The sequence below is a fragment of the Sinohyriopsis cumingii genome, chromosome 1, assembly GCF_028554795.1.
Source record: "Sinohyriopsis cumingii isolate HCF-2022 chromosome 1, ASM2855479v2, whole genome shotgun sequence".
NCBI lineage: Eukaryota > Metazoa > Mollusca > Bivalvia > Unionida > Unionidae > Sinohyriopsis > Sinohyriopsis cumingii.
In genome coordinates this window covers 110,974,444-111,262,801 of record NC_142961.1, presented here as the reverse complement: position 1 = coordinate 111,262,801, position 288,358 = coordinate 110,974,444, and the positions used below count along the sequence as shown (strand labels likewise).

The window sequence follows — 288,358 nt, the reverse complement described above, 5'->3', positions numbered from 1 at the left end:
AGGCAAATCTAGCGGTCTTTTCAGACACACCATACCTGCGATAGGTTCTGAACGGATCAAAAACAAATATGTGTTACGTATGTCAAATTTCATTCTTTGTTTCTCACAGGATATATTTACAATGGACATAGCCATCTTACCTGGATATATTAGCAATGGCTATAACCCCCTTGCCTTCTAACCTGGAAATAGTTGCAGTGGTCATAGCCATCTTACCTGGAGATATCAGCAATGGTTATAACCCACATGCCTTCTAACCTGGAAACATTTTAATGAAAATTCGTCATCTTAGCAAGTATGTATGACATTCAGCTATATTTCATATTTCAGGAGGCGGAGAGGTTTAACTATCGTCCAGTTATCAAAGTTTTCTTGTTTGTTTGGTTTGTTTGTTGCTTTCTTTTCTCTCTTTTTCTGTAAGTATGAAATTAAACAAAGTAATTACATGTATTTTCCATTTATTTATTTTCTGCTCTTTCGTTCGAACAAAATGATCACGGTATTTTTGTCTGCACTGTTTGTTTTCATTAGCTTTGTAGTTGGAAACAAGCATATTGAGACATTGCATATAAAATGAACTTTGTGCAATAGCAGAGTTTCTTCTCAATTTCTTCAATTAAATCCTTTATGTGCATAAACCATACAAATAAATTATGCCATCGCTTTAAAGCAATTGATGTTATAGCTTATGATGCCAAATAGTAAGGTATCTAAATGGTAAGTATTTCTATCGAGTCCGTCAATTTTTTTATCTGTACCAAACTGCTTGAAATATTATGAATTTTATTGCTTACCTGTAAATATCACCTTTCCAAGCTTCAAAAGTATCAGCAAATATGACAATGTTTCACTGGCAAAACCTAGAATAAACTAGTTTGACACTTTAACCCTGGATAGGCATTGCTGAAACAGATCCAGCTAATTAATCAATTTGCATAATTAATCAATTTACATAATTAATCAATTTACATAATCATTTCCATGAGAATCAGGTCCACAGATGTTACCAATTGAGCACAAGAATTGAATGGAATCTGACCACTAATTCATTTCCCTTAAAACTTTATATTAATATATTAAACATTAATGTAATTTGTGCATTAGATTGGCGTGCAAACTAGGAATGGTTGCATCCATTAGATTGGCATGCAAACTAGGAATGGTTGCATCCATTAGATTGGCATGCAAATCACGCATGGTTGCATCCATTAGATTGGCATGCAAACCACGAATGGTTGCATCCATTAGATTGGCATGCAAACCTGGCATGGTTGCATCCATGAGATTGACATGCAAACCACGAATGGTTGTAAAGCAGGTGTCTTCTTCATTTTGTGAATCTCTTGCTGTTAAACAGGTGAACCTAATGGGTGAACACACAACCTTACTTCATTTTGTCAAAAAGAAATGTAATATAGAATATCTAATTAAAAAGCAAATATCGTGTTATCAACTATAGCACATATATTTGTGACTGAAATTTCTAATGGAAAAAATCCGTTTATTAGCAACGGGTGCATCTCAGAACCTTTAGAAAGATATTATCTATTTACCTACGAGATGACTGCCTTTAAAATAATTATTGGTCCGATACCTAAATGCTAGGCATCACGAGATGCTTCCTAAATATGCTAAACCCTCTCTGCTTTATCTATCTACCTGTCTGTCTATCTATCAATTGTATTCATTTCTATACTTTGCATACTCTTTGGGTAATCTTAAGTTATATTCAATCGTTGCAGCTGGGTTTCGAACCCGAGCACTATGGTACAGAAAAGTCAGTCCTGAGTTTTTTACCTTTAAGGTATGGTACCCTACTATCAAGCAAAAGAGTTGTTACGCAAGTCAGTTTCCACCTTTTATCGCATCCTCTTCATAGTCGCAAACCCACCACAAGCATAGGAAAACATCGTTCATAACGCTTGCTCAGTTTGCCCACTCACATGACGGGTATGGCTGGGTCTGCAAGCACAATGAATACCTGCGACTCAGACGGTCAATATTACCGATATTCATCCTCAATTTTCCCTTTAAAAATGAATTATCTGAGTATAACTTTCCTCTGTCGATAATGGAGCCTGATTAGTTTGGAACATGCACGTAGGCCAGATTTCCAGTATAAAAATACCACCAAAAAGGTATTGTTTATGTCCATAGTTTTTGGAATATGGTATAGTGTGCATTGATAATCCTTGACTTGCTTGTAAAAGGATGTAAACATAGACAAAATAGCGTCACTTTATTACCATTTTGAACGTTAAATTTATGTACAATCTCCAATAAAGAAATTCTCCATGAAAAAACTAGTTCCATAACCTGTAAATGTTGGGGTGTAAAGTTATAATGCCATATCGGAAAGTAAATCTACTCTAATTTGATGCCATGTGGTATTCTTGAGTTAATCAAACGACTCTATAGATTCAGGCAAGGACATGATTTTTACAAAACAGTTACATCACAACCATGGACCTATCATAATGTGATATTGTTGGTATGTTGGCCCAACGTTTTGAAAATTGTCAGCACATAGTGACTAACGTAGGACCAACTATAGTAACTGTCATACAGGTCATGTATGATTTCAACAACGAGTACTGCAGTAATTGGTCCATTTTTTTTAGAATTTGATTATACATAACATTAAATAGCAATTATTAAATTTATTTGGATCTTGATACATCTAAATCGGTTTGAAGGTCATTATTTACCCGACCCGAGAAGTATATACGGAAAAAATCAATGTTGAAGGAGGTTGACATTTTTGGACGACATTAACAGAAATGTGCGATCTAATACAGTCTGGATAGAATATTGCACACTGTGATGTCACAATGAAAGCTATGCATGTTGATAAACAATTTGTACTACCCTATATCTGACGACCTCGAAGGTGCTCTTTTCTTGACCCAGTTTAGTACCTGGCCACAACTGTGAAAGCATAGCGATCAATAATGTTCGTCTTGACGGTGATCCAATAATCAGGATTAAATAGAAATCGCTTAAACAAAATTAGTAATAAATTTTAATATATATATATATATATATATATATATATATATATATATATATATATATATATATATATATATATATATATAAGAGGACTAAATGCGCATACATGACCGGCATGACTTTTATGATAGAAGAGGACATTTTTCTTATGGTGGCCCGAATTCCTGCAGATTGTAAACATGTAGTGGCGCACGTTGGAACACCAAATGACCAGTCATAAGGTGACATCTTTCTTACATTGGCCCAATATCCTAAAGACTATGTGGATTCACTGGTCCGACGTTGGCCCAACTATTGGCAGATCAAATGTTACACTGCTCTTATGTTGGTCCGACATTATAAAGGTCCATGCAGTTGTCCAAAATTGGCCTTCAAGATCAGTGTTTTCATACTAACTCGAAAACTCGTGGAGAGAAAGGCTTATTAAGTCGTACGTTCGCATGGTAAATTGCTTTGATTGTAACTATCTATTGAATAACTGCCTGAAGTACTTTTCAGTAATTTGCGAAATATTTCCAGCTGCTCGTAATATACTGAATTTGCACTGTTGTGATTTACAATTGAATTTCATACTTCACTGTTAATGTCCGCTAATTATTTGTGTATACTACTACTACTGGGCAAATGATTGCAAAGCATTGTCTGGTGTTGGAAAGATTTTGTCCGTACGTGTGCACTCAACTTCGTGCGTGTGCGTAAATATTTATCGTTAACTACAGGTGACAGTTTTGTACCCTCTAATAGAATCAAAACGCTGTAATGCGGGGACACTTGGTGTATAATTATTTTGGAATACAATTCAAGGCTACAAGTATATAATGTCACAGTCCAATCCTCCAAACAATACCAATATTGTACAATCGTGCAAATGGAAAATGTTTGCGAAACTATTAACAGCATGCAGCTATACACATCAGCCGGCTCATGTCATCCATATGCTCTCTCTCTCTCTCTCATTTGTACTTCTCTAAGACAAGATAATACGAACTCCAAAACGTGATGCGACCTATTTATGGGACGAGAAATTAGGTATCTAACGGAGACGAAACTGAAGGCAACGTAAAAGATAATATCTCTGTCGGTGACAAGCTTTGCAGCTAGCAAACAACGCACGACAACAACGAGCAACGTAACAGATACTTTGCAGGTTTGATCGCTGTATAAATCCAACTAATGTGTGTGTGTGTGTGGGTGAGAGAGAGAGAGAGAGATGCTTTAAATATTGATTCAGATTCTGCTGATCAAAATTGCAATACTCCTTGGAAAATACATTACTGTACATCACAACAATTTCATCCCATAGACGACAGCAGTAAATCGTTGTCTATTATCAAAGAAATTAACTTTAGATCATCTACCAAACATTCGCGTCTCAGGCTAGTCTGGTTCCCTGACCTCTCTCCACTCCGTTACTCTTTGCTATGAGGGACCCTCATAACGAAGAGTAACGGAGTGGAGAGATATCAGGGAATCAGACTAGTCCCAGGCTACACATTGAGGTGTCATCTAACTATACGTACTTGTTGGCAGAGTCTATTTTTGGCATGGTCTATTTTTAGCTGGTGATAACCCAACCGTCAACTAAACCTCACCTTTCACCTTCTTTCAACGTAATTTTCGGCACATTAAACAGTCTTAATTTCACGATTTTTCAACATTTTCAATCGGACAGTAAAATAACAAAGGTTACAAAAAGAATGCATACAAATGTATTTTGACAATGGTGCTCCTTGAAGTGCACACCAGATTATAACTGCAAACAATAATGAAAATCTATTTTGAGCCTACCGCATGAAGTGTCAAATGTAATTGCGCAGACACTAGAAAATCCAGGTCTGACCGAAGAAGGATGTCGATGATCAATCCGAGGGACAGAAATAGTCGAAGTGGTCCGAATGCCTACTCCTTATACATGCACAGAAAGCGAAAAAGAGACATGATATCATTAAAATAAATTTGATGCTTATTTACTAAGTAAGGGACCGATAGTCTATCCTGCTATTTCAACTTAGTCAAGCATTAAGGTGCGAAAGAGGGTTCAATATTATCGGGCACACCATACATCGTACGTGCATTGTGCACCATTCTGGTGTTAAAACTTACCTTTCTTTATCAAGGTGTGAAAGAGGGTCCAATAATGAAGTACTCATTTACTTAGAAATAAAAACAGACCCAAAATATCCGTTTGTAAAAAAAAAAAAATTAACAAAAATTAAAAAACCCAGCTACTATAGATAACGCTGTCACGAGTATACAGCAGTGACAAGCTCTAAATTTGGGACACAACGAATGACAAGAGGTCATATGACGGCACGTGCAGTCAAAACAGTCTGACTAAAAGCACTTGATATGTACAACAAACTGTTAAACAAGAGAGAGAGATTTTATTGTCGCCTAACTGAGTGGGAGCATAATCATTGTGGAGACCTTGGCGGGTGAATAACTGAGAGAACTACGTGGAGATTAGTGTCAAAATTGTGATTTTTGTCGTGCATTACACTCGATTCATATTACTGAAAATGACTTCAGTGTCACTAAGAGGACATATTCCGGCGTGGATATTAATGGATGCGAATGAATATTGAATTGCCAAACATTAAAGGAGGGAGGGGCGCATAATATATCTTTACATATGCCCCGTTTTGTCAGGTTAAAAGATTTATCCGTAATAAGGGGGAAAAAGCATATGGTTCCAGCCGTCTTTAATAGAATCATAGCTGGAAATGGATTAAGGTGATATGGAGGATATTTAGGGTAGCTCATCGACATGAATAAACATTACCCACCCCTGCCTCCATCCCCACTCTTCGTAAAATATGCAAGTATTTGGCTCTTTAGATTTCTTGGCCGAAAATTTTATCTGATTTCATCCGAATCAGGATATCCGGACAAATCAATACAGAATTTGAACTGTTTAACCTATTAAGAACTAATGTACGAAATTTCAGGTACCATGTTATTTTATTGTCTCTGTATCATGTTATTTTATTGTCTCTGTACCATGTTATTGTACTGTCCCCGTAAGTAACTTCCTTAATACGAAATAACTAATGTTATCTCAAATCAACAATGGTTATTTTTAGGCCTAGTTGAGAAATCAATCAGTCAGTTAATCTATATGTATTTAATGCAAAGATGATCGCGTATAATTTCTAGGCCAATCTTGGGTTTTCACATTTATTATTATTATTATTTTACAGTTATTCAGTATTTGCGTGGTATATACATTTTCCTGTGCTTGGCACATGTTCTCATTTGTACGATTTAGTTCAATAAATAGTATTGAGTTTTCCACTTGCTAAAGAACTGTGAATAGCGTTCGGCAATAATAATAGCGTGTGTCCAATTCGAGAAATGGAGAATAGCATAAAAGAAAATATTTCATAAAGTTAGTTCCATTTATTTACCAATCTGATTAAAATCAGATCTCTGCTCTTATACATGAAGATCTGACAGCAACCGCTTATGAACCATGTTCTGGTAACCTATGATATTCCTATAATCACTAATTTTATCAACCAGTCAGACTAAGTCTTATATCTACACGTTTGGAGACAGAGCACTATGGATGAAGAGCATGAATGCGTACCGAACGATTTGATTCATTTTCAGATTTTTGAAAGCTGCATTTCCATTTGTCAATTTAAAGGTGACCAGAACATGACCCTTAAGCGGTCGTGATCAGATCTTCATGTAGTAAGGCGGAGAGCTGATAATCCGATTGATTTATTTACTAGGATCGTCATCATGCAACGTGTTAGTATAGCGCTATATGTTGTGTACTTGCAAGCGTTAATTAATGACAAGTATAAATTCAGGTAAAAATAATACCTCTTCAAAAAATGTTCAATTGATAAATTTGTTTATGCATAATTTATCCATAAAACCACAATCATCTGATATCTCAAAGTTAATCGAAGAATTATATTATTCGGCCTTTCGAAATTATTTGAGGAAATGGTGAGGGGAGTTGCGCAAATGCAAATGATAGTTATCACTGATTATAAAACATAAAACAACACATTTCAACAAGTATAAATTAAGCAGGTAGTTGAAAACCAGATCTTCTTATTAGTAATAGTGACAAACAAATATATGAGTCAATCTCATTATAATCTGATGATGTCACTCATCGTGACTTGCTACATATCATGCGATTGGTAAGACCACATTAATTACAACAAGCAGTATTGCCAGTTATTGTGTTATGAAGAAATTGTCGGGGTCGAGTTTAGTTTTGTATCTGACTCGAAGGCCACCAATTTCTTTTCAACACAACCCAGGACAATGCGATAGTAATAAAACAGTGAGTGAGACGATGTCAGGTTATGCAGAAAAAGGATCACAAATGCAAACTGAACAGTGAGTGCTCCAATGAAAACAGGCATCTCTACTTTTGCATATTAAGACGCACAAGTATATCCTATGACTCAGACTGAATATAAAAATGAAGAGACAACAGAAGAAATACTATGAAAAATGATTCCTCCCGATTCGAACATTTCATCACTTTACTTTCGTTTGTTTTTTGTAAGTGTATACCATGGTTCTATAGTATAAGACTGATTGATGGTCTTAAATCGACCATCTAAGTTCAGTGGTTTCCTCAGGTCGGATTCTCCGATTTCCTTAGTCTTCAGCCCACGTCACACAACCATCATTTCGGTGCGAGTACAACGTGTATATTAGTTGGACTTATACAATAGACTTAAAATACGTCATTTTTACAAGTTAGAAATGTCACAAATTGATAGTGTAGTGCAAGTGATTAAAAAAGACATTTATGATTGAATTTGCCATTTTGTCTGATGAGGCACAAGGTGATAATGATCAGAACATTTACTCTGATATGGGTTTACACGTCTGGAGGTCTGTCCAAGATTTGTATCATTCCTCTTACAGTTCCAAAGGTCTTAATGGAGTGAAGGACTAGTCGAACCAGACTAAGGTCTCCACGTTCACGTGACGATTGTCTGTAAAAGAACGCGTCGACATTGCATGCGCAAGAAGGACTAATATCGGCGGGTTTCTTCTATCTATGAAAACTATGATTTCAGTTTTCAATCAAATTGTACAAAACCTTAAGTCTGGGTATTCATCAATAGCATTACCACTGTGATCGTATCTATAACTAGAACAAATCTATACTAAAATAACTTCCATGGATTCCGATTTAAAAATGGCGCCTAGTTAACAGATTCATAGGTTTGTCCAGCAGGTGTCGAGGTGAAAAACACGTGATAACGTATGCCGTGCAATCGGAACACTCATTGCAGTCCAACAGAGATGCGACCTGTCATCATTGTTTTTATCGCACACTAAAACAACGTTGCTAGTCCTTCCAAGCATTAGCTATTCCAAGCCGTTAATTTGCAAATATATTGAACAGATGGTCATTAATGTGTATTACTCTTAAAATAGCTCATGCATAATTATCTTCCGGAAGGAAAGGTGGGTGGGTGTGATTTGGATTTTTAACGTTGTTTGAAGAAAAAAAAAATCAGTCACTTCGCTATGATGTCTGCAGTGTGGCAGTTTATAGTGATGTCTAGCACTGGGGCATCATGCCGCAGACATGTAGCATGATGTCCCACCCAGTCACATTATCCCGTTACCAGGTTTACCAGTCCTTACACTAACCTCTTAATGCTGAGCGCCTAGGAAGGTAGCTGTTAGTACCATTTTTTATGTCTTTTTCATTACTCGGCAGGGGTTCGAACCAGCGACCTTCCGCATCCGATGCGGACACTCTACTCACTTAGGCTATCGGAGAGGTCCACGAGAAAAGGATATATTCGTTTACATTATGGGATATATAAATTCATGCTGCTATTCAGGCACGTGTGTAATTTAACCCTCTGCATAATTAACATTTTCTACGTTAATAAAATATCAATGTATTTGATTTATTCATATCACTTTATTCAAGATATGTTTACAAGCAAGATACAAAAACGGTTCAAGAAAACAACATTACTTCAATTTATGATAAATAAGAAATGCTGCTATCAACATCAAAACACACTCCATATAAACCCGTCTAGGTCACAACCTGTTTCTAAGTACTTCCCCGATTCTCTGACTAAATGATTGCTATACTTGCAAAGTTGTAGTTGTGACCAACTTAGATTTACATGTCATATGCGAAGACCGTCTTTTCTCAGAGTAAATTAACTCGTTACATGTTAACACTGATGTCTGACAACATTTCATCCTCGTTATGGATCAATGCACCGTTTCATATATATATTTGCTACAAAAAGGTGTTGGATATCACCTTGACCTTACATGTCTATCCATATTGAGTGTCTTCTGCACTTCCTTGAATATACCCCTTTAAACACCATACTCGGCCACCAGTAGGCAGAGTCATCTCTCTTCCTTTAGCTACTTGGAAAGAGTCAATGTGATATCAGGAATCCTTGTAGGATTCATGATGAAGCACTTTGTTCACTTAGTCCCATCTCCCTCGTGATGTGTACGATCTGAGTTTTGAGTATCCTTAAGTGCTAAATATAAGGGTAGCGCGGACTTTTGGGGAAAGATACGTATTCTACCTGGATTAACACTCTGGGGTGTAGATGTGCTAGTTCCGTAGGGTGCTAAGTGCACCGGGCACACATACAACGTGGTCTCTCTCGTTTGGCCCAATATTCCTCGCAATTATGGGCATCTCGGCTAACTTTTTAAATCTGTGGTAAGGAATTTGTGGGTTTTGCAACCATAAAAGAGGTAAACAAGCGACACGAATTTATAAATTCAGCCAGTCCAGGGTAAGCATGGGTTAGAAGTTGATGGAAAAACCCTAAGAAACTCGGAATCATAGCACATGGTTCCCAAGTTTTTCTAAATATAAATTTCCAGGTCTTTTCCAAGTTTTTTTTTCCGGGATGAAATTCGTTTTTTCAAGGTTAACATATGACCATTACTGCATGGAATTAAAGAACTCTTTGGATTATAAAACATGCATTTTCCAAATCTGAAGATGTATCTCTTTACGACTCTCCAAACATATGTCAGAAAAGATGATCATGTACAAAACCACAAAATGAGTCACACGAAGCAAATTTGACTATATTCCCATAAAGTGGCATTTAAAGCCATTTCGATGTACAGAATACAAATTCTAACTTTACTTTGCTGACCTGCATTATGTTGCTACATGGAAACAATATAATAAGCATAAATTATTTTGTTTCCTTTCAAACCTTTAATTCCAAAGAATTCTATAGCAATATATGTGCATGTTTTACAAAGTAAACATTTCCTATCGTAGTATGAAAAAACCCAAATAAATGTAAAGTTTTAAATCTTGTTACGAAAAAGGTTGAATCCTGAAATTATGTGTGCCAATAAAATCTCAAACAAGACTTTTCAACCAACCTAAACTCCTTAAGACGATTTGGTTAAAAAAAATTCCATCATTTAAAGACATTTATAAAAGGGCTGATTTAAATTTTGACAAAAGACCTACAAAATTATATATTGTTGTTTAAACATGGACTGAATTTTCTGTAAAACCAACTTGTCTTCTTGTAGTTCAATAAACCAGTCCCAAAACCTGTATTGATATATGGGCTCTTATCGTTTCTTAATATATAATAAAAGGGACGACAATTTCCCATTTCACCTGCGTTCTATTTAAGATCCGAAACCAATGCTTCAAGCTACATGTCACTGTGTAATAGTTTCGCACCAAAGTTCAGCTCAGAGATTCGAACTTTTTCTAATCCGGGTTTCCGCCGAATATTCCAACCCCATTTTTCACCTTTGGACATTTTGGATGGAGTGTGGGTTCAGAGCAATTACATATTAAAAAAAATTGGAATCTGCCGCCACCGTAAGATAGCTTACCAGCGGGCCTAGCAAATTTAAACTAGGTTATATCGACCTACACCTGCATGAAATCGATAGGAACATTATTTATTTTCTCAAAAATGGCAAGTATTATAATCGTTATGTCTTTAATCCGCTGACAGACTAGACGAAACCCAGCATAGATGAAACCTGGCCCGGTACTCGTCATTGGAATCTTCACTACAAATTTAGACAATATAAACACATTTGGATTTCAAAATTTTTTATTTAAAAGACTATTTAATAATTTAAATTTTAATTGTCTTTTTTCTTTTTTCAACAGAATATAGTGGAGATCTCAACCAGAGAGGTCCAATTTTGGAAACTTGGGACGTCCACTATAATTTCAGAACAAACTTAGAAAAAGAACCTGATTTGGAATCATGTGCTATGGCACAATCAGTTAAAACTTAAATTATAAAGATGTTGCCATTACATCCTCATAATAGAAACGTCAACTTTGAACACAACAATTATGTGCTATGGTACATTCAATTTAAACTTAAAATAACAGAAAATTCTCCCAACACACAGTGTATGGAGGAATTCATCTATCTCCAATTGATAATGAAATTTTTGTGCTATGGCACAACCAAATAAAACTTAAACCAAATGAATGACCCCTACCACCATGTGTGGGAAACCCTTGATTTAAATCAAGCAAACAATACCTAAAACCCATACCCCTATATGCTATGGCATATATTCCTATAACAGGCACATTACATGCATACACAAACAATAATACATCTCAGACAGTTATTATTTTTGTGGGTATAGTAGATAGGAAGAAAACTTATAGATTTGGACTAGATAAGCCGTCCGGTCATTTAGCATACAAAACATTATGCATACATACCTACATACAAAAAAAAGAAAGAAAAAAATTATTACAAATAACACAATACGGACAGAAAGACTCTGGCAAAGTCACTTCAAATAATCAAAATAACTTTAAAAGGGGAAGGAAATTAACCCAGGACCGTAACTAGCCTTTGGGTTAATAATACAACCCCAATCCGAAGTATCTGGTGGAAATCAGGCCCACTGTCAGCCCGGACAAAGGGAAGAAAGTACACCTTTTAACTTCATGGGATAATAAAACTCACAGATTTGATGGATAAAAAATAGAAAAACCCTGCAAAAATTTTATAACACATTATTGTTTTCTAACAACTACACTTACAGACCTCAGAGAATGACGGGGGAAACCCACACCATCTACACTTTTAGAAAAACAGGGTGTCATTTCTATACTCTAACCAGCCATACATGCTGGGATGGGGCTAAGGAATGTCAACAAAGCCATTTGCGTTAATAGTAACATTACTTCACAAATCTCAAACAACGACATCGAAAGTCCAACAGTCACGTGATATCGACAACAAATTCCTTTTTTATGTTGCTGTAAAATTTCAATTACATTAAATGAAAGTCTGATACCTTTTGTAAAAACCAGAAAGAACATATAATTCTCAACATATTTATTTCGAGAACTACAAGAAACTTGGCCAGTCTGATTCATCAAGCAGAATAGTCTGGTTCCCTGCTTCGTATGCATCCTACGCGAGAGAGCACATGTCAACGTGGTAGCCACGTGATACAACAAAACTCCGAAGTTGGTCTCGTAATAAATATAGAGAATTTTGTGCTCTTTCATTTTTGTATTTTTATTACAACCAGTATACGAAATGACGGTTGTGAGATTGTGTGTGCTCGTGCGACATGCTATCGAAATCGATAGTATCAGTTCAAATTTCATCAACGCATTAGTTTCATCGTCTTTATAATAATAATAATAATAATAAACTATCTTTAACGAGGATAACACATTTGGTCATGGCTGACCCATCTGTCATGTGGTCCTCAGCTTTTGTAATAAAATAATAAAAATAGAAGTTCATGTACATAACCATGTATCGTCACACACTCATTCGTACATATTTGACATGAATGACTATGTGTGACTATACTGGGAAACATACAAATATATATCAATTATGGATATGATTTTAAAGTTTTCTATTCAGAGCTTTTAATATATCATTCCAGCTGGTCTCGAAAGAATTTCTTTAATGATAATTTAAAAGAAGCAAGGGATGTTGAATTACGTATCCTCATTGGTAAGGAATTCCATACAGTATGTGCTGATACAGACTAAAGACATAATGATTTTAATACTCGCAATGTCTGAGAAAATAAATAATTTTTAAATCGATTTCATGCAGGTATAACTCGATTTAACAACGTTTAAGTTTGCTTGCCAATGTGCTAAGCTGCTATGCTTTAATGCGACCATGTTGGCCTCTTGTGATGCTAGACTGCTTTTCATACCATCCATATAAAAAAGATACGAATATCGAACTGAATGTGAAACAAAAAGTCTACTAGACGAATCTAATCCACCGAGCATTTGGATTGTCTCAACAAATATATTTATGGCAAGCACCCAAATGATCCATACTGCAACATCCTAATATTCTGGTTAGAACTCGATAAATTTAACTCACGATCAGTTCAATTACGACTCAATTACGTAATTGTTTCGGGCGTCATGTTGTGGAGGAAACTTCCCGGCTTTTTCCCGAATTTCGTCAATATTTGCAAAATCGAAGGACTTTTTAAGGTCGGGGAAAAAAAATTCTCCCGACTTTTTTCCGGTAGCGTGGAAACCCTGCATAGCTGAAGAGGACACAATACCCGTAATAACTGTGTTAATGTTTCTTCAGTGAATAATAGGTAATCTGCAATACTGACAGCTTAAAAAAAAAGAATTTGGGTTATTCTATAATGTCGTTCCTTTGTCGATCGATAAAAATAAATCTTCTTAAGTTCGATCACGTGATGAGGCCAAATCTGCTCCATGAATGCGTAGCTCTCCTTGTCTTTATCCCGTTCGTCTTTCGGTGGATATGTGACCAGGACACGGCTGCAATCCACACTGGCTGTTGTCACTGGCAAGACAATTTTGCTTTTCTGATGCATTTCCTTTTCACCAGAATTCAATATAGCTGACAATTTGTCAACGCTGTCCACCTGCATTTGAATGAGAATATTTTGTAATCACGTGTATCTGAAACTTAAGAATTGTTATATATAGTAAATAACATGCTGACTTGGAGAGCACATACAGCTTGGCTTTACATTCTTTTTCAATTGTTGTTCTTGAATGATAAACAAAACAGCAATGCGATGCATAGAATATATTATTTTGTTTTAAAAAAAAAAACATCCTTTACTTCTGGTCGGAGAATAATGATTCTTTATTTTGTTGATTGTATTTGTTTTCTTTACTTCTTTTCTTCTTAACATCTTACATACTAAATTAACTTTTATAACTATATCATCTGGTGGTCCTTTATCATGACAATATCAGAAAACTATTTCCCATCTTTACAACAATAGCGGGTATAAATATAACAAGGTCCTTGCCTTCAGCAGCTGTATCTCGTTTTCCCAGCAGTAGGCTTCAATCAGTTTATATTGAATGTGGATCGCAACGTCCATGGATGATGTAACGGGCAAACTACACAGTCTTACTTTGTCAGAATCCCTGAAAACCGAAGACAATCTCGATCAGTCAATGAGATATTGCTAAGAAGAAAAACTGAACGTGTTATGGATGTACGTTACTAAAGAGAATGCAGAATGAAACTTAATTATGAATTATAAATAATTTGAGACACTGAATACTTGTTGTTTGCGAAGGTCAAACAGGTTATCAAACATGTAGCATCGTGTACTCCCCTCACACCCACACAGGGGCACGTATCGTTGCTTAAAATTGACTATATAATAACTAGTTATTATATAGTACATGTATGGCAGGCCAATTTTAAACAACGATACGAGCCCCTGTTACACCCACTTAATCCCTATACCGCCTCCCCCCCCCCCCAATATATTACTGGATATTCTAGAATCTAAATCTGGCACAGTAATACGGCAATAACTATTTCAAGGTTTTACCCGAGGTTTTTATCACTAAGTTTCGAAAGTGTCAAGTATTTAGTTTAAAAAATAAAATCTCTGCAATACAGAGTAAAATGTTATTTGACGTACTTACATTCGGAAAACATTTGCACATTCAAAAATTCCACTGGTTAGCCTTCCCTCGTACATTGCCTTCAGCAATACCTCCTGCAGAAACTCGGCAGTTCTTACGTTCGTTGTATCTCTGTAATAAAAACCTAGTAGTAAAAAGAATGAATCACGTTGTAAATACATCAAATTAAACACGTGCTCATACTTGCTGAAAGGCATTTCATAGTACACATTTTCTTGCGAACACAAAATATGCCACAGAAAGACTCAGCCACATGGCAATATTTCTCTTATCGGCGCGTTTCACTTCATGTGACCCAGTCGACATTTTCCGAAAACGCACAAGAAGGCAGAGCTAGACTATTTTTTACATGTAGAGTTAGTCCGAGTTTCGTCTGACCCTTGCCACCCCATTTTTGATATTTGGACATTTATGTTGGGGTGTAGGGTCAGTGCGCATTCCCTATCGAAAAGTTGAAATTCGCCGACACCATTTGGTGTCGGCATGGGGTAGCCGCTTTCTAGCCGACCCAGCACACGTGAACGACCTTTCATCGAGATATACCTGCATGAAATCGATAGGAATATGATTTATTTTCTCAAAAATCGTGAGCATAACATTTGTCGTGTCTTTAATCCGCTGACAGACGAGACGAAAGTACGTCGTTGCTGAAATTTGACCTGAATTTGTCCTTTTGCATTCCGAGTCATATGACTATACAAATCTCGGAACCGACATCTCAGTGACATCAGAGGTCATATAGTCACGTGCTATCGACAAGAAACAGATTTACCAAGTTGTTCTACATAGAATTTGGACATATTAAATAGAAGTCACTTAATGTTTGAAAATAAATATAATACACACTTAATTCTCAACATATTTATTCTGAGAACAACGAACAGAAACCTGTGCGTATCGCAGTAGGGTGGAGAAAACCATTTTCAAGAAGTACCGAGCACGTGTCAGCGATGCTTGTTTTTTGGGTTTTTTTTGGTGTCACGTGACTAGCACATTGACACGTGCTCTTCGTAGTGAATCTGGTTTTTCACAATAAATATTTTGAGAAGTTTGTTTTTTCATTTTTCTATAAAAACTACATGACTTTTATTTATATGTTCGATTTGTTTTCCTACAGCAACACTAGAAATGGTCTGTTGTTGATATCACGTGACTGTATGATCTCTGATGTCATTGAGATGTAGGTTGCAAGAGTTGTGTAGTCACGTGACTATGAATACAAATGGCCAGATCCAGGTCAAATTTTAGCAACGATGTACTTTCGTCTCGTGTGTCAGCGGATTAAAGACATAACGAATGCTATGATCGCAATTTCTGAAAAAATAAATCATATTCCTATCGATTTCATGCAAGTATATCTCGATGAAAGGTCGTTCAAATGTGCTGGGTCAGGGAATGCGCTCTGACCCTACACCCCAACATAAATGTCCAAATATAAAAAAAATGGAGTGGTAAGGGTCAGAGGAAACTCGGACTAATCTAGAGTTGACTATATTTTTATGAAAATAATTTACCATATCTAACTGTTATAGCAAAGGTTATATCAGACACTACAGACGAGCTGCATAATATGACGAATATAAAATCGTTATTAGAACAGTAACTCTGCCCAAAGAAACCTAAACTTTAGTGTTAAAACCAAAACTTACATATCGGTTTTCTGCACTGTTTCCTCCACAACGTCTGGGAACGTCATTTTGCTGGTAATAATTCCTTGTGAAAGAGTAATCCGACAGAAGAATAATCAGTACAATAGTTAATCGGCATTTACGTGTTAACTGCTCGCTGTCGAGCAACAGAATGCGAACTATGAAGACCATCGACAAACTTTTTTCTGGTTAAGTGAATCTCCCAGGACACCTCGCCTGATTGGCTATCAGCTGAGGATATGGCTTTTCCTTCCGTAACAAAGAAAAAATATGGAACGTTACGATATTTTGTTAACTTACTTTGTACAAAAGTAGCTAAAATAAACGAAAGTCGATGAGCAGTCAAAATTGTGAAGGTTAGTTTAATGGTATTTGCAAAATTATTTGACCGATGTTTGATGAAAATCTAAATTCTCCTTCTCTCCAGTAGTCACGTGGTATCATGTGATGCCAATGAAATGTCCGTCCAAACTCGTAGCAAACAATTCTTGATAGTGCACAATCATTTTGCTGAGTCAGCCGTTTAAGTTTCTTCCCTGCATAAACCGACACATCAGCCGTGGATTCCATTGTAAAGGAAATTCTGGACACGCTTTAATTAGCTTGGCATTGGCGAAAGCAAGTTCAGTTATTATTTTATCATTTTCGACGCAGTTTTACTGCAGTCTATTCTTGGAAGAACAATCTTTTTAAGACTTGCAAAATCAAAGTATCTGCAGAGTACGCGGAACTGAATAATTGGTCTATTAGTCTGACAATTTGTAGATGTTTTATTTGATTCGGAAATTTTGTTGGGCAGACGTTGAACTGAATAGGCATGTAAGTTTTCACAGTGTATCTATAAATAGCTATGCCCCTATGAATCCTGTATCATGGCCTGTTCAGCGTGTTCCATTTAGCTGTAGTGTTTGTGTGAACTAGATTTTTAACGTAGCTTTACCAATTTTGCAGTCATATCGCTACGATGTCTGCAGTGTGACAGTTTATAGTGACGTCTAGCACTGGGGCATCATGCCGCAGACATGTAGCATGATGTCCCACCCAGTCACATTATCCTGACAACGGGCCGACCAGTCGTAACACTAACTTCTTAATGCTGAGTTCCAAGTAAGGTAGCTGTTAGTACCATTTTTGTAAGTCTTTGGTATGACCCGGCGGGGATCGAACCCACGGCCTACCGTATCCGAGGCGGACGCTCTAACCACTAGATTTACTTAGCTTTAGTGAGATTATGTTATACTGTGAAGGGACGACGAAGAAGAATCGATGGTGGTGGTGTGTCTCAATGAGACAGCTGCAATTTTCAAATGTCTCAAATAATAATAATAATAATAATAATAATAATGACAACATGTGCCTCACGGATATTGCTTATGCTGAAGACGATGATGCTGACGATAATCGTCGTCGTTGTCGTTAAAGTTAGGGTGCATGATATGAGAGGATAATGATGGAGCTGTGGATAAAAAGGACAACGATTAAATAAAGGACCTTTTGAGATGATTTATGTAATTGCCGATCTTTTTGGGGTTGGGGTGAAATCCAAAGAAAGAAAACCAGCATTAGAGTTGAGATGGACGAGAGTGTGCATTGTTTATTCGGCCACTCAACCTACTTTCCTGGACGCAGATAAAATGCCGTCTCCCGGGTTACTTATTCAGACTGAAAGAAATTAAAAAATATTGCGGATATTTAAATAACAGCAATTTTTGACGTTTTGTTTATTTTATATTTTTTATGTTATTTATTTATTTATTTATTTATTTGTTATTTGGGTTTAGGGTGGGATGCTTAAATTAAGTAATTTTAGACACAAGCATAAGTTCATAGTATTATTATGACAGAATTTTTGAGTAAAAGTATTAAGATTGAAATTTTCTCTAAATTGTATTAAAGTAATTTTTCATTAAATTATATTGAAAGTAATTTTCCACTAAAATATATTGAGATTAATTTGATCTATTTGTGTAAGACAACTGTATGCTATTTTATAAAGACCGCGCTTTACGAGCAGGTGCAGAAATCTATGAAACACATATCGCTTGTATTTAAAGGTCAGCAATTTAGATTTGGTGGGAAGCTGCTGAACAGGCAAATTATGAAATTAGTAATGGATGAGTTTTACGCAGATGATTCACTCAATTTCCCTGGGAAAGGTCAAGAGATTTGTTCTGACTGGACTGAGCGAAAGCATCCCCGCGCAGCTGAATTGTTCTCCGTGCGCCAGATCAATATTACCAAATATTCAACCCATCATTATTTTTTGCAATTTGTACGGATGTTTTAAAATGATCTAAAAAAAATCTCAAGTCATCGTAATACTTGCACAATGCACTACCATTCGCTTAGAGGGAACGTTGATTCCTGTGTAAAATTAATTAGTAGTTTCCTAACCTTTTTAGAAGTACGGAGGATAGGAATAATTATCCAAAATAATTCTTGAGGAAAAGACCACTCTGAGCGAGAGACTCGTAAAAAAGGGGAAGAGGAATTGAACTGGAAAAATAGAAAGCTGATCAGGAAGCTCACAGGGTGCACGTAAGAGACGGCACTAAAATCTCAAGAGAGGGAAGGAGGACGTACGAGAATTAGTACAGAAGGGGTGAGGAAAGGAAGAAGTACAATGAGTAGCACAGGAAGAGTGAAGGAGGAAAGAAGAAAAGAGAATAGAGGAGGAAAGAACAAATACAGATGAGTGCAAGGGACTACATTCAGAAAGGAACCTCTATCACATTTGGACGTTAACTCTTTGTCACAACCCATCTTCAATATTAGTACTAGTACTGCAGAATGGTGGATATTTTGAAGGACTCACGAACCTCCAGTCAATAATGCCGACAGCCCAAATACGTGAACAACTCAAGGTAAAATATATAACAATTTGATCAATATTAATAAAATAAATCAAACTATTCAAGCAATTTATGGATACTAATCTTCCAATCACACTCCAATCATAAATTAATACATTAACTGGCCTGTTAACAAATTCCGTTCTTTATTTCATCATATGAGAGTGCGATGAAATAGTCAGAAATTTTCCATCTTCAGGGCTGTGATTTTTAAAATCTTGCTGGCTATGGGTTACGGAAGGAGAACGCAAAATAGAAGAAGAGAGAATGAATTCTGACGAGTACAAGGGAATACTCACTGAAAGGAGACTCTGTTACATTATGACTTTAACATTCATGTGATAGAATAAAGAAAGTCACTTGTTAACATAGGCAAGGAGGAGTTAGTTTACGAGGTAGACCGACTTGCGGAGTTCATTGAAACCAGAATCAAAGACTGGAAAGCCGAGAGAGAAGCGGAACGACGAGTGGTAGAAGATGAAAGGGAAGTGCAAAGGCGAGTTGCTGAAGCAGGGAAAGAAAGACAGGCAAAAGAGAGAGAAGCAGGACAAAAAAGAGAAGCGAAAATGGAGCTGGCCAGGAGAGAGAGAGAGAGAGAGAGAGAGAGAGAGAGAGAGAGAGAGAGAGAGAGAGAGATAACGATCTCAAGATGGAGAGGTTGCGTATGCAAGACAAGTCTGCGGATAGCGAAGACGCACGTTCGAACCTTCACGACGATTTCCTCATTCAGTTTGAGAAACTCTCATACTCAAATAAGATTCCCGAGCATTTCTGCAAGACGCCGCAAGGCAAATTTCCACAACCTAGCAATAGACCAAGAAGATGACTACAACGCGCTGAGTCCATAATCAGTTAAAATGACGATACTAATCTTGAACGAAACGAAGCTATCTAAACACTTTCTTCAATATTAATATATTTTTATTCGTTTCGTTAAAGACAAATAATTCATCTTAACCCGACTTCGGCATTCCCGGCTTCCATCGCATTCCAGCCAACTGAAATGTAGGCCAAAGAAACTCAAAAACGGGTCCATTTCTTTTGTGAGAATTTGAATTTATTAGGGAAAAGACATCAGAGTAAGTTAAGTCTGTAAAAAAACATTATGACTTTACTTTGTAGAAAAGAGTTGTTATCGGCTGCCAGTTGTGTGAGATATTCCTGAAAATCAAAACACGCTACACAGCGCCGTTATTTATGCAGTAAGACCTTGACGCCCAAAACATAAATAACAACGTCGATGTCTTACTTGTAAGACTAATGTTTAGAGGTGAAATGGGGGGGGGGGGGGGCTTGCCTCTATGAGTGGTCGCCTATGAATATGCCCCTTCCAATTTCGATGTACAAACAGTGTATAAAAGTTCAGATATAAAAGTTTAATTACTTGGATGTATTCTTCACCATGTCATTGCTTGTTCCGTTTAGAAGACATACTATAACTCGGGCATACAACGTACTGCATGTACTCGCTTAGAAAACGAGTCAAACTGCAAACAACAAAGATTCTGATCTGCCGTAGCATAATACGAATGCAGATTAGGGTTTATGTTGTTTGTTCTGCTCATCACTCTAACAAACCACACAGTCATAGATCTGACGGCGCCTTATGCGACGGCAGATTTGGGTCTCTGCAGTTTCCAGTTGGACTCGACTATAAACGAATACTGATGGTAGCTACATATAAATAATTATGTCCACGAAGATAATGCACTGTTCTACTGTGATCTTTCTTCATTTGTTTTAATACAGGTCATGACAAATGAATTTAAATAATTACATAAAATAGGGATGACGACATAGACATGGGATAAGGAGCTAATGGTATTGGCACAGTATTGGAAGACAAAAATTGATTCTAGTTCGCAGTAAATACCGGTTTTGTTGCTGTTGTTTGTCTTCTGCGGTAATTATTTATATGAATTTTCTTTGAGTAATAAACACAACATACCTGAATAAGGCCATGTATTCAATCTATTCTCAAATCAATGATTTGGGAAAACTAGACTTGGAGGACTACGCTGTGTTTTTTAGAGTCTACGATGCAAACAATGATATATCTCATCTATGTTTGACTGCAAGTCGCAATTTGGTTGCACCACACGAGAAATGACGTGCTCTTTTCCTCGCCACAACTCTCTGGATTGGCCGCCATTTTTGTCCCGGAACCCATGGAAAATAGTATCACCTGACAATTTCACAGAACAGACTTTTTCATTTTACGGATACTATCTTTCATGGCTGCCATTGCGTTTGAAAAATCTTCAGATTTAAGGTCTGTATAATTTGTTTCCAAACTGGAAGTATGATTATTGTATTTAAACTAAATACCCGAAACACAGTTGTTAGCTCATCTTGCTGGTACTATAATAAAATTTCTTGGGATGGATGTTTTCTCACTGACTATATCGTAGGTTATATGTCATTCATTGCTAGCTACGATGTCATAGCCTCAACTTGATTTGTTGTGGTTGAGGCTACAAACTGATCCCATATCATGTAATGGAGCAAAAATAATCATCACTAAAGTCAGAAAAACAAACAATGTAGAAATCAACTACATAAGTATAATCATGTTGTGAAAGAAGTTTGGCTTATTTTGAATTTACTAAGCCCTTACACGATAAAATAAATTGGCATGGTTACTCTAACCTTATCCTGTCCGCCATGACAGATAACGCGTGACTCTCGCCATGACCCCTTTTCTACGTAAGGCTTGCCAGACCATATTTTGGATATTCTACACTATATTATTATCAATCAATAGTCGCTTCTTGGTGGAATTTCAAAGTTGCCGATAAACCATATTTACTTTTAATGCGCAGAATTTCTGACCCAAACGGCGCCAAATTTTTTTACTACGATTTGTTTACATTTCCAAATAAGGCTCAATGTCCTTATATGGCACACAAACAAACGAGGTTGAGAACGGAAGTAATCATTATTTGAAATAATATGGCGGACGATCTAAACTAAAATATCAGCTAAAAAAGGTAAACGAGATTTTACAACTATTTCTACAATGATTTTCGATACTTCCGGTATTAAATAAGAGGACTACTCAATTTATTGGATTATATGCAAGGAATATGTGTAAAGTGTTATTATTAGGCTAAAAGAGCGCCGGGTGTGAATCACACCCGGCTTGCTCCATTAACACGTATATGCTCATGTTAGTACCCTGTCCACTAGGTACGAGTAAGGGTACTAATATTAGTACTAATTCATTGCGGCTAACTTCTAGTTCGATATGACATCGGTGCTCCTATTTTTGTCAAATCTGAGCTGTCCTATTTGCCTAGATACATGTCTAAGGTCAATCAGTATACCTGCGCTTGGCTTAGCAAGGCATATACAATAGATCATTTTCATAACAGCAGAATAAAAAAGAACTTTATAGATCCTTATCTACTGGCGCATTATACGACGCCAAATCTTGGTCTCTTCTGTTCGCAGTTGGTTGTACGAGCAATTGTAAGCGGGTCACTTTACTTTAATTCGTTAGGAAATAACTGGAATATGTAATTTAAATATTTAAATGGCTGCCCAAAGATATTATTTTGACTGAATGATCTGTTGCACAAATCCTTCGGTTCGGTTCATTTGGTTGCAATTTTGAGTTCTAGTATTAATTGCAAATAATATTCAAATAATTTTCCAAGCGTCTTGTTTTTTATGCATTCGGAATAACTTCCTTCCTGAGTAAGATCCTTGACCTAACTGTGTGGATGACTGATGATAATACAGATATAACAAAATTATGGGGTCTAAAGGCCGGAGGTCATGGTCATGCCGAGTCTTAAAAGAAAATGTTGGTTACTGCACAGTAAGATCAGTTTAAGACCACATACCTTGGCCTATAGTCGATGTCATTGAGAATTGTCGGGAAAGACTCTCCAGAGGCTGCCAAACCTAGATAGGGAACAATTCAACTCTGGACCGAAAACGTCATCAATTTGAGGTGCCGTTCACGGTATTCTTGTTTCTCGTGATGATGCACGTGAAATTTCCAAATATATTTCAGTGCTGAGCTGGGGCCCCGAGTGGCCGAGTGGTCTAAAGCGCTCTCCGTTACGGATCACTGCCATCTCACCTCTGTCTGCGTGGGTTCAAGCCTCGGATTCAGCCAATATGGGTATGTGAGAAAGCTTGCCAGTAGCTTCTCGTGGGTCGTTTGTTCTTTTCGGGGGTTTTCCCAGGTTCTTCCTCCACCATTAATACTGGTCGCCATGTATAGCCTATCGTGTGCTGAAAAATCACCAAGACGACAAGAATTATTCTATCAGTTAACTGTTATATATGCTTTAAAAAAATAACATTCTTTCATTAAAAAGCCTAAAAACTTAAAGGTATGCCAGAATACTGTTCCTGAAGACGATGATTAAAATTACACTTTAATATAATTCACTTGAGGATCGTGTACATTTGTATAATTAGCTTAATGCCACAATACGTCTATATACCATGTTTAATGCCATAATACTTCTTTATCCCATGCTTATTGCTATTATACATGTATATTCCATGCTTAATGCCACAGTACGTGTATATCCCATGTCTAATGTTATATTACTTATGTATCCCATGCATATTGCTATGATACATGTATATCCTATGTTTAATGCCATAATACATCTTTATCCCATGCTTAATGCCATAATACGTATTTATCCTATGCTTAATGCCATAATACGTCTTTATCCCATGCTTAATCCCATAAAACATTTGTATCAAATGCTTAACGCCATAATACGTCTTTATCCTACGCTCAATGCCATGATACATGTATACCCCATTCTTAATCCCATAATACGTCTTTATCCAATGCTTAATTCCATAATACATCTTTATCCCATGCTTAATGTCATAATACGTATGTATCCCATGCTTAATGCTATAGTACGTCTTTATCCCATGATTAATGCCATAATACATCTTTATCCAATGCTCAATGCCATAATAAGTCTGTATCCCATGCTTATTGCCATGATATATGTATATCCCATGTTTAATCCCATAGTACTTCTTTATCTCATGCTTAATGCCACAATACGTCTTTATCCCATTCTTAATGTCATAATAATTCTGTATCCCATGCTTTTTGCCATGATACATGTATATCCCATGCTTAATCCCATAATACGTATGTATCACATTCTTAATGCCATAATACGTCTGTATATCATGTTTAATGCCGTAATACGTCTTTATTCCATGCTTAATGTCATAATACATCTTTACCAAACGCTAATACCACAATACATCTTTGTCCCTCGATTATTGCCACAATTCATCTTTATCCCGCTCCTAATGCCACAATGCTTATTTATCCCACGCTTAATGGCGCAATACATGGTTACTTCTAGTTTAATGCCGCAATACACCTTTATCCCAGCCTAAATGCAACATTACGTCTTCACCACTAGCTTAATGTCATAATAACTATCCCCGTAACTTAGATCCGCAATACATCTTTATGCCACGTTTAATGCCACAATACATCATTACGTCACTACTAATAAATCAATATATCTTTATCCTTCGTTTAATCCCCCAATAGGTATTTATCCCCGTTTAAAGCCACAGTGCATGTCTCCCTCGTTTACTGTTACAATATAGTATTACCCTACGCTAAATGCCACACTGTCTTTATTCCACACGTATTACCACATTACATTTTTATCCTTCGCTTTAAAAAAGGCACCTTTATCCCACACTTAATGCCACAATACATCTTTGTACCCTTTCCTTAATTCTACAGTACGACTTTATATCCCGCACAATGCAGTAATATGCTTGCTATTACCCTACTGTTATTGCCACAGCGCATCATTACCCATGTAATTCCATATGGATCTTTGTCCCACGCTTTATGCCACAATACACTTAATCCCACACTAAATGCCACAATAAGACATTGCCCCACGCTTAATTGCACAAGTAATCTTTACACAGCGCTTAATAAATATTTGTCCCAAGCTTAATGTCACAATGCATATTTATCCCTGGCTTAATAGTACAACATACCTTTATCCCACGCCTAATACCACAATACATCTTTATCCTACGCCATATCATGCTTAATGCCACAATACATCTTAATCCTCCGCCTAATACTACACTACATCTTTATCCCACGCCTAATACCATAATACATCTTTATCCCACGCCTAATACCATAATACATCTTTATCCCACGCCATCTCATGCTTAATGCCACAATACATCTTTATACCTGGGTTAATGCCACCATGTATCTTTGACTTTCGCATAATGCTATAAAAAAAATCTTTATCTCATGCTTAAACCCACAAGACTCCTTGATACCACACTTAATGCAACATACATCTTTATCCCACAGGTATAGTTCAGGAATATTTTAAAAATTTTAAGATTTAGTTTTTTAAAAATTGCGATTTAAAAAAAAATTGTGGAGTGCATTTCTACAGGGTACCAAAACATCATTCTATAAGTATAGGAAAATATTTGGTGGAAGTATTTAAAATTTACATTATGATGACATGTACATTTTGTATTATACACATATCAGTCAGTAGCAGATACAAGGAGTCACTGATAATTGTCAGTAGCAGATATCTCTACAAGGAATCACTGATAATTGTCAGTAGCAGGTATCTCAAGTGCTTTAATGATATGCGAAAAAACAAACATAAGACATAATTATTTGTATATGCATTAATAAACGTGCGATAAAGAGAAATACATTTTCAGAGATCCCAAGTTTCAAAACTTACCATCCAGTGTTTGAATAGTTTTTAATCAGGTTGTAATAGCACAAAAACATTTCTTAACATTGATATCATGCTTATTTTGTAAAGACAAGATAATTGAAAATATCATGTACTGAAAACATTTAACAAATCAGTAATGTAGCAGTTTTGTAGAGAGACCAACAATGACGACGTCGGTGTCAGGTATAATTCTTGTCAAATTGTCTCTCGTAATATAAAAATATTCACTATAAAGAATTACTTGGAACAATCACATATGAAAATAAAACAAATCAACAATGTCAGTGCTCATAATATTTTGTCTCCGCCATATCACAATCGATAGGAGAAGCACTGATATAAGCAGAACCCCTCGACATTTATTGCAGACAAGTGAACATTCAAGACTGTGCTTACGGCATGTGTTTCTTGCAGTACTACAATCAGTCTTAGAGCTTCATCTGATCATCCTAAATTGGCTGCTTGGTGCTGGTTGGGTATCACTGGCCACAGGAAGAAAAGCTACTTGGACTTTTTTTTCATCCCTAGTTAATGGGGTCTAATTTATCATTACCTTGCCAGATATGACCTTGATAGTAGTCACAGAATAAGTGGTACTTGAGTGAAGCGAATTTTGAAGTCAATGACCTCAGTAGACAAATGTTGAGGTCTTCTATACCTTCCCAAAGAAATACTTATAACGAAGCCCGTACAAGGTATCAGTTAATTTACCACTGTAAACAACAACCAAGGTTTTTTCTCGAGCCAAAACCACATCATCGGCAGCAGCGTTGAAGTTGGTGAAGGTTGTCTCGCAAACGCGTAGGACTTGAATGAAGAGAAGATTTTGCAGGTTACCATGCTTAAGGAAGTCTTGGTGCTTTTCAGGTTCCAGTTTCTGACTTTCCTGGAGGTAAGCTTGGGTTACTGAAGAATTTCTCTGTATTCCACGTTGTCAGGATAGCAAAAGAGTAAACATATTTCAGTGTTATCAGCTATAACTATTACATCTCTTTCAGTGGCTATAGAAACTGCAGTCTTCACAACAAGAACATCTGCATCTTCTGCTGCGTGTATGATGTCAGATCCAGCTTTTTCACAACATTCTCCCAGCATGTATGTGAAACGTTGTTTGTTCTGTTTGTTTATCAAAAACACATCTTGTTTAGAGTGAGCTATATTCTTGCGTCACTGTGAATTGATTCAGCTGTGCTTGTTGTTGCTGATCTTCTCATATGTGTGACATCTTTCACGGATGCAACTTCGTTTTGTAACGATCAAAGAACACTGGACATATCCCATACTTTCTTGTCACGTAATGCACATACAAACTCCATATGTCTTAAAATGTCGATCCCTAAGGCAAACGATGCAGTAAAACTCTCCTAAGATATGCAATGGAAGACAAGTGGAAGATATTGTATTTTGACTGTACATCAGCAAGTAGTGCTTTGATATACATGTATCCGGCAATAAGCATGGAATAAAGACATATTATAGCATTAGACATGGGATATAGACATATTATGGGCTTAAGCATGGGCTATACATCCATAATGGCAATAAGCATGGGATAAAGAAGTATTATGGCATTAAGCATGGGATAAAGATGTATTATGGCATTAAACATGGGATATACATGTATCATAGCAACATGCATGGGGTACAGAAGTATTCTGGCATTAAACATTGGATAAAGACGTATTATGGTATTACCCATGGGCTATACACGTATCATGACAATAAGCATGGGATAAAGAAGTATTATAGCATTAGACATGGGATATAGACGTATTGTGGCATTAAGCATGGGATATATATGTATCATGGCAATAAGCATGGGATAAAGAAGTATTATGTCATTAAGCTTGGGATAAAGACGTATTATGTCATTAAACATGGGATATACATGTATCATAGCAATATACATGGGATACAGAAGTATTATTGCATTACGAAAGTACTTAATTAGTACACAATATATAATACACATCATCACATGGGTCTTAATTTAGATGAGTTCAACAAAAATGAACACTAAAACACATAGTCTTAGACTCCAGCACGTGACAATCCATCAGCAGTTGCATTCTTTACTCCCCGACGGTGTTTGATCGTGAACTTGTAAGGTTGCAGACACAGGGACCATCTCATAAGCGTTTGGTTTTTTCCTTTGTTTTGGTTTAGCCAGGTTAGCGGGTTATAGTCAGCTTCGACACTGAATGGAGCACCGCACAAGTAGTAGTGAAGAGATTTTATTGCCCATACTATCGTAAGGCATTCTTTCTCAATTGTAGAATGATTCTGCTCCCTGAGCAATAGTTTGCGGCTAAGATACGCAATAGGATGTTCGTCATTATGGTCATCGTACTGACTCAAAACAGCTCCAATGCTGATGTCAAAAACAGGGTTGATCAAAATAGGTGTCCTTACAAGTGCATTCTTCAAGTCAATGAATGACTTAACAGCTGTTTCATACCATGTAGCACCATTTGGCTGTCCATTCCTTGTCAAAATTGAAAGCGGAGCCGAGAGCTCGGCAAATTCTTAATGTATTTTCTATAATATCACACCATTCCTAGAAAGGATCAAACCTATTTCTTTCTTGTCTGGAGTGGGAAGTCCAATGTCACACTTGGAAGGTTTAACTGTCAGATTGTTTTTTCGGAATCTCTCAAAGACTGCTCATAGATACTGAAAGTGGTCGTCCCAGGTCTCACTATAAACAATGATGTCATCAAAGTAAGATGCAACATCACATAATTTGGACAGCAATAAATCCATCATGTGCGAAAATGTAGCAGGTGAAGTTTTCATCCCGAAAGGCAGAACAGAACATTTATAAAGTCCAAAGGGTGTAACAAAAGCAGATTTTTCCTGCACTTCTTTAGACAGAGGTACCTGCCTGTAACCTTTGGTCATGTCGAGTCTGCAAATATATTTCATTTACAAGCTTCTCAAAAAGTTCGTCTATTCTTGGTATAGTATAGGCATCAAAGAGTGTGATGATCAATATTCTGTAATTAACACAAAGTCGACTTCTATCTTTCTTTTGAACAAGTAGAATAGGTGAACTCCATGGGATTGCAGACGGTCTTATCAATTCTTGCTCTAACATTTCGTCTACTATAGCTCTGACTTCAGCTCTTTTTGCACGGGGAATACGTTAGGGTTTCTGAGTGATCGGAATGTCTGTTGTTGTTCGAATGTTGTTAGTGATCAAGTTGGTTTTGTCTGGTTTTGAAGTTAGCACGTCTTCAAACTCAGAGCATAATTTTCGCACCTGTTCTCGCTGTTCTTTCTTCAGTCTGCCATTCAGACTGATTTTGTGCAAACTATCCATATCGGCCAGTGGGAAGTCAATCCGTCCTCTCCCATCAAAGTCATCACACACAGTTGCTGATAACAGTACAGCTCTCGTGTACTAACGTAATAGGTTACTATGGTTGGTTACTTGTCCTCGCCTACCGCCAATGTTAATCTTGTAATTAACATCATTGACTATACGAATAACACGATAAGATCCATTCCAGTCAGCTTTCATCTTCGATGCATCAGATGGAAGCAAAACCAGAACCTCATCTCCCGGCCTAAATTCCCTTTTGGTAGCATTTTAACGTCGTTCACAGATTCCGAGCTGTCTAAACCTGATAAAAAGAAATTATTTTTTGGGAAAAATTAGGGACCGCTGCCTACGATTGGTCAGAATAAATTAAGGCGTACATTTTAGAAGCAACCAGACTTTCAAGTGACGACCTTAGTCGAAATTCATTAGTATGAAAATGTCCTGGAAGAGCAAAAGTTTTCGACTTCGTGGAAGCGTAAAGAGAATAGTGCTTTCCTCGTTAAACAAAAAAGGGATCAGGGGCCATCTTGCAAAAAGAAAGACAGGTTTTAGTGCTAGGACGAACAAGTTCTGAAAGAGAACAGCAATAAGGTACGCAATTTTAGTTTACGTAATATTCTATTTTTTGATTGTTTGTTTTATGCAAATGTGTTTCCTATGACTAGGTTTCCATATTATGTATCGTTTATTCAATTCCATGGAAATGTGTTGATGCTAGAGTTGTTATGCAATTTGTTTTATTCAATTTCATGAAAAGTCTTGATGCTAGAGTTATTATGCAATTTATTTTATTCAATTTCATGGAAAGTGTTGATGCTAGAATTGTTGTGCAATTTACCTTTTAATTTTTCAGTTATTAGTTCATTGGCAGAATTGATTGCATGCGATCCAAATGTTCATATGTGTAGGATTTCATAGGGTTATGTTGAATATCTTCCTTTGTTTGTTAGGACGATACAGACTATCTTGAGTTAACTATAATTGCCTAATTATATCTGATTTTGTAATGTTTGAATAATCTTGTAGGTTAAGGATTGATGTGAGTTACAATTTGTGGATTTCATGCAACAGTAATCGAACATGTAGTAGCATATGTAAAAGAATACGGTAATATTCGATAGACGCTCACGTGGTAATTTAAGACCTGCCACTCGAAGCGAGGTCAATGTCCTACAGTACTAAGTCAGAATTTACGCAGCATGTGGATAGACAACATGCTGTGAGTAACGTGATGAAATTTTATGTATCTCTAGAGAGTCGGGTATACAAGAAACTATGGAGTAATTTTGTCCTTTAAGGAACAGTTTTCTGGGAGAGAGACGGGACAGTCTGAAGACAGTTGTTGTTGTTGTAGGGTTTAACGCCATTTTTCAGCACACGATAGGCTATACATGGCGGCCAGTATTAATGGTGGAGGAAGAACCCGGGAAAACCCCGGAAAGAACCACCGACCCACGAGAAGCTACTGGCAAGCTTTCTCACATACCCACATTAGCCGAATCCGAGACTCGAACCCACGCAGAGGTGAGATGGCAGTGATCCGTAACGGAGAGCGCTTTAGACCACTCGGCCACTCGGGGCCCCTTTTGGGGTCTGAAGACAGAAGTTCGAGGAAAAGAAGGACGAGGTCAGAATAAAAGGACCAGGAAGTCCATGAAGGGGCAAAGCATAGAGCTTAGGAAGGATGAACTAGGAGGACTTTGATATACGGTCAAGGGCAGAAGGTGATGCAAATTGGTCGTGGACATTGCGCTCTTTCCAGCTCTCGTTATGGTGATGAAATAAATCCAAAGTGGACACTCATGTTAAATTCTGTTGATATAATCTAACTTGAATTGGAATTGTCGTTGTTATTTTTGTTCTGATTAAATTTGTTATTTTCTTGTCAAAGGGGCTCGTATTGCTTTATTTCTTCACAGTACTCTCGCTCAGTTCTCTGTTGAAATTGTATTCTTCTTTCATTCCTGCCGGGCTATAATATCGACGGAGGTCATCCTCTAGATAACGCTAGCCAAATCCAATTAAACACCCCTCTTACTAAGAGGGCAACGTTACACTGGTGAATAAATCCTTAAGAATCTCCATCGGCCCTCTTATAGCCAATCATACAGCAGCTCAAACGGCGAAAACCCACTTTGCTCATGTGGTACCTCCCTATAGCAAAACAGTGCGTAAGGCAGCATCACATCCCACTCTTCACCGTTTTATGAACACAGTTTCTTCCAGACAGCGTTGAGTGTGCCATTAAATCTTTCAACCTTTCCATTGGATTGTGGCCTGTAAGGAGATGTTGTTATTCCCTTGATGTTCAACATGTTTTAAAGTTCTTTTAGAAGAGTACATCTGAAGTTGGTATGGATGTTAATATTATTTCCTTTTCGTTTTTTAAATCACTGTATGTTTGTTTTAATACTTGTTTCAGCGGAAAGACCAATATCAACAGGTTTATTCTGACGAAAGGCTAGGGCATATTGTACAAGCGAATAAATAAGGGAGGTAAATCTAGCAGTCTTTTTAGACACAACACCTGCGATAGGTTCTGCGTAGACCGAAAACAAATAGGTGCTACGTTTGTCACATTTTATTCCTTTTTTCACTGGCGACATTTACAATGGTCATAGCTCTCTTACCGTCTTACCTGGAGATATCAGCAATGGTTATAACCCTCTTACCGTCTTACCTGGAGATATCAGCAATGGTTATAGCCCTCTTACCGTCTTACCTGGAGATATCAGCAATGGTTATAACCCTCTTACCGTTTTACCTGGAGATATCAGCAATGGTTATAACCCTCTTACCGTCTTACCTGGAGATATCAGCAATGGTTATAACCCTCTTGCCTTGTAACCTGGAAATATTTACAATGGTCATAGCCATCTTACCTTCTTACCTGGAGATATTTGCAATGGCTATAACCCTCTTACCTTGTTACCTGAATATATTTGTACTGGCTATAGACCTCTTACCTTCTTATACTCAAATATTTTAATGAAAATTCGTCATCTTATTAAGTATGTATGACATTCAGCTATATTTCATATTTCAGGACGCATAGAGGTTTAAACTATCGCCCAGTTATCAAAGTTTTCTTGTTTGTTTGGTTTATTTGTTGCTTTCTTTTCTCTCTTTTTCTGTAAGTATCAAATTAAATAAAGTAATTACATGTATTTTCCATGTATTTATTTTATGCTTTTTCGTTCAATCAGGGGTATTTTTTGTCTGCACTGTTTGTTTTCATCAGCTCTGAAGTTGGAGAAAAGGATATCGAGACGTTTGTACAATAGCAGAGTTTCTTCTCAATTTCTTCACTTAAATCCTTTATGTGTATAAACCATACAAATAAATTCTGCCATCGCTTTAAAGCAATTGATGTTATAGCTGATGATGCCAAATAGTAAGGTATCTAAATGGTAAGTATTTCTATCGAGTCCGTCAAAACTTTTATCTATACCAAACTGCTTGAAATATTATGATTTTTATCGCTTACCTGTAAATATCACCTTTCCAAGCTTCAAAATTATCAGCAAATATGACAATGTTTCACTGGCAAAAACCAGAATAGACTAGTTTGACTCTTTAACCCTGGATAAGCATTGCTGAAACAGATCCAGCTAATTAATCAATTTGCATAAATAATCAATTTACATAATTAATCACTTTACATAATTAATCACTTTACATAATCATTTTCATGAGAATCAGGTCCACAGATGTTACCAAGTGAGCACAAGAATTGAATGGAATCTGACCACTAATTGGTTTCCTATAGAATTTTATATTAATATATTAAAAATAATGTAATTTGTGCATTAGATTGGCATGCAAATCACGCATGGTTGCATCCATTAGATTGGCATGCAAATCACGCATGGTTGCATCCATTAGATTGCCATGCAAACCTCACATGGTTGCATCCATGAGATTGCCATGCAACCACGCATGGCTGCATCCATTAGATTGGCATGCAAATCACGCATGGTTGCATCCATTAGATTGGGATGCAAACCTCGCATGGTTGCATCCATGAGATTGCCATGCAACCACGCATGGCTGCATCCATTAGATTGGCATGCAAATTACGCATGGTTGCATCCATTAGATTGGCATGCAAACCTCGCATGGTTGCATCCATGAGATTGTCATGCAAACCACGCATGGCTGCATCCTTTAGAGTTTCTTAAATCTTTTAGCCTTATAAAGCAGGAATCTTCTTCATTTTGTGAAACTCTTGCTGTTAAACAGGTGAACAAAATGGTTGAACACACAGCTTTGCTCCACGAGTCATATATTTTGTCAAAAAGAAATTTAATATATGATATCTAGTTAAAAAACAAATATTGTGTTATCTACTATAGTACATATATTTAAGTCTGAAATTTCTGATGCAAAAAATCCGTTTATTAGCAACGGGTGCATCTCAGTACCTTTAGTAAGCTATTTATCTATTCACCCACGAACTGACTACCTGTAAAATAATTATTGGTCCGATACCTGAATGCTAAACCCTCTCTGCTTCAGCTGTATACCTGTTTGTCTGTCTATCAATTGTATTCACTTCTATACTTTGCATACTGTTTAGGTAATCTTAAGTTATATTCAGTCGTTGCAGCTGGGTTTCGATCCCGAGCACTATGGTATAGAAAGGTCAGTCATGGGGTTCATAATGAAAAGCACATTGAATACCTGCGACTCAGACGGTCAATATTACCGATATTCATCCTCAATTTTTCCTTTAAAAATGAATTACTTGAGTGTAACTTTCCTCTGTCGATAATGGAGTCTGATTAGTTTTGAACATGCACGGAGGCCAGATTTCCAGTACAAAAATGCCACCAAAAAGGTATTGTTTATGGCCATAGTTTTTGGAATATGGTATAGTGTGTATTTATAATCCTTGATTTACTTGTAAAAGGATGTAAACATAGACAAAATAATGTCACTTTATTACCATTTTGAACGTTAAATTTATGTACATTCTCCATTAAAGAAATTCTCCATGAAAAAACTAGTTCCATAACCTGTAAATTTTGGGGTGTAAAGTTATAATGCCAGATCGGAAAGTAAATCTACACTAATTTGATGCCATGTGGTATTCTTAAGTCAATCAAACGACTCTATAGATTCAGGCAAGGACATGATTTTTACAAAACAGTTACATCAAAACCATGGACCTATCATAATGTGATATTGTTGGTATGTTGGTCCAACGTTTTGAAGATTGTCAGCACATAGTAACCAACGTAGGACCAACTATAGTAACTGTCATACAGGTCATGTATGATTTCAACAACCAGCATTACCGTAATTGGTCCATATTTTAGAATTTGATTATACATACCATTAAATAGCAATTATTCACTTTATTTGGACCCCGATACATCTATATCCGTTTGAAGGTCAGTATTTACCCGACCCGAGAACTACATACAGCAAAAATGAAAAAAAACTTGCGATTTTCGAGAATTTTTTCTTTTGGGACAAGTGCGTGCACATGTGAAAACCGGTGAAAAGAGCTACATGTACCATATTTGCGACTCTACGATGCATCCCTTCTTGAACTACAGAACAGTGGTTGATGCAAAAGTAATTTTCACTCACCAGTATCTCGATTCAATTTCAGGAATCCTGTTCCATGCAAGAATTAGATAATGTCTTCTTCACTGCACTTACATCGTATACATGCGATTCTATTTTCAAAATAGGTAAACTATGCGACACACCCGTCAATGCCGAAATATGATTGGCTCAAAAGATTATACATATTATCACGCGAGCTCGGACTTGTCTCAGTAGTAAAAATTCTCGAAAATCGCACGTTTCGGAGCCCGTAACTTCAGTTTGATACAAAATAGAAAAGTCAATGATGGTTTGATGAATCGAAAAATATCCCAGGAGTAAAACAAGCCATTTAGCATGGACGTGTGCCTGTAAGGACGGAAATAGCATAATGAGATCGAGGGTCATGGGTGGAACGAAGTATTTGGAAGTTAGTACCTTCTCTCTTATATATTATGATAGAGAGGGTCTTATGTCAAAACGGGTTATGGGGGTAATCTAAGGTGTTTTTGTCACTCTGTATCATTTTTTTCCTTCATATTATTGTTTTTGTTTTTCTCAACATCAAGCTCACGTCGAGCACCTGTGATGTGGATATGTTGGAAAGCCGCCGTTTAATTGAAGGGGAGACATTGAAGGGTGAATAACTGAGAGAAATACGTGGATATTAGCGTCAAGATTGTGATATTTTCTCGTGCGTTACACTAGATTCGTATTATTGAAGCTGGCTTCAGTGTTGCTAAGAGGACATATTCCTTCGTGGATATTACTGGATGCGAATGAATGTTGCAGATGCCAAGCGTTAAACAAGGGGGCGCAAAATATATCTTTACATATGTCCCGTTTTGTCAGGTTAAAAGATTTATCCGTAATAAGGAAAAAGAGCTGATGGTTCCAGCCGTCGGTTTTATAGAATCAGAACTGGAAATGGATTAAGGTGATATTGAGGATATTTAGGGTAGCTCATCGACATGAATAAACATTACCCATCCCTGCCTCCATCCCCACCCTTCGTGAAATATGCAAGTATTTGGCTCCTTTAGATTTCTTGGCCGAAAATTTTATCTGATTTTTCATCCGAATCAGGATATCTGGACAAATCAATACAGAATTTGAAATCTGTAACCTCTTTAGAACTAATGGACAAAATTCCAGGTACCATGTTATTTTATTGTCCCTGTACCATGTCATTTTATTGTCCCCCGTAAATAACTTCCTTAATACGAAAATACTAATGTTATCTCAAATCAACACTGGTCATTATTAGGCCTAGTCGAGAAATAAATAAATCCATTAATCTGTATGTGTTTAATGCTAAGATGATCGCGTATAATTTCTAGGCCAATCTTGGGTTTTTAATTTTATTATTATTATTATTATTATTATTTTGCAGTTATTCAGTATTTGTGTGGTATGTAAATTTTCCCGCGCTTGGCACATGTTCTCAGTTGTACGAATACATTCTATAAATAGTATTGAGTTTTCAACTTGCTAAATAACTGAATAGAGTTCGGCAATATTAATAGCGTCTTTCCATTTCGAAAAATGGAGAAGTAGCATAAAAGAAAATATTTCATAAAGTTTGTCCTATTTATTTACCAATCAGATTAAAATTAGATCTCCGCTGTTATACATGAAGATCTGACAGCAACCGCTTATGAGTCATGTTCTGGTAACCTATGTTACTACCATAATCACTAATTTTATCAACCAGTCAGACTAAGTCTTATATCTTCGCGTTTGGAGACAGATCACTATGGATGAAGAGCATGGATGCGTACCGAATGATATGATTCACTTTTAGATTTTTGAAACCTGCATTTCCACTGGCCAATTCACAGATCACCAGAACATGACCCTTAAGCGGTCGTCATCAGATCTTCACGTATTAAGGAGTACCTCTAGTTCAGTACCCACGAATATTGTTCTAGTTTATTTTTAGAACATTTTTCCTCTCTCATTTTGGTGGTGATAGAAGTTATATTTATGCATATTTGGTAGGGAATGAAAGGTAATTGTTTATTCTTGAGAATATGAGCTCAGGGTGTGGTGTTCCGTGTGTATTTCGGCGACAGTGCACAGTGAGTAATAATGCCTTGGTGGTGATCCGGAAGTGAAATCTGTGTTCTGTTTACATGCTGCTCTGTTGACAATCCAGTCTCTCAAAAAAATGCAGGTCAACCTTCGACAATAACTTCACCGTGAAGTCATCTTTGAAGGTATTTTAGATTAACATATCATTTGTATTGATTGTCACACAGTGGAAAGGTCAGTATTGAGAAACAAATGTAGAGAACATATAGTAAATTTAATTGTGTTCTATGTCCAAAGATACTGTACTTGCAAGCGTTAATAAATGATAAGTATAAATTCAAGTAAAAATACCTGATAAAAAGATTTAATTGATAAATTTGTTATGCATTATTTATTCATAGAATCAAAATCAACTGATATCTCCAGGTTAATCGAAGGATTATATTATTCGACCTTTCCGGCCTTTGTAAATTATTTAGGGAAATGGGGAGGGGAGATGCGCAAATGCAAATGATAGTTAAGTTTTCACTGGCTATCAGACAGAAAAAACAACGCATTTCAACAAGTATAAATTAGGCAGATAGGTGAAATCCAGGTATTCTTATTAGTAATAGTGACAAACAAATCTATGAGTCAATCTGATGATGTCACTCATCGTGACTTGCTGAAGATCATGCGATTAGACAGTCCACACTGCGTACAAGCAGGACCTCCAGTTATTGTGTTATAAAGAAATTGACGGTGTCGAATTTAGTTTTAATTGTCTCGGACTCGAAGGCCACCAATTTCTTTTCAACGCAACGCAGCACAATGCGATATTAATAAAACAGTGAGTGAGACGATGTCAGGTTATATAGAAAAATGATCACAAATGCAAACTGAACAGTGAGTGCTCCAATGAAAACAGGCACCTCCACTTTTGCATATTAAGACCCACAAGTATATCCTATGACTCAGACTGAATATAAAAATGAAGAGATAAAAGAAGAAATACTATGAAATATGATTCCGTCCGATTCGAACGTTTCATCACTTTACTTTCGTTTGTTATTTTTAGGACGTGTATACCATGGTTCTATGGCATAAGACTGGTTGTCTTAAATTCGACCATGTAAGTTGAGTAGTTTCCTCAGGTCGGATTCTTCGATTTCCTTCGTCACAAGCATACATCACACAACCACCATTACAGTGCGAGTACAACGTGTGTATAAGATGAACTTATACAATAGGCGTAAAATACGTAATTTTTACAAGTTAGGAATGTCACAAATTAATAGTGTAGTGCAAGTGATTAAAAAAGACATTTATGATTGAATTTGCCATTTTGTCTGATGAGGCACAAGGTGATAATGATCAGAACATTTACTCTGATATGGGTTTACACGTCTGGAGGTCTGTCCAAGATTTGTATTATTCCTCCTACAGTTCCAAAGGTTGTAATGGAGTGAAGGACTAGTCGAACCAGACTAAGGTCTCCACGTTCACGTGACGATCGTCTGTAACAGAACGCGTATACATAGCATACGCAAGAAGGACTAATATCGGCGGGTTTCTTCTATCTATGAAAACTATGATTTCAGTTTGAAAATCAAATTGTACAAAACCTTAAGTCTGGGTATCCGTCAATAGCATTACCACTATGATCATATCTATAACTAGAACAAATCTATATTAAAATAACTTCCATGGATTCCGGTTTAAAAATGGCGGCTAGTTAACAGTCATAGGTTTGCCCAGCAGGTGTCGAGGTGAAAAACACGTGATAACGTATGCCGTGCAATCGGAACACTCATTGCAGTCCAACAGGGATGCGACCTGTCATCATTGTTTTTATCGCACACTAAAACAACGTTGCTAGTCCTTCCAGGCATTATCTATTCCAAGCCGTTAATTTGCAAATAGATTGAACAGATGGTCATTAATGTGTATTACTCTTAGAAATGCTCATACATAATTATCTTCCGGAAGGAAAGGGGATGTGTGTGATTTGGATTTTTAACGTACCATGAACAATTTTTTCAGTCACTTCGCTATGATGTCTGCAGTGTGGCAGTTTATAGTGATGTCTAGCACTGGGGCATCATGCCGCAGACATGAAGCACGATGTCCCACCCAGTCACATTATTCCGTTACTATGCCGACCAGTCCTAACTCTAACCTCTTAATGCTGAGCGTCTAGTAAGGCAGCTGTTAATACCATTTTATGTCTTTTTTATGACTCGGCCGGGGTTCTAACCCGCATCCGAGGCGGACGCTCTAAGCACTAAGGCCACCGGAGCGGTCCACGAGAAAAGGATATATTCGTGTACATTATGGGATATACAAATTCATGCTGCTATTCAGGCACGTGTGAAATTTAACCCTCTGCATAATTAACATTTTCTACGTTAATAAAATATAAATGTATTTGATTTATCCATATCACTTTATTCAAGATATGCTTACAAGCAAGATACAAAAACGCTCCAAGAAAACAACAATACTTCAATTTATGAGAAATAAGAAATACTGCTATCAATGTCAAAACACACACACAACATATAAACCCATCTAGGTCACAACCTGTTTCTAAGTACTTCCCCGATTCTCTGACTAAATGACTGCTATACTTGCAAAGTTGTAGTTGTGACCAACTTAGATTTACATGTCATATGCGAAGACCGTCTTTTCTCAGAGTAAATTAACTCGTTACATGTTAACACTGATGTCTGACAACATTTCATCTTCGTTATGGATCAATTGACCGTTTCATATATATATATATTTGCTACAAAAAGGTGTTGGATATCACCTTGACCTTACATGTCTATCCATATTGAGTGTCTTCTGCACTTCCTTGAATATACCCCTTTAAACACCATACTCGGCCACCAGTAGGCAGAGTTATCTCTCTTCCTTTAGCTACTTGGAAAGAGTCAATGTGATATTAGGAAACCTTGCATGAATCCCAATGAAGCACGTTGTTCACCTAGTCCCATCTCCCTCGTGATGAGTATGATTTAACCCCAATGTAGAGGTAACAACTGTACAGCAGATAATACTGGTATTTTTTCAACCTGAAAAGATGAGAACAAAATTGTCAAACTAACTGGCACAAGAAGGGACTATTATTATATTTGCACTTTATTTAACGAGGCAGTGCATATGGCAATAGGTCAGTCTTCCCTGTAGGCCTTAATATATTGACATAAAATATCTTCAGAACAGTAAACAAGTGGTATCATAGAAAAGTAAATAAGGCATATGATTTAAGTTATTTCTCTTGCGCATTATTTCGTCACAGTTTCTTGTTTAGGTTTAATTGAAGCCGTCTTCTTTGTTTTGAAATAATAACAACAGCTCTATAAATAATAACTTAAAATGTACCTTTAACGAACCCACTGTTATAACGTATTTTTCAGTCTGGTGGAAGTTCGATCACTTGGTGAGGCAAAATATACTCCATGAATGCGTAGCTTTCCTCGTCTTTATCCCGTTCGTCTTTCGGTGGATATGTCACTAGGACACAGCTGCAGTCCACACTGGCTGTTGTCACTGGCATGGCATTTTTGCTTTTCTGATGCATTTTCTTTTCCCCAGAATTCAATATAGCTGACAATTTTTCAACGCTGTCCACCTGTAATCATGAAATCATTTGAATGAGAATCTTTTGTAATCACGTGTATCTGAAACATAAGAATTGTTATATATAGTAAACAACATGCTGACTTGGAGAGCACAAACAGCTTGGCTTTACACTGTTGTTCAATTGTTGTTATCGCATTATAAACAAAACAGCAATACCATGTATAGAATATATTATTTTGTTAAAAAGAAACATTCTTTACTTCTGGTCGGAGAATAATGATTCTTTATTTTGTTGATTGTATTTGTTTTCTTTACTTCTTTTCTTCTTTTCTTCTTACATACCAAATTAACTTTTATAACTATAGCATCTGGTGGTCCTTTATCATGACAATATCAGAAAACTATTTCCCATCTTTACAACAATAGCGGGTATAAATATAACAAGGTCCTTGCCTTCAGCAGCTGTATCTCGTTTTCCCAGCAGTAGGCTTCAATCAGTTTGTGTTGAATGTGGATCGCAACGTCCATGGATGATGTAACTGGCAAAATACACAGTCTTACTTTGTCAGAATCCCTGAAAACCGAAGACAATCTCGATCAGTCAGTGAGATATTGCTAAGAAGAAAAACTGAATATGTTATGGATGTATGGTACTATAACATTACGTTACTGAAAAGAATGCAGAATAAAACTTAATTGTCTATTTTCATCAGAAATGGTTATACCAACTTAATATCTATACCGCTTCCCCTCCCCCCAATTATTATTGGATATTCTAGAATCAAGAATTTGTCACGGTATCAAGGCAGTAACCATTTCAAGGTTTTACTCGCGGTTTTTACCACTAAGATTCTAAACAGTCAAGTATCTAGTTTTAAAAATAAGACCTATGTAGTGCAGTGTAAAATGTTAGTTGACGTACTTACATTCGGAAAACATTTGCACATTCAAATATTCCACTGGTTAACCTTCCCTCGGACATAGCCTTCAGCAATACCTCCCGCAGAAACTCTGCAGTTTTTACGTTCGTTGTATCTCTGTAATAAAAACCCAGTAGTAGTGATTAAGAACAATGAATCACATTGTAAAAACATCAAATTAAACAGGTGCTCTTACTTGCTGAAAGGTATTTCATAGTACACATTTTCTTGTGAACAGAAAATGTGTCATAGAAAGACGCAGCCACATGGCAATATTTCTTTTATCGGTGCGTGTCACTTCACGTGTCCCAGTCGAAATTCTTCGAAAACGCATAGGATGGCAGATGTACAGAGTTTTTTTACATGAAGATTTGACAAATGTCGATATTTTAAATCATGCATTGTTTTATGAGATATAAGTGTCGTTCACTGCTGGTTCAGTCCTGTTTCACAATGATCATCCTATTGCAGACGCAAGTATTATATTTTCTCAGAGATAGTGTCAAATACAACGTTTGTGTATTTTAAAAATTTTGAGTCATTGTTTATCAGATCACTCAGAAAAAAATCTTCATTACTTTTTTTATGAAAATAATTTTACTTTATCTGTCATAGCACAGGTTATATTAGACACTGCAGACGAGCTGCATAGAAATAAATATGACGAATATAAATCGTTATTAGAACAGTTATCCTGACCTAATACACCTAAACTTTAGTGTTAAAACCAAACTTACATATCGGTTTTCTGCACTGTTTCCTCCACAACATCTTGTAACGTCATTTTGCTGGTAATAATTCCTGTGTGAAAGAGTAATCCGACAGAGGAATAATCAGTACAATAGTTAATCGGCATTTACGTGTTAACTGTTCGCTATCGAGCAACGGAATGCAAACTATGAAGACCATCGAAAACTTGTTTACTGGTCGAGGGCCTTTCCCAGGACACCTCACCTGATTGGCTGTCAGCCGAGGGAATGGATTTTCCTTCTGTAGCAAAGAAAGCATGGAACTTTGCGATATTTTATTAACTCGCTTTGTACAAAAGTAGCTAAAATAAATAAAAGTCGATAAGCATTCAAAACTGTGAAGGTTTGTTTAATGATATATACAAAATTATTTGACCGATTTTTGATGATAATCTAAATTCTCCTTTCCATTCAGTAGTCACGTGGTATCATGTGATACCAAGGGAATCTCCGTCCAAACTTGTAGCAAACAATTCTTGATATTGCATAATCATTTGCTGAGTCAGACGGTGAAGTTTCGTCCCTGTTTGAACCGACACATCAGCCGTGGATTCCATTGTAAATGAAAATCTTGGCATGATTTAATTAGCTTGGCATTGGCGAAAGCAAGTTCAGTTATTATCTTATCATTTTCGACACAGTTTTACTGCAGTCTATTCTTGGAAGAACAATCTTTTTTCGACTTGCAAAATCAAAGTATCTGCAGAGTACGCGAACTTGACAATTTTTAGATGTAGGTTTTCACCGTTTATCTATAAATAGCCATGACATCTCATGTATCGTGGCTTGTCCAGCGTGTTCCATTTAGCTTTAGTGTTGTTATTGTGTTATGATTTGGATATTAAACGAAGCTTTAACAATTTTTAAGTCATATCGCTACGATGTCTACAATGTGGCAGTTTATAGTGATATCTAGCACTGGGGCATCATGCCGCAGACATGTAGCATGATGTCCCACCCAGTCATATTATCCTGACACCAGGCCGACCAGTCCTAACACTAACCTCTTAATGCTGAGCGCCTAGCGAGGCAGCTGTTAGTACCATTTTTATAAGTATTTGGTGTGACTCGGCCGGGGTTCGAACCAAATCCTTTCTTTTGGATGTTAATAAACTGAAACATGTAAGCAAAGTAATACAGTATCCAAGGTCTAGTCTTCTTTGAAAAGTAATACAGTATCCAAGGTCTAGTCTTCTTTGAAAAGTAATATAACATTTTAGATTCCTTTTTTTACCGCCCTGGTCGAAATTCTTAAAGCCAGGAGCAATTTCTAATGTATTATCAACCGTCCAAAGATCACAACAAATATATTTAAAGTATTTTTGATCACAGGAATCACTGATTCCTGTCTACTTAATGGTTTTATTGCATTGCATAATATGGCAAAACGAGAGAGAGAGAGAGAGAGAGAGAGAGAGAGAGAAAGAGAGAGCAGCAACAACAATAACTGCTACTGCACGTACTTCAGTGGCAATTTTTGTTGTTCCTAATAATTTACTACTTTCACTTCAACTGTTCTTGATATTGTCAAAAACGATAGCTACCATAATGTATGTTTCTTATCAACATGAGTATGTCTGCAGGGCCCACAAGAGGGGAGAGTGACCGGGGATAAGCGTAAGAGGACCTCGGGCCGAATAACATATCTAAATATCTAATTTTATAAAAGAAAATTTTTGTTTGAACTAGGAGAGGCCCGGGTGTTTCTTAGCCCAGGGCCCGTGATCGCTCTCTACCGCCCTGTATACATGACAGAGTCGACATAATTGCTTCATTTTATACAAATGGGTTCAAATATATGTCGCAATTAGCTCGTCACCAACAACAATAGTATTCAAAATGTGATGATGCTTACAAAGGTAATTTATTTTGACGACAAATGATGATTATATCGAGTTGTCTCCCTCCTTACAAGCCTAACTTAGACATAACTGAAGATGGAACTTTGTGCGCGAGTGGGAGCACACACACGCACACCTATATTAAGAACCCATCGTTGGGAAGCGAAAATAATTCATTTTAAGACAGCCGGTTACTAAAGGGATGGTAATTGTTTTTATCAATAATCCTGTTAAAGAGTCCTTCAAAAAATAGTTTTATCAAGGGAGACAATTGTGTATAGACTTTAAAAAGCAGGCTTTACTTAATTTCTTGTCACCAAGAAGACAAAAATTTCTATATCAATTAAATGTTATATATGCTATAAAAAAATTAACTTTCTTTCATTAAAAAGCCCCAAAAACTTAAAAGTATGCCAGAATACTGTTCCTGAAGACGATGATTAAAATTACACTTTAATATAATTCACTTGAGAGTCGTATATATCTTTATAATTAGCTTAATGCCACAATACGTCTCTGTCCCATGTCTAATGGGATAATACTTCCTTATCCCATGCTTATTGCCATGATAAATGTATATCCCATGCTTAATGCCATAATACGTCTTTATCCAATGTTTAATGCCATAATACATCTTTATCCCACGCTTAATGTCATAATACGTCTTTATCCCATGCTTAATGCTATACTGCGTATCTATCCCATGCTTATTACCATTATACATGTATATCCCATGTTTAATCCCTTAATACATCTTTATCACATGTTTAATATCATAATAAGTCTGTATTCCATGTATAATGCCGTATTACATCTTTATCCCATGCTTAATGCCATAATATATCTTTACCAAACGCTAATACCACAATACATCTTTGTCCCTCGATTATTGCCACAATTCATCTTTATCCCGCTCCTAATGCCACAATACAGATTTATCCCACGCCTAATGCCACAATGCTTATTTATCCTACGCTTAATGGCACAATACATGGTTACTTCTAGTTTAATGCCGCAATACATCTTTATCCCAGCCTAAATGTAACATTACGTCTTTACCACTAGCTTAATGTCATAATAACTATCCCCGTAACTTAGATCCGCAATACATCTTTATGCCACGTTTAATGCCGCAATACATCTTTATCCCTACCTTAATGTAACATTACGTCTTTACCACTAGCTTAATGTCATAATAACTATCACCTTAACTTAATTCCGCAATACATCTTTATGCCACGTTTAATGCCACAATACATCTGAATGGGTTTCTTGCCATCAAGACCTGCTCCAGTTTTTCCGTGTCGTTACAGTCTCACTCCTTCCTTTCATTAGATGTTTTCTTGTGTTGGTCGCTAGTTTGGAAGATTGATGCTGCAAATGCTTTCAGAGCTTGGTTGATTTCATTGATTTTAATGTTATGCATCAGCCCTTGCTTAATTAACTTTTCATTTGAAATGCCTCTCAAAAATCTCTCACTACGTCATACATCAAGATGTCTTTTCATAAAGGCTTCATAACAATGTGTTTTTTTTTTTTTTTTTGTTTTTTTTTTTGTTTCAAGAGTTTTCATTCCTTAAAGATAGACATGAACTGTCTTTGCATAAAGATTATTCCTTGCTGCATCAAAATAAGAGACCATCTGCCTCATGGAAGAGAGATGGAGATTCAAGTTGGCAGTTCTTCCTACTCTTATTCTACTCTTTAGAATGTCAATCATGTCCATGTACAGCATCCATAACAGGCTTTCTCTGTACTCCAATCATGTCCATGTACAGCATCCATAATAGGCTTTCTTTGTACTCTCCAACTTGCTTGATATAGCTAGGATTGTTTCCACATCTTCTTCACAAATATCAGAGCCTTATATTACACTTGGATATATGTTTGTGGCTTCACAAATCAAAGCGTTGATGTTCTTTTCTTCCGATAAAAACTGAGTGTCATCTGATGTCACTATTCCTCATTAAAGGGATCGCAGTTCTCCCCTTCAGACACTTCTGTAAACTTCCAAGGTGTTAATTTGGAGACGTTACCCAAACACACTGTTCAAAAATCATTTCTTATTGCATTTGTTTTACCCAGAAAGCATATTCCTTGACTAATATTGTAACGATGCATCTTATCCTCTCTTTTGTGCTAACTGGCCCTGGATACTGGTGCACATGGTTGTTTCTATGCTGTGGAATGGTATCCATTATCAATTGTAATAAGCATAATTGAACACAGTAAAGATGTACAATCTGCACTTTCCTCTCTTGTTTCAAACACAGGTACGAGTTATTTTATTTACTATGTATAGGACTTACAAATACTTTTTCAATATGTATTTTGATCAACATTTGCGTTGGTAAATTATGACAGAATATTATTTTACCTCACGTGATATCTTACATCTGCTTAAAAGTGTTTGGACGAGATACATTCGTGCTGGTCAATAGTGCTAGTCATCAAATTTGCAATTTTTTTCCAATATTTTTATACTCAAAATTTTGAAGAAAGGCGGGAGGGGAGGGCGATAACATTTTCCAAACTATTTTGCAGTCTTCCGTCTACTGTTTTATTTTTCCTTAATGCGAGTTGATTTTTATATATCTTCACCAGAAACTATGCAAAACATTGGAATGCTGACATTTCTTTTTACCAATTGTTTAATTTTTGTTTAAAGTCCTTGCTCTAATTTCCAATATCCGAGGCATACATACTATAAAATCAATTGTACATATCGTTTTGCACATATGTCGCAGTCATATTTCCTAATATCATATCTCTACTAATAGTGTTATGTGCTGTAGACGGATACACTGAGGACGGATACATGTACGCAATGAAAAACAAATGCGTGGAGGGGTCATATATCCATTTTTATTTCAAACACATATACTAAGAAACGAATAGACCCTAGCCAGTGCACAGATGAGAATATTTAAGTGCTCTATATGTACATTCTTGCCATGTTCGATACAGGAAGCATGCTCGTTGATGAAATTTTCAAATTTTTCTAATATGCCCCGATTACATATCATACATACAGATACCGTAGCTACACTACTGATAGGGAAGGAAACTGATAGGGAAGGAAATGTTAGTGTCAGATATGAGAGAGAGAGAGAGAGAGAGAGAGATAGAGAAAGAGAGTGTGTGTGTGATGTCAACAGACAATTAACACTGAAGTGTGTAAGTGAAATTCGCTCAGAACTTGGCATCATACACAGATGCCTTAGGTCGATTTAAAAGGTACCAACAATAATTTTCCGAAAATGCACCATAGCCTAAGAAAGAGAAAGTATTATGTGAACCACAGATCTCCTCGGGTTATAGTAAAACTGATTAAGATCATACAGTTTCTGTTTCGTATCTATTATTTCCCTGATTATTTCCGTGACTAGTACGATCTTTCTGGATCCAATGCACACACACACACAGATATATATATATATATATATATATATATATATATATATATATATATATATATATATATATATATATATATATACATATATATATATATATATATATATATATATATATACATATACATATATATATATATATATATATATATATATATATATATATATATATATATATATATATATATATAAAATTCCAACTGATATTAATAGGACTTCCTTTTACTATAAATTAAAATATGTGTTGTGACTCCCATGTCAATAGTTCTGGTGGTTACTCTGTTAACAGACCGAGAAAATTAGCGTGGAAGACACTGCCCCACGTTATTTTGTATTGACATTGTCGGGATGATAGTAATAACTCTGTGTATATCATGGGAATGAGGAGGATATCGAAAATTCATGTTTTTTCCTGCAGCTTGCAGCTAACAATTTATGAAAAATAAATTGATAAAACTGACGAACAAGAGGAAACTACAGGAGAGATATCGAAAACCACGATGATGATGGCAATACCCAGGGCAAGGATAGATTCTGGTGCCCCCACCCCCCCGGCAGGAAAATATCAATTTCAAAATTTATAAACATAATGTACATTTGTCTTTTCATACCCAACAAACATATAAGACTGAATCTACCCGATTATTTGTCCCTGTATGAAATAAACCAGGATAAAAACGACCCTCAATAAAACTGAAATTTATTTATTTATTTTTCAAAACTGTTGTTGATTTAGAGAAATTGGAGAAATGCGCCCCCTGAAATCAACGCCCTAGGCGGCTACCTAGTTTGCCTATATGGTAGCGCCGGCCCTGGCAATACCGATGACAATGACCATGACGACGATGGTTTTCTCAATTCTGAGCTGTGATGATAATACTTAAATTTTGAACTCCCTCGGTCAGTCAGTTTCATTGCATGATGGTATTTGATTTGTCTCAAAATGAGGTAACGGGAGACGTGGGTTTAGTTTAGAGTTTCAGATTGTCTATTGCAATAAGATAAAGTAAATTTGATGTTTTTATAAAACGAATGCGAGTCATAGATACATTGGTTTACTCTTTATTTCATGGCTTGCTTATATATAAATGACTGAATATATGATGTCGTGTTGTTATTACTGCAGTTTTCAAAATAGTAAGCGATTCCTTTTTAGTTGTGACCTGAAATAATAATAATAATAATAATAATAACATATCTAAAAGTTCTTTTCTTTCGAATAGCAATTTCATGGACGGAACAAACATGTTACACAAAAAACCACCACTAGAAATAGGATACATGAGCTTTATGCAGAGTGAATAAACCGAATGAACCTTTTATAAATGATCTAGACCAACCGACTATTCAGAGTGTAAATACTGGAAACTGAATTATTATATGCTAGTTATTTTATGTTATTTGTACATTGTCAGATTCGTGTAGTATTCTTCCATATTGCACGGGTTCACATTGCACGACATGTGTGCCTAAAAATAGTAAAGTGTATTAGCAACTGCTTTGTAAATAAACCATGTACTCTCGTGTCATAGACATTTAGCTTTCGGTTGATTTGTCTGTAAATGAACTAAAACAAGCTGTTTCGACTATTTGATAGTAGAGAGAATGACGTGGACAAGTTCACTGAGTCACAAAAGAAACTTAAAACAAGCAATCGAATGAACGTCAACAACAAACGCGAGAGACGCAGTAATTGAAAATACCATTCTGATCATTTTAACAGTTATTTTGGAGAAATACTTGTCACTTTTCGCAAAAACAATGGTTCAGAAAATGCCCCGTGCTCTCTGGTGTCCAATACAAATAGCATAGAAAAGCATATTGAGACCGGGGCTATTGCATGTATAACAGAGACGTACCAATTTACAATTCAGTAAAAACACTGAATTCAAGAAAAATGCAACTTTAAGTTTTGGAAAGAAACTGAGTGCATCGGAGCCAATAAGCCAGGCCGACGAAAAAGTATTATTTCCACTGGGTAAATGAACCGTCACACAACAGCTGGTTTGTATTTTCCCCGTTGAACTATTTTGATACAATGTTAAGATAGCGATACAAGCCATGTAGGTCACAGCTGGGGTCCCTCCACAAGCAAGCATGCAAGTGACAAGGAATTAGCATGTCGTCTTTAGCTGGTAATAAGAATGGTAATAAATATACTTACAGTAATGCATCTTGAATTTCCTTCAAATGTACTTTCTATGTTAGTTTTGCAAATCCGAATGACATGACTATGTCATGGAAAACCTGATACACACCGAAATATGAATGTAATGTCAACTACATTTCCAACAGAAATCACATTCTTCTTACTGCACTGAACTGACCTCAATAAACCCAGTCATTCATAAGCAGAAAAGCAGAATTAAGTTGGATCAACAGAAAAACAAATTTCACCAATACCAGACCAACTGGAAAAGTTTCTTCAATGCCCATTCATTAAAAATTTAAATTTTAAGTATACCAAAACGATAAAAAAAATTTAACTAATGTTACTTGCGCATTTATATTGTTATTGTGTATTGATGAATCTACGGTTGTGTAGTTCTTTTGAAATACAGCATAAATTCAATTACTACGTTTATGTAGTGTATTTCTTTATTATTAGGTAAGAAAAGGAAATGATCATATAATAAAAAACGGTTACTGCATTTGTATGTGTAAATATGAACTCGTTTGTTTTCTTTTTTTTCTTTTTATTTTCACTAACATTTTATTCCCAAGGTCGTGCCAAGTATTAGTGACGGACTTGGACTTAAAATAAACTGGACAATGTAAGTTGTTGGGCCTCTATTTTCAAAATGATTTTATCAATTTTATTCAAGACTGCCACTTCTAATATGTTTTGTGACATTTAACGATTGGTCATATACACGAAAAAGAGGCGAAATCTATCGTATATTCCGGATTTCTAAGCAATGAGATTTTAAAATGCAATATTGTATTGGAAATTGCTGAATGATTCTGCAAATCTTCAGACATCCAATATTCATATCGCGACATTTGGGAGATACTTTACAACACTGCAAGTAATCCATAAGACCAATGGCTTATGCCATGCACACGTCTATCCGCTTTTTGGAAATCCTCGACCATTAACCATCCGATACATGAATTCGTTATTAAATTGTAGGCCACCATCCAGCTACTCTCTTTCAAAATATTTATTTTTTCAGAATCAATACTATACCCACCACACTATAAAAAGAAATTTATAAAAGAACCTAGACCAACTATCTCCTATTCTTACATTTTCTCGAAGAAAATCCCTTTGCAACCAACCCTCCAAATTGAAGAAAAATAAATCCGGGTCGCCAACCCTAAACGAAAACAGAGAGAGAGAGAGAGAGGGCTACCATCTGGTACGTTTTCCATGGTAACTTCATACAAGACCACAGATTCAGGCACATACCATTGCAAAGACAAGCTTTACCTAATTTGCAGACCTATGCCCGAGTCCAAATTTTTCAGCAGTTCGACACCAGGAGTTAGCTACTACACCTGTGCTGTCCAACCCGCGGCCCGCGAGCTGATTTTAAATGGCCCGCCAGAGCTCAAGCAGCTATATAGTCGCTGCTTTTCCATTTTCTGCTGCGGCCCTCAAGAAATAGATTTTTCAGTGGCCCATGGTGTCAGAAAGGTTGGACAGCACTGCACTACACGATCAGTCGGAAGTTGGAATGTCCATCCAATAATACAGTCTATCCTTGTGACATTCAGTATGTTGGCGAAATCAATGATATTAGAAAGCGAATGAATAGTCACAAAACCGCTAGTTGAATTACAGCCAGTCACCAGTGTTACATCTACCCGAGTAACTACATGTTTATGATTTTATTATTAGTAGTAGTAGTATAATTCTTGTCCAGTATTCCGACACACATTTATCTTAACATCTTTCCTTCTGAACCTCCTTGAAATAACTCTACCAGGATATACTTTCTTTACCAAATCCTGTAGATGGCGTTGATCTCTCGCCAAGCTGTTTCCATCTCTCGTTCACATATTTGAATCAGGCCAAAACATACTGGTTCGCTATGCGAGAGGTATAAGAACCCTATTTTTGCACAACTTTGTATTGTTATATCTCTTGTTGTAAACTGCCCTTGTGGTTTTAAGATGTAGGAGTCGATAATCTTTCGTAGATTTTGATTGTTTGTATGTTTTGTAAGTGTAATATGTTTGGGTTTTTGTTCCCTTGACGAATGAACTAACTGAACTAATTTATGATTATATTGTCAATGATAACTGTATAATCGGGTTGGTATCACGAGTATGGATTGAAATGGCTTCAAATTATAGAAAGTGATGCAAACATCTGGTCTACCATGATTCCTTAGGATGCATCGCAATCACTATAACTTGACTAATATAAAAGATTATATTAATCTTTTGTTTCCTCTATGATCACCATTCGGGGTTATGGTCGACGGTGTAAATTAATCACTTGAAGCGACATATGAGACAATTTTGACGTAGAGAAGTAAAACGGATTATATACCTTTGGAAGGTAAGGTGCACTGCAATCATCAGAGTATGTCGTCATCGGGGATGAAAAACAAGAGTAAGCAGATGGACTTCTGCAAAAGTTTAGACAAAGAAAAAGAGCTAAAGTTCATAAAGTACAATTAGGCAGATAGGATAAATGACAATAAGTTGTACTTTTGGGCATCTACAAGAAATATTTGGTTATCGACCATAATTTTCTTTTTCTTTTTTGTTTGAGAAGCTATAATAAATATTAATGTATCTATTTTAAACCTTTTGACAGAGTATATCTAGTTCCATTCAGTATGTAATTTTTCACACACTTTGAAATGATGTTAGCTGTATCAGCACAAGATTCTGTTGCTCTGATGCACTAATAAATATGAAATTGAACAGCTGATATTAATGCAATGTCCTACGCAATCAAACCGTAAATAGAACTGAATTAGTTCGTGGGTAAATTACAGCGTTAATTATAGCACATTACGAACTTTTCTGCAGGACGTTCAAAGATGTCCTGCAAGAAAGGGCTCAGAAACAAAAATGTGTTGAAAAGATATTAAACACTTTGCTTAAAGCATTTCAGGAAAAAGACAAAACATTTGCATGTATTTCTTTTGATTTGCCATTCTTGTAGTCACAATTCTTGTACTCTGGATTCGTAGTCAATTCGAGTTTTGTCTTTGTGTTTGATTTCAATCTGAAAAAGATGTAACCCAAAGTTCTTGATTAGAGATTATTTACCCAAAAAGTGAATCGATGAACACCTCTGGTTTTGCTATAAAAATAATCTTCTAATCGTTTTGTTTTTCAAAGTAAGAATAACTTTGTTCTGGCAAATTATTTTCAATTCGTTGCAATATGAAAACTCTGTTTAAGCTTGACTCTTTGTCACAAAGTTTGGTCAATAAAATGTCTATAAAAAATTATTTTAATTTTCAGTTCTTTCGAAAGCGAAACGAATGCTTTCTCGTTCGTTATTAAACAATGCTTTCTTCTACAATACTTTTATTCTAGCTAATTGTTTGTGTTTGTATTGTTGCCTTCCATCTGTTGATGTCAATGCATGCAAAGATTTTCGCAATAACTTGAATTCATTTATACTATTTTTGATGTTTTTTTTAAATATTTTTTTATGTGATCAATCTAACTCCACATACCTACTGTTGAATTAGGGCAGTAAAGGTCGTGTGTCCAAGTAGTCTAAAGCGCTCGTCTTTGCAAATCACCGATCAACCGCTCTGGTGGCCTAGTGGTTAGAGCCTCCGCTTCGGATGCGGGAAGTCGTGAGTTCGATCCCCGGCCAAGTCATACCAAATACTTACAAAAATGTTACTTTTACATTTTGCAAACAATTGTCTGATTATTGGCAGACAGTAGTGCAGAACTGCCAATTAATTTGCGTTATTTCCCCTAATTCAGAATACCAGAAAACAACCTTGCTCACGTGTGCTACTAAAGAGCTAGATATACTTAAAGTTTAAGAAAGATACGTACACGACTGAGAAAGACACCTATAAGACACGTACACAACTGAGAAAGACCGTACACGATTGACAAAGACACGTACACGACTTAGATCGTTCAGAGCTTCCTTTCCGTGCGATCATTGGATTAGGTAGTTATAAACCTAAATGTAACAATTAGAAACAAATGCACTACAATTAGAAACAAAATGAAGTGCATCTAAGCTGTAACATTTAATGATCAAAGTATCACTAAGTAAGAGGTAGATTGTATTATTGAGTGATAAAATTAATATTAAGTAAGAGGTAGATTGTATTATTGAGTGATAAAATTAACACTAAGTAAGAGGTAGATTGTATTATTGAGTGATCAAAGTAACACTAAGTAAGAGGTAGATTGTATTATTGAATGATCAAAGTAACACTAAGTAAGAGGTAGATTGTATTATCGAATGATCAAAGTAACACTAAGTAAGAGGTAGATTGTATTATTGAATGATCAAAGTAACACTAAGTAAGAGGTAGATTGTATTATTGAATGATCAAAGTAACACTAAGTAAGAGGTAGATTGTATTATTGAGTGATAAAATTAATATTAAGTAAGAGGTAGACTGTAATACTGAGTGATAAAATTAATATTAAGTAAGAGGTAGATTGTATTATTGAATGATCAAAGTAACACTAAGTAAGAGGTAGATTGTATTATTGAGTGATAAAATTAATATTAAGTAAGAGGTAGACTGTAATACTGAGTGATAAAAGTAACATTAAGTAAGAGGACTGTAATATTGAGTGTATTTTACTTACTCACTTTTTCACTAGGTAACCAAACATGCCTAAGCTGTGTCCTTACTGCTGATGTTGTTACTGTTGCTATGAGTTCAACGCCATTTCCAGCACATGATATTACGTGACGTACAGTTTATTTGGTGGCGGAAGAACCTGCAAGAACACCCAAAAAAACCAACGACCCACGGAAAGTTACTCTTTCTCACATACCCACATTGGCCGAGCCCAAGACTCGAACCTACACAGACAGAGATGAAATGTCGGTGATCTGTGTGTGTGTGTGTGTGTGTGTGTGGATTTGGATTTTTAACGTAGCTTTACAAAATTTTCAGGCATATCGCTACGATATCTGCAGTGTGGCAGTTTATAGTGATATTTAGCACTGAGAATGCTGAGCGCCAAGTGAGACAGCTGTTAGTAGCATTTTTGTAAGTCTTTGGCATAACTCGGCCGAGGTTCGAACCCGCGACCTCCAGCATCCGAGGCTGACACTCTAACCACAAGGCCACCTGAGCTTGATCGTTGTTGGAAAGAGTCTGTACGCATGTGTGCGGGTGTACTTAAAACATTATTCAGAGGTGGGGTTTGGTACCCATCAATCAATTATTTAAGCATGCAATTAAAGGCTAAAAATATATAATTCCCAGTCTCATCTTTCAAACAAATCCGGGGCCCCGAGCGGCCGAGTGGTCTAAAGCGCTCACCGTTACGGATCACTGCCATTTCACCTCTGTCTGCGGGAGTTCGAGTCTCAGGCTCGGCTAACGTTGGTACGTGAGAAAGCCTGCCAGTAGCTTCTCGTGGGTCGGTGGTTCTTCCCGGGGTTTTCCAGGGTTCTTCACCCACCAATTATACTGGCCGCCATGTAGAGCCTATCTTGTGCTGAAAAATGGCGTCAAACCCTACAACAACAACAAACAAATCCATAATATCATTCAATCTTGTAGATGGATAATTGATGAAAACGTTGATAATTGTGTGCTACATAGTATCACATAGACATATATACTTCTCTCTCTCTCAACTGCTGTTCTGGTTTTTGCACTAGGTTTCCGTGTGCCTGTTACTAGGTCCCGTGTATGCATTACTTGTTTGTACTTATCTAAGTCAAGATATTATGAACTCCTAGGCGTGATGTGACATGTTTATGGGACGAGAAGAGCTATAAGTACCTATCAACCCGACGAAACTAAAGGTAACGTAATAGATAATAACAATATCGGTGACAGGCACTAAAGCAAGCAAACAACGCATGACGACTACTTACGACGTAATAGATAATAACTCTGTCGGCAACAGGCTTTACAGCTACCAAACAACGCATGACAAAACGTAAGGCAACGTAATAGAGTGCAAGAATAGAACTTGTACTTCAGAAAAGTACCGAAGAGGACACGAGTGAAATATTGCAAGAAATATGAATTTGAACCCAAAGAAACACACGTCTGAGTCTTTCCACGCTTATAATTGGATAAAAATGTCAAGATCTGTGCTAAGAATGAACCAATCAGGAAATCCTATTGAATAAGGTCTTGCGCGTGTCGCCTGTATATATAGTACATAATCCAACTACTGGACATGGACAATTTCAAATAGCAGGAATAGGCTATTACAACCACAATTTACTTTTATACGGAAGTAAACACGAGTGATAAATCTGAATGGAGACATGAAATTACATAACTGTACATGCAACAGTGTCTATAAAAATGAGGTGCATGCGATAGTGCCTGGCATACTTCGCCAAAGCAATTATAATCGCTTTATATATTTAACCACGAGAGAGAGAGAGGGGTGGGTGGGTGGGGTAATGTGAGCATATTTAGTCATGGTCTATTTTTAGACGGGGAAAACCTTTGTACAGCTAAACTACCATTTTGGGCCTTTACACATTAAATGCAGTCTTCATTTCACTAATTTGTGTACATTATTAATCGGACAAAAAGAAAAGAAACATTTTCAAAGAAAAATATTTGACAATTTATAAAGAAAAAAGGTGTCCCATGAAGTGTCGAGGGCGTGGCGAATAGGAGGGGTTGAGTACCTGCGAGAAGATGTATGTTATTAGTGAAACGATTGTATTATTTGTCTTGCATTACACAGGATCCCATATTTATTGAAGATGACTTCCAAATCACGAAACGAACACATCTCTTCAGGAATACGAGTAAATGCTAGACGCCAAGCATTTAAAGAAAGGTGGGAACATAATATATGTATTTCCATTTGTCCCGTGTAATCAGGTTAAAGATATGTCAATAATAAGAAGACACTATATGATCCCAGTCTTCCGCCTTATGGCATCATTGTAGGGGTTGGTTTAATGTGATATTGAGGACACTTAAGGTAGCTCATCTACTTAATAATTATAAACATTGCCCTCTCTCTCTCTCTCTATGTCTCTCTCAACTAAGCAAGTATTGGCTCTGTTAGTTTTGCTAACCGGTGGTAAAATGTTATCGAAGAGGTTTTCTTATTTAACAGGAAGCAGGATATCCGAACAAATCATTTCAGAAACGTTTAACGTATCTGCAGCTATTGGACCAAATTCCGGGGACCATGTTATTTGGATGTCCTTATAAGGAACTTCCTTAATACGAAATTACTATTATTATCTCAAATAAAAATTAATTTATTTTAGGTCTAACCTAGAAATCCAATCGGTCCATTAATCTGTAGTTATTTAATGCTATACGATGATGGTGTAAGCATTTTACGCCAAACTTGTTTTGTGTTTTTATAGTTGTTCCGTATCTGTGCGTCAAGGACATTTTCCCGTGTTTGTCAAATGTACTCAGTTGTACGAATCAATTCTATAAATAGTTCCGTTAGTTTTCCCGGTTTTACAGAACTGTAAACAAACTATACTTTCGGAAATGTTAATAGCGTCTTTCCATTGCGCAAATGGAAAATAACGTAAACAGAAAATATTTCATACAATTAGTCATATTAATTTAACGTCATCACGCGTTAGTAAAGCAGTCATATGTGTTGTGTACTTACAAACTACAGTAATTCCACGTATACACTTAAGTAAGAATACTTGTTGACAAAATACTCGCTTAAAAAAAGACATTAAAAGCTTAATTACGCCTGAAGTCATTCGTATAATAAAAATCAACTGAAATTGTAAAGTTGAATCAATAATTATATTGTTCGACCTCATCAGCATTTGGGATTTCATCGGGGATGTAGAGGCGCAAAAGCGAATGGTAGTTATCCGTGTTTAAAATAAAAGTGTATTTAAACGAGATCAAATTAGGTAACAGACGAAAAACACTTTTCTCCAATTAGTAATATTGACAACGTATCACACGAGTCAAGCACCTGATCTTAATCATCATAACTTGATGACATCATGGGAGTGATCAGTTCAGCTGTTTACAGCAAACAGGATGTCCAGTTATTTTCTTATATAAAATTGACGGTGTCATATTTATTTTTAAATGTGTTTGACTCAGTTGCCACCAGTCTCTCGACACATTAGAATGCATTGTAAATAACACTGTCAGTGTGACCCTGTTCTTATGTGCAGAACAAATGTAGACAAAACAATGCATTCTCCAATCACAGACATATCGTTTTCACGTATTAAGAACTGACAAATATGTCAAAATATCCTACAACTCATACTGAATAAAAGATGATAAAGAAGAAAGAAAAAAAGTGAAAAAGTGACCGGATGCAATTGGAAGACATCGTCACTTTCCTATTCCTGGCGGCTTCTTTTAAGATATATATCCCTCTGCACTATGCATAAGAGGGATTGGTTATCTTAAATTTGACTACTTAATTTTGAGTGGTGTTCTCAGGTCGGATTTTGCTATTCCCTTCGCCTCCAGGACCACATAACACCACCACTATTTTGGTGCGAGTACTACATGTACATTTGACAATTTGTACAGGAATTCAAAGACGTTTCCATAATCCACCTGTATAAGCGCAAAGGGAACCGCCAGGCCTGCAACAACCACAGGGGTATATCCTTGCTCTCAATCGCAGTAAGGAAACTCGACAGCATCCTACTGAACTGCCTCACTACGCACCTTGACCAGGGACTCCTGCCAGAAAGCCAGTGTGGATTCCGAAAAGAACGTGGGACCATCGACATGGTGTTTTCTGCGAGGCAGTTACAAGAGAAATGTCAATAGCAAAAAGCCGACCTTTTCACCAACTACGTCGACTTGACAAATGCCTTTGATACTGTCAGCAGAGAAGGCTTGAGGAAGGTAATGGCCAAGTAAGGATGCCCGAGAAAATTTATATCCATGGTGCAGTATTTCCACAAAGGCATACAGGCACGAGTCCATGACAACGGAGAGACATCTGAGCCATTCCCAGTAACCAATGGTGTCAAGCAGTGTTGTGTTCTGTCACCGAGAGTCTATTGTTCTCCTCCACGCTGACTACTGTATTCAGAGCCGGAGATGTTGGAGTCGGAATCAGGTACCGTACATATGGAAAACTATTCAATCCAAGGAGACTTCAAGCGAAAACCAAGTTTATGACAGACACCATCAGGGTATACTTATTTGCTGATGACTACGTCCTCATCGCTGGCTCAGAAGCCGAATTGCAACGCAGCGTTGACAAGTTCCCCAGCTCCTGCACAAGTTTTGGTCCCATCATCAGTACCAGTACTGCATCAGCCGGCCCCTGGAAAGCCCTATGTTAAGCCCAACATCACCGTCAATGGCCAAAAACTCGACGTAGTCGTAGTGAACCATTTCACCTACCTTGGCAACACACTGTCACAGAGGGTCACTATTTACTAGGTCAACATCCGCATTGCCAGAGTCAGCGCAACTTTCGACAGACTGTATGCCAACGTCTGGAATAGAAAAGGCATCAGCATCCAGACCAAACTAAAGGTCTACAGTGCAGTTGTGCTCCCCACACTACTCTACTGGACGGTGTACCAACGTCACGCCAGGAAGCTGAACCACGTTCACACCAGAAATCTCAGAGAAATCCTCAACATCAAGTGGCAAGACAAGGTTCCAGACACTGAAGTACTCACCCAAGCAGGTCTCCCCACCATCTTGATGCAGTCCCAGCTATGCTGGGCGGGACATGTACGCATGCCAGACTACCGGCTGCCTAAGAGACTCTTCTATGGCGAGCAACAGCAAGGACAGCGATCGCACGGAGGTCAGATGAAACGCGTCAAAGTCAATCTGAAAGTGCACTGAAAGCGTTCGACATAAACCCTGATTCCTGGGAGCAAACAGCAAGCGATCGAGTCACTTGGCGTTCCTCCGTGCACAAAGGCTCCAAGTTGTGCGAATCTAGCAGGACAGCAGCTACAGAGCTGAAGAAGCAAGCCAGAAAAGCGCGTGCCATCAACCCTCCTGGAGATGTTCCACTAATCCCTTGTCCCTAATGCAAACGAGCATTCAGTGTAAGGATTGGCCTCATCACCCACCTGCGCACTCACAAAACAGAACCAGCCCTTCCAACCCTTGGATGTGAGAGTGGTCCTCGTCGACTCAACGGACGAACAACACAACACATCAGACTTATAACTGGTCAATTTGAAAAGTTCAACGTCACAAAGTTATCGTGGTGTGCAAGTTATTGACAAATAGTGTAATTTTTTAAGATGAGGCCAAAGGTGATATCGATCGGAACCCATACTCTGATTTGGATGCACAAGTCGGAACCTGTCCTAAATTGGCATCATTCCTCTCACAGTTCCAGGCACGTTTACCTGACAATTGTCTTAAATGCACGTGTCGACGTTGTATGCGGAAGAAAAGCAATATTGACGTTTACCTACTTTGAACGAAAATCACGATTTCAAATGCGTCTCAAAATGTAAAAATCTTAAATTTGAGTTTTAAATAATTAAATACTATCATTAATGCTACGAGAGATCATATCTATAATCAGAACAAGCCCATTCTGCAAAATTTCCATAGATTCTGGTTTAACATCTCTGCAAGCTGAGATGATTACAGGGGTTGTCACAGCAGAGAATGTTACCACGTATACTGTGCAACCTGGACACCCTTGTAATCCAACATGGATGATACGTCATCATCGTTTATATCATAGGCTTACAGAAATTTTAAAAAGTGGTGTAGTTCTACCAAGCATAGGTTTCCATGTCACTAATTTGGGAAAAGATTGAATAACAGGTGTTATTCAGGTATGTTGTGTTTATTTCTCTTAAAATAGTCCATGTGACAAATTATTCCAGACTAATGGCACATTCAGATTAATTACAATTATATGACATGTTGTATGCAGCCTTTACAATAGATTGCAAAATCTGTATTTGCCTATTAAGTTTATGCTTTACATTAGAACCAATCATTTTATTTCAGCCAATAATGACGTAACTTTTAGTGAGTAATGCAGAGGAAATAATATAAGGTACAGCATAAAGAAAATAACAGCAGCATTAACATTTGAACAGTCAATCCTAGGTAGAGAAAACAAAAAATCATTATTAGCTGAAACTGTTCAATACTGAGCTAAATGAAATAAGTCTGTATTTTGTATGCATGTAAGTGCACAAACACATGTATATATATATATATATAGAGAGAGGGAGAGAGAGAGAGAGAGAGAGAGATGCTTCTTGTATTGATTGATTACAAATGAGTAATATACATGTATGTGTGTATATGTGTATAGAAAGCATATTACTAAACAGTTAAAGTAAAGATCAAAGATGTGCTTGAAAAACACATATCTGCTTCTTGTGTGTGTAATATTTTGGATAAATGCACTAATAAATGATATATTTGTCTTCATTAAGGGATACATAAGTTAGTTTCAGCTAATCATGCACATGTGTAAATTAATCCTTTGCCTAAGTGGCGTTTTGCACAATCACAACATAAGAACATAATTTATGTATCCATATCAATTTATTCAAGATGTCTCACAAGCAAGACAAAAATGACCCAATAAAACAATGATACATAGATATATAAACATTCAGAGATTTATACATACAGCTGATAAGTGACTTTAATACAAGGGAACATATCAACCCATTAAGGTCACAACCTGTAGCTAAATAATTGCATATGTGACCCTCTGACAAAATGGCTGGTATAGTTGCAAGATGTAACCAACTCTGAATTACATATCATACATGAAGACCATCTTGTCTCAGAATATGTTAACTCATCACATGTCAAAACTGACAGGTCTTTGCAAATTTCACCCTCACTATGGATCCTACAATGGTTTCATATATATTGGCTACAAGAAGACGGTGTATACCACCTTGCCTTTACATATATATCCCTATCGATAGTATTGTGCACTTCCTTGAATATGCCCCTTCAAGCATGAAACTCTGCCCCAGTAGACAGAGTTATCTCCCTTTTGATACTTGGAAACAGTCAATGTGATATCAGGAATCTTTGCATGATGCCCAATGAAGCACTACGTTGACTCAGTCCAATCTCCTTCATGATTAGCCATCTCCCTTGTGATGAGGATCATTTAACCTCACTGCAGAGGTAAGAACGGCACAGCAAATATTTTTGGTATTTATTCAACCTGCAAAGATGGAACGAGATAGTCAGAAAAATTGACACAAATAAAAGGTCAAACTTTTATTTTGTTTATGTATACTTTATTTAATGAGGCGATGTACTTGGCAATAGGCCAGACTTCCCTGAAAGACTCGTCATATTTACATAAATCCATCTTGAGAATAGTAAAAGAAAGTGGTACCAGACAGAGCGGAAAATACATCAATATGTTAGCTCTTTTTCTTGTGCACATGCATCATTTCTTCAGTTTTGGATTTCTGTTTAGCTGAACCCCTTCTCCTTTGTTTTGAAAACAATTAACACCAGCCATGTCAATAATAATTTGCTGGAAACAACAGATTTAAAAGTTACCTTTAATGAATCCATCGAAATAATGTAGCTATCAGTCTGGTGGCAGTTCGATCACTTGATGAGGCCAAATCTGCTCCATGAATGCAAAGCTCTCATCATCTTCGTCCCTTTTGTTTTTTGGCGGATATGTCACTAGGACACAGCTACAGTCCACACTGGCTGTTGTCACTGGCATGGCGTTTTTGCTTTTCTGGTGCTTTTTCTTGTCTCCAAAATTCAATACGACAGACAATTTTTCAGCACTGTCCACCTGCAAGCATAAACACATTTTGATGAGATTTTATCTGCAATTACGTTTTATTCTGAAACATAATATTATAAATGATAAACTGTGTCATTACACACATTTAAGTACGTACATCTTGGCTTTACAAATGGTATTCATCTTTTTGCTACCATAACATAATATATGAAAGGGCAATTTGATTTATGGAAAATAAGTTTTTAATGTAATTTGTCTAGTCATGACAGGAGCCAAATGATGCTTTGTTTTGTCTTTAAATGATTATAAAATAGAAGAATGTCCATGGTGTATGTTTATATATTTTCCTAAACTCCTTAATAACTAACGTTAACATACATCGCTTATATCATCTAGTGGTCCCTTTTCATGACAATATTAGAAAACTATTTTCCCATCTTTACAACAATAGTGGGTGTAAATATAACAAAGTCCGTACCTTCAACAGCTGTATCTCGTTTTCCCAGCAGTAGGCTTCAATCAGCTTATGTTGAATGTGGATTGCAACGTCAGTGGATGATGTAACTGGCAAAATACACAGTCTTACTTTGTCAGGGTCCCTGAAAACCGCACACAATCACGATGAGTCAATGAAAAATTGCTAAGAAGAAAAACTGAATATGGATGTAATGTACTTAAACATTAATTACATTACTGAGGAGGATGCAGAATTAAACTTTTATTATTACTTATAAATAATTTACTCTCTCTCTCCATCTCAGGCGAACATCTAGAATCTTTTTTACAAAGTCATGGCATTAGCTTTTTGAAATCACGTTATCCCCGAGGCTATTATCGGTATGTTACCAAAGAATCAAGTATTTTAGCTTAAATTATTAAATACAGTGTAAAATGTTACTGTCATACTTACATTCGGAAGACCTTTGCACATTCAAACACTCCACTAGTTAGCCTTCCCTCAGACATTGCCTTCAGCAATGCTTCCTTCAGAAATTCGGCAGTTTTCAAGCTCATTGTATCTCTGCAATAGAAAAGACTTCGATTAAGAACAACCAATCACATTCAAAATAAAACAGTGCTGAAAAACTTCAAAGTACTGATTTCTGATGAACAAAAAGGCGCCAACAAAACTAATTGAGCAACCACGATGTATCATTTTGTCACGTGCGGGGTTTTACATCACTTTACCTTGTCGAACGTTTTGGAAAAACGTTATGGTTTGGTTTGTGGGTTTCACGCCAATTTTCTGCTCATGACAGGCGCCTATACTTGAAGACAAGTATATTTGGTGGAGGAAGGATGCGGGAAGACTCACCCACCCACCGATCCAGGATGGCCAAGCCGAAACTCGAACCGATGGAGGTGCGATGCGAGTGATATGTGAAGGCGAGCGCCTATGACCACTTGGACAGTCGGAAAAACACAGAAAGGCAAATGTTAGGAGTTACATGTAGTTTTCACAAATGCTTTTATCTTAAGTCACATATATTACATTTTCTCATTGCAATCGTTTCACGTTAGGATCAAGATATATCTTGCGCAGGGGGAGTACTGGTTTTTTAATAAAAAATAAAAAAAACTGTGCTTGTAGGCAGAATTTAACAACATTACAGAAATGGATTTGTGTATCTCACTGAGCTGGTCTAACCCAGTGCTTGAAGATATAAAGTAAAAAAAGTTAAAATATACCTTACTACCATAATTTTAAAACCAGTGCAATAGAAAACAAATGTTTTTTTTTTAGCCTTAATCTTTTTTCATCACATAGTGTATAAACCAACGCGAATCTGCTAGCATGTTTTATCACATAACCACACTGGCCAAGTCATGACTAGAATCCACGTGAACAGATGTGAAATGTGAGTGATATGTAAAGGCGAGACAACTCTGTCACCCGGGGTCCCGGCCCGGGGTGGATCTAGCAGTCCATTCCACTTCTAAAACAGTAGCGGGGAAGAATAAAAAAACGAAATCCCCGAATAAAGTTTTTTTTCTTCAGTTACATGGGTAAAGCTATGCCCTAGAAACGCGTAAAATGTAGGAGCTTATGGGGGTTTCGTCCCCTGGACCACAACCAGGGGTTCCTCACAGACCCCGACTTCTTAACCCCTCCCTGTGATATTCCTGATCCGCCCATGCACCGTTTATTAAATCACTCATGAGGCATAAAAAGATTTTACTTTATCTAGTGGTTACAGTATAGAGTATACTGGTCGTAGTCGGATTAAACACTGTTTAGTGTAGAATAGTATCGATCCTTTGTGACCAGTAATGGCCGAATCATGGGGGGGGGGGGGGGCAAACAAGTAGTGGTGAGCTATTAAGTTTTACGGATGTAAGCCCATGAATGCATGTCATATAATAAGCTAATATTTAGAGCTAAAACCACACTTACATATCTGTTTTCTGCACAGTTTCCTCCACAACATCTGGGAACGTCATTTTGCTGGTAAAAATTCCTGTGTGAAAGAATAATCCGACAAAGGAATAATCAGTAAAACTGTTAAGCGGTATCTACGTCTTATCTGTTTGCTCTCAAGCAACGGAATGCCAACTAGGAAGACGATACACAAACTTGTTTACCGGTCGAAGGCTTTTCCCAGAAGAACACCTCAACTGATTGGTCTTCAGCCGATGGTACGGCTGTTCCTTAACAACGCATAGTAACAAATAAAATATGCAACGTTTCTGTATTTTCTTACCTTGCTTTGTACAAAAGCAGCTAAACTAAACTACAAAAGACGATGAGCATGAACAATTGTGAAGGTAAGTTGGATGATATTTGCAAAATTATGTGACCGATTTTTGATGACATTCACAATTCTCCTTTCTCCAGTTAGTCACGTGGTATCATGTGACACTATGGGATTCCCCGTCCAAACGTGTGGCAATCGATTCTTGGTATTGCACAATCCTTGCTGAATCAGCCGGTGTAGTTTCGTCCACGTTAAAACTAACACATCAGTCCTGGATTCCGTAGGGAAGGAAATTCTCAAAACGACTTATTTAGCTCGGGATTACCGAAAGCTATTTCAAATATACTTGTATCATGTTCGCCAACAATTTTGATTGTAGTCATTCTATGCAGTGCAGTGACATAGATGACCTTGTACATATACCCATTGTAAATAGTATGCCTTTTTGGATTCCTGACTGTCTTTCTCATCAGTAAAGAATCATTTTTAAATACCGATATAAAATCATTAATTAGTATGGAAAACTAATGGTCTGCGAGTTTACAAGTTTCAGACATGGTATTTAACTCATTGAGCAGAAGTGTAGGTTTTTACCTTACTTCTATAAATAGCTATGACCACCGGCTTCCTCTCGTCGTGGCAAATAGGACGTTTTCCCTTCGGTTTTGCTAAAGTTATATTATGCTACGAAGGCTCGACCAAGAAGTAAAGAAGAGGTGTGAGACGTTCGGAATGTTAAATTTTCTTATCTAATTAAACTTGAACAAGAACAACAACAATGCTAGTAATAGCAACAACAACAACAACAACAACGGGGGCTGCTACACCAGCAAAGCAATGCTGGCAGACATACCGGATAATAATAACGACGATGATTGTCGTCGTGACAGTTTAATGACTGAAAAAGGAAAACGCCTCTTGAGATGATTGATACATATGAAAATATTACTTTTGGGGGATTTATAAGAATGAAAATCATCATTAGATGAAAGCACAGGTGCTCGACGCGAGCTTGATGTTGAGGAAAAAAAAACAAATAATTTGAAGGAAAAAAACATACAGAGTGACAAAAATACCTTGGATCCCCCCCCCCCCCGACCCTCTCCGGGTCGTCATTTCAACTTTTTTTCGGGGGGGGGAGGGGGGCAAAACTTGACGGGCTTGTTAATTTTCGAATATAGGCAACAGCAATTTTACAGCACATGCAAATTGGGGAGAGGGCAATGTCCCCAGCCCCCCCCCCCCCATGACGTCCCTGGACCCTCTCAATCATGCTATATAAAAGAGAAGATACGTAACTTCCAAATACTTGGTTCCACCCAAGACCCTCGATTTCCTTCTGCTATTTCCCTCAGAACGGGTTATAGGGGTATCTAAAGGTATTATTGTCACTCTGTATGGTTTTTTTCCTTCAGGTTATTATTATTTTTTTTTATCTGAACATTAAGCTCGCGTGGAGCACATCTGGATGAAAGGTGGATTTTTCTACGGCCTCTGTGTCTTCGTTTTGAGCCTAAAAATAAATTGTTTACATACTCTACCTTGAGCAATTAAAACATTTATTACAGATATGCGCATAACTTCAATCGGTTAATTAGTCACTGGAATTCAGATGGACTGGAAATGCTTACCGTCGGGATTTACCGTTGGGGGGTAGGTGGGGCTTGCTAGATTTAAGTAAATGAAGGCCGGACAGTATATACAACTGTAATGATTTCATTTTACAAGTAGATCAGCCAGGGACATCTGTGTATTCCCTACCGCAATGTCATCATCTTCATTAGCCAAGAGTTGTCGATCCACTTCGACCCTGGGCTTGAAAAGACGCAACATTATCGGCAGAAACGTCATCTTCGCTGACGAGTTGTAAAGAAACACTACACAAATTAAAACGTCGACGATGATGTGGCATCATGAATTATAAAATGTGATGACAGCGCTAAAATGACAGGAACGTAAAAACTGTTGATAAATGGAAAAATTGCATCAGTATTTTTAAAATATTTTTATGCCACGTCAGTAGTAAGGTGGGGCACTAGAGCCTCAATGGGAATTAGCATTACAGAGACCCCTGGGCAAATATAGCCTCAATGGAAATTTAACATGGAGAAAAATCGTGGGCAAATATAGCCTCAAGGGGAATTTAACATGGGAAGTAGTCTTGGGCCACTATAGCCTCAAGGGGAATTGAATATGGGAAAAAAGTCTTGGGCCACTATAGCCTCAAGGGAATTGAACATGGGATTTTTTTTTTTTAATTTTTTTTAAATTTACATTTAAATTTAAAAAAAGGGGTAGGCAATTGAAAGGCTATCTCTTTTCGAGAAATATGGCTGGCCCTGAAAAGGGCCTTTGGGTTTTCTTCTTCTTCTTCTGCTTCTAATTTCTTCTTTTTCTCCACCAAGTTCTTATTTTATCTCCTACACTCTTTCTCTTCTTCTCTTTCTTTTTTCTCCAGCTCTTCTTTCTTCTTCTCTTCCTCCTCTTCTTTCTTCCTCTTCTCATTTTCTTCTTCTTTTTCAATTTTTTCGTTCCATTTGCTTATTCTTATTATTTCTTCGTCATCCTCCTTCTCCTCCTTTATCTCTTTCATGACACCACTAATCTTGTCCTTTACCTTTTTTAAGTTATTAATTTCCATCTTTACACGATGGGGACTATAGGAATAATGGTCTTCAACGAGTCTTATTAACATCTGTTCCATCATTCCTAAGTTGTCTAAAACGTCTTGCAATGTTTGTATTTTGTCCATTTGGTTAGAAGCCATCTTCTTTGTAGAATGGTTTGAACGACGAATACTGTGGGTTCTTATAGTGAAAGCGCGGACGTGAAGGAAAACATCCCCCTAAAACATAAAATTGATCTTACCTAGATCATGACCAAAGAAACAGCAACGCGCGGACGTGAAGGAAAACATCCCCCTACTTTTCTCATTTCATATAATAAAACCCAAACTATACTCTCCACCTACTCTAAGAAACCCATAATCTACTATTCACACAAACTTACGTGAACAGTTACTAACACAAACACACAAACACATACACTCCCACTATTAATAAAGAGTTAGTGTTTATATTCACACTACTCTACCTACACACATTGGCAAATCGATCGTTATTTCTTTTCTACAGTATTGGGTAGCCCTGAAAAGGGCTGTTTTTTTTTGGAACTTCATGGACACCTGGTTAATGGTGACACCTTCCAGGCCTGGCGCCACATACACATCTTGTCCCCCAGTTACTTTTTACCTTTTTGGGGGAGAGAGCAGAGGCAGGATATGTGGCTTCAGAATCCCAATTTTCGGTTTCTGGGATTCTGAAATTTTTTCTTCTACTCTCCTTTTCCTCCTCCTCTTCTTTGTATCTTCTCTCCTCCTCTTTGTATCTTCTTTCCTCTTCTTCTTTATATCTTCTCTCCTCTTCTTTATTTCTTCTTTCCTCCTCCTCTCTCATCCTTCCGTCTTCCACAATGGCTTCCGCGGCCAGTTCATTCAACAGGCGCCTGGCATATTCCAGATGCACATGAAGTTCCAACAGTTTAGACAGTCTCGTGTTCATTTTTGGTGTTGATCAATCAACAAGGGTAGCGAGTTTCAATTTATAGTGAAAGCGCGGACGTGAAGGAAAACATCCCCCTAAGAAACATAAAATTGATCTTACCTAGATCATGACCAAAAGAAACAACGCGCGGACCTAAAAGAAACACTCACTCACTTTTATATGCTACCCATCACTATTTTAAATTTTTTTTATAAATCACTTCAATAGACTATTTACATACGCAAAGCAATCCAATCTAACCCCAAATCTACACCTCAAACACAAAAAAAAGACATCATTTTAATCTACTATCCATACCAACTTACTTAAGCACTTACAAACACAAACACACAAACACATACCCTCACATTTTTAAAAAAAAGAGTTAGTGTTTATTTTCACACTACTCTACCTACACACATTGGCAAATCGATCGTTATTTCTTTTCTAGAGTATTGGGGTAGCCCTGAAAAGGGCTGTTTTTTTGTTTGCTATGGCATTCTTTTTTTAGTTTCTAAGAATGCGATGTCCTCTGAGGATAGACTTTCTGGCGATAGGTATGCTTCTTCGGAAAGAGAAGAAGAACTCTTTGGTGTCGATACGACAATCGACAAAGCCTCTGTCAGCTTCAGGTTGCTGCTGCTGTTGTTGTTGTTGTTGTTGCTGCTGTTGCTGCTGTCTCTGAAGTCTGTACTTCTCTGTCCATTCTTCTTTTTCCCTGTTCATTTCTTCTCTGAAGAGCTCTTCTATCAGGTCTTCAGTGATTTTTAACATTCTCACATTCTCTATTTCTTCTGGCTTCGGTATCAGACTGTGTCTGACCCTATGCAAATTCACGTAGGCTTCGTTGAGCTTAGCTAGTTTGGAGCACATCTTCGTAGGAGGATGAGTCGACAATGGATGGTTACACTGGAAACAACCCCGGTTCTTAAAGTCAAAGCGCGGACGTGAAGGAAAACATCCCCCACACGGTTTTCGAGCCGCAACGTTCAGCGAGTGTCATGCGAGGGATAGTAAGAAATGAAAGAGCATCAATCTAACATTCTTATAGCTAAACAAACCACAAAGGCATTTTTTTTCAAAACACAACATTTTTATTCAAAAACCACTTAACACTAAACAACAACTCTAACATTTTTAACAATAATCCAACATGATAACATCAAACAATTTTTTTCAAAACACAACATTTTTTCCACAGTCTCCTCACATTCCATCTTTAAAGTTTCTCCACTAAGTAAAGAGGGATAACAGTCTTCCATGGTTTCTAGTAATCTAGGATGACTTCTCTCAAACTGTTGATTTCTATGATATTATCGAATTCTGCATACAGGATGGCGTTCACCGTTTCATCAGGGTCTCGGTCTTTAAACTGAATTTCCACACGAATCTGGCTGGATTTTATAGGGTGGAAATGTCCCTCGTCGCTGCCTTGGTCTGGAGTGAAATCAAAAGCCCACAAAGCGTAGCCTCCTGCATAATCCTCGTACGTAATACCGTGACTGGTATTGGTTCCTAACTGTCCGGTGGCTTCGTACAGGGACAAGTACGATCTCAAGTAATTCTTCTTGGTAAAGTCAGGTTCGAAAGGTCGGGTACACAAGGTCTTGCCATCGCGACTGACTTCGATTTTGGACACGCCAAAGTGTTGAAAGTAGAAAGGATATTTTTCGGCAGCTCCGTTGAAGGCTGTATTCTCGACGATACCAACGATCAAACGTTTGGGTAACTGTCCTTGGAACAGATGATCTTCGATCATGGATCGCTGTCCCTTGGGAATGGTGAAGGTTTTCACTTCCACGTGTCGTATGGGATACTTGGCGGTCGTTCTACTCAACGTCTGACTGATGTCGTTTCCCACTTTAGGTAACACTTCCACACGGCGTACGTAGAGTCTGGCTTCTTGGATTTTGGTTTTGTAACCGTCACTATCAGCCAATAAATGGAAAGCGGTACTGCTACGATTCAGTCTCAGGCGGACATCCACCCCGTTCAGCAAATACTTTTCTTGCAACCACATGTCCAAATGCAAACGATCCATCAGTTCTAAACTTGTGTCGGCTCCCGTGATTCTCTTTCTTCGTTCTAGAAATCCATCATTGTTGTCTTTCTTTTCATCAGTTTCCAATATTTCAAACTTGGTAGGTTCGTCAGCTTCCCATACCACACAGGCATTGAGATGAGTGTTCTTGGCATCTATTCCGTACGTCAAGAGATTTTCCAGGTAGGCACGATAAGGGTAAGTATCCATGCTGCTACTGACCAGTTTGTTATTCAAGTACAAGTCCACTCCACTGAACAAGGAATGCATGAAATTGTTGACGGGAGCTACTGCTTCATCGTCTATAGCACCTCCAGTCTTATCTAGAATTTTGACTTTCAGGTACAAGTAACTGCTATTCAGATCGATGTAATCTTCGGGCTGTCCTTTGATTTCAAACTCGATGGGAGCGGAATCCGTCAGTGAGGAGACGGGGTGAAATTCCACCCACTGGGATTCTTGCATGGTCATCATGGTAGGGGGCATGGCAAACAGATCCAGTTCCGACTTGGAACAAGCGCAAGACTCTCGGTGCATCATTTTTTTGTTCTTTCTCAATAATCGAAAACGTCTACGTCTCGAACGGTTCTTCTTTTCTTGGCCTTTCTCGCTTGAAGTCTGGTGAAAGGGTGTTTTCTTCGTCGTCTCTTTCTGCCTTGTCCTTGCTGAATGCCTGACTCGGTAGCGTGCAGGGCATTTATAGGTGTGTCTTGTCGGCCCAAAATGTCTTTGCCCGTTTGCAGCAAGACATTTTTGCCTGCCCTCATGAAGGCTTCTTTAGGGTTTTGTTTGTCGATGATGACATTTTGGAGAAATTCTTTGCCTTGCGTCAGTGCCGCATCTTTCAAGGCGTGCAATCCGCGTGTCACGATCGGTTTCAACACTGGGGCCACCGAACGAAAGGCCGATTTTAACATGTCTCCTAAACCGTGTCCTCGCTGTCGAGCAACCCCTCGGTACACTGGATACATGACTTACTTACGAGTCGTGAGAGAACCGTTTTCGAAAATGGAGTTTCACCGTGACTTTTCCTTTGGTGAATGGAATATTTTGTCCCAAATCTCCTTTTATAGCAATGTTGACCGTGTCCAAATACGACTTGCTGACCGGCAAATAGTGAGGATGGACAAATTCGCGGTGGACGTGGTAAGTGTTTCCACCTTCCTCGTCAGCGTTCGTGACAGAATCTACTTTGAAAGGAATGACACGCAGTAACGGTACGGAGGTGTGTCCCACCACGTTGTACTCCACCACATCGGAATACACAACCATCAAATTCAGTCCTTGGTTCAGTTCTACCGGGGCACGAAATAACTTGCTAAAAGACTCGTTGTCGTAAACGATGGGTAATTCGTTTTTCTTGATCATGGTCTTTCTCATGTCCATGTCTCCGCCCAACATGTCATACAATTCAGGACAAAATAAAATGGACATGATTTTACTCCGTTCAAATTTCATCAAGAAGCGACGAGCTGCTTTGTGGTACTCCATGGTGACATTTTTGTTGACATGCTCCAAAGCTTTCAGAAACACGACATTAAACCTGGAGGTTATGGTGCTGACCAAATGTTGACCACTAAAATAATAGCCTGGGGGAATGAACAAGTGATAGGTGGTGTACTTTTGATTTTGTGTACGGGTTTTCTTGTCATATTTGACATTGCTATCCATCCACTGTTGCATTTGCTCGTCATGAACTTCCACATCAAAAAAATTTTGATTGGGAAGGACATTGAGGACTTGGGTCGGGTGAATCATTTCTACTAAAGCCACTTCCCAATGGGCTTCGTGATCTAACTGGATGGCTTGAGGTAATTTGGCCGTGTAACAGCACAACGTGTTCTTGGGAAACACCTCCATGGAACTGTCACTGGGTAAGGTTAAGTAAAATTGGTTTTGGTGACTCATAATTCCAGAGTTCTGTGGCTGTCCGAGGGGTTAGTGGACGTCAGAGGCGTGTCTCCGCCCAAAATGGGGTTCTGGTTGTGGTTGTAGTGGTGACTGGCACTGGCACTGGACACAAGTTTCCCGTGGTTCCCGTTCGAGGTGAATTTCAGGGAGGGATTAGGAAGCAGGTAACCGATGCAACTGCTCAATAAAATGGTCCACAATTGTTTGTCTCCTTGTTGCAAACTCAAATTGGCGATGGCTGCCCCGATGACACAATACACCACGAAGATTTGGCAGAAAAAGACGATTTGCGTTTTAGGCACACGTTCTCCACACCACACCCACAAGGGTTGTTTTTGTAAATCTTGCACAGAAGAACTGGGTGAAGAAGGAGTGGTCGACGTAGCTGCGTCTGATGTGTGAAAGGGCATGATGGTCACTTCTTTTTATAGTCGATGACTTGCGAAGCGTCGACCCAAGAATCAAAACTGGGTGGATATCCTTTCCAACGTACTTTGACTTCTTTGACACGTCGTTTGCCCACTTTACGGGTTCTGCGTTCGAGAATGCTTTCGATGTCGTACACGTCGTCTTCTTTTTTGGTGACACGTTGTAACTCGGGCAAATAAAACGTTCCTTTGAGCACTTCTCCGTTCATGTCTTCCAATTTATAGACGGCAGGATGACGGCCATGCACTCGTCCAGTGACGCGAAACAGTTCGGTCGTCCAGTTAGGTAAGTAACCTTTGTCAAAAGTGCGTTTGGTTTTGCCAATGCGCACCCAATCTCCTACGGCCAACTCTCCACTTTTCTTGGGGACAGCCCTCGTCGGGGACGTACCAAACAGACGCTCGAACACCAGCACTTCGTTGTCGGGAGTCACGTCTTGCGGGGCACGTCCGATGCTTCGATGGTAAGATTGGTTGTATGCTTGCACCAGGTGCGGTAAGATGTCGATGTACTTCAGAGTGTGGTGATGCGTAAAATATTTCCACATGCGTTCTTTCAAAGTGCGTTGAAAACGTTCCACGATGCTGGCTTTGGTTTCAGGATTCTCGGTGGTAAAAAAAATGAATGTCACGTTTCTTTAATTCTTTTTGGAAAGCTTGGTTCAGAAATTCGGTGCCTTTGTCCGTTTGCCATCGAAGAGGGTGACGACCGCTTTGTTTCAACACTCGTTGCAGGGCTCGCACTAACTCGCTGCTGGATTTGGAAGTCAAGGGCACGACCCAGGCAAATTTGGAAAAGACGTCGATGACACAAAACAAATATTTGTAGCCGCGATTGTAGCTGGCCAAATGAGAGACATCGGCTAAATCGGCTAGCCATTGATGATCGATGCCTTCCACTCGGGTGCGACTTCTGGCAAACTTGCGTCGAATGGGTTTGTGTAAAGTGTAGGTAGCTTGTTCTTGTAACCATCGTTGCACTTGAGGTAAACGGAGACTTTTCAGTCGCGTTTTGGCAGCACGATACAATTTTTGAACTCCTGCGTAACCTGCAGGATGCGAGGGATCGTAGTAAATGCTGGCTAAGACTTTTTCCATTTTTTTGTGTTGATTGGTGAGTTAATAAGGCACCCACCCTTGGAAGAGGCTACTCTTTTTCTCTTGGGGTATTTTCTTGGATTGCAATGCTTTGCGTGTGCGACCGGCAATAGGTATTGAAGAGGAGGAGGATGTCTGAGCGGGGGATATCGGTTCTTGTTTCACTTCTGTCTTCACTTCTGTCTTCACTTTCTTTTTCTCTTGTGAGGAAGAAGGGGTGGCCATCATCTTTTTAATCCATCCAATTCTGGAGGTAGGTGGTGTTGTTAACTTGCGTACTTTTTCGGGTGGAGTTTGAAACCCTTCTTCTTCTTCTTCTTTTTCTGTCTTGGTCACGGGTACTGGTGGTACTGGTACTGGTGATGGTGCTGGACTTTTCATCAAGCTCTTAAAATCTTTCAGAGTGGGTAGAGCTGTTTCGTCTAAAGCTTTCTGGTGAAAGAGTTGCAGTCGTTGCAAGAGTTGACCGTACTTTTGCGATTTTTCTGTTTCGGACATATCTTGGCGATCCATTAAGGACTGCAATTCGTGTTGTAACTGGGACATCTCGCTCAAATGGGGATTGGGAGGTAAATGCGGGGTGCGTTGTTCTTGCCAACGATGGTATTCCATCCATCGTTTGTAAGGCACTAAAGCTAGTTTTCGTCCTTCCATGGGGTTGTCAGGGGTCGATTCTGAGATCTTGGGACTTCCGAAGGCCTTTTTATCTTGCTCCCACCAGTCCTCCCAACATGGTTCCTAAGACTCCTTTCAGTAAGGGGCCTAACAAGAGAGGCAAAATGCCTCCACGTTGGACCAACATCTTCTTTTGACGAATGGGAATTTTCTTTTGAACCATTTGGCTAAGAACGTGACGATGTTTGCCTAAGCATTGTTTCTGGTGTTTGGACAAAGGGATCGTGCCTTTCAAAACGTTCAAACAACATTCGCACACGGTATCGATGACCTCTTTGGAGGCCGTTTGAATGAGTTTTTTTCGTAGGGGTGGAGAAGCTTTGGACAGGACAGATAACATGTCCCCATGTTTGACTAAACGAGGAGGCAGTCCTTTCCTTTTCTTTCCTTGGGGTTTTCTGGAGGGTGACATCTCTGAGTCTTCAGGAGCACCAAAACACTGATACCCCGACTTGGTCACAGGCCTTTTTTATACTGGAACGCGTCGCCACTGATTGTCTTTACGTCGTATCAACTTCATGACAGGCATGACACGTCGTGCAGGGGTACGCAACGGACTAAATCGAGCCAGTTCTTGCTTGGACAAATCCAGTAAACTTTGTAACATGCCCGATCTTTCTTGGACTTTGATTTTGGGAGAAGGTACTTTGTGAGCAGCAGCCACTGCCACTAAATTGGAGGGTCCTGCCACTGGGGAAGTTCTTTTGGGGGTCATCAACGGAGATGTTCTTGGTGTAATCAACGTCTCCAAGTATTCATCAGTTCTGGGTGTCATTAACGGAGAAGTGGATGAACGTGAGGATGCCGGAGACGCAGTCACTGCCGTAGCAGATCGTGGTTTGCGAGTGTAAGGTTGCGTCCTGGCCGAAGTGCCTCTCTTGCGACTAGTTTTCTTCTGTGGACTTTTCTTTTTCTGGGCACTTTTTCTCTGTTTCTTTTTCTGGGGGCTTCTTTTTTTTTCCGGGGTGGTGGTGTCTGGTCAGAGGAGGGTCCTACCACTGGAGAAGTTCTTCTCTTTGGGGACCTGGTCTTTTTCTTCTTCTTGGGACTTCGTTGGACTTTTGTCTTGGGGATAACTTTGGGGGCATTAGGATCCCATCTTAAAAGTGAGCGAATGATGACCCCTCCTAGAGTACCGCTCCCTCCAGGTTTCAAAATGATTTGTTTTTTGGTTTGAGTGTCGATGCGGGGATCGGCCAGTTGGACCAAAGCGACTTTGTTTCGATCGAAAAAGCGTTTGGTTTGATGAGGAATCTGAATGATTCCTTGGAGTAATTGACGTGCCGTCACCGTGAACCATCGTAAGACTTCTTTGAGACTAGCTTCTAAGACACGAGCTCGTGTTTGTGGATTTTTTTCTCGACTGATGCCATACAAGGCACGAATCAGTTTGACGGGAAGATGCGACTGAAGGGACGTCATGTTCGCACTGAGAGTGAGACAGACGAAAAATGGTCTGAGGTTTTTATAGATTTTTTTATGGGGAGTGAAATGAAGTCGAGGACGGAGACGTGTACAGGACAGGCCCTCCGTCTTGGCACCAGTGGTGAAACAAGTGGGTACGAAATCGCAAATCCTCGGGAGTCGTAGGTTTCAAATCGACGAGTAAATAGGCGTGTGGCGTTTGAGTGGCATCGTCGTACGCCTGAGTCAGCCAAGGCGTTCCTAACTGTTTGGCTAAGACTTGCACTTGCGATTTATCTCGAGGGCTTTTAAACAAGACCACGTAATGCGCATTGAGACTGATGGTGCGATGGGCTTTACTTTGTTGAAACAAATTTTGGGTGATGTAAACGACACTGGCATTACGGTGATGCCCTTTGCGCGTGAACCACAGTTTAATTTCTTCTTCGTCTTCTCCTAACATGTCGTCGAAAATGACCAAATGGGTTTGACGGGAGTCAGAGACGATGGCGTCGTCTTCTTTAGGAATGCCTTCCACAAACACGATGGAATCGCCTTGACTTTCTCGCAAGAGGTTGTTCGCCGATTGCCACTCTTTGTAACACCACACGATCCGCTGAGGTGGCCGATCGATCAAATGATGTTTATGTTCGATCAAACGTTTGACGAATTCGGTTTTGCCTGAACCGCTAGGTCCAGCAATGAGCATGTTAAAGGGATGGCGAAGATACAAAGCCTCCCAACTGGCACGATCTAAGTGTTCGTCGATGACTTTGACAGTAGAGGAAGAGGGAGCAGAGACAGCAGAGGTAGCCATTGTGTGGGAAATGTCACTTGTGACACGAAAAAACAAACAAGACAAGAGTTTATATACTTTTTCAGAACACGTTTATTGAATGTTTTTTTTTCAAACATGAATACGAAAGACAAAAATACATAAAAGCCAAAGGCTTAAGTACAAGAATAAAAGGCACATGATAACCATGAACGTGGAATAAACACAAGTGTCTGTACAACATGTTTTGGGTAACGTTCTAACCAGTTCTATAGTAGGGGGTAAGGTCACACAAGTGTCCTCCCGAAAGGGTCTTTCAGGCCTGTCCACGACAGTCCCGTCCTGGGTGACGGGTTCTTCTGGCACCGTCACTAACACGGGTTGAAAAGTAACTTTTTTCCTTGAATAACTCTCGTGCATACTGGGCCACCTCTTGGGTCCAAGCCAAACCAATCTGGTTTCTTCTTCGTCAACTACATGGTAAGTTACTTCAATGAACAATGAACTATCGATCTTGCCTAGGGTTCCTTTTTATATACAGACCAATACCGACGTGACCGTACGGCAACGTAAAGGGATTGGGAAGTCGCACTCGCTTCTGGTACACGATTTGATAGACTTTTTCCAAGGGTCGACTGACGATGTGGTGAGTGGGTAAACGTACGATCTTGTTCGGTTGATAGGTGGTCACTTTAAAGTTTCCATCCTCTCCCGATTGCAAGGCTTCTTTCAATACCCCAAAGTTGACCACTCGACTGGTACGATGATTCAGAGTCAGTCCTTTCACTTTGCACGTCGTGTGCACTTCTCCTTGTTTGTCCCGGTATTCGTTGCCGTAATTTTTGGGACCGCCACTGACGAAACTTAGAATCTTGTCGTCGGGATGCTCGTCTGTCCAGGCTCCTAAACGGTCTCCTTCGATGTCAGGGTGATGTTGAATCGGGTGATGGATATAAATGCAACTGTCCGTGTCAAAGTACAGGACGCGTTCCCCTAACAGTTCTAAAGCTTCGTACAATTTTAAGCGAGCATGGGCTGTCACGTAAGCCGCAATGATGACATTTCCAAAAGGGTCGTCTTGTATAAAGTCCAGATCTTCTTCGTAATTGACCAAGATCAAATCCTCTCGAACGACGTCCACGTGTTTCATGTATTTGGTTTTGTCGTGAATCATCTGGAAGTAGCGGGAAGGTTCTGTCAAATATTCCGTCTTGGGTAAACACGGTCGTTGTGCCATTTTACCCCACAAGCAATTTAACATCACTTTGGCAAACGATCGCCCGCCTTCGTTTTTTTCGATGTGGTCTAAAGAGATGCCTTCTTGTTCGTAGTATTTCTCTTTGAATTGTATTTGGTCTTCGGGAGTGTGACACCAGGAAGGATAGCCGCTGGCTTCTTGTTTCAGTTTCAAAAAGGCATCCACGTTGTCGGCGAAAATGCCTGGCTGTGATGGCAAGGTTGGTCCTGGTTGCACGTTTCGGCACAAGTACGGCACAAGGGAAACATCAGTTTGCCTTGACAATGGTGAGGTAAGACGGGATGTTATAGGTTCGTGGGAGGCAAAACTTTACACTTGATCAAGCCTTCGTATTGTCGAACGTTTTTCAGGTCGATGTGTTCCGTCAGCAATTGCGGGTGCCCTACGGGAAAGCGACAATATTTGCACACGTAGGGATACAGCGAACACACGTCCAAGTATTTGATTTCTTCTCCTTTCTCTTCGTCGGCTTGGTACAGCAAACAGGTGGCATTGGTCCTTCCTCCGTACAAACTATCCCTCGGGTTGAACGGGTCCATGAACTGGTAACTTTCCACGAGGCGTTTAAACTCGAAATCGGTTTTCATACGGTGATCGTACTCGTGTTCCCACATTTCCACCACTTGGTATCCTTGCTGTTCTAACTTTAGGCGCCGCTGACAAGTGTCCTGGTACAAGTCTTCCATGGTTCGTTGTAAAAACTGATTTTTAGTGCTACGGTCAGGGTAACAGACGGGACATCCGTGAAATAAGCAGCCGTTAAACTCGTACACGATCTTGGGGTTTTCTAAGTCCCAGCCATCGACCGAATACGTTCCGATGGTCTTTTCACCCCCTCCGTTCCGGGCATGCTGAATCCATTTGTCTTCCTTGTCGCACAAGTAATGTACCCAGCGTAGGGCTTTGACCGAGTATTGACGCTTGACATAGTGGGTCGTTTGAGGGCTGATGACAGCTACGGTGTTTTCAGGCATGAATCGTTGTCGGTACACTAAGGAACACGCTTTGGCAATGGTGCAAGCTTCTTTCAAAGGATCGACCCCTCCGTGTTCCATGAACAGTTCTCGAAATTTTCCACAGCAACGTCGTAAAATGTCCACGTCGGAACGACAATACTTTAGCATTTCTTCCTGAAAGTCGAAAGGGTCCGAGGCGTGAGCCTGGTACCAAGCGTAGAAAGCTTCTCGTTGTTCGGTACGCATGTTGTCGGGGTCGTAATAGTGAGCCTCAGGCAAATGGGGTAGAACGGCGTGTTGATTGGCTTCCGTATTGAAAAAGTGTGGAAAGTACCCTTTAGCCATTTCTGTCATTCCAAACGTTTTAGGCATTCGACTCAAAGGCATGGCCAAATAGCTCATCGAATCTTTAAACTGCACTTGTCCCACTTGCATGAAAATGATTTTGGCTCCGTTCAAAGTCACTTTAGGACGTTCGGTGCCTTGTTCCGTATAGTATCTGAGAAGAAACTGTCCATCGTATCCGGAGAAATTGTGAGCCATCACTGTGGCATGACGATGACAATCTCCGTAACGTTCGATGTCCTCTTGGCTCCACGTCTTGTCGATGGGGTCTAAGACCCATTGGGCAAAATCGGCTAACGTGTTCGGTCCCCGAAGGATTTTTTCACGTCCTCCAGGAATCTTGCTGCAGTGAGGGCAATGACTGAAGATAGGTTCTTGAATGCACTTCTCGCACGCTCGATGAGCCACGCAGAAATTAGGAATGTGAATGCCAGTCTCTTGCATGCATTCGAAATCGAAAAAGATGAAATTGCCTTTCTTCTTGTGACCGTCCTCTTTCTCTGGTGGGGGTTGGTATTTTTGCACGTAGCATTCGTGTTCCAAGTCCACGATGTGGTGACAAATGTGACATTTTTTCTTTCCTCGACATACGTGTGCCTTGGCATTATTGGTAAGTATGCCTTGTCCACAGGTAGGGCACAATCTCAGCAGTTGACAAGCACATTTCTTCTGTGAACCTTGTGTTTTCAAATGTTGTTGGTAACAGGTAGGGCTGACAAACGTGCGCAGACAAGTCGAATAAGGCACTGGTCCTTCGCTCAGACAGGGTGGAGAGGCCAAACATCCTGGGCATTTCCATCCACAATGCTTGTGTTGCTCTCGATTATTATGGCCATAGTCACATTTCTCACAGTAATAACTGTATCCCAGGAATCCGGTGATACTGGTAATGGTATCGAAATGGTCATCGTGATAATAGACATGAATGTATTTTCCGTCCTTAAAGTCTTGGCCTCGAAACAACAGAGGTCCGCGCACTTCTTGAGGGTGCACTTTCAAGGTGTATCGTGGAGCTAGGGCATCTTGCAATTTTTGCATCTCAGGAATGCCACAGGGTGTGTCTTTGGACAGTAAGGCTTGTTGCAACAGGAGTTCTGCTTCGTTTCGTTGTTTGGCTCGGTCCGATTGTCGAATAGTTTTCCAGGCTCTTTTCCATTCTGCCGTGTCGTTCTTGTTGGCATAGGTTCGTCCCACCACGATGGCTCGAGCTAAACACATCTGGTCTTGAGGATTGTGAATTTGGACAAGGCTACGCTTAATGCTGCGAAGCTCGTTCACCAATAACATCTTTTTGCGTCCAGTCCCTTGAGGAAGAGAGACGTGAGCCATTTTCAGTGTGGCTTTACCATCGGTGATGTCAAACTGGTCATTAGATTGTTGTACGTGTTGAATCTTGTCCATGATTTTGGAAGGGGTTAGTTCTGCGGGTCTGCTAAACTCGATCCAAACAGGGGATTTCAAACCGTCGTGATCTATGGATAGTGTCAAGCGATCGTCTTCTTTGGGTTGATATTGTCGCTTGAGTGCGGTGAGCAAAGAATCCCACATCTCGGTGATAAACCCTTCTGCTTTCTCCAATGGTACGTCGGTCTTGAAATCTTTAAACTTCACCGTGTAGGTGTAAGCCGTGGTTCTAAATTTTCTAGAGGAGCGCTTTTCCGTCTCTCGAATGGAATAGTATTTTTCAGGGTTGACTAAGGGTGACGAACTTGGTTTAGAGGTTTCAAATTCTGGTTCACTCATGTCCTCTTCAAAATCACTGGCATGAATTTGTGCCAAGATTTCAGCTCTGTTACGAGGCGATAGATCACGTTTCTGCCTCTTACTTTCTTCTTCTTCTTTCTTCTCGAATGAATGGGATCGTTTCATCTTGAGTGCAAAACGTCAAATGACTCAAGTGTAAACACCATAGACTAATTTATAGTCATGGCAGACCAGCGTATATAAAAGGGTGTGTGTCTTGTTCTTTCACTATTCATTTCACTCTCAAGCCGAGCACGACGATGGAAGAGACTACCCAGATGGAACGTTTCGTCAGAGCTTTGCGAGGGGTCATTAGAAAATTCTCTTCAGACCAGCCGACGGACTACTCTCCTTCCTTTCGAGATAAAAGTCAAGATACTTGCTATATCTGTCAGAAGAAAGGGCATTGGTCTTCAGAGTGTCCAGACCGTCAAAAAAGAAAAAAAAACAGGGGCTAAAAAAGACAAAAGTCAAGATACCTGTTATTATTGTAAAGAAAAAGGACATTGGTCTCCAGATTGCCCAAAAAAGAAACAAGAGGAGTCAGAAGAAAAGAAGGATTCTTCAGAAGAAGAGAGGGATTCTTCGGAAGAAGAGAGGGATTCTTCGAAAGAAGAGAGGGATTCTTCAGAGGAAGAAATGGAAGAAAGAAGACAATTCTATTTAAAAGAAGCAAAGAAACAGGAGAAGAAAAGAAGAAGGGAAGAAAATGAGGAAAAAACGGTGAAGAAATTCAAAAAACAGAGAGACTAAACAAGGAGAAAGAAGAAGTCAATGAACTTTTAATTAAAGTGTTCTGTGGTGAATTGTGAATTGGATTGTAAAAAATGGATAAAAGAATACATGAATGATATAAGGTAAGTGTCTTTGAGTTTTGATTTTAAAATAAGAAGCTACACTCACGCACTCATACACAGACATGTACTATAAGGGTAAAATGGTTTGTTTTTTTTTTGTTGATTTTTGAGTTATTGGCAAATTGAAAGGCTATCTCTTTTCGAGAGAAGTGGGTGGCCCTGAAAAGGGCCTTTTTATTTTGGTGTAGGGGTGAGTTTAACCAATCAACTTTAACTGCCTTAAGCCTTTGCCACGGCCGAGGCCTACTTCTGATGATTGGGTTGAAATCACTAAAGGTGGTACGATAGGCTTAGTCACAGGGTTGGCGTGTTTAGCTCGGAAAAGTCGTATTCTCTTCGGTCGTGATAAAGAAGTCTGATACATTTGTTTCAGACTTCTTAACTCCGCTAAATGTCCAACAGTACCGTAGCCGTTTGATTTTCACCCTCTTGTTTCTTTGCTGCTACTTCTTCTTGCTGTTGTTGCTGTTGTTTTTTTCTTACCTCTTCTTGTTGCTGTTGCTGTTGTTGTAGGAGAAAAGCTTGTTCCGCTTCCTTTTGTCGTTGCATAAATTTCTCCAATTCTTCTTTCTGTCTCTGTCTAAAATTCTCCACTTGCGGTAATGAAGAAGGTAACGAAGGTTCCGGAACAAATTCTTGCGAGGTAAGAAAATCCACAAAATCCCAATGTACCTCTTCTGAAAGTAAGTCCGGGTTCCCTTGGGCAGTCTCCCCTGCTGGTGCACCCCAATGGATCGTTTTCTGAGTTTCCGTCATGTTGAATCACTGTCGCATAGATTGACTGCACACAAGCACTAACGAATCTATATAGACCACGTGACGTCACAGACTGCTCTCTTCGGATTGGATGCGAGCTGACTGAATTTTGTAACGCGTGTTCGGATTGGTGAATGAATTCAATCCGTTTCAATCCTTCCTGTAGCTATAAATAAGCGCAGTTCACTGCATTGATTCACCTATTCTCGTCGCTTCAAGATGTGGACCACAGTTGAGTCATCCACCCTTGTGTCTTCCATGATGTTTAGGACGGACATGCTCATGTATGTCAGGTCCAAGTGGACTGTTGTTGATAGGACAGATACTAGTCAATGGATGAGGAGAGTTTACATAGAAAGACAAGGATGTCTCAAGAGGGTACTTGTGTATGGACCGGCAGTTAGAAGGAATTTAAGAAGAAGAAGAAGAAGAAGATGTGACAGATGCCATCTATGTTAATATTAATATTAACATAAACCCAAAGGCCCTTTTCAGGGCCAGCCATATTTCTCGAAAAGAGATAGCCTTTCAATTGCCTACCCCTTTTTTTAAATTTAAATTTAAAAAATTTTAAAAAAAAATCCCATGTTCAATTCCCTTGAGGCTATAGTGGCCCAAGACTTTTTCCCATGTTAAATTCCCCTTGAGGCTATATTTGCCCACGATTTTTCTCCATGTTAAATTTCCATTGAGGCTATATTTGCCCAGGGGTCTCTGTAATGCTAATTCCCATTGAGGCTCTAGTGCCCCACCTTACTACTCACGTCAGATATAGTGCGTGTAAACTGAATCGATATGCTTTTCTGATCTCATGGTGTGTGATGCGAGGGCCGTTTCAGAGGCTCCGGATATGTAATTTTTTTTCCCCATGAGCAATTCATGTGACAAAGTGCATTGAAACACTCCCGGACCTAAAACAGTGGCGGGTTTTCCAAGGCCGACATGGAGATGCTTTGAGCGGCAAAATTCAGTGGGCGTCTTTAAAAAATTTTATATTTATTTTGTAAATTTTTAATAAAACGTCAAAACAAACCCCACAAATGCGGCACATAAATTTTGTCATTATTTCAAAGCGCGTAGGTTTTTAATGGCTCAGGTTTTAAGACTGGGGGATGCAAATCTGGGTCTATGCAATTTATTAGCAGTAATCAGTTGAACAATAAACATACACCCTCATCTGCCGGCGCATTATGCGATGAAAGACTGGGGTCTCTAATGCTTGCAGTTCTACTCGTTGACTAATAATACTAATAATACTAACAATAATACAGCAACAACAATTAGAGCAACTGCAACAGATTGCCATCGCAAATCCTCTTTGTTGACTACTACATATTACACCCCCCTCCCCGACAGTGGCTCGCTGGTCATAATACATATCCGTCACATATAATATTCGGTATCACCCTGCAGTGAGTGCATACGCAGTGTCTGATTGCAAAATAGACTAGAAATGTAATTGCAATTGCATTTTGTAAAAAAATATTTTACCTTTGCCCACGGGGCCCCGAGTGGCCGAGTGGTCTAAAGCGCTCACCGTTACGGATCACTGCCATCTCACCTCTGTCTGTGTGGGTTCGAGTCTCGGATTCGGCCAATGTGGATATGTGAGAAAGCTTGCCAGTAGCTTCTCGAGGGTCGGTGATTCTTTCTGGGGTTTTCCCGGTTTCTTCCTCCACCATTAATACTGGCCGCCATGTATAGCCTATCGCGTGCTGAAAAATAGCGTTAAACCCTACAACAACAACAACAACAACAACCTTTGCCCTCATCTATGGAATCGGGGGGCGGAAAGGGGGAGTAGCCATCTATACCAAATAAAGAAGACTGGTCATATATGGTATGATGTTTCAGGAGGGTTAGAAGGTCAGTGGGAGAGGCTGCTCTTTTCCGTGAGTTAAATGTAATAAAGAAAGAAACAGTTACAATAACAATTTTTTGTTGTTTTAATGATGCCTCATAAGTGCAGCCAGAGAAAGAATATGTATTAGTTATTTCCGGAAATATTCTCTCGATCTTGAGAAAACGGAATATTTATGAAGGCTGCAGCTGTTACAGCATGGTATGAATACACCACAGACATACTGTTATGTGTATTGGATTTAATTACATCGGATTTAATATGTTTATTTCAATTTAATTGTTTGTCAGTTTTATTTTTTTATTCATTACATGCTATTGTAATGTAAATTTATTCACTTGAGATAATACTTGTTCCAGAAAATAGCGTACACACACAGACACACACACACACACACACACACACACACACACACACACAAATTCGTGTAGAAACGAGTTAAACTGTTGGTTCTTAACACACACACGCACACATACACACACAGCATCATGAACGGCGTTTGGGGGTGGCAAGTGGAGCGACCGCCACAAGCCACGCTCTTGAGGGGGCCCCTCGCTTCAGGCCTAAGGTCGTCCTTATTAGTTTGTCAAGCTATATTCTCCTGTAAATTGGAAACGCTGATACGGGCCGCACGTAATGCACGAAATGTTATTATTTCGATTAAAAAAAAAAAACGTTGTCCACAAACAGGAAATTTTTATGAACAATGAAAAAACTAAATTCGTGCGCCAAATCGCGAAAGTTAATTTAGTCTAGACATAATCAGTGTTTGCAGTAGCATTCCAATCGAGATACCGATACTCTGGCCCCGCGCGGTCATGGTCGGCCCTAGGCCCCGCGTACTCCTAACGCCGCCTCTACACAGCATGTTTAAATATCTCCTTGTAACAATAATGTACATGAGCGTAGTACCTTTAAAACCCATTTTCACTAATTTACAAAATTAATCAATTGTTTTAGAAAATAGATTTAAAGCGATGGCAAAAAGGGAAAAAATATTGTGTAAATCACCATCAAAGGAAATCATCAGATATTAACAACAGTGAAAGATGAGATAGAAGCGTCGGTCTCGTAATCCAAGGGTCGCGGAATCGGTACCCGCCCAGGCCGGCTGGTTCGGCTGCATCGGTATGTCCTTAGGAAAGGCACTCAGCTCCCATTTTCCTCCGCATGCTGTAGACCAATAATTTGTTAAAAGTGCCTTTAAATGAAAACACAAACAAATAAAACAAGATGAGAATGGCACTGAAACGTTGAAAGTGGTACATTGATTTCTATGCATGCATCTCTCTCTCTCTCTCTCTCTCTCTCTCTCTGTGCCGGTAAGGCAAACCTGTGTAGGAAATAAATGTAAACATATTAATAACAAAACTTTGCAGGTGACAATAGTAAGCTTACATCGCTAAAGGTTTAAGTCAATACAAGTTTTTGTGGACCCTGCTTTATTAGTTAGCATTGATGCTATTGTGCCTTTTGGATTTATTGAATATCACTCATGCGTGCAACTTAATACTCCTATACGGCTGTATTCAGTTTAGTCTATGTCCCAGCACACCTCTAACTACAAGGTTGCGGTCGGGTCATTGTGCACTCAGATGTACTCTGAGGGCTGCAGTATGAGAAATTTCATGTCAAGATTACATACTGTACTTGGGTCGTGTCCTATCATATCATCACGAGGTAAGCATTTGGAACATACGAGAGATACGTACTTAACTGGGACCTATCTGACGTCACTCATCATTTGTAAAGAGTATGAGTTAATATTCAGTACTTCTGACAACCGTCCTTTATGTCCGCTTTAGGAAAAGATTTTGTGAGATCATCGAGTTACATCGGGATATCCCCCAACTACAAGTCAACAACAATCATTATAGCGGACAGTACACCCAAACATGGCATTGGAAAATTATTTAAAGTCGAGACGACAGAGTAGTTAATACAACATATTTTCTATATTTTCATCGCCAGTATTATCATCGTCACGACCATCATCATCATAATGTTGTTGCTGAAACAGAAAATCAGTACCATTTACTTTTTAACGGGCTCTGTGTTTTTGGAGGAAAAAATGTGGCCCTCAAATAGCCCGAGAAAGAGTACTCTTCATCAGACTTGTAGAAAAATCTTAATTCGGAAAGTTTTATTGCAAAAATAAATTTTTATATCTTCAGAATAAGAAAGAAAACCATACTTTCATCTGGACATGACAAATCGAGCCCCAATTATCGATACTGGGACATAATTATGTCTGCATTTATTTCTTTATGGAGGTTACCAATATATGATAATCAAATAGAAACAATATAAATTTAGTGTCATTCTTGTTAACATACCAGTTTGGCTGGTGATTTAGACAGGGTTTAAGAGTTTCCAGTTTCGTTTGCAATCTATCTGGTGATTTGAAAACTTTTAGTTGGCTTTACGGGTTAAGAGAGATTTACGAAAAATGGTAGCTGGTATCGATAGAAAATCTCAGAGTTGAAATGGCAACACATTTTTATTGCCAAATTTCATTAGAATGATTGTCGGCAAATTTCTTTAATCCCCATTCTCGCATTATCTGTTGCAGACGACAATATCGTCCAACTCTTCCATTTACGTGGTATCTTCGTGCATGGACACTGTCATCCATTTCCGCGCATTTTGTTATCTTCATCAGTGGTATACTTAATATTAAAATAAAAACTGACCACCGTCCGATCATCTGTATTTTTGTTATCGACGTGTTCCTACTGCACAAGATAGACGCACCATTGTGTATATTGTAATGGATAAATACAACGTCTCTGGTTCGACCAACCAGATTCTACCTCTGGTGTGAACCGGATATAAGCACGTGACGTCATAGCGGTCTTTTTACAGAGCGGCCATGATGTACGAAGTATTTTGTGAGTAATTCTTTACTGTCTTTCAGTAATATACATCACTTTTTTCGTCACCAGGACGAGTGCACAATTTGGGTAGATTTCTACAAGAATACAGATACATAACGTGAGCGAATAAAACTAATCTCTGTTGTCTGCTTTTGTATTCATTTCATCGAAAACTTTCACCTGATTTACACACAAGATGAGCGCACGTAAGTTTCACACTATTGAAATTTGTCCGAGTTTGTTTTATTTTCGTTGATCTGTGCAATTGGGCCGTCTTATTGCCCTTTTCTGATATATATATATATATATATATATATATATATATATATATATATATATATATATATATATATTTATATATATATATATATATATATATATATATATATATATATATATATATATATATATATATATAATTTGGTTATTTACTTACTGTAAGCTGCATTAATTTTTTTTAAAAAAGCGAACAACTGGGATTCACAAATACTTATTTGACTTTCGTTCAGTCTTTGTTTTGAACAACATATAACAAGTTTTTGCTTGTATCGTTTAAAAATATCCTCGTTATAATTCTATGGTATTTTTCTGTCACTTTTCATATTAAATTTTTATTGTGCATCTCCGAGTTGTTTTTTTTTTCAGTTCTGTTTTCATATTAAGGGCAATACACACTTTGTAAATTTACCACATAAACTAGAAAATACCATTTTACTTACGTGAAATGATAGAAATCGCACATCATTACTCCAGAGTTTCTCTCTTCTGCGTTTACCGCCATTAAATAAGCGTTGAATGAGCGATAAAAAGTAACGGGCAGACTAGCTCTATGCTGATCTTTCTGGAAATAGTGTTCTTACCTCTTTGCAACGGCAATGTGAACTCTGATACGTTTTTTCGTTTTGTTTTGTTTTGCTTGTATGTTTGTTTGTTTATGTTTTGTTTTGATCGGGGAATGTAGAGTAACTTTAGAGAAATAATATTTTTTCCTGTTCTTGGTACATTATGTTTTATTCTGTTTCCATATATTACAGCAAGTCAGTTTTTAGTGTGAAAAATATCTAATTGACTGTATTTGATGTCGAAATGTTTATTTGAAATAAGCAGTGTCAAATAGGCATGCTTTTGCCACTTTGATATGATAAATTCGCTCATTTTTAAAATTTACATTTGCTGCATTTGGCAAAAATTACATTATAACCTGCGAAAATGAAACTAAATTGTTTACGAAGTAGCTACATGTGCAAAATCCTCATGGCGAAATTCTTAAATTTTTCAAATCTTAATAGTCCATGAAAAGGTAAAATCAAAAAGATTGATTTTGAACCTTGTGAGGGATATTAAACCATGAAACTGTTTATGTCGTGCAGAATTCCAAGCAGATGAATTGCAACATTTTCTTGAACTATTCTGTTAATCGCACCCGCAACCACCCCAACATAAAAAACGGTGATTAACATTCTGTCCACTAAGAATTAGATTGAAAAGTCTTGTAGATAACATTGTTAGAGTTTTCATGGATACTTTAAAGTTTACAATGTATATATTATGGAAATATTATAGAATGTTTACGGAAGATTTAGTATCAGTTTTAACAGTCACAGAGAGAGAGAGAGAGAGAGAGAGAGAGAGGATTGCATTCGAAGGACTAATAGTTTGTTTCATTCGTTCACTAATGCATACGTCAGATACGTCAGTAAATGAAACACTCACTCATTCAGTCAATCAGTAACTTCTTAATTTATCTATCTAATCTTCACCCATTCCTTAATTTCTTGCCTAACTTACTTTCTCGCTTGCTTACTAACGTCTCTGCTTATATACTTATACAGTTTTAACAATTCCGTAATTATACATTAGAACAGTATGGTGATCCTAATACGCTGAGGTTCCACAAAATATTTAATTATGTTTTAGACACACAGGGGTGTGTTACATGAATATGATCAACATGTCTGTTTGTTGTCAAATGTCTACCCTATTTATAAGTTTCAACTGATAAAGTTAAATAAGATAATGAAACAGGGAAAGTTTTACTTAAGGAAAAGTATATATATATATATATATATATATATATATATATATATATATATATATATATATATATATATTTCTGGTGATCAGTCCTAGCGTTGAGTGAAAAAGAAAGTCGGTCAGCTTTAGAACTAGAAAGATAAATATCTTGGTTGGACTCTATGACCGGCATAGATAGAATCTGATATTTTTGTCCAAACATCAACACCATTAAAATGGATATCATATCATCAATACAGTGGAGAGATATCACAATTATCAGTGATTAACGTAAGCCCCGGTTTGTGCAGGATTCTTCATTTATGTGTTTAGCTATTTTTTTAAATACCTGTATAAATTTGTTACTGGATCCGATTTTCCGAAGTGAAATTTAAAGTTTAATGGTACGCTTAAAAGTAGCAAAATATACATTTTGAAGAAGAAAAACAAATATGAAATCTGTTACACTTGTTTGTTTATTTGCCTTTTTAAAAAAAAAAAAAAAAGCTGGAACCTATCGCCGCTACGATGCGTATAATAAAACCGCAAGAGTTAACTCCCTTATACATTCTCGGGTTCCGTAATATCTAAGTATTGTCTAGTCATTGTTTTCTCCTCTAGAACAACCGTCCAGATGAAAGAATCGTAAAACAAAGACAAATTAATCATGCCGTTACATTAATTATTCCATATTCAAACATATTCGAACTCAGAGATGTTTCTTTTGTGTGTGCACAGAAATAGTTATGTCCATATAACACACACCCACGCGCGCACGGTACAGGTATGATCTTTCTTTTCCCAACTGGTCAAAAAATATTAATTAGTTACATGAAATATATGTGATGGTATCGATACAAGATAAAAGCAGTCGATGGTATTAAAACAGCATAGGATGAAGTTTCATTATAGGTTTTTAATGATCTAACACCGGTGATCCACCACTCGCAATTATGTTACCTTGTTTGTGAGTAATAAATACAATATGACCAAATAACATCCGATTTTCAACCTGTATGACTTGGAAAAAGATAGACATGATAGGACTGCACTGTTGCTGTTTGTTTTTTTGGGGGTGGGGGTGTTTTTCTTCACTTTTTAATTGTTGGTGATAAAAACAGTGATGACAGATCGCACATATGCTGGACTGAAAAGGTGTTCGGTTGCACATCAGGCGCTGTATCACATATTCTTTGAGTCACCACCTGCTGGAACATCTCCTGCAACTGTCTGAACTGCCATTGGTGTGCCATGTAACATATGCGACCATCTTAATTATTTAGTAGAATGGACTATGGATAATATCTGTTGTGGCGGTCGTTATATTGAACAATTCTCAGATTTTCCGTTTCTATAAATTTTTTTATATTTTTTTTTAAGACAAAACAAAACTTGGTGTGTTGTTTTCGATTAAATTTTTTATATATAAAAAACTAGTATTATCTCATTTTATGCATACTAATAAAAATAATACGATTTTTTTTATTGACTTTGTGATAGGTCATTTATCGTCATATGGGCGAAATTTTGTATGGAGCTGCCTCGGGTCAATAAATCCAGACTTCGGAATTCAAACCTATAACTAGGCCGATACGAAGGCGTACGTTTTATAACAAAATGATGAAACGAACGATATAGACCCTTATCTCCTGGTGCATTATACGACGGTCGACTGCAGATTTGGGCCTCTGCAGTTTGCATCTGATTGCAAATAATACGCGGGTAATGGGTATGTATATAAGTAGGAAGAAGAGAACAATTAATTCCTAATTCCTGTTTTATCACTGTTAATATTTTATTTTCAGCCTTCAGAAGTATTTAATGTTGTGTTTAGATTTAATTTGAGAGGAATCATTTATTTAAAATTTTTATTAGGAGTACAAAGTGCTCATATTGCTATCTGGACTAAGACTTTTTCTGAGATTACTGTGAATTCATGCAGTGGAGTCCTGGACAATGTCATCGTGATACAGCAAGACTGTTGGCACTTAGCACATTCAAGACCTGAAATTCATTCGAAACGCTCTATTCTTTTGGACCTGTGATAGAACCTTTCAGAATTATTCTGGATTAAATTCACAAGACTGTATATTCCTCTTAAATTTTCATTTCACAACTTAAAGAATTTAATTAAATGTTACGTTTTACATAACGTGTTGGTTTTGCTTCTTTCTGTTGCTTAGTTTAAGACCATGGAGTCGTAACAATATTTGTTTATTCTCTTTATAAAAAAATAAAAAAAAACGGTTAAGGCGAATGGCTCTAATTTGAAGTTAACTGAGTTGTGATGGAAACCAGTTTTCGGAGGCAAAATGAAATCCCTTTAGCAATACGAGCTTCTTGAGCCTTAAAAGAGCCGTTTTGTTGTAGCGGCGTGGAAGGTATGAATACTATTGTTAGGTGGTCTGATAACTCAGATGCGGCCTTGTACAACACTGTAGCCTGAATTCTTCCCAATTTGAACGGCTGCTTTAATTACTGTATCCCATTCCAAGAGAGAGATTATACTAGGCATGGGAAACTTCCTCCAGGGCGCGGGCCGGATAAGTGATTTTTAAAGCCATATCCTACGATGTAAATAAACAGATAAAACTAGGTCGCCGGCCAGATCTGCACGCGGGCCGTATGTTGCCCACCCCTCGATTAAATGAGTTAAGATGCTACACTCCTCTTCCTTCTTGGATGGAAGCCAGTGCACGGTCGGGGGATAATATTCTGTCAACAAGTATGAGTCTAGTTTTAGGGATCGTCTAAAGAAGTTTCACGCCTCACAAGCGGTGGTCTCAGGTTGTTCCTTAGTATTACCAGAGTTCTTCGAATGATAAGATTCCATTTCCCCCTTCCATATCTCTCGTGGCTCTCGTTTCCAATTCGACGGTATGAATGGAATGGTATCATTACGAAGCGTGGAAAAATCATTTAACCACATAACTGAATTTTCCATCACGTCGTTTCTATCTTCGACTTCCTTCACAGCGACCTGAAGTATTTCAACTTCGGTAAAATTATTATTATCCAAGGTCTGTAATCACATGTCTGTCTCTGCAAAGCTATTACACTGATCCATGTTAGAGACAGAAAAATTATTTTCAGATCTTAGCGGTTTAATTTAACTTATCTCCATATGGCCTCCGTTGGCATTCTACCTGTTTTTCATTTTAACATTGCATATGCACAAAGCCAGAATACATTCAAAATATCAAATTTATAAAATTACAAACAAAAATAAAAACTTGAGTTGCAATTTAGCTGTAACTTGATACAATAGTTCACCTAAGAAACATGTCCGCACGAATCAAATTTGCACTGAATAAATTTACGACCGTTTGTAATGAAGCTTAACTCACTCGACCATAGCTTGAGTTTCCTCTGACCCTTTCCACTCCATAATTGATATAGAGACATTTACGTTGGGGTGTGGGGACACTACACCCCAATATGAATGTCCAAATATCGATAATGTGTTGGTAAGGATCAGGGAGAACTCGGACTAACTCAGCCATAACAAAAATCGGACTGCTGATGTTAATAATCTTAATAAGTTTCATGCCATTTGTTATCGACCCCCGCCCCCCATCATTAAATCGATTTTGTCTTATAGCGATTTCATTAAACAACTGAGTGATTGTCTGACTGACGGACTGTTTGATCAACTGATTTAAAATTAGAATTTAGTTTTTTGCTTGTTTCTGCTTCGCAGCGTACCATCATTTTAAAAAGAATATTATGAATATTTTATGAGAAGGAATTTTTGTCCCAGTTTTTGTTATGAAGAGATTTTCCTCATAACTTGCACTAAATATATATATTTTTTGTGTGGCCAGAACTTTTTATGAAAGTATTTTGGCCGGTACTTTCAACACATTATTTTGGGATACTGATTTATGGTAAAAGTTCTCTTCGTCATGCTTAGTTTATTAGCGGCATATTCAGATCGATGACAGATATTTAAAGTCTTCTTTACAGAGGTGTCATTCCTTGCAATAAAGATGTTATTTTTACATCGCTGGTGTTCGAAGACTAGGTTCAAACTGTAATGAAAAGGCGAACTATCATAATTAAGTCCATCCGAAAACAATTTTATTGAAATTATAAAACACTTAATATAGAAAATCACATTTCGGAAATGAAATAAATCCACATCAAGTGCTACATTTTACATATAAACAATTACATATAAAATTATCATATTCCTTCAAGCTTACCAACTTCATACAATTCTGGAATTTCTGTCTTTAAGGCATAATGTAAATAATTAAATATCGAATAAATTAACGATAGCCAAAATGCTTAAAAATTCAGTATCTTAGATTAATACCACGATCATTTTGTACAAAAGTAGTTTAGTGAATGTTTGACGCAAAAAACGTTTGCCTAACTTTGGTATAGAAGCACGCACGTATTACAATAAACATAAATTGCAACTTACGTATAAGAATGAACGTCCACGCTTACACTGGCTGAATATCTGCACAAAAACGAAAGGATCCAATTATTAATTTTATCACACAAATATAATTAAAACTGAACTCCAAAAAAACAAAAACAAATTACGTATTTTAAAAAGAAATATTATTTAACTTTACATCAATTATAAATGCAATGTGAGCAAAGAAACATAAATATATAAAAGAATATGTTATTATTATTTAAATATTACTGATTTTAAAAAAGTTTAACTGTTCTCGTTTTCCTATGTATGTATGATAAGTAGGACCATAAGCAACGTTTTGTAAAGCTACCATGGAATGAAATATCAAGCTTAACTTTGTAAAGACATGTACGTCACCATCGGTATATGATCTATAGTCATTAAGCAGTAGACCATACACTGAGTGTATTTCGTAATCAAAGCCAATGCAGGTATAGTAAGTTCGACAGGAGTTTTATACATGATGACCAACGAAACTGAATGCACTTTACAAAAAAAAAAATGATGTTCATTGTTTTTCAAGGTAGACTTACCAAAAATGTTAACATTTTGGAGTCATTTGTGCTCTAACAGATTTGCATCCTAACTGGCTACAGCTATACATCTGTAAAGAACCGCTAGAGGACGCGTGTTCAAAATTATTCGGAAAATCCCGTTTGCAGCGATAAAGTAGAGCCCGTGATAATACAGCGGTGGTGCGCTTGAAATCAGTATTAGGCTTAGCCTACTCGTTGACATCGCTCTGTATGAACAAAGCATAACAATGAACGCAAACCCAATATTTTTGCTTTTAAATGGAATATAAGCAAAAATGCAAGAGCAAATTGTCACACTTGCAGACCTTTATATTTGATTTAAAACGTACTTTTTGAATTGTTCATTGACGAGGAGAAAGATTTCATCTAAACCGCCGTGTTTGGAGAACCTGTTTTCGAGGTACTGATACTGACTGACCGGTCTGAAATATTTTCCCTGGGAATATATGTCGAGCATTTTTGTGATTTGATCATCAACACACACGCGCAGACACTTTAGTTTTGCTATGCTTAGGCTAGAGTTTTTACTCGTGGGAGTGCCATACGCGCATTTTGCTTTTGTTTTTCATTCGGTTTAATATTATTAATAAGTATCAACATAATCAAAAATCCAGAATCCAAACCAGAATACATTTTTGCGAGTCGTTGTTGTTAAAATTGGTATAATTATTACATTCCTTTATTGTACAGGCACTCATTATGAATGCAGTTAAGAGTATCAGTTTATAGATTGGAGAAGGAGTATCTAAATCTGCAACAATGTCTTTACATCTTTTGACACCCCCACCCTGCCCCAATTCCTTTATCTATGGACTGACACTTTTATTTTCATTTTTCAGGATGTTTTGTGTTCATAGAATGATTCGATGCAAGATCATTCAGAGTATTTCGGGCTGAAAAAACACATGCTCATTATTTTAATAATGTCAGGATGGAATTCTTAGCTGTTTATAATATCACACTAAAAAGAAAATATTTTTCAATAAATAGAATGTTAAGCTTAAACATCATATATTTAAATTTATAAAACAATTTTATCACTACAACAACACTAAAAACCCAAAACAACCCCACAACAATAGAATAATCAGTAGCCAGTTTCAGTGATAAGAATGATCACTTAAAATACTACATTGTTTTGACTACTAGTAAAATAGCATTTTCAATCTCACCAAAAGAAGCCTGCATAAATAAATAAACACTTGGCTATATACATATATATATATATATATATACCATCATTGAATAAAATAAAGTTAGAATGAAAAAATATACCAAGTAGCATATGTACAAAACAATAATTAAAATGAACGTTGATTACTAAATGGTATCAGATTCCTTAAGAGTGGGACTTAAGTTGAATTCACACAGGATTTAGGTAATGATATTCAAATATCACCAGTCAAATGGAATTTTCACCTATTTTTTTGTTTCCATTTTGTCGGCATTTGTTTCATTTTCATCACATGTCCATTTCTAGAAAATATTAAAACAGATTTTGCCGACCCATTTGTATGAGTTAACATACTTTTCTGCACTCCTTAAAAGTCTCTGCTAATACTTTAGTGCCCTTTAGAAATCACACATATTCAAGTAAAAGTTATTATTATTATTATTATTATTATTACAGATTGATGCTTGGCAACATTGTCCAATTCAAACACTGATAAAGCTTTGAATACTTTCATGATTTATATTTGCATCATCACCAATATAGACACCATTACAACAAATTGAGAGAAGTATTAAAGTGTGTGTGATCCTCATCCATGTGTCAGTTGTTATTGTTTTCAGTTTGAAGTTGGTATCCATCATTATTTCATGATTGCTTTCTGGTAGAACAAAGTTAAATAGGAGTTGCAGTATTGCCTGATGCCAGACTGCAAACACCCTTTTAATCAACATTAGTGTAGAAAATGCATACAATCAGAGCCATGGTTTTTGGACCTTTTGACTACAAAGAAGTTAGTGCAATGAGCTGTGGACCTACTTTATTTTGTCTTTGCATATATCAGGTTTCTAGGCCTTCCTGTGATAATTGTAGGCATGTTTCTCCAGACAAAATTTAGGTGTTTTATTACATTAATGCAATTCTATGTCATTGTCTTGACTCAAAATTTCTGGACTTTGACCAGCAACACCAAATCTTCACAAGCCAAGGGCTGCCAATCCACAGTGATGTGGAAGAAAGTGGATTGGTGACCATGGCTTACAAAAATGCTGAAAAAATCAGACATGTAAAATTTAAAGCTACTTTATCTGCACTCTCTTTTTGGTCTTGTGATCAGTGTGGTGAGCAGTTCATTTATAATGACCGTCTGAATCATCCCCTTTTGTTCACTAAGACCATCTGACCTCTTTGAAAATTTTAAATTTATCAGCTTAGGAGGTGTATTGTTTCTTAGTGGCTTTTTTATACACACTGATTATGCCATTTTATGAACTCATCACACTGATTATGTCTTTTTATGAACTCATCACACTGAAAATGCCATTTTATGAACTCATCACACTGATTATGTCATTTTATGAACTCATCACACTGATTATGCCATTTTATGAACTCATCACACTGAAAATGTCATTTTGTGAACTCATCACACTGATTATGCTATTTTATGAACTCATCACACTGAAAATGTCATTTTATGAACTCATCACACTGATTATGCTATTTTATGAACTCATCACACTAGAAATGCAATTTTATAAACTCATCACACAACTTAGTTGCTTTTTTACGCACACTGATTATGTCATTTTATGAACTCATACTGAAAATGCCATTTTATGAACTCATCACACAACTTAGTTGCTTTTTTACGCACACTGATTGTGTCATTTTATGAACTCATCACACTGATTATGCCATTTTATGAACTCATCACAGAGCTCAGTGCCTTTTTTAGTTTGTTTCAGAGTTTTATAGCTAAAACATTATGACACTGTAAAGGTTTAAAAATTCTACTAGAGAAAATATTCTATTCGTTGTCCAGAAGTTTCTTAAAAGAAACCTGTGTCAGCTTAAGCATCTCACCATTACAAATCTCCATGCTTTCTTATTATTACAAATCCCCGTGCTTTCTATTGCATATTTCCACTCTCCATTGCTATGTTCTTATCCCACACAAATCCACTCCCACCACAGACAATGAGACTAGAATGTGATCTAGTAGCCACAATCCATAAAATATATTATGCCTTCCATCAATTATGTAAAGTTTGGTGACAAAATATTTGAAAATGGCATTGTAATTTAAATATTTGTACATCTAACCTCTGACCCCCTGCCATTGACAAGAGGAGCTAGAGTCATTGATGCCTCTCCTCACTCTTGCAAATGGGCAACAAAACTACAAAGTTTTGTGAATCCTCCCTTCCTTATCTAAGGGGTGATGTTGTAATTGGTGAACATAAAGTAGGATAAACAGATGGAGGGTATTATAATTTCTCCTGTTAAAGCAGATCAATTAGAAATGACGATATAATTCCAGGAAAATGACCACTACTCTGAATAGCAAGCAAATACTATCCTGCCATGCTTATTTAAAGATTGTACTCTGTGCCTGATGATCAATTCTTATGTGTGGTATTTTGAGAAGAAAATCTAGCTGGAGAAAAAAAATCATAATTGAAGTTTGACTTAACTAAGAGTAACATTACAAGGGAAAGTCATAATGGGAGAAAATTACAGAGAGGTGGGAGAAGGGGCATATATTCTTATGGGTACAGACAAAATACCCCCTCAGACAAACCCCACTCATTAAAAATGAAAATAGGACATAATCCCCTCCCTAAGTACAAGTTCTGACCATTGTAAACTTTTTAAACCAGCACAAATATACATCTTTGTATGTTGGCTTGGGCCATTGGAAGCTTTGTGTCGGCTTGAGTAGATAAATGACATTTAGTGTATGTGTTAGATGTTTGATCTTGACAGACAAGATGCATAATGACCCTATTGATCTAAAGACTAATTGCATATGCACGTTTTGTCCCCTTGGTTTAATTAACATTTTTAAATCCATTGCATTAAATCCTTCCACAATGTTTTAAACACTTGCATTTTTATTGTAAACTGTATCCATTGGAAATAGAGCATTACTAGCAAAAAGACGAAATAAGCACTGAGGTGACTGAAATTGACCACCATTGTTGATGACATACTTAAAATCTAAGTCATAATTTCAAAATAGACCAATATATGTGACAGTTTAAAAACTTACACTGGGTGAGGGGATTATGTCCTATATTTCATTTTCCTGAGGGTGATTTTGTCCTACATTCATGAAGACAGTGTTTGAATTGATGCCATGGAAGAAATAATTTATAACAACAGATGTTTGGGCATTGACTGCTTTACTGATGACATTTGCTGTATTTGAAAATGTATAAATTAATTGGATCAGGAAGGATGTAGAATCATTCTGTTAAGGCCTATATTCCATGATATGCATGTCAATTTTATTACCAATACTGAGTGCACTGGGGGCTTTTGAAATCAGGAGGTACCATATTAGTGACTAGTAAAAATAAGTCTATTTGAATAATTCAGAATGAAATATTCTTCACATTTTCCAGAGATGTCCAGTGGTGAAGTTGGTGGTCATTGTTACTGTGGTGTTCCAAACATTGATAACCCTGATGTGTTTAAATGTGACAAGTGTAAAAAGAAGTTTCACTCAGGTATGTGCAGGAAATAGTGATATATGTACTTGACATTTAAGCCATCTTTTCACAACTTCATTAAAATACAAGGCTAGGGACCAACTATTTAGGGGTCAGGGTCTGGAATGTACTTTCTAACCACGATATGTTATTTTCTTTACCTGAGTATATTTTATTTCAGAAATATAAATACATAATTTGTTCTTTGTTTTCAACAAATAAGATGAAGAATATTTTTTTTCATGCTATTTGAGGTCATGTATTTGTTTTTCAAACAATTTATTTGTCACCCCACCCACTGCAAACATTAAATGGTCCATTTCTGCTAATGTATATTTCAAAATTAAAGCTAGCCTACTTTATAACAACTTAGTGGTTAGAGCGTCAGCCTCGGATGCGGAAGGTTGTGGTTTCGATACCTGGCCAAGTCATACCAGAGTCTTACAAAAATGGTACTAACAGCAGTCTCACTTGGCGCTCAGCATTAAGAGGTTAGTGTTAGGACTGGTCAGCCTGGTGTCAGGATAATGTGACTGGGTGAGACATCATGCTACATGTCTGCAGCATGATGCCCCAGTGCTAGACATCGCTATAACCTGTCACACTGCAGACATCGTAGCGATATGACTGAAAAATTGTTAAAGCTACATTAAAAGTCCAAATCACACACACACACTTTATAACAACTTAATCTGACAAGTGCAGTCAGAACCTGGTAAGCATCCACCTTTGAAAAGTAGGTAAAATGACCTTAAGAAAAATGGTAGCTTTTTCCCTTTTTTTTGGGGTACATCTCAGTTTGGTACAATTTGCACTCTGACAGTGATTCTACCAACAAAGGTATGAATGGTTGTTCATACACGTGTTGTAATACATTTTGGCAAACACTTGTGGTTGCTGCTTGTAAAGTCCCATTTTCTAAGTAAAATAGCAAATTTATCATCCAAAACAATATTTCCCCCAATTAAGACCACATTTTCCAAGTCAAAACATTGCTCTAAATTTAATTTGGAGGGTTTCAAAGGAAAATTCAGATAAGACACCAACATCTGGTCTGGAGGTTTATCCTTACACCCAGAGACATAGTCCTAGGGGCCCTGATGGTGGGGGAAAGGATAAACAGAAACAAAGGGATATGCATTTTACAAACACTCTACAGTCAAAGTTTGCATGGTACAGGCAATTAATGCCTAATGCAGAAAAAATATTTTAATGATACAAGTATTTAATGCCTAATGCAGTAAAAATATTTATAATAGTGCAAAAAATTTATGCCTAATGCAGACAATGTTGGTAATCGTACAAGCAGTTAATACGTAATGCAGTCAAAATATTTGTAATGGTACAAGCATATAAGGCCTAATACTGTCCAAATATTTGTAATAGTGCAAGCCAATAATACCTAAATCAGTCAAAATACTTGTAAGGGTACAAGCCAATAATGCCTAATGCAGTCAAAATATTTGTAACGGCACAAGCAGTTACGGCCTAATGCAATCAAAATATTTGTAATGGCACAAGCAGTTATGGCCTAATGCAATCAAAATATTTGTAATGGCACAAGCAGTTATGGCCTAATGCAATCAAAATATTTGTAATGGCACAAGCAGTTACGGCCTAATGCAATCAAAATATTTGTAATGGCACAAGCAGTTACGGTCTAATGCAATCAAAATATTTGTAATGGCACAAGCAGTTACGGTCTAATGCAGTCAAAATATTTGTAATGGCACAAGCAGTTACGGCCTAATGCAATCAAAATATTTGTAATGGTACAAGCAGTTAAGGCCTAATACTGTCCAAATATTTGTAATAGTGCAAGCCAATAATACCTAATGCAGTCAAAATATTTGTAATGTTACAAGCCATCAGTGTCTAACGCAGTCAAAATAATTGTAATGGTACAAGCAGTTAAGGCCTAATGCAGTCAAAATATTTGTAATGGCACAAGCAGTTAAGGCCTAATGCAGTCAAAATACTTGTAAGGGTACAAGCCAATACTGTCTAATGCAGTCAAAATATTTGTAATGGTACAAGCAGTTAATGCCTAATGCAGTCAAAATACTTGTAAGGGTACAAGCCAATAATGTCTAATGCATTCAAAATGATTTTAATGTTACAAGCCATCAGTGTGTAATGCAGTCAAAATATTTGTAATGGTACAAGCCATTAATGCCTAATGCAGTCAAAATATTTGTAATGGTACAAGCCATTAATGCCTAATGCAGACTCAATATTTGTAATGGTACAAGCCATTAATGCCTAATGCAGACACAATACTTGTAATGGTACAAGCCATTAATGCCTAATGCAGACACAATATTTGTAATGGTACAAGCCAGTAATATCTAATGCAGACACAATATTTGTAATGGTACAAGCCAGTAATATCTAATGCAGACACAATATTTGTAATGGTACAATCCAGTAATATCTAATGCAGACACAATATTTGTAATGGTGCAAGCCATCAGTGTCTAATGCAGTCAAAATATTTGTAGTGGTACAAGCCAGTAATGTCTAATGCAGTCAAAATATTTGTATTGGTACAAGCAAGTAAGGCGTAATACAGTCAAAATATTTGTAATGGTGGAAGCAATTAATGTTTAATGCAGTCAAAATATTCAAGTGCAAGCAGGCAGTTGATCCATTCACCAGGTATTCATGCAGTATTGGGCTGGTACATATATCAAATTTGAACTTTAATGTTTAACACCAGTCAATTGCTTGCCAGCACTTTTGATATAATATTATGATTGTATCAGTCATTGATTGTCCACACTGTTTGATTTTGTCAATAGTTATAAATGCAACAAATCAATATTTGTATTACCCACTATTTTATATATATATATAATGCAATAAGGCCTAATGCAGTCAAAATATTTTTAATGGTACAAGCCATTAATGTCTAATGCAGACACAATATTTTTGATGTTACAAGCTGTTAATGCCTAATGCAGACACAATATTTGTAATGTTACAAGCTATTAATGCCTAATGCAGACACAATATTTTTAATGTTACAAGCTATTAATGCCTAATGCAGACACAATATTTTTAATGTTACAAGCTATTAATGCCTAATGCAGACACAATATTTTTAATGTTGCAAGCTATTAATGCCTAATACAGACACAATATTTGTAATGGTACAAGCAGTTAAGGCATAATGCAGTCAAAATACTTTTAATAGTACAAGCCAATAATGTCTAATGCAGTCAAATATATAATGTTCCATTTATTTTATTAATTATTTTCTACTTGCCATGTTATTCTGTTTTGTATATTGAAGAAGAACTTATAATATCCTGTGAACTTGTTTCCTGTCCTTTTGCAAATATGTTATTTCTATGGCCGTAAAATACATGTATGTTGAAACTGAACCCCTCTGAATGTTAAGAAATGGTTGAGAAATGAATAATTTTTCTCATAACAAACATCAGTTTAGTGTGTTTTGCTAACTCAAGTATAAGTGATAAAATCGCTAGCACAAGAAAATTAATAGTAGAAAGGTCATGTTTGTCATGCTTTTATGGTTATCATGCTAACTGTTATCATGCAAACTGTTATCATTATCTTGTGAACCATTATTGTTATCATGCTAACTGTTTTTGTAATCTTGCCAACTGTTATGGTTATCATGCTGTTATCATTATCATGCCAACTGTTATCGTTATCATGCTGTTATTGTTATCATGCCAACTGTTATGGTTATCATGCTGTTATTGTTATCATGCCAACTGTTATGGTTATCATGCTGTTATTGTTATCGTGCTGACTGTTGAGGTTATCATGCCAACTGTTATGGTTATCATGCTGTTATTGTCTTCATGGTAGCTGTTATGGTTATCATGCTGTTATTGTCTTCATGGTAACTGTTATGGTTATCATGCTAACTGTTATGGTTATCATGCCAACTGTTATGGTTATCTTGCAGTTTATACAAGATGTGATTTAATTATTGGAGTGTTGCATTTTAACAGACATTTTGTATTAGAGAATTTAATAATACAGTAATTCATATAAGTAATCAATATTTTTCAGTATGCCTAAAGTCAGGTCTACCATCAACTCTGAAAGGGGATTTCTTGTTTCATTTCAAGTGTGAGGTTTGTGGAGATGGAGAGGAGGAGTTTGAGCGGATGAGGCTGCAGTGGTATGGGGAAACAGTTTTGCTTACAATGCATTGACCAGATTTTATTTAGCATTGAAAAAAGTTATGGGTCTTTTTCAATAGTAGTACTTCAGGATGAAAACAATTTCTTTAAATAAATGGTCTATGAATTTTGCACAGATATCTGTTTTTCATATAGCAAGTTAGATTTCATTTCCTGAAACATACGAAAGAATGATCAGAATCTTGTAATTTCTTGATAATTTTTAATACATTTCAGATCTATGATATTGAATCATTTTTCCTCTGCCAATATAAAACTGGTCACTAAATCAAGTTGTGCTGATATTTATATTAAAGCTATCATGTGGTATGTGAAGACTGATGATGTACCTTTTACAAGAGTATGATAATGTAGACAGAATATTTTGTTGTCAGAAGAGTGTATTTAGGTAGAATTTTGAATATACTATGGTAGAATAAGGAAAAGTGCTTATACTAGATGTGTCAGGGATTGAATAAGATAAATGCAATAAACTGACAACGAACAGTGTGAAACTAGTATCTAGCTAGCCTGAGCGCTTTCAGCTCTTTAATGAGTCTTTTTCAAAGGCAAATACAAAACATAGACTTGACAAACAAATAAAACAGAACGATGGTTATGTTTATGAAACGTTAAATGGCTGTTTCAACAGGAATTCAACCTTTTAACTTTATTATGTGTCAACTAGTTTATTTCAGCTTGTTGCTGATACTAGAAAATATTTGTATTGACCTAGAAATTGATGAGCCATAACGACATCTGTTATTTTATGTAAATTTATCTAAGTGCAGATTATGTCCCAGATATTTCATTATTATAGTAGTCATAGGCTATTAAGCAAATTTAGAGAATTATTTAAAAGAAAATGTGTCGGCTGCAAAAGATAATTTTATTTGTGCATGGTTGTCTTTTTCTAGTCTTCTTAGTTTAAACCTCTTGGTTTCACTGTTCCAAGGCAGTGTATCCAGTAAGATTTGATTAGGGCTTGTTGTGGATCCATTTATTTTAAAATGGAAATGTTGAGGTGTAAGATAACCATCGATTAGGGCTTGTTGTGGATCCATTTTAAAATGGAAATGTTGAAGTGTAAGATAACCATTGATTAGGGCTTGTAGTGGATCCATTTTAAAATGGAAATGTTGAGGTGTAAGATAACCATCGATTATGGCTTGTTGTGGATCCATTTTAAAATGGAAATGTTGAAGTGTAAGATAACCATTGATTAGGGCTTGTAGTGGATCCATTTTAAAAGGAAATGTTAAGGTGTAAGATAACCATCGATTAGGGCTTGTTGTGGATCCATTTTAAAATGGAAATGTTAAGGTGTAAGATAACCATCGATTAGGGCTTGTTGTGGATCCATTTTAAAATGGAAATGTTGAAGTGCAAGGTAACCATTGATTAGAGCTTGTAGTGGATCCATTTTAAAATGGAAATGTTAAGGTGTAAGATAACCATCGATTAGGGCTTGTTGTGGATCCATTTTAAAATGGAAATGTTGAAGTGCAAGGTAACCATTGATTAGAGCTTGTTGTGGATCCATTTTAAAATGGAAATGTTAAGGTGTAAGATAACCATCGATTAGGGCTTGTAGTGGATTCATTTTAAAATGGAAATGTTGAGGTGTAAGATAACCATAGATTAGGGCTTGTAGTGGATCCATTTTAAAATGGAAATGTTGAGGTGTAAGATAACCATCGATTAGAGCTTGTAGTGGATCCATTTTTAAACGGAAATGTTGAAGTGCAAGATAACCATCGATTAGGGCTTGTTGTGGATCCATTTTAAAATGGAAATGTTGAGGTGTAAGATAACCATTGATTAGGGCTTGTAGTGGATTCATTTTAAAAGCATTGCTGCAATACTGTTTGCAGGACCCAGGTGGTTCAGCTTGCCCTTTACAATCTTCAGCTGAGTGGTGCAGGAATGTGTGGCTACTTCCGCTGGAAAGAACACATCTGTACCTTCATAGATAAGCACTGGGTGACATTGTTTGGATCTCACAGGTAATTTTCAGTCATAAATATGGATTGACATCACATTGAGAACAAGAGTATAACATAATTGGAGTAGCTGATGATAATTTGGTGCCCAGCTGGTCTTGACACCTAAAAGGATAATCACATTTGGATGTAAATAATCCAATATTTACGTACAAGAAAGAGTCATGTCAGACTTCTAAGACCAGTTATTGGAATTGCAGTGATGATGGAGACATAAAGTATGTGTGGTCTAGAACATTTTTAAGTCTTTTAGTCAAATATAATTCAATTATATCTCATTACATAATTTGTCTTGACATTCCTTTTGTAATAGTATTCCTTTCAACTTTTAAATTTCTTCTAAAGTCAATAACACCTCTATCATACCACTTACTGACAAATCTAATTTCTTATATATATATATATATATATATATATATATATATATATATATATATATATATATATGTGTGTGTGTGTGTGTGTGTGTATATATATATATATATATACATGAGACAAGATAAATATGTTCAAGAATATTGATTTACATGTCTAGAGAAATTGTTTCAAATCGTTATTTTTTTATTTTTATATAATTAATTATTTAGAGACCTGATTATGTATGAAAATTGATAGTCTCCTAATGTGTGGATTCTTCTATTGATGAGAATGTGACAAACTGTCAAAACATAGCGGCTAGACTCTTCCTTCCAATCCTGAATTAAATCAGCAGTCTATTTTACTGAATTTTAGAGGTAAAATAGCAATAAAATGTTATCAGCTTTTATTAATGAAAGTGAAGGCTCCGTTGGCCTAATGCAGGAGGTCGTGGGTTCGATCCCCAGCTGAGTCATACCAAAGACTTACAAAAAGGGTACTAACAGCTGCCTCGCTTGGCACTCAGCATTAAGAGGTTAGTGTTAGGACTGGTCGACCTGGTGTCAGGATAATGTGACTGGGTGGGACATCATGCTACATGTCTGCGGCATGATGCCTCAGTGCTAGACATCACTATAAACTGCCACACTGCAGACATTGTAGCAATATGACTGAAAAATTGTTAAAGCTATGTTAAAAATCAAAATTACACACACACATTAATGAAAGCTTTTAACAGCAAACCATGCTTTTGTTTTCTTTCTTGAAAGGGTTGATATGCTTTACTATTACTGTGTTCAGGAAGAAGACCTCCCTGTGGTATGGCACAGTGGCAGGTGTTTTATCATCAGGGTGTCCCACAACTTTCCTGTCAGGGTCCCAGGAGCTGGGAGAATCAGGGTGGTGGAGACTGGCAGAGATGAAACCACCCTATGTCATAAAAACAGGTACTTCAAATTGAATTGCATTTAATTACTGATGTCATTGACATGTATTAAAATTTTTGCAATTTTTTCAAACAAACACATGGAAATATTCTCTTAAAAGTAATTTTTGATTATGGATTATGTTTTGTTCAATGAAAGCTGTATTAAAGAGAAAAGTAGTGAGAAAAGTAGGTTCTCTTTTGAATACATTCCCTGATCATATTGCAATTAGGGATATAAACCTGCCACCTCCCAAATCTAGCCCTACTAAAAGACAAAAATTCGGCTTTTGTCTGTATCATATAGAGAAAGGGCATTAATTCTTGCCATTACTTTCCATTGCCACCCTAGGTGTCACCAGTTTTTAAGCTTCCTTTTGTACAACTACATAGTATAAAACACCTCCCATAAATCTAAGTTGGTTTTTGTTAAATCTGAACCATCCATACTAGATTTTTTTTACAGTGTGACCCCACTATAACACAGTAGTTGGGAGCCATAGAACCCAGCCTTGTTATAGACCAAACCTTGTCATAAGCAACCAGGTCAGTTAGCTGAAGAAAATGATGCATGTACCCAACAAAATTTGTGGGGGAGGGTTAGGTAATAAATGTGGGTGCAAAATTACGTGCTTCATTGGTACAGTTACCATCTTATATCAATGCATATTAAATGAGAAATACACCTGTAGTGAAAATAGAGAATGCATATATAATATTTTACTTTATTCAGAGAACCCCGCATTGGTACATATATGTGTATACTATTTATATATACATGTCTAATGTATAGCATGAATAGAGTATCAACACTGTGTACTCACCTGCAAATCTCATCACATACATTGAATCCACAATATAAGTAATTCCATCGAAAATATACCCACACACAGATTTAAAATATTCAGTAATTTTGTCACATGTCATATAAGTCTGAATTCGGTGGGAAGAAATAGCCCAATTATGTAATGAATGATGAAGCACATTTACTTTTCAGTATGTCCCAAGTCGGTAAAAGTTAGATTGCGTTTTAAGTTGCCAATGGTAGTGTTCATAAGCATAAACTTTCTTCCTGCAAAAAGGAAACTTTCGCAGCACAGTAAACATGTTCCAGTCACATTAGAAAATGAAACAATCCATCAGATTCCATTGCTTTTATTTAAGTTTGGTACTGACTTTCTTTGAAGAACAGTCTTTTGTTTTTATTGAAGAATGTAGTCAGCTATCTTTGATGAAGGGTGCATGCGTTATTGAAGTCACCGTTAAAGGACAACTTTGGAAAAACAAACAAATGCCCATTTCTTATTGAGGCAGCAACATCAGATAATTGTATTGCGTGATTGAGACAGAATTTTTTTTCTCCATTTGCTCAGTACTTTTTCAAAACAATTAGAGCTTCGAAGTAATCTTTTTTTTGAAATTTCAGAAAAATATTTGTTCTGAGTACATTTTTAAAAAGCGAATTGGCCATCGTTTAATCGATTGTAGTTACTTTTCTTCCTTGCCTATTGAATAGACCAATGAGTAAGATCTTGTTTTTCTGTGGGGGTTTTAAACATTTGTGGTAGGTAGTGATGCTGCTTTCCATGCATGCATCAGAAATTTAAAAAAACTATCAACAGATAATGATAGGGATTACACAGAAAATGTGAGTGTTCTGAAGGATTTAATTCTGAGTGAAAAGAAGAGGAATTTTACTTACCATCCACATACAAAGGTCAGTCAAGGTAAATATATTTACTACTAGCAAGTGGCAGAGAATCCAACGAAAGATAGATTATGAGATAATGCCTCGTCCGGTTGATCTCCGCTACCAGAAATGCCAACAAAAAAAAAATTGAATATATCACAGCATACAGTACTCTTGCTAGATGTCAACATAAGTGGATTATGAAATAACAATGCACTGTTAAGATGGTTTGTCAATATGGACAAATAATTTGTTCATGTAACAATAGATAAATTTCAGTGCATTTTATATCAGGTTTGTGGCATCCTTTCATGGGGCCTCTGAATTTCTCCACTCCAAACTAATTTTTTGTATATACAAGTTTAAACAGCCAGCAATGTAACCAACAACGTCAAAAAACACCATATGGTATATTGTGCCACCAAAAAGGAAAAAAATCTCAATTTACGACATTGGTGAAGCCCTGTACAATCCCTGAGTAAACTTTTCACACATTGTTTCATACTTTTAAGAAGAAAAGCTGTTTTTTTGTGTACGAGAAAAATACACATAAAATTTCAGAAGCAACACCACAATCATCTTGTATTATTCATATGGAATCTCTTCCCCAAAATGGTAATAAACTTTTTTTATGTTTTTTTCGTACTTTTAAGAAAGATTTTTTCTTCATGTATGAGAAAATACATGTATATGAAATTTCGGAAGCCACGCCACAACTGTGTTATATCTGAATTTGTGTTATAATGGAGCATGCTATAGTGGGGTCACACTGTATTTAGATTAATATTCATTCCTAAATGAATGGGTGGTAAATATTATTGGTTGAATTTTGTAGACATTTTTTTACTTTGTTGGACTTAATAAGTTTAGATTGCATGGTACAATATGTATTCGTTGTTATTCACAATTTGACACATACTGCCTATTGCTCTCTCACTTAGTAACAGATGATATTTTAGTGACTGTCTCATCAATTTATACATTTTTGTTTTGTTTTGTTTTATATTGTTGTTTCAGTGAAACCTGTCAATGATGTGTAATAAATGCCACAAGTTCAAGGCTAAGTCATGCTTTGCATGTACAATATGTACTACCATGTAGTGTGTACACCATATTGTCCAAGAATTTATGGACTATGGATTTTGCAAATGTTGACCAAAGCAAAGAAAGAGGGCTATGATGACACACAATTTTGTATTCCTCCAGGTAGGTAAATTTGCCATGCTGTTTGTTTGGTACATCACTCTTGAGCACCTGTGGCTAGCTGTTACCACACACACTATCTTTTGAACAGCAGCTTTGCCCTTCTATTTACCAGAAAGATGATGGGTCTGATTATCAGGACAGCCCAAGCCATCGAATAGTTACCAGCACAGATGAAGAGATTCCAGTGAGACATCAGCACCCACACAATAACATCAAGAATTTGCTAGATTTCTGACAGAAGAAAAAATGAATAGAACAATCACATGCATGTCCACTGGTAAGATTTTTCTTACCTCCACCTCCACAACAACATAAATATGCAGTTGCACCTGCACACCAAACCAAAGAGCAAAGAACACCTGCACCTACACAGGAAGAATGAGAAGGTTTGCCGATTTATTGCAAAACCTTCTTGAGAATATGTCAGATTTCTAAGACAAAAAGAAGTGAAACAACCAAAGGAAGGACTGTATAACCCTCATGACCTTGTGGATTGGATGGAAACACCCATGGGGTCAGTTTGCATGTACAACAACACACAACAAGTCCTCAATGAGACTGCATCAATTTGTCAGTGATCACTCAACAAGGAAATCATGGACCCATTGAAGTTTCATACGTTGATGCATGGATTCATTTGAGACGTCATTGATGTATGTTATGCTGATGATGAATTCAGAGGCTATTCTTCATAAAATCAATGTTGCCCTGCACCACGTCATTGCAAATACAACCTAGACCTTGATTTGACTTTATCTGAATCAATCACATCTAGGCAATCACGCACACTCTAGATCACATTAGCATTATTGCACATGTATTACAGTTGGCTTAAAATCCAATTGATGTTGTTTGTAATAACTTATTGGTGTTTTTGATGGATGATGGCATACACTTTTTTTAACTTCCTGCTGGCACATACAACATGGAATCAGTCATTGAAGAGATTTGAGTAGGATTTCTTTATTGACTGTCAAAGACTTTACAAGTTTCATCTGCAAACATAAGCCCACACTCAGCTCTTTCATCTCAGTTAATTGTGCACCCTACATGGTTGAAACCATGGTTGTCACTGAGAATAATTCTTGTCTGGCCTGAAGATGTTTCAGAGATTTCCCCAAACTAAAAATTCTGTGCCAGATATTGATCAGTTTAACCTGTGATGCCATTAGTAACAGTTACCTGTGATGTGATTTGTGACAGTTGTGAAAGTGGGGATTCTGCAGGCATAGACTCTTAGGGTTACATACAGTTTGGGTTTTCCCCAACTGCAGAACCTGGTGATCTGTTACTGATTAGTCCTGCAGCAAATCTTACATGTCACAATGATTGGTTGGCAGATATTAATTTTACCCTTGTGAACCAAGATGGGTTGGATCTCCATGGGAACTTATTGACAGTGCAACTGTATGTTAGAAATCAACATGACATTTAAATACAATAACAGTCATATGTTGACATGTAATATCCATGCATGTTGTTAATGCAAGAAACCCATTTATATGACATATTATGGAAATGGCATTTTTTATTTTTTTCCATGGATTGTTTACAAGTGCACAAAAGGTGCTAATTGCCCAGATCTCGTTTTTTACTCCAATTCTGCAACAAGTTTCAATGCAGATTGTTGATAGCATCAAATTGCTGCTGCACAGTGATGAAAAATCAGGAATTGCAAATGGTTCAATCAACTTGAAATTGACTATGATGAGTAGTAACTTGAGCACCACCAAAGATTGTAGTTACACTTCCATCTACAGCATGATGCCCCAGTGCTAGACATCACTGTAAACTGCCACACTGCAGACATCGTAGCGATATGACTGAAAAATTGTTAAAGCTACATTAAAAATCCAAATCACACACACACACACACACACACTCCATTTACAGCTACAATGCCAGTTTCGGTTGGTAAAATCACTAAGAAGCCAATCAACAATGTATGGAAGATCCCTTATTTGCAAATCTGACATTGTGAAGCGGATTATGGTTGTTGACTCGCCCTGGACACGAGTGGTGAAGCCACCAAAAAGGTATTAGACAAAACCAATAATGTATAAGTAAATAAGCTTCCAATGTACATCTAATAGTGCATGAGATATGAGCATACTTGTGATGGTAGATTGCAGCTCCATGTGAGGCCCTCTTAGAAATTCAGAGAAAACCTGTACAGGCTAACAATAAAGATTATCCAACCAATGCCAAGATTGGGTTTCTTTACAATGGTATCATTGCATTATTTGACAGAGCAATATATCGGTGATGGAAAGGAAATCTAAGCCATTCTTGTCAATGTTGACATTACTATAATGATTACTGGACTCTCCAGAACACAGCAACAATTATTCATAGTCTGCTTGCCCTTCTATGATGTTTTACAAGGACTCAGCCAATTTTGCAGATCATAAACCATATGTAATTGGGTGAACCTAAAATCGTGCAAGTGCCACAGACATAGATATACAAAATCTAGTCATCAATGCCAACAACTGCTTTAATCTTGGATTTCTACTGTTTTTATATATGACTCCTCTCAGTCCTATATTTGCTTCTTGCAGAGTTGTTCACAAAGTTATTTTTGGAGCCAAACACAGTCATGTTAATCTGTAATGGTTTCACTGACAGCGCAGTTTGGCAAAATGGAGGTGCCGTTGCCAGTAAAGTTGAGTTGTCAGCATTAACATTGTGGATGCCTGTGTTAATCTTTTTGCTGACCACAGAATTTTGTTGTCATGTATGCAGTATGGAACCCTATCACTACTGTTGTTTCTTGCAGTCACCATGGACACGAAGCCCTGCAATACCCATATGGGACAGTTTACATGGTAAACAAATACCCATATGGTCTCAGCACACCAAAACGTGTTCATGGCACTTGGAGCTTCAACTTGGCTGACAACCGAAACCCATAGTGCGATAACATTTACCCAGTTATGAATTATGAAGTTTCTCTGCAGTTAAATGGTCAGCAGGAACCCTGTAAAGAAAGTATGCTTAATATAACAATCAAGTTGCATGTGCATATAACAAGCTGTGGTTGTACATGCACTGGCATCAAAACATGGACACGTATGCAGATTTCTCAGCATGTCTTCTGTATGTGGTACCCAGTTTATGTTAGAAGACCTTTGGTTGTTTAGATGCTCTATAGATGACATGTACTTTCATGCTCCTGCTTTAATCTTATTGGTCCCCTGCTATTCCCAATTACCAATGCATTGCTATGATTCTCTCTGATATGTTTCTGTTGTTAGAGGGCACAGGTGGCTGCATTAGGGTCATTGGTGTTGCTATAGAAAAGTGGTAATTTACTAATTGAACGTGTTACTTTTTCAGATAAAAATGTTCTGTCATGAAGTTAAGGTTGGGCCTTAGACCAAAACAGCTTGCAAAAATAAAGAGCACAATAGGAAACTTGCTTTGGCAACGTTAGCAGGAATTATCCTCATGTGGTTGACCCAAGCCAGACTTGATCAGCTTAATGTGGCCATATAATAGAAATCTTAGTGACATTAAATATATCCAAGTCAGAGGTGGCACAAATGCAAAAAGAAACTGGTGGAGTATTTCCATTCTTCTTGGCCATTCCAGCATTGTTTGCAGTAGCAGTTCCTTTGGTTGCAAAAGGAGCTGTCAGAACTGCATCAGGGATAACTATAAAAAGAAGCAGTCAGTGGATGAGGTCTTTGACTACCTGAGATGACTCACAGAATACCCCCAGGCAGAGGTCTTTGACTACCTCAGATGACTCACAGCATACCCCCAGGCAGAGGTCTTTGACTATCCAGAGGTCTTTGACTATGCAACCTTCTCATCCTTCACACTTGACTCGTGTCAGGACAGCTTTGCAAAAGAAAGAATTTTTACCTATGACTTTGGAAAGAATCTTGAGAGCAAGAATACCCTCCACTCTCAGTGCATACAAAGGAAAGTGGTTTGTTTTCAGGGACTGGTGTCAAGCCAATAACATCGTTCTTTTGAGTGTCTTGATCCTACAACTGCTGACTTTCTTCTCAGACTCTATAAGGAGAAAATGGTTTCCTCTCTTGCCATCAAATACTACTGCTGCATGATATCTGACACATTCAGGCATCATGGCAGTCATGATAAATACCTATCAGACTTACTAACCAGTTTTGATTTAAATATACTTAGGTGTCTTAACATGGCTTAATTCAGATAAATTCAAGCCATTAGCTGGGACCCTGTTGAAATTGTTATCATAGAAAACATATTTCCTGATAGCTTTCGCTTCGGTATGCAGGGTGAGTTACATGCCCTTTCAGCCAACCAGAACTATCTTTGCTACAGATCAAATAATTTTGTGATCCACATGACAAAACAAGGCATTATATCCAAGAATTGGTTACCATCAATGGACAAACAGAGATTCATCATTCATTCCCTCTTTTCTATAGATAAATAATAGCAGCGGCCATGCGAGATCCTGCCTGCACCACACAAAGACATGTCATGGCAACTGCAAATGGCTCTTTCTCCCCATGAAGGCAGGAAAGCTTGATATCACCTCTCAAACCCTATCTCCATAGCTTAAGTGGGTTACACACTCAGAATACTTTTGACATCTCAAATGATCAGAGTAGCCTCATGAGGATTTCAGCTCAAGCAATTAAAGCAGTCTTTGCAATTGTTGTGTTTGAGACATCATTGAAACTGTTGGCTGGCATGCATAGACAACCTTCTCAAGTTATAATCTCTGAGATTTAGGTCCAGAGTCTAAACCTAAATCTGGTGGGTTCCGTAACTTAGATGACCACCAGACCCAAATAAGCCTCTTAGTATCCTTGGATTTGCCAGTGAATTTCCCTGGTTTCTGTTACCTATTGTCCTAATATTAATTTAATCAAGGAAGTACTCAAAAAAAGGAGGATGCACATTTTTCTAGTTAATTATGTTTTTCAAAGACCACTTATCTCGTGCTTAAAAACTGGCAGCACCTAGTGGTGGCAAGGGGAGGTAATAGGTTAGAGTCATTACCCTTTGTCTATGTAACATTGACAGAAAAGATGAATTTTTATCTTTTAGTAGGGTTATATTTGGGAGGTAGTATGCTTATATCCAGATGTTAATGTGATCAGGTAGGTATTCTTGGAGAAACAGAATTTACTTGAAAAAATGATTTCTCACATTCACCACTTTTCCTTAAAGCTACTCCAGGTACAAAAACAGCTGTCAAAAAGAAGGAAACTCCTCCACCTGCAATTGAGGCGCATAAAGAGGGATTAAGAAGTCGACGTGGTAAAACTTCTATTGAAGCAGCAATGGAATTGAAAGCCAAGCGAGCTACACTCACAGTATGTACAATCAATCTCAATATTTTTGCATGGAGTGTTTTTTATTGTGAATTGTGGACATTTGATTACCACCAATTGATTAAAATTTGAAATATTCATACATTCCTGTTAACTAATTCGTAAACAATTTCTTTGCAGCTTACAAAATTTAAACCATATTAATGTCAGTTAGACAAAGTAGGTATGCAATTTTTAATTGCTTCAAGTGACATTCCAGTGATTTTTGCTATGTATGCAAAAATGAAAGTATCAGTGTATATTAATCTGTGTACCACATTTATTTTTTTATGTTGCTGAATTCTGTATTCTATGTCCATCATGCATCCCCTATTTGTCATCACTGTTATTTGTTTCTTTGTGGAACTTAAGTCTTACTGCAGTTCTTTTCTTTCTAGTTTATAATTATTTTTCAGGAAGCAAAAGAAATGCGCAAGTCACGGAAGGCTGGTGTGACAGAATCAGTTTCCACCCCTGAAACGTTTGGTGTGACTGCCACCACAAGCTCAAATGTGTTGACAAGCTCTGGCATCTCACTGAATCAGATTGTCACTTCCCAGGGATTAGGAGTTGTGTCCCCTGTTACAGATCTTTCCACACCCATTTTAGAGCCAAGTAGTTCCTCCTTGCATTCATTAACTGTAACTGTAAAACAGGAAACATTAACAACTACGCCACTGAATACATCTTCAGCCTTGTATTCCTATCTCACTTCAGATGATAAAACAAAAGAGCATCTCTCTAGGTCCTCACAAAATCGGACCAAGAGGACAAGTAAATCCCCAGGGACAAAACAAAATGTGGAGAAGAAAGGGACAGAACTGCCTTCTACATCAGACTTCAAGAAAGACCCGAACAGTGATTCTCTTGCATCTGCCAAACTTTTGGAAGATGATACTAACTATCTGACTGAAAGAGATCTTATACCTCAAGGTAGCTATTTCTAATACTTCAAGGTTGCTATTTCTAATACCTCAAGGTAGCTATTTCTAATACCTCAAGGTAGCTATTTCTTATTCCTCAAGGTAGCTAGTTTTTATACCTCAAGGTGGCTATTTCTTATACCTCAAGGTAGCTATTTCTTAAACCTCAAGGTTGCTATTTCTAATACCTCAAGGTAGCTATTTCTTGAACCTCAAATTAGCTATTTCTAATAACTCAAGGTAGCTATTTCTAATACCTCAGGGTAGCTATTTCTAAGTTATTCAGTCTGAAATGTCAGCAGTCACCCAATAAAGAGAACACGTTTGCCTACTTTGACAGATGATTGTTAAAATGTGCATTCTACTGGATGAATATAATATGGTCAAAAAGGTATCAAACTTAGGCAAGTAATGCACCAGAACTTACTCTGAAGTCCAGTCTTTGGATCATAATACACTTTACCTTAAATGAAATAAGTATTAAAATATCAAAGAACAGTGAAATTTGTGCTAGTCAGAGGGTTCAAAAGCCACTCAGTCTAATAACCATAGACACTTTGGGTCTCCAGATTGGTTGTCCTCACAACTGTCACACAAAATGAGAGAATTTTGTGTTCCTTTCCATCTATGTTTATGTGCATTTGTTGGTGTTCACAGTTTAAGGTACAGTCTTTGAATATTAGAATATGATTGATGTGTTTTGCAAAATATGCAGAAACAATCAGCTCCCAGCAGGGTATGACTGACTGCAGTGTGGTTGAGGAATAAGTAAGAACACTTTGACTATGATTCTCTGGTGCAAATTTCTAATGGAGTATGCTTTATTCACTTGCTACAAACCTCATTTTTTAAAATATTTTCTTGGCAGGTGCTAATGAACTGATGTTATTGTAATTTAATTTCAGTCACTTTGTTCCCCATGTTTACTAAGGCAGAGGATAATTTTCATTGGTCAGTAGCTTTGGAAGCTTGAGAGAGTTTTAGTATTGACACTGCATTTGAACAAGGTCACCGCCATGTGTTTGACAACACTAACTGATATAAGTCTATAGAATGAAGTATATACACTGTGACCCCACTGTAACACAGTATTTGGGAGCCATAGAACCTGACCATGTTATAGGCTGAACCGTGTTATAAGCATCCAGGTCATTTGGCTGAAGAAAATGATGCATGTACCCCAAAAAGTTGCTGGGGAGGGTAGGTAATAAATGCAGGCAGTAAAATATGTGCTTCATTGGCACAGTTACCATCTTAAACCATTGCATATTAAAAGAGAAATGCACCTGTAGCGAAAACAGAGAGGGCATATATAATAGTTTACTTTATTTAGAGAACCACGAATTAGTACATATACATGAATACTGTTTATATATACATGTCTAATGTATAGCATGAATAGAGTATCAACACCTGTACTGACCCGCGAATCTCATCATATACAATGAATCCACATTACAAGTGATTCCATCAAAAATATGCACACACAGAGATATAAAATATTCAATAATTTTGTCACAGGTCATATTGGTCTAAATTCAGTGGGAAAACAACACATTCACATAACGAATGACGAAGTACATTTATTTTTCAGTATGTCCGAAGTCGGTAGAATTTAGTTTGCATTTTAAGCCGCCATTGGTAGTGTTCATAAGCATAAACTTTTTCCCTGCATAAAGGAAACTTTCATGGCGCAGTTAATGTGTTCCAGTCACATTGGAAAATGCAAAATTCCATCATATTTCATTACTTTTATTTAAGTTTGTTACTGACTTCCTTTGAAGAAAAGTTCTTTGTTTTTATTGAAGATTGTAGTCGGCTCTCTTGGATGAAGGGAGCATGCATTATTGAAGTCACCACTAAAGGCCAGCTTTAGTGAACCAAACAAATGCCCTTTTCTTATTGTGGCGGCAACATCAAATAATTGTACGTGTATTGCATGTTTGAGACTGATTTTTTTTCTCCATTTGCTGAGCACGTTTTCATAACAATCAATGCTTCAAAGGTAATCTGTTTCCTTTGAAATTTCAGCAAACTATATGGGTATAATTTTAAAAAGGAATTGGCTGTCGATTGGACTACTCTAGTTACTGTTCTTCCCTGCCTATTGAATAAACCAGTAAGATGTTTGTTTTTTTAATAATTTTTTAACATTTGTGGTAGCAGAATTATGCCTTCCACACATGTATCAGAAATTTAGCAAAGGGTCAATGAACGATAGAGACATACTTTTAAGATTTATTTTTTCGTGTATGAGAAAATTACTTGTATTTGAAATTTCTGGAGCCACACCACGACTGTGTTATATCCGAATTCATGTTATAACAGAGCATGCTATGGCGGGGTCACACTGTACTTAAATTCAAATTAGTCTAAGCGCTACTTTCAATATTCACAACTGTGACATGAATTTGTGTTCAAGTGAGGTTATTATATGTAAAATATTCTCTGGAAATTATTCAGAGTCAGGGCAATCTAATTTTTTTATATAGCTTGACTCGATTTGCGTCATTTAGAATTTGAAATATATTATTTTGTTGATGCATTATATTGTATTTTGTTACTAACAATGTAGCATGTTTGAAGATTGCTGTACATTTTGATGCTGTCTTGCAAATCTCTCTAGAAAAGTTACACATGAGTTGCCTATGATGTGATTAATCTTGGATATTGCAGATGGAGGCATATGTTATGAGTATATATAACTTGGATATTGCAGATGGTGGCATATATTATGAGTATATATAACTTGGATATTGCAGATGGAGGCATATGTTACAAGTATATATAACTTGGATATTGCAGATAGAGGCATATGTTATGAGTATATATAACTTGAATATTGCAGATAGAGGCATATGTTATGAGTATATATAACTTGGATATTGCAGATAGAGGCATATGTTATGAGTATATATAACTTGAATATTGCAGATGGTGGCATGTGTTATGAGTATATATAACTTGGATATTGCAGATGGAGGCATATGTTACAAGTATATATAACTTGGATATTGCAGATAGAGGCATATGTTATGAGTATATATAACTTGGATATTGCAGATAGAGGCATATGTTATGAGTATGTATAACTTGGATATTGCAGATAGAGGCATATGTTATGAGTATATATAACTTGGATATTGCAGATGGAGGCATATGTTATGAGTATATATAACTTGGATATTGCAGATAGAGGCATATGTTATGAGTATATATAACTTGAATATTGCAGATGGTGGCATATGTTATGAGTATATATAACTTGGATATTGCAGATGGAGGCATATGTTACAAGTATATATAACTTGGATATTGCAGATAGAGGCATATGTTATGAGTATATATAACTTGGATATTGCAGATAGAGGCATATGTTATGAGTATATATAACTTGGATATTGCAGATAGAGGCATATGTTATGAGTATATATAACTTGGATGTTGCAGATGGAGGCATATGTTATGAGTATATATAACTTGGATATTGCAGATAGAGGCATATGTTATGAGTATATATCCAGAAGAATGCTGACATTCTGAGATATTAGCATTGATTAAGCACCATGCTGCATTGTGGTGTTTTAAAGTGACAGGTGATTGATACATGCAATGATGGGTGCAAATTTAGAACTGTTTCTGCAGTCGGTTTAATAGAAAGGCAACAATAATGTCAGATTATCACAAAATTTGTATATACTACAGACTTTAAAAAAAATATTCAGATTAAACAAAAAATAAACCCTTTTGTTTTAGAAGACTTTCTTCAGTTGTTTTGTCATAAATAACATTGTTTAATTTCATAAGATGCACATTGATTTTCTTTATTCCATTCAGATACAATACCCAACATGCTGTTATCAGAAGACCTCATTGCTGATGACTCAGACAGCGACTTCGAGATTGACCCTGGCACTTTCTCACCTCCACCCCCATGGTCTCCAGAAAGCATGCATGAGTCTCCTACGGTGCAAGAACTACTGTCTGCCATGGGTGGGATTTTTAAACTTTGTTTCTAATTTTATGGTGTGATTTCTGATAATTCCATGACAGGATTCCGTGATTCTGTGCCTGCAATATATATATTTTCAGATCCATATCTAAAGGTACCTTTGATGACATTTATTCGATAAAGAAAACTTACAAGTTGTAGCTGATAATATAATTATTGATTGTGTCAGTGGTACAAGTAAAATAGACAAGGATTCTGTAAAAGGCAGATCAGGTGAATATTTGGTACAAGACAGTTTCTTGTGTTATGTGTAAGTGTTGACATCTAGTCTGTTGATTTTAATGTTACCTTATATTATCACTTATAAGTCAAGTCAGATCGCAAACAACAAAGATTCTGATCTGCCGTAGCATAATGTACCATAAGGTGCTGGCAGATCTGGGTCTGTGCAGTTTGTTGGGAGTAATCAATAGAGCAAACAACATAGACCCAGGTCTGTGGGTGCATTATGCTATGGCAGATCAGGATCTTTGTTGTTTGCGGTGCAACTCGATTTTTAAGTGAGTAGATATAGTATCTCTTTATCAGTTTCCCTCTAAATCAAAATGTTTTACATTCAAATGTATGAGAGCCTTGAAAAAAACTTTAATGACTGTAATCTAATTTCAGACTCAGGATCAGCATCAATGTTTGAGTCTCACAGTAAACAAGAAAATGAAACAGCAGTGGAAGACACAAAAAATGGAAGTAGTAACCGAAAAAACAATGTTCCCATGGAAACAGACAGCAATGAAGAGGGTAACTCTGTAGTAGACTCAGAGAGTGAGAGTGACAGTAAGGCAACTATGAGTAGCTCCAGTGAGGAGGAGGAAGATTCTGGTGTGGAACAAGACACGAGCAGGAGGAGGAGGAGCCAGAAGAGGAAAGCCATTGAGGAGGAAAAAGAGGAACAGAAATCTCCAGAGGTCAAGTAAGCATAACTGAGTTTTTATCTTCCTCTGTTATGTTTGAGAAAAAAAACCTGGAGGTTTACAGCCTGCATTCCTGTGGAAAACAATCTCTTCTTCAGTAAAGGTGTTGGGACTTAATATAATCCCCACATTCCTTAATTTATCATATAAGAGAACTCTGGCCCTTTTAATTATGTGGTTAACTTAGTGAACATACAAGAGGTTGAAATAGGTGCAAGACACTAGAGGACATAAAATGATGATATTGGACTGCTACCCCTCTAGATATTACCATATCCTTCCACTTTTTATTATATTATTGCATCAGAGAAAACAACTTTTATCAGTATTGCAATACTTGTTCATTTGCGTCAAGTTTTGCCCCTTAATGTCTTTTATTGTTTAATTCTTTCATGTGTAAGAATCTTTAACTGCACAGTAAACCTTTGCACATGTGTATATGGCTGCAATCTGAAAAAGGATTTCTAACACAGTAACATTTTATGCTGCATACATTTGCATCTCTGGTAATATTAAGATAAGATATTTGCATTAAAAAAGTAGATTATATAAAGGAAAACCTGTTCATTAAAATATACTCACATCTCAAAAGTCAGTTGTAAGAAGGGACATTTTCTCAAATCACAGCTCAGTTATGTGTGTGTGTGTGTGTGCAATCAGTAGTTTAATTTGCTTCATTCTTTAAAAAATACATGTCTTTTTGCTCAGTATCTCTGTCTTTTAGTCTGATAGAGAAATAGTACTTATATTCCATTGTTTAATAATAGTAAACTTTGCCCTCAAAGAATAATTTTCACTGAGGAGTTGACCTATGTACAAGGCTTACATCTCTCTGAGGAACTGACCTATTTCTAGGCTTACATCTGTCTGAGGAACTGACCTATTTGGTTGACTTTCATCTGTCTGAGAACTGACCTGTTTTTTAGGCTTACATCTGTCTGAGGAACTGGCCTATTTCTAGGTTTACATCTGCCTGAGGAACTGACCTATTTATTAGGCTTACATCTCACTGAGGAACTGGCCTATTTACTATGCTACTGCCTAATGAGTTGTCAGGAAAATTGGACACACATCAGCATATTCCAATAGCACTAATAAATATCCATAGAGTTGTCAGGAAAATTGGACACACATTAGCATATTCCAGTAACACTAAAAAGTGACCATAGAATTGTCCAGAAAATGTGAATCTTCCAATAGCACTCATAAGTATCCATTTGAAAATTGAACAAATTTACCTGGTTATACTGAAAATTCTACTCCCATCACTCAGAGCTGAGACAAACATTCTGTTCAATGGTGACTGCACAAATTCACATATGCCTTGCATCAAAACTAGTAATTGACCTACCAAAGTCATCAGTTAGCAGTAGTGATTGACAATCATGTGTTTAGTAGAATGTCATAAAGAAGAGTTGTGTGCTGACTTTGTTCCAGGTGCCACCTGATGAGTTCCTATGAGGAGAGACAGCTGTTAAAGCAGTTGGATGCAGCAACCAAAGTGTGTGGTGAGCAGTTACCTGTACATATCAACAGACTGCGCAGAAAACTCATAGTAAGACAGGTTGGTTTCAGATGAGATTTATTAAAATTAGAGATGTATAATCATGTTGTTGTAGATTTTACTTTGCGGTATGTCAATTTATACTGTTCTCTGACTGAAAGATTAATGTTGCTGGTCACAATGGTGTTAATTGGAATCAAAGGGCAGATAACAAAGATGATATATAGGTAAAATACATGGCTTGAAAACTCCACAAACCTCAAAATAGAACACTTTGCAAAAGGTGAGGTCTTATTGTTACTGTGTGCTTATGGGGCACGCATACCTTACTCATTGATACATTGGGAAGTGCGAACCTCAACCACAATGCATTCCTAATCAGTGTCCACTGACCATGGACCAGAATGCATACCTAATCAGTGTCCACTGACCATGGACCAGAATGCATACCAAATCAGTGTCCACTTACCATGGACCAGAATGCATACCTAATCAGTGTCCACTTACCATGGACCAGAATGCATACCTAATCTGTGTCCACTGACCATGGACCAGAATGCATTCCTAATCAGTGTCCACTGACCATGGACCAGAATGCATACCTAATCAGTGTCCACTTACCATGGACCAGAATGCATACCTAATCAGTGTCCACTGACCATGGACCAGAATGCATTCCAAATCAGTGTCCACTTACCATGGACCAAAATGCATACCTAATCAGTGTCCACTTACCATGGACCAGAATGCATTCCTAATCAGTGTCCACTTACCATGGACCAGAATGCATTCCTAATCAGTGTCCACTGACCATGGACCAGAATGCATACCTAATCAGTGTCCACTGACCATGGACCAGAATGCATTCCAAATCAGTGTCCACTTACCATGGACCAAAATGCATACCTAATCAGTGTCCACTTACCATGGACCAGAATGCATTCCTAATCAGTGTCCACTTACCATGGACCAGAATGCATTCCTAATCAGTGTCCACTGACCATGGACCAGAATGCATTCCTAATCAGTGTCCACTGACCATGGACCAGAATGCATTCCTAATCAGTGTCCACTGACCATGGACCAGAATGCATTCCAAATCAGTGTCCACTGACCATGGACCAGAATGCATACCTAATCAGTGTCCACTGACCATGGACCAGAATGCATACCTAATCAGTGTCCACTGACCATGGACCAGAATGCATTCCTAATCAGTGTCCACTGACCATGGACCAGAATGCATTCCAAATCAGTGTCCACTGACCATGGACCAGAATGCATACCTAATCAGTGTCCACTGACCATGGACCAGAATGCATACCTAATCAGTGTCCACTGATCATGAAGCTCATACTTGTTGAGTATATTGACTTTCACCCAAAGAGACACAATTTAATTTATGTCGACTCAAACATTTTTATGATGTACCACCAGAGAAATATCTTGGAGTATTTTTAAAGAATTGCAGGTTATATAGAAAAATGTTGACTGAACATTTTAATAATTTCTGCCATTCTCTTATATTTTCTTTTAAAGAATTTTAAGATCATGACCTTAAGTTGTTTATCATGTATCACGTGTGCATTTATTTGTAAGGTTCCTAAATTATTTGGAAATATTTTACATTTTTAGAACTTAACTGTTGTCATTTGCTACTGTAGAAATAGATAAGATTTTAAATTTGTGTATCCATGGTTAATTATAAACTATATTCTCTTGATTTGGTGCTGTGTGTATTAGTGGTGGATCAGAATTGGGGTATGATTTGGTGCTGTGTGTATTAGTGGTGGATCAGAATTGGGGTATGATTTGGTGCTGTGTGTATTAGTGGTGGATCAGAATTGGGGTATGATTTGGTGCTGTGTGTATTAGTGGTGGATCAGAATTGGGGTATGATTTGGTGCTATGTGTATTAGTGGTGGATCAGAATTGGGGTATGATTTGGTGCTATGTGTATTAGTGGTGGATCAGAATTGGGGTATGTACATGATTGTGGTTGGATTTTTATTATTGGTAGATCTGAAAGGAGAACAGTTCCCTGTTTAAGCTCAGGGCAAATATCCTGGTGAGACCAGGAGCCATGTCTTTGAAAATTTTGCCTGTTGTCCCCCATCTAAATACACTGCTTCACATTTATGGGTGACTTTCATGGAGTGTTCTGCTATTGGACCCATTTGGTTAAATTCTCTTTAGGTGGTTTCAGTGATTTCATTTCATTCTATTTCAACACAAAATTTGATGTAAGAAAGAACTGTTGCTTCCTGTCATATATTTTATTCATTTCACAGTTTTGTAAACCTGTCAGATAGTTATGTTTGTTACTTTGGATTAGTGTGGTGGAACTTTGCTTAAGAAATTGCAAATATAGCATTTCCCAATCACATTAGGTTAGGAATATTAGCCTGCTAGCTTGCCATGCCTCCAGATTTGCATAGGTGAATCTGTATTAACTGACTGACTGTATTTTCATATATGATTCTTTGAATTTTAGTATTTTTGGACAGATTATTTCTCAGTTATTGAGGCAAGTTTTATAGCAGTTTTACAGTTTGGTTCCTGGTTTTGATTTCCAGATCTGGAACGTGGATTTCTGGATTAATGGAGCAAATTAATGTTTAGGAATTCCATTCTCGTCAAACTATGGATAGTGAGGTTTCCAGATAAACAGAGTCCAGATTAGTGAGGTTGCTTTGTACACAAATGTCCAAGTCTGAATCTTGATAGTTAATGTATGTTGCTGTGGTGTAAAATGTGCCAAACCCAATCTGAAGTGACCATTATTAAATGTAATGATCAGGTATGGGGGAGAGATTGCACATGTCTGTTTTCAGGAGATGTTATCTGAATACTGCAGTTTTTCACTATTAACTTTCTTATATAACTTTAAATAACAAAATCTTGAAAGAAGATGAGCAAATGTAAGTTTTTAAAAAAATATTGCCCAGTGGCTTTTGATACTTAAGGTTGTGCTCCATAATTTGCACAAAATTTTACTTCTTTACATGTATGTCATCTGCATGATGTTTGATCTCTGTAGTGAAAACTGCCTAGTACTGGGACTGGTTTCATCTCTTATGGTCCAAAGTAAAATTTTCTAGCAGTCTGTCTAATGGTTTTGTTGTACTTTTAATTCAGCCTTTTCATACCCATTTAAATCAAACTTGTGAAGTAGCAAAAATGTGTCGGAAATTCAGTACTTTAGTGCGTCCCTATTCTGACAAATGAGTATTCTTGTAAAAAAACTTTTATGGAAATTTAAGTACCTGAATTAATTTTTTATACAAAAGTTGAAGAAAATCGAACTGGCTAAACTTTTTTAATTTCATCTTTTTAATTTTGTTTAAAATGTTTGATACACTGTTTTGTTTTTTAAAACCAGGAATTCACTTTGAATCCAATAATTTAAATTTGAACCCTGTGGGAATGATACTGAGCTGGATATCTTCACCATAATTTATATATGTAATGCATAAACATAACTGATTCAATCCAACATATTGAAACCAATTCTTGCCAACACAAGCATAAATGGATTCTATTTAAATATCACATGATCATGTTCAAATTTTGGGATTCACTTTTTATTTAGAGGTTCACTCCTCTGCAAAATAAATAAAAAATGTGGAGTGGAACCTAAATCAAATTAGAGGGGGTGGTTGTGTGTGTGATTAGGATTTTTAATATAGCTTTAAAAAAATTTCAGTCATATCGCTACGATGTCTGCAGTGTGGAGTTTATAGTGATGTCTAGAACTGGGGCATCTTGCCACAGACATGTAGCATGATGTCCCACCCAGTCTCATTATCCTGACACCGGGCCAACCAGTCCTAACACTAACCTCTTAATGCTGAGCGCCTAGCGAGGCAGCTGTTAGTACCATTTTTGTATCTTTGGTATAACTCGGCAGGGCAAATTAGAGGGGACATTCGTATTTTATATAATGTTGTCTAAGGATCAGTATTAGTAGATGACAGTAAATCTTTCAGATCTTGAATGCAGCAAGCGGGACACAAAAGTAACAGAAAGTATATATATTTAATCACGACTCATACCTCTATATTTCTGTGTTCATTTTTTAAAATTTTAACAGTTAAAGAGAGAGCATGGCCTACCCTTGTTTGACCTTGATGCAGAATTGAATAGACTGGCAAAGACTCACTGGGGTACGCAGTGGGATATACAGGTGAGAAACACTGTTCTTGAATTTTTGCTCAGTCCTTGGCGAATATATACTTCATTCAGATGCTTAGTTTAGTATATCTCTACTTTGCTCAGGATACTCATTCCAAGGACAGCACATATTGTTTTAAGTTAAATCTATTAATTTACAAATGATTTTTTTTTTCTTTCAAGAGGAATCTCAGTATTCATCAAATCTGATTTACTCCATCCTTCAAGATCTTATTTTAATTAACACCACTCAAGGTAAAACTCGGGCTTTTGGTCCCTAACTAATACAAAAATAACATATGTTGATTTTTTCTCTATTCAATCCTCTGCATGTATTAATTGTTCAGCCATATTTGTCAGTCAGTGTATCCATTAAAAGGTAGAGTATTAAAGGATATCTTTTTATTCATGTTACAGAAAGGTGGTCTGAATATCCCTATTGGACGAATAATGCCAGGAGATGTGAGAATCTTAGACAAATTTCAGGTAGGAGACATGCTCTTAGTTTATGGATCTATATAACCTGTTACCTAAAATTAGGGTTTAATGTGTAAAGAAATGCAGAATAAAATTAATCTTGTTTTAAAAAGAAATTAATTCTGTATATTTTCTAAATCTTGATGTCTTATAAGGACTGAGGGCTGTTTCATTTAAACAGACATGATACCCAGGGAAGGCAGTTTTAAAAAATTATATGCCAGGGTACTTTGATGTCAGAGAGTTCATATTAAAATGATAAGAAACTTCTAAATTGAATCTGTGGGTGGGTACCACACATTAAAAGTGCCTTCCTGGGTCCAAGGTATGCTTTACTTTAACAGCCCTGACCATTAAATTGCTGAGTTAGGGTGGGAAGGATATTGGATATTGTTTTACTTAAAAATACTTTTTGTCAACTGATATAATGGATATACTTAGTTCCATGTTTCTACAAATCAGAGCAAGAATAATCTTTTCAAGCTATTGAGGGACTGGACCTATTTTTGGCAAAATATTCCAGGTACACCCTGCTCCATATTAAATGATTTGTCCCTAATGTTATAAGTAAGCAGACTTTGAAATCAGTAATGTGTATATTTCCCAGCACATTTTTTGTAAGTAGGATTTTTCATCCTTTCTGTTCCTTGTAGGCTTTTCAGAAGACATGTAACTAAGAATATTTATTCTCCTTACTTGGTTGCATTAATTTTAATTGTGCAAGACAGAGGAGTTGTTTGAATGTTTTGCTAGGAATTTTGAACAGGTGTCCATAATTTTGAACAGGTCCCCATAATTTTGAACAGGTTTCCGGAATTTTAAACAGGTCTCCAGAATTTTGAACAGATCTCAATAATTTGAAGATGTTTGCTGAAAGTGAGCAAGATACACAAGAGTTTATTTTCATCCAAGAAATAAAGTTCATATTTGATGTAATTTCTAGAATGGTGATAGGCAGTATTGAAACAAGTAATTTAACCAATGACAGTATTGCACATGTATCCACTTGGCTATGCAGAACTGAAGGGGAGAGATTGAGGTGCAAAACGTACTTATAAACTTTAATTGATGCATATTGAACAAGACTTACTTAAAAGAGTGATCGTGCAAAAATCGGACATTTGCAGTTTATAAGAAAACTATTTGTGCTTGAAAATTACTTTAACTGAAACCTGTAAATACTTAAACAAATCAACCAGTATCAAACTACCTCAGTCAAGTGTGGGAGTTAACTATTTAATGTCATGGGTACATAGTAACCATTGTCAAACTGCCTCAGTCAAGTGTGGGAGTTCACTATTTAGTGTCATGGGTACATAGCAACCATTGTCAAACTGCCTCAGTCAAGTGTGGGAGTTCACTTTATAGTGTCATGGGTACATAGCAACCATTGTCAAACTGCCTCAGTCAAGTGTGGGAGTTCACTTTATAGTGTCATTGGTACATAGCAACCAGTGTCAAACTGCTTCAGTCAAGCATGGGAGTTAACTATTTAGTGTCATGGGTACATAACAACCAGTGTCAAACTGCCTCAGTCAGGTGTGGGAGTTAACTATTTAGTGTCATGGGTACATAGCAACCATTGTCAAACTGCTTCAGTCAGGTGTGAGAGTTAACTATTTAGTGTCATGGGTACATAGCAACCATTGTCAAACTGCCTCAGTCAAGTGTGGGAGTTCACTATTTAGTGTCATGGGTACATAGCAACCAGTGTCAAACTGCTTCAGTCAAGTGTGAGAGTTAACTATTTAGTGTCATGGGTACATAGCAACCATTGTCAAACTGCCTCAGTCAGGTGTGGGAGTTCACTATTTAGTGTCATGGGTACATAGCAATCAGTGTCAAACTGCCTCAGTCAAGTGTGAGAGTTAACTATTTAGTATCATGGGTACATAGCAACCAGTGTCAAACTGCTTCAGTCAAGTGTAGGAGTTAACTATTTAGTATCATGGGTACATAGCAACCCAATATCAATCAAACAGTATAGTCATTCCCTAGAAGGCGTAGGAATGAATAAATGAAATAGACTCAATATCTATTGAGACATTCTGATAATTATGACTTTGCACTATTGCACAACAAAAACAGGGAGTAGCATGTTTCATTAAACAGCATATCCCTCCGTCCCAACAAGTTAAATGGTTCTGTTCCAGTCAGTGTCAATCATATGTAATGTTAGGGATGAACCATTTAATTTTGATGGGGACTTTTAGATATAAAATTTTTCATTTTCCAGAATGCTTGAAAAAATTGTTCTTCCTGTGATTTATTAAAAAGAAAAAAGAAAACCTTGTTATATCCATCATATTTGTTGGAAAATAATATCTTGTGATAAAAGAAACAAATCCCATCCTGGTCTTTTTAAAAAAATAAACTTTTCCCACCACTGCCTTGGAAATTAACATTTTTCAGCTTTGGCATTGTTGTGTACATGGGTGGTATGCCAGTGGATTAAGTAGTCTTTGGTGGTCTTTTGCTTACCCTAGATTTTACAAAAGTTTACACATTGCATGAAGACAAACACAGATAAGAACTATTAGCATTATTGTTGTTTGTGTGATATAGATTGAGATAATCATAATGATACTTCCCAAATTGATAGCAAGTTACATGCCCATTCCTTCAACCTGAACTATCTTCAGTTTGGATTGGATGGTCCGGTGGTCCTCTTGACATAACTGTGCTTTGTAGCCAAAAATAGGTCACTGTCCATCAGCAATCAAAGAGTCCTCATTTGCTCACTTTCTTCCATAGACAGATCTAGAGCAGCAGCCATGCAAGATCCTGTTCATACACTCAAGTACTACTTGGAACATACAGAGACAAATCATGGCACACACAAGTCCCTCTCTTCCAGTGAAAGCTGGGAAATAGGATATCTATTCTCAAGACCATGCTTTGTGGCTGAAATGAGTTATACACTCGGCATACTCTGAGGACTCACAAGATCAGAGTTGCCTCATGAAGATTATCACTCGTGAGAGCAATCTCTGCAAGCCTCGCATTTGAATGTAACATTTCGATCCGAGATATATTAGAAGTTGTTGGCTAGCATGTAAAGTTGAGTTTTTATCTCAGAGATTATGCTTTGTAGAGATAAATCTTGAATCTGGTAGGTCTGGTGGCAGCAGCCCATATTACCACCAGACACAATTAATGCAATCAACACAGCCTATCAGCTTCAGTGGATTTGCCAGTAAAACTTTATAGGTAAGAAGATTTCAGTAATCATATACTTAACATTAGTAGGGGTCACAGATCAAGTGACCCTAGGCTGTGTTGCTTATGTAATCAGGAGAATGGGTTATCATTAGCATGGGGAATCTGGCCATAATTCCTTTGAAGGATACCCAATGGAGAGGTTGCATGCTCAGCGTTCCCTATTCCTATTACCAGTTCTCCTAATTCAGTGATTTGAGAACATATTTGAAGGAGAAAGCAAATTTTTTAGTAAATTGTGTTTCCTCAAGAATACTTACCCAATCACTTTACCTAAAAACCCTCCCATCCACCTTGCCATGCAAGTATTCTCATTAGTATATTGCTCAGCTTAAAACTAATGACACCTGTTGGTGTAAAGGGTAGGTAATGAGCAAAAGTTATTGCCCTTTGTCTATATGATAAATACAGAAAAAGATGATTTTTGTACTTTAGTAGGACTGGATTCACAAGGTAGCAGGCTTATATCCTAATGTTAATGTAATTAGATATGTATTCTCGGGGAAATACAGTTTATTTAAAATTGTGCTATTTCAAGGTTGTTTTGTAAATTTATTTTTGTTAATTGTAATGTTTAAAATTGTCATGCTTATAAAAGGCATTTTCAATTAATATTGTAATTGATAAATACTGACACCCAAGTTGCAATTGTTTTTAATGTTTATCCACTTCAGACTGTCTCACACACAGTGACAGCTCATCTTCAAAAGCATCCTTCGTTCCTAAATCGTCTAGTAGGGACAGAAGATGATCAACTTCAGAGCATCTGTAGTCCTTATACAGCAAGGTATGTATGGTAATGTGGAACTTGTTTTTAAAACTTACCAAAAACTTTATAATTATATTTGAATCTTGTTCAAACAAGCTTTTGAACTCTTGAACTTATTTGCAAGGTCCCCAGAGTGTGTACCCAGTTAAGATTTTTCTTTTTTTTTTGTTGGTCATGGAAGTGCCATAGTAAAATCAGTAAACTGAAGTCCAAGATTAAATTCCTCCATTTGCATTGAAAATTTCAGTTGTTTTTCTGTTGTTTGTGGCAGTTTTCCGAGTTCTTGTCTTTTTGCTGCTTATAAATTTGTGTCTTTTAAGAACGTTTGATGTCATTAAACTCAGTGAGCAATTTAAAGAGTTTATAAGATTTTACATGTTGCTCAAGTTTTCAGTCATTTTGCTTGTTCACATTTTGTCATTGTAGGTATTTCCAATGTCTCTTTATTTTATTAGCTCACCTAGTTGTAAGGCCAAAAATGCTTATGGTATGGACCTGTGTCCATTAACAATTGCTATATTAAGCTTCTTTACAAACACCACCTTGCTGAATTTTGACCAGATTTGTCAAAGAGCATCCTGGCATGATGGCATTCAGATTTGTTAGAGAGCATCCTGGCATGGTGGCATTTAGATTTATCAAAGAGCATCCTGGCATGGTGGCATTCAGATTTGTTAGAGAGCATCCTGGCATTATGGCATTCACATTTGTCAGAGAGCATCCTGGCATGGTGGCATTCAGATTTATCAAAGAGCATCCTGGCATGATGGCATTCAGATTTATCAAAGAGCTTCCTGGCATGGTGGTATTCAAATTTGTCGAAGAGCATCCTGGCATGATGGCATTCAGATTTGTCAGAGAGCATCCAGGCATGGTAGTATTCAGATTTGTCAAAGAGCATCCTGGCATGGTGCATTCTGATTTGTCAAAGAGCATCCTGGCATGGTGGCATTCAGATTTGTCAAAGAGCATCCTGGCATTGTGGCATTCAGATCTGCACAACTGATGCCAATTCACCATTAAATTTGACCACAAGATGACCACAATTGCAAAATAATATAATATAAACCATTTAAGTGACATTTGCACAAAACGTTTAACAGAATTTAATCAAAGTTAATAGAATCATGACCTAAAACTCTTTCAGTGATTCAAGTCAAACTTACTAAAAACAAAAATCTTTTAGCAACTTCTCCAAAACCACTGAATATAATTTGACCAAACTCAAGCGAAAGCATTCCTAATAAGATGTTTAAAATTTGTTCAGATGATATCAGTCTTGACAGCAGATTATACAACAGTGACTAAATATAGAAAAATCTTTAAATTAATTCTTCAAAAAACTGATAAACAGAATTTGATTACATTTGTCAGAAAGTATCTGAGCATGAAGTCCTTTTAGATTTATACATAAATGATAATATATATAAAATATGCATGCTATTACTTAATGTAGGTAAACATTTAACTGACCTCTTTTCCAAAAATGGCTGAATAGAATTTGACCAAACTGTTAACAGAAAGCGTCCTGGCATGAAGAATTTCAGAATTATACATTTTATATTGATCTGACAACGAATATTGATTTTGACTGTTGCTAAAAAGAAGAAAATCCTTTAAATGACATCTTACAACCTCACAACAGAATTAGGTATCTGGCGTAGAGGGTGTTCAACTTTATACAAATGATGCTTATCTATAAGTGACACAATTACTGAAAATGGAAAAGCCTTAAAACGACTTCTTCAAACCTGTTGAATAGAGTTTGGTCATATTTGACATAGTATCGTGTCATGAAGACAGAGTGTGGTCATATTTGACAGATAGTATCTTGGCATGAAGACAGAGTTTTGTCATATCTGCTGTTGTTGTTGTTGTTGTAGGGTTTAACACCATTTTTCAGCACAAGATAGGCTATACATGGCAGCCAGTATACCTTGGAAAAACCAGGAAGAACCACCGACCCACGAGAAGCTAATGGCAAGCTTTCTCAGATACCCACGTTAGATGAGCCTGAGACTCAAACCCATGCAGAGGTGAGATGGCAGTGTTTTGGAACAGTGAGCGCTTTAGACCACTCTGCCACTTGGGGACCCTGGTCATATTTGACAAATAGTATCATGTCATGAAGACAGAGTGTGGTCATATTTGACCTATAGTATTTTGGCATCAAGACAGAGCTTGGTCATATTTGACAAATGTATCATGGCATCAAGACAGAGTGTGTTAATATTTGACAGGTAGTATCATGGCATCAGGAGAGAGTTTGGTCATATTTGACAAATAGTATCATGTCATGAAGACAGTGTGTGGTCATATTTGACAGATAGTATATTGGCATGAAGACAGAGTTTGGTCATATTTGACAGATAGTATCTGGGCATGAAGACAGAGTTTTGTCATATCTGTTGTTGTTGTTGTAGGGTTTAACACCATTTTTCAGTAGAAGATAGGCTATACATGGCAGCCAGTATAACTGGTGGAGGAAGAACCTTGGAAAACCCAGGAAGAACCACCGACCCATGAGAAGCTAATGGCAAGCTTTCTCACATACCCACATTAGACAAGCCTGAGACTCAAACCCACACAGACAGAGGTGAGATGCCATTGCTAAACATAGTAAAACCTTTTGATAACTTCTCCAAAGCTATTGACTAGAATTTGACCAAACTTGAATAAAAGCAATCAATTTTTTACCAGTTAGGTTATTAAAGCAAGGGAAGTAACTTATGATGAGGACTATTGAGAATTGCAGTTAAATAACAAAACAAACTGTGGACAAAATGAGTTTGGAAAATAATGGCATGTATGCATCTTGTGAATGAATTTGCTATTTTGTGTCTGTGTTAAATGGGGGTGACTCTCATTTCCCATCACTGAATGCCTTAAAATAATATTATCATCGTAAACCACGTTACTTGAAATATTTCAGAGGTATATGCATTATCAATGCCATTAGACACCAGTTATTTTAATTTATATTTTGTATTTGTAGCTTTTATTGCAAACAACAACAACAAAAATAACTCAATCTGCTTTTCTCCTAAAACAATTCCAGATTTAATTACTAAAGCAAAGAAACCCATCACCATCACCATCATATATATGAACAGTTTCACAACTATTAACAGGGACCTAGTCCCCAGAGGCTTGAAAGAGACTAGGGGCCACTGACTGTTGGTTGCATAAGCATGGCCTTTTAATGCCAAGAAAGTGTATCTGATATTTTCTGCAGCTTTGGAATATCAAAAATTATTTAACTTATTTCCAGTCCCAAAATACAAAAATATTCATTTTCAAAAAAATGCAAACAAATGACAGTAAAAATCCATACCCTGGCAATTAGACCGTCACATTTGATATTAGGCTATCCATTATGTCATAAAACAATGTAATAACACTTTTTTACCTTTTTTCATCTGTAGTTTGAGACTCCTCTGGTGGCTTAGTGGGTAGAGTGTCCACCTCAGGTGTGGAAGGTCATGGGTTCGAACCCTGGCCGAATCATATCAAAGAATGGTACAAACAGCTGCTTTGCTAGGCACTCAGCATTAGGAGGTTAGTGTTAGGACTGGTTGGCCTGGTTTTCAGGATAATGTGACTAGGTCTACATGAATACTGTTTATATATACATGTCTAATGTATAGCATGAATAGAGTATCAACACCTATACTCACCTGCAAATCTCATCATATACAATGAATCCATATTACAAGTGATTCCATTGAAAATATGCACACACAGAGATTTAAAATATTCAATAATTTTGTCACAGGTCATATTGGTCTGAATTCAGTGGAAAAACAACACAATCATGTAATGAAAGATGAAGCACATTTACTTTTCAATACGTCCCAAGTCGGTAAAAGTTAGTTTGCATTTTAAGCCGCCATTGGTAGCATTCGTAAGCATAAAATTTTTCCCTGCAAAAAGGAAGCTTTCATGGCACAGTTAATGTGTTCCAGTCACATTGGAAAATGCAAAAATCCATCGATTCCATTACTTTTATTTAAGTTTGGTACTGACATCATTCGAAGAAAAGTTCTTTGGGTTTTTTTTTAAGATTGCAGTCGGCTTCTTTTCGATGAAGGGTGCATGCATTATTGAAGTCACTGCTAAAGGACACTTTGGAGAACCAAACAAATGCCCATTTCATATTGTGGCAGCAACATCAAATAATTGTATTGCATGATTAAGACTGATTTTTTTTTCCATTTGCTGAGTACATTTTCATAACAAACAATGCTTCGAAGGTAATCTGTTTCCTTTGAAATTTGGGGGCCCCAAGTGACCGAGTGGTCTAAAGTGCTCTCTGTTATGGATCACTGCCATCTCACCTCTGTCAGCATGGGTTCGAGTCTTAGATTTGGCTAATGTGGGTATGTGAGAAAGCTTGCCAGTAGCTTCTCGTGGGTCAGTGGTTCTTTCCGGGGTTTTCCTGGGTTCTTCCACCACCATTAATATTGGCTGCCATGTATAGCCTATCGTGTGCTGAAAAATGGTGTTAAACCCTACAACAACAACAACAAAAATCCTTCGAAATTTGAACAAACTATTTCATCTGGGTACATTTTTAAAAAAGAATTGGCCATCGTTTGGTCTATTCTAGTTACATGATGCTGCCTTCCACACATGCATCAGAAATTTAACAAAGGGGGTGTTCTGAAGGATTTAATTCTGAGTGAAAAGAAGAGGAATTTTACTTACCATCTATATACAAATGTCAGTCTTCATAAATATATTAATTACTAGCAAGCAACCGAAAATCTGATGAAAGATAGATTACGAGATAATGCCTCATCCAGTTGATTTCCGTTACCAGAAATGCCAACAACAAAAAAGCGGATATCTCACAACGTACAGTACTCATGCTAGATGTCAAGATAAGTGGATTATGATATGACAGTGCACTGTTTAGATGGTTTTGCAATATGATCAAAGAATTTGTTTATGTAACAATAGATAAATTTCAGTGCATTTTGTATCCAGTTTGCGGCTTCCTTTCATGGACCTCTGAATTTCTCCACTCCAAACCAATGGTTGTATATACAAGTTTAAAACAGCCAACAATGTTGCCAATAAAAAAACATTGCCAGATGGTATATTTTTCTGCCAGTAAGGAAAAATAATCCAAGTTTGTTACATTGGCAAAGTCCTACGTGATCCCAGAATAAACTTTTTACATGTTAATTTTTGTACTTTTAAGAAGAAAAAAACTACTTTTTTGTGTATGAGAAAAATATACACAAAATTGCAGGAGCCAGTCACAGTCTTCTTGTATTATTCATACACAATCTCTTACCCAAAATGATAATAAACTTTTAATGGGTTTTTTTTGTACTTTTAAGAAAGATTTTTTTTTCTGTACGAGAAAAATACTTGTATATGAAATTTTGGGAGCCACACCACGACTCTGTTATATCTGAATTTGTGTTATAACGGAACGTGCTATAATGGGGTCACAGTGTACATTTGGTTTGAACTATAGCAGTCATTATCTCGTGTTCAAGCTTAACCACCAATTCTATCGTAATTATTTTTACTAGTAGGCGAGGATAAATGAAAAAGGTTTTGTTAATATTGCACATTTTAAAAAGCGTCATCTCAAAAATTCCCTTGGTCATTGATTCCTTTTTAAATTTTACATCAAAATTGATGTGAGGTGATGTAAGTCTAAATATGGCCAAAGGTTAAGACAAAAATATCACCCTCATTTACAAAGGGTGAGGGTAACGATTGTTTTGCAAATACTGCACGCTAACAAACAGAATATTAAAGGAATAAATGTGCTGCATTTAGATTAACTAGATCTCTCCATATGAGGCCATTTGTTTTGATCATGTGACAATATGGCATTGGCATTCACCTTACTTCGTATAGCGAAGTGCAATGCAGGAAGCATATGAAGCAGGGAACCAGAATAACAGACAAATAGCATTAAATCTTAACCATTCCTTCCCTTTGCCATTGCTTGGTTCTGCCGGTTTTAAGCTTTCACTCTTTCCTGACATTTTTTACATCATTTCCCAAAATCCATTGGAAATTTGTTCTTTTTCCTATCCATTGAGGATTTTGATATTTTCAGATTTATTAAGAATTAGTCAGCAGGTGGTGTACATTATTTTGTTTTATTTATGACCATATTTGTGCGAATTTTCACACGTAAGCAGTCTTTTGTTTCTGTGATCATTTGCCAGGTGGGCAATTTCAGGCCCATTTGAATGTCTCGTCTTATGTAGATTCCACTGAATTATCTAATCAGATTCTTTAATTGCTTAAGCTTGTGTCAGATTCTTGCTTAACTAGATTAAGTTTTCTGTTTTCTAGGATTCTGAAGCCTTTCATCAGAAGGGACTATGAGTCACGACCCCCAAGAATGCAGCTACTACAGGAAATTCAGGCTTACCCACATCGGTACATGGTGTCTGATATCTGCATAACTAACTACTCTGTGTCAATTAACTGGTTGATTTCCATGACTTTTTATATTTTACTGTTATCATGTAGCTCCACTGTCTGTTGAACAATCTTTGTGATTTATTTGTTAGAACTTTTTTAAATGGTATATTTAAGTATCATTACCTATTTATTGTTTGTTAATCATCTGAATTCTTGTGTTAAGTTCTTGGCACTTCTAAGTGGAGAATCTTGGCAACCAGAAACACTTAATTTTTAATTCTAGCAATCATCATTTATGTGCAATATATTGTGATCTTGAGATTATATAAAAATATTTTGAAATCTAAAGATTTACTGAAATGCAGATTTATATAGCTGTAATTTTCATTAACATTTATTTCAGAACAGTAGACTAAATGAATTTATTATTAGTAAAGCAATCACCCCCTCATTGGTTTCTTGTTTTTATTTCAGGAATGACAAGGCTTGGAAGTCGCCTGACCCTCCCCCCATAGACTATTGCTATGTTCGTCCACAACATATACCATCTGTAAATGCCCTCTGTAGAGAGTTCTTCTGGCCAGGCATTGATTGTATGTGTGCATTACTGCTTTAATCTCAACGTACTTAATACTTGGATGGACAAAACATTGAATCTACACCATCAGTGTCAGTCTTATCACTTTCAGGTCACATGATACATCTGGAATTTGCATCTAAATTCATTGAAGGATGCCTGTGACAGTATCCTTTTCCCATTTGTTACTTATTACTCTCACCACCACTATCAGAGTACACATTGATGTTAGTCCTTAATACTGGCCATATTTATTTGTGTTACAATGGTTATGTTTTATGTGTCTTGCCTCTAAAAAATTAAAGCAAGATGTACAGAGATTGTTGCAAATAAATGCATTCAAAGTTTTATCTTTTTATAATGATACATGACTTTTAGGTGTTTTATTTATAAACTGCATTATTGTTAAGTATACATTTTTAAAAGAAACCCGCGCAAGATACATGCATTTTTGACAACAAATATTGTGAAATCATTTATTTTCATGGAGATACATTATCGTGGTTTGGGGATAGTTTTTAGTTTTATCAGTACTTGAATTTGTGGACTTATGAATGGTTTTTATGGATTCCACTGAAAAATTTTTTTAGTTAGACTCTTAATATATGGTTGGTAGTCACCACAAAATCCATGATAATTGGACCCCCAACAAAAAAAGAAAATCTTTTGTAAATATGGGGACTATTTAGGTAGGTACCTCTGAGAAATGGGCCAGGATTTTTCAGACTTGCAGTTTCATGGCAAATTTTATAGATGACTGCTCATCGTGATGGTCTTTCCTGTGCAGACTCTGGTCATGACATTTTCCAACTACTGATCTAAGTGCATAATTACTTACATTACTGTTTTCTTTCCACTTTTACTTTTTGAACAGCTATTGCTCTGGATAAAGGTACTTAGTACAATCAAGTGTAATTTATCAATACAAATGTTAATGCCCTATACCACAAAGTTAAGTAGGCAATAGGTATTTGGCAATTTTGAACTGAGTAGATGGTATCCACCCTTTCCTACCACATCAGGCATAATGGTGTTGGGGCAGCAGAAGAATGACGAGTAACACATGGGTCCTGTTTAACAAATCTTGGAATTTAGTCAATTCTAGCAACAGTCCGTAGAAACATATATGTAAATAAATGAGTTAGAACTTTCACTTTTGGGCCTATCTAATAAGCCACAAAGGAGTGACACAGATCAAATGCAAAATAAATCTTTGTATCCCTGGACTTAATTGAGCAACCTAAGTTACGTGGAGGGGGGGGTAGGGACCAACCTGATATATAGGCAGAACGTGTATGAATCCAACATTTAGGCAGAAGTTTCAGAGGTAGATAGTTATTTGAAAATAACTGGAATATCATATCTTTGAGGATTTTTTTTATAACCTACCAGCCCTTTTTTAATGCTCTTGAGGCCACCATGCTTCAAGTCATCCTTGTGGTTTCCATAGGCATTTAAGTCACCAGTATTAGTTCAGGCTTTATGAGATTCACCTTTTCATCCCCCTAGAGAATTAGATACTCTTATTTTCTTCCAGTCACTGGTTGTCCACCATTTCATCAATTGCCCATCCAATTCTGCATCAAACCCCCCACTCCCACTTCAGTCATCATTGTCTTTGAGATATGGATAACCATAGGTATTAGTATAGAATGGTATCCCCTGACTTACTATCTGTATCTGGTTGACATTCACCCCATCCAATTTTGCATCCAACCCCCTACCCCACCCCACCCCACCCCACCCCACCCCAGTCAACATTGTCTGTGAGATCTGGACTGGCACTGTCTTGTACCTGTACATTGTTGTCAACCAGGCAGTCAGCCAACTACTTTACTTATATTTGTAAATCCTTACCTTGGCATTTCTTCAATCAATCATAATGCATCACCATATCCACTTTCCAGCTCCATGCTCAAACAATTACCAGTGACAAGACATTTACCGTAAAAAAAATTGGGCCTTTTCATGGAGACCTCAGTTACTTTGAGTGACGTATCTGCTGAACCTATGATGTACACTGTAACATTCTGAACCTTGTTTGTTCACACTTTATAGGTTTTCTCCTGAGGCCAGGTTCTACCTGGTTTTTTGTGTGCCTTCCTCAGGTTCTGTTTAATATTCCTATTCTGCTGGTGAATCACATGATCTTTTGTCCTGCTTTTTCTCCATCAGAATGTTGTGATGTTGTAAGACCTTCCTTCAAGTCATCACTCTGTTGCCTGTTAAGTTGGTTTATTAGTGTTTATTAACTGTGGTTTGTGTGACCCTTGCTGTCAGTTGTAGATATTCATCCCATTCTTTCTGATTACCCTGCCTTTTATGTACCATAATATTATCTAAAACATTGTTTGATTATACCAATACACAATCTTATTAGCATTGGGCTTGTATGGAGTTGTCCTGGTCTTTGCAATTTTGAGCAGTTTACTCAGTGCTCTAACAATGCTGCCATCAGAGTTGTGACCCAGGTTGCTGTGTATCTAAACAGAGCATCCAAGACTAGGATCTGTCATGTCCTGATCACTTCCTGCTGTTGTATGATGGTTGGAGTTTTGAAGGAGGCAACGGTTAATAATAGACATGGAAATGCACAGTTGTTTTCTTTAATTGATCTAAATTTTAAATTTATTTCTCTTTTAAATGTACAGAAGGATAAAAGTCATACACTCCATGATCTTATTATAGTCACTGTTGATTAGACTTTTATAAAATATCATTAAATTTGACTGCATAGCTTAAGTTAAAGTTCTTACAGTTGTGTCTGAGTAACGTTCTTGTATTGAAATGTTTGTTTTCTCTTGCAGTGTCAGAGTGCTTGCAGTATCCAGATTTCAGCTGTGTTGTGCTCTTTAGGTAAATAAAGTTGGCTAATTTCCGCATTATGGGTAATCTTTGTAATGCAGTGCTGAATAATGATTCATTAAATATTACTTAAACTGATCAAATTGATTCTTTCTTTGTGGTGATTATTACAGCCATTTCAATCAAGTCACTCTAATTAACATGTATTTTTCTTCTGATGAAACCTTCTGCAGCCTTTCTGACTAAACAAAAGTACAATATAGCTTAAAACTGGTATTCATGAATACCTGCATTAAAATGCAACATGGGATGCTGGACAAGTTGATATTTGAACAGGGCTGAACACTTCAGAAATGACCCAGTCGGTTAAACAATCCCTTGGGTTTGAATCCTGAGCTAGGCAAACAGTTTAAAACACTAGCCGTTCACTCCTGCATGCACAATCTGATTCACTTATTCAAAAATAGAAGAATGTGGTTGGTCTCTATGATCAACAGATGTCTACGTCACCAGGATTTAATTGGTGTGAGGTTTACACTTAGAAATTATGTCACTTTGAGTGAAAGCAAATACAAGTCTTTGTATTGAGATACAGGAGGTTAGATTAAAAATTTAAAATATTTAAAACAACTAATCATTGTCAACCATAATTTCTAGCAGCTCATCACTCCCTTAATAACTCACACCTAAATGACTTGTGAACCTGCTTATTACATGGGTTCAGGCATGGATCTCATTTTTTATATGGAAAATACCCAAAATATTGGCCCCCATTAATTGAATGAATAGAAAATTGTAAATCAAATTGGCAAATGAAACCTTGATAGATTGCTTATTTTATTGTTGAAAAGGGCACTTAGTACCTGATAATTTGAATCAGCATCATGAAATTCTATATTTTGTTACATTTTCTTTTCAAACAACATTCCCAGTACCCTGTAAAAAACAATAGTCAATGAAGTTTTGATCAATGAAAATGTCACTAATGCCTACTGGTGGCAGCACTGGAATAAATAAATACCAATAAAATACGTTTTCATAAGTGAAATTCCTGTTTTAATTATATCTTTTCATTTGTTTTCAGTGTAATTATAAACGTAATATACCCTCTTGTATTCGAACATGAAAAATGTCATTCTACCATCACAGATATGTCATTGAGGATTTCTGTGTCAACCAAATTAAGTGATGACTGTTTTGATCTCATATTTGTGAAATATTCATTGTATTGTTGCACATTCAAAATCAGACCTGTTTTGTATTATCGTGTTAATTATGTCTGTCATATTAAATCAAATAAAGAGGGTGGAATAAAAGAAAAGTTACATGGATGAAATCCCTACCTATGTAAGAGCTAGCAGTCATGGTCATATGTTGGGTCAGCTCATTTCAATTGATCAATCGAGCACTGTTATAAATATTACTGTGTAAATAATATAATTAAACTACCCTAAATTAACCTACTTATTCACTGCTCTGGTGGCCTAGTGGTTAGAGCGTCCACCTTGGATGCGGGAGGTCGTGGGTTTGATTCCCGGTTGAGTCATACCAAAGACTTATAAAATCGGTACTAACAGCTGCCTCACTTGGCACTCAGCATTAAGAGGTTAATGTTAGGACTGTTTGGCCTGGTGTCAGGATAATGTGACTGGGTGGGACATCATGCTACATGTCTGTGGCTTGATGCCCTAGTGCTAGACATCACTATAAACTGTCACACTGCAGACATCGTAGCGATATGACTGCAAAATTGTTCAAGCTACATTAAAAATCCAAATTACACATATACACATACACAAACCTATTTATTCACAAATGTGATCAAAGCTGGCAAGGCAACCAAGTGAAATGAGTACTTGGGGAATAAAAAAGCTTTGTTTCACAGACATGGTTCATTATGAAGCAAGTTCCAGAGTTTGTAGTGAACTTAAAATATCTGAAATGATACTTAGAGATTTCTTCAAGGATGAGAAGTTTTATTGTTACTTGCATTGAAATCATGAAATCAGCATTTTGCTAATCAAAGAAAAATAAAACAATTGAGAGTCAACTTTAATGGCTATTTAAATGAAATAAATGACATTATTTTTAAAAAAAATGAATTCTTATTTTGTTGTGAATTAACAACATGAAAAAGCTGTGATATAATACACAATGCTTTTGCATATATGTGATGCTTGTTAAAACGTCTTGGAGTAATTTTATTAACAATCTTTCAGAGTTTGGGTATCTTGAAAATAAAGTTAATTTACATGCAAAGAACTTCATTAGAAAAAGGTCTATATTGACAGTTATTCCCAATGTTATTGTAGGACCAGTATTCAGCCATTAAACAACCCTATTACCCTTCCCCAACAGGTTTTCTTGATGTCTAGCAGAGACACCATCCCCATCTTAAATTTTTTTGTATGTCCCTCAGTAACTTGAGCTCTCACTTTTAGTGCCATCTATGTTTTTTGACCACATTGTGCAAGGGTTATCGATGGAGAGGTGTATTGTACTTTTTATTTACTCATTTTTCATATGGTATAAACTATAAAGGCTCTGTTCAAAACTATTGCATAGAAATATTTCTGTTATCCATTTGTTTCATCTTGTAATCATACAGTAAGTGTATTTTTAATGTATATCACAATATAGCTGCAGATGCTATCAAATTACTTAGAAGTTGTGAATTGTTCTAAATTCTGAAACTGGAATTAGTGTTTTGTTTTGGGGTCTTTTTGTGCACTTCCTTCTGGTGGAATGTATTTGTATGATGTCCATATATCTGTTAGCAATTATTTCCTGCACAATAGCTTGAATTTTCCACCATCTATAGTTATCAAACGTTGTGGGTGGCTTGCACTTAATGTAAGAAAGAACCCTGTTGATTTGAGGGTCAAAAGGTCATTGGTCATGGTAACTGACATAAAGAAGAAAGATGATTTCACAGTTACTCAGATATTCAAATATTGATAGTTTATAAACTTTGTTAATAAGCTTGCACTTAGGATAAGGAAGAAAAATGTCAGTTTGGGGGTTAAAAGTTCAAAGGTCAAGGTCAGTTTAAAAAAAATAGTTATGCACAATAACTTGAGTTCTACATCACATAGATGGAGCAAATTATGTGCCTGGCTTGTACTTGGCATAAAGAAGAAAAATGTCAATTTTCGGTTTAGAAGGTCAAAGGTCAAGAATCTCTGTGATTGAAATAATACAGATGGTTTCCACACAATTGCATTAGTTCAGCATTACATACCCTGACCATACTTTGTGGATGGGATAGTACTTGAGTAAAGAAGAAACTTGTCAATTAGGGGTTCAAAAGTTCAAAGGCAAAAGTCATTGTGACAAAGAAGAATGGTCTGTGCACATTAACATTATTTTTACATCATAGACCTGGTCCATAATTTTTTGGATGGTTTACACTTGATTTAAGAAAAAGTCTGTTACTTTTGGGGTCAAAAGGTTTGATCATTTATTTTGGTTTCCTGCCATTCAGAAGAAAGCAAGGTAAATAGTATCCATTCTTCTGGCTGCCCATTACCCATTTGTTTCTGCTATGTAACTTTTAGAGCCATTTGTGATTAAGGAATAAAACTTGGTATACTTGTTTATCATCATTACAGTGTGTGTCATGTACTACACTGGGGATGATATTTTCAAGGTCAAGGTCATTGTTCAATATTTGACATTACACTTTCCCTTCTGCTGTTTAGCTTTTAAGTTGTTTGATATTAAGGGATGTAACATGGCACATCGGTACCTCATCACTAGAAGGTGTGTCATGTACCACATTGGGGTTATATCTACAAGTTCAAGGTCATGCCTCAGTATTTTAAGTTTTCAATCATGCTTGCCCTTATGTACAATCAGTTTAAAGCCATTTGAGGGTAATGGATCAAACTTTGCCTACTCTTACATCATACAATAGGGTCCCTATCTTCAAGGTCAAGATCACAGCTCAATGTTTTAACTGTCCATACTTTCTCTTTGGGTTGGAAACTTTTGATCCATTTGAGATTAAGGTATATAACTTTGCATTAGAGGTGTAAAGGTAAGGAATATATTGATATATTGGTTCTTTTTCCATATAAATATCAGTATCAGTACAAAAGTTGAAGAATCGATACAAAATGATACTGGGTTCGAGTGTAGAATTCGGCTAATATGGGTATGTGAGAAAGCTTGCCAGTAGCTTCTTGTGAGTCGGTGGTTCTTCCCAGGGTTTTCCTGGGTTCTTCCTCCACCATTAATACTGGCCACCATGCATAGCCTATCTTGTGCTGAAAAATGGTGTTAAACCCCACAACAACAACAACAAAATGATACTTACCCTATGCAAGTTACTTTAATCTATCAGTTGTGAATATTTATTAAGTTTGTGCCTTTCATTCTTTGAGAAAGCTTGCCAGTAGCTTCTCTTGGGTTGGTGGTTCTTTCCGGGGGTTTTCCGGGTTCTTCCTCCACCATTAATACTGGCTGCCATGTATAGCCTATCTTGTGCTGAAAAATGGCGTTAAGCCCTACAACAACTACAACAACCTTTCATTCTTAAAACTGAGAATTCATCTGAGACAGCAGTAGTAAGCATATGCACTCATTTCTATCAATTTAAAAAATGAAATCTTTTGACAACACCAACTCACCTTCAAATTAACATAAGGTGAATAAAAAACGTAATTTGAAATCACCCCCCTCCCCCACCAAATCCATGTTAGTTATCTTATTCTGTCAACAATTTTAGCCATTGATAAGATATATCAACATAAAGGAGACATTCCAGTCTTGTTTCTGTTGTATGATTTAAGTACTTTACTTATCATTATCCACTTTTATGCAAAGCTTCTCAGTTGCTTCATATTTTGACTACTTGGATTGAATTTGAAGGCAACACTTCCTGTGTGTCACACAGTGAAATATATTATATTCAGTTTTGATTGGTATTATTGTTTTTTCAAACCTAGGGTAAAACAATGATCACCATTCAGATCTAACTGCATGATACATCAGAAGTATTGCATCAAAACCTCAATCTAAATAGATTAAAAATAATTTTCACGCTAAAGTGGCTATGTAATGATCTGTACAGTACTAGAATCATACAAGGGGAACAAGTTTGGAACGTCAATATATGTAATCCGTGACTGAACTTGATGATGGAATGAAAAATAATTATAACAGAATCAGGGATGGACCAGATTCCAAACCACATTGAAACTTGGTTACTTTCCATTCTTGCTTAGTAATTTTACAACTTTATTTTAAAGGTCACAGATTTCATTATTGTTAACTTTTGTGACCTTACCATGGTAGGCAGGGAACAAAGATTCACTGAATTGTTGCTTGTTTTTCCAGTTTTTATAGTGTGCAATTTACTTAATCTCACATTGTTAGATGCCAAAAAACAAAATCATTTGAATTTTATACAATAATCTATTGTCATGCATAATTTTGTAATCTAAACTTTCAAAATACCTGGTGAAATGAGAAAACTGTCAGTAATTTTAAGAAGTTTGTACTGGAATATTATGTAACATAATGTTTTTCTTTCTTGTTTTTTTCCCAAGGAAAATAGTTATTGGTTTTGCCTTCATGGTGCCAGATGTAAAGTACAATGAGGCATACATTTCATTCATTTTTAGCCACCCTGACTGGAGAAGGGCAGGATTAGCCACATTCATGGTGTACCATCTCATACAGGTAAGCACTGCTTTTATGTACAGTCCTCTGTGAGAAATTAAACAAATGTTGTGCTGATGATCATAATTCTTAGGGTTAAAATTCAAGCTTTATATTTTGATTACATCTTATATTAGGGAGTCTCGACAACTTAGATGTTGATGTAGGGTGGTTTTTTAGGTGTGAGGAGGCTTGAGAATCTGGATAAAACTGTAGATCCTTAAGAATGGTTGCTTGTCAAATGTTGGAGCATTTTACTTTTTAAAAACAAAATTATTTTTATATTTCTGAGGGTCCAGGCAGTCTAGAGTCATTTAAAAACCAATTAAGGTTGGTGTATATATCCCATCAATGATCATCAATAAAAGAGTTTGGGAAAAAGTACCCTGTCACTATTTGTGCATAAAATAATAGCTGAATTAGTATATAAAAATATGTTAAAGATCATGAAGTCTCTTATCTAATACACAATAAAAAGTCTGTGTTGATGGGTGAATTTTTTCAATATGACACAGTTATAGATATCACTTGATTTTCATTAATTGAAGGCCAGCACAGCTTATTTATGCCAGGTCATGATTACTTATGATTTCTTCAGGTCTCAAAAACTTCTCAATGACTTTATTATTTTCTTTTTCAGGACTGTTATTCTAATTATTAAAGTTGTATTTCAGTTTCACTATTTAATAAGAGGCAGCAGTTATGCCATTTACATCAAATCTCACCTAGATTTCATAGATAGCACTACACTGCATCATAGGAACAAGGGCTATAATAGCCATGACATTACAACATAGTGAACTTATTGTTTAGAGCTGTGTAGTGTTAATTTTACGCAAGTGGACTATCTTCATGGCTGACCCTTGCATGGTTGGGTTGGTGATTAAATCTAGCACATTTTTCAGCCAAGGAACAAAGGCAGAACTGCAGAATTGCAGAGTGTTTCAAACTGCATTTTCCAACCCCTAACCCCTTTCCCCTTTAAGGTTTTAGGGCTGAAGGATGTCTTTTGTTATTGACATCAATAAAGCCATTTTTGAAGTATTATTTTGTAAAAATTAATAAAACATTGTTTTAATAATTATTTTACCCATTGGTAGAATAAATGTTCCATTTCAAATTTTAATTTTTAATGAGTAAAACCATACACACATTTTCCTCTTTGTTTTTTCAGACCTGTATGGGTAAAGATGTGACCTTACATGTATCAGCTACAAATCCAGCCATGATGCTGTACCAAAAATTTGGCTTCAAGCCTGAGGAATTTATCATAGATTTCTATGACAAATATTATCCTGTGGACTCCAAGGAGTGCAAGCATGCCTTCTTTCTCAGATTGAGAAGATGACTGATATTTATTGTTGTTGCTGGAATTACCTGTCCAAATAAAATCCATTAATATATATCGTCTGCAAGTGATCTTTTTCTACCCCCACTGTGAATAGTAGAGGAAGCCATATTGTTTTGCTGCTGTCCATTCATATGTCTTTATATGTGTACATTCATTACTGAATCTATTTTTAGGGCAATGGCACAACAACTATCAACCCTATAGCCTTGAATTTTTTTATAACATTTTATCATGGCCATAAATAGATGAATGTCATGCTTTTTAGTTAGCTGCAGCAGTTTTTCACACATTTTGTAACTTTTTGGACTTCAACCTACCTTTCTTTTTAAAACAAAAATTCTTGTTTGCATAATTAAGCAAAAATCACTTGAGGCAGAAAAATTAAATTTGAATAGGTACATTGGTGTTCATACTTAGATGGCATATTGAAATTTTAAAGCCTCTGAGCAATTTGCAGCATTAAGCAAAAGTTACTTGAATTAGACAAAGATCAACAAATTATAATTTCTGGTCATTTGTTTAATTTTTTTTACACACAGAAGTTTCTGAATTTAATTTTTCTTACATAGTGTTTATTGATTAAGCAAAAACAAATGCTTATTTTATCAGTTTTGCGAGCACTTTATGGTAAAACCACATAAGGTTGTAAAATGAAATATGGCATGCATATTTATGTGTGTCAGTTTTAATTTTTGGACTTTTTAATTTGGTCTGCAGTGGATGTATGTAGAGTGTTTTACAAACACAAATTATTTCTTTCCATTTTCTTTTTCTTTATTTTAACTCTAAATTGTATGGTTTTAAAAAACTCTTGATTTTTAAGCAATATTTCCATCACTACAACTGTAGATTGCAATATTTTATCATCAAAACATTTATAGGAATTTTTATATTGACAGCAGAATTTCTCTTAAAATATTTTCAATGTAAATTCAATCATTGTTGAAGACTGTTGCTATTAACATAAACAAAATTTTTTAAATTTTTGGGTCTCACAGAATTACCCTATTGACTCACAGAATTACCCTACTGACTCACTTTTAAGTCAAGTCCAAGTGCAGGAAACATAGATCCTGATCCTCCATATCGTAATGCACTGGCAGATCAGGGTCTATGTTGTTTTTTCTACCAGTTACTTAGAACAAACTGCACAGACCCAGATCTGCCAGTGCATTATGTGACATCAGATTTGGCTGAGTGGTCTAAAGCGCTCTTCGTTATGGATCACTGCCATCTCACCTCTGTCTGCGGCGGTTCGAGTCTAAGATTCAACCAATGTGGGCATGTGAGAAAGCTTGCCAGTAGCTTCTCGTGGGTCGGTGGTTCTTTCCGGGGTTTTCCGGGTTCTTCCTCCACCATTAATACTGGCCGCCATGTATAGCCTATCGTGCTGAAAAATGGCGTTAAACCCCACAACAACAACAACAACATCAGATTTGGGTCTGGGCAGTTTGCAGATGGACTCGTGAGTACATACAGTATACAGAAATATTGTGCTTGTGAAAAGTTTTTTATTTGTAGTCTGCAGCAGAAGGGTCAGTTGTTTCATTTGTACAGTCATTATATTGTTATACAGTTTGTGCTGTAACTAAAAATGTCCACATATGGTCATCTTATGTGATCTATGAGATGTTGTTTTAGGGTTTAACGCCATTTTTCAGCACATGATAGGCTATACATGGCAGCCAGTATTAATGGTGGAGGAAGAACCTGGGAAAACCCCGGAAAGGACCACCGACCCACGAGAAGCTACTGGTAAGCTTTCTCACATACCCATATTAGCCGAATCCGAGACTTGAACCCACGCAGACAGAGGTGAGATGGCAGTGATCCATAACAGAGAGCGCTTTAGACCACTCGGCCACTCAGGGTTCCATCTCTCTATGAGATGTATGAAACCAGTAATTCCAGAGAAAAATGAAGCTACATATGGATGGACAACCAATAACCCTTTGTATATATTGACACTGAAGATCAAACCCAGTATTATTGCGTTGCAAAGAGAATAATCCAACCACTAAACTGTCCAGGTCTCCTGATATGCTGAAAGAAACATAAACCTATATTTAATGTAATATCAGAATTACACCAAGCTAATATTAGACTTGAAAGTATCTTTAGAAAAAGACAACAAAGTCATAAAGTCATTTAAAAAATGTATCAGTTTAGCCATCCCTGTAATACAATTTTAAATATAAAATATACTTTATCCTGTAATTTTTAACATCAGTAAGACCTCTCTTTAGTTACCTCGGCTATGAACAGTCATCTGTCATTGATGATCACAGTCATCATACATGTATAGTTATTTTGTATAAATACACCATCATAAAAAACAGATAAACACCACTTTCCTCTATGTATTCTGTTGTAACCATGACTGCTTAGGACAGTCTACAGACAAAGTGCAGATTGTTGTAAAATAACACTGCTGTGAACAACTAGCCCCACAAAAACGAGGATGAACCCCAATGACCATGCTTATATAATCCTTTGTAACTACAACCGCTTTGGGGAGTCTGCAGTCAAAGTGCTGATCATTCAAAGCAACACTGCTTTGAATGACCAGTATTGCAGAAATAGAATGAACACCACTGAGCGTTATTTAAATTTTGTAAATATTACTGTATAACAGGGTTTGTTCTAAGCAAGAAAAAAATGTGCCAACCGGTTTTCTAATATCTACAGGTTATCTGGGTAGCATTCTATTCAACAGATCATAAACCAGACTAAAATACATTGTAATGTCAAAGTCATGTAAATCCCCATTATGATGAACCATTCCTGCTTCAAAGAGAGCAGTCAAGGATGTTAGTTCAACAGTTTGTATGGTTTCTTTATCTTTAACAAAAACCACACATTGTCAATAAGGTCATGATGAGAAAACTACTGTAGTACAATGTTGTTGTAGTCAGTACTTATATGTCTTTGGGTAAACAAGGTATTTCTCTTTTAAAAGTGATCCTTGTTTTCTGAATTTTATTGTCATTGTAAAAGATTTTTGTTGCTTGTTGCCTTTTCGATGTTACATTTATTAAAAGCCACACACGAAGTCATTGTTTGTTAACAGTTGGTTACACCCTTACACCCTTTGTTTATCATGTTCATCTCTTTATGTAGGCAGTGAATTAAACCTTTGGCTTTTGTCTCTTAATATATTTTTTTCTTCTTCAGCTTTTTGTTTTATTTCATTAATTGGTACATATATATTTGCCCAGAGTCTGACAATAAACAATACTGTCCAGATCTTACTCAGGATGAGCAAGTGTTATCAAAGCTAACTGCTGTTCCCATGCTATATTTGAAGTTAGTCTGGGTGTGTATGTGTGTCTCTGTGTATGTATCTGTGTGTGTCTGTCTGTGTGTGTGTGTGTGTGTGTGGTTTGGATTTTTAATGTAGCTTTAAACAAATTTCAGTCATGTTGCTATGATGTCTGCAGTTTGACAGTTTATAGTGATGTCTAGCACTAGGGCATCATGCCGGAGACATGTAGCACGATGTCCCCATCCAGTCACATCCAGTCACATTATCCTGACACAAGGCTGACCAGACCTCACACTAACCTCTTAATGCTGAATGCAAGGCAGCTGCTGGTACAATTTTTATAAGTTTTTGGTATGACTTGGCCGGGATTCAAACCCGCAACCTCCTGCATCTGAGGCAGATGCTCTAACCACCAGGCCATTGGAGTGAGTCTGAAATTCAGGTTAACTTATGAACAGGATAAATATTGCAGTTCATATGCTACATTTAAAGTACTTGTAACTATGAGATTTATGAATGGGAAAAATAAATCTTACCTAGAAACGTTTACAGTTCATATGCTAATATGTGTACACAGTGATTTTCAAATATTAATGTGAATGTTTTATGATGTTAATCTTTATTGCTATATAAAATTATTTTGAGATGAAATGAATACAATATTTTAACAAGAACTATGAATAATGAATAAAATGCATGTACAGCAATTGTAGATATTTTTCCTTAAGCCCTGTTGAATTTTGACCTTGAAAATGGGTAATTTTGCACAGTCTTGTTATGAGAGACCACCTATCTTGAAGGACACCTTTTTTAACAGAAGGGTGGTCTGTCAAGACATGTTTTTTTAACAGGATGGGTGGTCTGTCAAGACAGGTTTTATAAATTTTTGTATGTTAAGAGTGGACAAATACAATGCTCGTGTATCCTATGTACGACTCACTTGAGCTTTACTCGGGTTATAGCATTCATCTCTTGCTCATTTATCTTTAGAAAGACCTAAATAAGCTTATTTTTAAAAGATCATGCTAGCTACTTTGAAGGCATATGCCATCATATATGAACCATTGTTGAAAAGCTAGCAGAAATAGTAACATGTACCAGTTATCTTTTTAACAAATAAGAAAATGAAACTTGAGAATTCTTGCACTGGTGAATTTTTGTTCAGGGCACATTTGCATGAAACTCTACTAAGTATTTATTAAACTAAATAAAATAAAAACAAAGTTTATAAAGTTATATATTCTTTGTACGTCATGAAGAGTTCCATTCTTTTTGTTGATCCTTGGGCTGTACTTCCAGCTGGGCGTTGTTCAGTGCTTAAAAATACAGATGGAGAGGTGAACACTGAAACAAAACAATCTTGGGAAAAGAACATAAAATACAGCAAAGACATGATAATAGTATGGATCCAGCAATGGACTCTGTTAATTAAACTAAGAGTATGTCAGATGGCAACCAATGAAAATACAGTCAAAGAGAACTAAACAGATGGGTTTTTATTCCATAGATGCAACGTCAGACTCGGGGCAAAAAGAAGGAAAGGAAATAGGGACCTCCACCTGTTTCTGTTCACTTGGATGGTCATCACCCTCGCAAAATGGGAAGCAAGGAAAAGAGAGCCAAGATGGCAATAAAAGATGTGACCAATCAAGGAGTCTGGTGGATAGCCTTGTGATGTACCCAGTAACTTGGATAGAGAATGGAGGTCAAAAATAAGATGGAAGTTGGGATGGGTGTAGATATGTTACTGAATTGCTATGTTATTGAACAGTATGTGGTCTTGGGCATGTACTAGAAACAGCACCCTTTTGTTCATCGTTGTCATCATTTGTTAATTTCTCAATTTCCACAAACTCAGTTTACACTAGATTGTTTCTGTTATGAGGCTGTAAACAAACCGCCACGGCATGCATAATGTGGACACAAATGACTGCCCCAGAAATAACAATGAGTTCGTACCGAATCACTTTGTTCCACTGTTATATGAAAAAATGGAGCAGATTGTCATCATAAATGTAAAAGTCTAGTCTTCAGTAGATGACTCAAACTGTGCTTTTTCTATTATTCCAGACCTGGCGGATAAAATCATTGTTAGAGAGACACACACTCATATAATCAACGATGTAACTGACACAAAACAAGGTAAATGATGGAAATGCCATGTACAAACATCTGGCAAATTAGATCAGAGTTAATTTCTTCACACAGGAAGAGTTGTGGAATTAAAATCTAAGTCTAGCATTGAATGCATTCCATGTGGCTTAAAACAAAATGTCTTCTTCATTTTAACTAACGAGAAAAAATTAAAACAAAAAGGGGTAGAATAATGGAAAATGTTATTTTTAGAAAATGGGAAAAACAAGTCCAGCAGAAAACTGAATATATACCTTTGGATTTGTAATCTGGCAAAGATCAATCTGTCTAATCCACAAGTACTATACTCAGTTGAAAATGAACAAAATGTACAAAAAAGGGTCATATGACTAAGGAGGAGGGGCTTAGCAGGTAATAATAATAATAATAATGAGGACTTTGTATAGCGCCTAATCTTAAGAAGCTCTAAGCGCTTTACAACATTAGACAACACATATAAGATAAAAAACATAAAATGTTATGATTACAAAAACAAACACCATGAAATTAGAAAACATAAAAAAAGAAAACATGCTGAGAATATTTAAGGTAGGAAACATTATTAGGTCTTTAAGTTTGTTCTTGCAGTCAAAATAAGTAAGTTTTGAGAGCACTCTTGAATGGGATCACTGTCTTTGTGTCTAAGTTCAGTGGGCAATTCATTCCACGTTGCTGGGCCCTGGTATGCAAAAGAACGCTGTCCATATGAATTTGTTTTCATAGTGGGAATAATGAGTATACGATTGTCAGAAGAGGAGCGTAAGTATCTTGCTGGTGTGTACACATGGGTTAGGTCGGATAGGTATGTTGGACAAGAGTCCGACAGTGAAACGTAGCACAGAGAACAAATTTTGTGTTTGGTTCTGGATCAAATGGATAGCCAGTGTAGGGTACAGAGCAGCGGGGAGGTGTGCTCTGATTGTGGTACTCTAAGTATGATCGGAGCAGCTGTGTTTTGAACTTTTTGAAGTTTCTGGAGCAGATACTGAGATGAACCAGACAGAATTGAGTTACAATAGTCCAGTCTTGAAAGTGCTAATGAACACACAAGTGTTTTAGTGGCATCAACTGAAAGATATTTGCGAATGGAGCTGATGTGTCTCGGCTCAAGATATGCAGCCTTGCATATGTTCATGACATGTTGGTGCAATGTGAGAGTACTGTCCAGAGTAACACCTAGGTTTCATACTTACTGTGTGAATTTAATGCTGGTGTTGCTGATATTACATGTTTGAGGTAAAGGATGTGAATGAAAAAGTCTTTGTGTTGTGATCAGAATAGCCTCAGTTTTATCATCATTCATCTGCAGCTTGTTACATGTCAGCCATGATTTCACATCAGAAATGCACCTCTCTACACCTTGGATGGTAGCATCAACTTCAGTTGGGTGGCTATATTTGTATATTTGGGTGTCATCAGAGTACAATTGGTGAGACACTGGATGACGATCTATGACACTTGAGAGCGACTGAGTGTATAGAATGAAAAGAACAGGTCCAAGAACAGACCCCTGTGAAACACCACAACATAGATCAACTGGGCTGGAGTGTATTCCATTTGCAGATACAATATGTGTCCTGTTGACCAAGTAGGACCTGAACCACAGTAAGGCTGTATCATGAATGCCAAATACATGCTGGAGATAGTGAAGTAATATATCATGGTCTATCGTGTCAAATGCTGCAGACAAGTCAAGGAGGGTGAGGACTGTAATCTTTCCGCTATCCAATGCAGAGAGAATGTCATTGACTACTTTTAGAAGAGCAGTTTCAGTACTGTGGCAAGGGTGATATGCAGATTGTACATTGCTAAAAAGACTGTTTGAATTCAGATGAGATACAAGCTGGGATATAACAACCTTTTCTAAGATTTTTTAAATGAATGGGAGATCAGAAACTGGGCGGTAGTTCTTTAAATTGTTATGGTCTAGTGTTGGTTTCTTCAGCAGAGACTTTACAATGGCAGTTTTTAAAAATGATGGGAATTCCCCGGATGAGAGAGAGGTATTAATAACATCAGTTAGTGAAGGCAATACTGGATCTAAGCACTCAAGCAGCAGTGATGTTGGAATTGGATCAAGTTCACATGACTTTGGTGCAATCTTCGTCACGATTGTACGTACGAAATCCATAGAGACAGGTTCAAATGCTGCTAATGGTTGTCAATCAAATTCTGTATCCCAATTGTATGGTGATGATGAGTCAATTGAAATTGTGTTGTCAAGCTTATCTCTAATGGTTTGTACTTTGTCACGGAAGAAATTTGCAAACATGTCCGGAAGGTCGACTGGAGAGAAGATAGTTGGAAGTGGTGTAGATTTGTTCCTTCACATTAGCTTGTTAGTAATCTCGAAGAGCTCTTTGCAGCTGGAACTTTCCATGATCTTAGTAGTGTAGTGGGCTGATTTCGCTGCATGGACTATATTTGTGACATTCTTCTTAGCGGCTTCATAGATTTGCTTATGAATAGTGAGTCTGGTGGATAGCCAAAGCCTCTCAGCTTTACGGCAGTCTCTTTTAGCAGTGCAAAGCTGGTCCCTAACACTGCTATACCATGGAGAACACTTTTGAATTGATACTCTGCACTTGGTAGCTGGGGCATGTTTGTCGAGCAATGAACGCAAGCAGTTATCGAGTTGTTCTGCTGTAGGAGGTAAACAAGTTGTTAGGTTTACTTGGATGTCATGCATTAGTTTGGTTTTATTTATCATACGGAGGTTTCTCTTAGTAGCAGATAAAGGTGGAGGGTTAGGGACTGATACGTCAAGATGGCATATAATGCAGAGCTGATCTGATGCAAGGTCATGGGATACAAGGGAGGACCGTAGAATGTTATCATCAGGTCTTTGAAGAATCCAGTCTAAAATGTGACCATGTTTATGGGTGGGTTGGTTAACTGACTGTTTGAGGTTGAAAACATTAATGAAATCTATGAGTTTTGATGTGTTTGGGTTTTCGGGACAATCAAAGTGAAAGTTGAAATCTCCAAGAATAATCAGGTTGCCACCGATCGAATTTCCATACTGCAGGAGATTCGGAAACTGCTCCAAAAAGAGAGATTCAGTCAGCTTGTTTCTCTGCTAGGAGGAGGGCGGTATAGGCAGAAAAAATGGACTGACCTTTGCTCCAGTGTGTGTGTGGTTTGTACTAGTTCAAACGATGTGTGGTCGAAACTGAATGTTGTGGTGTGATTAAGACGTTTGATCATGGAGTTCTTTGTGATGACAGCAATTCCACCTTTGCGAGAGTTACGGGATAACGACTTAATGGAGTAACCAGTGAGTGTTAGATCCGCACACTTGGGCTCATCGCCTGATGTGTTTAGCCAAGTATCTGTCAGGAAAAAGACGTCAATATTCTAGTCGTTGATAAAATTAACTATTTGTGTGCGCTTTTACGGTGGTTCTACTGATTGGGCATTGAATAATGCAATACGCAGAGTTATCTCTTGGATAGTTAACACAAAGGTTGACGAATTAATAGGGATTTGAATTAGATTATCTAAATTAATGGTCACTGGTTAAATATGATGGGAAATTCCCTGGTTTAATGCCGTTTGGAATCATACGACAGATGACAATATTTACAGATGCCTGACCATGTTTTTGATTACATTATGGACTTCAAAATATAGTGAACTGTCCCAACCAACAGGGCTTTAAAAAGTAGTGAACTGTCTCAACCAACAGGACTTTAAAATGTAGTGAACTATCCCAACCAACAGGACTATAAAATGTAGTGAACTGTCTCAACCAACAGGACCTTAAAATGTAGTGAACTGTCCCAACCAACAGGACTTTAAAATGTAGTGAACTGTCTCAAACAACAAGACTTTAAAATGTAGTGAACTGTTTCAACAACAGGACTTTAAAATGTAGTGAACTGTCTCAATCAACAGGACTTCATCTTCGCTAGCCAACGTTTCGATGTAATAACCCTATCTACACCTTGGCAGATCTTTCTGTGCTTCGGGTCTGAATCTCACTGGATGCGGATGGAAGCCACCGCAATCAATAAAAATTATGTTGTTACAATTTTAACACTATTGCTACACGATCGAGACAAGGGAACACAAAACTTGAATGGACTGATAAATAAGCAATTTTCCAGTGCTGGTCCGTGTTTGAACAAATACTTTTCTCTCAAATACACCTTTAATGGCTCCCCTCAGGTACATAACTTCTAAAGTATCCATTTAAGGTTAATTGTCCCCACCACTTCGGCCGATGTGCAATGCACCACGCTATTGGTTAGTTGGAATTATATACTAAGGAGGCAACTTGTGAAATCTAATAATGTCACTAGGACAAAGCACCAAAATATCTGTTCTATCCACCAAGCTGTAGATAGGGTTATCACATCAAAACCTTGGCTGGCAAAGATTACAGAACTTCAGAATGTAGTGAATTGTCCTAACCAACAGGACTTCAATATGCAGTGAACTGTCCAATCCAAGAGGACTTTAACATAACTGTCCCAATCAATAGGACTAAAACATGCAGTGAACTGTCCTAACCAACATGACTTCAACATGTAGTGAACTGTCCAAACCAACAGGACTTCACCATGCAGTGAACTGTCCCATCCAAGAGGACTTCAGCATGTAGCGAACAGTCCCAACCAACATGACTTTAAATTGTAGTGAACTGTCTCCAACAGAACTTCAACATGCAGTGAATTATCCCAAACAACAGGACTTCAACATGTAGTGAAATGTTCCAAATAACTGGACTTCACCATGTAGTGAACTGTCCCAACCAACAGGACTTCAACATGTAGCTAACTGTCCCAACTAACATGACTTCAACATGTAGTGAACTGTCCCAACCAATAGGACTTAAACATGTAGTGAACTTTCCCAACCAACAGGACTTCAACATGTAGTGAACTGTCCAGCAGGACTTCAACAAATTAATGACAATCAAAAATATAAAATATCAAAGGAAAGAAAAGCTCTAGGACACTACAATAAAAGTTTGCCAAATCAGACATCTCGAAAGTTTGGTAACTTAAAATATCCCTTTTGTATCATCATCTATCAGGACCTGCAGGAAATCTCCGTATGTAATTTTGTACACAGAGGAACAGATAACCGGCATTAAAAATCCGAGTTACTCCAGACAGTCTGTCCTAACCATGGTAACAATTTGTATGCTATGTAAAAAGCTTGCGACAATAGCATAATACAAGCAACTTGTGGTGAAACGAGTCAGAACAGGCGAACAACCATTTTTGTTGGACCACTCAACATTCACGACAATAGCGATTTCTAAATTTCCAGTCATTTTTCAATCATTTGAAAGTGGAACTTATGGTTTCATTTTTTTAAACAGCCTTATATCTGGAAGCGATGATGAAAAGGTATCATGGCAGTTGTGCCGGAAGCAACATGTTCTGTGACACGTCATTCACAACAGAACGCTAGACACGTTTTGAGAGACGAGACAGTTACCACGACTGACGGCAAAAATATCTTTAAACAAATTTTGGGGTGAAATTGAACTAGTTGAAGATGATGACAGTAGTTGCTTTCATGATGCATGTAAAGGTTTCAAAAAATCTTTGTGCTGGAAAAGACTAAAGATAAATATCAGATATTATGATTAATAACTCTTAAGGATCTACCCTAGAAACCCCATGTGTAAAAACAATCATTGTGATTCTATGAGCCACATTCTTAAACAGGCAGTTGACTGCAAGACAAAAAGCACAGAATTTGTACAACTCATGAAACAGTAACCGGAGATTTAAAACAAATCCAAGTAGTGTTCAAGTATGCACTGGAGAATTTACGCTTTCAGACATTCATAAACAATTTCAGTCGACGAAAACGGACTACATTAGAACGAGAGGAACAGTGAAAACACACGTCCTAGACCAAACTGGGTATTTGTGGCGGTCTAGCAAGGACAGAAAAGAGCTGGACCACCTTAAATACTTGCTTGGAAGACCCACAAATTAGATTCATTTTGACTTTAATAATATTAATATTAAAATATGTTGCTCTCATTTCTCGACCCTACCCCACCCCCCAAACCCACCGAAAAGATATCAAGTCATTGTCAAATAATACATAGTGAGCCAAACCAGTTTAGTACTTGGACAGTCACACTTTTCATCTATTCAAATTATATTATTATATTCTGTTGCAGCTATCTAATTTTTTTTTAAAGTTTGGGTTCCATTTAGAATCAGCATATGGATAGTTACATGATGAACTTTCATCTATTCGAATCTTGTTATATTTTCCGTTGCAGCCTCTAATTAATTTGTTTTTGTTCGGATGCCAAATATAATCAGCATATGAATATAAATGAATCACTTTTTTTCTAGCTATCTTAACAGCCTTCTTGTATTTAATCTGGCCAAGGTGACCTTAAGTACGTTAGTCACGTGGAGTTTACGACTTAACGTTGAAAAAAGATATTCAAGATAAACTTCCGTCCAGGAGGTAACAAGATTTTCAAGATGATCACCATGACGGCTATAGTAGATATCCGAGTGGCACCATTTTCATTTAGAACTAACTTGACCTTGGGACGAATGTGTGTGTTAGGTTTCATGTCAGTCCTCCAAGCAGTTTAGATGGAGTAACGATAACACAATTGTTGTAACGGGTGGACGGTCAACAAGCCATCCCGATAAGCTCTTTTGGAATTGTTGTAACGGGTGGACGGTCAAAAAGTCATCCCGATAAGCTCTTTTGGTCTATGGTCAGTAAAGCTAACAATTATTCTTTTATTTCATCTTTGGGAATTTGTAAATTTGTACCAGATGAGAATGATTATAGATATATGTGCAGTATACGTAAAATAGTATGCGTGCAGGTTACATTTTATTGACTGTGTTTAATTATTTATTAGTTATTTCTATTTCACTCGTAACTTAATATTTTCGCTATACATTAAGGTTCTCTTATTTGAAGTTGCATTCGTCCCTATTTGTTGCTTCTTTTTTGCTCCATTGTTTCATATTCATTTGTTTTTTGTGTCAAGTGTTATAACTATTTTTTTTAAATTAACATCAATCTGTTGAATACACAACAATTCTTTTTTAAAATTAGTCATACGAATTACATTTGAAATGGTCGAACTTCTGAATGCACGCATATATAAATAGATTAGAAGGTCATTATGCTCATACGCACCTGTCACAGAGATACAGAAAGATGGAAAGAGAAAAAGACAGACAGACAAATAGAACCTCAGTCTAGTTATGTTGTACTTCGCTATATTCCACTGGTAAAAATTAAAATGACCTGATAATGAAATTTTTTATTAAGTTTAGGAAAATGATAAGCGAAAACAGGGGTATATCGGCAAACATTTTGAGCGTACTCTAACGGTAAATTGCAAAACAAGCATAACAAACTTTGTATCAAAATATCCTTTGCATAGTGCTGAAAGAGAATAAATATTTTAATCTTAAAATGTAAAGGGGGGCACATAAAGAAGTAAAGAAAACATCTTAATCGACACTTGATGCACCCACCAGTACATGTGCTTCTGAACATTTGTCAGAGAGTAGTCGGCCTTGGTGTATCTTTTGTCTGAGAGTAGTCGGCATTAGCTTATCTTTTGACTCTGAGAGTGCGATGGATTAGTTAAGGCAATGTGTAATTTACGCTGAAAGAAAACTAACACAAATCTTCAATCCTATGTTTGTGTTGGAACGTATTTCTACCATGCAATCCTAAATATTTCATATGCGATCAGTTCTGCAGTACATCAAAATACTAATGTGGCGATAAATCCACCAACTGTATGCAGTGATAGATTCTACCCCAACAAAGTTGAACTGGTAAAGAACAGGTTCAAAGGATCCAACACGCGTATAGCAACAATAAAAATGTTGCTGTAGCGATGTTTCAGCATTCTGTTGTATTTACAAAGGGTGTACATAACGCCAAAGTTAACCAATTATTGGCTTCACCTGGGAACCTTGTATACTTGTAACAAGAGAGAAAGAAATACAGTTTTAAATAACCAGCAAAAATCGTTGTGTTGGGCGTCTTCGTCGTAATCCCCAGCCCCGTTACAGCACGTACTCTCTAAAATACATGTACGGGTTTTATGAAACACGATGCACATGGTAAGTAAAACAACACTGCAGCGGCGTCGCTAGGGTTGGTGTCACCCAGTGCGGTAAACTCATGGTGTCACCCCTCCAGACTTCCACCATGGATTTCTTCTTCTTAAAATAACTGCAAACTTTGCTCCGACCAGCTCTGAATCTCATTCAAATAAGCACCAGACGCTCTGCAGACTGCATGGTGGCACCCTGTGCCTGCTAGTCATGTATTTAACTATGATCGGTTATCCGCTTATGAAATCCGACTAGACCGAGCAGTGTGTGCTCTGTAAAATTTGCAATTTTTCATTTTGGTGTCACCCCTCTGAGATGGTGTCACCCGGTGAGGTCCGCACCCCCCTAGCGACGCCACTGTAACACTGTAGTCGATTCCGTCAATGTAAAATACACGTGCTTAAGTAATGAAATCCATATATATATATATATATATATATATATATATATATATATATATATATATATATACACACAAACAGAAACCGTTTATGTGAAATTTTGTTCACTTGGATGTTTTGTACGCCCTTTGTTTTAGCCTGGATTGTTCTATTCCAGCAATAGTATGTCCCTATTGTGTCCTTGCAAGATGCAGGTTCTGGTTTTCTTGCACATAGACTGTATTTCCCTTATAAATGTGCTTTTCCAAATCAGCGTGATAAACTTGGAATTCAACAAGGGACCTTAAAATATATTTGTAATATTTTACGACGAGAAATCGCTGTATATCATCTAACTGATAAGATTTCCTATTTCCTTATTATATCTTTATATCATGCGATTTGGTTATGAACTACTACTACCACAGCTGCTACAATAATAATAATAATAATAATAATAATAATTTTGTTCTTTCCATCATAAATGTTAATTACAAAGAGAAGTAAAAAGTAATATTTGTATGCATGCGTGTGTATGTGTGTGGAATAAGTAAATAATTTTTAAAAAGTGCACATACAAAAAAACGAGTCTCACGAGGCGCGGGAATGCACTAGTTAAGCCAAAAACATACATTATATACCGATTGAATAATATATTTCTCCTTGCATAATTATCTGAATTATCTGACGATGAAAATTAGGTACCTTATAAGGTATGATCAATCAATTTAACTTTTTATTATGAGATGCATTATAAATTACATTATCCTTGGGTCTTAACTTTTCGAACTTTTTTATGTATATCTTTAAATGTGATTAAATGCTATCTTTTTATTAAAGTAATTATATATATATATATATATATATATATATATATATATATATATATATATATATATATATATATATATATATATATATATGGGGGATATGTGTATGTGTGTTGTTTCTGAGTCGATTCCCGATGATGTTTTACAATCACGCCAACATATGAGATTTTAGTCAAAACCACGATTTTCTTTAAACAGAGAAAATAGAAATTATCCTTTATCACATCCATTATCATAATGACATCAATGTAAGCAGTAGCTATAAAAACATAAGTGTTAGTAGCATACTGACAATCAACACCATAGACTGGAACAATTATCCTCAGCAAATGACTTATCACGCAGAATCGCTAATTTCGGTGCCGGTTATTTCAAAGACAGGGATTGGCGGAGGGATTTTCTTTCCGTTGAGCAAATCGTCAAGTGTCTCTATCCCATAGCGCTGTGGACAACGTGTTTCTGCGATATCCTTTCCGTCCAGTTTCCCATTCACTAAATATACTTTTCCAATCTTTTTTTGACCCCACTCTAGAAGTAAGTCATTGTTTGGTGTCTCATGGCCAACAATTTGAGCCACTCCTTTGAAGACTACCAGTCCCATGGGTATATCTTCTGTAAGATACCTGCTCTTTAGGTTAGGCTCGAATTTATTTGTCACTTTCTTCATTGGATGAACTAGCCCTTTATATGACTTGTTTGTACGAATGGCTTGCAGAAGTGACGAAGGATCTTCAATGTCATCCTTATAATACGTGATATACCACGCATAGATGTCTTGTACTGCGTTCAGATCAACGTTAGGCCGCTGCGCCATAATGGCATGGGCTACATCAAGGAACTCCTTGCTGCATTCAGCCATCAAATTTGCTGTGAATTCATCAATACCCTGGTAAAACAAGGGCTCTGAGTTGACTGGTTTACCATCCCAGTCCTTCCACTTACCGTACAATATAGCCGGATGAACAAAGGAATAAGACATGAACAGAATTTCTAAGAAATGTTTTACTTGTTTTATTTCAGGCGCGGGGCCAAGGAGTGCTTGAAGGCTCATCAAAGGCGGTTTTCTAGGAACTGCTTTCCCTCGTAGTATTGAGCCAGCAAGGTATTTCTTGACACCAAGACAATCTACCGTCTGACCGAATTCTTTAATCCTACATGCCCATGGTAAGGTCTCAAAAGACATTATGGTACATTCTGCAATCGTGTCGTGACCATTCAAATTTTTACACTGAAACTCAAATCCCGGTTGACCGGGTAGACCCACAATAACTGTCTTTGTATTAACGTAGGGAGCGATGGCTTTCAAATACTCTTCATGAGCAAATGCTGGGACAACAAAAAGTACTAAATCGCTACCTGGGATTACTTCAGATGCTACTTTTGAAACTGCCGCCGGCTTGGCATGGTCGTCAGGCTGATTTTTGCCTTCTTCTTTGGAATAGTTAATGGTCATCTCCCCCTTTTCCAGTGCCTTACTCCAACGCTCAGCCTCGTCCTGGAATAAAGTTAGTACCTTCACTTCTGTATCTGGTCTGGAAGCGGCAAGAACTGCCATCATATGAGCTCCATTTCCTCCTCCACACACGCAAACCCTCAGTGGTGATGCGTTCGACATGATATCTGAAAGAAAGATAATTATACTTTTTTTTTCACATTTCAGACCTTCTATTCTCGTGCGAGTAGGGTGGGATAGGGAGTTTAATGTGAAAGAGGCAGAATCTAATAGTGAGCGAAGCACGTATTTCGTGCGCGTTCTGTGGTTGTGTAAAGTAATGGGTCTGTGTTGGAGGATATATATATTTTTATATTGTTGTTGAATTGAAAATTTTAGTACAAATCATAGAGATTTTTAATACTCTATAAATGTTACGAACACTTGCTCGTCTTTATTAGTTTTTTTTCTGTAATGAAGCATGTGCAAAACATATGATAATGGAGTAAAAATAAGCACTTCCTTATAAGTGGTTTCAAAGTGATGGGGGGGGGTATTCATTACTGTTTTTACGAACACAAATTGTCAAAACCCTTCTCTAGCTAATGTGACATAGATGAAACCGTGCAGCGATCGAAGCTTATATGACGTGTGTGTGTGTGCTAAAATACTGAATTTGTCATGGAGAATTGACACCGTGTCTTTACTGTCCTGCACGTATTTTTCCCCTGTAAAGTTATTGAACTGGAAGAAATATTTATTTCAAACTTCTGGTTTTAGATACCTTGTTTTACATATAGGAGTTATTTACCGAGTTCGTAACGTGAGCGGGTCAAGCTGATTCCGGTATAACAAAGTGTGTGTGTGTGTGATTTGGATTTTTAACGTAGCTTTAACACTTTTTTAGTCATATCGCTACGATGTCTGCAGTGTCACAGTTTATATTGATGTCTAGCACTGGGGTATCATCCCGCAGACATGTAGCATTATGTCCCACCCAGTCACATTATCCTGACACCAGGTCGACCAGTCCTAACACTAACCTCTTAATGCTGAGCGCCAAGCGAGGCAGCTGTTATTACTATTTTTGTAAGTCTTTGGTATGACTCGGCGGGGGATCAAACCCACAACCTACCGCTCTAACCACTAGGCCACCGGAGCGGTCCGTATAACGAAGTATTAACACAAATTTGCCGAGCAGGAAATAATATGAAATAGGTCAGTACCAGAAGAAACGAACGCAGCTTCAGATGAGTGCGTTACCGAAATACATTGTATATACAAACTGAATGGTTCTCAAAAATGAACCACAAGAATACGCGAGAACAGTAACAATATTGCGAGACATCTTGTAAATGTTTTCGATGAATTTAACATATTTAAAGTCATGAACCTGTATAAGTAAAATTCACTTTTTATTTCTTTGAAATTTATGTTCAGACATTTCTCTAATATATTTATATGCTGTACAAATTGGACCAATTTGTTGTGCTCCTGTTCTTTACTGACATGACTGATCGGCCACCAGTAATGTCAGAAAAAGGAAGGAGAATACCCTGTTGGTCTACGATGTCAATCAGATATGAGACCGGAAACAGGGTTTTCAGATGTGCTGGTGTTTGGTCTGAATGACGCCATGAAGATGTGACATATTGTCTTCTGCGTGCCCGTTATCTGCGTTATGTTTATGAGATCCCACAAATATAACCGAAAACTGGGGGTGAATTGAAAATACGAGTACATAGCAATTTTTTGTTTAGAAGTTGAATAAATGCTATGAACAAGAACATAATCAGATGAACGTTAATGACACTTATTCGTCTTTTTTCGCTCTTTTCCTTAATGCAGCACGAGCCAAATAAGAAAGTTGTTGTTGTTATTGTGGGGTTTAACGCCATTTTTCAGCACACGATAGGCTAAACATGGCGGCCAGTATTAATGGTGGAGGAAGAACCCGGAAAACCCCGGAAAGAACCACCGACAAACGAGAAACTACTGGCAAGCTTTCTCACATACCCACATTAGCCGAATCCGAGACTCGAACCCACGCAGACAGAGGTGAGATGGCAGTGATCTGGGGCCCCCAAATAAGAAAAGATAATGGCCTCTCATGAACCTCTCGAGCTTTCATGTAACCGACATTCTGTGCATACCTGCCCATCTCTCTCTCTCTCTCCCGCTCTGACGGCCTAGTGGTTAGAGCGTCCGTTTCGGATGCGGGAGGTTGTAGGTTCGATCCCCTCCCGAGTCATGCCAAATACAAATACGTAAAAAAATGGCACTAACAGCTACTTCGCATGGCGCTCAGCATTAAGAGGTTAGTGTTAGGACTGGTCGGCCTGGTGTCAGGATAATGTGACTGGGGGGAGATCATGCTACATGTCTGTGACATGATGCCCCAGTACTAGACATCACTTTAAATTGACACGATATGACTGAAAAATTGTTAAAGCTACGTCAGAAATCCAGCATCTCTCTGTCTCTCTGTCTCTCTCTCTCTCTCTATATATATATATATATATAGAGAGAGAGAGAGAGAGAGAGAGAAAGAATATATATATATATATATATATATATATATATATATATATATATATATATATATATATATATATATATATATATTGTAATTAATTAAGCCCATTTGTAAGACAAATGTTCTGTGGTAGAAGAAATAATACCAGGAAACAAACGGTGTGCAAATATCATTGTTTACGAGGCACTCGTTCTCACCATAATGCTGAAAATAGAGCGTGTAATGATTTTCTAGCTGCAGAGGTCGATGAAGGACGAATTGTGGTGCGTTAGGAATGAAGGCTTTCAAGGCCACTATCATTCTCGTGGTGTGGGGGAGAAAGTACATCATCTATCAGTCAAAGACAGCATGTACATCATCTATCAGTCAAAGACAGCATAAGTGCTGTAACTCGTGAAAAGAAACATTCGAAAGACGGACTATGAGCCGTGGAGATGCAACACTTCTTTATAATACAGCAAATAAAAAGGCTCTAGTCTGATAACGTGAATAGTAAACACTGCAATGATAAATTAGATACTAATTATGTTACAACATTCAACTCGTGTTACAGATGTTCACTTGTGAAACGTTGGATATATAACTCTTTTATATAAAAAAATGATACGTGTGTGTGAATTGGATTTTTAACGTAGCTTTAACAATTGTTCAGTCATATCGCTACTATGTCTGCAGTATGGCAGTTTATAGTGATGTTAGCACTGGGGTCACATTATCCTGACACCAGACCGACCATCCTAACACTAACCTCTTAATGCTGAGCGTCAAGCGAGGCATCTGTTAGTACCTTTTTTGTAAGTCTTTAGTATGACTCGTCTGGGGACCGAACCCATGACCTCCCGCATCCGAGGCGGACGCTCTAACCACTAGGCCACCGGAGCGGTCACAATGATATTTGTGCATATTTTTACGAGTTCAAGCAATTAGGTTTCATATGATTTTTTTTCTTGCTCTTACATAGAAAAAGATGGTAAAGACAACCATGTCACTTGTTATCGGTAAAGTACTAGCTGAACGACAATATCCATGGCGGCCAGTATAACTCGTGGAGGAAGAACCCGGGGAAAAAATCCAGTAGGAACCACCGATCCACGGGAGACTACTTGCAAGCTTTCCCACATAACCACACTGACAGCTCGAGACTCGAACCCACGCAGACAGATGTGAGATGGTAGTGATCAGTAAAGGCGAGAGCTTTATGCCACTCGGCCACCCTAAATGGGATGCTATGAACGACATTCAGGCCAAATCCAAGTTTTGGAAAAATGACGGATTTAAAAAATAGTCACGTTTTTAGTTGGTTTTTTTTTTACTAGCGTAAGTTACTACTTCACCTACATGTATTCCTCTGTAAGACCGCCTATCATTCTAAGATTTCTAAGAAGTTCAGCAGAGCATTTGATTTTCGTTTGCATTCTACATTTTGTCTCATTTTCACTGAATATTTTATCGTTTGTTAAGTAAGGTTATTTTTCGTTTATTGGCACTCTCTAATAAATATATTCCCCAAGTGTTGGTGCCCCACTCAATGTTTCCATGTCAATTATATCAATAGTGTAGGTAGTAAATTGGAGGCTTCAGTATCAGCACTTCTGTTTGTATTAACAAGCTCTCTAATGTAAACACAGTGTATTCACAGGCTGTCAGCTTAATCATCCAACTTTAGTTAAGTTTTTAGATAAGAACTTATACAACAATACATGCATAGCAAATTCAGCTACTGAAAGATACTGACAATGTACCTTTCGGCGGGTGGGGGTGCGATTTTCTTTCGAGCTGAGATCTTGTTTTCCTTTATCTCGCTATTTCTGTTTTTTTCTTCAGATAATATATGCATTAAATATGATATTATTTTGCTATAAATCAGATATTTTTTCCAGCTACTGACAGACGTAAATTTTAGAAAGGTGCCAGGCTCCTGTCCCAGAACATGAAATTGTTGGTCCCTAATAGAATTGCGGTATACCATGGCAGGGCCGCGGGCATGGTAAAACAACGAAGAAAAAATATCGGGAGCCCACAACGGCCAGTGAGCCCACCGCAGTCACAATTTTTAATCCTTAGGGACCTATTGGAGAATCATTCCTAGGGCCCAAAAATCCTGTCCGCGACCCTGTACTGTGTGGTACGTATCGCGCTATGTTCATTGTTCGTGGTACCCAGCACTATAATATAATTACTGAGTGATTTCGAGTCGCAGTTAGTGCTGATTTACAAAAGAGGGCTGTTTTAAAGAATCTCTTCATTTTTATTTTCTCGACTTTCTCTATTCGGTTACCTCTGATGCCAAAGACATAAAAATGGTACTAGCAGCGGCCTCGCTAGGCACTCAGCATTAAGAGGTTAGTGTTAAGCCTAGTCGGCCTGGTGTCAGGATAATGCGACTAGGTGGCACATGGTGCTACATGTCTGCGGCATGATGCCCCAGTATTAGACATTACTATAAACTGTCACACTGCAGACATCGCAGCGATATGACTGCAAAATTGTTAAAGCTACGCTAAAAATCCAAATTACACACACACACACACATATTCTCCGGAGGCATGGTGTGAGCAATGAAACATTTAAATATAGGCATACTTTGTGTGGGAAAAAATGACCCCTACAGCAAGCTGTACCGGTGTTGCCTGACTGTTATTAATTAGTAGTATCAATTTCAACTGCTCAGAGGTACGAAGAGAAATGTTGAACCGAAACCCCTTGCAAATATTAAATTCAAAAACCCAAATTTCGTGACAGCCCCGTTAAAGAGTTTAAAACCGATGTTGACCGCTGGCTGAGTGCCAGAGAAACTTGTCTATAGCATACTAATGAAACAAGTGTGGCGCGATGTTAAAATCTGGGAAGCAGTGGTTCCCAAATTTTCTTCAAAAGATGTGGTGACAAACAGGGTCTTAAACGAATACAATCACCCGGAAAATGTGTCTAAAAAGTGAGCAATGTATCAACTTCTTGGTAACACAGGAGCTCGTATCGTTGCTTACAATTTACCTGTCATACATGTACTATACAATAACTACTAGTTATTATATAGTACATGTATGGCAGGTAATTTGTAAGCACCGATACGAGCCACAGTGGTTGGTAATGTTATCTCTATTATATTGATCATTTAGTTTTCTGTATGTTTGAGGGATCCGTATTGTTTTTTTTTAATTTTATTTTTCTGCGATATGTTGATGGGATCGTTTGCAATTGCTGGCCTGAACTTGCTCTGACTCGTCTCGCTCACCTTGTTTCATGACATTTTCCTTCCCCGATATTTTTGACAAGCTTTTTAATCCCAGATCTTAAAAGAGTTAATTAAATAAAGTCTGTCCTTCGTTATTAAGTAGAGTGTGGTCCATTTTTGGCGCATGTATTTATTGTGAAACTGAGCAAAAACCTGCACTTCATTCACGATTACTGCATAACCCTTCTCATTGTTTCTCTTTCATTTCAGTTTAACCCGATATAAAATAAATCACGGATTTACATGTCCTAAATCTCGTACGAGTTGGTCAGAAAGCATCCTTTTACATAATAACAGAAAAAAATATACATTCCGTTTTCCTCTGCGTTTTTATTTATTGGTGTGAATACATTTTTTTAGGTTTTGTCATTTTCTCTTCTCTTGTCCTTAATGAAGTATGAATGAATTTGACTTTCAACTGTTTTGAACGTGGGCATCAGCTGAGGTATCCACACGTAAACAAACGTTAGTTAAATATTCAAAAACACGAATTAAGTAGACGACACGCGATCCATCACGAACTTCTGAATAAAGAATCAACATTACAATTATTATCAACTTGAATAAGATCATTATTGATGATGATGTACAAATTATTAATAATGGTTGTTATGATATTAATGAAAATGTAATTAAAACAGTTGATATGCCAATATCGTACAAAACAAAATGTATATGTACCAGACCAAATAGCAGACACTTGTCAATAAAATGTATATGGAGAAAAACAGTTCATAAAAATATCTACCTTGAGGAGTTTCTCCTTAGATGAAAAATATCCAATATCCAGCATATAAAATTACTGTATAATATTCTTAACGTTAGTTCCTAATGATCACACTTGTGGGATATGAAGAGTCAACACCAACATTACGGAGCCTCGTTCCGATCCAGCTGAGCCCCATATATGTACATGGCACCGCTCACATTCTTGGGGGTCACAATGGGGAACACATGCCAATATTCGCACAACATCCCCGCACCTGTTTGAAGACTTAAACTGGCTCAAAGTCAAAAACACATTCTCTTTCCGCAAACTCGTTTATGCGTTCTAATATATTTATTGCATGTCTCCCGAATACGCAAATGAAAATTTTACAAGGATTACCGAATCCACATTATGTTATTTAAGAGCACTGGAAATAATCCTTAGAGAAGTGTATCCAGCAGTTTTTAGAGTGTTAACTATCGGCTAATTTTAAAGTTTAAAACAATAATAACGAGTGCAAGGATTGTTGCAAATGTACCTTGTTGAATAGCAATCCATTTGAAGTTCTCCTATATATATATATATATATATATATATATATATATATATATATATATATATATATGCTTTCTATATGTGAACGAGAAAGGGGTAGGGGGTACATCAAGACGTGTGTGTGTGTGTGATCTGGATTTTTAAGGTAGCTTTCACAGTTTTTCAGTCATATGGCTACGACGCCTGCAATGTTTCAGTTTACAGTTTACCACCCTGATGGCGTAGTGGTTAGAGCGTCCGCCTTGGATATGGGAGGTCGCGGGTTCTAACCCCGGCAGTCATATCAAAAACTTGTAAAAATGGTACTAGTAGCTGCCTCACTTGGCACTCAGCATTAAGAGGTTAGTGTTAGGACTTGTCGGCCTGGTGTCAGGATAATGTGACTGGGTGGGACATGATGCTACATGTCTGCGGCATGATGCCCCAGTGCTAGACAGCACTACAAACCAGGGGTCTCAAACTCAAACCACCCTGACGGCTGCATGAGGGCATTTTCGATGGCCCAAGGGGCACATCACCTTTGTTATTTCTCATGACACCTTGTTATGCCAATCATTTTGCGGGCCACAGGATACGGCTTGGCGGGCCGCGTGTTTGAGACCCCTGCTGTAAACTGTCACAATGCTGACATCGTAACGATATGACTGCAAAATTGTTAAAGCTCCGTTAAAAATCCCAATCATACAGACGCACACACACACACGCACGCACACACACACACACACACACACACACACAGAGTTTACAGTGATGTCAAGTATCGGGGCATCACGCCGCCGCCATGTAACATTATGTCCCACCCATTCACATTATCCTAACACTAGCCTCTTAATGCTAAGCGCCTAGCGAGGAAGCTGTTAGTAGCATTTTATAAGTCTTTGGTATGACTCAGCTGGGGTTCGAACCCACGACCTCCCACATCCGAGGCGGACTTTCTAATCACTAAGTAACCGGAGTGGCTCATCAAGAAATGTGAAGTGTGAACGAGTTTAAAAAAGTTTTGTCGTATGTTTATTTTCTTCTATTTTGAGGGCCGCGTGGGAGATTAGTGTCTGTACGACCGTTTTACCCTCTTTAAATAGATTATTGTTATTATTATTATTACAATATGAGGTATGGTATCAACCATTTTATTTTCAGAGGTGGGGATGGCTGGGATTTCTTTAGAGCCTTTATTTTTTTAACCTCATGATAATTCATTTTTGTCAAATAATATAACGGATAAACAATTTTATCAAGGAATCATAGCAACATAAGCCAAGCTCCCTCAGTTTTATCAGGTTCAGTGTCCGATAGCCATGTTCTTAACTGTATAACCGCCATCGCTAGCTTGTTTCAGATTGTTAACTAATTAAATTATAAAAAAGTTAAATCGAACTTATTATAACATCGATGGATATATGCTCAAAATATAATATAAAGCATCCTCCAAGTTTATTGAAATTTGTAAAGAAGGATTGCGCAGTCCATAGTGTACTAAGAAATATTCTAACTGAAACACGAGAAAAAATATATGGGGTTACTCTGTTTGGATTTTTTCCCCTCAAATTTATACGAATTTTCAGTTAAAATTACAAACAAGCCCCCTCCCCCAACCCAAATAAACACCCCCCCCCCAAAGAAAAAAACAATAAGAAAGGAAAATAAAACCGACCTAAAACAGGTGTAAAACTTCGCTGAATGAAAGCTGTTAGCCATAATTGGCAGAGAGACACGTGTGAAATAACATACAAGTTGGCGACCTCTGCCATTTGTCTACCGTAGAACTGTATCGTGGATTGTTGAACACACAATAGCATAGACCCATATCTATTGCTACATGTTTGTCGTTCGATTTGCATATCAGTCTTAAATATTTATTTGAATCTGAGTTAACGTTAACTTGAATCTAATATAAGTGTACCATGCTCCTTGAATGAAAAAAGTAGTCCAGGATTTAGAACGTACATTTAAGTAATTCGTATGATACACGAGCTCACAAATGCATTGTTATGTATGTATGTATGTATGTATGTATGTCATGCCCAGGAAGTGGGATATAAGTACAAACACCAAGGGAACGTCAAGGCAAGCGTTACGGGCTGGCCTGGGCAGGTATTGAACCCGCGACTCCTGGATTAGAAGTCCAAAGCTCCATCAGCTCATCAGCTAAGGTACCCCAGTTCACATAGCCAAGATTAGAGACACGAAGAGCCCTCACCCACTCAACCATGCGCTCATTCCCAACTTAAATTGGGTCAAAGTTCAAGCGTCGCAGCTTCGATATCCGCCCTGACCATCCGGGGTTGGTTGCATTTATGGGGCCTTGAGAAAGGTACTTAGCTCCAGTTTACCTGGCTTGGTATAGTCAATAATATGTTTAATGCCTTTTTTTTAAAAAATTCGAAGGCCAAAGAAAGGACTCGCGCTTAAAGGGAACACTTACTGCGCAAGTGCAAATTAACAGAGCAAAATCACCCACTGAATTAATATTTAGAAATACAAGCTCTACAACGAAAGTTATACTACAAATTGACACAAATATGGAGAGGAAAGCGATATCCCTGAATCTCACAGTGTGTGCATGAAAACAGGATGTGTATTAAAACAAAATACGCACATCGCCGCCATGTTTAGTTATAGTATATTAAGAGAAGCAAATGGCGGCAGGAGATCGCAATCTTTATTCCTATTCAACCGTTTCATTTGGCAAGCGGAGAAGGGGACGACCAAGAAACACCTAAGATGGGTCACACCTGGTGTCAGCTTGAAGGGATAGCACAGAATAGAAGCCTCTGGCGATCTTTTTTGAGCGGCCTATACCCCGGCAGGGGTGACGGGCAAAACCAATGGTAAAATGCAGTTCATGTTGGTCGAGCTGCGGTGCGATATGTATCGTCAGACCAAAAATGTGTGCGTGTGTGTTGTGTGCTACTAACAAGAAACATAGTCTTGTTCAGGAGCGAAAATGGATAGAATACGATCAAACACGTCACCGTTCTGTTCGTATTTTACTAAAGTACGCATACTACAACTAAATATGATTGCCCCTGTGACCGACATCTTACTTCAGTCAAAATGGAGTTAACCCTTGCTTAAATTTTGGTTACAACATCAATATACGACTATCACAACCATGATCGTCAAGTCGGGCAACCAATGACAAAAATGAAATGAGTTCATGATCAGTAGGGCGTCAAGACAAAGCACCACGCACTGGATGTAGCCATCGTCCAAAGGAAATATATATATATATATATATATATATATATATATATATATATATATATATATATATATATATATATATATATATATATATATTAGAACCCATCCAGAATTTGCCTACATCCAATAACATATTTTTTTGCGGAGGAAACCAAGTCTACGGCCACACTTTCAGTAGTAAGCAATAACGAGATTTTCAAAATGGCCAAAATGCTGGTCATATTGGACGTCCGATCAGCACCATTTTAATTTAGGACAAACAAGACATTATAACAAGTCTTCTGGTGAAAACGCCATGTTTATATGACAATTCGTCTTTGTAAATTTGTGAATTATTAGGATGTTCTGGGAACACGTGGCAGCTGTCAGCCTGACACATAGCCATTTTAAGCTGATGCATGTGATTGGCACGGAAATAAATCCATTGCGAGTGGGTGGGTGGGCGGGGTAAACATACGGTACTCTAATGTGTCTACGATTAATTCTTGATAAGGTCCGTCCGATAATTGTGCAAGGCGAATTGGTCAAAACGAGGTGAATTTGGTTCAGTTATTGAACATGTCTGGGGGTTGAAAGGTTGCAGAAACTGCGTTTGTACTTGCTGAATTGTTTGTCATAAGCTGAAACTTTGTAGAGATTAGTTCATTAAGGGAAGTGTGGAAGTTTTTAAAACCTTGGTGGGCGTGTGTCAGTTATGTGGCGGTTAAACAAAACTAAATTTTGATTGGCTAAGCTAAAATTTAGGGTGGTGTTTGAATGCGATTTTTATTTTTTATAAGTGTATTACGCCGTAAAATTATGCAGTCTAAGTTTTACGTGAGGCGAAGGTTTTAGGCTCCGGGGTCAGGGCATACTTCCTTGTAACGATTGTCCAAGGGTCATGTATTGGAAGTCTTGATTCTTTAAAATGGGGTAAAGAGAACAAGGTACCGCATCTAATTTTTATATAATTTTTCTTTGATACAAACCTGAAGACAAGTGAATTTATGTATCTTACATTTATACAATTTTTCTTTCATATCAGTCTTATGATAATTGTTTGAAAATATTTGTCTTGAATGCTAAATGACTCTTGTATTATAAGAATTTCTTATATTTTCTGATACGGTTCTTGAGATAATTGCTTTAATTTATTCGTTTTATGTTATACGAAACATGTATGGTAGGAATTTATATTATTGTGGTCTGTATGATGTTATGCCGATGAGTTGTTAGCAGCTATGATGTGAATTCTTTTAAGTTACGTATCGGCGTATAAGCATTAGGTTCACAGGAAAGTCCCTATATGTTTCGTATTTATCCATTTGAAAGGGAAATAGCTCCAACTGGTATGTAGAAAAATACGATAGTATGGTCAATGATCCGTAATAGGCTGGAGGCAAGAGATAATTCATTGTAGGCAGTAGCACAAGGGAAGCCAGAAGAATATGTTACCCTAACCTACTACCGCTGTTGAATTTGGATCGTACCGCAACCAAATCAGCAGGTTATGCTGTCATGCTGAACAGTCAAGTTCGAGCGCTCACTCGATTTTATGGTGATATGTTTCATACATGTGCAAACGGAACGGCTAATTGCATTTTTTTAAAAATAAATTTTGGGTGATTATTTGTTTGGTAGAAGATGATCTTTCAAGTATCTTGTACGATTTTATTTTTTTCATCTTAATGATTGTTATGTTTTATATACGGGGGCTTGTGTTGTTCTATTCTACATCTTTGCTCAGATACCCATTAATTCCATTCATTAATTTATAGTTTTATATCCACTCTATCAAGTCGATAACATGGACCATCCTCCAGATAACAATAACCACCCACACCCAACAAGTCTTGTAGGAAAAACGATAACAAGATCTTCAAGATGGCTGATGCTGTATATGAGATTGGCACCATTTCGATTGAGGACCAACTAGATATCATATAAAGGTACAATGTCCATATGATCAGTTATCTAGGAAAAATATCGATAAGACTATTTTCAATATGGTTATTGTTAGAGCCATTCTGGAGGTCAGATTGGCACCGTTTTGATATAGAACCAAGCAGAAATCGTAAAAACAAATTTCAGTGAAATCCCTACACTGATACGGCAATTCCTTAAAGAGAAGTGACAAGATTTTTGAAGATGGCCACGGTGGCTGCCACACTGGATGCCAAAGCGGTACAATTTTCATATACGACTAAGTAGACATCATAACAAGACTTTATATAAACAGAAGTCCCACAAAGGGATCCAGACTCTGCTGGCTCTTTAGACATAAGAAATCTTCACTGAAAACCCCATGCGGATATGACCATCCACTCTGCAATAGTGATAACAAGATTTTCAAGATGACCATTGTGACGGCCATATTGGGTTTTCAAGCAGCACCATTTTCATTTAGGACCAAATATCATAAGAAGATATTTAGCAAAATCACTGACTGATACGACCATGCATTCAGTGGGACTACCCATAATAAGATTTTTAAGACGATCGCAGTGGCAGCAATAGTGCATGTGCAAGCGGTAACCTTTTCATTTAGATCCAACTAGATAAAAGAAAAAGTCTTCTTTAAAGCGTCATTGCAATGTTATTTTTCTTTCAGGAAGAGTAGCGATACTATTTTCAAGGTGACCTCTGTGGTAGCCAATTTGTAATCAAATCGGCACCAGACGTCATATACAGCCTTTTGGTGTAAACCCCATGTTGATATGACCATTCGTTCATAAAGAGTAGCAATAACAATAATTTCCTTTTATGTCTGAAATGTAAAAAAGGAAAGAGCAGGGAAGACAAAAGTTGGATGCGTTGAGATCATGTTTTAATTCCTTTCAAAAATCAATGAAAATTAATTTGCTGATTTACTTCTGAGTGATTGGTTTGGTGCATACATGGTTCTGATACATATATATTGAAACATACATCCTCAAACATTTTCAATAATGTGGGTAAATCAAATGCAAATCAAATGCACGTGACAATACCTTAAAATCTAAATGTAAACATTCTATATTTATATGTTGTATGACTGCATTCAAGACGTAATTTATTGTATTACAGAAATGCAATATGATAGTGAAAAGATCAAACGTTCAGTAGTTCCTCCAGTGTTTTGAACCCAAACGCCTGGGGTGATCTTGTGCATTTTAAGTCTTTTCCCTTCAGTTGTGATCCAACAAGAAACTCCTTTCCCAATATCTCCTGGGCCCATTTGATGATTGTGTCCATTGTTGGGGTTTCAGCACCGACAATTTCAGCGATGCCTTTCATAACTACCAGTCCGAACGGAACGTCCTCAGTTATGTAACGATAACTGAAGTCTGGGACCAAATCGCCATTCTCTTTCCTCACTGGATGAAGGAGGCCGTTGTAAGCTTTGTTTGTTCTCATAGCCATCTTGAGATTACTGGCATCACTTATTTGATCTCGGTAATTGATGGTGTACCAATCGAAAATATGGATGATTTCAGACATGTCAAACTCTGGTCGAAGTTGTTGGATTTTATTTGCGGTGCATACTATTTCATCACTGACCTTTGACAATAAGTCTGCCTGGACATCATCCACCCCTTGATAAAATAATGGTGCGCCTAACTTAAGTGGTTCCCCATCCCACTCCAAACACCATTTCCCATACATAATAGGTGGATGAACGATGGATTTAGCCATAAGATTGACAGCTAGGTAGTTCTTGGCTTGAAAAATTTTGGGACGCTCTCCGAGTATTTTTTGAATGAGCTCCAACGGAGGTAACTTGTACTGCCCGTGACCCAAGATCAGAGACGTGGTGAGACTTTCTTTGAAACCTTGGATTTGTACTTTCTTGCCGAACTCTAACATGCGACATGCCCACGGCAGAGACTCGCAACTAATGATGGCACATTTATCAACAACGTTTTTCAGTGTACTTATAGCCTGAAATTCAAACCCAGCCTGCCCAGGAAGTCCGGCAATGATCATATTCGGTTCGACAAAGGGTAAAATGGCATCAAAATACTGCTGATGAGCGAAGGCAGGAACTGTGAAGAAAATGATATCGGTGCCAGGAACTGCAATTGCTGGATCTTTCGTGACGAATTTTGGTTTAGATACAATCTGGGCGGTTGTGCCATTATTATATGTGATAGATACCACCAAATCATTTGATTCCAATATTTTGGACCATCTCTCTGCTTCGTCTGCGAAAAGAGTAATAACTCGAACCTCCACATTCGGAATTGCCGCCGCGGTTCCCGCCAAGGTATGGGCGCCATTGCCTCCTCCACAGACAAGTATCTTGATGGCAGGCAAAGACATTGTCTGAAGAAAGAAAGAAAAAAAAAACCAACTAATGTCATTATAGTAAAAGATTCGTTTTATCTTGCAACTACAATGATGTTTGTATTGGTCTTTTCTTTATCTAACGCTCTTTTCTACAATTTCAGGAATAATTCCAAACCATTCATTTCGAGTCTTTCATTTTCATGCTCATCAATGTATATGCCTCTTCTGCTTCTCGATGGATGTGGTAAGTCGTGGGTTCGATCCCCGGCCGAGTCATACTAAAGATTTACAAAAATGGTACTTACAGCCGCCTCACCTGACGCTCAGCATTAAGAGGTTAGTGTTAGGACTGGCCAGCCTGGTATCAGGATAATGTGACTGGATGGGACATCATGCTACATGTCTGCGGCACGAGGCCCCAGTGCTAGACAACACTGTCAACTGCAGACATCGTAGTGATATGACTGAAAAATTGTAAAAGCTACGTTAAAAATCCAAATCACTCACACACACACACACACACACACACACACACACACACACACACACTGCTTCTCGATAAAGCAATACTTTTATTTTTTACCAAGAGCTACAGTGCCGGATTTGCCAACCAAAACGTGTCTTTCACTAATCCGATGCAGCTTTTTCCTTGTAGTGCAATACACAACTGCAGCTTCTGTGCGTCCGCCTGCGTGCATATGTTCGTGCAAGTGAATGGACTTTGTAATGGTTAATTGTTTGCCGTTTGAATCAATTGAACTAGTTCCCGTTACTAATATTATCATGCAATTTCTGCAATAATGTTTCAGATTAATGTCTCGCAGAAAGACAATAATATGTTACAATTCCTTCCGCATTTCACCAGAGAACTTAACAACACTGGGAATAGAAACACTGTTATAAAAACACAGGTGCGTCTTGGGGCAAGTACAAATTTTCAAACGTGGCTCTAAACATCAGCCTACATCTTGTCGAAAGATCACTCAGTGTGACACTTCCAAAAAAGGGTTGCATGCCCTATGCTGCGAAAGTCTCCATTTGCTATTTACATAGAACCGGGTTCACGACAATGCACCAAAACAGTGTAAGGATGTACATTTCTGTCGATCTATAACGAGCACATTAATTTGGGCCATATAACAATTAGGTTTATGGGAACAGGTGCTTGTTAAATCGCTATACTGTAATGATTTATAATGTCTGTGTCGGGAGAGGAAGTGCTTCTTAATTAAGCCTTCATTCACTTAACCGTTAGACGACAAGAAAAGGGAAGGTTAACTTCGATTTTATATCTGAACTGTCAGAAGCTGAGTTTTTCCAGATACGTTGTTTCGAATTATATTAATCATGCTGACCACAATTTTGGCGGCTTGTTATAAAAGGCGGTAAATACATTTAATCCTGATTGGTTACGCTAAATAAGGGGCGTGGTTCCCACATGAAAATTCTTGGGATTAAATTGCCCTCATCAAAATAAATCTAGTCAGTCGGCATCTTTCCTGCAAGAGTGAAAATATAGGAGACAGAGTGAATTTGGAAGAAATTCTCTCGTACAACATTGATCAAAGGGACCGGATGTCTGGAAAATCAACGGATACAATTTTGGCGGTAGAAGCGAACAATGCGTGAAAGCACAAGGTATTTGCGTCTGTTTCATGTAGTTCGTTGATACCAATATAATTATTTGCTTTTATGTAATTGTTTATATTTGCATTAATTTCTTTGTTTAAATCCGTAGATCAATATTCTCGATATGAATGTAACTGAGTCCATCTATCTGAATTCGTACAATGATCTTCTTTATAAACGTTTGACGAATTGTTTGAATTTGTCGCCTTGATTGCTATAGGAATCTAAGAATTTTATGCATTACTTTTGTTGATATGAGATACGAGAATCCGTGTGATTGCACCCATCTCAGATGATTCATCATATGATAATGACTTGAACGTGTGTATTTGCTGAAAATAACGTAGTTAAGGCATGTAATAAATTTCAATCATTTGTGTAATTGAGACGAGAACGAAACTTATGTTTCGTGTGGTGTAATGGGAATCAGTGATGAAATAGCCATTAGGAAGTACATTATTCTTGTGAGACTAGGTCTGTTTATGGTCTGCCATGTTTAGCATGATCAGTTAGCCTTTGGTCTGTTTGAATTCCGACAAAACGATATCTGACATAACGAGAGGGGACTAATGATCTATTCCTAGTGGGACAACTGACAGAAGATTTAGGTTGTTTCTCTGTTTATTTTGAATGGGGAAATAGTTACATGGACGTATCTACTGACGTATCCACGTACCTACTTATCTAAGTATCTACGTATCCATCTACCCACACAGTTTGAGGGCCGAAAAGAGGCGAGACAGTGGGTGGGGTGGGGTGGAAAAGGGAAAACGCGAAAAGGACCCAGAGGAACCACCATAGTGAAGTTGGAGTGGACTGGAATAAGTAGGTTATGAAGTTGTACAAGGCAATGACTTCGATCGTTCACTCTATTATATGATGAACTAATTTTATCATTTAAAACAGATCAGCTCTTTATATAAATATGTGTTTGAAATTCGGTGAAATATTTATTTCAAAAAGCAGCGTATCTTCCTAATGTAATGTATTATCACAGTTGTTTATGTAATTGATTATTTTTTTTGTTCTACCATGTACGGGGGCTTGTGTCATTCTGTTCTATATATTTGCTCAGATCTCTATTTATTCCATCAATAGTTTCACACTTTATTTTAATATTTACTCCATCCGGGCAACATCATCGAGGGCGATCACCCTGTAGATATCGATAGCCAAATAAAGCGGACACCTTGTAAGAAGGTACAACCTCGTAATACCGCACCACCAGTAGCAACCGCTACAAACAATATAGATTTGCAGATAAAGACTACACAGTTTATCATTTAACACACCCCCCGCAACAAAAACTTATAGAACTTAAATAGTAAGGGACCATGCCGCAGCGTATGACGTGCGACCTTGACTTTGGAAATGGTACGGTTCAGAATAATCTGATCTGGATTCCTTTGCAACAGCTTCATTACAGTCATGCATCCATGGTGAACGGAGGACTGACATGCATTCTTTTAAGCAAAGTATAATTGGTAAAAAAAAGTAGGGTTTTTTCCTCTCACAATATTCTGACATTTCTTACTATTGACTTAACTTAAAGGCTTTCTGGATATGTCAACCCTTTACCTCGTAGTTCTGTAGTTTGTCCATATACATGTGCCCAAGCTACTCAGTGGAATGAGCAATGACTATAATGTGTTACCTGAATGCCTCAGTGCGAATAGGTCTGTCTACGCAATGTATTGCAATGTAGTACATGTTACATTCAACATACATTTTAACCATTTTACCATTTTTGTTTTTATTTGATATCTGTAGATAGGTTTACGAGCATCTTACCTTTATAGTCGTGCAATTATTATTCACCTATTTTTTTTTAATATGCTTTAAATTTAAAATCTTGAGTGGATTCATTCACCATCAAGTTAGACAGCTGTGTGACCTAACTTGCAGACCTTCCCAGTCTCTAAATCTACCAGATTTTTGTCTACATCTGCATCACTAAATCATCCAAATTTTTTTACTTTTTTATTCGGTGTTTATTATCGATATCGTAGCCTATATACGACTTATCAAAGCCTTCATAGTCATGATTCTAATCATGCAAACTCAAGAAAGCGTTGAACGAAATCCGCGACCTTCGTTTTTGAGAATGAAAAATCCAACCCAGTTGCTTTAAATAGCAGATTACCACTATATCTTAAATAGCAACCACCTTATGTTACATAATCCTTTATCTCAATGCATGTAGTTTCTAATGAGGGAAGGGGACCCTAAAGAATGTAGTTTCTAATGGGGAGGGGGTCCTAACGCAGGCGCTATGAAACTAACGCAAAACGGCTGATGTTTAAACGTAGACGTTGAAACGGACGGTGTAAAGGCGTCCAAAGGCGTTTGTGTACGAATCGGATGGACGCGTCCAGTGGCACTCTCACGAGAACGTGGACCAACTAACTATGCATCATAAGAAGTCTTCTGGTGAAAACCCCATGTTAATATGACTTTCCATTCATGAGGAGTATCGATAACAATATTTCAAGATGGCTACCATGTCGGACATCAGATCAGTCCATTTTCATTTAGGACCAACAAGACATCATAAGATATATTGTTTTATTTAAAATCCCATGTCGACATGGCCACCTATTCAGGAGGAGTGGTGATGGCAACATTTTCAAGATGTGATATAATGGATATCAGAGTGGCACAATTTTCATATGGGACCAGCTAGACATTAAAGAAGTCTTCAGTTGAAAATCCAATGTCTGTATGACTTTCCATCCAGGACGAGTAGCGATAACAAGACTTTCAAGATGGCCGCTACGGCGGACATATTTGACATTAGATCGGTCGCGTTGTCATATAGGACTAACAAGATATCATAATATGCCTTTGATTGAAAATCCCATGTTAATACGACTATCCATTCAAGAGAAGTAGTTATATCAAGATTGCGGTAGTAGCGGAAATATTGGAAGTCCGAGCTGAACCGTTTTCAGATGGAACCAACTAGACCATGGGATGAAAATGTTTATATAATGTTTCCTTGCACTTTTCGTAGTATTTTGATATAAACGGCCATTAGTGTCATTGGCAGTCTTATTTTAGCGCGTTTAAAAACAGGCGTATATCTACGCTTTTAACAAGCTAGTCTTTGTAACTAGCGCTGTAAAAGTTGTAAATAGCGTGCTGTTTCTTCATTTTAGCGCGCAAAAAATAAAAAATTAGGCGTATGGTTATATTTTCATAAGCGCTAGTTTTTCAAACGGTTTTTTTATAAAAAATTTTAGCGCTGTCTGTGAGACTCTTAGTTTGATGAAACTAGAGAGAATAGAATGCAAACTAGCAGGCATAGCATGTAAACAAGCACGCATAGAATGTAAACTAGTAGGCATAGAATGCAAACTAGCACGTTTAGGATGCAAACTAGCACGTTTAGAATAAACTAGCACGCATAGAATGCAAACTAGCACGCATAGAATGTAAACTAGCACGCATAGAATGTAAACTAGCACGTTTAGAATGTAAACTAGCACGCATATAATATCAACTAGCACGTTTAGAATATAAACTAGCACGCATAGAATGCAAACTAGCACGTTTAGAATAAACTAGCACGCATATAATGCAAACTAGCACGCATAGAATGCAAACTAGCACGCTTAGAATAAACTAGCACGCATAGAATGTAAACTAGCACGCATAGAATGTAGAATGTAAACTAGCACGCATAGAATATAAACTAGCACGTTTAGAATGTAAACTAGCGCGCATAGAATATAAACTAGCGCGGATAGAATGTAAACTAGCGCGCATAGAATGTAAACTAGCGCGGACGTTTTAGCTTTCGATTATCCAATGAATTGAGTCAGACCATTCTATATCCAGACAGACTGCATGGCATGGGGGCTCTTTAATTTAAAGACATGGCGGGAAGTGATGACAGATAAGGGTTTTACAAATAATTCAGGACACAATAGACTATCGTTGCAGAATTAGCAGATCGGAGAGAAATGATGAAGATTTGATATTAAACATAAATAGGAGGTATTGATCTGGACGCCGTTTTTAATTTTATATTTATGTATACTGGTAAATGATGACTGGTTTCAATCGCTGCATGTTATTATAGTCGTGTTGAAAATTATGATGTTTATACTTTAAATCAAAAAAACAATTTCTTTTTAAAAAATATAGTCCTTGAAATCACCCAACTGATTACTAGTGAGCACATCCTAAATGTTTATATTTATTTAATTGGTGTACTCTGATTAAGTATCTTTCTCATGCAACCTGTTTAATATTAACTCAGCAATTTTATTTGTGATTTGTAGAGTTTAAGCATGCTATTACTACATGTATATGGTAATTAAATTCATAAACTACTAGTCGAGGCAGATTATGGTTTAGTATTTATTACATATTTTGATTACAGTTTACCAATCATATATTCCATTTATAAAATTTAGTAAAGACATCATACCTTTATCATGTTTATAAGTATGTGTGTGATTTGGATTTTTAACGTAGCTTTAACAATTTTCCAGTCATATCGCTACGATGTCTGCAGTGTGGCAATTTAAAGTGACGTCTAGCACTGGGGCATCATGCCGCACACATGTAGCATGATGTCCCATCCAGTCACATTATTCTGACACCAGGTCGACCAGACCTAACACTGTCCTCTTAATGTTGAGCGCCTAGCGAGGCAGCTGTTACTACCATTTTCAAAAGTCTTTGGTATGACTCGGCCGGGGTTTAAACCCACGACCTCTCGCATCTGGGGCGGACGCACTAACCACTAGGCCACCGAAGCGGTGTGTTTAAAAGTAAATAAATTATGCTGGGTGATTTTGCTCTAGTTTATATTTTTCTCCATTTGAATGGGGGGAGCATCGTTTGCGGGTGGGGGAGATACTTTTTGTTGTTCTTATTTGTTGCGCACATTAGAGTTTAAGATAAAAAAAAGAATAGCAACATAAAAACAGAAATTGTAATAAAAATCTGTCTTTATATGTTTTTTCTCTTCAGAAACCATACATATAAACACTGTTCATTTCTCATTGATTGACAAAATATGGATCTTCCTGAGTTATCTTTAAAAGTAATTGCTCCTTTCGTGGTAAATATGAAAAACTAATTGTAGGAAAATATATTTTGTGCATTGCCCCAAATTTCAAACCTGTTGTACTACATGCATTTTATAATCAGCTAAGTTATTATCATTGAGGTAGATTTAGGTAGATTTAGTTGTTAACTTGCAGTATCGTTATAATTCAAAGAGGTAAATAACAGGTGGCATGGAGGTAGCACTTTGGATATACTAGATACGGCTGTGGGAATTTCTTAAACGTTGGTGAGGCCACCAGAGAATACAAAATCATAAATTGCTTTCACACTTTTCAATTCTGCAAATGTTTTTTCTCCTTAAGAATCTCAATGTAAACTAGCTTTTTCTATATTCAAAGCTGTTTTCATCGGAGTGTTCACGCTTATGTTGCTGCTTCCTTCAGAATTAAATGTGCTACATTGAACCTCTTCTATAAACAAAAGAAAACAAATCCAATAAATGAAACTTAATTAATAGAAAAGTAAGTAGACCTTTGCGGAACATCGCTAGTGAATTCTTTTAACACGCAATTCACATGTAACTGGCGATATGTTCCATGTGAATATACATGATCATGCAGTGATTAAGAATCGGTTGGCGTGATTGTTGTTCGTATCCAGGATTTCATGCGTCTCAGGACACTGAAGGAATGTTCACTGAACGCATTGGTGGAAGGATTAATAAGGATGTGATGTATAAGTTTGATACCTTCCTGGTACATATCTTTCTCTGCCGAAGAAAAGTTGCCGAAAAAGTCCATCACTTCTTGGATTGAATGGAGAGAAGAATTGATTATTAAATGAATAGATTCCTCTTTCAATTCATTCCTGTTTATTTCATGGAAAAATACAAGCACCACGCATATGTTTGCGTCATTTGCCTCTCCATTTTTTGCAAGAAACACTGACTCAATGGAGCTAACCATCGTATAACCAGGTTGATCAAACTGCATAGTGATGGCTCCCACAAGATTGTCGAAGCAGTAAAAAGAAAATAGCTGATGATATCTTCCACAAAGGGTGACTTGTTGTTTTCATCTTAACTTTAAATTGTATCTCTGTATGCAATATAATTAATATCATCTTTATCTCTGACTTGATCACCTGCTTGATTTATTCGATATATTCACTTGTACCAAGTGTCTTTTGACATTGATCTACGAGCATATTCAGGTTTTAAATATCTATCTCTTTTACTATAACTCGCAGCGGCAAAAGCAGCTAAATTGTCTACTTTTAGATATCTCTATTTCTTCAATAATCATTTGGGTAAATCTGTTAAACAATTTAATTTTTCTTGCCTTTCTTTCTTTTTTTTATTTTTATTAATTCTTTAGGCTGAGCGACAGTGTGTGGTTGAGCAGCAGCTATTCCAGCTGGAAGATATCTTACAATCATTTTTGTCTGTTTGGTTCTTCTTGCTACCTTTTCAGTTTGCCCAGCAGTTTGTTTTGCTGCCGGAAGAAGACCGTCAGTAGCTTCTGCTACTCTTTCAGTAACCTTTGTAACAGGTTTAAATAATTGTTCTGTACCTTCTGCATATTCGGCTTGTGCTTCTTGTCGTTCCTGCAGTTTTTATTGAGAGCATCACGAACAGGAAGATATCTTCTAACTTCTAATCTTTCTCGAACTAATCTACTAGTGTAAGATTCTATTGCTGATATAATAATAATTTAATTACTCGTATAATACAGCAGCAGAGAGGGTGCGACCATAAATAAGTGACAAGGTGGGTAAACCAAATTTTGAAAAACACGAACGACGAAGTAACAAAATAAACTAACCCAATTAGAGCAACTCTCGGTCAGTTAAAGGCTTTGGTTTGACGTTATTGGTCATATTTTTTATATATTGTTTTTTTCGTATGAGGTTTTACTATCATAAATGGATTTTAAAGCAAGTTGTCTGTTCAACCCCTCTGCTGCTGTTGGAAAGAATTCACAATTTACTTACACACGAACTAATGGATTTCGCTGCTTGTCCTAGCTACGTTACTTGGCTGATTAGCGATTCTCTACCATGCATTTCCAGAGATAGGAAAATCAATCCTCAGCATAAATGATACAACTCACATAAAACAGATAATTTACATATTCATTCAGCTTACGTCGGACGACACGAAATCTTATAATTCACGATTTTTATTACATTCCAAGCCTCTAAACCTGAACTCATTCATATAACGAAATATTAGATGACATTCTTATAACAATGAATCATAAACATGCACTTATTATTTCTGAACTCTGGGAAAGTTAAAGTATGAATTTAAAATGAATAAATTCAACACTAATTACAAGCTTACATCAGTGAACCATCGTATGTAACCGAGACTAACCTCGTGCTTTTTCTGAGATTCGCACCGCCTTTTGAAGTCGGATCTCTCCCCTTTTCGTGTACTTCACTTTCCGACACGCATCCTTTAAGACAATCTAACAAGAAATCATTTATTTCCCGGAGTCAAGACTTTCCCTTATGCAGAAAATCTCGGACTGCTTAATTCTGTGAAGGGAACTATTCAAAAAAGTATTAAACCTCCGAATTCCGTCTGGTCAGGAATACTACTTTACCTGCTAAAATTCTTGTCAGTCCCATAGAAGTTATAAAAACAAAATTCTAGTCCACCTTTATTAACAACTAATTTCATGACATCTGTTTCAAATGGACCACAACTTCCTAAAATCTTCTCTGGTTTATATCAATCTCGACAGTTTACCGCTATGACATAGTGGTAACACTGCACTCTTGTCTGGCTCGAACCTTTAATCAAGCGAGCCCTCATTAAAATTAATTTCATGCCCCAAGCAGAACAGATTCATTATTATATGTTGCCCAGCTATGGCGATCCTAGCCAATACATCAACAAAGCGTATTACAAAATCTATACAATGGATATATTACACTGTGTACAGAGATTATTCTATTTAAAAAATTGCACCATTACAAGCATGTTCAGCATACAAGAGATGTTACAAATGTATTCCACATGCATGATAAAGTACTTTACTTTTCATTTAATAACCACTTTTATGCAAAGTTTCTATGTTGATTTATATCTGGTCGAGTATGACAGCTAAACTACGTTTGACATGGTTGTTAAACGAAATTTGATTGGCACATTGGGTCCTGGAAAAAACATTATGTCGTAGTTTGAAATTGTATCAAGGAAATTTTACTAATGCTTGTTTAAAAAGTACGGACTACCTAGAAAACCAAGAATGTCTGATTCTCAGCATGGTCCGTCTTCAGACGACGATTTCGCTTGGCAAATACTGGCTGATGATACTTATGATGACAATAAGTTTTGAAGTATATTAGATCATTGGAACTAGGAAAGGTATCAATGGAGATACCAGTGAGTGATTTTGAGTCTGAAAATGGCGTTAAATACGAGTCTGATGGACACAAATAGATGGCATGCCGGTCAATCACCCTTTCAGTAAATGATGAAAAAGGCTGAATATCAAGACAAATTAAAATAAAGACAATTTAAACGTACAATGCAATTTTCATTTATTTTCTAAAACAGTTTAGCCCTGTGGGATCATGTGCTACAAAACTATATTACCCTACCAGGTTTAATATAAACTGAATAAATAAGAAAGAAAAAAAGAAAATTAAGAAGTAAAGATATTTATTTCAACAAGATACCTCCCGTCTCGTGGCTAAAATGAGTCCTGCATCTGATGAAATGAAGCAGCCTTACATAGGCTAAAATGTTAAAAGCAAATCACTAATAACGTACAGATAGTCTGCTGAAGATAGTGGATTTTAGACTAATTCAGACTATGATTTTTTTGTGAGCACATGGAAGCAACGATTTTGATCAGTTTTGTGCTTAGATCATGCACAGTTTCCCTAAGTACAGTATCCAATTAAATTGATGCCATAGTACGTGAAAGTAACAGAGGTATGCCAACATTCTCTCCATTGTGCATGCTACAAAATGCAAACAACTTCACCTTACACATGCCACTCTCTCAGAAGTTCTTAGTATCTGTACAGCGCCCCTTATTGTTTTCAGAATTCTCCAACAGCTTTTTCGATTTGATGGTGGAAAATTACGAACTTGCACGCTAGTTCCATCAAAATGAGCGTCAGACAGGCATTCAGAGCAAACCTGGCGTGCTAAAAAAACTAGCGTGTATTAACAAATAAAAAACATACGAGTAAGTTTTCATTTTTAGCGAGCTAAAATAGAGAAATAGCAGGCTATTTACAACTTTTAGCGCGCTTGTTATAAAGACTAGCGCATTAAAAGTGAAGACATACGAGTATGTTTTTATACGCACAAAAATAGACTGCCAAGGACACGAATGATCATTAATATTTTAATGATGACAAACTTGTGCTAATGGCCGACAGACAACAGACCATCTAATTGGATCTTCTAGTCTAAGACCAGAAGAGATGAATATAGATGAACACAAAATCTGAATTTCTCAAAAATGGAAAACGATACACATTTTTATCAGCTGTCGATGCGGATTAAGAATTGAGTGGAAGGTACGGTTTGAGAGAATTCAGCTGAGGAAAAAGAGAGCGTTTGATATCGAACCGTAAAAGTCAATCGTACGCTATTGAAGAGTCTTTGGCTGAAAGTTATAACCAGACAACCGATGACAAGAAATGAGAAAACAGAAATACAGGAAATTGACACAATTTAACAATCTGACGAGGAAATAAAAGACACGTGACTAATATATTCATGCTTCGAAACTACATCCTAAATTATTAACATTACTAGAAGATATGTAAGGGGTAGTGCACCTGCACCGGAAGTAGTTATTCCAAAAATTAAATCAATTAATAAAATAAGCATTGATTTGCTTGATAAACAGAAGGCAGATACAAATAATGATATTGCTTAATAAAAAGATCAGCTGAAAAAAATTCTAAGAACTTTTGCAAATGAATGAAACCACAGAAGCACAACTCGTTTGCCACGTAATGGGAATCGAACTTTCAACAAAATAAATCTTCACGTTGCAGAAAGGTTGCCAAGAGGCGAGAGTTAAAAATGGTTGGCCAAAGAAAAATGTGCAACAATTGCTAATGGTTCTGTGGCTATCGGTATAGTCTAACCTTACAATGTAGCTGCCACGACCTTTAAAATCTCGTTGTGGCTACTCGCTCAGAATGGATGATCATTATGATATAGAGGTTTCGTCAAAAGAATTATAATAAGGTCTCCATTGTCCTAAATGAAAATGGTGTCACAATAGTAAACTGCATCTAATGGGCAAAAATACATTTTAAAATTAATTTAAACTCACCCGAACCCCCAAATAATGTTAGCCAAAAAAGGAGTTAAGTTGGGGGTAACTTCCAGATGCGAGGCAGCCATTTAAATGTATGCTCGATAAAGTTATGAATATATGCTCCCCCCTTTTGAAAACAAAACTCACTGGTGCGATATATATATATATATCTTTGATTTTGCACCCCTCCCGTAACAAATTCCTGCGGACGACCATACAAGTGACTTCAAAAAATCACAAGCCCAAATTCCAATTCTGTGTGCGAATTTGCTGCATTAAAAAATATGAAAATAAATAAACAAAATCATATTAAATTAGCCCGTGTGTTTATTCACATAAAGCAGCGTTCCCTTCTAGGTCTTGATATCAACCATTAATCAATTGCTCCAGTACTCGATATTTTTTCAGATATAGGGTAAGTCAAGTGGTAGATTGTTTAAATAAAGCACTTGTTTGACTTTAGAGTCACGATACTCTCAAGTATGGTTTTATTTTTACTTCACAATGCATATTTCTTAGACGCATTTCTTGCAGTTGTTACGGATGTAACTATTCCTTTAAAGTGGGGGGGGGGGGCGAGTGGCCGAGTGGTCTAAAGCGCTCTCCGTTACAGATCACTGCCATCTCACCTCTGTATGCGTGGGTTCGAGTCTCGGATTCGGCTAATGTGGGTATGTGAGAAAGCTTGCCAGTAGCTTCTCGTGGGTCGGTGGTTCTTTCTGGGGATTTCCCGGGTTCTTCCTCCACCATTAATACTGGCCGCCATGTATAGCCTATCGTGTGCTGAAAAATGGCGTTAAACCCTACAACAACAACAACAACAACCACCTTTAAAGTGGGTACATTTAGACACACACACACACCGAAGTTCTCAGCAATGGCACAAATCAATTCTGTGTAGCCAAAGATATATGTTGCATATTTTCAACTTTCAATTCTGACCAAAATTCCTATTTCCAAACTATCCTGTCCATGAGAGTACACAAGCAAATGCAAACAAGTTTTGCATATTTTTTTCTTTATACGTGCACTCTGAAAAGAATTCGTTTTTAGCGTGTTTGGTGAGAACTTTGTAAACTCTGCAGATCCTATTGTCCACATGCTGCTTGCACGGGGTCAAAGACCAAATCAGACTGGTCTCCTATCCTGCTGATATATTGCACACTACGTTTTTAAATCTAAATCTACACTCGTCCGAACTGAAACCATTTGTCTGGGATATAATACTGATAAGTTTCATACCAATACATATGGCGGGGAAGGGTGGATTAATTTGTCAATTAGTTTCTTTGTCAAATTCATAAGAAATTGCCTGCATTCCATTTGAAACTTAATTGTTTATCACTGACACCTTGTGTTTCTTTCAGTGCAATTAGAGTTAACATCTCCATTTCCATATTATTGTAGACTATATACTTGCCTTTATTTTCATCATCTAACCTCGCAAGTTTTTCAGATGTTGTACAGCTGCAAGCACGCTATGCTTTACCCCCCACCACCCAAGTAGAAACAAAAACAGACAAAAAACAAAAACAAAATACTTGACTTCCTCCAGAGACAGAACACGTCTGACAGTTCACTGGCCAGAGCAGCAACCACTGGTTTGTCTACTTAGTAAATAGTTAGAAATTGTTTGGAGTGACCAGCGAGTAAGTTGAAGACCTGTATCAATTCTAGGATGAACTTCGCTTTCACTGCTCGACTTAGTAAATCAAGCACAGTATTTGTTTCCTGAGTTGGACTTCTTTTTTTATTCATCTGCATCAATTTGCTTTACTATATCTGGCTAGATGTTCAGATTTCTACTGTATATATGTTAATTCTGTAGCCAAAGATGACTAAAAAAAACTTTTATGACGTCATCTTAGAGTTACCAGACATCATGGGTGCCTGCACATAGGGATAAGGGAGAGGAGGCACTTGATTTCACATTTAAACATGTTTGTCCTACATCCGTAAAACTTAATAGCTGACCACTACATCTTTGCCCCACCCCAGTCCCAAATAATTATGCTGGTGCCCCTGACTGACATGTTCATTAAGTCTTCCCATTTAGCCAATGATGTGGATGTTATACACCGACATTAATCAGGTCGCTAATTCTAGCATAGAGGCCTTTAATTGATATATAGAAGTCTCTTATTCATGTGTAGAGCTGTACAAGGTGAATAATTTATATGCGGTCGTTTTTACATATATTCGATTCAACACAGAACTCTCTATTTCGAACGGTTTCTATTAGGACACGTTTTGTTTTAAGTAAAAGTAATAAGACAAAAATTTTCTCTAAATTGTATTACATGTAATTATTCATTACATTATACTGAAAGTAATTTTCTGTTAAAATATATTGAGATTAAATTCATTTATTTCGATATTACAAGTATATACTATTTAATAAAGATTGCACCCTTTTGAGCAAAAAGACAAAACTCTCTTGCACTAACATTTCCCTTGTATCGTAAAGTCAGTAGAAAAACTATCCTCGGAAAGTTGTGTAGGTCACTGCACTAACGAATCCCAAAAATTCCCTTTAAGTTGGTAAATAAGCTGATGCGACAAAAGTGCCTGTCTAATGACATACATAGACCCAGACGGTAATCTGTAAGAAACTATGAAGCCTCACTCTGAGATTCTGGCGCAACTCAAGAACTAGACGTATGACCATATTTGGATGCGTCCTGAGAAACTGTATATAAAAAGTGAGGAGATTTGTTTGACGAATTAGTCCGTTCGTCGGAATCACAAAGAGGCTTGTATTGTTATAGATAAGATACCGTCTGCGAACGAATTTTTTTTTGTATAGTATAGGGATTTTTAGTGTTAAACTGTTAAAGTTAGAGTCAATCTAATATCGGTACATTTGCATCATTGAATTATGTTAATATTTCTTTACTATTCTTTAATATAATGTATTTGAAAGTTTAACTGTTTGAAGAACTTATATTTACTTGTAATTATATTATTGATTATAGTTTTAAAATAATGACGTTCGCTATCAACTTCATACTCAGTAATAGTTAATTCAGAAATAAAATACTCTTTAAATAATAGAGTTTAATATGTTGACATTTTAGATTAAATTCAGTAGGATTTATTTCTTTTAAATGATTGAGGTATTAGTCTGAAATATTGAATTTCAGATTCTTTAGCTATCGTGAATTTATTCGATATTGAATAATATGTATTATATTCTAAAAAGCAAAAATTTTCCAAATGTATGATGTTGGTGAGTGGAGGAATGTCGTAGTTTTATATGTATCCCTTATATCCGTAATTTAAGTTTACGTAGATTGATAATGGAATGCAATTTTATGTGGAATATTTCAATAAAATTAGTCGTTCGTTGAGGAATCAGGAGACTCGGTCTGTCTTTTCTTACAGTTGATTCCGACGGACCTACGCTTGCCATATTCCCCAAGATGTAACCGTATCTACTCCGTCATGAGTGACACCTCTTGTAAGAAAGTCTGAACCTCTCTCTCTTTCTGGTCATGGAAAACAGCATTGCTAAAACTTGTATTAAGGAAATAAGCTATCCCCATAAAATTTCTAATTGAATTAAAGCTTTCTACAATTTAATTATAGAGTTCTCTAATTTAATTTGAGACATCACTTCATAATTACGGACGGTTATAATTGACTTCTCTAATTGAATTGGAGACCTCAACAAATGAATAAGAGATCGTTTTAATTCAATTGCAGAGTTTTCTATTAGAATTTGATACATCTTTAAATTAATTTCGCATTAGTTCAACAAAAACATAAATGATTCGTAGAGGTCTTTAAATCAGTTAGAGACCTCTCTAATAATAGTTCTGTTCCTATTCATCTGAAGAGGTTTCTAACTATTGTTTCCAGGTTTCAGAACCCATACGGGAGAAATTATTATTGTCGAATTGAGACCTTAACACGTAGATATATGCTGAATCATAGAGGTCTCAAATTCAATTACAGAGCTCTCTTATTCAAGGTCTAAAACTGAGACAACATATTTCGGTCCCTAACTGAATTAGAGAGGTCTGACTGACATTCAGAACTCTTTAATTAAACAGAGGTATGTATTGAATTTAATGTATGGTAAAGTGGCAGCCCATATATTTGGCATGCTCAGTTAGAGAACTCTGTATTGAATTGATATACGTAAGGACAGCCACCCATACTTCAGGTCAATGGTCGGAAAGGGATTGGTCCTTTTTCTTATATAGAAAAATCTGTAAAAGCTACAGCTTAAAAGTTAGTAATTAATTCGTGTGATTGTACTGTGGATGTGTCAGTTTTTTAAACACGCACTCTGTATCAATAGAATGAGCGGCTACCAACTGTCTGAATAGTTACATATATTTTGAACTGATCTCAATTCATTCCGGATGAAAAAAGCATGGTGTGTGTGTGTGTGGCGATTTACAAGTTGATAACCGCTAATTAACTTAGCTTAAGCTTATTTGTCCAGCAATTGCATAGGAACTGCTCAACATATTTAACTTGGGATGCATTACCACCGCTTATGCTGCACCAGTGTGATCAACAAATTTGGTCACGTGCTTTGCATTATTCACACAAAGTTTATAGCTTTTGATACAGGCGATCGTCATAACGTGGGCAGATCTACAAATGCCGAATTTTATTACAATTTACAAAAATAGTTTTCTTTAAAAAAAAAATCCAAAGCAATTTGACGGGAGACATATATTTTATAAAGTATCTGTTTAAGTTAATACGAAATTTTTTTTTAAAAGATTAAATTTGGGAAAATATTTCCACATAGTACGTATATTAGAACTACGAAGTTCTTTCATGAAAGCCCAATATTATTTATCGACTTCAAAAGGAATATATGCAACATTTTAATTTAAATTATTGGGAATTTGAAATAAATAATTGTGCGAATGATCCATAATCATTTCTTTTTAAATTGTGAAAAAACACTAATGCCTGAAAGGCTTTATAGAATTCTGTAAGCAGTCTATAATATTGCTGCTATTCGGTGTTAAAATATTTTAAATCATTAAAGATCATGACATAAATTATTGGTGAAAAGGAAATAATTTCCATAGTAAACATTCATGTTGCCGGTGGGTAATTATATACATCAATCACGTACAGAAGAACTTTTATTTAAAGTAAACTAATTGATCGTTTGCAAGAAAAAATTGACAGTGGCACAAACCACAGATCCGCATTTCGAGCTTTTAAAATCGGACTTGCCTTTTTTTCCATCTTAGAGGCTCTAGAAATTTTTTACAGCGGGACTCGTACGGTACACACAAATATTCCCTGGCTATCACCCGCATGCATTTCTCGTTTGGCACAACGGTCCGAACAACAGGGGCTCGTTACAAAGAAAATTAGGAGTAACCGTCCATAAATTGAGAACGGAGGTGGGTGGTGGGTGCTAACCTGTTAAAATATAACAGATTACAGGTTAGACCCCCCATCCCTCAATTGACCTATCGCTACTTGTCAATCAGCGAGCGTAAGTTAGACACACCTCCATGCATTGCTTACGTCGGCCATTTGCTCTGACAAGTTGCTTGTGGTAATAATGAATTGATTATGATAAGTATTTAAAAATTTTGAAATGATATTTTTTTATTTCTCGATCGATAACGGTGAAAAGAACACAATGGGAGCCCTGTATTTCTGATAATTGATATCCAGATCGTTTAAATGGAGTAATTAGATGTATTCCGTTCCCGAAACATAGACGAAACTTCCATAGATAAAGACTTGTGGTCACGTGTACGATTAGCAGAATATAGACACAATTGATGACAAATACAGCGTGTTTGTTTGCATAAAAAGTATGAAGAAGAGCATGTCCCATCAATAGCTTGAAGTGAAAAAAAAGAAGAAATTAAAAATTTTAAGTAAATGCAAAAATAAACGGTTTCTGGAATATAGGTGGAAAACCCCATAACTTTCGGGCTTTGAAGTATATTATTTTTTTCTTGTATATGTTGCACAATAATGTTGGCTTGTCCCAAAAATAATGATTTATTGTCTCGATCTTTCAGACGCTTTAGAGACTCTTTACTTTCTCATTGGGCTGAAGCAAAGAAATACAAAAACAACGGTTTCAGATAATTATCTTCCCATAAGGCATCATTGATCAAAATTCCATCTGATGAACATGGTAGAACTTCAAAATTAGTATGTACAACAGTATACTTCTAAACAGTAATTATTTACGATTTTGTAATTAATTCGTAATTCATTGACTTCTAAGACAGCAGAAATATAAGCCTGATAAAATTAATAAGGATAAGATTATATACTAAATACATTCGCATCTTTTGGAGCGAATTTCTTTTTACATGAACAAGTTCTCAAGTAACTTTAAAATTGATTTGATTATTTACTGAAATAAAACACTTAGGCTACTAGCTTTCCTAGGTTATTACTATACGAGCTTGAACTACAAATATACATATTGTCTACTGCAATATACTTCATGTAACTTTGTAATTTTACATATTTTAATAATAATAAAAATCACTTTTAACAAACATATCACTTACACTGAAACATATTTCTTTGCCAAATGTTTGTCGTAAGGTTAACAGGTCGTCATATCACGTGATTTGGTAGACGAAGCGATCTAGGTCAGTTCGTTGAGGGATACTCCTAATTTTCATTGTAAGGGGCCAGTTCTGATGTACTAATTTTATGCCACAATCAGCAAGCTAGTATAAAAAATCAGATACAAAAGCGAGGTTAAAAAGATCCATATTTTTAGATACCTATATTAAAACAAAGCATACGAATATTATCCACTTGACCAGAGAAGTCAGTTCATAGCAGAAGAAATGTATGCACCCCAACCCCAAATTTATACCTGCAATGTTCATGTTCGAAGGTCAGTTTTGACACCATGATGCTCACAGTGCAAACACAATCCCTTTTCCCAGATGACCATTGTGCAAAACAGTGGGTACTAAACAGGCTGATGCAATTGAAAATAGTTGTCATCCAAGCCGTTTTTGAGATATTCTACTTGCCTCAAACCCATGTGTTTACTGCTATGGGAGGCTAGGTATTCTTCCTAGCCGACTATTGGTATTTCACTATTAACATACTGCAGAGTAACTATGGAAGGTGTACATGCCTGACATCAATGTCAAGAACAACACAAGCCTGAAACACCTAGCTCAAAATATATCCATAACTTTAATTAGTAAACAATAATAGCTTTAAAAGTCACACCATAGCCTTAAGATAAGAAATTTGACAGGGGGCAATTTACGTAACTGTACCCTGCCACCTAATGATCCCCTGTTATGGTTACAGATTAGATCTCCCCAGCCCTCAATTCATTGACAGAAACTCATAATTTTCTTTGTATCAAACCCCTGTGGTCCGACGGCTCATGGTCATTCCGTACCCAGTGGAAATTGGTCGTTTCGTACCCAAGGTGCTAGTCGTTTCGTACCCGAGGTGCTGGTCCCATTAATTTACAAGGTCAAATATACAACATTGTCATATTTACCGCTCCCTCTCTATGCCTAATCTTTTTCCTACTTTAAAAATTTCATGAGCAAAGCATATCCGGACAAAAAAATTAACCAAACACAAATAATTACAGTAATTGTATTGTTTTCACTGTACAATAGCATCTATGCACTATAAAGAATTAACAAAAATTCACATTGCCATTAAAAAGAAAAAGAAAACGTTGGCCAGGTTTAATTAACGTAATGAGTCCATTCTTTTTTCTTAAAGCATGCAAGAATCTGCAGAAAATTTTGGCTGTACACATCGGTGCAAATGTTAATCCTATTAAAGCAACTGGAAATTCTGCAATCTTTTTTTAAACGGGGCTGAACGCAGATAAAATAGTGTTGCTTGATTAAGTTTCTCTTCTCCAAGGAACATCACTGGTGTTAATTTAATTGTTATCGCGTGATTTTAAAGGTGTTGAACGTGGTATACTATACTGACCGCCAATCCATTTTTGGGTACACTGCCGGCCGCATTAGCACATAAATAATCGATCGATCGATCGATCGAGAGAATTTAACTTGGCACTGCATTTTACAAATATTTACTGCTGTGTTTTAAAACTGATTTAATTATTTAAATAATCAAAGATATGTATGCATGCTTTAATTCTGCCAGTAGTGAACCGTTTGTAATACAGCACCCCAGTTAATACGACATATATGTTTTAGGAGTGGAACATATGTCAATTGTAACCGGCAAAAGAGAGTAAGAGCAGGGACAATTAGTAACAATGTACGCGTCCATGAGAACTATTGAATGTATTGTCGAATTGATTATTTTTAGCTTAATGATAAATTTTAATTCATTGTATATAACTCTTAAGTTTGCCTTCTGATCGTTATACTAAATTATAAGTGCCTGAGTAAAACATATTTAAATTTCCGAAGATAAAGTAAAACCTCAGTAAACAAGTGAGGTAAATAGAGTATTGTTACACGCACAGGGGTATTTACTTGACCGAGCGGTTGTCAAACCCTGGCGCTATTCTCGCTAGAAGTCATAAGTTTACCCCAACTTTCCAAAGACTTCCATACAACTTCAGTTGTAAATTAGAAAGCCCGACGTGTTCATTCTATACCTAAATTTTACTCTGATTAATGTAAGACCACAGATAAAACAAATTGCCAAATATCTATCAACCGCACATCTGCATGTTTTATCTTCATCATGTTTCCGTACCGCCAACCGTTCACGCCTTAGAAAATATACGAGTATCCCCTAACACCGGGAACTATTTTAACTCCGCCACCTTAGGCCAGTCAATGTATGCTTTCCAGGCACATTTCGCCAATATAACTGCACCACATTTGTCCACATGGCGACATAAGCGGTATCTGCCAAGTCCCCTCTTATTTATTCCTTTGTGTAATTTACCGGTTTCCTACCGTAAATATTGCCCTTGCAGTTACACCACCAGATTTTAATATGGACTATTTTACGACAGGGACATTCGTTCGGTTTTGGCCGGAATTCACTACTAGTGAACCATGGAATCATGGAAACTCACAAACACTTCACTCCGTGACGTTTGCTCATAATAATTGGCTAATTATTTCGGGCTATGAATATTTCCATTGCGCCGAATTCCTTAAAACGGGGCGCTATAACCAAATGCGCATATTCCATATTTATTACAGTATTAATGTCAAATAATTCTTGACACGGAGTTTATTAAGATTTCTCCGAATCAAAAGACTGCTGAAAAACAGACCTCGTATAACTATTTCAAAGGAAAACAAAAACAAATAAATAACGAAGCACGTATGAAATTGAATTAAACTTGAAAGCTTTAACATACTAAATATCCGGGGATTTTAACATTTGACAACTTAACATTTCAATTATGCTTCCCTTTAAAGTTTACAAGGTTATGTAGTATTCATATAATATTATCCCTTAATTATGTTCCTATTATTTATCGTATTATTATTATTATTATCCATTTATATATAGCCGTTGCTTCACTAACATGTAGATTCATTTTAGCATTGATCGTTCGTGCAATTACCATTGTAATTTTGTTTGTCTCTATCTCTCTATCTATCTATCACAAAGGGGACAAAAGCAACATAGAAATAGTTTGTTCTGATGAAATGAAAACTATAGCATTGGGTACGAAACGACCATTGCTTTGGGTACGAAACGACTCATTTGGGTACAAAACTACTTGGGTACGGAATGACCAGTTACCTGGGCCGACAACCGCCTTTCATGCACGCTGCCGTTTCCCTTCCCTGTATCATTTCAGTTATCTGATTTCACATATATGAATTTAATTATTATAAGGTTCTGATTTTATACCATGCCGCTATGATGCCACAGACATTTTGTTTGTCCGGGTTATCGAGTTAGGTCCTTAGCTGGGAGAGAAGGTGGTAGGGGTAGGAAGAGAATTTAACAAAGACAGAGCTTTTCAAAAGCGATAGCTGAAACCACAAATAGTCCAACTTAAACTTGTGAGTATTATAGAATCGCATTTTTTAACCATACCTTAAAAGACAACACAAATGTTTATATGTGCATAAAATACTTCGATGTCACATTTATCATGATGATAACTTACCAATGGCTTCGATGTCACATTTTAAAAAAGTCCACAAATGTTGTATACAGGAAGTGTTTTGTTAATGAGTGATAGTAATAGCAGTCACATATTTTTATATATTGTACGTGCAGGGGAGTAGCATGCAAGTACGTCGTGTTACTATATTGTCCAGGCAATGACCCTTACCTTGAATATCTTGGACTGACACAGTCAAAGCACGTCCTTTCAAGTCGAAATCCAAGGGGAATTAGAGCTAAGTTGAGCACGTTCACAATGGCCGTGTTAAAACGCTGACCTCTTGGAAGGCATGACCGTCATTTGACCGGTAAAACTTGCTGACCAGCTAACGCACCGATCTGATTAAAATCAGATCTCCGCTGTCCTTCATGTATAACAGCGGAAATGTTATATTAATCAGAAAGGCTAACACACCACTTACAACTGTAAATGTCCGCTATTTGTAGAAAAAATACGGTTTGGATTATTATTATTATTATTATTATTACTACAATAACTTGACATGTAATAATAAAACGGTAATGCATTTGTAATGATTAGAAATGGTCCCTATGATATAACATGTATGTTAAAAGTTCCGATACTCCTCACCTCCATTATAACTTGGAAATAATGTCTTTAACGTTGTTAGCACGATAATAATAATAATAATAATAATAATAATAATAATAATAAATATCACTTTTTATTCTTTATAATTTTACTATTAAGGAAAATAAAGAAATATAAAATTAATATTTTTAAAAATATTATTATAATACACTTATTTGAATGAGAAAAAAAATTGTTTGTTGTACATAGTCTTAAAAAAATGGAATTTAACATGTAGACAATACACTGCTTTGTTAAACCTTTTCAGTTTTAAATTGGTCATCTGAAAAAATATGCACAAGTATTTATTATTCACTAAATTCAACCCTTTAGATGCCAAAGTGTCTCATTCTGTGTAAGCGTTTACTTTGTTTTATACTTGTACATTCCAAGATGACAATATGCCAACGTTTTTTCTGTAATGTTATACAGGTGCAATTATTACAATAACAAAAGAGACTCACATTCGATTGGCCAAATACGAATTCCGGGAATCCATCATAAGCTCTGTTTCTTTTTTTTAATGCGGCGTACTGAAAACATATAATATTCTTGAACAACTTCAACATACTAAATTAGCAATCACAACTATTTTCTTACATTTTGCTGACAAGACATCTTTAAGTGCAGTACAAATTTGTGTGTCACGGTTTTGACCTTGAATGTGATGTTTTACATAGATAAATGAACTTGTCTATGACAGTGTCAAGACATAATCTCAGGCTACGTTTGGTTAAATCTATAATTAACAAATTTTGTGTTTAAAATACCTCAAAGTTAGTGAGGTGGTATAAGTTATGGTATTCTGAAGATATATCTACATTCTGGGTTAAAATTACCAAAATCCATACATGTCAACCCCTTGGAGAGGCCAAAGTGTAATCCAGTTTGACGATTATAGATATCAGAGCAGAAAAAGAGTAATCTACATATACTAAAAATTCAATGAACTTATACGTACTACACAATTTATTTACCCTTCTTGTCTTTTAACATCGTTGACTGATCAAGTTTTCATATGTATCACTTTTAGCTATAGCAGGCAAGATACTGCCATATTGCAATTCAAAACAATTTGTACCAGGTGAGACCATGAATGTTTTGCATATCGGCAGAGCAATGATCACTTGAGTTACTCAGCCTGGATCAGACTTCAGTTTTATTGTTTTTAACAATACTGAACAATCTCTCAGTCAGCATTAGAAAGTTAACAACCAATATTCCTTTCGTAACCTGAAAAAGAAGAGGAAATCTTCCAGTGCTTGGGTCTTTTAGTTGGGAAATAATGTGGCATTGCACATCACCTCTGCATGAAGTACATTGTCAGGTAGAATGCCAACTTTAAACTTCAGGAATTATCGTTTTCAAATGATCCAAGGTAGAATAGGGTGGCAATGGAAAGGTATATATCTTGACAAAGAATCTTACATTTTTAAAGCTTTTTGACAGTCTCTCATTTACATCAGGAACTGAAACATTTAAAATCACTTCATCTCCATATGGGAATTTCTGGAGCGTGTAATCACACGCTGTAGCATGATAATCTATAACATTATCATAGAACACCTTCACTGCAAGTGTAGAATTGTGTTCTATGAATTCTCTTGCTTCTGCACCAATAGTAAGATCTTCATTATCTTTCTGGTTTGCTCGGTCATGAAAGTCTATATCAGTTAAAAGCTTGGCTGATGAAATGATTTCTGGCTTAATAAATCTTATTAGCAAATCTGACAACTGGTTTGAAAGAATATTGTGCATAATATAAATACATGGCTCTTCTTTCTGTGAGACAATATTCGCTGCATCAAACAAAGAAATGGCACTCTTCATAAGAAAGCAATACAGCTTTGTTGAAAACCATCTCACACTTTGATTCTTCCAAACAGTGAAAAGATTATGTTTCTTTCTGTTGACATCGTTTTTGCTAGTTTTGCCCTTAGAAGAATGAGAAGATCCAGCATGCTTCTTACTAACTACATTTGTACTCAATTTGTCCTCTAAAGAACAAGATCCAATTACTAACAATGGGGTTGCAGTTTTCTGTCTCAACATTTATTTTTCACATTGTTATACAAGGCCTGGAGTTCCTCATGCTGGATAGATATAGACTTCTCAAATAAAAATTCCATGGATTTAAATTTCGTCCTTTCTGATGACCCATCCTCTTTATTATCAGTATTTCTACCTATACTTTTATCTCTTTTTCTCTTCTGACTTCTAATAACAGACTCTAGTGCTACTCGTCTTCATTCTTTTTTTCCTGTTTCTTTCTGCAGACTCACTTTCAGTTCAAAAGAAATCTTGTATTGTTGTCTAAAGGTCAAGTAAATAGCTAATATATTTGCCAAGCGATAACCATGTTGTATACGCGTGCTTTAGAACGTTATAGTCTTCAAAGTCAAACCCATATTGCAATAAGTTTAAACCTATTTTTCCTTTTATTACTTTTCTCCAAATAATAGCAAATGCAAATCAAAAATGTTATCTCCAGTGGAGTATATTGTTAATTCTGGTAATGAAAGAAGACCTCTCACGACGTTACCTTTTTGTGTTGTCAAAGTATCTGACACAGACGGGGTACAACATTTTGTCGTCCAAATCACTACTTCAGTCTGTGGCAATACTAAACGGCCTAATTTTCATGGCTTGAACTATTTTAAGTGAAGTATCTTCAGCTAAACACTGAACAACAATAGATGATTTTGTTCTTGCACATGCATATTATTCTACAATTTTGGAATCAGGAAACATCCGTTTGAACAAAGGCCCCTAGGGGTAGTCCGTGCTCGGTAAATAACACCTCTGCATTTACAACCTTTGTGTCTGCACTTGAGTTCTGCTGTAAAATAGAAGTTACCTTAGTACTGGAGTTTGTGACACGAGCTAATTCGATGTGTTTCTTTGTTTCAAGTGTTTTATCCGTTTCAAATTTACCACCATGACCAATATTAAAATCCTTTCCACAATGCATGCACAATACATGATACTTCCCTAGACTGGAACATCTCTCTTCAAAATTCCTGGAGTAGTTGGCATTCTTTGGTAGAGAAACACCCAGAGATCTGTACACAGCCTGACACTTTTTGTGTTTGTGTAAAGTCTCATTGTCATTAAAGCAGTTTCACTTACTTAATTTTCAGGATTTCTTGTAGTAACAGCATGTCATTCTCATTCATATGCATATGGTGATTTTGTTTGAACCCAACAATTTGGACTTGAGCCACCAGTTATTTATGTTATTGCCACCACAGACCATAGAGTATCTCCAGAATCGAACCAGTCAGTTTCATAGCAACACGGTGTTGCATGTCAAACTTTGAGCAACAACAACTTGATTTTCCGTAAAGTACCTCAATTTTTTCCAATTACTTTTTTAATACTAAGCTTCAGCGGGCCTTAACGTCTTGAGTAAGAACTTTTTGCGCCTGCTTCTTGCTTTCTCTTGTTGAAACACCAGGAAAAATAGCAACACTGAATATGGCAGATTATTTATTAAATTGTGACTTTCCAAATGAATTGGATCGGATAAACGTTCCACTTGTCACGTGGAATGAAATGTTTAATATGCTTCTTGAAATCCAAGGGCATATTCTGCGTCACCGTCTGAAGTCACAAACTTAACTAAAACTTCTTGATGCGCAAACTGTGTCCCAAATGCACGCCCCATTTGAAATTCAGAGTGAGATGCTACATATGAAACATTTTCATGCTCCAGTCCAACACAATTTGTTTTCACACAAAGCCACAATGATATAGTTCTGGTCAGTCATTGTTTCACAAGCATTTTTTCTGGCATCTTGTGAAGACGCTTTTCCTGGTTTCTCTGCAGTAACGAAATAGAGCTGTAGCGTGCATCAAAATGCAGTGTTGGTAGGGGAAGGGTCTGTGCTACTATAAGCTTTAGTCATGTCACGTATCAGTTTAATTTTTCTGACATATCCTTCTTGTTTAGTTCAGTTGTAACTGTTGCTACTCTATGTGCAGTCCTTTGCATGTCACTGGAGGAATGGAGGAGAAATATCAATTGATGTAAGCAAGAGTCTGACCATTGTATTTCCCTTTGGTTTCTCTTTAAATCCCACTTGGAGTCCCAAGTTCACTGCAGCCTGCGTTGGTGGATGGAACCTCTTTGTGCAGTTTGAATTTCGGTGAGATGAAGACACAATTCACACATTTTAAGATCATATTCCAGCCCAAGCCCTACTTAACTTCTTGGCGGATGTTTACCTCCATTAGTGGACAATCTGCGCCTGCCTGATGATGTAGTTTTGTCATCTGGTTGATCATTTCCACCATTTTTGTATTGTTTAATAATCGCATTCCCTGTAAAATGAGTAAGAAAATATTTAATGTCAGTTTTAGAAATTGCATACTGGAACTGCATATAAACAATTATAACTAAATGTAATTCTAAACGCCTCAGTATCAGGATTACTTGGATCAGGACTGGCTGTTAACATGTTGCTGTCTAGTTTTGGATGTCTTGTCCAAATACTTCAGACAGGTCGATGGAACGACGCAGTTAACTGGACATGCATCATTTTAAGGATTTGGCCTTTGGAAATCATCATGCCTCTGTTATAACACAGCCCTTCTTGAAAAGTGTAGGTTTTAATTTTTTTACACCTTTCATGTTAACATATCAAATAATTATGTGCTAGTGAACGGCTTCGGACCTCATTTTGATAAACCTAGGGACAAACTTGTACGCTCTGCAGGCGATCTATGGTAGCAGTTGTATAGATGGATTATGTTAGTTTCTTTTTGCACATCTTTTGGCAAGTTACAACTTTAAAAGATTTCATAATAAATATTAAATTTAAAATCTTTAGTTCAAATTTTATGAAATATTGTCATGACCTGCAGTTTTGAATTTTGTCAAACGACTTGGCAACAAAGCATGGTTTTATATTTGAGATTGCATTAAATATATAACTTTTTTATTTGGGATGAAAATCTCTAGCAGCTTTTTTTTTTACTGTACTCTCGTGTGGGTAGCCAACACTCAGGGATCGTCCTGGGCTTCGCCAATGTCGCAAATTGCGATTTTTTTTCCTTACTGGCGACAAAAATATCCCATCTGGCGATTTTTTTGGCGACAGACTTTTTGGTTATTTAATTTGTACATGGATTTTGACTGGATAAATTAAAAGGGAGAATGAAAGGAAGCCACAAACTTGACTAAGCAATGCATTGGAATCAATCTGTTACACAAACGATCCTTTGTTCGTATTGACAACCCTATCTTTAGAGTGCATTGTTACATCATAATCTGCTTATGCTGACATCTGGGCTGAGTATGCTGTGATACAGTCAATATGCTACCGAACAATACCTACAACTGACCGACTTCTGAAGACGCGAATAGAACAGATACAATTAATTGAATGGCTAATCCTTCTGTTTTTTTTTATGTTTTTTTTTTTTTACATATACCAATACAATACAATAAATTGGGTGTGAATTTATGCTTATATATACGGTCCAATATTGCCAGGTGTTGACTCGTGCAAGTTTCATTCGTGGGAATGGAGATCCTAGTTTGCTTGTCGAGAAAATTTATACAGCATTCAGTGATCATTCTTGGGATTTAGGAAGCAATTCACTTCAAGCTTTGTGAAGCTAGCCATAAGGGGGGGGGGGGGGGCTGCCGAGAGACTACTGGTGTCACCTGTCAGCACTGTAGACTGTGAACGTGGATTCAGTAAGATGAACCTCATAAAAACTGACATCAGAAATAAACTCTGCATCTCATCTCTCGAGAATTTAATGAGAATCAGCAAGTACAGATGTGAAAAATTAGATTTTGAAACTGCATTCAACAAGTTGGCAGCCCTAAAATCGCGACGGATCTTCATATAACACTTTGTAACATTTTGTTAATGCTTATTGTAATTAGAGTATTAACTAACCCATCTTTTGTAATTTTCATTGCCTGTTACATTAATAGACTAAATTAACACTTCAAAAAGTGTACACTACTTGTTCTGGTGACACTTTTTGAAAATTGGCGACAAAATATTGAGGTTGGCGATTTTTTTGGCGACAGCTTTTTAAAAGCCAGGACCATCCCTGACACTGAAACAGACATTTTTCATTTTTGGGTAAGCTGAAATATTGGTATGTGGGTGGAGAATTTATGAGCTGACTTTATTGATAATTTCCCCTGCTATTTCTCACTGATAATGTAATGTTATGGTATGGTATTGGTGTTAATGGTTACATTTCATGCCTCTGACTATGGTCCAACCAGGATAAAATGTTTCTGGTTTGGTGTGGAGCCAAACAGTTCTATCGAAATTAGACTGTCGCTGTTTGGCTGTGCTTTTCACTATGAAATACTCATGACAGGACTATGGTGTGATGGAAGTTCACGGGTAAAGTAAACATGAAATATGGTCAAATATTTTATTGCTATTGACCCGAAATGAAATCATGACCCCGGTAGGTTTTGATCAAATGTCATAAAAATGCAGGATAACACCAGATAAGTTTTAGTGTGTGTTACTTTCCTGTCACTCCTGGGAATCCAAGTCTTATTGGAATGTTGGTCGAAGTTCAGCTTGGAGAAATGCATGTAGGTAATATACAGTAAAATAATTAGTGGTCTGACCCTAGCAGCCATATTGGAAGCCTCACTGGCACCATTATCACTTGGCGAAAACCCAATGTCGCAACCATGGTCCTTAAGTTGATGTAGCTATAACAAGATTTGACAGATGGCCATTACGGATGTCTGATTAGCACCGTTTTCATTTTACACCAAATAGAGATCGTCTTTTAGTGAAACATCCATCTCAATAAAACAGTCTGTAATGGATAATTATCAATAACAAAACATGGCTATCACAGTGGCCATATTGCACACTAATTGACTCAGTTTTCAAATATGATACTCTAGATATCAAAACAAGTCTTCAAGGAAACATCCCAATGTTGCTGCTGCCATCCAGTTAGGAGAAGAAGCCAAATATTAATTTTTAAGGTGGTCAAGGTGGTAAGCCATATGGTATGTGCAATCTGTATCATTTTCATTTAGGAACAACCAGATGTGACAAGTCTTAACGTGAAAACCCTGTGTAGCTATGACCATCTGTTTAGGAGCAGCTATGATAACGAGATTTGGCAGCCACGACTGAGGTCACATCAGCTCCATCTTCACTGCGTACCAAGTAGACATCACACTCATTTGGTGAAGACACCACACAGATATGACCATCTGTTCAAGAGTAGTTTTGACAAGATTTTCAACATTGCTACCATGGTGACAACATTGAAGTCGGATTGACACCTTTTCCATGAGGAGCAACTAATTATCATTAGAAGTCTTTCAGTGAAAATCTCATCTCCTTATCCATTGTGGAGCAGTTATAACAACATTTTCATGACTGCCACCCTATTGACCATGCTGGATATTAGATGCTGGAAGCTGGCATCATTTTAGTTCAAAATAAACCAGACCACTGTAATAAGGTTTTGGTAAAAACCTCATATAGCTAAGACCACCTGTTTAGAAGTAGTGACACGATTTGGTAGCCATATGTGAAGTCAGATTATCTCCATGTTTGTTTAGTCTCAAGCACGCACCAGAAATCTGAAATCTTTCATTGAAACATGACAGCCATTCCAGATGAATAATGTTATTGATATTTTTAAGGTGGTAATCATAGTGACCATGTTTAATGTCTGAAGGAAATCATTTTCATGTTGTTTGACCACAAAATCTAAAAGTGTCGGACAAATTGCAGTTAGATGGAAATCTTACTCTAGAGACTGCTGTTAGGAAAGCAGTAAGATAGCACCAGTAAATTGTACGAGCAACTGGAAAACGAATGACTGTAATGGATGCAGTAAAACTGTCTTTATTGAAATATGGGAAGCAGATACATAAAATTCCAACATTTCAACAGAATAATTTAAGCAGAAAATGACGTATGATGTGTGGAAGAAAGATATAGTATGTCACAAGTCAAAGAGACGAGGACACTGTAAAAAAAATGTTGCATGTCAAAATTATAAGTTCACACAATAAAACCAACATGTATTTCTAGAGGCTTACAACACATAGAAGGGTTAGTCGTGGATAATTTGTATCAGACTGAACACTGCTTCAGTTTTATTCAAAATCTGTATTGGAGTTGACATGTTAGTTCCTGAGACGTATTTACGACAGACCGGGGATAAAAGACGAGGAAAGTGTGAAAGAAAATTGTACGGTCCCGGAAACCCTTAAAGCGCTAGGAAAAGTTACTTGTAAAATGCAGACGAACAATGCATTCAGTGTACAAGACACTTGTTGTAAAGGGATTTAATCAGACAGGTAGGCCTGCGAAACAGGCTCCTACGATTATTGAACAGTAAATATAGCCTCAGTAAATGCCTTTGATCAAAACTTGAAAAATACATGCAAAGTCCACGGTATATCTATAATATTCGATAGAGATTATCACGAGAAATCACGAGAAATTACCAAATTTGTTTAAAAGCCACGAGGAAACAAAATGGTTCTATATGATAATCTGGACAAAATTGCCAAACCTTGTGCCTTATCTACCCAAAGAAAGGTCCCTATCTCTTTACTGTAAAGAATATTTTGTGTTATTTAAAGGTAGATGATTCCACTGTGCAGGAATTGTTGTCGTGCCAAAACCAAACGGTACAATAAAAACTTGCGTGGATCTAACTAAACTGAATGAATCAGTTAAAACAGAATTGTCCGTTACCATCAGTACCTTGCAAAGCTAGCAGGTGCACACATTTTCACCAATGTTTGACGCAAACTCAGGCTTTAGGCAGATAAACCTGTCAGAAGATTTACGCCACCTTATAACTTTCAATACACCCTTCGGAAAATTTTATTTTAATCGCCTTCCATTCGAAATTAGTACCTTGCAAAGCTAGCAGGTGCAGCTAATTTTGTCAGAAAAGGATGTCAGAAATTCTGGAGTGACACTATGTAACGCTCTGACATATGGGTGATATTCTTCATTATAGGGAAAGATAAAAACAACATGACGAAATTAACTGATTATGTGGAAACACAAAAACAACATGATGAAATCAATTGAACAAGCTATCATCAAAGCGATGATGAATACAGAAAAGTTAAAGATTATCCATTATATTTCTCGTGCGTGAGGTTGAGGCAAATCGTTGCTGACCTGCTCCTGAAAAATTCAAAACCATAACTGAAATGGAAACTCCGAAATGTGTAACATATATACGATGTTTTCTCGGTATGGCAAATCAGCTTGAAAAACTTAGTCCAAATTTGATGGGAAAATAAAAATCGTTACATGAGCTTTTGAAAGATAAAAGCTTGTAACCATGGTGTTTAGATTAAGAGCAAGCTTTTACATGCATCAAGCAAGAAATCATATCGTCACTAACTTTGGCACATTATGATCCAAACAGAGAAATATTTGAATCTGTAGATCCATCTTCATTCTAACTAGGTACTGTGCTAAGGCAAAAAGAATGTATCACTCTGAGACTGGTGTCAGAAACTGAGCAACGATACGCTCAAATTGAAAAATAAGCTCTTGCAATCACTTGGGTACGTGAATGTTTCACAGCTATTTAAGTAGGCCAACATTCAAACTTAAAACTGACCTTAAGCCATTAATACCACTAATGAGTACATAACTCTTGGGAGAATCCCCCCCAGAATGCAACGTTTTAGAATGCGTTTGATGAGATTCAACCTTTCTACAGTTTATTCCTAAATTATTAACTGCCAATTCTCTATCCAGAACACCTTTAAGTTATCACACTTTGAGAGTGACAGAGAACTTCAGGCCAAGACTGGTGTATATGTTGATTTCGTAGTGAGTAATTAGCCCGCATCAACTACTCGACTTGAATATAGAAATGATTTGCAACAACTTATACAACTCTGTGAACAGGGTGGTCAAAAAGACTGGCTATCGACAGAAACATTGACACGTACTGGTCAGATAGAGGTGAATTTACATTGCAAAAGGGTCTCTTCCATAGTCCTTACCAGAATTACTTCAAAATGAAACAAGAGAGAATTCACAAAGGTCACCAAGGTATTGTTAAATGGCGAGAACGTGCCAGTCAGTTTGGTGGAAAGCCTAAGCACTCAGCTAGAACACTGAGAAGTCGACCCTGGCCAAATGGCGCATCAGACTTGATTGAATTGAATGGTCAAACTTATCGCTTGGTTATTAATTTTTTTAACAATACATTGAAAACTGCAGGGCACAGGGTTAAATAGCAATCGTCAGTCATCTCAAACCAATCTCTGTGCGCCATGGTATAGATAATGTTCTGCAATACACAACCACAATACTCAGAGAATTTGGAAAATATTATGTACTCAGGCATATCACAAATAGTCCAAAATATCCAGAGTAATGGTCTTGTCTTCAAATAAGGCAGACGATCTGTACATAGATCTTTTGACTTATCGTGCAACACCATTACTGAATGGATTCCCTGTTGAATCACTGATGGGAAGTGTGTTTGTTTGTGTGTGATTTTGATTTGTAACGTAGCTTTAACAATTTTGCAGTCATATCGCTACGATGTCTGCAATGTGACAGCTTATAGTGATGTCTTGCACAGGGGCATCATGCCACAGACATGTAGCATCATGTCCCACCCAGTCACATTATTCTGACACCAAGCCGACAAGTCATAACACTAACCTCTTAATGCTGAGTGCTTGTAACATTTTTTTATGTGTTTGGTATGACTCGGCCGGGGTTCGAACCCGCGATCTCCCGTATTATTGGCGGACGCTCTAACCACTAGGTCACCGGAGCGGTCTTTGATGGGCAGAAAAATTACAGACTGCTTTGCTAATGGCAGCAGAAAACGTACAGAAGAAATGGCTTGATTGAAGAAATTGGAAAAATATAGAAGCAACTCAAGAGATACTATGATCATTGACATTAAGATCGAAGTATAAAAAACTCAAATAAACAAAAAACTTCAAGTAGGGCATAAGGTATGAAACATAATTTTTCTTCAGGCATTGTTAAATACGAGGCATCTACACCTCGTTCGTATATCGTAAAAACGGATGAGGGAGAGATATGGCGTAATGACTGGACCATTTGTTCATGAAGACTTTGTGATGGACGTGCTTTCAAAGTTTCACCGCAATCTTTTAGAAGGAATTATGATAGCAAACTTACATGTCAGAATTACAGTGTAACTTTTGCCAAATGATTGTGAACTGGAATTCTGCAATGTACATGATCATGTGCTCAAAGTGACATATTACATTATTCTCATATTATTCTTTTAAAGTTTGTAAAGTAGTGCTGATTTGTTCATTTTTCTGATCTGACATGTTTAGAAGTTTGAAAAAATCCATCTGCTCTAACATTTTCTGTCATATAACAGCCACAACTCACAATGCATAGCGTTTCGCTTCAAATCTGGTGCCATTTTCCTTAAAAGTATAGCTTGTTCTGCCATCTAACAAGCTTATCAATATAATGAATGTGTATGGCAAAATTCGCATTTAAAGAAACCCATCTGTCTCGTTGAAATGGGTCATATACAGTTGCTATAAATAACAGATAAGCCAAGTACTCTTATTCTATTCTTACAAAGCAGTAGACGTTTTAAGAATATTCTAAAATTTTATGAGTGGAATTAAAGAGATGATAACAAAAATGAGATAAGCAACTTTTAATTACTTTATTTTTTTACAATGTTTTTAATGAACCAAAAATGTGTAATCCATAAACATGCAAGTGTGAAACGTAATCTGGTGAAAAAAGTGTAATGGTTGGCATGTATAATTATCTGCTGAGCAGTTTCTGAGAAGACGTTTAAAGTCTTTTTTTCTAATTTTAGTAACTGACCAGCATGCATCATACAAGGAAGATATGATGCACTGAAGCTGTGACTCCATGTGGTTGATGTCAAAATCATAGCCAGATGTCTCTGCATTTGAAGCTGTGACTCCATGTGGTTGATGTCAGAATCATAGCCAGATGTCTCTGCATTTGAAGCTGTGACTCCATGTGGTTGATGTCAGAATCATAGCCAGATGTCTCTGCATTTGAAGCTGTGACTCCATGTGGTTGATGTCAAAATCATAGCCAGATGTCTCTGTATTTGAAGCTGTGACTCCATGTGGTTGATGTCAGAATCATAGCCAGATGTCTCTGCATTTGAAGCTGTGACTCCATGTGGTTGATGTCAGAATCATAGCCAGATGTCTCTGCATTTGAAGCTGTGACTCCATGTGGTTGATGTCAGAATCATAGCCAGATGTCTCTGCATTTGAAGCTGATCTAACTGATGTTCAATACTACTCCTGACCTATTGTGTTCTACAATTCATGACAACTTTGAACCATAATTTGTCTTGGCAGCCATGTTTTTTCTCAACTAGTCCATTTGCTGGGACATGCTCTCCAGTATCTGGAAATCTATTGCTGCAGCAATCTGGACTTTGAAGGATGGGGAAGACACGTTTGATATGGTTTGTTTTGGTGCTTTATGGCACAGCAACACAAGTAGGCTATTTAGTGCTGAGGAAATTTGAGTAAAGTGTCTTGCCCAAGGACACACAGTAGTAGCTGACCCAGGCTGGTCCTATGGTAGGATTCAAACCCACACCATTTTGGTCACGAGTCTGGCATGCTAACCATTGAGCCATCATGGCTTCCACATCTTTGCTGGTAACAACTTTATTTGTACATACAGTATGAAAGTAACAGAATATAACCACAGTGAAAGTGTACTAGATTGCAGTTGGCTACTACACTAATAAAGCAACAAGAAGCTAAGTGGGGGTTGTGCAATATTTTCTACTGCTTTGTTGAAATATTGGCAAAGCATATTTAATTTCTTCTGATTGTACTCCAAAGATTCATACTTTGTGTAGGTTCTAGTTTTTAAAGATAAAGTATTAACCAGGTTTTCCTCACTGGTTTTTCTGGTGAGAGACTTTTTAAAAAGACCTTATATATCTTAGGTATTTTAAACTTATCCTTACTATAGATGTGCACCTATAAAACAACTGCTAGATCTGCATGGTCATTTTCACTACTAAGACTTCAAAGGTAAATTGACAAAAAATGATAATTTTGTTTACAGCTTTCTGTAATTCATTCATTACATTTTCAGAAGCTGGTATTTACTACTCTGGCAAAATTAATTTTCTCCATTTTAACATCTACTAAAATTGGTGAGCTTCGGACAAGTTCATGCCGATTTTTTAACATGGGTCCAGCCATTTTGATCAGCAATGTGCTTATATCATGAACGACTTCCATAACTATAAAATGTAAAGAAATTTCAGCTACACGTAGATAAAGTAGGCTATAAGTATGCCAACATTCTCACAGTTGTGCATGTTGCAAATGCAAACAACTTCAGCTTACACCTCTCTCAGTCAGAAGTAAATAATACAGTATCTGTGATGTACAACCATCATATTTTAACTTTTTTCCACTTTTGTTCCTTTCAATACCATTAACTCTTTTCGTGTTACATGTATCATTCTTCATTTTTCGGAATGTTGGTGACTCAATAAAATCGTGTAAAAATGATACATGTCACCAAACCAAAAATAATCAAAGAACAAGCCACGAATTAAATTTTAGAAGTCCTAATAATGAAATCTGAGTTCGAGTCCTGACAAAAATTCTAAAATAGATGTCGATGACATATACTGTAGCTATTATTGTGCTGTTGTGTCTACAGTTCTTTGTTGTTTCACAAACAATATTCTGGTGTTTGAATTTCCAAATAAAATTTCAAGAATTGTCTTTGTCCAAGAATTCTGCATGAGCACTCAAATATTTCTAGGAAAAAGAATTAATCTATTAGAATCCAAATTATTTGAATAAAAATTAAAATGTAACTCCAAACTGGTCACACTTTCCAGAAAAAAGGCCCAACTAATTTCTCTACAGACAAAGGTTATACAGTCAAAAAAGGCACAAAATTGATACCCATATGGTCATGTGATCACATTCCAGAGCAGTTTAGAAGCTATTTACATGTCTAAGGTCATGTGTTCCAGTACAGCCTCGATCTCACTCTATGTATTCCACAATAAAAAAATTTTTAAAAAAGTTGTTTACTTAATTCTCAATCAAGGCCAGGAACTGTGTCAGCTTTTAGATACAAAGTTTGGTATTTACAACAAAACAATCAGGTCAAAATAATTTCTGGAAAGTATCAAATCTAAAATGGAATAATATAAGACGATCCATGGGTCACTGTATTTTGCATATTTTGGGATGGCAAATATACATTTAATAAACACCATCCATCAAAAAAATTTCACCATTTCCAAAGAAAGCTCAAGTCATTTTCAGGAATACTGGTCATTTTAAAATGCTTTAACCTCCAAAAATGATGCACATTCTCTTAGGGAAATGAAGTACAAAGATGCACATGATCCTTGCAGCTAAGTAGCACATAACCCATATTCTACCACTGATGCAGTGTAGCACATAACCCATATTCTACCACTGATGCAGTGTAGCACATAACCCATATTCTACCACTGATGCAGTGTAGCACATAACCCATATTCTACCATTGATGCAGTGTAGCACATAATGCATATTCTTCCACTGATGCAGTGTAGAACATAACCCATATTCTACCACTGATGCAGTGTAGCACATAACCCATATTCTACCACTGATGCAGTGTAGCACATAACCCATATTCTACCACTGATGCAGTGTAGCACATAACCTATATTCTACCACTGATGCAGTGTAGCACATAACCTATATTCTACCACTGATGCAGTGTAGCACATAACCTATATTCTACCACTGATGCAGTGTAGCACATATTCTACCACTGATGCAGTGTAGCACATAATGCATATTCTACCACTGATGCAGTGTTGGAGTATACAAAAATTTAATCCATTAATCTCAAACGGCTCTAAAGTCATTAACATACAATATAAAATGTGATGGAAGATGTAAAATACTGAGCTGTGACTTTGACCTTGATGAATAGGACTCCCGATGTGATAATAATTATGTACAAGTATAGTTTCATTGTTTAATAATAGGACTCCCGATGTGATAATGATTATGTACAAGAATAGTTTCATTGTTTAATCTCGAATGGTTTTAAAGCTGTTGAGCAGAACTGAAAGAGTGACAGAAAACTTATAATACCTTGAATATAGGACTCCCAACATGACATACCTTCTAATGATCACATATAAATATGCCAAGTTTCATTCCTTATTCACAAATGGCTTCAAAGTTATTGGAAGGGAACATAAGTGTGACTTTGAATCATTATGTCCCCAGCTTTCTTTAAAAAAGCTTTAGACACTTGAGGGATTAAGGAATTGGAAGCAAATGAAAAACTGTTGCCATTCATGCAAATCTTTTATGCCTGTAACATTGAAACCAAGATCAATAAAAAAGGCGAGTTATACAGGAGTGCTAAAAAATTTGATAGCTTCTAATTTCAGATCAAGTCCCATCTGTGTTCTGAGTGAAGTGCACATCAGGCTTGTTGAAAAGAAAATCCATTTTGCCTGAAAAATCTTTGATTAAACTGACATATTGCAGAATTTTATTTTGAAGTTGTTGAAAGACTAGTAAACTATTCATAATTATCCTCATATGTGCCCCTTAGCAATTGAAAGCTGTAAACTTTGTGTAAAAAAAAGTGAAGCTTGTGACCTATAAAAGGGAAATAGATTGACTGGATTACCTATAATTACAGCTCACTTGGTTTTAACATTTTATTCTACTGGCAGGAGGACAAAAATACCATTGGTAAAGCCATCTACCACACATACCGTTAATAGCTGAAACCTACCACTTTTAAAATTTAAGATTTTTTTAAAATACAAAATTGAAAAAACAAAACCCCCCAAGTATCTGATGCATTCTATCCAAGCATCACAGATACCAGTGAAAATCAGTCTACTGTGGACTGGAACTGCTACAACAGTCTTTGTGATTGGTGCAATGATACACGACTCCCATGTGAACACATCCTGTTTATTGATTACCTTCTTGTTGTGATCTGGAGAGTTTAGGCCAATGAGGTGTTATAGGTAATAAAGGGATCAAAGATGACTCATGATTGCTTTTTGAGTATGTGATTAAAAACTGATGTCCTTTGGTGAAGGAAAGGAAAGACAGATTAAAAAAAAAAGGATTTTCTCAGAAACACTGAGTGCAATTCTAGGCTTCAGATGCTAATGAGCATGAACACTACAGGTCCAATGAGTAAGTAGGGCCCTCACAGAGAAATTGCACAATGGTTCACATCAGGACCCAGATAAGAAAAACATTGCTTTATGTGAAAGATTTTGGGATCTAAATAAGCGCAATAAAGTCAACTTAACATGATTTTGTTTATTCCTTTTCATATTTAAAGTACATCAATTGCCCCCTTGTGTAACAAATAATAGTAAAAAAAGTAGGACCCTTTCAGGCACATGGAATTTGAGTCAAAGCATGTAGAATATGAGCTCCAACTCGTGATCGTCTTTTCAGTAACTAGCCCTCAGCTAGTCTGAAAAGTTTTCTTTGAGAACTGCAATTATTAAATGAATTAATGTCGGTGTTTTAGTTCAAGAGTAGGACCAGTTTTTTAGCCTGCTGTAACAGCAACCAATCATTCCCCCATGATATTACATGAATTCTGTCTTAAGGTTGGCAGTAGGACAAGTCTATAAAGCTGTTCAACAGCAATAACTGATTCCTCCATGATATTACACGATTTCAGTCTTAAGGTTTGACAGTAGGACAAAGTTTATGAAGCTGCTTAACAGCATCAACCATGACTCAAAATAATCCCATGTATCTTTACAAGAAGAACTCCTTAAAGTAATCATTGAACAAAGCCTTTGAACTGGAGCAACACAAATACATGGTGTTGCATAACTGGATCTATCAGTCTATTTCACTCAAAGAAAGAAATCAGCACTCTTTTTTCTTCTTCAAACCTTAACTGTCAGTTGCCTTGTAGTGTTCATCATCAATTGTGGAATATATGTGTCCCTCGCTGCTTAAGAATTCAATGGCATCTCTGTAAAAAGGAAAATACATCTCTTTAAAATAAATGGGTTATTTTTAAACAGTAACCTGGGAAGGCAGTTTAAAAAATGTATATATGCCAACTTTATCTGATTACTCAAATATTTCATATGAAAATGATACAGAATTCCGAAACTGCATCAAAGGGTTACTACACTTCCCTGGGTCCTAAGTATATAGTAAATTAGTATAAAGTAATTGTACTCTACATCGATTTACACTACCAAGCACTAAATTAACTTTAAATACATATGCATTAGTATGTGTGTGTGATTTGTAATTTTAATGAAACTTTAAAAATATTAAGACATATAGTTATGATGTCTGCAGTGTGGTAGTTTATAGTGATGTCTTGTACTGGGGCAGAATTTGAACGGATTCACAAGTATATGCAAGTTAACACCTTTTAAATGGCAATGCGCTGCAAGGTCTAAAAACATAAAGATTATTTAATGGTTTAGAAAACAAATGTTTACACCACATTTTTTTATGCTGCCACATTTTGACCACAAGTGAATTAAAAATGACAAAAGAACTTCCCCATAACAATCGTACTGGTCTCTTGTGAAAATACACACAAGCTATACAGTTTCTCCAGTAAACATACGCACAGTGTCTATGTAATAAACCAGCCCATGTAACTTGTGTGCTCAGTCAGAAACTGATCCGCATAAGTCTATTTTGTCATGAAACTGACAATAAATAATTTCTTGTTGACGAAATGTATGTTTCTAACTCTGAAAAGGCTTTAAACATAATTTGTGTGTTTTTGTAAAATAATTTTATGTACTACTTATCTGCAACTACTGTACTGCTTTTCTTTACATGGACTCCTAGTTCTTAGTCCAATTGGTGGACCAGGATTTAAAAAAAAGAGAACATGATCCCAGTCTGACTTGTTAGTTATAGCCAACATTAGAATATTTTCCTCTTATGACTTTGACAAAGTACAGGACATTACTGTTGCGAGGGATGAGGAAATCTTTGCCACTGCAGCATGTAACTGTTACCTAATTAAAGTTAGCCCCTCCCCAATGAAAAAAAGAACATTTTAAAAATAGTGCTGAATTTATGAGTTAGGAAGGAGGCTGATGGCATCCACAAAGCTTAAAAAGAAATTACTTACAGTAGCGGGGCCTTCTTAGCAAAGGAGGGAACCTGAATAATTGTTACCACTGAGCTGTCAACAAACCACTGACAAGACATGAAGCTCTTCCTGCCAACACAAAGGAGAGCAGGAAAAGAGTCTTCAAGTTCTTGAAGGAAGCTTCACTCAAAGGTTATTGGGGGCGCTCACCAGTTATTATGTACTTTTGAGAGAGTGATGTATGTGAGGTGAAGTTGTTTGCATTTAAAGCATGCACAATGGAAAGAATGTTGGCATACCTCTATGCTACATTAATGTAATGTGGATGATATTTCTTTGGATATTGTACTTTTAGAAATTGTACATGATTTAAACACACTGCTAACTAAAATGATTGCTCCCTTGTGCTAAAATATCAGCCTGAATTAGTCTAAAGTACACTATCCACAGCAGCTATTAAAATAGGGAAAATGAATTTTGCCAGACTAGACAATACCAGCTTCTGAAAGTGCAATGAATGAATTACCAAATATATAAAATGTAAAAAAAGTTATTGGCTCTTTTTTTTATACAATTTACCTCTGAAGTTCAGGAAGTGAAAATTACCAAGTGGAGCTAGCACTTTTTTGAAAGGTGCACATCTGGAGTAAGGCCAAAATAAAGGCAATTAAAGGTTCTTTGAATTATACCTAAGATATACAAGGTCTTTTTTAAATAGCCAGTATTAACAAGTGAGGAAAGCTGGGGAAATTCTTTTTCTTTAAAATCCTAACCCTATGCAAAATATGAAACTATAGAGCGCCACCATTAAGAGGGTTAAGCCAATGCTCAAAGATTCCATCTAGACAACAGTGAGACAAATAGAAGTCTCTGAAGCTCATAATACTAAAGAGGTCAGAAAGAAGATGGTTGAACAAAATGGTTGAATACCCACAGAGCTTGAGAGTGTTAGAAAGGGTTGCCTTATAGCCCTTAATAATGGACACAGAACAATCTCTTCCCTTGAAAGAGAATAAAGAGTTGCCTGCAACCGCATTTAGAGGGGGTCAGCAAGGGCCAACATGTTTTCTATTGCACCAGTCACAGACAATTCTCCACATAGTATCATAAACACTGGAAGAAGATCGCCCTCTAGCCTGGACAATGAGGTTGGCAGTCTTTCTTAAAAACAGGTCCCAGCAGAATGATTGCTGCAGATAAACCAAGCACAATCTTCAAGAATCTGAAGGAGTGACTGTGTTGTGACAGCAGGTCCCTCCGCTGTGGTAATATTCTGTGACTGCCTACATTCACACATTTGCTTTTCAAAATTAACAATAGGAACACAGACAGCACTCAAATAAAGCAAGGACTAAGGTGATAAATTCAAAGATGGCACAGAAAGGTAGGTTTAAATACAAGAAAGGCAAATTTCTTTGAGTCACCTGGCTGCACAGGTGAAAAAAAAAAATATCTGTATGAGTGAGACTGGGATCGTGTTCTTTTCAATTCTGGCCTTCCAACACTAATTGGATAAGGAAATCATTAGCCTGGACTGCAGACCTTAGTCAAAGAAAAGTAAACAATGCAATAGTAGCAGGTGATGTATTAAGCATGTACACTGAATTAACTCCTTTTCAGCACAAGGTCAAAAGTAGCCAATATATCAGAAATATTTTTAAAATGTTAGCAAGGTTCTCTTTGATTAAATAACTATTCTGAAATAACTATGAAGCACTCTGATAGATATCTGTTGTGTTGATTTTATGTCGAAGATGAACTCTTCAAAGTAGTTTCTATCCCAAGGTTTGACATTAACATGGGTAGGTTTATCATATGGCTTTAATTTCTTCCAGTATCTCCCTCTTTCCCCCAACTGAACGACTAGAGAGATGCAAACCCTTACCAATATAAAGAAGAAAAAATGTCAGATTTTTTAAAAATTTGAGCACAAAATTATGGAATACTTCAATTTTTATCCAACAAATAATTTCAAAAATGATACATTGATTCAAATCACTTTTTGGTTTTAATGTGCTTCCTATAATAATCTTTATTAATACGTGACACTAAAGTCTTTTGAAAAATGACTGCAAAATACATGAATTGTGCATTCTGTTTGGAATTTGTGTAGCAAACATGGTTTCCTTCAATGTATAATTTTCATCAGCCATTTATTTTGACAGCTTTTTTAAACTTTCTTATGTGAATCAGGTACCAGGTACCTTGCTAACATGAATACTGCTTTCAACTATTGCTTTTGTGACACAAGCAATTACACAGGCTTTGATAAAAAAATTACAATAGGACATTACAATTATTTCTAGACACATCATTCAAACTGTTTTTTCATCTTTACAAAATTTTACATGACTACAAAATTTGAATCTGATTAAATTGAATGTTAACTGTATTTTTAAAGGTTTAAAAAAAACCAAAAGGATTGTGCCGAAATCAGAATAGCTGGCATTTCTACATTGGATCCACTGAGACTATATGGTATAAATTGCTGAGACTTATTTGCGCAACGAAAGTCAAATAACAAAAATACCTGACAGCTTTCTCTGGAACACCTCTGAGCTGTTTGCATACACTCTCCACACTGATGCCATGGTCTGTAAGGGTGTTCCGTATTGCCGTATGGACCTAAAATGTAAGTTTATTTCTATAACAGCAGCAAATCAGACCCTTTTCTAAGATGCATATAAACAAGTGCAACATGAACGGCACATCATACACCCACTCCATGTTTAATAGCCTTTTGTTCAGGCATACACTAAGCCTCATGGGCATTAACGATATTATTTATAAGACATATCATTCTCATAACCTCTGACAATTAGAACCCAGAATCTATATGTCAATTTATTACCTTAAAAGCAAGCCATGCAAAATGTTTGCTTAATGAACTTATTCTTGAATAAAATTTTTGTTTATCTTTAAACCATCACGTCTTTCACCTTTCACCTTCTGATCCCAAAACAAATAGGCATCTTCTATGGCTTAAGTGAAAGCCCTCCACAAAGTATGGTGAAGGTATGTGGTCTAGAATTCAAGTTATTATGTCAAAATCATTTTTTCTTCTTTTAGCACAGTGAATGTGACCTTTGGCCTTTTGACCCCAAAATAAAAATGAAAAAAAAAAACAACAAACTTTTTCTTACTCTATATGCAAGTCAAAACCAAACTTTGGTGAAAACATATGGACAAGTCACCGTAAGTAATATAAAACTGATGTGTTTCCACTCAAACCACTGGGAGAAAACTCACCACTTCCTTTCATACAATTTCAATTTAGTGGGCCTTCTTGCTCAAGTGATCATGTCCACTACTTGTTCTGAGAACTGTTTTCTTCTGAGGGCTTGAATTATATGAGCCCGCATTCATGGTTGCTACAGCTAGTGATGAAAGACCAAGATTTTTCTCGTAATTTTGGAAGAGATCTTTAATCCATGATTTTTATCACTTGGGGGCAGGAACCAGTACCAGATGGTACTCCGATTCCCTTGCTTAGTGCAAGACTTTGGGCTAAAGAGTTGAAATGAAGGTGTATGCCATCTAGACCATTTCAATTAATGGAAAGAGCAGAGATTACACATGCTTTTGGATTTTGGAACTGGGACTAGAGACACAAAGCTGGGTAGCTTTGCATTCCACACTGTTGTAAATATAACCAACAAGGCATCATGAGAAGTCTACTGGTGGAAATCCCATGTTGATATGAATTTCTGTTTTGAAGGAGCTATGTTAATCCAACCATCCATTCAAGATGAGCAGTGATAACAATAATTTTTCAAGATGGCCACTGTTGTGGTCATAATGGGCAACACCATTTCAATTTGGACCAACTATACTTCGTAACTTAGAAGTCCTCTACTGAAGACCCTATGGTAATATTACTTTTCATCATTAAGGATTAGCAATTACAAAATTGCCACTGTTTCAGCCATATGGAATATCAGATCAGCACCATTTTCTTTCAAAACCAACCTGACATCAAAATAAGTTTTGTGGTGAAAACCCCATAGCAATATAACTTTTCCTTCTGATTTTAAAGATGGCCATTGTTGAGGCCATATTGGAAATCAGAGTGGCACCTTTTTCATTTAGGACAAGTTAGACATCCTAAGATGACTTCTGTTGTAAACCCCATATCAGTATGATGTTTTGTTAAGAAAGTGATGAAGTTAAATGAAGTGCAAAATGTTAATCTATGATGAAGACAGAGTGAGAAATTAACAAACTATAGCTGGAATACATTTTGCTCGATGAGAAAATGCTCCCTCCGATACACACTGATGGCGAAAAGGCACAAGTGGATATTGTTTATAAGAGTTCCTAGCACATGGACATTATTTGGTTCCAATTCCTCTGTACAAGGGGAGATCACTCATCTGACTTCCACCTTGCTCTGCAGAAATATTTCAGCCCAAATTATTATAAAGAAGCTTCAGGTTTAGAATTGCTAGGTAATGGTTCAACTCCATATGTATTATGATTGGTCAATGTATCTGAATAAAAAATTTAAAGTGGAAACAGATGGTCAGCCAGAAAGAAAACATGTTACATTCCACCTTATAGAAGGCATATAAAAAATAACCCCAAAAGACCATCAAGTTGTAATGTTTACTACAATTTCTGTATTTGTTTTCATGTCTGCATTTTACAGAATCACTCAAATTATTCAAGGATTGTGAGGCCATGTATCAGAAAGATCCCTTACAGGCTTTGAACCATACTAGTCACATGTAAAGATGGTGTCCTATATAGGAACTGGCAGTCGCAAAGGGGTTAGGCTGTCAATTAAATTACAGATGCCAAATGTTTTTAGCACAGAATGTAGTATATACCTGTAAGAAGAACTTCGGATGTCATTTTCTACTTGCTGCATTATGATTATTATACTCAGAGAACATCAAGTTATCTTACCTGCGAAATACTATTTGTTTTGGGTTTAATGCCATTTCACAGCGCCAGAAAGGCTATACATGGTGGTGAGTATAATTGGTGAAAGACCCCTGAAAAACCCACCCAGACAGAGGTGAGAAGATAGGGATCAGTAAAGGTGAGTGCTTTGGACCACTCAGTCACCCAGGGTCCCTGCATACTGTTTTAATGTACACACTATCTTATCTGGCTTGCCAAAACTTCAACAAAGAACCTTAACATTTGCTTTATCACACCTACTAATGCAGGCTTGATAAAAATCACCTCTTAAAGCTGGTACTGACCTTACAGAACCAAAAGATTCTGCTAGTATCTTTATGCTAAAATGTTTTGTTTTTTTTAAAATAATTAAAATCAAAGCTTTCAAACCTAAATATTTAAGACGTCAATGACTAGAAACATCTGTCAAATGCATCAATGGGACATTACTACATTATCTTTTATCTTAAAAATTCTGATGATTGTTCCACACCTGACTCTGTACGTGAGTGAGACCATTAAAAATTCCACCACCATTTGTGTTACTGTCTGTATAACCAGTCTCCATCTTCTTGCCACCATTAACATGAGCCGTTCCACCATCGGGCTGAAAGAATAAAATGACCACAATGTTTAATCAACATAACAATGAATTTAAACAAAAGACCAAATAGTTTCTGATTATAATATTTTGGTAGGTCTTTGTACATGTCTAATGAAATTGATACATATACATTTTAATATGTGAATAAGGTGAAAGCTGCAAGGATCGACAAATACTCTATTTACATTAACAATGCAGCAACCTAATTATTAAACTGCTGTTGCCAAAGAGACAAATCTGATGTTGTGGTGGGGTCAGGTTAGTTAAGCATCTCATTGATACAACATTAATATACATGAATGAAATTTTCCACTGCAGAAATCTTGGAAGATCCCAGTTACATTATCCACATTTCACAAGCTGTACAGAAATGCCAACCACTACTGATGTGAAGGAATTTCAACTTTAGAAAACCAGGATCTTAACATGAAAATGGGAATATTTAAAATCTGTATACAACAATTTCAGAAACACTGATACAAAGTCATTTCTGATTCAAACATGCTTGTTACAATCATATATATTGCCAAATGACATGTCAAAGTCTTTCAAGAGAAGACTGCAATCTTGATGCCTTGTGTATCATATGTTTGTAACCTTTGTAGCACAGTGTTCTTGCCATGGTATTATCCTCACTGACTGTTTGTATTTACTTCTTTCTTGAACTTTCTTCAGTGAATCAGTGTGCCAAGTCAACATGATCTCTATCTGTCATTAAACCCCTCCCTCGATAACTCACACCTCGATAACTCGAAAACCTGTCTTTAATGTGGGATCAGGTATGGATCCCAGTGTTTTCTTCTATGAAATACAACAACAACAAAAATGGCCACTATTTGCTGAATGTGAATAAAATTGCTTTCAAAGTTTGAAAATGAAACCCTAAGAGATCTCTTGTTCTATCACTGTAATGCCCACAAAAGTTTTAATAAGAAATAAAATATTTTGTTCGAAATAAATACCAATTAAATATGTCTTGTCCATTTAAAATCTTCTTTCAGTTTAGTCTTTTAATGAGTTTCAGTGGTTAGAGTGTCCGCTTCAGATGGAGGAGGTCATGGGTTTGAACCCTGGATGAGTCATACCAAAGACTTATAAAAATGGTACTACCAGCTGCCTCACTAGGCTCTCAACATTAAGATGTTAGTGTTTGGGCTGGTTGGCCTGGTGTCATGATAATGTGACTAGGTGGGACATCATGCTACATGTCTGCAGCATGATGCCCCAGTGCTAGACATCACTATAACTACCACAATGCAAACATATGACTGAAAATATTTTAAAGCTTTGTTAAAAATCCAAAACACACACACATAAACATCTTCAGTGTAACCATCATAAATGTGATATACCCTCCTGTATTCAAATGCAAATAGTGTCAAAATGATGCATATGAACATTTCTGTGAGAATTTACTTAAGTACACACTGTGTTTTGATCCAAAAATTGCAGAACTTACAATTCCCAATTGGCACTCAGAAGTTTGCTCAAGGATGAACAGAAACTTTACTGTCACTTGCAATGAAATCACAGCCTCAGTATTTTAATAACATAATGATTTTTAAAAAACAGTTTTGACGTTTTTGTTTCTATTTTTAAAAATAAAAAAATTTAAAAAAGTTGCATTTTGTTCTGAATCTAACGTAACAACAGAATGTATCCACATTTACAAGCAAAAAGCAACGACAGAATACACAATTTTTTTTGTCCGGTATTTGTGTGATCAGGGAGTGAAAATTACAAAGGTCCGATGTCTGGGATAAATTTTATTTAGCTGCAGACCAGACACATGTAAGCAGCACTAGCCTGTCAGACCTTTCACATTTCTTACTGAAGATAATGTGCTTTTTAATCCTTAAAACATCTGAAAAGAGTCACAAGAGTGTATCAATGCAAGTAAAGTTAAGCCATAGTAGAGGCTGGTGTTGTAAAATATTACTGGAAATCTGCAAATTTAGTAGGTAATATGCTGACTACCAGTCTAGGCTTGATCTACGTCAATCAAATGTTTGTTCTACACCATAGCTAAAACTAAGCATCAGTAGTATCGGAATTTGGTATGTTCTTAATGCGAAGAGTTTTGGTCAAATATGGATCTACTGGCAGGTATAACTTGATTTAACGTTTAAGTTTGCTAGCCCATCCACTAAGCGGCTATGCTTTAACGCCACCATGTTGGCCTCTTGTGATGCTAGACTGGTTTTCATACCTCCCATTAAAATAAAAAATAAAAATAAGGATATTGAGCTGTCTGTGAAACAAAAAGAGGAATCTAATCCAGTGAGCATTTGTCTCGGCAAGTTTAATGAATTCTTTGTTGTGAAAGAATGTCTTACGTCATATGTTCTCCAGATATCTTGTGGCAAATGAGGGCAGATTTTTAAAAAAAATTCTTAAACCCTGTCACGAAAGGATTATTCATGTTTGCAGTCTTTGTAATCACTCAATCAGAAATCACACCGGTAATCCTAATGGCTGTGCTATATTCCAGTCAAGGGATTTTTTTCTCTTCATTTTTCATTAAAGTTAGATTCACAGTTACTCTTGTGTTCTGCTTCTTTCACATTCTTTGGTAATGATTTTTAGTGCACGCCATTTTAATCTGGAGATCACTTTCTGGGGACCTGACATCTTGCTGAGCTCAATGGAAATGGAGTGAGAGCTTGCGAGATATGGGGAAGCTACACAGTCATAACATTGCCTATGCTAGTCTGGTTCCCTGTTTTGTATGCTCCCTGAATTGCACTCAACTATACAAATAGAGGAGTGTAACACTGGGAGCAAACAAAGCAGGGAACCAGTCAATGCCTATGCTCAATTTTCTCCAGCGTGAGTCTTTGATGCACAAATGTGCATAAAGGGATCTATAAAAAATATAAAAAGGCCTCTGCAGAACACACTTCACCAAATGTTGTTATCATAAGGAAAATCAGAAAATAGTGAAAATGACATCTGCATAGTTGATGCTACATCAAACCTTTCACATGTTTGTTTGGGGTTGGACCAATATTTTTAAGCAACTGGGTTCCAGTTAGTTTGACATGTATACCTTATAACCCTGCACTGCGTCCACATTTTATAACCGCACGTCATTGGCACATTTATTTGTTCTAAGTAGAACAAATTTCAGTGCAACCACCACTTTATACATTCTCTATAAACTTTATACATTCTCTATAAAGGCCAAGTTAAAACAACAACTGGAACATAATATCTTTTCTTCTGCGAGTTATTTAGCTCTCGGAAAGGGAGGGAACTGAAGGGATACTTTCCAAATGGTGCTTTACGAAGACAAATATCCAACTGAATGCGTCAAGAGATTGCTGTAAAATGATGGCTGTTGAAAATAACACTTGACACTTTCAAACACCAAATAAATTTCTGTACTTTTAATTTTTTAAATAATATTTTGGCAGCTTTTAATGAAAAAACTGCAGCAAGCTATTCTGTTTCTTATGCTGTCATGATAAAAACTTCATAGAGTCACTGTGACATTAATTAAGTTATTCAGATGTAAAAACAATAACAGGCTTGAGGGCCAATATTTAATATGAGGTCTTTCTTTCAGCAAATGAAGGAAGGACTTTGGGCAATCCAAGTGATTAAGACAAAAACTGGCACAAATTTACCTGCATATAAAGACAATCTGAACATAGCAACAACTTTCTGATGGTTCCCTGTGGTTACACACAGGCTTCAGCCAAACTTATTTGGCAATTTATTATGTGAGAATACAAATAATAAAATCCGAAAAAGACATCGGAGCACTCAAAAGTAACTTCTGGTAAAATCTTGCCTCATAGATGTGACAAGATTTAATTCAGGGAACCATGCATGGTCTCAGAAATAAAACATGAAAATACTGTTGACTCTACAAGAACAACTTACCTGGTTATGCATTTTGGAGAGTGCTACACTGCTGTGAATCACTTCTAGGATGTGACAAGTAAGCTCATTCATGTCTGTGACTGGGGCTATTTTAAATGCTACAACGTTTCTCTTCCCACCAAACGCTCTCACATGGCCACACACTCGGACATACGTGTTCTCCCGCATTGCCTGAACTTTCTCATTGTCTGGCACAGAATCCTATAAGAATAATACAAATCTTCTTTATAGTTTTATTCAAGAGTCATTATATGCCCTTCCTGAGATTAAAAGCACTTCCAAGAAATTAAAAATGAAGATGAAATTTTTCAAGCACTTAAACTACCTGATTCTAATGCCCATTGTTCCACTGTTCATACTAAGCCACACCAGTGAACCATGGACCCTAATTTTTAATTTCTTAAGCAAGGAAGCAAGAAGGATGTCTCTACAGGCCCTTTAGGGTCCAAAAGAATTCCTCAGGAAATAAAGAAACAAAGACTACCAATGCTGATTTAAGAATGACCGAATCAAGCACACCCCTGCTGGCTTACAAAGTTGAATGTGCTTCTTACCAAATAAATACAAGATAATCAATTTCACATGGCCAACTGACATGTTTAATTGATTTTAATCATCATGGGCATGCAACTGTGAGCACTGTCAATCATATATATAACATATAAAGAAGAGAAGATGAAATCCAAAGCAGTGTACAGAGAAAAAAGTAGATTCAACTGTTGAAAATGGAATTAAAGAGGGGGAATGATTACTCAAGCATAACTAATTCATTTCTTGGTACAGATATACCATGGTAGGGGAAGGTGATAATGAAATATATGAATTGTCTCAAATACACAATAAACAGGTCAAGATATTTGTAATCTGTTCTTTTCAAAATGAAACAATTCTTTGATCAGGAAGAGGCATTTGTGCATCACTTTTTCCTGTTCTGGAATAAAGTGTTCTGTTTCAGTGGCTACTTTTATGGACACTAAATGAAACCTAGCAACTTTAAACAAAAGTCACTGAAAAGTGCATTACACACCCCAAGCACAAACCATCCACAAAGTTTGGTGATGTTGAAGAATTGTTACTGTGTGTAATCTTCTGGCATGATTGTTTGTTGGCCAACAGGTCCATTCATCTCAGAAGGAAACTGCTCCATCAGAATAAGATTAGTCCTACTTTTAGGCTAAATTTTGGTAAAACTTTGCAGAAATTTTAAGGGAAACAAAAACTAGACACAACTTAATAGCTACAATACTTCAATGACTAGAACACTAAATATGACACAATTCTGGTTTTAACCAGAATGCTAAGAATCACCCCTTTTCTACAAACATGTGGATAAAATTAAACGTGTCAGTATAAAAAAACACGTCATATTGTGAATGGAACCAAATACCGTACTTACCATATATATTTGGACTCTACAAAATAATATTGTTTTACTGTCCCAGAACTAAAGTTTTATTCATCAGGAGCATTAAAGAATAAAATATATTCACAAACTCCATATATGTAGCACAGGCAGCCATACTGTAGTGTGTATTGCTTATGTCCAATAACATGACACATTGCTCATTGACATACAAATTTACTTGAAGGTTTGAATATGTTATCCAACTGAAAACTGGATCTAACACACAAATGAGGGAAACTGATTACTTGAAGACAACTGCATTCACGTATGACGTGTTAGGTGCAAAATTACCAAGACTGAATTATATCCAGGTCAACTATATGACAGTGTCTTGCAAAAAAAAAAATCAAAAAAAAATCATTCTTTGAAAATACAGCCACTCGAGTGCAAGTGACAATATTTTTGCTAGCATGGGTTACAGAAAGTATTGTTAAAGCAAGTTATTGCTGTGTATACTATTTACCCACAGACATGATTGCCCGTTTTGTTTAACTACAGATGCCAAGCAAACAGAAGCTCTGGTGGTGAATAAACAACTGGCAGCGAGCAGTAAACTCATTGTCTGAACTTACCAATAGGACAGGAAAGACAAAGGTTACATTTATTACAAAGCAAGTCAACCTTGGAAGCTGACTTTGGATACTTTTAAGCCAATTTTTTTAAAAAGGATATCAATACCAAGGTTATTTTATTACAAAGCAAGCAGACCTCAGATTCTTTTAAGTGTGCCGATTTTTGAATTTTGAAAATAAATTGAAACAATGAAACAATTTTTAAAGAGACACAATATAGTGCTTTGTGCACGGACATCGACTACCCAGCATCACCCAGATCAGGAGAAAATAAATTCATTTGAAGACTCCGTGAAGGCAACAATATGCTCATTAACATTGATGAAATTCTAGTGTACTTTGATCTCATCCATGGACTGACTGATGATAAGATGGTGGTTGGAAAGTGAGATTTTAAAAAATCTGACTTTAGTCCTTGCAGTTTCCACTTCAGGACATGTGTTACCACTAATGATAATTTTTCACAACAGAAGAAATCAAAAATAATTGCCAAATGGTTCAACGTTGTTATATCTTATGTTAATTCTCATTATTTGTGAAAAATCAAATAGAATTTTGTCAAAATTATATAGAATTTTGATTAGGGTTTGTTGCACCTCCCTAATGTTTATACAGGCTCATTTTGTAAAACCCAGGCTGGTTTATTCAGTCTTATTTTAATATGTGATCCTTGCCAGGGAATAGTAGTGTCCAGTGTTTGCTATGTGCGTATTGCTATAATGTTTTGTATGTAATCAGGGATCGTCCTGGGCTTCGCCAATGTCGCAAATTGCGATTTTTTTTCCTTACTGGTGACAAAAATATCCCATCTGGCGATTTTTTTGGCGACAGACTTTTTGGTTATTTAATTTGTACATGGATTTTGACTGGATAAATTAAAAGGGAGAATGAAAGGAAGCCACAAACTTGACTAAGCAATGCATTGGAATCAATCTGTTACACAAACGATCCTTTGTTCGTATTGACAACCCTATCTTTAGAGTGCATTGTTACATCATAATCTGCTTATGCTGACATCTGGGCTGAGTATGCTGTGATACAGTCAATATGCTACCGAACAATACCTACAACTGACCGACTTCTGAAGACGCGAATAGAACAGATACAATTAATTGAATGGCTAATCCTTCTGTTTTTTTTTATGTTTTTTTTACATATACCAATACAATAGTTTTGCTGAACCTTCATAGAAAACTGATAACCTTTGAAGTACCGACTATTGCGTATAAATACAAAGCAAATGGAAAAAATCTCAATCACAATTATATCTGTCGCCAGTGCAGCATTTTACTCATTGATCTTTTCCTTTTGCCATCAATCCGTGTGTTGGCTGCAGAGACTTAAACTCCGCAACAATAGATAGCAAAAAAAAACAGTTTTGCATAATTAATAATAATTATTTATTTCTCAAAATACAGGAGTGAAAGAATCCCTAAATTGCGTGTGAATTTATGCTTATATATACGGTCCGATATTGCCAGGTGTTGACTCGTGCAAGTTTCATTCGTGGGAATGGAGATCCTAGTTTGCTTGTCGAGAAAATTTATACAGCATTCAGTGATCATTCTTGGGATTTAGGAAGCAATTCACTTCAAGCTTTGTGAAGCTAGCCATGAGGGGGGGGGGGGCTGCCGAGAGACTACTGGTGTCACCTGTCAGCACTGTAGACTGTGAACGTGGATTCAGTAAGATGAACCTCATAAAAACTGACATCAGAAATAAACTCTGCATCTCATCTCTCGAGAATTTAATGAGAATCAGCAAGTACAGATGTGAAAAATTAGATTTTGAAACTGCATTCAACAAGTTGGCAGCCCTAAAATCGCGACGGATCTTCATATAACACTCTTTTGTAACATTTTGTTAATGCTTATTGTAATTAGAGTATTAACTAACCCATCTTTTGTAATTTTCATTGCCTGTTACATTAATAGACTAAATTAACACTTCAAAAAGTGTACACTACTTGTTCTGGTGACACTTTTTGAAAATTGGCGACAAAATATTGAGGTTGGCGATTTTTTTGGCGACAGCTTTTTAAAAGCCAGGACCATCCCTGTGTAATCTATGTGTTATTGTTTGGATGGCATTGATAAGGATCAAGTCTTCATTCAAGCTGTCTTTATTTAATAGGGCTATCTATAAAAATGAAATATATTTTTTTAGGAGATAGAATTCCTCATAATAGGAAGTCTCCTTTTCCTGTACCATGTTTTATATCTATTTCTTTATTTATTATAAAGTTGACAGAAAAATAGAAATTAGTACAAAAAACAAAACAGAAGAAAAACAAAATTGGATGAGTGTATGTTTTGTGTGTTATTTACCATCTCATAGTTGTTAGTAATTTTTCTTTTGTTTCCCCAAGTGTTTTTGTGTTCGTCATGTTCTTTTTTATTTTACTTACTGCCCCTTTGGGGAGATCAGGTGTGACCCATACTACCTCGTGTTAGCCACATAGCATTGGCATCATGCGCTCCTTATTCAGTTCTGTCAATGCCCTGTCACAGTGTGTTTATGTCGGTGTACCTATCATTGTTATGACTGCAAAAATTCTACATGATAGTCATGTTAATATTTAGTGTTCTTGTTGCTTTCTTAATTTTAATATGGTCTGCCCCTTATTTGGAAAAAAAAATACACGAAGTAGAAAAAATTACGGAGAAAAAAAATAAAATTGGAAGATATTTAACAATTAAGTAAGGGTGAGGCAAGTTACTTCAGGAGGGCATGAGGGAGTGGATCTGGCCCGTGCTCAGGCTGGAACCACCCCTACTTAAGTGATCACAAGTTCCATCCCCCACCCATCCCCTGCCTCTCTCCTCATTCTGTATACATGAAATATAATATTTCTTTTAAGGGGCAGCCACTATTTCATTTGGAACCCTTTGCCATTATTAGTATATTTCTTATTTATAAAAGATTTTGTAGGTAAATTTATTAAAGGGGACAGGGGGTATCGGGAGGATATGAAGGTCTGGCCCATGCACCGGCTGGAACCAACCCTAAGTAGGTGGCAAACCAATGTCCATCCCCCACCCATCCCTCCATTCCAACTCCATACTTTTTACTTAATCGTATACTTAAAATAAGTATTTTCATTTTGTAGTATTTGTGATGAGAAATATTAAGGTCATTAAATAATAGGTTTATGAAAATTCTGATCAATGTATTTAGGTGTTCTTAGGAGGCAGGAGGGTGTAATGAGCCGGAACAGGCCCGAGCTCAGGCTGGAACCATCCCTACATGGATGGTCAACCAGAGTACATCCCTCACCCGTCTCCCATCCACACTTTTGATCCCTTCAAGGGTAATTTAACCCAGAATAAATTTCTTCTCTGAGATTTTATAATGTTTGTATTTATGTTAAGTCTTTACATATTTTGTAATCACAAGTTTCATTAGTGTATTTAAAAAATGGCTATCTTGCACTCCTCCCTGTTTTTTAAATCATCAGGATTTTTGGAAAACTAGCCATCGTGTGGAAACTCCTTTTTACCCTAAATTTTTCCCTCACTAAGTTCAAGCCATCCACAAAGTTTGGTGACTGCAGATAGTGGAGAAATGGAGTTATTCATCTAAAACAAACTGATAACAGATAGACAACATACCAAATAAATTTAACCTTAAGGCAGGCAAAATGACAGTTTCCTAAGCTTAAACTTTGCTGTATCAAAACTTTGTGTACTCGTATCTGTAATGGGAGGCAAGAAAACCCATTTTGTTTTGAACAAAATATATAAACATAATTGAGGCTTTCTTACATCATTATCAACAAACTGTTTGACTTCCAGTCGTGGCCCCGTCATATCATCTACTTCGTAGTCTAACCGCGTGGGAGTTTCATTTACAGAATGCACTAAGCCCACAAGGGTGACCTGAAGAAGAAAAAATCCATTTCATGATCATTTTTCACTGTCAAAGATTGAAATGTATATATACTTTATCTGCCTAAACAGTGATTAAGATTATATGGGATGTTCAACAAATCTAGAATAGGTAGAACCTAGAACCAGTCTGACTACCATGTCATCAGCTCAATCAAAGCAGGCTGGGCCATCAAAGCAGACTGGGAAGAGGGAATCTTGCAATAGTAATAGCTAAATATTACGTTATTAAAATTAGTTCCAATCCAAAACTACATTTCAATATTGTAATACAGAGGTCTCGCTAGAAAAAAAAAAAAAAAGAAATCCCAAGAGCAAAAGTTGCAGTCCCCTACCAAACACATATTGAGCATACCTGAAGTAGCTAAATTTCCAGATGAGATAGCACCAGTGGTTGCAATCAGTTTAGTTTTCTAACTTCTTTACACCACTGACATATAACTCATGCTTGTCCATTACAGTAAAAGTGAATTATGTCAGGCCATGGAAAGGTCTTACTCCATGCACTAAGCTAAGCATCACACATAGTGTTCCATGTGAAATACCAGTTCTAGCAACTTCTAGTACTCTGCTGAATCTCATTACAACCTTTGTCAATTTGCCCCAAAATACTTATCCACATTTGCAAACAGCATTTTATCTAACTCAACATGTCTTGATTTCTGGGTCACATGCACTACTTATGCAGCTACACTTGGAAACGAACACAATAATGAAAGGTAAAGTTTGTTTATTTGATGTACTCTTACACAAAAGTACACCACTGGGTCTTTCTGTCTCTGAATTCAGTCTTTGCAAGTATCAGCACATTTTCCCTTCACTCTGCAGCTAGTCAAGTCTCTAAACTTGCCGCCAAGTTATTGGGTCATGTTCTTCAGATGTACTCTTACAATGACAACATGTACATCTGGGGGTCTTTCAGCCACTGAATTTTCTCACTGTCAATATCGGCTAACTAAAATGATCATTTGATCAACACATTTTCCCACTCAGCAGATGGTTGAAGCAGGACTGGCAAGCCTTGAATTTGCCGTCTGGCAAATGTGTGCGTACGGAGGACTCTGTATAAGTGATTTCCTATGTCATATGTAAAAAAATTGATTCCAAATACGCGTGATTAAGTGTTTCAGAGACCTCTGGTAATATATTATATGTCGCTATTGTCATGCTGAATCTGGCACTTCAGGAAGAGGTGGATGACTTAAAACTTTTATAAGATTAATATAATCACCTTTATGGTATGAATGCCCGCTGTTCTAAATTGGCAGCATAATGAGCCAATTTTTTCCCCCACAACAACTTGACCTGAGGAAAAACTTTACTGTGGTGCGCCAAAGATGAAAGGCAAAAGAAGTAGTGTACAACCATCAAAATGTGCCTCTTGTGACATCTCCCAATGATGAATGATTAAAATAACCCATGATTTTATTAGCCTTTTATTCTTATGAACGATAGCGAGTACAATCCACCTAGGAATGGTGGATGACAAGATATCAGTAGAGTCCTTCACCATTATTTGTGCTGCCAAATATATCTGTAATGCGGTAACTGGGTATTCTATCTTGATCATCTCCAGCACAGACTGGATCTCAAAAGGGTGTGAGTTAATGAAGGAAACTTTAGTTGAAAAATGAAACAGACTCACAATTAGCACGTAAGAATAAACCATCCTTTTCTATAGACAAGCATAGCTGCCAATCTTCCAGGCTCGCAATTAGTGAAAACAGGGATAAAAATTAGTGAATTTGGACATGAATTAGTGAAAAATACCATGACGTTAACTCCATCCACTCTGACCGTCAATACTACACTATATCAAGATCGCAATATAAAACTAAAACACTACATATATGCAGAAATATATCAGCATTTCTATTTATTATGGTATTCATAAACTTCACTTGATCTTGTGGTTATTTATCAAGACATGATACTGTGGTAGACTTGAACTTCCTCAACTGCCTGATTGTAAATTTGTTTTAAAAACAGTTCAGACTTCTTGACTGTTGGTTGATCTTGGTGACTAAAATTGCTGACAAATTTTCTGCAGATAAGGAGACCCTAAAGTCTGTCTTATTTTTCCTCACTAGAGAAGATACTCTTTCACTGTCTCTGTTGCTGTGATGAATGCACTGGAGCTGCAGCACTTCTGGTTCTTCCACAGGAAAATTTGGAAGTGATCTTTGAGTCCAGGAACATTTGTTGGAACAAATGTTTAGCATGATCTCTAGCTGATAAAGGTAGATTGTGTTAACAAGAAAACTCGTAAATAATGCTTCAGCATTGGTAGCTTGCAGGTCTTCAGTTGATGGCTTAAAATATTCCAGAGCTGAAATCTGCAAACTCTTAATTTTCCCAATTTCTACGTGTTTTTTGCTACCGATGTACATCCTCACAGTCTCTGCCAGCATGCCCGATACTAAAATTTGTGGCACACAGTGTGCAAAAAGCATCATGTATATCAATGTTTAATGGCAGAATGCACAGCCAATTTTTGGTATATTCCAAATTAAACTTCACTTTTTGAGCAATACATTTCTTTTTCCTTGGTGGTGAAGCCATTTTCAAGACCTTATATGCGATGCCGAACGGTAGTTCAAATCAGTGTTGTTGACGCATGTGCGGAGCAGAATTCAAGGTTGGGCTCCAGTTTCTCTCAAAAGCATTTGTAAAACTACTCTTATATGTATAGATTAAAATAGGCTCAAATGCTTGCTACCGGGCCAACTGTACCAATCAGCTGTAGTTCTACTAATATTGCAACCAGCAGTACTGGACCGTTTCGGCAACTGCCAATATCACGACTAGCGCTAAACAGGAAATTGGTTATTTTATTAAAGATTTAAAATAATTGAGAATTGGAGATTTCGTGAATTTTTTGCTTGCTGCATGAATCGCTGAATAAGTCGCGGAATTCACTCCAAAATCATGAGGATTGGCAGCTATGGACAAGGCAAGAAACTTGCTCCTACTCATAGATGCTAAGGAGAGACACTTTTAAGGGTAAGGTTCTAAAAGGAAGCTCCACCCAGGGGGCTTTTGACAAAGTTCATAACACACACAAGGGATTTCATTTAGGCATTAATGAGTGAGACACGTCTGTGTAGCTCAAAATACTTGACTAGATGAGAAAGAAGGTCCTAACAAATGGCCGGATCCTAAGAAAACCTGCTTATGTTGGACAGGTTTTCCCTAGTCTTAATAGAAGAAACTGAACATTCTTCGACTTCAAACAGGAACAGAAGAAAGTCTGCCTCTGCACTCAGAGATGGGCAGCAATGATGAACACATTTCCTACAGCTCCAATCAGAAATAAATTCTCCACATTGCATTGTAGACCATGGATGTAGATAATCTCCTGGACTGCATGACTGACACTGGGGTCAATGAAGGACAATGATAATGAGCTGAGCAGTGGTGGTCCTGACGTTGTGAAGCACTTGCTGAAAGGTTGGAAGGTTTCAGCAAACAATCGATCCCCACCAAAAGAATGAATGATACTCATGCCCAGGCTCTTTGACCCGGCACTGGGGAGGCATAAAAGTAGACCTTGCAGTTCTCGTTTCAAACAAGTCCATGAAGGATCCCCCAACCCACTAAACATCATTCCGCTACATACTAGTTACGAGACTGCCACTCCTCCGAAGATTCTTCACCAGAATACTTTTCTTGCCTAGAAAAAGTAATCCCCTCTAGGGCTGCCCAGTGAAGCAGGTTCCAAAATTTCTTATAAAAATGTACAACACATGGGATGTGAAGGTACACATACTGAAGGTCGATTGAGACTGCCTAGGTGGCATGCCTTATAGAATTCCTGTCTGATCCATAGTCTCCAACTTGGATGGTTCCTCCTAAAGAAATATGTTTAGGGCAGAAAGATCAATGATAAACTAAAACAATTAGCCCATTTGTTGGAGGCCAGGAAAATCCGCTAGTATAAAAACAGAGTTTGGTAATTTGTCACCCTCATTACTGCACCCTTCTACAGAGAGGTGTGCAACTCTTCCCTGAACTGAGCCAGTTTTGACTGGTGAAAAGAAAGAAAGTCGTTGAAAGAGGATTTCATGAAAATGAAGTCAGTATCCATGTATCTTCTATTATGCCCATCCAAATCTCTGAAAAATGGACTAGCCAAGCACCCATGGGAATCCAGGGAAGAGATGTAGCTCTGCTGATAACAACATGGACAATGCATGTGAACAAAGTACCTTTTATGTAGCCTGGCGAATTCCTGGTCTCTAGAAAACCTTTTTGAAAACTCCAAACCATTGTCAAAATGAGGAAATAAAAGATCTGGTCATGAGGCTTTATGCAACTTCTGAGAATCTTTCCAAACAGTCCTCCATGCTCGATGATTTGAGGGCAGGTGGTGCTCATGGTTGTGGTAAACTTTTTTACCACCTTATCCAAGACCACATCTCTTACTCCTCCTCCAAACTGAACCAAAAGGTGGGAGGAGGATGGGAACCAAGAAGAAGCCAGGACCATCTTGGCAGATCCAAATTGAAAAGTTCAAATCCATCAAACCCATCCTGTTACCACTTCTGAAAAGACTTTCTGAGAGATTAGGGAATAGGGGCATTCTCATTCTGCAAATTCCCAATTGAGTTGTTGGATTGCCTGTCATAGTAAGCTTATTTCAATGATCAGAAATGCCTTTTGTCTTGCAGCTGTTCATGGGGATTGACAGGACCTCGTTTACTTGCAGACTTTTTAAGGGAATGTGAATGATTAACCTTGGCAAAATATCATGGATCACTTCTGAATCAAATATTAAAATAAAATTCCAGACCTATCACACACAAGAAATGACATACCCTTACACTGTGTAAGAGAAGGAAAAAAAAAAAAAAAAAAAGAGCACTGCTAAATGAACACTGCAATAAAGTCCCATAAAATATCAGAAAGCTAAATTTAAGACATTTTAGAATAACAAGCATCCAAGGATTTTGCTTCAGTTAATGATGTGGTGAAAGACTGGTTATAGATTCTCTCTTTTCTAGATATTTAAAACATGGAAGGCTGGAAATAAGAGTCTGGGCAAGGGAACTTAGTGTCACAATAAGGTAAGCAGGGAACAAGTGACTGATAATTTTTACTATTAAATTGTAAATTAGATATACTCTCAGCATAAAATTCTATTGATTTACTCATCTGCTAAACACATTTTATGTCTTGTTTTTCTATTCTCTTGAAAAGTCTAGTCTTCCCCACTTAATTTGGAAAAATGTTAATTTTGTAAATGCTAGTCAAGTTCATGACAGGTGCAGCCATCAATATTGGTAATCCTGATAGGATTCAAAAACAGGAAGCATGAAAAGGAAGATAAATTCCACCAGATTAAAAATATCCTCTAATATGAGCATGCTGAATTATCTTTTAGCCAACCCACTGAAATCTGGGTCACGCCCATCTGGTCAGTTAAATAGTGGTCTGGTCAGTTAAATTTTAGTCTGGTCAGTTAAATAGTGGTCTGTTCAGTTAAATAATGCTACTTTACATAAAAAATCATATGTGTAGATTTTGAACAATGTTAAGAATCATGTATACTTCCATTAAATATCTTACATGTGAAAGTATTTGTCAATATTTAAAGTCCAAAATAAGAGGTTGACTTAAATACCCTACAACAATGAGTTCATGCATGAACATACTTTACACTGGTTCTCACCTGTGAAACTTCATTTGGGCCTGAGAAAAATTTGTCTTCTGTTTGTGTTGCACTTAAAATCTGGGCTACTGTACATGGCATAATACTCTGTACCCTTGACCTTGCCTGAAAGCAAAAGGGAAAAAATTAATTTAATGAACAAAAAACAAAAGTGCTTTATCTTCAAATATATTTCCTGATAACATTAACATTAGGAGAAGAGGTTATAGGAGGAGGAGGTAATGTTGAGTGACTTACACACACCACAGGAATAAAAGACTGGATTTCCAATGCAAACAATAACAGGCTCTTCTAATCTGAAAGCAATGATCGAATCATGTGATCTGTTACCCCTTTATCTGGTTAAAAAGATTACTGAATTATTCTTACTGCTAAAATTCCACTGGTAAATCCAGCAAAGTTATAAGGCTATGTTGACTTTACATGGGTCTCGTGGTCATCTAGGCCACGGCCACAGAACCCACCAGATTAAAGTTTGTCTCAGTGAAGCTAAATCCCAAAGATAAAAACTGGACAAAGTTGACTACATGCCAGTCGAAAGCTTTTATCATGTCTTGGATCAAAATGTTACATTCAAACATGAGGCTCACTGTATGACAAAGATGAACCAGCAAGGTCATCTGTAACGGTCACATAAAAAAATGGCAATGTGGTATCAATCCCGTTGACATGCTGAATAATCCATGCAGTTCCAAGAACTCTCATGCTGAAATCGAAATCTTGCTGGAAACCAACTCAACAATTCATACAATGCGAACATGAGGGAGTCATACCCAACCTAGACTAGTGATAAACTCCTTACCCAAATGGATCAAATGCTGACTTTTCCCAATTCACAAGAAAACTGTGATAAAAAAGGATAGATCATTTCTGCCTTTGTGAAAAACAGAACTTACCAGAGGTTTCCTGAGGCACTGTTGTCACTGCAGAGGAAATCAACCAGAACAGGGTGACAACACAACCCATCATTTTGGTAAATAACCAGGGGCATATGTTTAGACCAAATGGAAGAACTTGAAACTGGTAAACATTGTTGTAGTAAGCAAAACTAAGAAATTGTGTCACTGGAAATATGAACAATCTTGTCTCTTCTAATGGAAAATTGTATTGATCTTGCCCTCTCTGTATGATCTTCAGTGGAAGAATGTACTGATTGAGGCAACTCAGGTTGATGATCAGCCTCAACATGCCTTTGGCCCTTTGAATAAGGAAAAGCAGTGAATAAAATCCTAGTGATTGTGATTTGTCAAAGATAATTGGTATCTCCTGTTCTTCTGACCTGATGATATGACGGACAACATGAGCATTATGGAATACAAACATTCACCCCATATCGAGATCTGAAGATGTAGTCAACATATTCGTTATAGAATGGTGATCTCTCCCGTAAATGCCCCAGGCATTTCATGTTGTTGCCTCCCAAAGCATAAAATGATTTCAGTCCATTCCATGCTTGGATGAAGACTGTTTTTTCCAGAGTATTTTCACATTCACTGTGCACAGTATCCTATTTATTAGGGTTAAACGGATAATTGATATATATAAGCACCAATACTTCCATATTATTATCACATGCTCGTTTTTTTCTCCGTTAACTTTACATTGTCAGAACCAATCATGCAGTATTTTATGATACTGAAGTTGCGTTCAATTCAATATTGAACTCACATGAATAAAGGAACTACTTTCTATTTGTAAACAAACAATGGATGCAGACGCCAGCACTTTTGATTTATTTTATTTGTCTCAGGATGAAGTAAACCAGCTGAAAGTAGACATGCCAACTTTGACAATGTGGATGAATTCATAGACTACAAAAAAATTTCAATGAAGCCGGCAACTGAATGCGATATCAGAAAGTGCAGCGACTGCTGTACGATAACTACTTTGTAAAGAAATCATGTACACCCACATAGCAGGCACTTTACATTTTGGTTGATAAAATTTATTTCTGAATGAACCAAAGCAGAGGTTTCATGGACTGCCACATAGCAGCTGCTTTGCCACATTGTGCATTAACTTTTTCGATACAATGTTTCGGGATTAGGCAGGCGATAGACGCCAGATTTCATAAAACTGCTGGGTTCCTACAAATAACATGCAAGTGACAAGGCATAAACTGTCTTCTTTAGCTGGTAATAAGAATGGCAAAAAATATACTTACTGTTTTACATCCTGAATTTTCTCAAAATGTATTTTCTTAGTTCTGAAAATCCGAATTACATGAGACATGTCATGGGTTCTCAAGCTTGATTACATATTTCGAAATTGTATTGTAATTTTCGACTATATTCCAAGTGCAATTACATTCATCTTACTGCACTCAAAATGAAATAATATTCCAAAGCATCTTTTTGATAACTGCAATTGAAAGACTTCATATTTTCCCCACATTATGATTTTAACATTCAAGGACAGAAAAGAAACACACTTGCAAATGTCAACACGCTGTTCTGTCGCCACTGAAATCCAATGTACTTCATGTAGAACTGGAATAGATAACCAGTCCATAATCACAAAATTTTGTAGAAACGACAAAAATATCAAAATCTATTCATTCCAGATCAAATGGAAAAGTTGTTGAAATGTGCATTCATTCACAATATGACTCCAAATTTCAATTTTAAGTAGACCACAATGCCATATTCTTTCGAATTTATCTGGGAGGAGTTATGTGCGCATTAATAATGATGTCATTGTGTAATGACAAATCTGCGCTTGTGTATTTAGTTTGGAATACGGCATACATTCAGTTACTTTGTTTCTTGTAGTGTATATTGTTTATATAATTAAGCCTTAGGTAGAATAAGAAAATGAGCATATAATAAAAAGGTTACTGCATTTGTATGGGAACATATGAAGTCGTTTTGTTGGATAGATATATTGCACTCCCAAGGTCGCGCAGTATTTCCATCCGAAAAACTCGTTCATATTTTCAAATACAAATGCAGTAACCTATCAATACTATACTGACATAAGGGGTAAAGAATCAATACAAAGCGATACATGCCGTACAGAAATTACCTCAATTTTCAACGACTGTGAATAATTATTAGTCATTTGCCATTTCATTATTTAAAATGAGACAGCAGTAGCAGTACACAGGAAGTAATTTCTGTCAATGAAAAGGATAAACTATTGAAACACATTCTCGTCTTCAACATAATGACAAACATAAGGTGACTATGACAACTGTCCACACACATCATTTACACCAATCCCATAATGAAACTCTTCATACACTCAACTACCAATAACACGTATCAGCGTAAAGAACACATTCCTGATGCGTTTGCCATTTACGATTGAAGTATATTCATTATTCAATAACAACATTAAGCAGAATTTTTCTGCTGCTTCACATGACTACTTGCACCAAATTTGAGGACACACTTCTGGTATGTTGCAGAGAAATAGGTCACATTTAATTCTGATTCATTGTTACTGGTTGTTCATGTCCAGAGTAAAACAATAACCACCAATTAGAACTGTGATGTATTCAATGAATGACACACGAAGTGATGACATCCAAACTTGATAAAGCAACAGAATCTCTACATGCAATTAAATGAACTTAAATCTTATGAAGGGAACAAGTGTCTAATGCCTTTTTTTATGTGATATATGTAATCAGCGATTGAATCTGCAAACAGGATAAAAAAATTCTTTAACAGAGAAGCAACAAGGGGTCAGATTCCAAAACGCATGAATTGCAGTCACCTTGTTGATTTGTGGAAGGCTGTTGTCAACAATTTCCTATTTCTCTAGCAGAAATGAGTGTCTGTGGCCAAGACACAAGCTGTGCATCTGCAGAAAGTACAATGCAAAGGTTTGGTTGTTAGTCATCTCTGCTCCCATTAGAGACTCTATAAAAGATTTCCTTTGCACACAAAAGTTGCACTATTTCTTCTGTTTAGAAAATAGCACTGTGCTGAATTCCAACAAAAAGACCCGAAAACTGTAATGTTTTAAAAACATTTAGTGCAAAACAAAAGGCATTGTGACCAAGTTGAATACTGCATCTTTATAAATGGAACAGAATGAAAAGGTCTATAATTTTGAATAAAAAAATACTGATATCTAATGGGTGGTTTGTATGGAGGTACTTTTTATATCTTGTCAAGGATGAGAATGGAATATTAACAGATGATAGGTCAAATAACCTCATGGGCAAAAATGAATGCATGGTAAAACTGAAGACTGACAGAATGCAATTTAGGTACCAATATATATTTTGCAAAAATTATTGTATGCATTTAACCCTAGTAGTACAGAGTGATTTTCAGTTCAAATGTGCTTCCAAGTCTTACTTCAGCCAGGTTTCACAATGAAATCCATGAAGACAAGACTGCAAAGGCATTATTGGTTTAATTCCTGTATCAGTAAGAAGTTGATGATGTTGTTGTTGTAGGGTTTAATGCCATTTTTCATCACAAGATAGGCTATACATGGCGGCCAGTATTAATGGTAGAGGAAGAACCTGGGAAAACCTCAGAAAGAACCACCGACCCACGAGAAGCTACTGGCAAGCTTTCTCACATACCCACATTGGCCGAATCCGAGACTTGAACCCACACAGACAGAGGTTATCAGTAAGCACTATTAATGCTCTGCATCTCACTATTTGAGTTCCGTATAAGTATGCAGTGTAATTCCTTGCATATTCTGGTTTTAATTTCTGTAGCAGTAAGCTGTGATTACTGACTGGTTAATATTTAACTGCTCTTGTGATTCAATACACTTACATAAGTAAATTACCAACATACATTACTTGTGTTGCAGTCATCTTGATATTCCAGTGTTACGGTTGCAGTTTACATATATACTATTTGCAGAATCATAATCTGACATAAGTGATCATAATTGTTTAATCTGAGATTAAAACTGGTAATGATTCTTACAAAATTGGAATGGCTGACATGTCTGCACTAGTCATTCACTAATGGCAGTATCCAAGTTTTCAATATAGTGTAAAATACAGAAGAATCTAGGAAACTATTCACTCATTATTGTTTGAAGCAGATATTATTTATACCCTGAAATGTGAATGCAACTGTCCCCCACCCCTTGATAGCTAGTATTCAATCTACCCTTTTCTCGTCTGGTTGGGGTGTTCCAAACCCCCCTGCTCCAGGAGACATGTAACCCCCTCCACCCTGGTCACCTCCATAGCCCTGGAAACCTGCAACAAAACAAGACATTTCATCTGTAATTATGCCATTGATGTTGAATACAAAACAAGTTAAATAAAAGCAATGGAATCTCATTGATCTGCAATTTTCAAGGTGATCAGAACACATTTATTGTGGCCGTGAAGGCTTATACTTTGCAGGAAAAATGTTTACGCTTATGATCACTACCCAAGGCAGCACAGAACGCAAATTAAATTTCAAATATATTGAAACCATAGATATTTGGTTGCAAAGACATTTGTTAAACTCTTTAATTTGTTTACATGTTTTCATTTCCCTATCAACAGCCTCATCCCCTTGGTAACCTCAGCAAGATGATAGCCGTCTCCAGCTGACTTAAATCTATCCGATTACGTATAGCAAGTAAACAACAATAATGCCATCTGTTACTGGCAACAAAGAATATCTTGTGAACTGCATAGTGACACATGTTTGTTGCCAGTGGGATATAGATCAAACAAGGAATACATTTTTTTAACCAATGAGTCATTTGTTTTTTTCCAATGGGATGTGAATGATATATAAATTTTCTAACATGTGATCCATGCTTGAATTTATGGGTTTTGTTTATGTACATGTACAGTACTTTATGTATTATGGCTTCTTCTAAACAACTGAAAGTTGTCAATACAGACATTTCAGACAAGTTTTGTCTTTCAATTAATCAAAATTTCCATTATTTTCTGTGTAAATCCTATCCTACTTACTGATGACAGATCACCTCTAAATTTCACTTGTATGCGAAATATTTTTTGTTCTTAGCCCCACCCCTCCTCCTGCCAAACACTTGTCTCAAAATCCGCTTAAATCGACACTATTTTACTTTGGTCAGAGGGATATCTAAATAAATGGGTAGTCTTACATTGTAGGACTAGTCATTAACTAGCGATGTGAATGGCTAGTTCCAGGTTAGCGAATTCCAACTTTTTGATAGGCAAATGACTTGATCCTACAATCCAACATAAATGTCCAAATATCAACAATTGGGTGGGAAATGTCAGAGGAAACTAGGATAAACATTAAAAATGTACTGATGTCTCTTTTTGCCGATTATGCCTATACCGCATATAGCCAATGATTAAAATTGCCGATATCGATTATTTAAAGAAACCGTCTGTTCTACAGTTAGTGAAAGCACTAGCATCTGATTGACAAGTAAACCATGCCCTATTTTTGTTATAACTAACAATGCCTAAAATGGGTGCAGATTTATGTTAACAGTTCAAATGTGGTCTCAAGCTACCATACATGTGATAACTATTTCCCACATTTTATATCCTACCTTATTTCTTATTGTTAACTCATATATACAAATAAAACTCTTTCCTAAATAACATATTTATTCCGAATTAGTTTTTGGGGGGCACATATGCTCTGTGATATGTTTCTTCATTCCTTCTTTTAATTTAATGATGGTAATCAATGCTTATATATATGGTACAGTAATGCCAGGTCAAGTTGATTCATGTAAGTTTCATTGGTGGGAATGGAGATCATAATTTGCTTGTCGAGAAAAATCTACAGCATTCAGTGATCATTCCTGGGATTTAGGAAGCAATTCACTAACAAGCAAAGCATGTAAAGCGTGGCAAAAATAAATTTCTGAGCTCCTGGTTGATGGAGATGTACTTTGTGAAACTAGCCGGAGGGGGGCATTTAATTCCTGAATGCGTGAAATCGACGATCACATTATATGTCACTTATCTTACATTGCAAAGTACGATCATAGGGTTTTAGTATTAAAATGTAATTATCTAAATAAAGTTTCTTACCAAACTATTATTTAAAAAATAAAATACATAATATAAATTTGCTTAATACCTAATGTTACTATTAAAAAAAGAGAGACTGTAGGAAAGTAGATATTTTACATTTGATAATGCATTTATTTCAGGTGATAACAGTTAGACCTATCCATTAACGGTGATGCGCAATGCAAAGACCAGGGAAGTAGTGCAAAACAGCCATGAAATGATTTATTTTGTAATAATATGGCTGTATTGCTTGTTGTCAGTAATGTAATAACTATCCCATCTTTTTCTATTTTTATTGCCTATTACATTAATAGTCTTGGAAAAATATTCACTACTTATTCTGGCGACATTTTTTGAAAATTGGCAACAAAATATTGAGATTGGCCATTTTTGGGAGTGACAACTTTTTAAAAGCCAGGACCATCCCTGTTATGTGTATGCTGAAAGTTCAACAGCCATACGAGGCCTCATTGGCTGGTTGGCTGCTGTGATTGGGACGACTGAATGCATGGTATTGATAATTTGTTGTGAGCAGACAATCAGAGGTAGTTTAAAGCAAGCGTGATAAAAAGTATTTACTTTCAAGAATATATTGTCTTTCAATCAACCCCCAAATCAAATGTTTATTCCTTAATTTCCACTATTTAATTCTGATTTAAAATTTTAGCAATGTCAAGATGAATGTTATGATTAAATTTATATTTTGGAAATTTGTTTACATCGGCACCGATTATTTCTGCCGATACCGATTATTTCAATAATTGGCCCAATTATGAGTATGGCCAATTAATTGGTACAGCTTTAATAAACATAGTACCGCAATATAAGATATCAACCCTGATATTTACATTTCTTCTGGACTAGGATTAACATAGTCATACAATGTAAAACATAGCAATTGTTATTTTTGGGCTACGTCTTACTGCCCAAATAATGGCCCTGTAGAGCATATTCTGACGTCAGCTGACATTGAAACGTGTAGTCAAAGTTTCATGAATATCTCATATCAATATAAATATCAAGGATGAGGTCTTACGTTGTAGGACTAGGATTAACAAAGCACCCCCCACCCATCCGAGTCTTTTGTTTGGCTGGTTTTGACAATTTGAAAATGAAAGACTGGCTCAGATAACAAAAAGTTATTGACCCTAATTCTAACCTGTACACAAACACAGCTAGCAAGGCATAGATGCCCTGACGAGCTTAATGAATTCTGATCCTTGTCAACAAACAATGTGTGTGCATATGTAATTTGGATTTTTAACGTAGCTTTACAAAAATTTCAGTAATAATAATAATAATAATGAGGACTTTGTATAGCGCCTAATCTTTAGAAGCTCTAAGTGCTTTACAACATTAGACAACACCTATAAGATTAAAAAACATATCTTTAAGTTTGTTCTTGCAGTCGAAATAAGTGAGTTTTGAGAGCCCTCTTGAATGGGATCACTGTGTCTTTGTGTATAAGTTCAGTGGGCAATTCATTCCACGTTGCTGGGCCCTGGTATGCAAAAGAACGTTGTGCATATGACTTTGTTTTCATAGTGGGAATAATGAGTATACGATTGTCAGAAGAGGAGCGCAAGTATCTTGCTGGTGTGTACACATGGGTGAGATCAGATAGGTATGTTGGACTAGAGTCCGACAGTGAAACGTAGCACAGAGAACAAATTTTGTGTTTGATTATGGATCGAATGGATAGCCAGTGTAGGGTACAGAGCAGTGGGGAGGTGTGCTCTGATCGTGGTACTCTAAGTATGATCCGAGCAGCTGTGTTTTGAACTTTTTGAAGTTTCTGGAGTAGATACTGAGATGAACCAGACAGAATTGAGTTACAATAGTCCAGTCTTGAAAGTACTAATGAACACACAAGTGTTTTAGTGGCATCAACGGAAAGATATTTGAGAATTGAGCTGATGCGTCTCAGCTCAAGATACACTGCCTTGCTTATGTTCATGACATGTTGGTGCAATGTGAGAGTACTGTCCAGAGTAACACCTAGGTTTCGTACTGATTGTGTGAATTTAATGTTGGCGTATCATATCGCTATGTTGTCTGCAGTGTGGCAGTTTATAGCGATGTTTAGCACTGGGACATCATGTCGCAAGCATGTAGCGTGATGTCCCACCCAGTCACATTATCCTGACACCATGCCGACCAGTCCTAAAACTAAGCTCATAATGCTGAGAGCCAAGCGAGGAAGCTGTTAGTACCATTTTTTGTGAAGTCTGGTACTCAACGAACAATGACCGTCTCTTCAAATTATATATTGTGAAGAAGCACAACTGGTCAGATTTTCCTCCGACCTTTCCTGCTTAAATTATTGGGTCTGCGAGCTCTAGACTGTTCAATCCCGATTTGATATCTAGAATTAGCTACCTCGACAACTATACATACAACAGTGGGAAATCCATCAACGTACTTATTTGCAGTGATAAGCCGTATGAAAATGGATTTATAACTTTTATATGGGTACACACATTTAGGATTTGAGTACAATTTTATATACCTCCTTGATTATTCCACATATCTAAACAGCATATGTTCAAAGGAACTACTCAAGTAAGTCGTTACAGAAACCTCAAGAAATAAATGGCGGGATTTTTGGTATATTTGAACTCATCGACGTTTATCGTTGGACGCTGTGGTATTCCGAAAAAAGGAAAGACTCAACTAATGTTCGGATACTAATGGAAAAACCGGACCAGAAAGAAAAAAGGATTAACAATACGAACATATTTTCTGAAATTTATATATTTTATTTCCAATACAATACTATCGGTAAAATAACTATTTTGTGTAAGGATGAATCTGCACTTGTGTATTTAGTTTGATCATATTTTTGCATTTTAATGGTGAAATAAATAAAACTAAATGTTAGCTTGCCATGCCAAAGAATATGGCAAGTAAAAAAAATATTAAGTCACACGGGTCAAATATGCATTCAACACTGACTATTTCAGTAATGGATGTAATTTTTTAGAATTTGATTCTACATAATTAAAGTGGCAAGTATTCACTTCATTTGGATTCGCATACATCCATATTCCTTTGGAAGGTCATTATTTAAACGCCCATGTGAATACCGTTAAATCAATGTTAAAGTACGTAGACATTTTTGTACGAAATTAACCTAAAAGTGTGATCCGTGTGACTACCTTCTCTCCAGTCGACCTTCCGGACATGTTTGCAAATTTTTTCCGTGACAAAGTACAAACCATTAGAGATAAGCTTGACACCAGAATTTCAATTGACTCGTCGTCACCATACAGTGGGATACAGAATTTGAGCGGCAACCATTAGCAGTATTTGAACCTGTCTCTATGGATTTTGTACGTACAATCGTGATGAAGAGTGCACCAAAGTCATGTGAACTTGATCCAATTCCAACATCACTGCTGCTTGAGTGCTTAGATCCAGTATTGCCTTCACTAACTGATGTTATTAATACCTCTCTCTCATCTGGGGAATTCCCATCATTTTTCAAAACTGCCATTGTAAAGCCTCTGCTGAAGAAACCAACACTAGACCATAACGATTTAAAGAACTACCGCCCAGTTTCTAATCTCCCATTCATTTCAAAAATCTTAGAAAAGGTTGTTCTATCCCAGCTTGTATCTCATCTAAATTCAAACAGTCTTTTGAGCAATGTACAATCTGCATATCGCCCTTGCCACAGTACTGAAATTACTCTTCTAAAAGTAGTTAATGACATTCTCTCTGCATTGGATAGCGGAAAGATTACAGTCCTCACCCTCCTTGACTTGTCTGCAGCATTTGACACAATAGACCATGATATATTACTTCACCGTCTCCAGTATGTATTTGGCATTCATGATACAGCCTTACTGTGGTTCAAGTCCTACTTGGTCAACAGGACACAAATTGTATCTGCAAATGGAATACACTCCAATCCAGTTGATCTATGTTGTGGTGTTCCACAGGGGTCTGTTCTTGGACCTGTTCTCTTCATTCTGTACACTCAGTCGCTCTCAAGTGTCATAGATCATCATCCAGTGTCTCACCAATTGTACGCTGATCACACCCAAATATACAAATCTAGCCACCCAACTGAAGCTGATGCTACCATCCAAGGTGTAGAGAGGTGCATTTCTGATGTGAAATCATGGATGACTTGTAACAAGCTGCAGATGAATGATGATAAAACTGAGGCCATTCTGATCACAACACAAAGACTTTCTCATTCCTTTACCCAAAACAATAAATATAAGCAACGCCAACATTAAATTCACACAATCAGTAGGAAACCTAGGTGTTACTCTGGACAGTACTCTCACATTGCACCAACATGTCATGAATATATGCAAGGCTGCATATCTTGAGCTGAGACGCATCAGCTCAATTCTCAGATATCTTTCAGTTGATGCCACTAAAACACTTGTGTGTTCATTAGTACTTTCAAGACTGGACTATTGTAACTCAATTCTGTCTGGTTCATCTCAATATCTATTCCATAAACTTCAAAAAGTTCAAAACACAGCTGCTCGTATCATACTTAGAGTACCACAATCAGAGCACACCTCCCAGCTGCTCTGTACCCTACACTGGCTATCCATTCGATCCATAATCAAACACAAAATTTGTTCTCTGTGCTACGTTTCACTGTCGGACTCTAGTCCAACATACCTATCTGACCTCACCCATGTGTACACACCAGCAAGATACTTACGCTCCTCTTCTGACAATCGTATACTCATTATTCCCACTATGAAAACAAAGTCATATGGACAGCGTTCTTTTGCATACCAGGGCCCAGCAACGTGGAATGAATTGCCCACTGAACTTATACACAAAGACACAGTGATCACATTCAAAAGGGGTCTCAAAACTCATTTATTTCGACTGCAAGAACAAACTTAAAGACCTAATAATGTTTCCTACCTGAAATATTCTCAGCATGTTTTTTATTTTATTTTTTTAATGTTTTTCTAATTTCATGTTGTTTGTTTTTGTAAAAATATTATTATGTTTCTTATCTTATAGGTGTTGTCTAAAGTTATAAAGCGCTTAGAGCTTCTAAAGATTAGGCGCTATACAAAGTCCTCATTATTATTATTATTATTATTATCCAGTACAATCCGGATTTAATGTCGCGCGCTGTGATGTCACACTGAAAGCTACGTATATTGGTAAACAAATTTGTACTACCCTCGATTGTGACGATTCCACTCGACGCGCTCTTATTTTGACACAAGTTTAGTACATGGCCACCATTGTAAAAGTCCATTACGACAGATAAATTTCGTCTGGAAGTTTATTGGTGACAGTTAAGGTGCAAAGCATTCAATAATCAGGATTGAATAGACTATGGTTAAAGAAAATTAGCGTTAAATTTTAAAAGAACAATTTATATTTAATTTAAATTGAGTAAATGTGCATACATGACGCATGTGACTTGCATTATAATCATTGTTAAATAAAGAAAAATGTTACTTGACAAAATTAAAAATATGGACCACATAGGAGTATATAATTCTAAATATGCGAGAAGTCCAATTAATGAATCGGAATATTGTAAGATATTCCAACTCTGCATCAATTCTTTTTCTTTTATCTCTGTTACACAGGGATGGCAATGCAGACAGTGCTAAAATGGTAGGGCATATATACCTTTGAAACATAATACGAAACCCTGCTACCAAAATACGACTTCGAACAGATCTTATCAAACCCGGCACATGTGCTGATGTTCCTCGGTGGCATTATATCAGTATGAGCCAGATTCAATTAGACAGATGAACATTTTCCTTTCATGTACATTAGCATATTATTTAACTGTATCAATGACAGCAAAAGCTTTGTACATTATTTATTAATGACAATTCAGTATTCACTACGAAACCTGAAGTGTACAGTTTCTTTAGAGGCGGATCTTGAGATTTTGTTTTGTGCGGGAGTAAACAAATAGGCTATGGGTCTGAGGGATGGTACCCCTAATAGAGGCTGCTGAGCAAAGCTCCCTTAAGCTCCTATATTGTAAACGTTTCCAAGGCACACGTAACCGCAATGATCACTTATTCCAGTATACATTCCTGTTGTTTCAAGGGGGGAAGAAGGCTGCTGAGCCTTACGTGGAGCGTAGGGCATGGTAAAGGTGAATGGGTTGGAGCAAGCAAAATTAAATGAAAGAATACTTTCTCATAATCTACAATAATGAGTGAGACGGATACAAGACATTCACAGGTCTCACTAACTTTATCAGGTTTTAGAGAGTTCAATAGTTTAATATGAAGCACGGTCACTATCAAGAGATAATGCGTATTTGTTGAAAAGTTTGAATTTGTTATAAGTGGAGTCATATATATTCATGTATAACACTCTGGAAAATATAAATGTACCTACATACATACCTACCTACCTAAACACACACACACACACACACACACATACATGCATACATACATATTTGTAATGCATCGTAAAATATATAGATTGCATTTAACGATGATAATATTGACAAAAACCGTAACAGCTTTTGAAAGTAACGAGAGTTAAAAATGAAAAGTTTACAGAAGAAATAAATGGCACAAGCAGAAGATGAAGATGTATCGTGCGCGGTTTGAGGGTTTTATTACTGACACGGGTTCTAACCTTCTACCGCCTAAGACTTTACATTTTTCGCACACGCTTAATTCTTTGAGAGGTTGAGCAGTCTGAAAAAAAACAACAAAAAAAAACAAACATCTGAACCAAGGAGCTCTTATGGGCATGCAAATGCACAACACATTAGTTGACTCTGATCAGAACAGGTCTGGTGACTAATAAATTATAGTGAAAGATCTTAAGAAAGCAGCATGCATGTTACGTATATTTAATTTATAATATGGGCTTGATCTTTGTCCATGATTGAGAGTAAACGTTTGGCCTATCTGGTCAGTGACTTCGATCAGTGTTGTGTCTACCTGACTTTTGAATTTTGTAAAGGAGATTTACATTCTTTTTGTGTCTTAGGTCAAGTGAAATTGATTTAGAAAGAATATGGTAAGCAACATTGTTGATTCCTAATTTACGTTCAGTCTCTTGTGAACAGATATAATTTGAGAAGAATCATTTATTTAAATTATTCAATGAAATTCAATGCTCATTCACTCCATGGACTAAAACACTACTTTGAGATTATTATGAATTCATTCAGAGCATTCTGGATTATATCATTGTGACATGACAATACTATTGGTATATCAGCACATTCAAGATTATTGGAATCCATTCGGAATATTCTATACTTTTGGATTTGTAGTAGAACATTTAGGATTATTTGGCTTTTAGTACACAATAATGTAAGTTCGTCTTAAAACTTTCACCTTGCATTTTACAGAAATACAGTATTGCATAATTTTAATTAACTTGTCCCTTTCTCTCTTTTTGTTACTTACTGCAGGACTGTAGAGTCGAACACGTCCATAAATTCAAAGAATAATATGTACAAGCACACCCATATCGGCCGCAATTTCTTTTTGTGTGAGAAAACTACATTAAACAATCACAGCAAGTAATATATAATGTCCCATATACAAATGATAGAGTGTTTTGAAAGAATAAATGAGTATAACTGATGCAGGAATTGAATGCCCCGACCAATGACGTGTTTGTGCCGTCACGAAAAATATGTAATCGCTGTTTATCTGGAATGCGTCATATCATTTTGTCAAAGAGGTTCAAACATGCTGTATGATCTAGAAATGTTCGTATCCGGAACAGTTTGATAAATTATTCGACTTAGGAACTGTGTTGGAGCGAGAACGTCGGAAACTTGGCGAATAATGCCACAAGTGTCAAAAAGGTCATGTAATGAGTTCGCGTGAGGAAAGTTTAAGTGGTTGACGTTAACTGAGTCGTCGGTGGATGAAGACAGCCAGGATGATTACAATTAGAAGAAAAAATGTATTCAGCATAATAATATTGCCATGGCTTCTACACCAGACTTTCATGATGTATGAGAAATGACGTACAAAGCCCCAGAACCGAAGTAGTGCAAACAATGGGAGAATTTTTCCGAAGCCATCCAATAATGAAAAAACAATGGCTGAGATATGCAAACACTCCAACACGTTGGATACAAACGTACGGTATCTGGCCGTTTTTGAGGTAGTGCATTACATGGGGATGGGTCATTTTAGCTCATTTGGGCCAAGGCCGACTTGAAGGAAATTTTCTTCATGCTTTGAAGAGAATTTTACAATGATACTCTGGAAAAGCAAACAGATTTATGTGCAAAGCCTGATTTACAAATTAAACTTTATGTAACTCAGTGATATTGTATGTTGCTTTATGTGCTACGTTTAATTAAACCTTTTCATCTAGATTATCTCCTCCTTGTACAGATGTCACTGCATGCGCGTGTTGAAATAAAACAGAGACAACTACAGAAAACGAAGAATAATGCAGTTAAATAATATAGTGGATATGTGAAACGTTTGACGGTATTCGAACGCAATCGATATAAAGGTGTTTGCCTCGGTCGACGTGAACCTTACAGCATAGCATGTCATTACAAACAATGTCTCACTTGTTCGCGTTAGGTGTTAGTACAGGCGTTCGACCGTGCCTTAAATTTGGTATCAAGGTCAAGTCTCGTAACCAGCAATGCAGAACATGTATACGCGAGTATTATCGTGCGCGCCGACATAGACTCACCACCAATAATGTTGTTGAAGAAAATGACAAAGACATTGTCAACATCGATACCATTGTGGAAAAACCAGAGATGGTGCCGTCAAAAAAGACAATGGAGTCCTTGAAAATAATATCGTGGATCGAAGCGATTGCTTTTTCTGATTCTGGTAAAATAAAAATGAAAGTGTACAAATTAATTGCTATATGAACAATGAGATGATGTTGTTATTATAAAAATATGCCTACCTTGAATGAGCTCAAGCAATCTGTGAGAGACTGTGACATATGGATGACAAGAAGTGGAAGAACAGCAGATATACTTTCAATATTGAGACTTCCTCCAAACGAGCCATGGTTGACCGTGAGGTATCCTCGTGCAATGGCAGCGAGGATTCATATTAAAATTCCTTGACTGGCCGAACTCGCTTTGTTGGTCCCTTATGAATAAGACAACTGCTATATCGATACCGTTACCGCCACTAAAGCAACCGAAAATTTACATCAACAAACCCAAGTCACAAGTTACCCATGCGCGTCGGTGATTTCGAAGATTATCTAAAATCACTCAACATGCATATAAACCAGGACAAGCCGCTACGAAGTTTCTTTTGAACATGTGTATGTGATGTGGTTAGGTTTTCCAAGACTAGCGTGTATTCCACGGTGGGCAGTAACAAACGTGATAAACCACGACAACAGGTGCTTCGTTCCAGATGTAGATACAGACTCGTTGCCGATGAATATCATCACCAATGAGGTCTACGCGAACATGCGTGAGACTTCTTTTGATGTGTATGTATGTGTGAGTGGATATAGTATATATAATTAAAAATAGTATGATTGTGTGAGAGTTTATGTATATTTCAACCACTTTCTTCAAAATCATACCGCCCCTTTTGTAATATAATATGCTTGCGCGTCGATAAGTATGACGTGTGTATAAATACTTCTACCATTTTCATTAGATAGTAGGGGTATGTGTTTGGAAAGTAATACAAAAAGCCGTTGCTGCATTGTAATGGTGTGTGCTGGATAGCAGGAGTGTGAGTTGGATTCTAATAAAAAGCTGGATAGTAGGAATGTGTGTTGGATTACAGATATAATATTGTAAAATTAAATTTTCCCTTGTCCCATGAATGCCAATCTGGGCTTAAATTTATAGGGAATTATGGGGACAAGATAATCCTATGTTCATATGTTCTACCCATCTTGTCCCCAGACTGTCTCTCCATGTTAAATTCCACATATCCCTAGAAACATTTGTCCCCATAATATCGTCCCAATATTAATATGGACAATTTTACAATAATACTTCCCCTTGTCCTCAGAGCTTCACCCGCATGTAAACCATGGGCGCCTATACATATAGCATATGCCCCCAAAGAGCCACGTACAACTACTGACGCATTTGATGTAGGTAAATATACACATATCTTATGTGGCCACATTTGCCGTACAGTTTGAGGATCTCGGAAATGATCAGATATTTTTGTTAATTCTTACTGACATTTAGCAGATCAATGTGCTCGAGAGTTAATTTTATCTGCTTAAATGGTTTCACTTCAGTTTCCAGACGCAAACAATGGTGTCTAAATATATGTTACTTGACATTCGTGCATTCAATAAAATTACAACACAAACATAAAACAATTGAATTTTATCTGCACCAAGTTAAACATTCCACCACACATGATTGGAGACAGCTGTTTATAAGAACCATTATGGCTTATGGAGAGGTAACTTTTAAATACTGGCGAACATTGTTAGCTGATGAAAATCATTCTATGGGAGGCAAAGACGAGACAACACATTCGATGCATTGTTTCTTTCGAAAAGGAAGTCGACCCATAGATGATGATATTGCAGGACTGAATGAAATTTTTTAGAGTTGTATAATATTTATTTTGGGATGACAGTTGCAAAATATAACATCTATTACGCAGTCTATTTCAACCGCACTGGACTGGTTTCAGAAACAAAGATTCGATGAACAAATCACGACTCAAACGGAAATATTATGACGAAATTTCAACAACGCACATCAAATTCCAGAATGACGTTGAACTACAATGTAAGTGGAAACGGTATATTTATATCATCGAGGGACATGACATGAAAATGGATTACATTTTTAGATACAACAACAGTTGAAGAAGAACATTAGTTTGTATAAACTTGATTTAAACATTACCATCAACATCGATGTAACGAAGCACATTATTATTCCAATGACTGATAAACAATCAATATTAATGAGACAAAACTGTGGAGCACAATAGACAAAGCCAAAGTGAGCAAAAGGTCTGTAGAGAAGAATGCTTATGAAGAATATGGTTCTACTGCCACATCCTCTGGTCCGATGCTTTGTAAATGACATTTAGGAATTTAGAAGAAAAGGAAAGAAAAGCAAATAATATTGATTATGAGAGTAGACGTGCCTAAGCCCGGACAAAGTCTGATTACGTTGACTTTGCATACGATGATCATGAAACAAATCAAGAACCGTTAATATTGATGCTAGTAACGCCGAAACTGCTATCTGTTGCTTATTTAAATAGTGTGGAATTTATACTCCTTCTGGGATTTCTTTTCACCTTTTGATTAAACTAAAGAAAATAATGCCCAAATAGCAAAACCACATGGTGAAATAATAAATAAATAACCAGTTCAGCTACTGTCAAAAGTCGAAGGATCCGCATAAAGTTGAACCTAATATATAATTTGGGAAAATTTCACAAGAATTTGAAACCATCCAAAGTTGAACTTACAAGAAAAAAGAAACACAATTATTAGATGATGGCGGAAATCTAGTTGTGCTTATAGAAGATGCCTAAGTTAATAATGAACAACCAACCAACCCAAAGCACACACCCCGCAAAAAAAAAAAAAAAAATACACGAAAAAAACCAAGAAAACAAACCAAAAATAATAATAATAAAATAAACAAAAACAACACCCACAAGGAAAATCATTAATGGAAAAGTGCAACGTAAAACAACCATGAAGACCATAAAATTAGTTACTACTTAAAACCGTCATGTGCTTCCACTGTCACTTTTCTTGGGCTATTAAGAACAGATTCAAAGCGGTTCTGTGTCATTTTGATACATCAGGACTGTTGGTAGACTAGTACATTTGAAGATGGGAATTTATTCAGAACATTCAATTCTTTTGGACATGTGATTGACCTTCAGGAATTATTTTGGATTTAATTCACAATACTGTAAGTTTCTTTAAAATTTTCGTTTTATAACTTCATATTTTAATTATTTGTTAAGTTTTACAAAACTTGTTGGTTTTTATTTTTCTGTTTCTTATCTTATTACCATAGAGTCGGGACGAAGGATATAAGTGTTGTTTAAAAGTTGGCATCATTTTTGTTACATTCAATTGTATATGAAGAAAGTCAGAGATGGAATGACTGTTAAAATGACAATACAAACGTGGATGTTAAATGTGAAAAGCACATTTCAACATTTAAAATCACTCCTGATAACAATTATACAAGGTACATAGCAAACTGCAATGCTAACATTTTAAGAATCAATAATAGAGAACAATGCAAACCTCTGTTTATCAGGCATTCTTTGTGGGGTTATGAAACATGAAACGCATACATTAACCTGACTAAATAAATAATACAAAACATACTTCAATGGTAATTGTGCAACATTGCTAGAATCCTTCTTATTGCAAAAGTGTTCCACATCGATTTTGTTTTCTAGAATGTGTACTGTCAATATAATCAAATAAAAAGAGGCAAGATAAGTTGACTGAATATTAACATAAAGACGAAGATGAAAAAACAATGGATTTTTAATGTATGCCTGTAACATATATTTTGCATACAAAGTAAATAGTTTATATCGTGCCTAGCATGATGAATGAGGTATTCTAAGAGATCCTAGTGACTCAGGCTTACCTTTAAATATAGGAAAAGTCAAACAAACAGAAACAGTAGCTACATAAATACAATTAACAGTGACCCTAACCTCATTAATACCATGTGAGCAATTTAGGTGATGCTGTCAAACTAACTAATGCAGCTACTATTCAGTTTGTACAAAATGATTTATACTCAAAAACTTAAGAATATGGAGGATAACAATTTTTGAAGGACATTAAAACAAGGATGGAAACTGCACAAAATAATATTATAATTATTGATCAAGGTGACAAGAAAAGGATTAACAAAACATCTGAACTACAAAATGAACTTGAAGACAATAAACACACCAATTTAGATGCTTAAAACTTGTTTAAACACCCATTCAACACACTGACAACACATTGTTTAATGCTCCCATTGTTTCACTAACCTTGAAAACAAACAATATAAAGATAAGGTACAGGGTATTAAAAATTCAAAGATATTTGAAGCGCTTTCAAGAGAGGACAAACAGCAAGAATATGCTTTAAAAGGGACGTGGAAAAGAAAAAATGTCTCTTGAAGACTGTAACAAAAGACGGTCTTAACGAGAACGATTACAAAATCACTGAAAACACGAAATAAATCGAAGTGAATAAAAGATTCAAAGGCTAATTAATTATTTGAACATCAAGATAGAAGCTATCATTAATATTCTGCCAGGGCTGTTTAGAAAATTTATTTAACAGCGATAACCCAAGAATAAACTACAAGAACCATATCAGTGTGTACTATGAAAACAACTGGCTAATTATTTATTACCGATCTCAGCGATAAGGTAGAAAAAAGAAGTTATATTCCAAGAATTTAACAAGAAATTACATGCGAAGATTTAAAAAAAAAAACATCTTTGTAATACATGTTGGTATTGCTAAATGTAACAAAGAATAACACGAATGAGAAACGATTTTAGTGACCTGGAAGAAATGTTTTCAATTGGAATAGAGGAACACGAAATTGAAATACACAAGGAAATACATTTATTTAAACTGATTCAAACTCTGAATTAGGGTCAAGCATTTTGAATTGATTTTGAATAGGGATGCATATTAAGTATAATTCAATAAATATGAAAATATAGTCTAATAACGTCAGGGTGCATACTGCCGTACGAATTTCATATTCTTCGGGGTTATGAGAAATCAGATGGTACTGAAATGATTATATATCGCCTTGATTATAGGCATTGCTTAATATCTGAATGGAAAAGTTCTATCCCAAAGATTAGCTGCTATCTATCCCAAACAGTAGCTGCTATCTATTCCAAACATTAGCTGCTATCTATCCCAAACATTAGATGCTAGCTATGGATTTAACTCTGCTGATTAGAATTTTAATTACAATCGAGTCACTATGTCAAATAAATAATATATGTTTTAAACCATACATGTTTATGCAAGCGATTAGCATGACTTTTAATATATTAGGTAAAGATAAACACCCTGCTCTTGCTTATATCAATGATTGACAAAACTATATATATATATAAAAACTTACACTTAAATTACTATCATTTAAAGGGAAATAAGACCTAGCAGAGAATAATATTTAAACTTTGGGATTAAAGATAAACAAAATATGTGAGAAAAAGTGCCAGATACAAATTTAAACTAAGTAATAAAATTAAAGTGTATTATCAATAAATAAAATAAGAATGCAGTAGCAGGAATTATAGGTGGCAGTGCAATAAGTGACATTTACGAAGTTAATTATCTTTTGAAGTGTTTTGGTTTTATTGGTTTTGATGAAGAGGCAAGAAGAGAATAGAAATACGTGCCAAAAGGATATTTACGAACTGCAAAAGTTAGTCAAAACAGAGCTAAGGAGCTGGATTACTAAATGAGAGAATAGGAGGACAAGCGTAAGTTCCTCACAAATTGGATGTATTTGGTGGAGCTAGCGTTCTACATTCATACACTGTCCAAGAAAATATGCTAAACTAGAAAAACAAAGACAGCCAAACATTTTAATTTCTTGTCAGCCTTCTGGTGAAGAAGCAAATACGAGTATATTGTCATTGCAATCATGATGGGTGCTTCCGTGAGTGTTATTTAGAGGTTTTATTATAATAAATAATATAGGTTTTATTGCTACTTAAATTATAAGACACGGTAAAAGCACAAGTCACTATTAGCAGGAAGATTCCACAAGGAGTGCAGTTAAAGACATAATATATCGATAAATCAGGTATACACACCTGATGCTGTAATGAATTTTTAGCCAGTAGCTGACAAGAATTGTGATGGGCTCAAAGCTGTCGACAATGTGTAGTGCCACTGATAGTATTAACCAATTATATTTGCATTTTTGAATGCTTCAACAACCTGCTACATATATACTTTATCCAGGTCCATTATTGAGATGAGGTTTGATCTACTATTATTTAAACTGAAATGAACCATCGCGACCGATCACCGTTGGTAGGGATGCTCAAACATTTGTATGACATTTAAAAAAAATAAACTATTATCGCATTCTATTGTTGTAGTGGGGTTTGTTTTTTGTTTCATACTTACGAATCGTATTATATTTTGCTCGTAAATGTATTAGCTGTAAGATTACGTTTGATCCATCTTGGTGTGTACTTTTCATGAGTGCTGTTTTTGAAACAATGCTGTAGTGTTGCATCTCCATGGTCTCAATAGACGGAGAGCAGCTAACTTATTATTTTTAAAAGACACATTTTCAAACAATATGACGAACAAGTACAAATAGGTAAATAATATATTTTGTTTGAAACATAAAGTTTGAGAATTTATAGTCACGCCATTATATGACATACATGCTTGTGTGCTATTACATGAGTACATATGGTAATTTTAATACTGGATAATTTTCACAGGTTTGGTCGGTATTATGAAATCTTTTTCAGTGTTGCCATCGTCAAACAGAGTTATCGAATAAATTTTCTGCTTTTTTAAACACCGCAGGTCACTATCGACAGTTCAAATAGGGATATTAAATATTTATAGTTCAACTCATTTAGCACCTCATAAACTTTGGAATAAATTAACACTATTATTTTCAGATACCATCATTGAAACCGTGTCATTTTAACTGTGAACATCTCTATCACTTCAAGGAAAATTATAGAATTTAGCAAAACAGAACAAGTAACAAGACCACTTCCGGTTGTTACTTCTGCTTCTTTCTTACTTGGTGAAGAATATAATTTCTGCCATCGACTAATTGTTTCAAATTCCAAATCTTCTTCATTTTGTTTCCCTGCTCGTTCAACCTCTTTCATTATCGACTTCATTTGTTTTTCTTTTCGTTTTCTTTTTGCTTTTGCTTTTTCAAGTTGCAACTTCATTTCTTTTTCTTTTGGTCTCCTTTCCGGAATTGATTGTCTAATACGCTCATCTACTGTTTGGTTCATTATGTTAAAATTATTAACATCTTCATATGATCTGATTTGTTGAATATTAGTAGCGATGCGATATGCATCCCTAATCCAATCAGAATTGTTTTTAAATGTTTTAACATATTCGGGTTTTACATCCTTATCTCTATCATGATATCCAAACGTGGCAATATAAAGTATTTTGTATGGGTCTTTGATAGCGGCATTACCTTCAGGCGTAAATTTATCTGTAATGTTAGTTCAAACTCTTGACAGAGGTTCTGGTTGGTTGAACTTCATGTTGTGGTTGAAGAGGTTGCTGGGGTGGTGGTTGAACTGCTTGATGAGGGCCAGCAATATCAACGGGCAATGTTTCAAGAGCTTTTTGAGCCGCCTTAGTTGTTGTAAGAATTTTCTTTGTTCGACTATAGGTTTAAATATTTGCTCTGTACCGTTGGCAAATTCCACCTGAGACTCCTGACGTGCTTGTAGTTTTTGTCTGACAGAATCACGGACTGGAATATATTTTGTAATTGTCTCTAATCGCTCTCGAGCTAATCTAGCTGTGCTAGATTCCATTATTGATATAATAATGATTTAATAACTCACACATTACAGCATCAGAGAGGGTGCGACCAAAAATGAGTGTCCGACGGGTAAACAAAAACACGCATTAATATTTAAAAAAACACACGAATATGAAGTAACAAAAAAGTTATAAAAAAGTTACCCAATTAGAGAAACTCTCGGTTTTGGTCAGAGACTTCGGTTTTGTGTTATTGACCTTATATTCTTCTTTCTTTTTTCGTATGGAATAGTATTATTATAAATGGACTTTAAAGCAAGTGGTGTGTTCAGCTTCTCTGCTGCTCTTGGTGACAGCATTTCCCCTCTTTTCCGAAATTTTCCCTTTCCATTACCTGGCCAGCGGGATAGTTTATTTCCCCATTTGGGTCTGATATTTGAGACAGGGTTTTCATACTGCTGTCTCTAATTGGGTCATTCCTTTTTGGTTATCTCCTTCATCACCATTTTCGTTCCCCCTTACCACCCCTTCTATCGCCTTAGGTATGGTATCGGTAGCAGCTCTGTCAGCATATGTGGTCCCTCCGTTTGGAACCCCCGGGTTGGGACAATCTCTTGGGAATAGCGGAGAACTCGCCCCATGGAGAACTCATCCCAGGTGTCAGGAGAAGTAGCTCCATGGTGGTCGGAGAAGTCGCCCCAAGGGTTATGTATAGTAATTCTGAGATGTCGCCACATGGTTGTTAACGCTTTATTTATTGCTGTTTTTCTTCATCTTAATAACTTATTAAATCTATAAAATTTGCAATTTTTCAACTTTTCCATGCGTAGGATATTTTATTTTTTATAAATATGTTTGTAATTTATTCAACGAATTTTGTAATTGACATTCATCTGAAATGATGCGTCTGTATCTTTTGGACTGGCTCTATGTTATACAGTTTTTACATGACATGGGATGACATAAATATTCCACATATTGGTTGGATATTAGTTTCCTTGATATGAATATTTGTAGAGATAGTGTTATCAGTATTTTTTTTATTACATTTACATGTAAAAATGAAACATGCATACTATATGCAGTATAAGTAAATTTAATCGTAGGGTGAAAATGATTTAGGCGATCAATACATTTTTTTCAGTTCTTCCGTTGAATGCTTCCAGATCGTAAATATGTCATCTAAAAATCTGAACCAAAAAGATGGATTACACTTTTCGTTTTGAAGAAAATCCTTTTCTAATTTACCCATGAAAGGGAAGAGTATGATGGAGCCATATTAATACCCATTGACGTATTTGTATGTAATTCGTATTAATAAATTGAAAATAATTATTTTCCAAGATAAGTTTTATTATTTTATAAATATCTTCACTAGATAGTGTGCTATTATTAGGATTGTTATCAAGAAAGTATTTACACGCTTCAATGCCATCTGCCTGCGGAATGTTGGTATATAGTGATGTTACATATAATGATACCATGATTGAAATTATCAGATAGCTGTGGAATAGTCTTCAACTTTTAATGAAAGTAGTTGTATCTTTAATGTATGAAGGAAGTGATTAGTAGTGAAGGGGGATACTATAGCGACAATGGGAATTAGCATTACAGACCCCCCCTGGGAACATATAGCAACAATGGAAATTTAACATGGAGAAAAATCATGGGAACATATAGCGACAAGGGAAATTAACATGGAGAAAAATCGTGGGAACATATAGCGACAAGGGAAATTAACATGGAGAAAAATCGTGGGAACATATAGCGACAAGGGAAATTAACATGGGATTTTTTTTAATATTTTTTTAAAAAAAAAATTTTTTAAAAAAAAAGGGGTAGGCAATTGAAAAGTCATTCTCTTTTCGAGAAATATGGCTGGCCCTGAAAAGGGCCTTTGGGTTTATGTTAATGTATTCATTAACATAAATGGTACCGCATTGGTCTTCTTCTTGTCCTTAGGCTACGTCTCACTGTTGGTCCGTAAATCAGCACTCTTTTCAGGCATCCTTGTCTTTCAACGTAGATCCTACGTATCCACAGGCTGGTGTTTGTCCTGTGGACAACGGTCCACTTGGATCGGACATACATGAGCATGTCCGTCCTAAACATCATGGAAGACACAAGGGTGGATGACTCAACTGTGGTCCACATCTTGAAGCGATGAGAACAGGTGAATCAATGCAGTGAACTGCGCTTATTTATAGGTAGAGGAAGGATTGAAACGGATTGAGTTCATTCACCAATCCGAGCACGCGTTACAAAATTCAGTCAGCTCGCATCCAATCCGAAGAAAGTAGTCTGTGACGTCACGTGGTCTATATAGATTCGCTAGCGCTTGTGTGCAGTCAATCTATGCGACAGTGATTCAACATGACGGAAACTCAGAAAACGATCCATTGGGGTGCACCAACAGGGGAGACCGCCCAAGGGAACCCGGACTTACTTTCAGAAGAGGTGAATTGGGATTTTGTGGATTTTCTCTCCTCGCAAGAATTTGTTCCGGAACCTTCGTTACCTTCTTCATTACCGCAAGTGGAGAATTTTAGACAGAGACAGAATGAAGAATTGGAGAAATTTATACAACGACAAAAGGAAGCGGAACAAGCTTTTCTCCTACAGCAACAGCAGCAAGAAGAAGAGGTAAGAAAAAAACAACAGCAAGAAGAAGTAGCAGCAGCAAAGAAACAAGAGGGTGAAAATCAAACGGTCACGGTACTGTTGGACATTTTAGCGGAGTTAAGAAGTCTGAAACAAATGTATCAGACTTCTTTATCACGACCGAAGAGAATACGACCTTCCCGAGCTAAACACGTCAACCCTGTGACTAAGCCTACCGTACCACCCTTAGTGATTTCAACCCAATCATCATCATTACGCAGTCCAGAAGTAGGCCTTGGCCGTGGCAAAGGCTTAAGGCAGTTAAAGTTGATTGCTTAAACTCACCCCTTCACCATAAAGAAAAAAGGCCCTTTTCAGGGCCACCCACAATTCTCGAAAAGAGATAGCCTTTCAATTTGCCAATAACTCAAAAAAAATATTAAACAGCCCATTTTACCCTTATAGTACGTTTCTGTGTAGGAGTGCGTGAGTGTACGTTCTTATTTTAAAATCATAACTCAAAGACACTTACCTTGTATCATTAATTTATTCTTTTCTCCATTTTTTACAATCCAATTCACAATTCATAACACAACACTTTAATTAAAAGTTCATTGATTTCTTCTTTCTCCTTGTTTAGTCTCTCTGTTTTTTAAATTTCTTCACCGTCACACTCTTCTCCTCTTCTTCTTCTTCCTCCTCGCTTTCTTCCCTTCTTCTTTTCTTCTCCTGTTTCTTTTTCTTCACCTGTCTTCTTTCTTCCTCAGAAGAATCCCTCTCTTCTTCCGAAGAATCCCTTTCTTCTTCTGAAGAATCCCTCTTTTCTCCTGACTCCTCTTGTTTCTTTTTTGGGCAATCTGGAGACCAATGTCCTTTTTCTTTACAATAATAACAGGTATCTTGACTTTTGTCTTTTTTAGTCCCTGTTTTTGTTCTTTTTTGACGGTCTGGACACTCTGAAGACCAATGCCCTTTCTTCTGACAGAAAGGAAGGAGAGTAGTCCGTAGGCTGGTCTGAAGAGAATTTTCTAATGACCCCTCGCAAAGCTCTGACGAAACGTTCCATCTGGTTAGTCTCTTCCATCGTTGTGCTCGGCTTGAGAGTGAAATGAATAGTGAAAGGACAAGACACACACCCTTTTATATACGCTAGTCTGCCATGACTATAAATTAGTCTATGGTGTTTGAACTTGAGTCATTTGACGTTTTTCACTCAAGATGAAACGATCCTATTCATTTGAGAAGAAAGAAGAAGAAAGTAAGAGGCAGAAACGTGATCTATCGCCTCGTACCAGGGCTGAAATCTTGGCACAAATTCATGCCAGTGATTTTGAAGAGGACATGAGTGAACCAGAATTTGAAACCTCTAAACCAAGTTCACCACCCTTAGTCAACCCTGAAAAATACTATTCCATTCGAGAGACGGAAAAGCGCTCCTCTAGAAAATTTAGAACCACGGCTTACAAATACACGGCGAAGTTTAAAGATTTCAAGGCTGAAGTGCCGTTAGAGAAAGCAGAAGTGTTCATCACTGGGGTGTGGGATTCTTTGCTCACTGCACTCAAGCGACAATGTCAACCCAAAGAAGACGATCGCTTGAGACTTTCCATACAACACGACGGTTTGAAATCCCCTGTTTGGATCGAGTTTAGCACCCCTGCAGAATTGACCGCTTCCAAAGTCATGGACAAGATTCAACACGTACAACAATCTAATGATCAGTTTGACATCACCGATGGAAAAGCCACACTGGACATGACCCACGTCTCTCCTCCTCAAGGGACTGGACGCAAAAAGATGTTATTGGTGAACGAGCTTCGCAGCATTAAGCGTAGCCTCGTCCAAATGCCAACAAGAACGACACGGTAGAATGGAAAAGAACCTGGAAAACTATTCAACGATGCGATCGAGCCAAACAACGAAACGAAGCAGAACTCCTGTTGCAACAAGCTGGCCTGTCCAAAGACACACCCTGTGGCATTCCTGAGATGCAAAAATTGCAAGATGCCCTAGCTCCACGATACACCTTGAAAGTGCACCCTCAAGAAATGCGCGGGCCTCTGTTGTTTCGAGGGCAAGATTTTAAGGACGGAAAATACATTCATGTTTATTATCACGATGACCATTTCGATACCATTACCAGTATCACCGGATTCCTGGGATACGGTTATTACTGTGAGAAATGTGACCATGGTTATAATAATCGAGAGCAACACAAGCATTGTGGATTGAAATGCTCAGGATGTTTGGCCTCTTCACCCTGTCTGAGCGAAGGACCAGTGCCTTGTTCAACTTGTCTGCGCACGTTTGTCAGCCCTACCTGTTACCAACAATATCTGAAAACGCAAGGTTCACAGAAGAAATGTGCTTGTCAACTCCTGAGATTGTGCCCTACGTGTGAACAAGTCATACGTACCAATAATACCAAGGCACACGTATGTTCAGGAAAGAAAAAATGTCACATTTGTCACCACATCGTGGACTTGGAACACCAATGCTACGTGCAAAAATACCAACCCCCACCAGAGAAAGAGGATGGTTACAAGAAGAAAGGCAATTTCATCTTTTTCGATTTCGAATGCATGCAAGAGACCGGCATTCACATTCCTAATTTCTGCGTGGCTCATCGAGCGTGCGAGAAGTGCATTCAAGAACCTATCTTCAGTCACTGTCCTCTCTGTAGCAAGATTCCTGGAGGGCGTGAAAAAATCTTTCGGGGGCCGAACACGTTAGCCGATTTTGCCCAATGGGTCTTAGACCCCGTCGACAAGACGTGGAGCCAAGAGGACATCGAACTTTACGGAGATTGTCATCGTCATGCCACGGTGATGGCTCACAATTTCTCCGGATACGATGGACAGTTTCTTCTCAGATACTATACGGAACAAGGCACCGAACGTCCTAAAGTGACTTTGAACGGAGCCAAAATCATTTTCATGCAAGTGGGACAAGTACAGTTTAAAGATTCGATGAGCTACTTGGCCATGCCTTTGAGTCGAATGCCTAAAACGTTTGGAATGACAGAAATGGCTAAAGGGTACTTTCCACACTTTTTCAATACGGAAGCTAATCAACACGCCGTTCTACCCCATTTACCTGAGTCTCACTATTACGACCCCGACAAAATGCGTACCGAACAAAGAGAAGCTTTCTACGCTTGGTACCAGGCTCACGCCTCGGACCCTTTCGACTTTCAGGAAGAAATGCTAAAGTATTGTCGTTCCGACGTGGACATTTTACGGCGTTGCTGTGGAAAATTTCGAGAACTGTTCATGGAACACGGAGGGGTCGATCCTTTGAAAGAAGCTTGCACCATTATCAAAGCGTGTTCCTTAGTGTATCGACAACGATTCATGCCTGAAAACACCGTGGCTGTCATCAGTCCTCAAACGACCCACTTTGTCAAACGTCAATACTCGGTCAAAGCCCTACGTTGGTTACATTAGTTGTGCGACAAGGAAGACAAGTGGATTCAGCATGCCCGCAACGGAGGGGGCGAAAAGACCATCGGAACGTATTCGGTCGATGGCTGGGACTTAGAAAACCCCAAGATCGTGTACGAGTTTAACGGTTGCTTATTTCACGGATGTCCCGTCTGTTACCCTGACCGTGGCACTAAAAATCAGTTTTTGCAACGAACCATGGAAGACTTGTACCAGGACACTTGTCAGCGGCGCCTAAAGTTAGAACAGGAAGGATACCAAGTGGTGGAAATGTGGGAACACGAGTACGATCACCGTATGAAAACCGATCCCGAGTTTAAACGCCTCGTGGAAAGTTACCAGTTCATGGACCCACTGAACCCGAGGGATAGTTTGTACGGAGGAAGGACCAATGCCACCTGTTTGCTGTACCAAGCCGACGAAGAGAAAGGAGAAGAAATCAAATACTTGGACGTGTGTTCGCTGTATCCCTACGTGTGCAAATATTGTCGCTTTCCTGTAGGGCACCCGCAATTGCTGACGGAACACATCGACCTGAAAAGCATTCGACAATACGAAGGCTTGATCAAGTGCAAAGTTTGGCTCCCACGAACCTATACCATCCCGTCTTACCTCACCATTGTCAAGGCAAACTGATGTTTCCCTTGTGCCGTACTTGTGCCGAAACGTGCAACCAAGATCAGCCTTGTCAGCACACCCAGGAAGAACGGGCCTTGACGGGAACCTGGGTCAGCGTAGAATTGTTCAAAGGTCTGGACATGGGATACCAACTGTTAGAAGTGTACGAAATTTGCCACTTTCCCAAGACACAACAATACCACAAGGGTGACCCTACTCAGAAAGGCATTTTCGCAGACTACGTGGATGCCTTGTTGAAACTGAAACAAGAAGCCAGTGGCTAACCTTCCTGGTGTCACACTCCCGAAGACCAAATACAATTCAAAGAGAAATACTACGAACAAGAAGGCATCACTTTAGACCACATCGAGAAAAACGAAGGCAGGCGATCGTTTGCCAAAGTGATGTTAAATTGCTTGTGGGGTAAAATGGCACAACGACCGTGTTTACCCAAGACGGAATATTTGACAGAACGTTCCCGCTACTTTCAAATGATTCACGACAAAACCAAGTACATGAAACACGTGGACGTCGTTCGAGAGGATTTGATCTTGGTCAATTACGAAGAAGATCTGGACTTTGTACAAGACGACCCTTTTGGAAATGTCATCATTGCGGCTTACGTGACAGCTCATGCTCGCTTAAAATTGTACGAAGCTTTAGAACTGTTAGAAGAACGCGTCCTGTACTTTGACACGGACAGTTGCATTTACATCCATCACCCGATTCAACATCACCCTAACATCGAAGGAGACCGTTTAGGAGCCTGGACAGACGAGCATCCCGACGACAAGATTCTAAGTTTCGTCAGTGGCGGTCCCAAAAATTACGGCTACGAATACCGTGACAAACAAGGAGAAGTGCACACGACGTGCAAAGTGAAAGGACTGACTCTGAATTATCGTACCAGTCGAGTGGTCAATTTTGGGGTATTGAAAGAAGCCTTGCAATCGGGAGAGGATGGAAACTTTAAAGTGACCACCTATCAACCGAACAAGATTGTACGTTTACCCACTCACCACATCGTCAGTCGACCCCTAGAAAAAGTCTATCAAATCGTGTACCAGAAGCGAGTGAGACTTCCCAATCATTTCACCTTACCGTATGGACACGTTGGTATAAAACATTGGTTGTAAGAGGATAGTTACCCTACCAGAAAGATGACTTCGCCACGGCAAGAATCGAGTGAGAAACCCGATGAGAACTCCAAGTTCAAACCCTACCATTTTCCAGTCTTCTTACCTAACTATTGTGATTGTGCCCGTCGATTGGACACGTTTCAGAAATGGCCTACGGATAGGGAAGGATTACCTTCTTCGCTGTTTTAGCTAGAACAGGATTTGTCTACTTGGGACCTGAGTCAGGATTGGGATACGAGGTACAGTGTTTCGCTGGCGGACTGAAGTTACGAATGGATCTATGTATCTATAAAGATTCAGCTATTCTGGAACATACTCGATGGTCTCCGCACTGCCCTTACCTTTCTATGGCCTTTCCACCCATCACACTACGGTACAATGTTGACGGTACCTTAGAGACGGTACCTTCCAGAACAGGACATAAAAAACGTAGAAAAGGAAAGATGTACAAGCTGGAGACTGCATTGCGACTAGTATAAAAAGGGGCTATGGTCAAGATCGAAAGTTCATTGGGACTACCAAGACCGAGCGAACAAGATGAATACTTTGAAAGAGACATCGTTCCAGTTTGGGGATTGTAAAAAAGTTGTATCTTCCTCTAGTGTGACTAATACTGGATGGATAAGACCCAGGCATTGCGACGGAAAATGTCCGGAAGGAAACTGCGAATGTCCATGTGGTTACCATTGTAATTGCGTAACGGAGTTTGCAGACGAGTGCGATTGTGAGCCTTGCGATGGGTACGATGCTGTACGTTGTGACCTGAGCGATGCCGTAAAGCATCATGGGAACTTTAGTGTCCCTACCCCTATCATGGAAAGTGATGCTGTGCGTGTCAAACCTGTGGGATGCGAACGTGATGCCGCTCGTCCTCTTGGACACTTTACTGGGCTTCGTTTTAAAGGGGAATGTTCACCTTCACGTCTACCCCCCTACGGATGTCATCCAGCCTTGAGCAAACTCCTGTTCATGTCACCCAACCCTCATCGAAACGAACCTGTGAAAGACGAATATTCGTTTCCTGTGCGTTTGTCGGAATACTGCGACTTTGAAAATCGTCTTCAATCGTTCAAAGGAAAATGGCCTAAGTATCTGGGAGGACCGACCCCCGAAGAATTAGCCAGAGCCGGATTTTTCTACTTGGACGAAGGAGATAAAGTCAAGTGCTTCAGTTGCGGTGTGTCACTTCACCACTGGGAACCGCAAGATTCGGCCTACGTTGAACATACTCGATGGTCACCAAATTGTCATTACTTACCCTTAGTGGGACCAAGACATTGAAGTAACTTCTTACCATAATCTGTTCATGGATACTTTACAAGAGAACATTCGTGCTTTGCCTGTGGAGTTGAGAGAACGCATTTACCGACAGCTGGTCAAAATACAAGTGAAACGTAAAGAACAATTGCATCCGTTACGTCACCGGTGTTTGAACCACTGGTACCTGAAGGCTATACAAGGATTGATTCAATTGAAAGTGTTCCATCGGACAGACATTGATGAACGATCCTCTAGTTTAAAAAAGGATTGGTTTGGTATGGACGATTGTAGGTACATCATTGTAAACGTACTGCATCGAATTCCAGAGGAAGAGTTAACGAATTACCAACATCTTGAACACAATGTCAACTTGGTGAAAGAGGAAACTTCTGAACGAATTGTAACGTGTAGATTAGTGACTGAACGATTTAAATTCGACACTGAAGTAAAACCATGTTTGTGCAAACAGTACATTTCTTGTGTCAGACCAAAGAGGATTTAGTATGACCTATTCATGGATACTTTGCTAGAGAACATTCGTGCTTTGAATGTGGAGTTGAGAGAACGCATTTACCGAGAACTGATCAAAATACAAGTGAAATGCAAACTCAAAGTGATTCGTCCGTTTTTAAATTATGCTATGTTCCAAAGTACAAGAAGACTGATTATGAGTGGATATTACATTAGGCACAAAGTTAAACGAGGCTATTAGCCACCACCCAACGATTCCAAAAACAGTGTATATACTTATGGATACTTTACAAGAGAACATTTTGGGCTTGCCTGAGGAGTTGAGAGAAAGGATTTACCGAGAGCTGGTGAAAATACAAGTGAAACGTAAAGAACAATTGCATCCGTTACGTCACCAGATCTTTAACCACTGGTACCTGAATGGTATAAGAGGACTGATTCGTCAGAAATTTTTTCAGTGGTCAGACCTTGTTGAACACTTTCAGTTTGTGAATGATGATGGACCAGACGTTCGTAATTTTGGTTACTTCGAGATTCACTTACTGAAACGTATTGAGGAAGACGAGTTAAAGGATTACCAACATTTGTTACATGGAATCTGCTTAGAAAAAGACGAAACATCTAGACAAACTCTGACGTTTCAGTTACAGTATGTAACATTTAAATTCCCTACTGGAGAACGAACATGTTTGGTTAGAAATTACCTTTATTGCTTCCGAAACAAAGACACTATAAAATCAAGTTGCCATGCCACGGATTATGTCACATATCATTGAACAGATTCCGTGGAAGGTACTCAATGACCATATTCAAACCGTGGATCATTACCATCAATTATTACAAGAATTTTATCCATTCAATTTGGGACGACAAGTGGTGTGTGTCTTAGTGACTTGTTTTCTGGGATTTCGTTTACCAGCCGATTCTTTGTGGACTCTTTACGATCAGTACTTACCACCTCAATGGCCTTAAATGGTCACGAAAAACTCCTTTTGCTCAAAGCCTTGCGTTTTCATCTGGATACTTCTCGACCTCAACAGGAAAAAAAGATTTGTGAACTTTTAGCTACCCAAGACGTGTATGACGATGTGTGTGTAGCTTGTGACTTACATCCCCATTGGACAGATGTCCGTGCCTGGAAAGAATGGGGTTTTTGAGGCTTGGACCCAAGAAGTGGCCCAGTATGCACGAGAGTTGTTCAAGGAAAAAAGTTACTTTTCAACCCGTGTTAGTGACGGTGCCAGAAGAACCCGTCACCCTGGACAGGACTGTCGTGGACAGGCCTGAAAGACCCTTTCGGGAGGACACTTGTGTGACCTTACCCCCTACTATAGAACTGGTTAGAACATTACCCAAAACATGTTGTTGTAAAGACACTTGTTTTTATTCCACGTTCATGGTTATCATTTGCCTTTTATTCTTGTACTTAAGCCTTTGGCTTTTATGTATTTTTGTCTTTCGTATTCATGTTTGAAAAAAAAAACATTCAATAAACGTGTTCTGAAAAAGTATATAAACTCTTGTCTTGTTTGTTTTCGTGTCACAAGTGACACTTCTCACACAATGGCTACCTCTACTGTCTCTGCTCCCTCTTCCTCTACTGTCAAAGTCATCGACGAACACTTAGATCGTGCCAGTTGGGAGGCTTTGTATCTTCGCCATCCCTTTAACATGCTCATTGCTGGACCTAGCGGTTCAGGTAAAACCGAATTCGTCAAACGTTTGATCGAACATAAACATCATTTGATCGATCGGCCCCCTCAACGGATCGTGTGGTGTTACAAAGAGTGGCAATCGGCGTACAGCCTCTTGCGAGAAAGTCAAGGCGATTCCATCATGTTTGTGGAAGGCATTCCTAAAGAAGACGACAGCATCGTCTCTGACTCCCGTCAAACCCATTTGGTCATTTTCGACGACATGTTAGGAGAAGACGAAGAAGAAATTAAACTGTGGTTCACGCGCAAAGGGCATCACCGTAATGCCAGTGTCGTTTACATCACTAAAAATTTGTTTCAACAAAGTAAAGCCCATCGCACCATCAGTCTCAATGCGCATTACGTGGTCTTGTTTAAAAGCCCTCGAGATAAATCGCAAGTGCAAGTCTTAGCCAAACAGTTAGGAACGCCTTGGCTGACTCAGGCGTACGACGATGCCACTCAAACACCACACGCCTATTTACTCGTCGATTTGAAACCTACGACTCCCGAGGATTTGCGATTTCGTACCCACTTGTTTCACCACTGGTGCCAAGACGGAGGGCCTGTCCTGTACACGTCTCCGTCCTCGACTTCATTTCACTCCCCATAAAAAAAATCTATAAAAACCTCAGACCCTTTTTCGTCTGTCTCACACAGTGTGAACATGACGTCCCTTCAGTCGCATCTTCCCGTCAAATTGATTCGTGCCTTGTATGGCATCAGTCGAGAAAAAAATCCACAAACATGAGCTCGTGTCTTAGAAGCTAGTCTCAAAGAAGTCTTACGATGGTTCACGGTGACGACACGTCAAATACTCCAAGGAATCATTCAGATTCCTCATCAAACCAAACGCTTTTTCGATCGAAACAAAGTCGCTTTGGTCCAACTGGCCGATCCCCGCATCGACACTCAAACCAAAAAACAAATCATTTTGAAACCTGGAGGGAGCGGTACTCTAGGAGGGGTCATCATTCGCTCTCTCTTAAGATGGGATCCTAATGCCCCCAAAGTTATACCCAAGACAAAAGTACAACGAAGCCCCAAGAAGAAAAAGAAAAAGACCAGGTCCCCAAGGAGAACTTCTCCAGTGGCAGGACCCTCCTCTTACCAGACACCACCCCGGAAAAAGAAAAGAAGCCCCCAGAAAAAGAAACAGAAAAAAAGTCCCCAGAAAAAGAAAAGTCCACAGAAGAAAACTAGTCGCAAGAGAGGCACTTCGGCCAGGACGCAACCTTACACTCGCAAACCACGACCTGCCACAGCGGTGACTGCGTCTCCGGCAGCCTCACGTTTATCCACTTCTCCGTTAATGACACCCAGAACTGAAGAGTACTTGGAGACGTTGATCACACCAAGAACTTCTCCGTTGATGACCCCCAAAAGAACTTCCCCAGTGGCAGGACCCTCCAATTTAGCGGCAGTGGCTGCTGCTCACAAAGTACCTTCTCCCAAAATCAAAGTCCATGAAAGATCGGGCATGTTACAAAGTTTACTGGATTTGTCCAAGCAAGAACTGGCTCGATTCAGTCCGTTACGTACCCCTGCACGACGTGTCATGCCTGTCCTCAAACTGATACGACGTAAAGACAATCAGTGGCGACGCGTTCCAGTATAAAAAAGGCCTGTGACCAAGTAGGGTATCAGTGGTTTTTGGTGCTCCTGAAGACTCAAAGATGTCACCCTCCAGAAAACCCAAAGGAAAGAAAAGGAAAGGACTGCCACCACGTTTAGCCAAACATTGGGACATGTTATCTGTCCTGTCCAAAGCTTCTCCACTCCTACGAAAAAAACTCATTGAAACGGCCTCCAAAGAGGTCATCGATACCGTGTGCGAATGTTGTTTGAACGTTTTGAAAGGCACGATCCCTTTGTCCAAACACCAGAAACAATGCTTAGGCAAACATCGTCACGTTCTTCTGAAAATGGTTCAAAAGAAAATTCCCATTCGTCAAAAAAAGAAGATGTTAGTGCAACGTGGAGACATTTTACCTCTCTTGTTAGGCCCCATACTGAAAGGAGTCTTGGGAACCATGTTGGGAGGACTGGTGGGAGCAAAATAAAAAGGCCCTCGGAAGTCCCAAGATCTCAGAATTGACCCCTGACAACCCCATGGAAGGACGAAAACTAGCTTTAGTGCCTTACAAACGATGGATCGAATACCATCGGTGGCAAGAACAACGCACCCCGCATTTACCTCCCAATCCCAATTTGAGCGAGATGTCCCAGTTATAACACGAATTGCAGTCCTTGATGGATCGCCAAGATATGTCCGAAACAGAAAAATCGCAAAAGTACGGTCAACTCTTGCAACGACTGCAACTCTTTCACCAGAAAGCTTTAGACGAAACAGCTTTACCCACTCTGAAAGATTTTAAGACCTTGATGAAAAGTCCAGCTCCATCATCACTACCACCACCACTACTACCATCCTCAGGGGTCACCAGAGATGCTACCCCACGAAAGCCTGAGGAAGAAGAGATGCGAGAAGTGTTTCAAACACCGTCAGCGGCTCCCATTTCGAGTAAGATTGCAGCATCCTTGTTGACCCCGTCTCACACACCCCAACGAGAAGAAATGAATGCTTGGGTTAAAAAGATGATGTCCACTCCTCCTTCGACAGAAGTGAAAAAGAAAGAAGGGAAACCAGAAGTGAAAAAAGAAAAGAAAACCAAAGCCATTCCATTGCCACCTCCACCACCACCACTACCTTCGACTTCTACTCCCGTAGCCCATCGGACACGTAAATCCGTTTCCAAACCACCCTTTCGTCCCACCCAAAGTAGCATCACCGAAGAGTGGGTGACATATTAACACACCAAAAACAAAATGGAAAAAGTCTTTGCCAGCATTTCCTACGATCCCTCCCATCCTGCAGGTTACGCAGGAGTTCAAAAATTGTATCGTGCTGCCAAAACGCGACTGAAAAGTCTCCGTTTACCTCAAGTGCAACGATGGTTACAAGAACAAGCTACCTACACTTTACACAAACCCATTCGACGCAAGTTTGCCAGAAGTCGCACCCGAGTGGAAGGCATCGATCATCAATGGCAAGCCGATTTAGCCGATGTTTCTCATTTGGCCAGCTACAATCGTGGCTACAAATATTTGTTTTGTGTCATCGACGTCTTTTCCAAATTTGCCTGGGTCGTGCCCTTGACTTCCAAATCGAGCAGCGAGTTAGTGCGAGCCCTGCAACGGGTGTTGAAACAAAGCGGTCGTCACCCTCTTCGATGGCAAACGGACAAAGGCACCGAATTTCTGAACCAAGCTTTCCAAAAAGAATTAAAGAAACGTGACATTCATTTTTTTACCACCGAGAATCCCGAAACCAAAGCCAGTATCGTGGAACGTTTTCAACGCACTTTGAAAGAACGCATGTGGAAATATTTTACGCATCACCACACTCTGAAGTACATCGACATCTTACCGCACCTGATGCAAGCGTACAACCAATCTTACCATCGAAGCATCGGACGTGCCCCGCAAGACGTGACTCCCGACAACGAAGTGCTGATGTTTGAGCGCTTGTTTGGTACGTCCCCGACGAGGGCTGTCCCCAAGAAAGGTGGAGAGTTGACCGTAGGAGATTGGGTACGCATTGGCAAAACCAAACGCACTTTCGACAAAGGTTACTTACCTAACTGGACGACCGAATTGTTTCGCGTCACTGGACGAGTGTATGGCCGTCATCCTGCCGTCTATAAATTGGAAGACATGAACGGAGAAGTGCTCAAAGGAACGTTTTATTTGCCCGAGTTACAACGTGTCACCAAAAAAGAAGACGACGTGTACGACATCGAAAGCATTCTCGAACGCAGAACCCGTAAAGTGGGCAAACGACGTGTCAAAGAAGTCAAAGTACGTTGGAAAGGATATCCACCCAGTTTTGATTCTTGGATCGACGCTTCGCAAGTCATCGACTATAAAAAGAAGTGACCATCATGCCCTTTCACACAGCAGACGCAGCTACGTCGACCACTCCTCCTTCACCCAGTTCTTTTGTGCAAGATTTACAAACCAACCCTTGTGGGTGTGGTGTGGAGAACGTGTGCCTAAAACGCAAATCGTCTTTTTCTGCCAAATCTTCGTGGTATATTGTGTCATCGGGGCAGCCATTGCCAATTTGAGTTTGCAACAAGGAGACAAACAATTGTGGACCATTTTATTGAGCAGTTGCATCGGTTACCTACTTCCCAATCCCTCCCTGAAATTCTCCTCGAACGGGAACCTTGTGTCCAGTGCCAGTGTCAGTCACCACTCCAACCACAACAATCAGAACCCCATTTTGAGCGGAGACACGCCTCTGACGTCCAGTAATCCCTCGGACAGCCACAGAACTCTAGAATTATGAGTCACCAAAACCAATTTTACTTAACCTTACCCAGTGACAGTTCCATGGAGGTGTTTCCCAACAACACGTTGTGCTGTTACACGGCCAAATTACCTCAGGCCATCCCCTTAGATCACGAAGCCCATTGGGAAGTGGCTTTAGTAGAAATGATTCACCCGACCCAAGTTCTCAATGTCCTTCCCAATCAAAATTTTTTTTACGGTGGAAGTTCATGACGATCAATTGCAAAAGAACTTGAGTAATGTCAGATATGATCTCAAAAAATATGATGAAACAACTCGAACGTGGACCTACAAGATTTTGATTCCCCCAGGCTATTATTTTAGTGGTCAACATTTGGTCAGCACCATAAGCTCCAGGTTCAATGCCGTGTTTGGGAAAGCGTTGGAGCTTGCCCAACAAAAAAAGGTCACCATGGAGTACCACAAAGCAGCTCGTCGCTTCTTGATGAAAATTGAGCCGAGTAAAATCGTGTCCATTTTATTTTGTCCTGAATTGTTTGACATGTTGGGCGGTGATATGGAGCTGAGGAAGAAATTAGAACAAAAACAAAAACCCGAATTAACAGTAATTTTTGACAACGATTCTTTTGCCCAGTATTTTCCTTCCCCGGTAGAACTGAACCAAGGACTGAATTTGATGTTTGTGTACTCCGATGTGGTGGAGTACAACGTGGTGGGACACACCTCCGTGCCGTTACTGCGTGTCATTCCTTTCAAAGTGGATTCTGCCACGAACGCTGACGAAGAAGGTGGAAACACTTACCACGTCCACCGCGAATTTGTCCATCCTCACTATTTGCCTGTCAGCAAGTCGTATTTGGACACGGTCAACATTACTATAAAAGGAGATTTGGGACAAAATATTCCATTCACCAAAGGAAAAGTCACGGTGAAACTCCATTTTCGAAAACGGTTCTCTCACGATTCGTAAGTAAGTCATGTATCCAGTGTACCGAGGGGTTGCACGACAGCGAGGACACGGTTTAGGAGATATGTTAAAATCGGCCTTTCGTTCGGTGGCCCCGGTGTTGAAACCGATGGTGACACGCGGATTGCACGCCTTGAAAGATGCGGCACTGACGCAAGGCAAAGAATTTCTCCAAAATGTCATCATCGACAAACAAAACCCTAAAGAAGCCTTCATGAGGGCTGGCAAAAATGTCTTGCTACAAACGGGCTAAGACATTTTAGGCCGACGAGACACACCTATAAATGCCCTGCACGCTACCGAGTCAGGCATTCAGCAAGGACAAGGTAGAAAGAGACGACGACGAAGAAAACACCCTTTCACCAGACTTCAAGCGAGAAAGGCCAAGAAAAGAAGAACCGTTCGAGACTTAGACGTTTTCGATTATTGAAACACAGAAAAAAAATGATGCACCGAGAGTCTTGCGCTTGTTCCAAGACGGAACTGGATATGTTTGCCATGCCCCCCACCATGATGACGATGCAAGAATCCCAGTGGGTGGAATTTCACCCGGTCTCCTCATTGACCGATCCCGCTCCCATCGAGTTTGAAATCAAAGGACAGCCCGAAGATTACATCGATCTGAATAGTAGTTACATGTACTTGAAAGTGAAAGTGATGGAAAGAACACCCCCCGCTAACATAGACGCTGATGAAGCAGTAGCTCCCGTCAATAATTTCATGCATTCCTTGTTTAGCGAAGTGGACTTGTACTTGAATAACAAACTGGTTAGCAGCAGCATGGATACTTACCCTTATCGAGCGTACCTGGAAAATCTCTTGACGTACGGAAAAGAAGCCAAGAACACTCATCTGGATGCTTGCGTGGTATGGAAACCTGACCAAGCGACTAAGTTCAACGGCATTACACTTGCTGGGGATGCTTCAAATCCAACGGGATTTGTAGAACGACAAAAGAAAATTGCTGGAAGTCGTAGTTTAGAACTGATGGATCGTTTGCATTTGGACATGTGGTTACAAGAAAAGTATTTGCTGAACGGGGTGGATGTCCGCCTGAGACTGAATCGCAGTAGTGCTGCTTTCCATTTGATGGCTGCTGCTGATGCCACTTACAAAGCCATCATCCAAGAAGCCAGACTCTACGTGCGTCGTGTGGAAGTGTTACCTAAAGTAGGTAACGACATCAGTCAGACATTGAGCAGAACAACCGCCAAGTATCCGATACGACGCGTAGAAGTGAAAACGTTCACCATTCCTGCTGGACAGCGATCCATGATCGAAGATCATCTGTTCCAAGGACAGTTACCCAAGCGTTTGATTGTTGGTATCATCAAGAATTCAGCTTTCAGTGGTGTCTACAACGAAAATCCTTTTGAGTTTAAGCATTACAATGTGTCCAAGATCGAAGTCAGTCACGATGGCAAGACCTTGTGTACCCGACCTTTCGAGCCTAACTTTGGTGCCGCGAAGAATTACTTGAGATCGTACTTGTCCCTGTACGAAGCTACCGGACAGTTAGGAACCAACAACAGTCACGGCATTACGTACGACGATTATGCAGGAGGCTACGCTTTGTGGGCTTTCGATTTCACTCCAGACCAAGGCAGCGACGAGGGACATTTCCACCCTATAAAATCCGGCCAAATTCGTGTGGAAATTCAGTTTGCGAGTCCACTGGATGTAGGGAACACAGTGAACGTCATCCTGTATGCAGAATTCGATAATACCATAGAAATCAACAGTTTGAGAGAAGTCATTCTAGATTATTAGAAGCCATGGAAGACTGTTATCCCTCTTTACCTAGTGGAGAAACGTTGGACATGAAATGTGAGGAGACCGTAGAAAAAGAAGAAGAAGTGATCATGATGAAATCGAGATGGCCAGAACAAGAAGCCCATTTAGTCTCCTGTTTTGCCAAACACTTGGTCGAAAAAATGACGGAATTAATCAAGAAAAATTGCTATGGATGTCAAAACGATCATCCCAGTCAAATTCAACACGATAAATGTCTGATGTTGAGTCAAGAAGAAAAATTGGACGAGTATCTGGACGAAGCTTGGAGTCTCATCTCGAACAAAGACGTGTTGCATCAGTGGTATAAAGACTTGCGTGAACATTCTTGTCCACCATTAACCACTCAAGAGATCCATCGTATCGAAGCTCTCCTGAATCAGAGTGAGGAAACAGAACGAATAACCGTTTATTCGTCAGACATTTTCAAGAAAAAAGTCAGGATCGAATTGACAATTTATTATTACCTGTGAAGAAGAAAAAAAACATGGATACCTGGGAACTTTATTACCTTTTGAACCACAGTTCGTATACAGCTTCTTGGAATCCTGTCGTCTGTGCTAAAGATGAACTCCCTCATCGCAAACCTAAAGACCATCAAGCTTACGTGATCAACACGGACGACAGTCATCTCCCAGGAACCCACTGGGTAGCCGTCTACTTTCCTCAAGAAGGATGTGTGGAATATTTCGATTCGTACGGATTGCCCCCTTTGGAAGACGATATCATCGACTTTATGAGAAGAAATGCTCAAACCACCCGATTCAATAATGTGAAATTACAAGGCACAGATTCCTTGGTGTGTGGACAGTATTGTGTGTATTTTCTGCATCATCGCAGCCTGGGCTATTCCTTAGAACATTTAGTGACTCATTTTGATCCTCGTTCTTCTTCAAGAAATGATGTGAAAGTAGATCGATGGTTTTGTGACCATTATGCTTATCTTTTGTCTCAAGCTAGGAAACGTAGTGTCCATCAATGGCCTAATGATTTCCAACAGTGGAAATCACAACGTTGTCAGCCCTGTTTAAAGTAGATTGTCAATTGAGAAAAAATGTTTGTGATTTGAAAAAATTGTTTGATGTTATATTGTTGGATTATTGTTAAAAAATGTTAGAGTTGTTGTTGGTTAGTGTTAAGTGATGTTTGAATAAAAAATGTTGTGTTTTGAAAAAAATGCCTTTGTCTTTTGTTTAGCTATAAGAATGTTGGATTGATGCTCTTTCATTTCTTACTATCCCTCTCATGACACTCACTGAACGTTGCGGCTCGAAAACCGTGTGGGGGATGTTTTCCTTCACGTCCGCGCTTTGACTTTAAGAACCGGGGGTTGTTTCCAGTCTAACCATCCATTGTCGATTCATCCTCCTAAGAAGATGTGCTCCAAACTAGCTAAGCTCAACGAAGCCTACGTGAATTTGCATAGGGTCAGACACAATCTGATACCGAAGCCAGAAGAAATAGAGAATGTGAGAATGTTAAAAGTCACTGAAGACCTGATAGAAGAGCTCTTCAGAGAAGAAATGAACAGAGAAAAACAAGAATGGACAGAGAAGTACAGACTTCAGAGACAGCAACAACAGCAGCAACAACAACAACAACAACAGCAGCAGCAACCTGAAGCTGACAGAGGCTTTGTCGATTGTCGTATCGACACCAAAGAGTTCTTCTTCTCTTTCCGAAGAAGCAGACCTATCGCCAGAAAGTCTATCCTCAGAGGACATCGCATTCTTAGAAACTAAAAAAGAATGCCATAGCAAACAAAAAAAAAACAGCCCTTTTCAGGGCTACCCCAATTCTCTAGAAAAGAAATAACCATCAATTTGCCAATGTGTGTAGGTAGAGTAGTGTGAAAATAAACACTAACTCCTTTTTAGAAAATGTGAGGGTATGTGTTTGTGAGTTTGTGTGTTTGTGTTTGTGTTTGTAAGCGCTCACGTAAGTTGGTAAGGATAGTAGATTAAAATGATGTCTTTTTTGGTGTTTGAGGTGTATATTTGGGGTTAGATTGGATTGCTTTGCGTATGTGGATAGTCTATTGAAGCGATTTATAAAAAAATTTTTAGAATAGGAATGGGTAGCATAAAAAGTGAGTGAGTGTTTCTTTTAGGTCCGCGCGTTGTTTTTTGGTTAGTTAGTTAGTTAGTTAGTTGGATTATAGTGGTTTTCGTTCTTTTGAACATGTACCACTTTTTTATTCACGCACTGCGTGATTTTTAATTTCTCCTGGGGGAAGGAAAAGGAGCCTCATCCCCCAGGCTTTTATGTACTCAAAGAGTACTTTTTAATTTAGCCACTCAGGTGTAGGACTAACTAGTCCTTAACAACCTGACTGAAAGGCTAATAGACATGAGTGGGAATAGTCACACCACACACTCGTGTTTCTTAGTTGGATTGAAATGCCCCAGGTGTCAAACCAAGCAGTATGTGACTCCCGCCACGATTGGTCGGCAGCGATGAGGTCACATTAGGACACCCGGTCTTGTGGCATTGACGAAGTGGCCCGCTTTTTTGATATCATCAATTGCCTTTCCCAGTCCGATATTCCGGTAGACAGAGCCTTCCTTTTTTCCACTCTGTTTAGGTGGTGCAGGTTCATCAGCTTCATCGCCGCTGGATGATGATACTTCCAGGGCCGCTGCCAGCGTGGAAGTTTCAAATTCTTCAGTGTCGTCTGCCAACATTGCCTGGATTTGGCTGAGTATGTTAGTAGAAATAGCTGTGGAAGCTTGATTTAAAAGTTCAGCCAGATGTTGTTTAAGAGACAAGGAGACGGTTAGGAGTATTTTTTTTTTTTTTTTGTTTTTTTTTTGTATTTTTTTTTGTTTTCTTTTTTTTTTTATTCATCAATTCCTTATTTATTTTGATTCCCTATCTTATTGGTTTGGAATGAAAACTTGTTTTTATGGTTGTTTGTATGTTATTATGGAGTCCTGTTTTAATTAATTCCTATTTTCCTATTTTAATTTTTTGTGGCCTTAATTGGTTTTTATTATTCGGGGTATGAACGGCTGTGTCAGTTTGTGAACCTACGAGACCTAGCAGGCCGTCATAATTCCCAAACAGTGATTTTGTAATATTCGTCCTTAACTGGTTTTTATTATTCGGGCTATGAACGGCTGTGTCAGTCTGTGAACCCACGAGACCGAGCCGGCCGTCATAATTCCCAAACAGTGATTTGTTATATTTTTAACTGGTCTTTGATTTACTTTCTTAGATTTTTTTGAGTAGATTGGATTCGTGTATAAAACTTATGATATTTTTGAATGTTAGATTAATATTGGGGTTTGTGTTCATCAAGAATTCTGGGTATGTTGTAGGGGATCCAATTTTATGCTGTTTAACTTTAAACTTAGCCCTTTCTTTTTCAAGTGTATGGCAGTTGTTAAAAATATGCTCTATGTCTTCTGGGACCCTGCAGTGGTAGCAGTTAGGGTTATGTGGTTGTGGTCCTATGTACTGTCCGAAGCTGTTAGCCAGCCTGGTTTTGCCCGTGAGTATTCTATTTATGAATTTTTGTTCACTGCCTTTTGTTTTGGGTGGTTTCCTATTTCTACATACTTCTTTAATGATGGTTTTTAGTTTCCTGCCTTGAGTGCTTGTGTTCCATAATTCCTGCCATTTATTATCAATGAGGGTTTTAGATATGCTATTGAGTTCGCATATGCTATAATCTAGGTTGATGTGAGTGGTTTCGTTTAGTTTTTGTTTAGCTGTTATATCTGCCATATCGTTACCTGGTATGTTAATATGGGATGGTATCCACATAAATTCTACTTGTAAGTTATTATTGTTCAGTATTTTTAACAATAAATTGGTTTGCCTAAGATAGTTTTCTCTTGATTTGGTGTTGTTATTAAGTATTGAGTTTATGACGCTTAGCGAGTCACTTATTATTACCGCTTGGGGTATTTTGTTCTCTTTGATCCATTTGAGTGCTTCAAGTATGGCCCAGAATTCAGCTGTGTATATAGAGCAGAGGTTAGGTAGTCTTCTTCCTACTTTAATGTTAAGTTCGGGGATTACGTAAGCTGCTGCTGTTCTGGGTGGTTCTGTAATTTTGGATCCATCAGTGTAAATCTTAATGTAGTTGCAATATTTTGAGTTGATTTCTTCTGTACAGATTGTGTTTAGTTTGAGTTCCTGTTCGTTTTTATTGCCATATTTCGTAATGAGGGTGTTAACTGTGGGGTTGATATTTATCCATGGTTCTTTGTCATAGTGATTTGCAATTTCTGCTTGGAGTTTGTCTATAGGAAGTTGTTCAACTAATTGATGGACTAATTTCCCTGCTGGTATGTTTTGTGATAATTTAGTTCTAAAAGGTATGTTGCATTTATTTATAGCTAGCCGGGTGGGGTGTGTGTCGGGGTGCGTTGTTAGCCTGGCTGCATATCTGAGGGTGAGTTCTTGTCTTCTAAGGTGGAGCGGCAGTTCTCCAGTTAAGATTTGAAGTTCCACTAGTGATGTGGATGGTAGTGCACCAGTGCAAATAATTAGGGCCTTTCTTTATATGCTATCTAGTTTTTTGAGGTTATTTTGCGGTGCCGAGTTGTAAATTTGGCATCCGTAATCTAGTTTAGATCTAATTAACGATTTATATAAAGCTAGTAAGGTTTCTTGATTGGATCCCCAGGTGGTTCCTTTAAGGGTTGTAAGGAGGTTAAGGTCTTTATTACACCTTTTGACTAGTTCGTTTATGTGGTGTCCCCAGTTTAGCTTGGAGTCATAATGCATTCCTAAAAATCGTGCTACATTTACGAATTTAATTTCTTGATTTTGGATGGTGAGTTTGGGAAACTGATTTTGTAATTTACGTTTGGTGGTGAATAATACTGCTATGGTTTTTTCATGGGATATTTTGAAACCCCATTTATCAGCCCATTTCCCTATTTTGTTTAAACTTGTTTGAATATCGCTGATTACTTTGTGGTTGGAAGGGTTTCCTGCTCTCCATAATCCACTATCATCAGCAAATTGTGAGAGTTCAATTAGTTTTGATGTTAAGTTGGTGTCCAAGTCATTAATCATGATGTTGAAAAGGGTTGGGCTGAGTACGCTCCCTTGTGGTGTACCGTTTTCAAGTGTGTGTGGTTCAGAGTAGGTGTCGCCGACTCTGGTTGATATTTTACGGTCAGCGAGGAAGTTTTCAATGAATTTAAACATTCGACCTGTAATGGCGTAGTGGTTGAGTTTGGCTAATAAGCCTTTGGTCCATACAAGGTCGAATGCCTTTTCGAGGTCAATAAATACTGCAATTAAATTCCTATCAGCTTTGCGTTTGGAGTTGAACGCCAATTTAATTGCGGTTTCTAATCGTATTAGTTGATCCGTGGTGGATCTTTTGTTTCTAAATCCGCATTGATTATCGGAGATTAAATTATTGCTCTCTAGGTGGTGTCTGAGTCGGTTGGTGACTATGGTTTCCATGATCTTACAAATGTTGTTTGTTAGGGAAATGGGTCTGTAGGAGGTCATGATCTAGGTAAGATCAATTTTATGTTCTTAGGGGATGTTTTCCTTCACGTCCGCGCTTTCACTATAAATTGAAACTCGTTCGGCAGTCCAGCTACCCTTGTTGATTGATCAACACCAAAAATGAACACGAGACTGGAGAAACTGTTGGAACTTCATGTGCATCTGGAATATGCCAGGCGCATATTAAATGAACTGGCCGCGGAAGCCATTGTGGAGGAGGGAAGGATAAGAGATGAGGAGGAAAGAAGAAACAAAGAAGAGGAGGAGAGAAGATATAAAGAAGAAGAGGAAAGAAGATACAAAGAGGAGGAGAGAAGATACAAAGAAGAGGAGGAAAAGGAGAGAAGTAGAAATTTCAGAATCCCAGAAACCGAAAATTGGGATTCTGAAGCCACATATCCTGCCTCTGCTCTCTCCCCCCAAAAGGTAAAAAGTAACTGGTGGATAAGATGTGTATGTGGCGCCAGGCCTGGAAGGTGCCACCATTAACCAGGTGTCCATGAAGTTAAAAAAAACACAGCCCTTTTCAGGGCTACCCAATACTCTAGAAAAGAAATAACGATCCATTTGCCAATGTGTGTAGGTAGAGTAGTGTGAAAATAAACACTAACTCTTTTTTTTAATTGTGTGAGGGTATGTGTTTGTGTGTTTGTGTTTGTAAGAGCTCAGGTATGTTTGTGTGAATAGTAGATTATGGGTTTATTTATTGTTTCTTAGCGTATGTGGAGAGTATAGTTTTGGTTTTTATTATATGAAATGAGAAAGTAGGGGATGTTTTCCTTCACGTCCGCGCGTTGTTGGGTCATGATCTAGGTAAGATCAATTTTATGTTTTAGGGGGATGTTTTCCTTCACGTACGCGCTTTCACTATAAGAACCCACAGTATTCGTCGTTCAAACCATTCTACAAAGAAGATGGCTTCTAACCAAATTGACAAAATGCAAACACTGCAAGACGTTTTGGACAATTTAGGAATGATGGGGCAGATGTTAATAAGACTCGTTGAAGACCACTATTCCTATAGTCCCCATCGTGTAAAGATGGAAATTAATAACTTAAGAAAGGTAAAGGATATGATAAGTGGTGTCATGAAAGAGATAAAGGAGGAGAAGGAGGATGAAGAGGAAAGGATAAGAATACGCAAATGGAACGAAAAAATTGAAAAAGAAGCAGACAATGAGAAGAGGAAGAAAGAAGAGGAGGAAGAGAAG

The 288,358-nt window shown here is 37.2% G+C and overlaps 7 protein-coding genes and 1 long non-coding RNA gene across 16 annotated transcripts; 1 reads left to right on the top strand and 7 right to left on the bottom strand.

Moving 5' to 3' along the window:
* Window positions 1-8,897: 8,897 nt before the first annotated feature.
* Window positions 8,898-16,792, bottom strand: LOC149807609 (growth arrest and DNA damage-inducible protein GADD45 gamma-like). Of its 2 annotated transcripts, none has more exons than XM_089968799.1 (4): window positions 16,585-16,792; window positions 14,936-15,046; window positions 14,302-14,422; window positions 8,898-13,905 (listed from the first exon to the last, which is right to left on the bottom strand). In XM_089968799.1, exons 1-4 carry the CDS (start codon window positions 16,629-16,631, stop codon window positions 13,630-13,632), a joined length of 555 nt encoding a protein of 184 aa, XP_089824925.1. In that variant the 5' UTR covers window positions 16,632-16,792; the 3' UTR covers window positions 8,898-13,629. The 2 variants fall into 2 exon arrangements, with proteins under 2 accessions (XP_089824925.1, XP_089824933.1); XM_089968807.1 differs by having other exon boundaries at window positions 14,936-15,059; window positions 16,585-16,791.
* A 22,714-nt stretch (window positions 16,793-39,506) lies between these two features.
* On the bottom strand, window positions 39,507-43,485 carry LOC149807608 (growth arrest and DNA damage-inducible protein GADD45 gamma-like). The gene is made up of 5 exons (XM_089968785.1): window positions 42,325-43,485; window positions 41,594-41,704; window positions 41,121-41,241; window positions 40,467-40,716; window positions 39,507-40,156 (listed from the first exon to the last, which is right to left on the bottom strand). The coding sequence occupies exons 1-4, from the start codon at window positions 42,441-42,443 to the stop codon at window positions 40,498-40,500; spliced, it is 570 nt and encodes a 189-aa protein (XP_089824911.1). The 5' UTR covers window positions 42,444-43,485; the 3' UTR covers window positions 39,507-40,156; window positions 40,467-40,497.
* A 4,354-nt stretch (window positions 43,486-47,839) lies between these two features.
* LOC149807607 (uncharacterized) lies at window positions 47,840-54,482 on the bottom strand. Of its 2 annotated transcripts, none has more exons than XR_016423046.1 (4): window positions 54,360-54,482; window positions 53,242-53,711; window positions 52,095-52,781; window positions 47,840-48,756 (listed from the first exon to the last, which is right to left on the bottom strand). It is a non-coding gene; the product is annotated as an uncharacterized LOC149807607 (long non-coding RNA). The 2 variants fall into 2 exon arrangements; XR_016423045.1 differs by having other exon boundaries at window positions 54,356-54,457.
* Window positions 54,483-55,410: 928 nt separating this feature from the next.
* On the top strand, window positions 55,411-147,770 carry LOC149807605 (cysteine-rich protein 2-binding protein-like). 5 transcript variants are annotated; one of them, XM_089968733.1, is made up of 19 exons: window positions 87,557-87,644; window positions 91,143-91,371; window positions 99,192-99,296; window positions 103,326-103,437; window positions 105,313-105,444; window positions 106,600-106,745; window positions 114,792-114,937; window positions 115,351-115,867; window positions 119,695-119,850; window positions 120,479-120,779; window positions 122,218-122,344; window positions 126,378-126,470; window positions 126,875-126,943; window positions 130,828-130,940; window positions 137,250-137,336; window positions 137,796-137,914; window positions 140,706-140,754; window positions 146,256-146,388; window positions 147,542-147,770. In XM_089968733.1, exons 2-19 carry the CDS (start codon window positions 91,368-91,370, stop codon window positions 147,713-147,715), a joined length of 2,583 nt encoding a protein of 860 aa, XP_089824859.1. In that variant the 5' UTR covers window positions 87,557-87,644; window positions 91,143-91,367; the 3' UTR covers window positions 147,716-147,770. The 5 variants fall into 5 exon arrangements, with proteins under 5 accessions (XP_089824885.1, XP_089824859.1, XP_089824893.1 ...); XM_089968740.1 differs by lacking the exon at window positions 87,557-87,644 and adding an exon at window positions 87,819-87,835; XM_089968759.1 differs by lacking the exons at window positions 87,557-87,644; window positions 91,143-91,371 and adding an exon at window positions 55,411-55,532.
* Window positions 61,197-64,984, bottom strand: LOC149807606 (growth arrest and DNA damage-inducible protein GADD45 gamma-like). The gene is made up of 5 exons (XM_089968718.1): window positions 64,803-64,984; window positions 63,318-63,428; window positions 62,886-63,006; window positions 62,206-62,455; window positions 61,197-61,858 (listed from the first exon to the last, which is right to left on the bottom strand). The coding sequence occupies exons 1-4, from the start codon at window positions 64,847-64,849 to the stop codon at window positions 62,237-62,239; spliced, it is 498 nt and encodes a 165-aa protein (XP_089824844.1). The 5' UTR covers window positions 64,850-64,984; the 3' UTR covers window positions 61,197-61,858; window positions 62,206-62,236.
* A 12,604-nt stretch (window positions 147,771-160,374) lies between the features above and the next one.
* On the bottom strand, window positions 160,375-170,519 carry LOC149807604 (octopine dehydrogenase-like). The gene is made up of 2 exons (XM_089968705.1): window positions 170,362-170,519; window positions 160,375-164,030 (listed from the first exon to the last, which is right to left on the bottom strand). The coding sequence occupies exon 2, from the start codon at window positions 164,023-164,025 to the stop codon at window positions 162,748-162,750; it is 1,278 nt and encodes a 425-aa protein (XP_089824831.1). The 5' UTR covers window positions 164,026-164,030; window positions 170,362-170,519; the 3' UTR covers window positions 160,375-162,747.
* Window positions 170,520-176,873: 6,354 nt separating this feature from the next.
* On the bottom strand, window positions 176,874-200,636 carry LOC149807603 (opine dehydrogenase-like). Of its 3 annotated transcripts, none has more exons than XM_089943165.1 (2): window positions 200,518-200,636; window positions 176,874-178,368 (listed from the first exon to the last, which is right to left on the bottom strand). In XM_089943165.1, the coding sequence occupies exon 2, from the start codon at window positions 178,363-178,365 to the stop codon at window positions 177,154-177,156; it is 1,212 nt and encodes a 403-aa protein (XP_089799291.1). In that variant the 5' UTR covers window positions 178,366-178,368; window positions 200,518-200,636; the 3' UTR covers window positions 176,874-177,153. The 3 variants fall into 3 exon arrangements, with proteins under 3 accessions (XP_089799291.1, XP_089799378.1, XP_089799459.1); XM_089943252.1 differs by lacking the exon at window positions 200,518-200,636 and adding an exon at window positions 200,350-200,410; XM_089943333.1 differs by lacking the exon at window positions 200,518-200,636 and adding an exon at window positions 178,638-178,765.
* A 16,634-nt stretch (window positions 200,637-217,270) lies between these two features.
* On the bottom strand, window positions 217,271-249,575 carry LOC149807602 (replication protein A 32 kDa subunit-like). The gene is made up of 8 exons (XM_089968694.1): window positions 249,444-249,575; window positions 245,079-245,170; window positions 239,989-240,093; window positions 234,195-234,308; window positions 228,454-228,654; window positions 224,455-224,568; window positions 221,587-221,681; window positions 217,271-217,961 (listed from the first exon to the last, which is right to left on the bottom strand). Exons 1-8 carry the CDS (start codon window positions 249,460-249,462, stop codon window positions 217,880-217,882), a joined length of 822 nt encoding a protein of 273 aa, XP_089824820.1. The 5' UTR covers window positions 249,463-249,575; the 3' UTR covers window positions 217,271-217,879.
* Window positions 249,576-288,358: the final 38,783 nt, after the last annotated feature.

Excerpts from the sequence above, each read along its gene's own strand:
- LOC149807609 (XM_089968799.1), bottom strand. The coding sequence starts at position 16,631 with ATGACGTTCCCAGACGTTGTGGAGGAAACAGTGCAGAAAACCGATAT. Across the intron at positions 14,423-14,935 it reads TGTGCAAATGTTTTCCGAAT|GGATTCTGACAAAGTAAGAC; the intron begins GTAAGTACGTCA and ends TTCGGTTTTCAG. Across the intron at positions 13,906-14,301 it reads ACGAGATACAGCTGCTGAAG|GTGGACAGCGTTGACAAATT; the intron begins GCAAGGACCTTG and ends ATTCAAATGCAG.
- LOC149807608 (XM_089968785.1), bottom strand. The coding sequence starts at position 42,443 with ATGCCGATTAACTATTGTACTGATTATTCCTCTGTCGGATTACTCTTT. Across the intron at positions 41,242-41,593 it reads TGTGCAAATGTTTTCCGAAT|GGATTCTGACAAAGTAAGAC; the intron begins GTAAGTACGTCA and ends TTCGGTTTTCAG. Across the intron at positions 40,717-41,120 it reads ACGAGATACAGCTGCTGAAG|GTGGACAGCGTTGAAAAATT; the intron begins GCAAGGACCTTG and ends TCATGATTACAG.
- LOC149807606 (XM_089968718.1), bottom strand. The coding sequence starts at position 64,849 with ATGACGTTCCCAGATGTTGTGGAGGAAACTGTGCAGAAAACAGATAT. Across the intron at positions 63,429-64,802 it reads ACTGTGCAGAAAACAGATAT|AGATACAATGAGCTTGAAAA; the intron begins GTAAGTGTGGTT and ends TTTCTATTGCAG. Across the intron at positions 63,007-63,317 it reads TGTGCAAAGGTCTTCCGAAT|GGACCCTGACAAAGTAAGAC; the intron begins GTAAGTATGACA and ends TGCGGTTTTCAG.
- LOC149807605 (XM_089968733.1), top strand. Across the intron at positions 103,438-105,312 it reads GAGCGGATGAGGCTGCAGTG|GACCCAGGTGGTTCAGCTTG; the intron begins GTATGGGGAAAC and ends TACTGTTTGCAG. Across the intron at positions 126,944-130,827 it reads GAATCTTAGACAAATTTCAG|ACTGTCTCACACACAGTGAC; the intron begins GTAGGAGACATG and ends TATCCACTTCAG.
- LOC149807604 (XM_089968705.1), bottom strand. The coding sequence starts at position 164,025 with ATGTCGAACGCATCACCACTGAGGGTTTGCGTGTGTGGAGGAGGAAAT.
- LOC149807603 (XM_089943165.1), bottom strand. The coding sequence starts at position 178,365 with ATGTCTTTGCCTGCCATCAAGATACTTGTCTGTGGAGGAGGCAATGGC.
- LOC149807602 (XM_089968694.1), bottom strand. Across the intron at positions 221,682-224,454 it reads TCACTCACGTACAGAGTCAG|GTCCATACGGCAATACGGAA; the intron begins GTGTGGAACAAT and ends CTTACATTTTAG. Across the intron at positions 217,962-221,586 it reads GTTCCAGAGAAAGCTGTCAG|AGATGCCATTGAATTCTTAA; the intron begins GTATTTTTGTTA and ends TCCTTTTTACAG.